This window comes from Mauremys reevesii, linkage group 9 (assembly GCF_016161935.1).
Source record: "Mauremys reevesii isolate NIE-2019 linkage group 9, ASM1616193v1, whole genome shotgun sequence".
Classification (NCBI taxonomy): Eukaryota; Metazoa; Chordata; order Testudines; family Geoemydidae; genus Mauremys; species Mauremys reevesii.
The window spans coordinates 71,505,492-71,793,849 of NC_052631.1; the positions used below are offsets into that span (position 1 = coordinate 71,505,492).

Here is a 288,358-nt window from a genome sequence, read left to right on the forward strand (position 1 = left end):
GCAATTTAAATTGGGAATTAACATTTCTTTGCTGTAGGAAGAACATTGTGATTTGAGACATGTAAATCTGGAGCCGAGGTTCATTACTTTCTCTGGAACAGTGGGTGGATGCTTGGCTAAATTCTGAAATATACAAGTGCATTTGTTTTTTGTACAAATACCTTGGGAAACCAGAGAGAGGAATATAGAGATTATGTGTAACAGTGGGAGAGTCTGACTTGCAGGGATGCACAGCAGAAGCAATCAGAAAGTAGGTTGTCAGGCAGTTAGTTGCAGTCTGAGCATGTATGTGGCCATGGGGGAAGGAATTTGAAGGAGAAATGCCTCTGTGCAGAAGTTCTGTACAAATGACCTTAGAAATCTGACCGACTCTTCTTTCTACTCTAAGGCTGAGTGAAGCAGGAAAGCATTTGCCTCAGTACCTTGCAGATTGTCTGAAAGGCATTTAGAACATAAAAAGAGCATAGGAATCATAGAGGGTAATGACTGGGGGACTAAGATGGCTGAGAAGGAACAACTCTAGCTCTGGGCAACCAAAAGAGATGCAGGTCTCGTAACTGGCATTATCTATATTTGTTTGGTGCTGACTGGAGAGCCGTCCAAGCCACAACATTTGGATCTGGATCCTGAACTTCCTAAAATGATGGGAATATTTTAGCTTGGATTTTGTTTTGGGTTCCTCTTCAGTGCCAAGAAGTCTAACATATGAAAGCATACACTGCAATATGATTCACAGTAAAATGCTACACCTGTTGATTTTTACACAATATGGTTAATTATACTCACGTTCAGTTGCAGGGCTACAAACACTTAGGTACACCATATAATCTCACATATTTCATAACACCAATACAAATGAATGATTTCAATTATGTTATGAAACAGTATGCTTCTACATTGGTACATCCCACTGTGAGAGAACCAGTAGAACTCTGACACAACTTAATGTATACTGGGACTATAGCCTTTCAAAATCTATACTATCCATTTAGTAAACAATATATTAAGCCAACAGTGGACATACTGCCACATCTTTCCAAGACTCAACCAAAAAAGGAGTCAAAGTGAGGACTGGTGAACAGTGTGAATCAGGTATATAATAGGGAGGGCTGAAGGATAATAAATCAGTGGAACACTGGATGAATCCCTTAATTGGTCATTTCCAGGGTTTCTAATGAATGACTATTTTTTTTAAACTTAAGGTGCAGAATTTTAGTAAATAATGTATCAAATTGGTTTGGGGTATTAGCTGAACTCTGCTGAAGCACACTTGTGACAGCTGCTTTTTAATGTAGCTTTATATATGGAAGCGATCAATGACTATTTGGGGGATTGCTGAGATTGGTACCATGTGTTCAATGGTATAAATTGGATTGACTAAATGCCCATATGTTCAGAAGCCCACACAGAAAACAAAGGACCTGATCCAACTTCTATGGAAGTAAATTCTGCGACCAATGAACTACTACTTGTCTGACACAGTGATCATGAAGCATAATTTCAGGCTACATAATGGTTTTGAAACTTGACTTGTGTCCTGTTGTTACTCGATTTTTCAATGATAATCTGGCATTTTATTGTGCACTGTTAAAATATATTTTTCAAATGATTTTTAAAGTATATTTAAGATTTCTAGGTTAATGTTTAAATAGAGATTTATTAGAAAGAAGATGCTGAAAATAATGAACTTGGAGGTAAATAAAGGATTATACTGAATCTCACAATCTCTGACATTTTTATCTCTGCTCCTCGTCTCTAGCCACTGTCTTTGTGAGGGCTCCCCTAATTAATTTCACATTAGGGAGTAGTACAGTAACTTTTTTACTTTATATTATCTGCCCAAAATTACTGACCAAAACTGATGATCCAATTCATAGGTGAATGCAAAATTATTCAGAGTTCTTTTTGTTATGAATTCCTTTTTCTGTCCTCTGTTATCTACACACAGGAGTAATAGGATATTTCATTATAAATTGTTTAGTTATTATATTACAACCAAAAGACTATTTAGATCAGAAACACTCTGGCAATGATATGAAAAGCAATTATTCTACCCATCATTTATGCCCTAACAAAATTAAACATCGTTTTGGAAGGAGGGGAGGGAGAGGAAGATATGATAGCTGGTGAGAAATTCTAGTACAGTAAGGGCCCTGAGTATTGCAAACCTCATTATCTTCATATAGTGCCCCTTTATTCTCAAATGGTGTGTCTAATTATGTAGAACTGTCAATTATTCATACTGTGTATCCAATCCCCACTCTTCTAATTTCCTATCCTACATTATAGTATTTCATGTTTAGCACATTTTGCTCACCCTTTTTACCTTATCAAATCCCTCCATCAGCACATCAGTGTTGTATAATAATTTACATGCACAAATAGTTTTTCAGTAAAATATTGGAAAACAAGAGTCGTATTAAAAGTATATTGTCCACAAAACAATAGGAAAAAATACCACACATATATCCCAAATCACATAATTAAAATGTAGGGCTAAGAAACCTAACCGGGTACAAGAGTATGACCATAAAAATTTATTTTATAAAGCCTCTTTCAATCCAACTAGAGGTGCTAGGAAGCAGATTCAAATAATGGGTGTGCACATGCTTACCTGCTGTGAAGTTGCTAAGGGCAGTGCACTGCCAAAGTGCTGCCATGAGCTGGGAAGGTGCTGAGCACCCTCAACTCTATGGGTGTCAGTGGGAACTGATGACACTCAATACCTCACAGGTGTTCAGCACTATGCTGAATTGTGCTCTGTGCCTGCAACGACAAGCAAGAGGTAAAATGCCTCGTGAGATTCTAGGGAGAGGGTGTTCACTCACTTCCCTTGCCACATTGGTGTAACAGATGCTCCCCCCCATGATATCCCTGCAGCCATGGCCACACCCTCTACATATGCCCATGTGGGACTTCAAGCACTGCTAGCAGACTCCTTCCTCCTTGTACTCAGGGTAAAGTTTCCTCCATGTGATCACTGAAGGTGTGGAAAGCGCTCACCTATGCTTGGAGCTGGGAGTGTAATTCCCCAGCTGGGGTAGATATCATTGAGCTAGCACGCTAAAAGTAGTCATGTAGCCTCAGTAGCACGGGCAGCAGCAAGTGATGGTATTGGCTAGCCACCAGATACAAACCCGCTTGGACCCCGTGGATATGTACACAGCATGGCTAGCCTGTGACACTGCTCACCACTGCCCATGCTACTGCTGCTATACAACTAATTTTTAGTGCACAAGCTCAATGAGAGCTATCACTTGTAGGTCTCTCTGAGCTGGGAATCTCACACCCAGATCCAAGTGTAGACATGGGCGCCAACTTATATGGGCTCCTGGGGCTTTAGCCCCAGAAATATTCACAGTCAGGGGCTCTGCTCAGGCAATATTTGGAGCTAGGTTTCTCCCCTGCTCTGGGCTGCCGGCAGCCGCTGGGAGCCCAGAGCCTTTTAAATCCCAGCCGCAGCTGGGAGGGGTCAGAGCCTGGGGCCCCGCCGCCGGCGGAGCCCAGAGAGAGACAAAAATCTCAGCGCGGCCGGGTCAGTCAGAGGCTGGCTGCTGCCGTTGCGGCGGGGGCCCCAGAGCCGCTAAATCCCAGCCCGGCCGGAGAGTCAGGGGCTCTGCGCTGCCCCCAGAGCCGGGAGCCGCCAGCCCGCCAGCGGCAGCCGCAGGGAGTCAGAGGGCTCTGCGCGCCCGGGGCCGGCGGGGGCCCAGAGCCCAGCAAATCCCAGCCGCGGGGCGGAGGGCACGGCGCTGCGGCTGGCGGGAAGCCCAGAGCCCCAGCCCAGGCCAGAGCCAGCCCCCTCCCCCCCGATTCCCGGCCGGCGTGGGTTTAAAAAGGTTCTGGCCCCAGCCCCAGAGCCCCCAGCAGCCCCCCCCTGCAGCCCAGCCCCTCCCCCCCCCACCCCCCCCCCCCCCCTGCCCCCCCTGCCCCCCAGCCCCCTCCACACCTATCCCCTCCCTACCTCCTCCCCCCCCCCCCCCCTCCCTGCCCCCCGACCCCCCTGCCCCCCCTCCCCCCTATCCTAGCCTCTCCTCCCTCCTCCTCCACCTCCCCCTCCCCCCTCCCCACCCACCCCCCCCAACCCCCCCCCCCACCCCCCCTGTAACCCTCCTGGACTCCTGCCCCTATCCACTTGCTGCCTGTCCCTTGACTGCCCCGGAACCTCGTCCCTCTTCTCCCAACCCCACTCCCCTCTGCACAGTCCCCCCACTACTGTGCCAGCCCAGACAGCTCAAGCAGCACTCCCCATGCCATGCAGCCCTCCCCATCCCCATGCTCCCACCACCCCCCCAGCCTCCCTCACCTTTCACTAAAATTCAAATCAGCTCAGAGCAGCTTTTTGCTGCATTTCTCCCAAATCAGTTTCCCCTGCAAGGTGCCAACTGAAGATGTTGGAGAACAGAGAGATCGGGTGTCCTCCTAATGCCTGGAAAAGAGACAAAGGCCGGAGGAGGGAGTGTTAGTGCCTGTCCGGACTTCTGGGAAGTGCATGGGGTGGAAGGGGATGCTGTGATGCTTTGGAACAACTCCATACAAAGCCAGTCAGGACTCTGGGGGAGCCTCCTCTCTTGGAGCATACTGTCTCCAGGGCAAGAAGCTTACACCTTCCTGTGTCTGACCTCGGAGCATTCAGCATGCCCTTCCACATGATGCACTTTCCACAGCGAGTCTGCCCAGGCTGGTCCTGGGGCAACCAGAGGTCCCTGCACCCCAACTCCGCAGTCAGATGTGACTCTCAGCCAGACAGTAAAACAGAAGGTTTATTAGATGACGGGAACACAGTTTAAACAGAGCTTGTTGGTACAGAAAACAGAACCCCTCTGTCAGTCCATCTTGGGGGGTGGGGAGCCCAGAACCAAGTTCTGGGTCTCTCCCCATTTCCCCAGCCAGCTCCAAACTGACACTCCCTCCTGTGGCCTCTGTGTCTCTTCTGGACAGGGAGGCCACCTGATCTCTTTGTCCCCAACACCTTCAGTTGGCATCTTGCAGGGAAAACTGAGGCACCCACACAGTATTCAGAGAAAATATTAAGAACATTCCCAATTCATCACAACAGGTGCAACAAAATATAATACTGTACATTGAAGTAGGCAAGTGCTGCTTCTGACTTTCCACTTTTAATTGACCCTTGTAATCTTGTGGCACTGACGTGTTGTAGCTTCATTTTATATCGGCTTACAGGGCAGGAGCGGGGGGGGGGGGCACTACCATTTTGGGCCCCACCAAAAATTATACAAACCTGCCGCCTATGTGTGTAGATACAGTCTATGGGCATCTATAATTTGCTCCTAGCTCTCAAGCCATTGCAAATAGACAAGTTACAATGCTGAATTAATGTTAACAAATGTATTAAAAAAACCTACTGAAAATAGCATAGTTTGTCAAGGGCTAACAAACTAAAGACAGTATTGACTAGGATTTGTAGCTTTGTCCTCAGGGTTGGAGTGTGGGGGAGAGAGAGAGATCTTCCCAATGGAAGAATGCAGGGAAAACAGCAGTTTCCTGGCTCTCTGTGGATATTCCTGTGCATACGCAGGATGATTGCAGCATTCAGGGTTAAGGAATAAACCTCAGAAATATCATCCCAAAGAGTTATATGCACCATTTTTGCTACTGGTATTTAAAAATTCAGTGTTAAATTAAACTTACTGAATATCTAAATGATGCCCATCAGTTTACAGTATCTTGACAAATAGGAACACTTAAACTGGGTTTAAGTAAATACAGTAGAAATGAATTGCTTGCCCTGATACTTATATTTTACATAGCCAATTCACTGCCAAAACTTTTTGGCCGGAAATGGAAAGAACATGCTCACAACAAAATAGAATGGGGTGGCCTTGACTTGCGTTTGTGGAGGGATGGACGAGGACAAGTCGGACAAAGGTAAATTCACTGCCAAGTCTTTTGTCACAACAATAAATAAATTGTTTATATAAAATAATTTGGGAAATAGGAAGAAAGTTAAAATATGATTCTATCCAAATATTGTTCTTCCAGCAGAAAAAGATTTAGGTTTAGGTCTTTGCAATTATCATGAAACTAACACTTTTGGAGGTTTAAATAATTAAAAAGAAAACGATCTACTCTGTTACTCTTCTCACCAGCTGTCTGTAGGGTTGGAAAACTCAACCAAAATTCGATAGTATAAAACAAATGGAGGAAGTATGGCAAATACTATCAAAACAAATTATTCAAACCATTCTCAAACGATGTAGTGGACAAGTGGATTGTGCCATGGTTAAAACTGATGGACAAAAGACCAAAAAAAAAAAAAGGGATAAACAACTAACCTGTGCAAACAAGTGTTTTTAGAACAAAGTATTTCTTTCCTTTTCCAATCAAGAGAGAAAGATCGAACTTTGAAATAGCCACTAGTAATAATGATGTTCCACTAGTCCTAAATATCTGGAATTCTGACTTTGCTAAAGCTATTATTGCCCAAAATAAAATCTTGGTCTCAAACCAGTAACAAGTATCTTTAGACATTAACAGCATTCACAGTAATTACTGTGTAGATTGAGTATTTGACCTAAAGGTTTCTGGGACATCAGGGCTGTACTATGGAGCTCTTACTCACATGATTAGTCTTGTTGTCTTCAATGTGTTTACTCATATAAGTAAGTGCTCAAAGAGGGTGAATATTAGCACTCCAAAATCTTGCCCCATATGAGGATTTTGTATTCCATTTGCCAATCCTTCCTTCCCTCCACCCCTTCTTCTTGAAATGAAAGTGTGCAATTGCAGGTATTTGTATGCTCTGGTTAATGCTGGCCATTGATTTTTATGCAAAATTGTCTCAGACTATGGTGGAATTTTGCAAAGTGAAATGATGGTGGAATGTATTTGGCTGCTATTAACAGGTTAAACAAGATGAAGAGTTAATACAATTTCTAGAGTTAGTGCTTAAATTAAAGTATAGATGCATGTTACAGAGAATTCAACCTTCAAAATTTACTGATAGATGAAGAGAAATGTAAGGCTGGAGGGTACTATGGTTCAGCATCCATTGAGTAGAAAAAGAATTCATAAATATTTAAGAGTGTAAATTTTTAGGCTAGTGAACTTCATGGCTACACATTTGCAGCTAGTGAAAATCAATATCTGAACATTTGCATCTGGAGTAGATTGGGTCTTTGGAGAATTATGTTGCTGGTGTTTTTGACCTTTATTTTTGGAAGTGAACAACCGAGTAACACCCCTTATCACTATATGAAGTAGTTAGATATGGCCACTGTTAATTTGTTTAATATATAAAATGTGGAACTGTCAGGTGTCCCAGTCCTGGTTGAGTCTCCCCCTTCCCCTTGGCCTCACTGGACACTCACCAGGCTGCTGTGTTTGGATCCATGTGTTTTATAGCTATGCTTGGTCGGGGCAGGTTTCCGGCACTGTCTCTTTCTCTGATTACTAGGCTCACTCCCCGGGCACAGACTCTGTCTTGTACCCACTTCAGAAGTGGGACCCCATGATCTATCTACCCCAAACCCCAAGAATTTCCAGTAGTTGAAGCACACCTTTTCCAGAGTCCACCCTCATAGGTACTCTGGTTTACAATGTAACCCTTCAGGGACCCAGGATTGTTGAAGCCAAGGATTTCTAAACTAACCACACTTTATTTTTACACAAGAGAAATACATATCCAAGCAAAATAAGAAACACCTGTATGCCATTCCTTGCATCAGTTTTCTAACCTCTCTTGAGCATTTTTGGGATTCAGTCAGTATCCTTTCAGAGTGCCAGGTTTCCTCTCCTGGACTTCTCTTTTCCAGATCAGCATTCCCTGATCATGAAGTCTCCTCTTTGACTCCTATGGCTAGCTTCCTTCAGCTTTGGTTAGGCCAGTAGTCAAAAGGTTCCTCTTGCCAAAGAAGCATGCCCCTTCAGTCCTCTCCAAGAACTTATTAACCTCTCAGGATTTTGAAGGCCTGCGCCAAAACGTCTCTTTGTTTCCCTTTTGGGAATTCTTCACTCTCTTCCCATCTAGAGATCTGAAGGGACCTGATTTACCTAGGTTGCAGCTAACCCAGGTTCTGCTAGAGCAAGGTGTATTCATTTGTTGATGGTCCTTAAAAACTGTCCCATTTAGAGGTAGACACATAATTGCCACTCCCATCTCCTTACCATGTGCAGTGTAATGGAAATATACAATAATGACAGCCATTAGGCATAAATGTACTGAGTTCAGAATATCGGAGTGCATACGTTGTATCTAGGCAGGTCCCCCAAATCATCATTTCTTAGGAGTGCTACTTTTTAGGCATATAAACACATCTGTTAGAACTAGTAATTAACTGTGGGTCCAGTCATAGCATAGTTAAAGTTACAAGAGAGTGTAAACGTTACCCTGAAGAAACAATGTGTGTAAGATACAGGTGATAAAAGGAAAAATGTTGCCCTTTCAATGCTGCTGCAAAGCAAACTCATGGGCATGACCTCAGTAAAATGAAGAACTTCCCACAAAGGTTATTAGAGAGAAAAGGTGGATGAGGTATCTTTTATTTGACCAACTTCTCTTCTTCGCCTCTGTGTAGCTCGAAAGCTTGTCTCTCTCACCAAAAGAAGTTGGTCCAATAAAAGAGATTACCTCACCCACCTTGTCAGACCCAGGATATTAGAGACACATGGCTGCCACAGTATGGCATACCACAAAGGTTATGATCTCAGAGTTTGGGAAAGTCAATGGGAGTCCTTCCATTGATTTCAGTTGGCTTTGGATCAGGTCTGAAGGGCAGATATCAGCAGGCTGCTAAGAAATGCAAACCCAAGCGACCAACAAAGTCATAGAATGGAGGCTTCATGAAGCAGACGAGTAGCTGTGATATGTGGAAGGATTGGTTGGAGGGTTGGGAGGCAGACAGTGAGTTATGACACTGACACACCCTTCCTACTATTCTGAGCTTTATCTGGCTGTGATTAAATAGAGCACACCTGACAGCTGCACTCTCACAGCATGATGCCACCGTGACTATACTATTGTTTTGGGATTGCATTAACACTCTGGCTACTGGCTGTGTGTGACTCAGCCACTCGTTTTAGCTGTAATGGGACTTCTGAGCCAGCACCATGCACTGACATCTAATGTCAGGTCACTAATGCTAGCAGGATCAGCTAAGTTCAGCAATGATTGTGTTCATTGATCTGACCAAAGATGTGGGTCGTGGTTGCCTCTAATGTTCTATATTAGGTGTTCAGTGTGTGTGTAACAAACATAAGGGCAGCATTATGGCTGCATGAGGAATGGATGTCTGGTTTTTTGGTTTTTTTTTTTTAGTTTTTCAAGCTTGCATGTACTATTGTATGTGTTCTTAGTCTGATTCATAGTGTACATCTGTGTTGCAAACAGCCACCATTTTGCAGTGTGTCTCTGTGCTGGGTTCAAATGTTTTGTTGTGTTCCATATGTTTTGCTTTTACTAATGCATACAAGTTATGTAACCGGGGACCAATTCCCCTAGTCTCTGGCATTAGCTCAGACTTCAATCAGCCTAAGTTTCAGACATTATCTGAGGTCTTGTGCCATGAAATGGATTTCATGACACACTGATGGGACAGCAGTGGACAGGTTTATCGCTGTCATTTCTTACTGCTGCTGGACTTTGGCCTCTAAACAGTATCTTTTCAAAAGTCTGGTTTCCCCTTAGTGCCAACCATTTTCCCATTGGGCAATACCTTAAATATTCAGAGTATATGTCATTCAGGCAGATTTCCTGTGCATATGCTTTCTATACTCATGTAAGCCCTAGCATGCTTATACATAACCCTGCACTTCAGATTTCTATTAAGTTGGCTCTATTTCCTTTTACTATTAATTTAAACTGTAACTAATGGGGCTGCATATCCCAAGCTATGATGTAGCATTATCCTGAGACAAAAGATATATACATATATTTTCCCAATGTGAATATATAAATATTCACTTAATTAAGATGAAGGATGTAAAAATAGTTGTATGTAATTTAATTCTTTTAAAAATACATTTTCTAGTTGTATGATGCTGTTTGATTTATGACTTAAGGCCAGAAATGTAGTAATTTAATTCACCTATTTTTTTGTTCATTCATTATATCATTGCAATTCATTAGAGAGCACACAGATGAATATAATAAGGAACAATATGCATCAGCTGGAGTAATTTTAACGCTCTTCTTTGATGAAACAGTAAGCAAAGGACATAACTTTCTAAATCATCATTGGCAGATAATCATGTTTATTTTCCCAGAACGCAGTTTAATTGTAAATAGGAAAAGTTTTTTTCCTCTACATATATTACATATTTTTACAAGTTTGGGCATCACATTTATGTAAGTTTGAAACAATGTTGTTTGGTGGTTGGGATTGAGAATGGAGTCAGAACTCCTGGGTTCCATTTTCATGTTTTCCAGTGACTCACTGAGAGAGTTTGGGGAAGTCATATAAGCTGGCAAAGTTTAACCTGCTGGAAAATGAGTATAGCGATACTTACCTAATGGGCCCCATTATTGTGTTGTCAGACTTCAAATATAAATAGTCATTATTTCTTCTATTCATAAAGATTTAAGGATGAACTATTTTGGGTATCTGACTAGGGGAGGTCTCCAAAAGCTGGGTTTAGGTGACTTTACTCAGTGATAGGCATAATGCCATATTTCTCACTCTTAATTTGTATTATGTTAGCATTTAGAGGCCCCACATGAGATCAGGACCCTATTGCTGAACATTGTACAAGCACAGAATAAGAAAGAATCTGTACGATAGACACGAACAAAGCTACCTTGAAATCAATAGGACAGCAAAGTAGCTACCACCATTGTTTATTTCTTTACATGTTATTTTATATTCCAATTTCTTACATGTTTTCATTTCCCCAAGTTCTAGTCACAGTTGGGTGAGATTGCAGCTCTGATGCCTCTGGCTGGCAGGGCAGATGAATGACTCCCTCCAGAGTCCCTGACAATGAGACAAACAGAGTACAGTGCAGTCAGCATTCAAGCCCCGAGAGCCAGTATGTCAGTGCTGTGATGGCCTGCAATGGCCGGAGAATTGGGAACATTTACTCCTTTTTGAACTAGGGTCACTTGACTGGCAGTTGTCTTAGCCTCTGGGGTGCCCCAGAGTTGGCTGGGGCCTTCTTTCAGAAACATGACACCATTTAACAATTGTCAGCAAAAATTACAAAATATATATCCCCAATCACACTTTTGTGAAAGTAAACTACTTCTGGCTTCCTGTCTGGACTCTTCTGTTTTCTGGTCATATCACAGTTGGACAAGTGGCTTAGTCAGTGATTCAGTCTGTTGCAGGATAAAGTATATGGTTATATTTAAGGTCAGTGCATTCATTTACAAGACATATCACACAACTATGGGGGGCTGCTAATTCTTAAAATATGGCTTGACTCTTAATCTTGACTCCCTGGCAGCCTGTGAGAACAGACAGCATGTGAGTTAGCCCTCCTATCTTACCTTGCTCATATCAGGAGGCTGAATTACAGAAACAGAACTCTGCACATTTTAATGGTATGTGAGTGATTGCCACTAGTAACTTAATACAGTAGCAAATGTAAAATACCCGGGTGAAAAGGATCAGCTCCTCAGTCATGGTTTCTGATTCCAGCTCTGATGTTATAATGATTAAGGCCACATTTTTTGTGTGTGTGTGCGCCATGGATTCCATTTATTTATTAATATAGAAAATATCCACAACTTTTGACATATTTTTGTGAGGATCATCGGATGTGGTGATAACAGCTGAACGAATTTAATTGAGAACCTTGATAGCTGCCAAGTTAGCACCTGTACTGAATGAGAGACTAAAAGAGAATACGTTAACACTTGTTAAGCGCTAGTGGCTACTCAGGGATTCTGTGGTTTCCCTGGCATTTAGGGTGGGGGAAGCCATGGAGCTCACACATAGAGTTTCAGGAGTGTGAGGCTCCTTGAGGCTAGACCCTGGATCTGCTGGTCACTGAGCAACTGCCACATCCAGGCCACCACCTAATGGTTCTGGCAGAGCAGCAACTGACGGGCTTGTAAGCCTTGTGGGGCCTTGAGGCCCCGATTGGCAATGGTCCCAAAGTCTCTACGTAAGCCTGGAGAGGACACCAGGAAGTTGTTTGTGCAGGTAGGTGGACCCCAGTTGGCTGATGTGACAGGTCCTGCTTCTTTACCTTGCTTTGGTTCCTGGTTTCCAACTCAGCTCTGATCCTCAGCCCTGGTTTCTGATTCTAGCGCTGATATTTGGCTCTGGCCACTAGGCATGACTGCCCATGTCTCAGATATGATGAGATATCTTTGTAGTGCTGCCTAATGATGAAGGTGCAAAGGAGGGCTAAAAAAGTGGTGGTAACAGTGACTATCTTCAACCCAGCTGTGGGGCTGATTTGGTAGGTAGGGGACAAGTGTTTAAAATGGTTCTAAACTTTTATTCTGTCTTCTAAAATTATTTAAAATGTTTTCATTTCAAAATAATGGGGGTTTAGTGTTCCAGCAATCTCCAGCTTGAGGCCATCAGCAATTTGGAGTAGCCCTAAAGATACTCTAACAGCTTTTCTGCATTACAGTTTTAGCCCTTGGTGTAGTTCCACTGGTGCAAAAGTGAAAATGTGCTATACAAGTGTTTAAAAAAAAATGATTGGCACTGGTGCAGTTTGCTCCATGTGGTAAGCTGCTTTGGTGCAAGCCACTTTTTATGCTAGAGTAACTCTCTTATACTGTAGTAGAGGGTTTGCACCAGTAGGGATTTGCACCCACATAGCTATGGAGTGGCTAAAAATCCAAGATAGACAATCCTAAACTGCATCAGGACCCAAACTGGTCCCAAGCCTGGAATCCCAGGATCAGGGAAACTCAAGACAAAATGACTCCACCTTTACCATCTTCCCTTAGGATTCTATACTTAGCTGAGCTTGGTCAGTCTCAAGGACTGGGTGCAATAATGTCATAACTTTTTCTTAAACTACATATGAAACACTGTTCTCAAAATACAGCAATTAATATTTTAACAAAAACTCAACTCTTATCTGCTCAATTAATTGATATTTCTCATTTAACAGTATCCCATAAAGGAAAATGTTTAGATACTGAAAGCAAATTAATGAAAATGACTCACAAACAGCAATCCTTGGGTCAGCATTAAGTTTGCTGTCTTGTGATGGAATATGATTTTTGTTACATTTGATAACATAATAGAAAGTTTCAAAGCTGAGTGTCTATAGGCTAACCAGGAGGCCTAATTTTCAAATATGTCAAGCACCTACCAGATTCCATTACAGCAAATCTTGGCCAACGTGTTTGTTCATGATGTGACCTGTATAAGATTTAAACTGTTCTTAACTTGTCATGTCCTCGCCGTTATGTGCTTGGGTTTAGTAAATGATGTGATTGGTAAGTATGTCATTGATCACTCAGCAGTTGTAAGTGGTATTTGAAATTAAGTTGTTTTGTTTTTGGAAAATATCTAGTCTGAGTTTTTTGGGATAAATGCGTTTATTTAAAATTAGTCACCAAAAGCAGTGTAAGAAAGTGTGGTTCACTTGAAAAAATGGAGATAAACATAGAATAAATCCATGCTTGCATTTGGTCTAATGATCTTGAGGGACACTGAGATATAGCCTAACTTCTGGTACCTTGCAGATTTGTAACTAACTACTATTTGTTTGTTTATTGGAGTGTTTGTTGAATGAATTTAAAAAAACCTTGGAGAAAAGAAAGTTTGTGCCTTGATTATTTCTTTGGAATTCTAAAACAGACTCCAGAGGCTCGATTGGCTGCTTAATGACAATACCATCAAACCGTAGATATGTTTCCTGTTTGCCATAGGTAAAAACCTGCTATTTCCATCTGAGCACATTTCTAATATAATTTTTGTACTCTTCATCCTTCAAATCAAGTAGTGATTAAATAATTGGAACAGCCTGAAATAAGGTGACTGACAGTTTTCTTTTTCATTCCTGGCTAGCATAAGTGGATATTATAGAAGAGAGAGTATAGGATTTGTTAGACTGTGGGCCAAAGTCCCTGCTTCTGTAGTACTTTACTAAAGACACTACTATGCTAAAGGGAGAACTTCTCTTATCAGTGTAGTTAATCCACCCTTCAAGCAGCGGTAGCTGTGTCAATGGAAGAAGCTCTCCTGTTGACATAGTGCTGTCTATACCGGGGTTTAGGTTGGTATAACTACGTCACTCAGGGGTGTGGTTTTTTCACACCACTGAGTGACATAGTTATACCAATGGTTAGATGCCCTGCCACCAAGTGCAATTCACGGGCCCAAATTAGGCACAATGCATAGGGAGAGTTAGGTGACTGAAAAGTATCAGAGGGGTAGCCATGTTAGTCTGGATCTGTAAAAGCAGCAAAGAGTCCTGTGACACCTTATAGACTAACAAACCTATTGGAGCATGAGCTTTTGTGGGTGCATACCCACTTCGTCAGATGCAATGACTTGTGACTGAAAAGGGGATTCACAAAAGTCAGCAGCTAGAGTGGGGAGCAACCTAAATTAGCTAGTTAGAAATGCTAAGGAGAGGGTGTGGCCTAAACCCCACCGCTCGGAAAAACTTTTGGTGCCTTAGTTTGGGCTGGAGGGAAGCAGAGGGTGAAAGTAAGCCGGTCCGGTCTGGCAAGAGCCAGTACACAGTCGACCGTACTAGCAGGGGGCAGCTTCCCAAGGCTGGCAATTTAAAGGGCCCTGGGCTCTGGCAGGAGCTGGAGCCCCTGGCCCTTTAAATCACCGCCATAGCCCTGGGGCTCCTGGCTGCCACTACCGCTACCATGGGGCTCCAGTGGTGATTTAAAGGGCCCAGGGTAGCGGCGGTGGCCGGGAGCCCCAAGGCTCCAGCAGTGATTTAAAGGGCCCAGGTCTTCCAGCCACCACTACCACAGCCGGAGCCCTGGGTCCTTTAAATCACCCTCCGTGTGAGGTCCGACCCCCTCTGCTTAGGACTCCAGCCCTGCGTACTGGTAAGTCCCTTAAGTTACTTTCATGCCTGGAAGGAGGTGACTCCCTCTGCCTGGAATTCACAGCTATGAACCAGCTGCTGGAGTTAGCCCTTTGCTATATTTTATTATGTCTCCTGTTTAAGTGACATGCTCTGAAAATATGTATTTCTAGTATTTATTGCATGCTTGGACCTATCAACATGTATATGTTGTATATCAAATACCTTGGGTGAAATCCTTGCTCTAATTAAGTTAGTGGGAGTTTTGCCATTAACACTAATGGAGCCAGAATTTCACCATTGAATTACTGCCTGATGTCTCAATTCTTGGACTTTAGGAATCAATATCTACATGTTGCAATAAGGCACTAAGAGTTGAGGGAACTGGATTCTCTTCCTATCTCTGCTACTAACTAGCTTGGAGAGACTTCACAAGCATTTAACTTTCTGGTGTCTTAGTATCAGCAGCTGTAAAATGGGGCTTAAAAATGCTTAATGCATGAATACTTGTGACTCCCCCTGGTGTTATCTGGACCAATGATCTGCTAGGTCACTCCAATCCTTGACTCTGGGAGCCAGCCTTACCCTGCTCTGCGGTGAGAACCCCACTCCTGGCTTTTCATAGCCTCTAGCATGTAAGCTGCTCCTTGGATTGTGCAACAGAATGACTATCGAATATCTCCGGTCCCAGACATAGCCCTAGGAACCTTGGTCTTGCAGTGTCCAGTTATGCCTGATATGATTGATATGTACCAGGCTTGTTAGCCCAAGAGGAGTCTCTGACACACTTCAAACCAAACACCTGCTTCAGGTAGAATAAACAAACAAATTTATTAACTACGAAGTGATTATAAATCAAAGCACAAGTCAGATTTGGTCAAATGAAATAAAAGCAAAATGCATTCTAAGCTGATCTTAAAACTTTCAATGCCCTTGCAAACTTAGATGCTTCTTACCACAGGCTGGCTGGCTGGCTGCCCTTCAGCCAGGATCTCCCCTTTGATCAGTGCATGGTGGTGATGTCTGCAGATGGGGGTGGAAGGGAGAGGAAGAGCATGGCAAACGTCTTTCCCTTTTATCATGTTCTTTCTTCCCTCTTGGCTTTGCTCCCCCCCTTCAGAGTCAGGTGAGCATTACCTCATCGCAGTCCCAAACTGACCAAAGGAAAGAGGGTGACTCACTTGAGAGTCCAACAGATCCTTTGTTGCTGCCTAGACCAGCGTCCTTTGTTCTGTGAGGCTGGGCTGGGTTTGTCCCATACATGCCCTGATGAGGTGTGAACTGCCCCTCTGCTTCTGGAGAGTTTTTGCCTGGGCTTGTTTTAAGCCATGAGGACACATTTTCAGCCTCACAACTATATACATGAAATTACAACCTATAACATTACTACAACAACAGTTACTATAACATCACTATAACAACAACGCTCAGTGCATCACGAGCCTTCCAAACACACCCGACATGACAAACTTTGCATTGGATACCACACAATCATATTATAAGGATGAATATGGGGGTGTAGGGTGTTTCCCTGAGGTACAGAGCATCACAATACTTAGCCAAGCATACAAGTGCTTTGTAAAGCCCTTTAGGAAAGGGGCTACCCTCCACAGAATAGATAGTAGTAGTGCTACCTAATGTTGGCATAAAAACTAAATGCACCCGCCCCACACACACTAAAATCAATATTCACCATTTCTTCTGTTTATCGTGATTCTAATATTCTATTTCCATACAGTTACTCATCCATCATCTGTTTATACTACCATTTATTTTTCTGTGGATGTATGTTCAATGATGTATTGTATCCTTTTAAATAAATATGCAATAATTGAGGATATTTTTATATATACAGTCTCCTGTAAATCTTGATAAACTGCTGCAAGCATCAAACTTAGAAGAAAAAGAATATATAAAAGAATAAAAATATTTTTTTCTTAAAATGCAAAAACATTTTCAAAAACTGGGGTTCATGCAATTTAATATGGAGACTGAGAGGGAGGGTTGTAGTAATTGGCCCAACAGTGGTGGTTCTAAAAGCTTTATTTTTAAACTAAGACATTGAATGTTTGGGTTTTTATACCTGGGAAGGAAGGAATAAAAGAGTCCAGAGGGTCCTGAGGTCCACTCCACATTGCCCATCACAGTAAAAGCACAATCCTTCCATATGTCTATTTTTTCTTTCAAACTGCACATAGCACTTTCATTTTTCCATTCTAATCGTCATTTCATTTAATCTTTATTCCATTCCATAAGTAGGGGCATTGCAGCAGATGGAGGGACGTGATTATTCCCCTCTATTCGAGATTGGTGAGGCCTCATCTGGAGTACTGTGTCCAGTTTGGGGCCCCACACTACAAGAAGGATGTGGAAAATTGGAAAGAGTCCAGCGGAGGGCAACATAAATGATTAGGGGGCTGGAGCACATGACTTATGAGGAGAGGCTGAGGGAACTGGGATTGTTTAGTCTGCAGAAGAGAAGAATGAGGGGGGATTTGATACCTTCTTTCAACTGCCTGAAAGGGGGTTCCAAAGAGGATGGATCTAGACTGTTCTCAGTGGTAGCAGATGACAGAACAAGGAGTAAAGGTCTCAAGTTGCAGTGGGAGAGGTTTAGGTTGGATATTCAGAAAAAACTTTTTCACAAGGAGGGTAGTGAGGCACTGGCATGGATTACCTAGGGAGGTGGTGGAATCTCCTTCTTTAGAGGTTTTTAAGGTCAGGCTTGGTATGATTTAGTTGGGAATTGGTCCTGCTTTGAGCAGGGGGTTGGACTAGATGACCTCCTGACGTCCTTTCCAACCCTGATATTCTATGATTCTGTGATCTATGATTCATCAACTCTTTATAAAATCAGACTTTAAGCTTTCCCAGATTTGTACTTTTAGATATAGCACACGGTATATACAGGGGATAAATTAACTGAAATAGTAATAGCTGAAAATTGTCTGAACTGCCTGTTTGCCTACAGACTAGGAAAGACAGAGTTGCAGTTGCTAAAAGCATTAAGGGCTCTCACTGTTACCACTTTAGCAATTTGCACCTTAGACAAATGATTTGCAGCACTCAGATTGAATCATGGAAGAATGGTGACCTCAGACATGTTCATGCCATTTTGGTGCTGCATTTATCTTTCGGATGAGCAGATTTTACTTGTGGAGTGTTAAAATCTATTTTGTGTAAAGGAATTGTAAAAACTTACTTCTCAGAATGGGGACAGTTTCAATTTCAAGTATGTCCAACTCCTTTTTTAAATTAATGACTAAATTTAATTGAAAGAAATGACAAACTTAATAGCTTAACTAGAAACACTCATAATATTATTACTTTCTAGAATCTAGTGCTGTAATGAAGTAGCCTTAAATAACCTTGAGTGGATGGACTGGGAATCTTGTTCCTTTTAATAGCTGAGTAGTAATAGCCTAACTTTAGCTGGTTGGCAGCACATACTGCAGTCTGTCTGAACACTGCAAAGTAAAACTTTTTGCATTAAGAGTGAGGTGGTCTCATGGGCAGCTAACCCCTGCTGTTTGATACTTTTGACATGTAACTGGCAGAAAGGTTTCAATCATGGAAAACCTATCAGGATCAGTACTCAGACTGGGAGGAAAAATGGTGATATGATCTAATTATTGTTCAGCTGTTAACTCTTTCTCTCCTCCTGCCCTTCTATCTCCCTAAGAAGGAAGTAGTAAGAAGCATGGGCACTTACCTGGATCACATTCTAATCTGAACTCTCACACTGGGCAGAACTTTGTGTAATCTTAGTACTTTAAAAGCCTTTCATCTTGTACCAGGAGCCAAATCCTGCAGTTTTCACTTCAGCAAAACTCCCATTGGATATTCAGGATTTAATTCTTCTCTTACTTCCACCTGTGTAATTCTGGACCCTTGTTCAGAGTTACTCCTGGCTTATCTTGAGGTTAGACCAGAATCAGGCCATGGGAAAGAATGTGGGTGAACTTCAGAGATAATTTAAAATATAGTGAATATATAAAATGTTTGAAGTATGGAAAAACTCCTACCCTACTCATGGAATTCCAGATTTGTCAAGGTGGAGATTATCCAAGCATAACTGGATCCTTTGTGGCATAAACTGAACATTTCTTGCCATTGTTACGATGATACATTGTTATGGTTTCCTTCAAAATCCCCTATTTCATTAAAAGTTAAAATGAAAAGGGCATCCATTCTTGGTGGCCTGGTCCTTCATATTGTTCTTTACTGCTGAGATCCTGCTATGATTGAGGCCTTGAGAGATGAAGGAATTCAGAGAAAAGAGTAGTCATTTCTAGTAAAGTGACAAAGAAACCTAATATGAGCCACTCTCTGAAGTCTTTGCTGAGATTACAAATATGTATATATTCTTTAGTTACCAAGATCTTAGAAAGGATAACAAAAATCCTTTTAGATGATTCTCTACTCTTATACCACTTTCCCCACAGTATAACTCATTGATTTCAATGGAGTTACACTGGTGTAAAACTGGTGTAATGCAGTGGAGAATCATACCCTTACTCACTATTTACTCAGTATTTGGTAACTATATACAGTCATTTCAGGCATTATAATCATGCTACTGTGCACATCTTCTTTCTACATGGACATTTGCCCTTTCCCTTCAAGATGGTGGCCATTGCAGCTCATTTGACTGAGAGGCAAAAAGGCAGTCTCCACTAAATCTGCCATTATCTCTGCTGTGTACTAGGGGGCTAGGAAATATGGCTGGAGGAGGATTGAGGAGGGTGACAAATACCCTTCTCTTAGAGAGTACTCGTAGCCCTGCACTAAGGAGGATGAGGAGGAAAGATGATCTCATTTTTTAAACCTTCCTTGCAGCTGTCCAGTGAGCTGCCTCAGTGTCATTCTCCACCCCAGCGGGGGCTGAGAGTCCCCATGGCAGGGTTTGATTTTCTGGTGATATTTGCCACAGTCATGGCACTGCAGTAGGTTTCTCACAACAGGGGTAATTGCCTACATTTTTAAAAGCTTCACCATTTGTCTTTCACTCTCACATCCGCCCACAGTAGATTCATCTTCTTGTCTTCTTCCCCAATGTTTATTTTTTGTTTGTTTGCACATCTTTTTCCGTACTTCATGACTCATTTTTTCCTTGCAGCTCCTGTACAATAAATAGCTTTGTGACACATGGGCACCCAGCGCAAATCATTGTGGAAATTCAGGGGGAAGACTTGGCGCTTGGTAAAGGGATGCTGAGCTGCCAACTCTCCTTTCAGAACTTCTGTAAGCTCCGCCAGCTAACGGTGGCACATTGAGAGCTGCTTTGTGTGAATCTCACAACCATTTGTTCTGTGGTGTTACAGATGTGAGTGACTTACTCAGTGGGATGTATGTACATAACATACAAAATATGCACAGAATGTTAAAAGTCATGCTGTGGGGAGACTTATCTTTGATTTGGAAGAGAATCAGTTCACCTCCTCAGAATCTTGATACTAATAAACAACCATGCCCCTCAATTCTCATGTGTATTCTTACATAATACCCTTTGTTTCCAGTGGATGCAGCTGTAGCTTCTCAGCAGCAGCCTTAAAAACTGCTACACTGAGTCTGGTGAATGTCCGCCCACAGGCCCTGATTCAGCATAGCACTAAAGCCCGTATTAAGTCCACCTCCATTAAATGCTAATGAAGCATTTAATAATGTGCTAAAGTGCTTTGTTGAATGAGGGCCATAGAGTCTAATCTTGTGGTTCTTATTTAAGGAAGTCATTGGGATTCTTACCTGAGGGAGGACAGGAGCCTAGAGCCCAGGAGGACAGAGTATAAGGACCTCTCTCTGCATATGCTTAAGGTCTTGTGTGGTCACACTGACTTCAATAGAAGTCCTCATAATGTGTGAATTAAGATGTGCCTAAGTCTTTACAGGATCCAGTACCTAAGTGAGGCAGCACAATTGTAACTGTGCCTGTTACATAGCAGCAGCTAGCCCAGTGATATTTTCCCATGTTTTCAGTGTCTCATCCTGGTGTCACTGGATAGACAATATACACGTCAGTCTCGCTGTATGGGGAATTGTGTTGTTAAAAAAAGGATAATAATCTATTAATAGGATCTGCATAAAAAGTATGCTGCAAAGCTAAGTAGTGGGTGTGGATAATAGTGCTGTACGTGCCTGCTGACTGTGCTACAAAGAAGTATCCCTGCAAAGTAGGAAAGAAAACCCTAACATTTGTGTGTGATTATGCGCTTTCTCCCTTGCATCAACATTCTTGTTTCATCTCATGCCAGATTAACTGGCTGTCAACAACTGTGACTTTCTCTGTGTTCTAGATAGGAAAAATTAAAATAAAGCCAAAGCAAACCAGCATTTTGAAGTGTGAGTCATTAAAATGTTAGATGAGTCCTGTGTGATTCTTTAACCATCCCATCCCCCATTTTCTTTTTATGATATGAACAGCTCTCTTTCTCTATGCTTCTGAGGGGCAACTAGTTCCAAAATATGGGGCACATGGATCTATGAGATGGAGATGTATTTTAATTTCTGAAGACCAGTGTCAGTGGGCTCCAGAATGAATGCTTAACAATGAGCATTGACACTCCTGTGCGAAATCTTTAAGGCTATGTCTACACTTGGAGCTAGGGATGTGATTCCCAGCTTGCATAGACACACTCACGCTAGCTGTCCTTGATCTAGCACTCTAAAAACAGCAGTGCAGCTTCGGAAGCACTGGCAGCAACAAGCAGTAGCACAGGCTAGCCAACTCGAGTACAAACCTGTCTGGACCCCATGTGTAGGTAGTTGAAGCAAGTAGCCTGTTCTGTCCATCCTGCTGCCTGTTCTACCATGGCTCCACTTCTGTTTTTAGTGTGCTAACTCAATGAGTAATAGTGTGAATACATCTACACAAGATGGGAATCATACCCTAGCTCCAGGGAGGGTGTGCACAAGGTGAGGGCAAGCTGTCCCCAATAATTGGCGGGGACACAGAACTGCTCCAGCCCCAACGCCGTGGCAGGGAGAGTGAGCTCCTCCAAAAGCCTAAATTTTTTATTCCTGTCAACGCCCCTGACTTTAAGCATAGAGGTGTAGCCATTTGGTAGAAGAACACTCTGCTGAATGCTCATCTGGACTGGATAAACTTTATGGCAATTTCCTTTGACTCCTGAACTTTCAGTATCAGTTAGTGATTGGTTAATGTCAGTGCTTTGGATATTAGCAAATTACTATCACAGGAGAATTGTAAGGCCATGTCTTGCTGTGCAACATCCTAAAATGTCTCAGATTCTTGCTAGTCACAGAGCCCCTTGTCCTGAGACCCTCTTAGGAGGCACTGTACCAGGAGCATGAGCTAAATGTGGCCTTCAGGGAAACATAAAGTAGCCTGATTGATGAAAGGAGAGCAGAGCCTATGGTTGGCGACTTTAATTAGATGTAGAATCAAAGGAATTGGTTTTGGAAGGATTTTTAATATTTATGAAGATGTTGGTACTATAACTGTGGTGCCTAAGAATCTGTGGCAAATGTGACCAGGAAGAATAGCGAATATTTATAGGTCCTTGCCCTATAAATATTGATCCCAGATTCCTATAAGGAAAGAGTGGTACCTGAATTCTCCTTTCGATAGAATGGCCATTTAACAGAGGCCGGTCCCTTTACAAAATCAGATCAAGGTGGGAGGAGTTAACTATATCTTAACCCCTTTTATCAGAGTTGGCATATTCTGAAGCAAAGGCTCCTATTTCTCCCCACCTGCTTATTGACTTTGCATTTGGAAGAAAGGGAGATTTTTCTATTCCAGTCTCCTTGCCAATAAAAGCTGTAAGGATTTGTGCTGGGACATGCCTACAGCATATGTGTCATCCACTCTTAACAAATATATACTGTGAAAGTTCTCAGGATACCATGACTGTAAGTCATCTTGCTGCCCCTCTGTCTTCAGTGAGAGGTAACCTTGCCTATGGTGGCTGGGTGTTAGCTCCCTAACACTACTAGTCTCTTAGCCATTCAAACACTCTTTCTGAGCTATGCCAGCCCCAGTAGGCTAAGAAGAGATGCATCCCAGCCCCTGAGTCCCCTGGAAGCGTTCCCCTGTGATGTGCAGCCCCTGATACTGGTACTCACAAAAATTCCAGATTCTGTGCCCCCAAAGGAACAGTGTATCCTAGATTACCAGTTTAATGGTTACAATACAAAACAAAATCATAAAATGTAAACTAGGGCCTATGCTTATTGATGTTAGGGCTTCCTTTGGTTCTTGTGACACAGACAGAAAGTAGAAGACCAGAGTCTAAAGTGCAGGCAATGCAACGTTTATTGGGGTTACCAAGAAAGCATATTCACAGCTCTGTACACCAGCAGAGCTTTTCCTCCTCCCTTCCCTTTAGCAGGCTTAATTATACTTGTAGTGCACACCCCTGATACCACCCCTTACAATTTATGGTCATGTTCTGTTTTAGAGGGTCTTGAGTCTGGGGTCTTCAGTACCACTCTTTTGTACCGCATAGGAGGGGTAGGGAGTGAGGTTGTGTAATGGCCAAGGTCACCTTTTCTTTGGGTTTTCGTGTATCTTATACTGCTCCCCTTGCCCTTCCTAACTGGTTGCTTAACCTTGTCTTGAGATAGGAGTCAAGGCAGTCGTATATTATGCTCTCAACATATCCAGAAACACTTTAGCTCTATTTCTTATTTTTTCTCATTGTGCTATTAAACCCCATCTGATTACATGCAGTGTCTTTGTTCTTTGTTCACACATGGTAATAAGGATATAAGACAAATGATTATATTTGGAAAAACCTCAAAATTGTGTATCAGGCTAATACACAGGCCTAAATACTATATTACCATCACTAACAATTAATAACTACCTTTCTTATCTAATAGAGTAGGTCCTTCCCCTCCTCCTGCCCCCCCCCCCAGTTCAGTCTGTGGCAGAGCTGGCTGGTTTCACAGAAACGAGGATTCAAACTTTCATGAAAAATACCCCTGCTCCACAAGATGTTTCCTCGGTGAATGGATACAGAGTACCTCTTCCCACTTTGTTCTATACTGAAACAGTATTTTGCTTCTGTGCATAGACAGGGTGATCGGTTATAATGTTCCTTTTTTGTTTCCAAGTAGTTTTGATCGTTTACAGTTATCTCTGATGGTTTTCCATAGAGAGTCTTGGTATGGAGCAAGGCTAGATAATGTAGCTTTAGATAATATCACTGGCTTACCGAAAAGGGGTGGCAACTCCCTCCTGTGTGAATGGACCATCACTGAGACATTTCTCCTGGAGACTAACTTTTACTCCAAGACCATAAAGCATGCTTTCAACAGCTACATTATTCCTTTAATATTACCCATACATACATCTCACAATGATTATGAGTCTTAATAAGTTAAGAGCTTTCTGTAGATACCTGACATGTTACCGCTTACGGATAAATACCCTGCAAGACTTAGTTTGGTGAAGTGAGTTTGTCAGCTCTGACATGAGAGTTGTTTGCACAGAAAAGGGGACCCTTTGCCAAGGGCTCTCTGTGTCACAGATATGAACTGTGTTAAATAGTAAATCAACAGAACCTCACGGAGTAGGCCCCAAGCTCTAGTTGGGCAGGATCCCTTCCTCTCCCCTTGATAGCCCCAGGATGGAAAAAGTCTCCCCAGATAAATTCTTCCTTTGAGCTATAGGGAAAGGGGAATGCAAGCCCTGTCAAAGCTATGGGTCAGACAGTACAGTGCTTACTGATTGAGTTCTCTCATCACAGACTCTCAAGTGAAGGTTATTTACAGAGATTAGTCTCCTCATCTGGCGACACTTTAGTATAGGATCTGAGTGAACATTAAAACTATGCCCCATTTACTGTGCACAAGGAAGCCTTTGATGTAAAACCACATTTAGGCAGAACAATAGCTTAGAGTTATCAGCCATTATTTTCCAGTGTTCATAAAATTTCATTTGGCCAACATTCAACTGGATAGCATGGGAGCTTGCATGTGTTTAAGTATGCTAGACCAGTAGGTCAGTGAATATAAGTGGTTTCTAATTTTACTTATCCCACTCCCTTTTTTTAATTAAATCTCTTTTAAGCTTAATCAGTTGTTTTGGCAAGTTAATATAAAACATTGTGAGACAGCTGCAGTCACAGATCACACACACACAGAAAGAAAGAAAGAGCGAAAAAGAATAGTGAGACAGAGACAGCACAAACAGCAGTAAGCCTTGTTTTTCAGGAACTGCCCAGTTAAAGCAATTGATTGCAAACTTCTTGGAGCATAAAGGAGGCACATCTATGTTAAAATGTACTGATGGGGAGAGGGAATGTCTATCACTTTCTAATGTTGGCTACCCCTCTTCTGTTAGTCATAAACACTTTCATTTACAAGCAAGGGAAAACGTCAATATTTTCTTTTTGTACTAAAAAAACTTCACATATAGAGACATGATTTTCACACCAGTCAGGCATTTGGTGTCAACCTTCCTTTATTCTTAAGAGATCAGAATGTGTTTGAAGTTGATTGGCTGGTGTGCAAAATTTAATTCACCCCTCCACACACCCCAAAAGGAGAATAGTTTAAACCTACAGCAGCATAGCTAGACTATGGCCTGTGGGTCCTGGCCTAGATTTTTTTTACTCTACAGGGCATGAAATATATTGCTGTATGTGATGCAAAATGAGTATGTGATTAGAAATTATACTTAAAATGCACAGTTCTGGTACTGTGGCTTGGTAAAGGGAGTTAACCTCTGGTTTGCAAATGGACATAATTCATCACTGTAGTGAGTAAAAAACTGACATCTTGTAGAAGAAAGTTATTGTTCTTTAAAATATACTCTGGCTCTTTTTTGCTCATTAGTTTCTAGATTTGTTGCACTGATAGATACTTCCCTAATAAATGTGGGACAGCTGTATCTTTAGTGGGCTTCATTATTCATTGCCTTGCACCTGCGGGGTGTGTGTGTGTAAGTAAAAGTTATACATAATAACCCCCCACCCTTCTGAATTGGTAGTGTTTGACACCCACCTTGAACAGGTGTAACTGACTCCAGGAGGTGCAGAAGAAGAGGAGACTCAAGACCCATGTGCCTATTTATCACATGGCTGTTGATGAAACCATTCCAGTGCAAAGGCCTGATCCCTTCTCTGTGACACCAGTTTGACACTTGTGATTCCAATAGACTTACACCTCCTGGTGAATGAGGGTGCCACACTTTTTCTTTCAGTAATTTTTCTCTCCCTTTCTAGCTGGGTTCAATCACTGTCTCTACTGCAGTTTTCACTTTATATGAAGTCTGTGTGCCTAGGTCATGAAATGTACAAACTATTAAGGAGTAGAGACTGATGAGCTCAACTTCTGAATTTTAGAACCTCCCTTATCCCTATGACCTGCTTTCCAAAATGGGAGACATGTTATCCATTCTTTGAAACAGGGTTAGGAATGCAAGTTGTTCCCCTCTCCCTTGATCTATTTCTTTTCTCAGAGTTTGTGAGTTTTGATCAGTCATATAAATTGATACTGAACGCTTGCCATTTCCCACCTTTAAACTGATACAAACATTTGAAAGTGTGGGAGTATGAATCCACTCATGCAACAAGTGACTAGGAACACAATAACACCTGATATTTACTAATTCAAATGATAGAATGGCCTATAGCCACCTGTCTATGTGCATCAGCCATAGTTGAACATATAAGTATTAAAAAGAAAATGTAAAAAGTAGGCTCCTGATCCTATTAAAAAAGAAGGGAAACACATGCCCTATTCACACTATTGAAAAAGTAGGGTAGATAGATGAATGCTGCAAGGGGTACTAATGGCCAACAAACTTAGGCTCTGTTGGACTTTAAAATGAAAGCTGAGCTGTTCGCATATTCACAGGATTCCAGGAGCTGAGACTTTAAGAAAAACACTAAATAATGTGACACTTTTAATAAAGTCACAGGCCTTGGCAACGCTGTTAAATAACAATAACTATAAAATAAAGAAAGCTCAGAAGACAAAATATAGTAATCGTCCCATCATGTTTTGAAACATAATGTTCTCTTCTGAATGGAATATGGTTGCAACTAGAACTGTGGGAAATGTCTATAATGAAGCCTGAAATGAGAATTTAAAGATAGAAGAGAAAACTCATGTAGTTTCTTCTATTACCTGTAACCCAGCACCATTCTCTAAAGGGGTTGCCAAAGTTCAATGAACTTCTCAACAAACCTTGAGTAGGCCTGAAACCAGGCCAAGTTTTGCCTATATTGTGTGGAGTTTGCTTTGGCCTGTCCGGAATCCTACCCCAGAGAATTCAGCAGCCCTTAAGAACATACCCTTACCTTTAGTAGTTTTCTGGGTGAGGAGGATAACCCACCTTGCCTTTTACCAAATTCCCATATCTATAGTCTTCAGCTGACACACGGACACTTCCTCGCTGGTGATTGCATCTGGCTCACTTCCTCTTCTTTGATAGCTAGGGGGTGCTGATGGCAGGCCCTTTCTGCATCAAAAATACCCAATGTGCATCTTCTAAGACATTTCAACCCATAGGCATACTTCTAGAGCAACAGGGCTAGAATGGCTCCTGCTCTTGCTTGACTGGCTCTTTAGCTACACCCTAAACAATAATATTGCATGTGTTAAAGAGGGACTTGTTTCATTCACAAAGAGTGGAGCTAAATGCAATTAACCTGAAAAAGTACGACTTTATTAAACCCTTTGGACTGCTCTGTCCATGTGCCTGTGTTGCTTCCTGCCTTATTTCACTCATTCCCTGTTCCACTGGTGTCAGTCACTCCAGGGACTATGGGCCCTCTGACTCCAGCTCCACTGATCAAGATAGAGGATTGAAATGATTATGGCAGGCTTGTAGATTAGTAGTTTCTAAGACTCCAGGTGAAATTCTGTTGATATAGTCTGGGATTTTAAAAAGATCCTATGGAGGTTAGGCACCCAGCTCTCATTGAAATTAAGTGCTTGAAAATCCCAGCCATAGTAAGTAGGATCCTACCAAATTCACAGTCCATTTTGGTCAATTTCATGGTCATAGAAATTAAAAAATCATAAATTTCATGATTTCAGCTATTTAAATCTGAAATTTCAGTCTTGTAAGTGTAGGGGTCCTGACCCAAAAAGGAGTTGGGGGAAGGGTGTCCACAAGGTTATTGTGGGGGGGAGCTGTGGTACTGCTGCCCTTACTTCTGTATTGCTGCTGGCGGTGGCGCTGCCTTCAGGGCTACGCAGCTGGAGAGCAGGGGCTGCTGGCAGGTAGCCAACTCTGAAGGCAGAGCTGCCACCAGCAGCAGTGCAGAGGTAAGGATGGCATGATATGGTATTGCCACTCTTACTTCTGCACTGCTGCCTACAGAGCTGGGCCCTCATCATCAGCAGCTGCCACTCTCTTGCCCACCAGGTCTGAAGGCAGCAATGCAGAAGCAAGTGGGTCATGGTATCATATTGCCACCTTTACTTCTGCGCTGCTGCTGGCCCAATTCTTGCCGCTCTCCAGTGACCCAATTCTGAAGGCAGCACTGAAGTGAGGGTGGCAATACTGCGACCCCCCCACAATAACCTTGTGACCTCCCTGCAACTCCCTTTTGAGAAATGCTGGTCTCCCCTGTGAACTCTGTATAGTATTAGGGTAAAAGAACACAAAAGATCAGATTTCACGGGGGCAGGGGGGGCTTGGCGGGGTGACCAGATTTCATGATCTGTGACATGTTTTTCAGCTGTGAATTTGGTAGAGCCCTAATAATAAGTAAATAGTAGAGTTAAATGTTGAGCACTCAACAATTTACAATTACTTGAACTCTTCAGAGTTTTCGGTGGGAGCTCTGAACAGAGTGGTCTGTCTGTAGTTACTGGAAATATCCTTTAAATTTAATAGTTTCAATCTCGCTTCATTTTAGAATGCCCAGAAATCTGTCCTCATTTGCAGATCAATAACTTTCTTGCAGATATGAAACATGCATTGTGGGAGCAGCCTGAAATTAGTGGAGTAGTTCATATTTTCTATACACTTCAGTTTCAAAATAAATAAGGTTTAAAAACAAATTTCATGTAAAGGGAGTTAGAGTGGCATGTACTTTAAATGTTTTATTAGCATTTAAATTTGGAAGTAAGTCAGGGAGACCTCTAACAGAAAGACCTGTTAATTGATTTATAGTTTTAACATCAGAAAACTGAGAATTCTTCCAGTAATACAAGATATAATATAGTTCTAAGAAGTGAAAGATGAGAAATTGTAACCCATTCTTTAGTGTGTTTATGTATCATCCTTTGTGCCTGATTCACAGGCAATATGAGTTTGCTACAGCTGCCAGTTAGAGGAATTAGGGACAGATTTCCAAAGGTAGTTTGGCATCTAAGATGCAGATAGGTGCCTAGAGGGATATTCAAAGGGGCCAGATACCAAACTCCCATTGGCCCAAATCAACAGCAGTTAGATGCTTATACTGCTTAAGGGCTTTTGAAAATCCCAGTAGGTACCTATCTGCCTCCTTAGGAGTCTAAATACTTCTACTACTCTGGCCCTTAATTCTTTAACCAAACTTATGGGGGCTTGTGCTGGTTCTCTGGTGATCCTGGGTTTACTCCATTATGACAACCATATTATGGGGGGTTTCACAGTCAAGAATCAGGAGCAGCTACTTTTTTTTTTAAAGATATAGCCTCTAACACATGATTAAATGTGATCCCTGAGAGAATGTTAAAAGAAAAAGGACATAAAGAGTTGACTCCTATTGATTTCAGTGAGGCCAGGATTTGACCACCCTTTCCCTTTGCCCTCTTTAATGGCTACCTTTGCATTTAAAGAGTTTATGGCTGCTGAAAACTAAGGGTGGGGAGGCACCTTAAGTCAGGTGAGCATGACTGCTGCAAAGGAGAGTGGGTATTGTAACCTCTTTAAGGGTATGTCTACCCTGCAAGTGAAGTGGGATTGTAGCCTGGGTAGTTTTAATTTAGCTAGCACAGGTAACAACAGTGGTGAAAATGTGGCAGCATTGGTTTATACTCTGTCTAGCCACCTGATTACAAGCCTTCCAGGGACATGCTCACGGTATTACAATCACACTTTAACTTAGAGTATAGATATACCTACAGGTCCAGCAGCGTCTGCTCTCCCAGTAGGTCCTTTAGACCTTGGACGGCATTGGGGAAGGGAGGGAGGCGTAGCTACATGCTAACCTCCTGTGGGGCTTTGCCTTAGGGTTCTGATAGAGCCCTTATGAAAAAATTTTAGCATAACATGAATGGAGAATTAAATCATCTGAAACTAGCAAAACATATGAAGCATCTCCTTCAGTATTACAGGGATCTGAAATTCTTAACAGGCAATATTCATCGACAGGTTTAAGGCCTAGTATCTCATGATCCATCAGAACTGTAAGCAACACTTTTATACCAGTGAAAGCCAGGCATCCTTCCCTTTGCAATGATATAAGTCCTTTGTTCATAAACCACAGAGATCACAAGATACTGGAAGGTAAAATCATGACATTATGATGTATGGGAAAGCTATTGTAGACCCTTTTGGAGTGTATATTGAGCCAGATCCTTAGCTAGTATAAATTGGCATTGCTCCATTGACTGTATTAAAGCTACTTCAATTCACGCCAGCTGAAGATATGGCCCATTAGCTACAATTTTCTTCTCTTTGGAGATTTTTACTTAAGGATTCAGTACTAAGGGAGTCTTATTTGATAGGGATGTAAAAAATGGTACCAATGGATGGGATTTTTCAAAAGTATTTTAGTGACTTAGGTGCATAGGTCTCGTTCAGGTTAGTTAGGCACTGCTGAAAGCCCCAGCCCTTCAAAATAACAATCAAAAGCATTCATAAATCCTTTTTTCCCCTGGAACACATATGGCAGACTACATTACAGTGTGTTGGGGATACCCCAAGACAGCTCTTCCATTCAGTTCCCCAACAATTCAGAATTTGGATGGCACTATATTTACTGGTGGGGTTTTTTGTGTTGGCTTGGATTTTGCTTCTAAAGCACACAGCTATTTGAAAAAGAAAATAGAATTTATTGTGGCTTGGATTTTTTAAGCTTTTATAGGATTTTAAGTAAATAGCTTGTTTGTTTATTTATTTATTTACTTTTTTACAGTATATACTGCATGTCTTATAGGATTATACACTTCTTTATAATTTACTTTTTACTTTTTATTTGTTATAAAACTCTCTATATTAATGTAATTCGATATTATATTATATTTTGCAGCTTTTTTAGCTGTTTTATTACTGAAAAAGTGATTCAGGGTCTCAACCTACTATTTTGGTTTTGGCAGCCCTTTTAGTCCCTAATTTTATTTATTAATTTACATTTAGCATTTCTAACTTTTTTTTTTAATTAAACATGTAGAAGCATTGAAACCCAAAGGATTAACTCACAGGTTAAGACTGCCAGGAGATGTTGGCTGCCACTTAAAGAATATTTGTGTCAGTTTTGAAATCTTGAATGAAAGACTTGGATAGATATTTAGTGGATTTTTTAAAAAAGCTCATTTATTTTACACATACATTTTACTTTCGTTTTTTAAATGGGTGGTTTTTTTGGGGAAAAAAAAAGATGGTTCCTTGCTGTGTTGTAAACAGTTTATTATGAGAGGCAAAATAAATATTTTAAACTTACTTGGCTTAGTCTTGCCAGCTGAGCCTTTGAACTTTCTTGTCTCCTAACATGGTTTTATGATCCTGAATTTTTTCTTTTGTAAGTTGCAAGTTATGAACAGATAATACATTTAAGTCACTTACATTTTTAAACTGCACTTTTTATTTGTATTTTTAAGGTTTGAATAAATGCTTTACAGGCAAGATAACTTTTTTTTGGCATGGGCTTTAATAATTGCTGTATTTTAGCAACATGCTGTTTTTACTCTTTTCATATATATATATTAGCTATTTGAGATTTTAGTAAGCTTACTGTTACTTAATGTTTTTTTTGAAAGGCAATTTTAGCTGCTGTTTAAATTTTTTTTAAACATAGTGGTACAATTTATTACTTTTTGTGTGCCTAAGTTACATTTTTATTAGTACATTTGGAAGCAGTTAAACCATATGGAAATATTTATGGGTTTTTTTAGTAATTTTAATTAAATTGTTTATAGTTAAACATTTTTAAGTAGATTTTTTATATACCTGCCGCAGCCAGCACAATAGATTATTTACAGACATATTGATTGGAAAGAACCCATTCTCTTCAGAATGGCTATAAAGGCTTTTTTGTTTGGGGGAGGGGAGGCAGCATAGTGATTGTAGTTGTCACCACTTGACCTTCCCTTTACACAACTTGTTTGATTACTAAAGATTTCACCAGGCATAACTGTACCAAGTTACACTGCCATAACTGGGGTTTATTATTAAATCAAACATTCTTTGTTTTTTAACACTTTAACATCCTTTCTAGCACTTTTATTACTTCCATTACTTCTGACTATTTATCCCCCTCTGAGCTCTGCAGTGTTAATTTGTGCAAAAGCTTCCTTTAACTGTACTTATTTTAATTTACTATTGTTTATTAAGACACTTTTTAAGTCCTCACCAGCTACTAAATTTTGGTACCATAACTTGTCTATTTTATTTTCCAGAATAACACATTTTTAGCTGACTTTTCCTCAGATTCTCTCCACGCTTATTTTTTGTTTTTTGCACTTATTTCTTAACTTAGTACACTTTTGCCTGCAAAGAGGTACTCACTAAATATTGTCCTTGAAGGATGGCTGCTTTCTGCTCTGGATTTATGTAAATATGTAACAGACATTGTCCCCACCCCCACCCTTGACCTTTCAGGATTTTTTCCATTTAATTTGTTTCCTCCTCTACAACTTTGCTTTGCTCTTTATGCTTTTAGCATTTATCCTCCAAGGTTGCACATTTTATTTGTAAAGTTTTAGCTACAAGAAACAATCTTTGTAAAACTGATGCTTTAATTTGGGGTTTCTTTGCATTAGGATAAAAAAAACAAACCATCCTAGACAATATTTTTAAATGGCTGCCAATGGGTCCTATTTTTTGAAAATTGCAGTGGCATTCAACAGACCTTTGTTGTGCTTTGCCAACAATTAATTAATGACATTTAATGAACCTTGGCTGTGCTTTGCCAAGCATTTTTTAAAATCTAATACCGCTTTTTGGAGTGCCTTTTTCATCTGGTTTCAGTCTCCCCACAATAGTTCTCTGGGGAGTCCATAGGTTCCATCCTTTAACCTATTTCTTGAGCACAGTACTAACTTCCTTGTATTTAAACTCTTCCAATGTCATGTGCCTTAATGTTAGATTGCAACTGTCACGCTAAGGTGTGCATATATTACCTGCTCCAGAGGAGAGGATCCAAGTCATGGCACCACAGTATTGGGATTCCACCAAGACCTTTTCTACTTGGTTCCCCTGAATTCAGTTCGATTCCAGTCTTGTTCCTCAGGTTCTTTTATTTGACATGCACCAAAGCTATGCTGAGTTGATCAGACTCAAGTGTAGTGGGTGGGTATAGGGCATACTATACATGCAGTTACACAGCAAACCTTTTCCTTTATATACACTTACACATTACATTGCACTTAGTATACATTGCATTACACATTTTAGGATTAGCTTGTTTACTCTGTAGGAGCCAATACCTACAGAGCATGCTCTGTCTATACACAATTTACTCTTTACATCACCTTTACATTTCTGACTTAATTTATCCTGTGTTATCTCATCCATTGTAAATAATTCACTGGATGTTCCCCTTTATGTTAGCTAGTACAGACATTTAGTTTCCAGCCTGCTGATCCATTTACCTCCCTATCCTGTCTCCCAAGAAATAAGACTTCACTCATGTCTGGTTACTCATCTCAAGCCAGACCTACATGCTGTAGTACAAAGATTTGGTTGGTACTTGCTTGGAATGACCTGTGATAGCTTGCCCATGACTTTGGAATTTGAGAATAATATGAACATCTTAGCCTCATACTGGTAAATACATATGTTTAATTATACTTTGCAGTTCTTTCAGTGTCAACAGTAAGCTGTATCTACTATAGTTTGGGCTAATGGAAGAGCAATATAAAAATATCAAGACATTCAGCTACAGCTCCAACAATTGAATAATAATTTTGGAAACTAAGTAAGATACATACAGAGATGATATGCTTATGGCAACAAAGATAAAATGCTATAGACATAAATAAAAGCCATTAGAGACCTTACAAATGTTGTTTGCAGATGTTTTAATTTCCCTATATAATCATTTTTTAAAATATTTCTTCCATATTTATCCCCATTACCATAATAAAACCATAGAGAAAATATTTCTGAGCTGTCTTGAGCAGCCACAATGATGGACTGATGAGTGAGCAGAATGCAGTTATATTCCATTTTGCAGTTTCTCCCTCATTGGGAGCAAATTTTCTCCTTCCACTAAAGTGACAAAGCCTTTTGAAATCTCTGTAATGTGATTTCAGCTGTGGTTTTCTTCCTGAGTCAAAATTATGGCATAGAAATCCAAGTCTAAGAGAAAGAGACCTAACTTAGGCACCTAACTCAGATATTTTGAAAATCTAACACGGCGACTATCTTCAGGCACCTAAATTCCTCTGTAAATCTGTCCACTTGCCTTTATGCTTATCTGTTAGCCAGCTAGCACACCTTTGATGTGATATACATATTAACAATTGTCATAATAGTAATGATTAAGTATCTTGTCAAGAATATGTAGTAATAAAGACTCAATGGAGTATAGGAGGAAGGCTATTTCTGAGATGTCTAGAAACATTAAATTGCCATGCAAGTGGAGATTTTAGGACCCAATCCTGCAAGATACAGAGCTCCCTCTGCTGTGGTTGACGTAGAGTGGATGGTGCTCCTAAAAGGCATGAAGCACCTCTCAGGATAAGACTCTAAAAACACCCATTTTAAAATGTGGATTAATCCTCAAGGAAACATTTTCATTTGCAAATTACATCTGAAGAAAAGATCTGAAAGTAACCAAAGATGTTTTGTTGACAGAATGGTTTGGATCACTTGACAGAATTATTTTATCAACAGAATCAAATTAGAGATTCAACCAAATTAATTTTGTTTTATATTTAAGTCGTGCCTGACAGGATATGTTCAAAGAAAGAGAAGAACACTCTGGGTAGGAAAATGTGTCAATTAGAAGGTAGGAGAATGAAGTCTTTGCAACAAATTGTTCACTAAAGGGTAAGAAGTAAGTTTCCAATGTAGATAGCTTCATTAAAGGCACTTTTTTGTTTTGATAAAATGATTTCCTCTTTTTATTAAGAAATGTTGACAGATCTGTCAACAGCAGAGATTCTTCACTATGCTGTTAAGTCTCTATGCTTCATTTCATAGTGAGAGGCAGCATTAGGCATAAGCAGACTAAGCAATTGCTTAGGGCCCCATTAACTTTTTATTATGTGTTGTGTGTGTGTGGGGGGGAGACAAAAATATTCCTGCGTAGGGCCCCCAGTTGGCTAGCACCACCTCTGCTCATAGTGTTCATAGCTATAAGGCAAAAGTCTGGGGGGAAATGGGAAGGTAAAGGAAGTTTTGATCACTTGCATTCAGTTGCAAGTTATGTTCCTTCCGTGTTTCCTTTTTCCTTTCTTATTAGATATCCAGAAAAGCGAAGAAAAAAACTAAATGATGCCTTTTTGTAGACAAATAAGTATTGAGTCAAATAACTAAAACCAATAAAATTGATATTACCCAGCAAGTTAAAGTACTTTGGAAAGAACATGCACTTTGCCAGATAACTTAAATCACCCTCCCAATAACAAGAAGAGATTCATTGGCCAAATGGTGTGGAGTTTGCATCCAGAAAGAAACCCAATTAGTGTAGGAAACAATCTTTGCGAACATACAGATCCTGATTATTAAATAAATTGTGTTGGGATTAAGCCAATGCCTGCAATGGAATTATGCCTGAGTTACACTTTGTCAGAGATGTCAGAATCAGGCTTATGGGCTTTTGTTTAAGTGAGATGTCTAAGTAATTTTGATTAATAATTTCCGATTATTTTAGACTATTTTTAGAAGGAAGAATGAATCCTTAAAAGTGCTGTTTTTAAGGAATTTCCTTTGCCTTCTAAATGCCCCCTACTATCCCTGGCAGACTCCCCCTTTTCCTTAGACATGCGGACTGCTCACCTGGGTGTCCAAGATCCATGCAAGTAGAATTGGTTGGAGAATGGCTGTTGTCTCACCAGCCCCTCTGAAATTACTCAAAAAAGCCAATGCTGATCCAGGTAGATTAAATGCTAGCTGAGCCCCCCAGACCTTTTGCTGACATGGCCATAGCAAAAGCTACAGATACTAAATGCAGTATCTTGGGATAGCATAATTCATTTGCCTTCTGCTTATATAATGAATTACATCTGTTCTGTATTTTCTTTCCATGGAAGCAAATCAACATTTTGGCACTGTGGCATTGAAGTGTATCAATATTTTGCAGTAGTATTTTACTGGCATTGCCTTTTATTTCTGCAGAATAAAATATAGAGTACTGTGATGGATGGTTGCTGTCCATCAACTGCGTCTACAAAATTAATTTTCTGAACAAATGTTTCACTCCACCAGTCCCAGAAATGAGCAGGTAGATTGCATCTGTGAGAACCAATTGGTGTCTTGATCATGGAGGATGTCACAATAAGTCCATCCTGTCTACCAGAGATCACTAAAGATAAGTCATCCTGATGTAGTATAGAGTGGTCAACGGTAGTTCCTAGGGAGGTTGGAATCCCGGGGCCTCACTAAACATTCACTAAAGATTGTGACATGTAGTGCCAGATTCAGACTTCAGTTATACTTGTGTAAATTAATTCAGAACTGGAACCCCTGTGTGTGAGACTGGAAAATAGCAGAAACAAGAGTCCTGGGGAGAAGCTGTTGATACAGGGCCAACATTTCGGACAAGGGAAGTGCAGTAAGGGAAGGTCCAAGTGATCAAGAAATAGTCATTTTGCAGGGAAAAAGATGAAAATAGTTATTCCATAGGGATTAGCCATTTATGAAAACTTGCTGTTGAAGAAATAGAGGTTACAAGCAGCCCTCACCAAAGGGATTAGCTCATCATTTAGTCACATGGCATTTCAACAGGGATGTTTCAGTCCTATTATCATGTGAATATTTCGGATTGGATTGCACTGGAATGGAGGTGAAACTTTCTGTGATGAAATGTCCCATGACAAAATGTCACCATGCTGCAATGATGAGGACTGATAGGTTTACAGCAGAATCACTGGGATTCACCACTTGAGTGGTCATATCAAAAGGCCTCAGTCTGGTAAGACTAAGATTCTACTGAACAGATACACATGCAATATGTATTCCCTTTTCCTTTGAGCACGGGCAGGGAATGAGATGTTTTTTCTGTCCTGGTAACCTCACCCCAAGAGATCACTGTCAGAGACAGAAGGTGAGTTTCGGGAAGAGGGAGGACTTACAAAATACTTAAAAGTTCTTAAAAGAGAGAGAAAGCGGGTGAGGTAATATCTTTTATTCGATCAACTTCTGTTGGTGAAAGAGACAAGGTTCTTTAGCACCTGAAGAAGAGCTATGTGGAGCTTGAAAGCTTGTCTCTTTCACCAGTAGAAGTTGGTCCAATAAAAGATATTACCTCATGCACCTATCTCTCTCATATCCTAGGTCCAACACAGCTACAACAACACTGTGAACAAATTCCTAAAAGTAATTTTCTCCAGAAACATGTTCCCCTGAAAACTTCCTTGCATTTGGTTCTCTGATTATTGGGGTGATACTTCTTCAGTAATAGTTTATATGACTTGAGGGGCATCCTCTTGCTGTTTTGCAGCAGATACATCTTTGGGATGCCTCACTGGTTTCATTCCTTCCTGTCTCAGATTTCAGAATATGGTGTATACTCATCCTGAAGGTTTACTCATGTGAAGGCCCTTTTGGTTTTATTCTGTCTCCTGTCATGCACTCTGTTTAGATGAGCCTACTAGAGGAGATTGAGGTGTGTTACAGAGCAGTGCTATCAGCATATAGATGAGCCCCAGCTGCATTTCTCATTTTCATGAGATCTGGAAGCAACAGCTTTCCCGCTTCCACAGTGTCTGGCTGAGATAGGAACCTGGATGAGAATAAGCTGGCTGATACTCAGCCCAAAAAGAGGGAAATTATGCTGGTTGGCAGGAGAAAAAACTTGAAGAACTGATGAAAGCTGTGACTGCTTATTCTGTTAATGGAGCGTATCCTCTCTCTTGCCAAAAGAGGTTCACAATGTTAGGAAACTTTTTGACACTTGATGGCTAATGAATTCCTAGGTAGCAGTATAATTGCCATAGCTCATGATCTATCATTGTGCTATCATTACACCCCAACACTAGTTGTTTGTCAATGCTTGCTAATCTAGACTGTGAGATCCTTGGGGCAAGGACTTAGAGCAGTCTAAATAAATAATAATGGATTTTATTTCTCATTTGGGTCTGAAATAAATAATAAATATATGTAATGAATTGAGAGAATGTATCATTAGTTTGACAGAACTAGGGAGTATTTTTCCTCTTTATCCACACTACAGGCATTGGCAACACAAATTTCTCTACTTAGTCCATACTTAACTGCCACAGACGGGCTGCAAGGTGTTGGGGCCTATACAGGGTCAGTAACCCTTAGGCTATGTCTACACTACACACTTAACTCAGGTGATTGGTATCTATGTTTGAGCCCCTGAGTTAGCCTACCAATTGTGAGCATGTAAAGACTTATCCCTACTGTGTCCTTGCTGTTTCTGCACTCACCCATGTGCATCTGGGGGCATATTCCATGGTTCTTTGTGCTAAGACACACTGGGATTCTTTCACAGTCAATTGTGTCAAATGCAGAAGAACTTGTCTTTCCTTTCAGAGGAATTGTGGGAAGGGATTGGAGAACTATCAGCTATTGAATGATTTACACTGAATCCACATCGCAAAGTGGGCAGGTTCCAGCCTTAGTTAAATTGAAGTCCAGGTTCTAATGCACCCCCCACCCTGCCTCACACACATACACACACACACACACACAACTGGGTATGCTGGCTGGGCTTAAACTGAGTCCAAACCTGAGTCTGAGGTTTTTATTTGTGAATATAAGAATGGCCATAGTGGGTCAGACCAAAGGTCAATCTAGCCCAGTATCCTGTCTTCTGACAATAGCAAATGCCAGGTGCTTCAGAGGGAATGAACACAACAGGTAATCATCAAGTGGATGGTAGAGGGGTTAAGGCTAAGACCTGACCATAAGCCTGGGTTAACTGTATAGTGCAGATAAACCCTTAGACTACTAGCAGAAGTGTCAGTTAGCATAATCTGTGGTGTTTTTTGTCTGTCTGCTGAAAAATGGATTGAATCCATCAGTCATTTCTTAAAGATTGTTTTTTAAATTTGTGCCTGCACCCTTTCTTGTAATATCCAATGTGGCTGAGTTGGTGACCATGTGGGTATAGTGACTGGCACCATATAATGCAGCAGATTGTAGTTCAAATGTGAATCTTCATATCCTTTTCCACTCAGATGAATATTTTATGTTGTTAGATGAATAATATTTGACTGGAAAAAAACTTGGCTTTTCCCATCTGACAAAATGTATGAAACTGGCGTACATACATATTTACGATTCTTTCTTTCTGTCTTTCTTTCTTTCATGAATGGTGAAAAAGTCTATTATAAGTGTGAATAATTTAGGGATAGGCCTCAGTCTGTATCTGAATTTTGAAACTTCAAAGTCTGGGGTGTTTGGATCTGGGTTTCTGATTCAGAATATAATAGAGTAGAGGCCTGATGCAAAATTTAGATACAGATCAGAGTTCAGCTTCTGAACTTCACAAGTTTCTCAAAATACAGGAATGCTTGAATCCAGGATTATTCTCCCTCCCATCTTGAGAGTTAATTTTTTTTTCCATTGTCTGAAATATGACCCAGGCCCCACTCACCTCATTTTTTTTCAATTGTGTTAGATGTGATCTAGCAGATGGCTTTGGCAGTTTTACCCATGCCTCCGACCAGTAGTAATTAACCTTTCTACCTGACAGATGAAGTGCTATTAATGGCTTCATTTGACATGTCATGCAAAACAGCAGCCTGGTTAATTAAGAAAATATTCATTTTGGGGAACCAGTCTGGAAGCAGGCACTGGCTATGAGAGACATTTCTATAGCATTATGGATGATAGAGAAGTTTTCCCCTTAACATGTACCCAACTTCAGTTAATTACAGTCTGCCACAGTCCCTTGGTCTCTAGAGTTTGAAGTAAATAGATGGTGACATATATATCTCTATATCTAGATATGTGTTTAAATTCATATAGCTACATGTATATATATGAGGTTGTTTCATATGGGAAGCAATGACAAAAGAAGCAGTAATTAGATATTTTGGATGCCTATTTTTATTATTTACTGAGCACTGATTACCATTGGTTCATAGCTGTACTCAAACCTGTTTTGTATGAATATTTCTATGCATGCTAATGAGACAAATGATACTTTACAAGACAGCAGACATACATAGTCATTTGATACCCAGCATAGAAGCAATTTTAATTAAGCAACACTAGTAAAAATGTGAACATTAATTTTAAATTTAATCTGATACTAGTAGGGTGGTTTTTTTGCATTCTAAACTCAACGTTTAGGTGCTGATTTATGATGTTTCTGCATGAGACTTAATGAGAAATTCCTAAAGAAGGGCACTTCATATTTATTTCTCACTGGTGCTATTCTTTTGCACGAGAGAACAACATAGCTGGATGTTTAATCTTTTGCCCCCTGATGACCTTAATGAACAGTTAGATTTATGAGTCATTGTAAACTTTCCTCATTACCATTTAATACGCAACTGCACAAGAAGAAATCCAGAAGTAATCTCAGCATGTACCACCAGAGTCAATTAAAAGAAAAAAAATTGGGGGGACCCCCCCCCAAAGCTCTTGGACTTATAAAGAGTCTTTCTGCCAGAAGGATTCTAAAGTTCTTTACACAATGTGAACCTGAGCCAAAACTCCCTGAAGTCAATGTAAAGAATTAGGTATCTCTCTCTCTCTCTGTATGTCAATTTCTAACAGACATGAACTCACTAGTAGCAGAGCTCCATAACCTCCAAGTGCGACTTTTCCTCTCTTGATTTTCAGGTTGTTTCTCCATGAACTCAACTGAAGCATATTGTGGACCAAACTATATACCAGTGTTTGTCATAATGGCATCTCTATTATGCAATTCTGATTTAAACATGTAAATACTATTGCTGGTGGAGTCCCACAGCCATAATTATTAACGAGTGACTAATTACTGTGATTAGACATGATCCACAGAATACGGTGTCAGAACCAAATGTTTTATATTGTAATATTTTCCTGAATTAGGTAAAGTTCCATATATAATGGTGAGACAAAAAAGGAAAATAACTAGAAAGAGATAATTTACATCCAGAAAAAAACTGAACATATTCACAACTATGGTACTGAATAAGTAATGAATGATATCATGCTAAAAGGGATTTTTATGAATATCAGTTGTCTCTATAAAAAGCTGGATACATAAATTAATATTTCCCTTGAGCCGTGTTGCTTATCTACTCTCACTTGCTCTTTCTCTGTTCCTACTTCTTATATGTGAATGTGACATTATTTCACTGATTTATTTTTTATGTATTCAGTTGATGATTTGGGAGGTGATAAAAGCCCACTGAAGTCCCTGAAAAGAGTGGGCTTTGAATCAGGCCTATAGATGGTAGTGTGCAAACACTCTCACTCTGAATATTACTCTACCGTTGTGCTTTGGTTTCTGTAAAAGGTACAACTGGTTGAAATATCTTCATTGGAACATTTTTTGAGGAGAAATGGATTTTTGACCCAAATATTTTTTTGGAAAATATTTTTGGTGGTCAAAATTTTCCAGGTTTATTGGAAACTGAATATTTTACCAAAAATGTTTTTCAACTATCATTTCCTCAGCCCCCAAACAAGTCTTTGAAAAGATTCTTGGTTTTAGTTTCCATTTTTCACTGAAAAATGTTTTTTGGGAAGTAAAAATAAAAATAAAAAAGTCTATAAAAAAAGTTTTACATTTTTGAAAAGTTATAATAAATATACTGATTCAGAAACTGTGTTCAGTTTCTCACTTGCCTCTGCAGTCTACACTCTCTCTCACTTTTTACCATTCTTGAATAGCAAGCTTTTTCCATATTTACAGAATGTCTACTAGCATGGGACGAGATACATCATAAGATTTGCATTGTTGACTCACTCTTCCAGTTGACACCAAAGCTTAAAACATTTTCTTTCCAGTCACTTTTCTTCTTCATTTACTTTATTTCTTAATGTCAATTTGCTTGTGAAGGTGTTTTACTCTGCAGTAAAGTAAAAATTTAATCTCCATCTTTGGACATCAGCCCTGCATGGTGACTCCTGGAGCATCATGCTAATCTTTGCAGCATTTCTGGACTCCAATTTGTCCAGTCTGCTGAAATATTGACTGAATTTATTTTAACATGGTATGTGCATTAGAATATCAATAAGGGCAGAACTAATGGAGACCGATAAACTAACCCGACCTCAATGTCCAGAATGTCTAAGGTCATTCCTTGCTGCACCAGAAAGAAATCGAGTCAGTAATGGACAAAATGTTATGGTATGGATAAGGATATTATTTTGGAAAACAATGAAGCAATTCTCATGTTACATTTATTTCCAGTAACATGATCAATAGTATAGTAGAGCTGTGTGTCTATTATGCTGTAATGCCAAACAGCTCTCCTTGTCTGATGAAGGTCCTGGTAGGAAGGTTACTTGTCCCTTACTGTCAGAAGTTGTTTATTATTTGCTAGGTATCATTCTGGTTTGACAATGAATGACCTTATTCTTAACATTCTGGTCATGGAGCTCACACCAATAGATTGGCCTTCATTACTTCTGCCTTTATTGATTTTTCTAATGGGTAAACCATGTTAAATAAATAAAGCCAATACTTTAGCAGAGCAGACAAAGCTGAGTTCACAGATATTTTTGGAGAACATGAGAATGCCTCAATCTTCAGGACTGGTGTCCAAATCTGGGTAGAATAACACAGAAAACGGGTGAGGGGAAAAATACTGTAAAAGGGTGCAAATAAAGACTATAGGGAAAAGAAGAACAGAGGAAATCACAAGTCATAAGGGGTCAGCAGGGCTTCTTGGGCTAGGGTTAGAGTTACTTAGGGTATGGGTGGCTGGGTTAGAGTTGGGTTTGGGATCAGTAGGGCTCCCTGGGCTAGGGCTAGGCTTAGGCTCAGGTCTCCCTGAGCTAGGGTTATGGTTACTAAAGGTAGGATTCCTCCGCTAGGGTTAGGCTTGATGTCAGTATGGCTCCCCTGGCTTGGCTTAGGGTTACCAAGGGTAGTGAACCCCAGAGTAAAGGTAGGCTAGGTGTCAGTAGGGCTCCCTTGATTAGGGTTAGCTTTGGGGTTGGTAGGGCTCCATGGACTAGGATTGATCTTGTGGACAATGGAGTAGGGCTCCCTAGGCTAGGGTTAGAGTTACTAAGGGTATGGATCACTTGATGATTACCTGTTCTGTTCATTCCCTCTGGGGCACTTGGCATTGGCCACTGTCAGAAGACAGGATACTGGCCTAGATGGACCTTTGGTCTGACCCAGTATGGCCGTTCTTATGGGTCCCCTGGTTAGAGAGACTTAGATAGGGCTCCCTGGGCAAGGGTTAGGCTTTGGGTCATTAGGGCTCCCCAGGGTAGCATTAGGTTCACTAAAAGTAGGGGTACCCTGGCTAGGGTCCATGATTATTAGGGTTAGGCTTGGAGTCAGCAGGGCTCCCCAGGCTATGGTAAGGGTAACTAAATATAAAGTTCCCCAGGCAAGGGTTAGGCTTGGGGTCAATAGAGGTTCCTGAGCTAGAGTTAGAATTACTAAGGGTAGGGCTTCCCAGGCTAAGGTTAGGTTTGTTGTCACTGTCAATCTCTTGGCTTGGGTTAGGGTTACTAAGGGCAGGGTTCCTAGGGCTCAGGTAAGGCTTAGGGTGAACAGAGCTCCCAGGGTTAGAGTTATTAAGGGTAGGGCTCCCCAGGTTAGGATTAGGATTGGAGTCAGTAGGGCATGCCAGGCTAGGGTTAGGGTTACTAACGGGAGGGCTCCCAGGACTGGGGATATGATGATGAACGATAGGTCTCCCTGGGCTAGGGTTAAGCTTGGGGTCAGAAGGGGTCCCTGGGCTAGAGTTAGGGTTACTAAGGGTAGGGATCCCTGGACTAGTTTTAAAGTTACAAAGAGCAGAGGTCTCACTCACATAGGGATCCTCTGACTAAGGATAGGGATGCAAAGGGTAGGGCTCCCCATTCTAGATTTAGGCTTGGAGTCAGAAGGGCGCCCCTGGCTCAGGTTAGGCTTACTAGGGATAGAACTCTCTGGGCTAAGGTTAGGTTACTAAGGGTAGGAGTCCTTGGGCTAGGGTTAGGCTTGAGGTCAGTATGGCTCTGCTGACATGGCTTAGGGTCCCAGTGATAGGGTAAGGCTTGAGGTCAGTAGGACTCCTCAGGCTAGGGTAAGGGTTACTAGGGGTAGGTATCCTTAGGCTATGTTTAGGGTTAATAGGGGCAGATCTCCTCAGCCTAATTTTAGGGTTATGTTGTTGTGTCAGTGGAGACACAACCTACTCTGACTGGAGGGATATTCCATTGGCGTAAGTAATCCACCTCCACAAGAGGCAGTAGCTAAGTTGATGGAAGCATTCTTCTGTCAAACTAGTGCTGTCCACACAGGATTTATGTTGTCTTAATTACGTCTTAATTACGTCACTCAGGTTTTTGCATCCCTGAGCGACATAATTATGGTGCTATAATTTTTTAGTGTAGACCAGGCCTGAGTGCAATATATTTGTTTAAAATGATGGCACAGTAGCATCTTACTGAGGGACCGTGGCTTTTCTTTAAACTCTTTGAGAAATGTTATTTAATAATATATACTAAGTCTATTGCTGCTCTGCGTAGTGACACTAATAATAAACATGAATAAGACATTGATATTGAACTAGTTAATAATATAATCTAATTAGAATTTGTGTTAAAAACCTATTACATTAGTTTAATGGGAAAATGTAATATAACTCCAGATTTTTCCTGTTAAGTTAACATTATAGACTTTAATGAATACCTTAATTAGTCATCAATATGGATACAAACATTTTATAAGTAAAATTCAGTTCCGTGTTCTCCTCTACACAGCCAGACCTATTAAAATAATCTTATTATGATGACTAAAGGACAAATTATTTTAAAAACCTCCTGGTTCTGCTGTAGAGAATATGGTGAAGGACAATTCTTCAAAAGTAATCAAAGCGTGTGTGCAGGTGGTGGGGTCAGGTTAGTCTTGCGCTAGAGATGAATTTCTAATGCTAACCACTAAATGTACAATGGACTTTGTTACCTACGTGCCTTGTAGTTACATACATTTTATTAACTAATACTTTTTACCTGCAACACTCTCTGGGCACCCTTGACTGGAAAGCCAGAGGACATAATCAACCTTGAATCTATCTTCCTCTATCCTGGGTCCTTAGATGGAAAATAGGAAAATACTATAATCCCCATTTTACAGATGTGGGGAACTGAGGTACAGAGAGGCTAAGTGACTGGCTCAGGATCACACAGGAGATCAAGAACCTGGATTCAGGTTTCCCAAGTCCTAGGCTACTGTCCTAAACACTTGCCCATACTTTCTCAATCTTGCAGTTGTGCTGTCCCTAGCAGACAAATTATGACTCCGAGTATCACAATTCAGTCCCTAGATTCCCCCTTGCACTAGGGAGGAAGTAACTGCACTGAACTGGTTGGCACAGTGGAGGAGGAGCAGAATCAAGGCTCCACTCATTCCCCCATCCCTGGCTACCCACTCTTCATCCATAGGAGTGTCAAAGAAGCTGTCTCTTGTGCTGTAATCTAGGAAGCCTCCTTACTGCCCTGCACGGGCATGTAGAAGAGCTTTGTTCTTGTCAATAGAGCCAGGCTGCTTCTGATCTCACTCACATTGGTTTTACACTCTTTTATTGTCATTTACTTCAGTGGAATGACTCCTGATTTACACCAGTTTAAATGAGAGAAGAACCAAACTGCCAATCCTCTGACAACCTCTAACAATCCTCTGCCGATTCTCTGACAACAGAAGCTCAAATCCCAGTAGGAATGACTAAACCATTCCTTGTTCTAAGGTAGATAAACTGGGGTTCTCAGACAGTTTTCTCTGTGTGGATTTTTCAGAAGAGACCTCAAAAACCAAGGTCATGCAGAGGTTATTATTTAAGAGACAAGATTTGCTTGGTCAGCCTATGACAGAGTTTCCTCACCCTTCCACCCCAGACATGGCTGCATTTCAGTGGTGCTGCTTGAACTGGGCTTAGGGTTCTTGTTCAGTATTAAAGAGCAGATTATTCCTGCTCCCCTGTATGAGTGTGCAAAAGAGAGAAAGGGCAGAAGGAGCCTCTCCCCACCTTGCTCCATTTATGCAGAGGGCCAAATATAATAGGATTCCTTGTATTTAGGGAGCTGTTGGTTCTAGAGGGAAAAGCCAAGTGCCTTTCCTGCCTTGCAGTGGCCAGGGAATTGGCTGGGTTCAGAGGGGAAAGGATGCTTTCCCTCTCTGGAGACAGTTCAGTGGTAAACACCCAGACCCTGTGCACTCTAAAGCTCTCTGAGGCATTGGCTGTTTCAGGCATGATGCCTCCACAGCACCTCTGCCTGGTCCCAGTGAAACCCTATGCACATTATTCTCCAATGGAATTTTGACATCTTGTCTATTCTAAAAGACAGTTGAGTTTATTACTAGCAGCTGAATGACTCTACAGTCTTTCTTAAGCACACAGCTATGTCACTAATTGGATTGTTATCAGCAGGGGCGGCTCCAGGCACCAGCATGCCAAGCGCGTGCCTGGGGTGGCAAGCCATGGGGGGGCGCTCTGCCGGTCGCTGTGAGGGTGGCAGGCAGGTTGCCTTCGGCGGCATGCCTGCGGAGGGTCCGCTGGTCCCGCGGCTTCGGCGGACCTCCCGCAGTCTGCCGCTGAATCCACGAGACCGGGGACCTCCCTTAGGCAAGCCACCGAAGGCAGCCTGCCTGCCGTGCTTGGGGCGGCAAAATACTTAGAGCCGCCCCTGGTTATCAGTGTGACTAGAAGCTCTGTTAGGGCACTGCCAATGTTCTGCTATACTAATATACAGTGGGAAATACTCAGGTTTCTTGATTATTTTTTTCCCAGAAGAAATTTTTGCCACATTAAATCTAGCTCATTCTGATACAAAGTGATTACAATCTGAGCATTATGAAGGGGGAACTCTGATGGGATGACTGGTTATCTGGGATGACTGAATGGGTTTGAACTCTGTGGCCAAGTGTTAGAAAAATATAGCCAAGACAGTCTATAGAAACAAGAAACACTACGCTATCAATGCAATTTGAAGGCATTTAGTGTTCTTGTGCTTCACTATATACAAAGTTGAGCTGGTATCCATTACAGTACCCATACACTTTGATATGACTTAATATAGACAATTCTTAATAAGCAGGTTAATTTGCTTTCTCTCTGACTAGTGTGTGTGTGTATGTGTGTATATATATATATAATAAATATGACATGCTGAAATACAAAGAGCTTAAGTCAAAATTAATGCAAGGGCAACAGAAAGTTGTGCAGAAGAAAGCAGTTGAAAACAGCCTAACAAGAGACCAACACTAAATGTTTTTCACGTATATTGTGATTTTGTGTCTTTTATCCTGTTGTTGTTGTTGCCTGATGGTATGCATTAAGTTCATAAAGAGAATATTTCAACTTTTGCTTTGCCTTCTTGTGAGCTACTTTATTGAGGTAATGCTTGTATAAAAGTGGGCATATGCTATTACATCAGAAGATTTATTTCCAGAGCCATATTCAAATTTTAACTCAGTTGTTTTGCTGATCATACTGTTTTCTTTCTTTTTAATATAAGAACAATGTTGCTAATTTGGGGACTGGCATAGCATATATCATGCTTTATCCGTTGTCATGGGTGCATGTGCTTCAATTTATTTCAGTCTAATGAGGAATATTGCAACCTCCTTAGATTTGAGAAGAGCTAGGCTTGATTGTTTGAAATGCCTTGATTTTTACACAGCATAAAGCAGTATTAATTTTCACAATGTATTCACAGAAATGATATTAAAATAAATTTAGACACTACACTTCACAGTATATTTGTCATGCACTCAAGCTAAGGTTTAATTGCCTGACTTCCAACTAGAGGAAGTCTGTGAAAAAGTCATAAACTCGTCAGTTGGCCTGAGAAAATTGTTTTGCTCTACAGTTGTCCTGTTAACACATTGAAAGAGGTGTTGATTTGAGTCCTTTAAAAGACGTCTCTACACTATTTTGCTCAGCACAGCAGTTGGAAAGTTCCCCTGATGACAAGCACTTCTCACTATGTGTAAACTGTTCAGTAAATAAAAGTTTTGCTTAAAATTGGGACTTTTGATCCACATCTGACAAGAATCTTTTCAGAATCACTTATGTTATCACTTCAGGAGATGACTTAGAGCTACACAGGGAATAAATCTCTCTCATTATAAATGATAATATGGATAATAACATTGTGATCTACAATTTAACATTAATTTAGCTATTTTGTCAAGGTCCTTGTTTCATTAGGAATTTTTTCAAAGGCAAAATCTGCTTTTCATATTCGCTAATTCACCACTCCCATTTTTGCTAATGCAAAAAGTTCTTTATTGCTAACACATCCCATCAAAACTTATTTTTCAGTAAAATGTTCAAAATTCATGAGACTCATGGGAAACTAAACAGAATCTTGTGAAATTCCTGTGAAATGACATAACATATCTCATAAGCCAAAATATTAATGCAAACATTTTGTAACTCAAACTTGGTGATTAAAATATGGCTCTGAACCTAAATACTGGGTTTGAGTTCATAGAATATCGGGGTTGGAAGGGACCTCAGGAGGTCATCTAGTCCAACCCCCTACTCAAAGCAGGACCAATCCCCAGACAGATTTTTTTTGAACTGTACAGAAGTCTGGATTTGGATTCAGATAAAAAGTATACCTTTTCCTGTAGAAATTCTTACAGTCATTATCATAGAAAAAAGTCCCTATGATTTTTTTTATTAACTATGTTCACACACAGTCACTCCTGTGGTAGTTATGACCCAAACCCAACATGGGTTCCTGTTGTAGTTATGACTCTCCATGTTTCAGCTGTAATTTTTCCTAAAGATTCTTGGAGCCCTCAGCTGTGTACTAATCTTTAGTAGAATATACCAGCCTGGCTTCAGTTTGTGGAGTTGACAAATTTTTCACAGGTTTGAATACAAAATATTAAATGCAAAAATGAAAGCATTTTCTAAAAATAATCCATCCTCATAAAGGCCAGCTGAACAAAATACATTTGAAAAGTCTGAGGTGGCACAAAATAACTACAAAACTTTTGGTATGGAATCACCTGGATGTCAGAATGTCTTGGATTTGTTCCCAGCCCTGTCACAGACTTAAGTACTAGAGCACCTTGGGCAAGTCATCGAGATTCTCTGAGCTGCAGTTTCCCAGTCTGTGAAATAGGCAGAATAATGTTTACTGCCTCCCCCCTTCGTAAAGCATTTAATATCCTGGGTTGAGACGTGCTAGATATGTGCTAAGTATTATAATATCATTAATAATAATACTACTAATAATATTTTTATTGAATTCTTCTAAATCCCTTGAAACCTAGAACACACACGCACACACACCCAATTGAAAAATACACTAGTGACATTTCAGCTGAATTGGGTTAACTCTGCCAAAGATCCAAGTGACAGAATCTTGTTTTAAACTGAATCTTAGTCACGACCGTAATTACGGCCAGATGACTCTCTCCATAATGAAGCTGTGTGAACAAAGGTAGTTTGCCCCGAAGCAACCTGAGATTGACAGTCTAACTCTAACATTGCTAAAGGAAATAAGTAGAATGATAGAGATGGATAATACTAAGGCCTGGTCTACACCACTCTGTTGACGCTCTGGACAGCAGTCGAGCTTGATCTCTCTGGTTGAATTCATTTTCCTGTCTGCACCTGCAACGATGCAGAGCTCTCCAGCAGAGGAGTCCGCAATCCCAGAAAAGAAAGAGGTCCCCAGCATGGGACGACCGGAAGTCCAGGATCTGATCCCAGACATGCCGCTTCTACGAGGCACATGCATGCCATTCTAGGTGGGTCTGCACCAGTGCCCCAGCAGTGACGCTCTGACAGCCAGGATCTCTTCATCACCCTCACAGAGATGAAACATTTATTTTTTAAGAAACAGGGATATATATAAAAATGGAAATACTATATAAAAATTTTTAAATATGAAACTATACAAACAGCAGGTCTACACATATAGGAATGGAGCAATAGTCCTCTGGGGATAGTTCCATGCCATCCTCAGGTACAAGTGCTGCATCTAATTAGTGGAATTAGTGTACTGTTACTATTGTGCATGGTAGACTTTTACTTTGCATTTTACTTTGCATAAGAATGACTTTGCATAAGAATGACCTCGCTTAACAGAGTTTTACTTTGCATAAGAATGACAGCAGGAGAGCACAGCTAAGCACTAACTGATAAGCACTCTGTACTGTAAGGGCACCAGGACTTTTGAAGCACTAACTGATAAGCACTGTGTACTGTAAGGCTTACCAGGACTTTTGTGCAAGGGATGCAGCTATCTTTAATCTCGGACTAGTTCTGAGATCTCCTGAGACTTTGGTCTTGTTCACTGAAACTGAATAGACTGTGTTTACTGTTGGCAAACATGTATGTGTTCAAGAAATCACCTGGCAAACATGTATGTGTTCAAGGAAATCACCTTTTCACATCACACAGCTGTTCCAGGAACTGATGGCCAGCTGCAGAGACAGTCGAGGAGAGCCTGTGTCAGCAGCATCGCACACACCCTGAACGGGAGGATGGGTGGCGCAGGAAGGAACCAGCAGGCGACTCAAGCTGCTTTTGGTCTAATGAAGATGTTCTTCAAGACCTGCAGTGCATCTGCAACCGAGTCCTGTCCCCCTCACCCAAAGTGACAAGACGGACGATAATGTTAGAGACAACTGTCGCTGCTGTAATTTGTACAAGCTCTTTCTTTACAGCATCAACCAGTCCCAACTCCAAGTTCAAACCCCCAGTGTGTATTACATTATTAAAAGCGGTTTGGTGTTACTGACTGTTTCCGTCACGTTTCTGGTGTCAGAAGACTTTCTGTTGTTCTGTGGGGAATTGTAATGTCACTGCATAGCCCACAGTGCCATGCTACAGACTTGGCTGCAGGGTCAACTGCAGGGCACACACAGACTGCAGTCACTAGGCACCAGGGACAGTCTGTGTGGTGTATTCCTTGAGGTGTATGCTTGTGCAGGGTCCTGGTGCCTGACATCCCGAATGTAAAGGCAGGCTTCCCTTCACATGCATTTGGACCGTAGTCACGATCCTCCCGGTGCCCCCCCCCCCAAAATAGACCTCATCCAGGGGCAGATACTCACCCTTCCCCCACCCCTCACACCTTCCAACGCCCAAACCCACAGCCGTTGGTAATTCCTGCAAACCCACCCATCAGTGCACACCTTAACCAGCACAGAATGCTTCCATGTTTCAACGAATAAACAGAAATGCAAAGTCACCGAAATATTTATTATTACTTACTAACACATGTCCTTAGTTTTAAAACGTCCGTGGGAAGTGGGGAAATCTTGGTGTATGATCAGGCTATCTTAATATCAAGTGGACAGTCACAGGGTAACCTGCTCTGGATATTCTCTCAGCACGGGTGTCTGGCTGATCGTAAACAGCAGCCAGGCGATTTGCCTCAACCTCCCAAGCGGCCAAAAGGTCTCCCCTTGCTCTCACAGAGATGTGGAGCACACACAGCAAGCAAAGCAATATACGGGGGATATTCTTTTTCTGATGTCACCACCATTCTGCACTTGCTCAGCCGGTAGTTGAAGAGTTCCTTTTCAGTGTCCAAGGCGCCCTGTATAGCTTCATGAGCCAGGGCATTGGATCACTGTAGGCATCTGCACATCCCCAACCATTATTTTGTGGTCCGGGAAGAAAGTGCCTGCCTCTAAACAGACCAGAGTTCCTGAACACCCTATGGTCCACCACAGCTTGCAGCACCATTGAAAAGTAGCCCTTTCGGTTAATGTACTCGCTGGCCTGGTGGGCTGGTGCCAGGATAGGGATGTGAGTCCCATCTGATGGCCTGGACATTTCGACAGTCACTACCTTTGAGAGCAGTTGCTCGCTGTCTGGCGTGGCAAGTTTCCAGAGGGCTATGGCCACTCGCTCTGCACAGTCAGGGCTGCTCGCATCCTTGTGTCCTGGCGCTTCAGGGCAGGGGACAGCAAGTCACACAGTTCAAGGAAAGTGCCCTTCGCATCTCCTGAAGTTCAGCCACTCTGTGTCATCCCAGACCTGCAGCACTATGCGGTCCCACCAGTCTGTGCTTGTTTGAACTTGACCCATTGCCACCATGATCTCCACTGTTTCTCAGCATCTGACTGTGGAAGAGGTGGGCGATAATGTGCGAGAGTTGACAATGGCCATAAGTGCAGCGATGATGCTCCATGCTCGCAGTGCTGTGGCGTCCACGCTGTAACGAGCAGAGAAGGGCGCGAACAGATTTTTTCCCCAGCATGCATTGCTGGCCCTGTGAATGTAATTTGTGTATTTAGTATGGATACACAAATTAATAGTCCTGTAGTGTAGACAAGCCCTAAGAGTATAGAACCTGTTGAGCTATGATTTGCTAAAAGAATAGCACAGAATTGAAAAAAAATGAAGAAATTCTATTCCATTCATAGAATCATAGAATTGTAGGACTGAAAGGGACCTTGATAGGTCATCTGGTCCAGTCTCCTGAACTCAAGGCAGGACTAAGTATTATCTAGACCATCCCTGACAGTGTTTTTCCAACCTGCTCTTAAAAATCTCCAGTGATGGTGATTCCACAGCTTCCCTAGGCAATTTATTCAAGTGCTTAAAAACCCTTACAGCTGGGAAGTTTTTCCTAATGTGTAACCTATATCTCCCTTACTGCATCTTAAGCCTATTACAGCTTGTCCTGTCCTCAGTGGATAAAGAGAACAATTTATCACCTTCCTCTATATAACAGCCTTTTATGTGCTTGAAGACTGTTATTGTGTCTCGGATTGGTCGTCTCTTCTCAAGATTAAACAAGCCCATTTTTGTCCATTTTTCTTTGTAGCTCATATTTTCTAGACCTTTAATAATTTTTGTTGCTCTCCTCTGGACTTTCTCCAGTTTGTCCACAACTTTCCCAAAGTGTGGTGTCCAGAACTGGACACAGTACTCCAATTGAACCCTTATCAGTGCTGAGTAGAGTAGAAGAATTGCCTTTTGAGTCCTTCTTACAACACTCCTGCTATACATCCCAGAACGATGTTCCCTTTTTTCGCAACAGTATTACATTGTTGATTAACGTTTAGCTTGTGATTCACTGTAAACCCAGATCCTTTTATACAATACTCCTTCCTAGGCACTCATTTCCCATTTTGTGCAATTGATTATTACTTTGTAAGTGTAGCACTTTGCATTTGTCCATATTGCATTTAATCCTATTTATTTCAGACCATTTTTCCATTTTGTCACAAACATTTTGAATTGAATTGAGCAGAACCAGACCCAGAACAGATCTCTCTGTGAACCCCACTCGATATACCCTTCCAACTTGACTGTGAACCGTTGATAACTACTCTCTCTAACCAGTTGTGCACTTTATAGTAGATTTGTCTAAGTTATATTTCCCTAGTTTGCTTATGAGAAGGGCACGTGATACTAGGAAGACCAGACAGAAACCATGAAAAATCGGCACAGGGGGTGAGGGATAAGACAAAGCCCCAATATCGGGACTGTCCCTATAAATCGGGACATCTGGTTACCCTATGTGAGACAGTATCAAAAGTCTTACTAAAGTAAATAAAAGTCACAACTACTGCTTCCCCCCATCCACAAGGCTTGTTACCCTGACTATGCAGGATATTAGGTTGGTTTTACCTGATTTGTTCTTGTATGTGAATAATGTAGCTGGAGTCAACCTAGCTTAGGTCGACTTATTGCAGTGTCTACACCATGCTGGGTCAACGGGAAGCATTCTGCCATTGACTTACCTTATGCTTCTCATTTCAGTAGAGTACCAGAGTCGATGGGAGAGCGATCTGCAGTCAATTTATTGGGTCTTCACTAGACCCGCTAAATCGACCACTGGTGGATTGATCGCCACAGCATTGATCCACTTATCACATTTTCTTCTAGATGCTTACAAATCCCATTCAGGTTTTATCTTATGTGTCTTTACCCTCACCACTGTAGTATCTGAGCAGGTGTCATGTGTGGTTCATCCTCGCCCCTTGGCTAATTGTATACAGTGTGCAGTTTTTTGTTTTGGCACATTGTTCTTGTTATTTATTTATTTTTAACATGTACAAAACAAGGTTAAAACTAAGGTCTAATTCTCCTCTGTGGAGAGGTTGCTTTGCATGACCCTGTGGGCCAGTCCGGGCCCTGAAGTTGGCATAGCTGGTCATGGAAGGATCATCTTTTTTCACGGATTCCTCCAGTGCCATGTAACCCTGTTTTAGTTTAGGGGGGAAATTGAGTCACATTATTTTGTCCGGGCTTTGTCTGCCCTTTTGAAGTACTGACAAGGTAATCATAATAATGTTTTGTTTGGCTAGAATTATGTTTTGCCAGACAGGACTAATTTTAATTATGCTGGACATGGAAATAAAGAGGTGAATATCAGTAAGAACAAGGACATAAGCAGGTGTCCTGAGAAAACTGGTATAATTCTATATTAACTGACATTAATTAATGTTCTTACTGTCATGGAAGTAACAAGTAAGTGCTGTAAATGTAGCTACATTTATTTTTTACATTCTTTTCAACACTATTCCTATAGAGATGTAGACATCTGCTACACAGATAGGAGGATAAAATATTTAATTACTTTGTAAAAGAAACTGCATTTAATTTCTTATGCTAAAGAATATTTGAAGCTCTGAAAAGCTTCAAATGCAGATTACCTTGTGAAACAGTAACTGTTACATCTCTTATGAACAAAAATTAAAACATGGACTTAAAAGCTGTATACACTTGGTTCCAGTGATTATGCCTATGCAATTGCCTTTATAACAGGAGATTGTGTTTACCTATTTAGAGTTGTGTAAAGCTTTCTGAATAAAACTTAGAACCAGATGAAACTCGCCTAATCTTGAGTTATATTACAAACTAAAAACTCATGTCAGGTTTTTAGAGTATGTTGGCTGTTTTGCAGGAGCTTCAGAAAAGTTGAGCAAACCTGGGCTGATTTGAGGTTTCAGATGAAATGTGACATGTTGAGTTATCTTGGTTTTGACTTGAAACTAGGTAAAATGTGATAATTTTTGCTGAGTTTCTTTTAGGGTTTTGAAGGGGTTTTGAACTTATGTAAATCTAATGGACTGGTGTGGCACTTGGCAATCCAGGGCCAAGTATGGTTCAACACAGAATTATGCTGGTCCATGGTGCAGGGGCTGAATTTCAACTCTGAGAACGTTTTTCCTGGCTGTGCTCACTCCCTGTCCACCTGCGTGAGCAATGGAGTAACAGTCTGATGATTTCATGGCTTTTTGTGATTGAGCCCAAAATCAGTAAAAATTAACCAAAACTGCCCAATTCCATGTAGGTCTAGTGCAGTGGCTCTCAAACTTTTTTACTGGTGACCCCTTTCACAAAGCAAGTGTCTGAGTGCGACCCCCCTTATAAATTAAAAACACTTTTTTATATATTTAACCCCATTATAAATACTTGAGGCAAAGCAGGATTTGGGGTGGAGGTTGACAGCTCACGACCTCCTATGTAATTACCTCGTGACCCCCTTGAAAACCACTAGCCTAAATGATTCCAAAAATATAAATGTGAAGAATGGGTGCTTTCTGAAATACGGTTTATGCTAAACAGCTCCACTGAATTGAACTAACGATCAACTGAGTAGATGAGCAGATAATATTTCTAGGGCTATACTCAATAAATAAAATGCAGCCATAGCCTTGTCTACCTCACAGAGTGTTATGAGCATGGATTGCTTCATATTTGTAAAGGGCTTCAAAGATAAAAAAGGATGATACAAATGCTGGGCTGAATTCCGGATTCTTTGGAAACTTTGGAAAATTTGAGGAGGGACAGTCCAGTGGTTAGGGACTCAGGAGAGCAGTTTCAGTTCCCTTCTCTGTCACAACTTGCTGTGTGACCCTGGGCAAATCACTTAGTCTCTCTGTGACTTAGTTCCTCATCTCTAAAATGAAGATAATAGCCCTATCCTACCCCACAGGAGTGTTGTAAGGATAAATACATTAACGATTGTTAGGCACTCAGTTACTAGGGTGACAGCCCATCTTCCATGGAAAAGTTTGAAAAAATTCACCTCTCTCAATTATTTTTTGCAATCTGCAGCCCATCTTTTGGGCAGGCTTCCGACCTTCAAATTGAAAATTAGGAAGTGCCCAAGAAAACATATTTTAAACATGACAAGACACAACTATGGCTTCTGTCCCTGAAATGGGGAGTCATTAGAAAGAAGGTTCTCATGCATGGCTCCTGACACAACTGTAGTGAATGAGGCTCTCTTCTTGTGTGCTACCCATGACTCACTGCATATTTATCAGGACAATTAAACTAATGAGCAAAGCCTTGAAGAAGCAGCAAAACATCACCAAAGGCCTGGAAGGCTGGGCATGGTCAGCGGGATATTGAAAAGAAACACTAGATCACAAGTGACTACCCAGTCAAATAAACGAGACTTAATGAAGTTGAATATGATAAAAAAAATTGGTCCTAAGTTGCAATATGAGGTTCTGTTTCTGGAAAGCATGTAAGTGCGTGCTTGAATCTATGCCTATTCAAGACAGCATTGTATCACATATGTAATTATAAGCATTTGCTTACTACCATTGACTTCATGTGCTTAAGTGTTGTCCTGAATAGGGTTGCTTGTCCAGAATCATGGCCTGAGATTTGGGATCCCTGGGGGGGAAAAAAAGGTATGAGAAAATAAACTCAGACCAGAGTTGTACCAATAGTAAGAGAGGATAGAGTTATACAAAGTGGAGATCCCAACTGTGAGCCTATCTGAAAATTGACAATATGCCCTGACAGAGAGTTAGGCTCTAGTTGGGTAGGGTACTAAACATGTTATACCAGTGAAGCTCAGTTAGTGTGATTTTGAACTAGTTGTAAGGGTAGAATGATTTTATTGTGTCTACTGTGGTTGTAGGTAAGTTGGTCAGGGTGGGATCTCTCTCGCTAGAATTAAAAAAGGAGAAAAACGTAGGAGGAACCACTCATTCAAAACCTTGTAAAAACACAACAGCATTTTATAGTAAGAGCCCCAAAACAGTGTCGTGACATTATTATAACTGGAGCATTACTGCAGAATACTGTGACATTGGTGTAAGGGTATTTATCTGCCAATTCCAAACCAACACCAATTTCAGGTTAAATCTAAAAAAACATTTATTCTCAATTTTTTTTCAAAAGCCACAATAGTTTAGTAACTATGTTATTATCCTTTTACTTAGTTCTTAATTTATACCAACGCTGCTTGACATTAAACTGTTAAAGCCATGGATTATAAGTTCAAAATAACTTTTTACATTCTGGCACTGAGCTAAAGCTCTTGCTTTGTCTACTAATGCTGAATAATGGAAAATAATTAACTTTAAATTAAGCGTTGCATTTTATTATGTAACAGTATTAGTTATAATGAGAATTGCAAAAGGCATTTTTAAGTGCAGGCACAAATCAATTATAGACAAAGAATAAATTATATCTACTGAAGAAAGTAATATATTTATTGGATGAAATGCCTGCTCATAAAGTTGAGCTTCATTACTATCCATGGTTTGCATAACATATATTATACTGAAAATGAAGAGAATCCCCCCCGCCCCGTGATAAATTCCCAATTCCCATTTCTACAGGTACATTTCTATAGTGACTAGTTAATTGCATCACTGTCATGTGTAAGTTTGTCACTGACAAGAACAGCAGTGAAAATGACATTGTCACAAACTGGTTGTTAGCTGTAGTAGATGAATGAACTGAAATTCTCCATAATTCTATGTACCCACAGCCAGTTTTTACATTGCTCACCTTCAGACAATTACCCAGAACATCCAATATCACGAGAAAGGTTGGTTGTTCTTTTACTACTGGTATTTCCAGCCCAATTGGGGAAAAGGAAATACCAGTAATCTCCCAGAAATGCTTGCTCTTCCTAGGTTTTCAGCTTAATTTTCCAGACGAAATATGACAACAAAGTTTAGATAAGCAGCTTCAATTTGAAGTGCTAACCCATGCTGGACTTTCAAACTACACCTCTACCGCAATATAATACGACCTGATATAACACGAATTCGGACATAATGTAGTAAAGCAGCGCTCCGGGGGGTGGGGCTGCGAGCTCTGGTGGATCAAAGCAAGTTATATATATATATATAATGCAGTTTCACCTATAACGCGGTAAGATTTTTGGCTCCTGAGAACAGCATTACATGGGGGTAGAGGTGTATTAGAGATTTGCCTTTTTGTACCAGCTATCCGCTAAACCTTGGAGTTCATGTTCACATAATAAACACTTGGAAAATTCTCATTGAAATGACTGGAATTATGCTTTGAGGACTGATTGGATCTGTAGTAATTGTCTAGGTGCTCACTTTCTTTGACTTAAGAATTATGCGTGGTCGGCCTTCTACCAGTGAGTGGTATCTAGTTTGTTGAAAGGATCCCTGTTAAGTCAAAATCTGCACCCATCTGCCCCTACTGAAACTCATTGGAAGGCATATGTTTGTTCAAACTCATTGAAAGGCAGCCAACACTTAAGGAACTCTAAGGAATCCTCAAAATAGTTGACCCAAATGAGCAAAATACTTACGTACATGCTTAACTTGATACACATGCTTAAATGCATCCCTGTTTCAGCTAAGCATTCATGTAACCCCATGCTTAAGTAAAGCAGATGCTTAAGTGGTTTGCAGAGGTGGGGGCCAAATTCTGAATGCTGAAGAGAAAGCATGGTTCCGTGGTTAAGACCTACATTAGGATTTGCAGTATTTAGGCTTTGTACCAGACTTTGCCACAGACTTCATTTGTGACCTTGGGCAAATCTCTTAATCACTCTGTGCCTCAGTTCCCCAATGGTAAAGTGGGAATAATACCTTCTTTCTCCCATGCTTTGTCTTCTTTGTTTATATTGAGGGCAAGGTCTGTCTCTTACTATGTATATATACAAGGCCTACCACAATGTGGCTCTGATCTTGATTTGGGCCTCTAAGTGCTACTGTAAAAGTAATACATAATAATAATAATAATAATAATAATAATAATAAATTAATAATACACTTTAAAAGGGGTTTGGTGTAAATTATATAGTAATTGCAATGAATTTAAATATTAACCCTTCGGTTCTAAGAAGCTGTAGATTATCCCAATAAGTGTTCCACTTCATTGAATAAAGGGGTCTGAATGCTTTGTACCTTTTCATAACAGTTTAAAGAGGGAGGAGCAAAATTACAGCTGTAATAAATCATAGGTTCAAAATGACAGTGTATGCACCCATCCACTGGACTTTATCTGCAAATGGGGTAATTGGCTGCTTGCATTTATGTCCACTTGTGGAAACAAAATTAGAGACCCAAAGGCTAAAGAGTGAAAAATCTCATAAGGTTATTGAATTCCTTCATTTTTTAAGTTGCACCATGACCTAAGTTCACATAAATGTGTCTGAACTGCAAAATAATACAGAAAGGTATGCTCGAGCAGCAAAGTATGTATTGGAGGTAACTAAAATCTCATACGGAGAATGAGAGTTGCATATGCTTAATCCTTCTGAGGTTCAGGCCCTTGCTCAATTTGAATGTTGATAACTGTTCCTTTTTTTCCTGCCTTACTTATAGCCTTCACCTATAATTATTCTAAACTTATCAGAGGGACAGGAGCAAAGCCAATGCACTATTGTACCCTGGACCAAATTAACCACTACTCACAGTAGGTCTGTGTCTAGGGCCCACAGCTCCGAGGTCACATGATGTACATTATGATGTCACTTGTAACATCATCACTGTCATGGAGATAATGGACTTCCTGCAATGTGAATCCATCTTCTCCAGGATTAGGAAGATGCGTGATGGCAGTCTGTGACACAGAGCCCCAGTGGCAGGAGCGCCGCCAGCTTTTTTGCTGCCCTAGGCGGCGGAAGGTCCCGCCCCCGAAATGCCGCCCCCAACAGAGGCGGTGGAAGGTCCAGCCGCCGCGGTCTCCACCCCGCAAATGTTAGCGCTCTAGGCAACCGCCTAGGTCGCCTAATGGGTTGTGCCAGCCCTGCCCATTGGTAGTTCACCACTCTGTGTCAGCAACTTTTGCCGGGCCTGATGTCCGTCCTCACTTACCTAACACACTGTTGTCATGCTCTATACACAAGAGGTGGCATATATCAGTGGAGAATTCATAACTCACTGATCATTAATATTCTTGTGTGATGTGTATATATGTAGTATGTACAATGAGTTACAAATATGTGCTAGAATTGTGTACTTAAAATATGTTAAGCCCAGACTGCCTTAGACAAAGGAATGTATATTTGCTATTCTGACCAATCTGGTTGCCAGGCAGAGACAATGAAAGTATATTTACATATAAGGTAAATAAAGCTACCAAGCTTACAAGAATGGAAAAAGAGAGCATCCCAGTAGGGGAGGGAAACTTTATCTGGGGATACACTTCAGAAGAATACATTTCAAAGGTTTACTGAGCTACAAAGACAGAGGGATGTAACCTCAAATGAAAAGCAATAGAATCAATGGATTGTACACAATGTTACTGTATTATAAAAGTGTCTTGAGTAAGGTCTTTTATAAAAGTCTGACACAGCAGTGATTAATGTAATTGTGAAACATATGCATTAATGCTATATGAGGAATGATGGATACTCACTGATATTGTGCTTTAAAGTCTATGACCAAACACAAAGAGAAACAGGTTTTCTCCCAGATAGGAGAGATGGGAAGTTGACAGGAAGGGAAGAACAGCAGGAAGCCTTTCTGCCTCTTCTGACAGGGTCAAAGAACTTTGGGAGATATAAGTGGAAACAGAATGGCATTTTGCTATCCATCACTTTGGGGGAGGGATTAAAGGTGCCAGAGCTGTTGAAGTCAAAGAATGTTGGGTCCTTCAATCAGTGGGATTGAAGTTTCTGGGAACTGAGTTTAGGTGAGAAACCTGCTGAGGCAAAGATTGTAATTTGCTGAAATTAAGTTTTAGTCTTAGAAGCATATTTTTACTCGTGTTTGCTTGTAACCCTTTGTATCTTAGTCCTTATATATGATATTACCTAAGCCTCTGACTTTTTGTTTAATAACCTTGTTTTACTGTAAACCAATTTACCCCAGCTAAGCTAACAGACTGCAGCGTATTGTCTCTTTAAAGGAACAATTAATTTAATAACTTCTGTGAGTGTTCCAGGAGAGGGCTGGACATTGCAGGGCAGATGGTTTGGGGAAAATTCAGGACTGGGAGGGTGTTGGAATCACCCTGCAAGGAGTAACTGGGTGGTGGAAGCTAGAGTTTGACCTGCAGGCTTGTAGGGTGGTTGTTGTCAGGGCTGTCAGCCACAGCAACATACCATTTAAGGCACACAGAGTTGCTGGGCATGCAGTGACTCAATTCCTTATTGGTCTGGGTTAAACCTCAAAGTGTCACAGACGCCCCTCCCTGACTGGAGATCTGCACTCAATCTTGCTGTGAGTGCTTGGTATAGTGGGCCCCCAGCATTTATGGTCTCCAGCGGGGAGGTAGATGTTAATTAGCTTGCAGCTTCTCCACTCTGGTAGTTTTCCCCAGGGTTTGGAAAACTTGAGCCCCTAGAAAGGCATCAGAATTTGTCATTTATTAAGCCCAATACATTTTAAAATCATTTTTCAGTTTTCATGTTAATTTATTGCTTGTGAAAGGTGGCAGATTGTCAGCCTTGAAGAATGATGTCCTCAAGTGTATGTTCAATACAATACATGTGTTGCCTATTGCTATATTTATGGCTGTATATCAGGAACTGTATATTAAAATCCTTAAAAGCTTGGTCATATTAGTCTGCTCTGGGGGATACTTCTTGGTGAAATCTAGAGGCTCCAACAATAGCTATTAGAAGTTCAGTGTTTGCAACTATCGCATCTGAATGCCATTTATTAGACTGAAACTCTCTATGGATGCAAATTATTGAACCATAGCACCAGCCTAATCACTGCCTGTAGAGAGATTTGAATAGGAGAATTTCATTAACAAATAGGAGAAGATTTAAAAATAATAACTGAACATACAGTTGATTTTCTTTTATGTGTTCACTTTCCAAAACAGAGTAAAACACAAAGATCAAATTATGTGCTTGAATTACCTTGGTGGTTCTATATGTTCCCCCTTTCCTCCCCCTGTGTGACATTGTTTAATGTTCAGTGATTGTGTAGTAAGAGCAGTACAACAATGCAAGGCTTGTTTGCAAGCCTATCTAGGCTTGACATAGGATGGGTGTGGATCAGTTGCTTGGTCTTTTGTGTCTCTACACTAGCACTTTTGTCAGTAAAACTTGTCAGTCAGGGGTGTAAAAAACCACCTCCCTGACTGATATAAGGTTCACCGACAAAAGCACCGGTGTGGACAGCACTATGTCGGCAGGAGATGCTCTTCCACTGACATACGTATGGCTGCTCATTAGGGGTGGTTTAATTATTGCCTGTGGGAGAGCTCACTCCCATTGCATGGAGCAGCTATATGGGAGACCATACAGTGGTGCAGGTGTGCTGCTGTAAGGTCTGTAGCACAGACATAGCCTAATTTTACATGCTTACTTGTGGGAAAAGGAGATCCCATCCCGACACTTCTACTTAAGTAATTATTGGCCTCTTTGTAAAGCATCTGTGGAATATTCAGCTATGAAACTCACTGCTGTGAGTCTGAGATTTGATCTAATCAATGAAACAGGTCACTCCAGTCTGAACTCTCACCCTTTGGGGTTTCTGTAGCGAGCATATTATATATTGTATGTCACTATTCCAGTTGCATCAAATCAGTAAAGAACATTGTGTACCATACAGCTAGAGAACATTGTTTTCATATAAATCACATGTTGCTGAAATATAGGGTCATGGCATATTGCTCAAGCGTGTGTGTCTTAACTCTAATGCAGAGTGCTATGAAATGCAGACCTTTCTGAAGACAATCAACATCCCACACTTAACCTCAAAGCTTTGTTGACAGTAGACACTTTTGCTAAAATTTCCTATGATTATTGGCACTGATGCAGGTTTGCTGGTGGTTACAATGATGGTTAGGATTGCCACCTCTGAGGTACAACAAATGGGACATCTGCCATGATCCTGAGCCCATAGAACTGGACAGCTGGCAGTGTGTCCTGAACACCCTTACAGATTTCCCAGGACAGCTACCTCAAAAAAGGGGGGCGATCCTGGGAAAACTTGGACAGCTGAGAACCTAATGGTGGCAGAGGTAGTGCAGAAAAGGCCCTGTCAGTGTGTTCACCACTTTGTGTAGACCTGCTCTGAGCAGACAGATGGATGAACCTGTGGCTAAAATGCCAGCATTCAGGTGAAACCTGCTCCTCATTGGCATTAGTGGCTTTGCACTAGTGCTAACAACACGGGGAAATTTTAGAAAAAAGGCTTATGTAGACACAGTGATGGAACAGGGTAGTTTCCTTGTGCTGCTCGAATCAGATGAAAAAAATGAAATGACACTAAAACACATGAAAATAGAAAAGCCACATTATTGAGGGAAAAGTGTGAAATGCGGGCTAATGCTGTGGAGTGTGTTTTTGGCGAGATCTAGGGGAATGGAAATGAGGATCAGCTAGTTAGCACCACGACCTTAAGTGACCGCCATGGGAATAGCTGCATGGCTAAACTTTTATGCGATATGGGTAAATTTTCCCTCTGCGTGTTTATCTTCATAATTGTATCAAACATGCAGGTCAATATGTGTACACTTCCACTGCTTCTGTTTAGGCAGTAGCAACAGCTAATTTGCATTTTTATTGAGCTCTCAAACGATAGACTCTTTATGTGCATGTGTGTTTATATCCATATTTATGTACATAATATTTATCCAGACTATTCGATCTCAGGTGTCTCATGTCAGAAAAGTAGGATATAAGAGATTGTGATCCAAAAGCAGAACTTGTGAACTGTGGCAGCTATGAAAGAACTTTATTGTGTGCTAGGCATTGGTTATTTGGCAGTTTGTTTCAGATATTAAGAATGCTGTACACTTCACTCTCTGAGTAATGTACAATGGGTGGTAGAGGCCAGTTAATTTACTAACTCATGTTGCCTCAAACTGCCAGAAGGTTTACGTTTCTTGGCAAATCTTTTTGACAATGGGGAGGATGAGTTGAGTCACACACCATGATTGAGATAGTGCTGTGCATGAATCCACTGGTAATGGAGAGGGCCAGATTGTGGCATTTACCCACTGGCCTGCGGATGGGGTGGTGAAGTGCTGTGTGGGCCCATGGGGAGCTCATGAAGGGAGCCCTTTGCACAGGGACACTGCTCAGGCTGTGCCACCTGTCAGGATGATGCTCTCACCACCCACTTTAGCAGGCTGATGCTGGCCTGCTCTGCAGACTGGTGTAGAGTGAGGATAGCCCCTGGCCTGCCTTTTCACCAGTTCCCTCCCTCATGTTACAGTGATGTCTGCTTCGGGATGCACCGAGGGGAAGAGTCCATTGATTGTAACAGTCATAGGGCATTTTACAGAATGGGATGTCCCTTTGTATAATCGCCCCTACTCTCCATGTCACAATCTGTTGCAATCTGGCCGCAAATTATTTTCTTCAGTATATATATGGAATATTGGTCCCTTACTATAATAAAGTGCAGGACATTCATGAAACATGAGGGGTCTGATTATCTGCTGCCCTGCACTGTGTATAGACATTTAAAACTATGCACTTGAAGATCAAAGTTGGTGTTATACGTTCTTGGATCAAAAGGGTAGTTTCTACAGCGGCAAAAGCCTAAAAAAGGGTAAGACTGTAAAGAATCAGGCCCAGCAAATGTAGCCTTCTCTGGATGGATGTATCTTTTGTTTTAAGATACACTAGCACATTAAACATCTTCAGTAAAGAGATGCTGCATCTGGAAATATCACAAAAAGACTGAAAACAAGTTTGGTTTTATATAACTGCTGTCCAGCTCTGCAGTTAAATCAATATTTTTTTGTTATTCCTGGTTTAATTATCAGAAATATACAACATGTTGTTAAGACTCTCCATTAAATTAGGCAAGTCAAGCTGCTACATTTTTTTCCGACTGCGACTACAATATGTCTATGCTCTGAGCTGGGGATATTATTTCCCACTCGAGGAGATATACTCATGGTAGCTCTTGTGGAACTAGCTCACTAAAAACAGAATGTAGCTGCCTTGAATACCTGCCCACCAGAGACCCCAGGCATGTATTTTGGACATCTAGCCTGTCCTGAAGCTTGCACTGCCATGGCAGCTACATTTTGTTTTTAGCACATGAGCTCAAAGAGAGCTAGAGCGGGATGTCTCCTCAAGCTGGGAATCATACCCCCAGCTCCAACTGTAGATATACCTAGGACTATGCATTTTTCAAATAATTGTGTGTATGTGTGTGTAAATGCAGTAATCCTGGGACATGCCAGTTTCAAGTCTTTACAGAGTGGAGTCCTCTAGCTTTCTGGAAGAGATATATTAGGGAACTGAGGATATAGCTACACTGAAAAAAAAAGTTATCTTAATTCAGGTTAGCTAACCAGCTAACTCTGGTGCTAGTTGCTGCTGGTAGGGCACTGATCTGTTGCTAGAATAGGAGCCTGGAGGGAGAGACAGTTCAGTTCCTGGGGACGGGCAGTCATCAGGAGAGAAGAGTGGAGGCAGCCATTGAAGAGATAAAATGGCGGATGAGGGAAGGAGGAGCCATCAATGGGCAACCATGGGTGGGAAGATAAGGGTGAGAGGAATCAGATCCATGAGGAGGAAAGGGCAGAAGCAGCCACTGGGGCAAGGGAGAATGTGGGGTGAGGAGGGAGGTATGTGGGGTAAGGCAGAAGTAGGAGGCAGCCACTAATAGGGAACCATGAGGGGAGAAGGAGCCATGGGAGTGAAGAAGGGGAAAGAAGCAGCTATTGTGGCAGAAGAGGGGAGGCCATGAGTGCAGGAGGACTAAAGGGGTAGCTCCAGTGATGAGCTGCCAAAATCTTAACAACGGGTTCCCTATAAAAAGTTCTGATTTAACAACGGGTTCCCTATAAAAAGTTCAGATTTAAGGGATGTGCGACAGCATGTATTTTTTGTACCAATAGGGTTACCATATGTCTATATTTTCCCAGGAGGTGATTAAGAACCGAAAAGCCTGACATGTCCAGGAAAATACAGATGTATTTTAACCCTACCTAAAGTTCTTTTTTAAAAAGATGGGGCTGAACTAGAAATGAGCTCCGTTTCACATGTGTGGGTGGTGATCAGGGACAGTCTCAATTTTTGGGTCTTTTTCTTATATAGGCTCCTATTACCCCTCACCCCCGACCCGATTTTTCACACTTGCTGTTTGGTCACTCTAGGGTGTGCACATGTGTGGGTCCCAGCTGCTCCCTGCCCCCCCCCCCCCCCATTGAAGCAGGTGTGCAGGGTTACTGCCCTGGGAACTGCAGGGCACCAGTGGATGTGGGGCTGGCTGCAGATAGGGGCGTGGGGCAGGGCTAGCTGGAGGCAGGGAGTGACACGGGCTGGCTGTGGGCAGGTGATGCAGACGGGCGGGCTGCGGGCAGGGGGTGGGGCAGGGGGCGGCTGGGGGTGGCGGGGGGCAGGGGGTAGCTGCGGGCAGGGGCTGGCTGGGGGTGGCTGTGGGCAGGGGGTGGGGCAGGGGGCGACTGTGGGCAGGGGCTGGCTGGGGGCAGGGGGTGGCTGTGGCAGGGAAGGCGGGGGAGGGGAAGGCGGGGGAGGGGCGCAGACACTCACGGGGGGGGCGGGGCTGGGAGCAGCAGGAGGCAGCCGGGGACTCACCAGGCAGCAGCAGGAGTCCCAGGGCCAGAGGTCCAAAGAGCAGGAGCAGCAACAGGGCCAGGAGGCAGCTCACATGGCTCTCGCAGCACAGCACAGCGCAGCGCCCCCCGGTGGCCGGGAGGAGGAATTACAGGCTTCCCAGGCAGAGCCCATCAAAGCTTCCCTCGCAGGGAAGCCAGTTAATAAGCGGTTCTAAAACCGCTTCTAAATTTAACAACGGGTTCGCGCGAACCGGTGCGAACCGGCTCCAGCTCACCCCTGGGTAGCTCTAGAGACAATCAGGGCGGGGGTGGAAGTGGTAGAAATAATTGGAAATGGCAAAGTTTTTCAATAGCTGGTGAGCAAGTAGAAACTGGATTTTGTTATATTCATTCTGTTGATTCCATGCCTTGTTTGTTCAGCCTTTTAAGAAGAAAACCTAAAAATCACCAGGATGTGGTAATGACGCTGGAGCAGGATCATGGCTTATTTGGGACAATATTCCTGGCATATTTTACAATATTGGCAGTTATGTTGTTAATTTAAAAGAATATAAGTGGTATTTATTTCTCTTGGCAGGATTTGCATTGGCATGAAAGGCAGTTCCATGCAGAGAGAGAGAGCGAGAGCAGTATATGACCCCAGGACTCAAATGTATACACCAAGTTTGACAGAGGCACTGTAGGTTTTTATTTTAAATGACTGATGTTTTAGTCTGAGGTAATGTTTACAATAACCAGACTGCTCCATCTCCCACTTACACACTCTAGGAAACCTGAGACCAGTAATTCTATGCCAGAGCATTTTCAAAACTGATAGCAACTGTGGGGGTTGGAGTTTAGATGGGATGGAGGCATTTTTACTACAGTGTCAAATAACCCTACTCAGTGAGGTGAATTATGGGCCCTCATTTTTTTTTAGTATAGACAAGCCTGCTGAAGTACACATTCAAAGCCTTGTTACATGACTTTAGCTTCCATGAGATTTAGTGGGAATTGGCTAAAATATCAGGTCAAATCTTTGAAATTTAACTCCATTTGTGCTACTCTGGCTGAGACTTGAGCCAAGACGCTTGTGATTCATTGGTACCAGCTCCAAAAAACTAAAAGTAAGAGCTTTCACCATCTGCAAATTGCTGTAATATATGGTGTATGTCACAGATTAGAAGTGAAGTGTCAAAGAAACCTTAACTTCAGCAGTGATGCTAAGAACAGCTATAATCTGTCCTCCAGGTTCAAAAATTGATCCTGAAAAGTGATTCTCAGAAACTATATATAATGTAATTGCTATTATTAGACAGCATTTTGTTCTCTTTCTCCTTTACCAGCAGATCAATATTAACTGCATGTACAACTCAGGAAATATATGCAAATTATTCCCTTTCAGCCTTTGACTCAGAATGTGTGAAACATCTTGAGATATCATAATTACAGTACAAATTACAGCGGTGGTCACTAAAATAAATACCCGTTAAAGCAATAGACCTTATATGGAATTTCCTGTGGACTAAGCAAAAATGTATGCATAAGATCAAGTAACTGACTACATGACAATGGAATAAAGTACTAAAAAGAATAATCCAATACACACAAGAATGTAAAATAGAGTTTTTACCTGGCTTCATGGACAGAGGTCCTGGAAGTGGTTAGGAACGTGGCATGACCGGTGAGATGGAGTCACACTCCACATGGCTAGTGAAAGCTGTCATGAATAGTTAGTAAAGGGTTAAAGCATAGTACCTGGTGGGCACCTGACCTGAGGACCAATCAGGGAAGAGAATTTGAAACTCCTAGGAGGGAACTTTTTCCCTCTGTTTGGGGGGGGTGTTGTCTTTGGCCGTTTGGAGTTACAAGAGTCCAGATGTTTTAATCAAGTCTACCAGCTTCCACCTTTCTGAACTAATTTCTTCTAGTCAAGATAGTGAGTATTAGAAAGATACTTTGTGTCCTTACCTAATAATCCTATGCTTGCAATTCTGAGTGTTTGTTATTGATTATTCTTAATTCTGCTTGTACTGGTTGTACTGAGAAGGAGAGAGGATTCTCTCCAGAACTTAGCAAGGTTATACCCTATGAGTGTCCAGCTTGGACTCATAGAGATTCTGTATTTTCTTGTTTTTCTTTTAATAAATTCTTTCTATAAAGATTTGATTAAATCCCTTCTACTGTGGATATAGGGGGAGGGGCTAAGACATTCTCTCTTGGTGGTGAGACAGCTTATCTCCGGGCAGAGAAGGGAGGGGGAAGAGAGAATTCCCCCTGGGTTTGATTCAAGCAGTTTGAATCAGGTATCTCTTTCCAGTGGCTGGGAGAGAGGGAGGGGAGAGGTTCCCCCTCTGTGAGTTGATCTGTATTTCTCCAGGGAACGTCTCTGGAAAGAAGGGAGACAGGGGGAAAACAGGGGTGTCCCGGCCCACGTAATTGACCGAGGTGGTGGCAGCAAAAAGGGGACCTACCCTAGGATTTTGGGGTGGGGGAAGACATGCGGGTCCTCACTTTGAAACCCCCCAGTTTCAAGTGAGGGTAGACCCTGACAAAAGCCATTGCTGAAATGTTCAGTCCATTCTTGATGGGCAATGTTAATGCCTCGCTCCAGAAGGGCAAGATATAAACCAACCTTAAATGCATTTAGATCGTTACTGCCATTCCTTGACATATATGATCTTGACCTTGCTGTTTCTCAAACTTTCCCATTTTGGGGAAAAGTATATTGAGATGGTTGTGTATTTGGTTGTCGTGGTAATAGAATTTTGTTGTTGCTATGGCAACTGAGTTAGATTTTTAGGGGATAGCCAAACCAGTTTTGGCTGGTTTTTAGTTAGTTCAGTGTGTGGCAATAAATGGCTGCTTTTAAGGTTAACAGCTCTGTGTTTCATGTGATTTCTTCCTAAAACTGTTGCCCCCAAGGATATAACAATGTGGCAACAAAGGTGGGATTCCTGTGCTGCCCCACCAACAAAAGGAAGTAGAAGTCAAGGTACAAAAAGAAAGAAAAGCCCTTTTGCTGTTGGAAGGGGGTGAGAACTGGCTTGTTTGCACTGACTGTGCAAACTGAAACTAAAACCATGGCTACACTTACGGGGCGGCTGGAAGCTTTTGAGGAGACCATAGTGCAATGGCATGTATATACTGAGCGTTTTGAGCTTTTTGTTATTGCAAATGAAATTACAGAAGAGAAGGTGCCAATATTCTTAAGTGTTGTAGGGGCTAAGACCTACTCCCTTCTATGACGCTTACTACAGCCTGTTAAGCCAGAGACCAAATGTTACAGTGACATTGTGGAAATCCTGGGGTCCTATTTTTCTCCAAAACCATTGATAATTGCTGAAAGATATAGGTTCCACAAAAGAGACCAAAAAGAAGATGAAACAGTTGTACAATTTGTAGCAACTTTGAAAAAGCTTTCAAAACACTGAATTTAAGGAGATATTAAATGACGCCCTACGTGACAGGTTAGTGTGTGGCCTGCACAATAAAGCTATACGGAAGTGCCTATTGACAGAGGCTCAGCTTACCTTAGAGAAGGCTGTTGATATTGCGGTCTCCATGGAACTGGCTACAAAGGAGGCGCAATACATCACTGCATCCCCTAGGGTGCATAAGGTGTCACAAGAACCTACCCACAAAACTGTGGGGAATCAGGCATGTTACTGCTGTAGTAATCTGGGTCACCATGCATCAGAATGCCGGTGTAAAGACCTGGTGTGTTGACACTGTGGCAAAAAGGGACACATTGAGTGTGCCTGTAAACCAAAGAAAAAGAGGCCTGTGATCTGGCTGACCAAAAAGGGAAATCTGTACACTCTAGAGCAGACCCAGGATGACCAAGGAGACATCTCGTCAATAGATGAAGTGCCACTCCACGTTTTGTCTTTGGCAGTGGGCTCACATGAATACTGGGTAACCCCATTGCTGGATGGCAAACCTATATGCATGGAACTGGACACCGGTGCAGCCATCTCACTGGTCTCTGAGACTATGTATAAAGAAAAGCTTCAACATCTTTCACTTAAGGCAGCAAAAACTGTTCTGAAGATGTATATGGGAGAAGCTGTGCACATGTTGGGCACCACTGAAGTTAAGGTGGAGCTGAATGGACAGGCTGCTAAATTGTCACTGTTTGAGGTGGGAGATAATTACCAAGCCTTAATGGGTAGGTCTTGGCTTAGAAAGATTCAGCTGAACTGGGCAGAAGTGCACCGAATGACTAAAGAAGAAACCAGTCTGACCACTATACTATGGAAACATGCTGCTGTTTTTGGAGAGGACCTGGGAAGTATGAAGGAAATCACTGTGACATTGGACATTAAACCTGACAGTCATCCAAAATATCTGAAAGCCAGAGCTGTGCCATATGCCATCAGGCCGAAAGTTGAAGCGGACCTGGAGCGCCTGGTCACAAATGGAGTCCTGATATTAGTTACCCATAACCCACGGGCAACTCCTATTGTTCCAATAGTGAAGAAAGATGGCTCCCTCTAGATTTGTGGTGATTTTAAAGTCACTGCCAACCAGGTGTTGTGTGCCGAGCAATACCCGCTTCCCTGCATCAATGACTTCTTTGTGGGCCTGACTGGGGGACAAAAGTTCAGTAAGATTGATCTGAGTCAAGTGTATTTACAGATGCACGTTGATGAAAAGTCCCAAGAGCTGTTGACTATTGTGACACATAAAGGGCTTTATTGATACTGTCACCTACCCTTCAGAATAACGTCTGCTCCTGCCCTGTTCCAGAGGGCTATGGACCAGATCTTGTGTGGCTTGACAAGAGTCCAGTGCTACCTGGACAACATCCTGGTCACTGGAAGGAATGAGGAGGATCACCTAAAGAATTTAGCTGCTACTCTACAAAGACTAGAAGAGTATGGCATATGAGTCCACAAAGACAAGTGTGAATTCTTACAGCCCTCTGTTGAATATTTGGGACACATCATTGATGCTACAGGTCTTCGTAAGGCCCCTGCAAAAGTTAAGGCTATTGTGGAGGCTCCCCCTCCTTGAAATGTTAGCTAGCTTTGCTCATTCTAGGACTATTAAACTATTATGGAAAGTTCATCTCACAGTTAGCCATGCTGCTAAAACCACTTCAATGTTTGGACCCCACACAGGCATTCCCCCATTAGCTGCTAGTCATATACAGCATTGGGCATTGTTGCTTTCCACGCACACATATGAAATCAAATATTGGAAATCCACTCTGCATGGCAATGCGGATGGTCCCTCAAGGCTGCCTTTGCCAGTCAAACATCAAGATATTCCCCAGAAGGAAATATTTTACTTTGAACAGGTAGAGAATACACCCATCACCGCGACTCAGGATAAAGAAAGCAACTTGCATTGACCCAGTATTGTCCCAAGTTATGGACTTGGTAATGCATGGAACATCTCGATGAACCTTTCTGGTCTCACCCTACCTTGTTACCTACATGTCCAGGAGGACGGAGTTATCGATCCAATCTGGTTGTCTGTTGTGGGGGAGACATGTCATTATCCCGCCACCACTGAGATCACAGATATTAGAACAGCTACATTCCGGTCACTGTGGAATAGTGTGCATGAATGAAATTGCACAAAGCTATTTTTGGTGGCCTGGATTGGACAGTGCTATTGAGGAAAAGGCAAGAGCTTGTATGTCATGTCAGGGTGTGAGGAATTCATCCCAGTAGGCACCCCTACCCCCATGAGACTGGCCTGAAAACCCGTGGCAATGTATTCACGTTGACTTCGCTGACCTACTTGCATGTTCTTGGTGGTAGACACTCATTCTAAATGGACAGAAGTCTCTATATTGCAGTCCACTACTGCAGAGAGTACTCTCCAGAAACTATGGGGACTCTTTAGTCATTTCAGTCTGCCAGAACAACTTGTGAGTGACAATGGACCGCAGTTTGTCTCTTAGGAGTTTCAAAAATTTTTAAAGGCAAATGGGATACACCACAACACTTCAGCACCTTATCATCCATCCACCAATGGATTAGCTGAAAGATTTGTGCAAACAATGAAACAAATTTTGAAATCGGCAAGGGGACAATTATCCATTCAAAAGTGTCTGGGCACCTTTTTACTATCCTACAGAAACACACCTCATACTACCACCAAAGCATTCACGGCTTTTTTAATGATGGGATGACAGCTGCACACTTGCTTTGATCTGCAGAAACCTTCTGAACCCCAACAAATTGTTCAATGTTAGCAGCAAGATGAACTTATCAAGTATGCACCCAGAGCAAAAGACCTAACCTTTAGCCTGGGACAGCCGGTTTTGGCTCGGAATTATACTTCTGGAGTTAAATGGGTCCCTGCCACTATCATCACTCAAACAGGACCTGTTTCCTACACAGTCCAGACTGCAGAGGATCTCACCAGGTGGCAACATGTAGATCAGCTGTTTCCAGGTCATACCAGTCCTCAGGACACATCTTCAGTTGAGTTGCCTGAGTTCATCACTTCCGGGGTGATACTTAATCAAAAGTCACCTGTTCCTGACTTTCCCCTTCCATTACTGCTGGTGGCAGAAAAACCCCACTGCCCAGAACGAGTTGATACCATATCCTCACCCACTTGCTCTACAAACCCTGAGCCCACTGTCAGGCCTGTGCCCAAGACACTATCGGGTGCAACAACATCAGATGTCTGCCATAATCCACACAGAGACAGAAGGCCTCCTCAATGGCTGGATCTTTAGCTAGGGTGAACCCACGGTTACAGGGCAAAATAATCCTCGGGGTTTAGCCGGGAATGGAGGCAGTCTACCCTCCTTCTCTAGTTTAGTGTTTGTTTTATTTAGGGGATGTTCTCATTAAGGGGGGAGGAATATATTGCGTATTTGGTTGTCGTGATAATAGAATCTTGTTGTTGCTATGGCAACTGAATTAGATTATTAGGGGAGAGCCCAGCCAGTTTTGGCTGGTTTTTGGTTAGTTCAGTGTGTGGCAATAAATGGTTGCTTTTAAGGTTTACAGCTCTGTGTGTCTCAAGTCCTAAAATTGCTGACCCCAAGCAGGGCCGGCTCCAGACCCCAGCGCGCCAAGCGCGCGCTTGGGGCGGTGTCCCGCGGGAGGGCGGCAGGCAGCTCCGGTGGACCTCCCGCAGGCATACCTGCGGAGGGTCGGCTGGTCCCGCGGCTCCGGTGGAGCATCTGCAGGCGTGCATGCGGGAGGTCCACCGGAGCCGCGGGACCGGCGACCGCCAGAGCGCCCCCCGTGGCGTGCCGCCCTGCTTGGGGCGCCACAAATCCTAGAGCCGCCCCTGACCCCAAGGATATAACAATGGTCATGCCAATGTTCCCTGTAATTTTTGACAGGCTGTGTGCACAAAAAATTTCTTCTGTGCAAATTGTTGTGCTTCTGTGCACATTTTTGTGCATGCAGTGTTTCGCCATGTGCACAGGGTTTAGGATCTGTGTACACGCGCACATGCACACAGCTTAGAGGGAACAGTGGTCATGGCAGGGGAAACCTGTGTTAATGTAAATTCCTCTGATTGCTGTTGTTGCTAGAGATGACAATTATGGGATTCAGAAATCTGATGTCAGTACCATGAAGGAGAAAGTGCAAACACTGGTTGATGATTCTTCTGTAGATGAGATCAGCAGCATTAATGATTAATCAATTTCTGAATGTGAAAATCCATGTTAATCCTGAATAGAAGCCAGACAGGGGGACCTGAAGTTACTCTTGCTAAAATCAAAAGTGGCAGTACGGTAATAAATAAGATCTAACATTTCAAACAAAAATAGTTCTATTACTACTAATCCTTGTGTTAACAAAAAATAAAATAAAATACAAATCATTTAACTTCTCCAACTACCACCATCATACAAGATTTCAACCAAAGGGTAGGAAGTAGAACAAGTTCTGCCCGCACATACTGTGTTTCCAGCTCATGGTGAGGCCCCTGAAGGAATGAATCCACAGCTAATATCTACTGCCACTAGAAGGAGCAGCACATCATTAACATGATATGTCTTAGAAGCTGGGATTTTCAACATGTGTGATGCAATTTGCAACAAATGTCTCAAATGTGCAAACAGAGGTAGGGAGCTTAGCTCCGATTCTTTACTAATTCTGGTGTTATGCTGGTTACTACAGTGGAATGATACCTGATTTGCATTGGTCTAATTAGCAATAGAATCTGGCTTGTTCACTGTACTAAAATTTAGTTTTAAAATAGTCATTCAACATGGTCTTTAGATAGTGAGAAAAGGTGAACATTACCGGTTATAAAAAGTGATGATTTTGAAGCAAGACACACTGTTGTTACTATTTTCTTTGCTGTTACCATTGCATGTTTTCCTACCTTTGCCTGCCACAAACACTACCAGCCCACACATAAAAATAGTGCAACTTTGTATGAGATAGCCATGAATGGCTAAAAAGAAGGACTCAGATTCACGCAATCTAACACTGTTGATTTAAATGGAGTTGCAACTAATGATGAATTGGGCCCGAACAGTAAACACTTGTAAATAATGCTTCCTATAGCCATGAGAGCTCTTATCCTCATTTGAAAAATATTTGTAAAAATAGCTGTAGAATTTACACTATTTTCAAGGGTACAAAATACTGATTTCCAGTCACTCCTTCAATACTAGTATAGTATACTAGTATAGTATTTCTTCAGGATTGTACGTCTCTACTGTTGAAATTCCAGTAATGAAAGTCTTGGTTCGAAAGTTGCTTAGAGACACTGATGAAAATTGTTCTTTTCACCACTGATGTGGGCAAGCAATAGTAAAAGCACTCAATTAGATGATAATGGAAGTCATTGAAAGATACCACCTCCAGTAATCATGGTAGCATCCTAGGAAAGCAAACAATGTCTTCTGATTGTCACAGGCTAATATGGCACATCCTATCACGCAGCAGTGTATTCTTTATCCAACCAGCTAAAGAATAATGTGATTCTCTGCTGTCCTGGCTGAACATCAGACTTCCTGTGGTAAAATGGTGGGGAGAGAGGAGAAGAAAAGAATTAAATTAAAATTATTTTAACACCAGTATTTACCCCAAATGTAAAGGTCTGCATATTGAAAGTCAAAATTCAGAAAGTTGTTACTTATTTATGTCAGATTATATAGCCTGAATGTTGGTCTCTGTGACCAGGTGTTTGCCCCACACCAGCCCGAAAAAAGTTAATGTGACTCAGAAGGGGCTAAATAACTTGATAGGCCATACCAGAAGGAGAGTTAGGCTTGACAGGGTGCAATGATAGAGGATGGAGCCCAGCTGGGCAGAAGCAGGTAAGGCTGGTATAAGGTCAGGAAGTGAGGGCATAAGGAAGCTGTAGTGCGGAAGCTTGCAATCACACTCTGGGCTTAGCAAGGGAAAGGAGGAACTCCAGGGAAGAATAGAAACCTGGGATGAAGGCCCTGAAGAAAGGGTTCACCCAGAGAAGTGGTGGAGAAAGAAGCCTGATAGAGGTGCACAGCTATAATCTGTCCTCCAAGTTCAAACATTCATGGCTGGTTCAAGGATCCCTGGGCTGGAACCCAGAGTCGTGATGGGCACCAGTTCCCCTACCAGCCACTGGGGAAGTGGCATAGCCTTGAAATGGAGGACTGCTGGGAATAATGCCTTTTGTGAAAGGATCACCTATAGAAGCTCATTCTCCATGTCTGTTCGCTATACTTTGGCCTCTCTGCTAATTTAGGCCCCAATCCAGCAGATCACTTAACATATGGTTAACTTTAAGCATATACCTAACCCCAAAACTGAAAATGTGCTGAAGTGCTTTGCCGGATTGAGACCTTAGTGACAACTGTGGTGGTGATTTGATTTTATGATGTGAACATCTGTCTAGAAGGAAATGGACTAAGACCATCAACTCATTTACTAAAGGCCACCCAACAGCTGTCAGATGGTAATGATGTAAACTTTACAACATTAATCACAATTCTTGTAAAATTCCCAGAAATGATGGTGTTGAAGAAAAAAGAGAGTTCTTTAAGCAGCAATGTTGAAAAAGGAGCAGCTATGTCAGTAAAATCCAGTGTATTGAGTATGAAGTATTTGGGCGACAAGGTGATGGCATACAAACAGTATGATTTTAAAAGGGAATTAACAAAAACCTCTTCATCGCACGTGGTATTGGTGTTGGTGCGTGTAGAGAATAGCTTTTATCTTAGCAGTTATCAAGGTTCATTGTTGCATAAATCTGAATACTGGGAACTCTTAATGTTATGGTTTATAGAGAAATAAGGAGGAAATGTGCTGCTACAACAATGTTAGCTTAAAACCTTCCTTTAATTTAACATAGAACATTCTTCCTGTCTCTTTGAATATTGGGAAGATAAAATCCCTCAAAGGAACAATAAAGAAGAAAATGGAATAAAAATAATAGCAGACAGACAATATCTTTACTGTGAGTATGTCCTTCTTGACAGCAAATTAATTCATGATCAGTTGTTAAGGTAAAAATCATTGATACTGTTTGAAAAGAAAAGTGACTGTACTCTCTAGCTACACTTTGTTCTGTTTCACAGGTCTATATCATGCATTGTAATATTACCATCAGAGAAAGTCTTTTACTATTGTATGTATCTGACAATTTCAGATGTGACATAATGTAGTCAAAGTTACTTAAAAAGAGAGAGGGAGAGAGAGAAAAGGTAATAAGCTCTAGCTGAAACAAGGGTGCCCTCTACAGAATGTGATACTGTGAGTCTGCAAGGATGATTGTGTTGCTGAACTGGTCTTCTGCGCACTTTATATGTACAGAGATTTTTAATACAGTATTTGGCTTAAATGATAATATATGTATGTATGCACCTGTATACATGTTATATTTACATATATATGGATGTGACATATTTCTATATAAAGAGAAAAGTGAGAGAGAGAATGAGAGAAAAGGAAAGCAAGTGAAATTATGAATAGATGCATACTAATCTCATAACAGATAAATGATTAAGCTGAAGATGAAAATATGAACCTCTGATTCACTGTCTCTCAAAAAGGCATCACTTAGTATTAATCAGTGGGTGTGCTGTATAATTATAATGTATGGAATTACAAGTTTTTCTATTTTATAATCTGGCAATCTAAAGGGAATAAAACAATATTATTTACATTTACATTCAGTAAATGTAACTGAATGTAAATGTATGATATGATAATAAAATTGGCTCTAATGCTGTGGATAAGCCATACAGCATTTTTTGTTCATCTCTCTCTTCCCATTTCTGGAGAAATGGAATATGATGGGCTTTAAAATTGGACATCCAGAGGAGCCATTTTTGGAAGTGTCTTCACTTGTCTTTTACTCATCCCTGGAAGTAGAATACCTTACAGCAACACATTCCTATAGTAGCGTCATTGCTGGTTTTGGTCCTGGAACTGCTAATGTTACACTGCATGAACATTATTTACTTCTCATTTTTGTATACAGCATTTTCATTTATTTAACTTTATAATTTCAAAACTATGTAGAATCAAAGCTTCTGAATTCCTTTCTGGAAGTGTTACATGTTTTGTGTGTGTGCATGCAGGCATTTGTGCATGCAAATCAGTTAGCCATCCAACTTCCTGATTGGCCTGCTTATATATGGAGTTTTTCATGTGGAAGATGTGTGTGTATGTGAAAATCAGAAGCTGTTTGTTGTGGGCCATTTTTTAAATCTCCTCCATAGAATGTTTGCTAATGGGTTGACAGCTGCCTCCTCTCTTCTCCACTCTGGAGTATATAGCAAGATAGGAGAATTAACTGACCAATAAAAATAATTATGTGCCTTATATTACTGAAACTAATATGGGCAGAACTAGTGAAAACATATTTAACATGTCTTTGTTCCTTTAGCCCAGTGGATTTTTACAAGTGCTACATTTCCTTCATTTTTTCCCCTGATGTAACCACATTGTAGTTAGTGGAGTTACATCAGGGATGGATTCGGCCCATTGTTACTATGTGTTTTACTATAGATTAGAAGGGGTGTTAGAATTTCAGACATTTTTGCAAGTACCACTTTTATTTCAAACTGTTTCATGCTATGGAAGGCAGAAAAAATGAAAAGTTTATTACTGGTGTTTGTCCCCCATGCAGAAAGGAAAACACAACAACTTTATTCTCCAGTGCTCATGTAACCATAAAATAATTATGTAACTATATCATTATTAATGACCAAATGATAATTACCTTTCATCATAGGATAATTGTGCATATCTCTTCTAAAACAGATCATCATCACTACAGCTTTACAAACCTTTTTAAATAATCAGGCAAGTTTTCTTGGTCTCAGATTTTGTTAGCATCCAAAAATTAAAACTAGCAAAAAAGTTCACATTGTCTTCAGTGAATTTGTACTAAGTCTAAAGCAAATGTAAATCAAGTTGCAAGTGACTAGGGGCAGGTTTATGGTTTTGGGTGGAAATCATGTAGCTGATGGTTTTCAGCTTGAAGATAGGCAATGTTTTATGGTTTTGGTTGAGTTCTGCTTTCATCTAACAGGTCTCAGTAATTACAGTATCTTTGCGTGGTATTTTTCATCATTTAAAGGATACTGTCATTTCAAAGTAATTGCAATATATGTGGTCTACAAATCAAGTAGTATTAAAAACATTACTTCCATCAGACAAGTATGCTGTGCAAAACTTTGTGAAATAAACTTGAAAATGCAGACTCAGAAAAATAATTATGGACAAAGGAATGCCAAGACTTGGAGCAGTTTTGTAGCTTCTGGTGGGCCAAATAGTTTCTTCTCTCCCTAAATCCTTCCTTATGACATCTCTTGTCCATGATGCCTTCTAACTGTACATTCATATACATAATCTCCAGAATTTGCACTAATTCTTTCTCTGTGTTTGTTTTTTATCTCAGCTCCTTAGAACAGGGACCATGGATTTGTATTCTATCACAAGTTACATAAACCACACTATAGTATTACTTATAATAATTAGTAATGTAAAAGTGCTTCCAGATGCTCTGTACTTGCTAAAATTGTCAACATGAAACAAGAGGTGTTTACAGATAGACTCACAGGGTTATGGACCATATGGGAAAATATATATTCTCAAATGTATGCACATTAAAATGGTCAGTAAGAAGTCTTCATATTATTATAACATGAAGTGCCATTTCTCACCATGATGCATGTTTGTACATAATTTAAAAGAGAGCACTAGCTTGTGCAAGGTGCTGTATAAAACAATTCTTTACACATACAGGGCCAAATCCTCAGCACAGTCCAGTGGAGCTATGGAGATCAGTGGAGTCAATGGAGATGCACTGATTTACCCAGGTGAAGAATTTAGCCCAATATAAAGATCTAAACAAGAAATCAGTAGGCCAAAACAAAACAACCCACCCTAATTTTAGAGCCAACCAATCACACACAAGTACATTTTGTCTGGGATTTTCAAAGAAACCTAAGGGAGATAGGAGCTACGTCCTTGTTCAAATTTAGGGGTAGATGAACACCTAATTCCCTTAGATCCAGGTGAAAATCTCAGCCTGGAAATATAATTGACATCATTAGTATATCTGATCAGTGTCCCCATAGGAACACCAAATACTGAAAAGGGTATAGTGATCCTTGTTCATGACAGCTAGGCTTTCCATCTATTGTTGGTAGATCTCCCATGTCATAAAACTTCAGACCTCCTCACTTCAACTACGTCCAAAACAGGGTGGGCTCCACATTGTGGGATGAAGAACAGTACATAACTCATCCTTTGCAGCACTGCAGATGGAATTGCATGGAATTTAGGCCCTGGAAAAAAACCCACTAAAGTCAATAGGAGTCTTTCCTTTGACTTCAAAGGGGTTTAGGTCAGGCCCTTAGAGAGGAGGTGAATTTTTTAAGTGCAGATAGAAATCTGCAGATGGGATTCACAATGCTCTCCCCCACCCCCACGCTGTTCATAGGTTGGCAGTTAATTCTATATTAGAAGGTGCCCGTGTTACCAGTGTATTTTCTAGATTAGTACTGCATATTTTGATGGTTTATTTAGCTAGGCTTCTCATAGACGAGAGCAAATCCTCAAAGCAAAGGAACAGTAGAGTAGTAATTACTCTTTTCTTTAATCACTATATACTGTTTTTTGGATTGCTGTATTTACATTAGTAGCCTACTAGTGAGGCCATTTGAAATTTTCTGTTTTGTTTCATTCTCCAATTTATTTCTCAATGCTTTCCTGATTGTTTCACTGTCTCAGTGTTCTCCAGCTGGTGATTTTTCAATTAAAATATGGAAGATTTCTCTTTTCTCTCCTATTATTTAGAATTAATTAAAATTCTTTGAAATATAATACTTTTGCATGTATCTGTTACAATTGAGGGAAATTAAACTGTTGCTTTTTCTATTTGTTTGCATAAATATGTGATTATTGTATGCAACACATGGTAAGTGATGCCTTAAGAGGCTGAGAAATAAAATTTCTGGGATTGGGGGAATTTATGCATTTTTGGGTAGCCTTTCAATTTCATTGGCATTTGTGCATATATTTTGTAACCCATAAGAATGTGCATCAAGCTAACTATTTACTTCATTTTTAATATGAAAATGCAATGATTTTGCTTTTTTGTGAAATTTTTAGATTTTTTTTTCTTTTTATTTGGCATTTCATAATGGCCAGGCAATAACTAAGCTAGCAAGAAACAGGACAATGTAACTATTTCCAGCTCCCAATGGCCTTGAAGGAAACTTGAATCTAAAGGTTTAATGTCCAAAATAGCTGGAAACAAAACATATCCACCATAAATGTTCAGCATCTATTAAGGAACAACCCCCTCTTCTCCTATAAAGAAAATTCTCCAACAGTGTGGAAGAAATTTGTACATAGAAACCGAATCTAAAAAATGCAAAAAATTGAAAATAATGGAAATAATTCACTGTCCTCACAAAGGGTTGTGAGACTTAATTAACATTCCCAAAATGCTTTGTGGATGTAAAGCACTACATAAGAGCTAAGTATTAGTATTTTATTATAATGGCATATTGAGCTCTTGTTCACATCTCTATGATCAGTTCATGTCTAACTCAAATTGAAAAGAAGAATGATATGTCAGTTTTTGTTGAATATTGAATAATCAGAAAGACCCTGCTTGGATATCCCTGACAAAATGGTTAGCTCTTGTTAAATAAAGAAAAAGTTCCCAGGGAGTGAAAGAGATCAAAACATCAAACAATAGTCAAATCCGTTAACAAACCAACACATTTCTTGCTAGCAAATTTCAAACTGCTCTTGTAAGCAGTTCTGTTAATGACAAAAGTACAAGCTAGAACATTATTTGAAACAAATGTTTAATCTTTTACTTTCCCAGGCACTCTTGGCCAGTAGGAACTCAATAAGTTACATAGATTCCAGTTTTATTACATGTGCATACAATGAAATAATTAACCCTTTAGTAACTTAGTTAACACATTGTATAAAGTACATTTTATTTCTAACATTTATTTCTAATTAATATTTCTTATTTAATTTGTTTCTATATTAGAAATATTTTCATAAAGGATGTAGCTAGTTAGTCAAATATACATCTATTGTGATAAGAATGATTCCCTGCCCCTACATAATACATATTAAGATAAAAATATTAATAATTTTAAAGGAATCTCATAATGTGAAGAAGAATATTGTTCTCTTCTTTGCTAATGCACTGAATTGCATTCAGTTCAGAAGATCTCATTTTTCATAGCATAGTAAAACACTTGCCACATATCCATTTTAGTGTGTTCAACGGCCTGGCTCATCCAGTGTTTTTAAATTACAGATATTAAGAAAAAGTTTTAAAATGCCTATTATTATGAATAGCATTTTCCTATTTATAGAAGTCAATGCATTCCCTGTTCTGGAAATTTCAGTTATGTAAAATTGGAAAAAAAGCAATGAAGTGATATAACTACAATGTTAATTTCAATTAATGACCTGTTCTGTAAAAGTTGAAATTTACTGATTAAGCTCTTTGCTTAATTAGCATGTGTATATGTGTATGTCAGGCTTGGAGAAGAGATCTATCAGATAATATAATAGCCATTGGTTCACATCTGAGACTATTGGGCACTGGCACATGTAGCAGTGCTACCCTGCCCCAGGAAAAGCACAATGCTTTCTAAGTTTTTAACAGTGCCCATTGAAACGACGTACCGAAAATAGTGCGTTCACAAATTTTTGGGTCAATAGGGGAAGGAGATCTAATAGGGAGGTCTATGGAGAACCAAATATGGTAAATATAGTGAAATCCCAACAACTTCAATGGGCAGGATGATGGAAGACGGACCAAGGGTGCATCTCTTGGAAGGACATCTTTGTGGTGTCTGACCTTGTGGCCCACAGAAGAAGTTGGAGGATGACTGAGCAAGAACTGGAAGGTCTGAATGTAAATTACCATCAGTAGGAAAAATATGCCCTTCACAGAAGTGGCCGCAAATTGTAAGAGCAGCTAAGTACCTCCACAGTCTATAGAGTCAAGGAGTAATGGTATTAACAAATTACCAAGGGTTGTGGGGATTGTGTACTACTGGAAATCTTTAAGCTTGGATGTTTTCTAAAATATCTGCTTTAGTTTAAAGAGTAAGTAATTCAGGGATCCTATGGCCTGTATTATGCAGGAGATCAGATGATCAGAATGGTCCCTTCTGGCCTTATCATCTTTGAATCTAGCATGTCTGTAATGTTGTTGTACCAATATAATAAAAACCAGCAGGATCTTATTAAGAGGGATAAGGCAAAGATGCCACATTTATTGTAAATACCATAACAAAACAAAAGACAACAGTAAACAATGTTGTTTTACTACTTATTTCTTATACACACTCACACATATTCATTCACACAATCATTCATTCAGGTTCTGTATAGATGTTATAGTTACCAGCCTAGATGTTGCTCATGCCAAGTTACTGGCCAGGTATCTTGGTCATGAGGATGGAGCCAAGTCTGTGTCAGATGCATCTGATGCTCCTGGAGGCTGGCAGCAGAACCATAGACTAACATCTATACAGAACCTGAATGAATGATTGTGTGTGTGTGTGTGTGTGTGTGTGTGTGTGTGTGTGTATAAGGAATAAGTAGTAAAACAATGTTGTTTGCTGTTGTCTTTTGTTTTGTTATGGTATTTACAATAAATGTGGCATCTTTGCCTTATCCCTCTTAATAAGATCCTGCTGGTTTTTATTATATTGGTACAACATTTTGGTGGAGAATAGCAAAAGGGGGATTATTTAGGGATATTAAAGAAGGTTTATATTAAACATGATTTATATGAGAAATGATTTATTGATTTATTGTTAATTAATACTTTATAACTTAAGGTTTATGTTAGAAGTAAATTTGTGATTCCCAACATTTAGCTTCTAACCTGCAAGCCACCAGCTGTGTCTGTGTAAAGCCTGCTCAAAGAGATACTTGGTATAGAACTTGTTAAGCTCAAAGAAATACTTTGTATAAAACTTGTTAAACATTAATTATCTCTAAGTAAGCCAAAACAGTAGCTGTTATAGTGTACAGATAGAGACCCCCACCCTCTGTAAGTTTTCATCTCACTTTATCTTTGCTTGTTAAAAGACAGGGAGTCTCACATAAATTGGTAACACCCCAAAAGGTAAAGAGACAGTGAAATAGATGTGATTAAGATAGAGAATGTATGTGGATGCATGCCTAGTTTAAACAATGAATGAATGGTTAGGGAGTCACCAGCCTGAAGAATTCAGTGTCGGCTGAAGAAGGTGTCAAGTGGGATCAATCAGATGACCCCCGGAGGGCAAACTGGAATCCACCCACCACACCTCAAAGGAAGGAAAAACAAAACATCTAATAACATGGAGCCAGCCACCTGCTGATTGATTTAGCAACAGCAAAATGAAGCAACTCTCATGAACTGACATAGGAATAAATTCCTATAAAACTGGACTCTAAAGACTGAGGACTTTGAGTCTATGGTTCTGCCGCCAGCCTCCAGGAGCATCAGATGCATCTGACACAGACTCGGCTCCATCCTCATGACCAAGATACCTGGCCAGTAACTTGGCATGAGCAACATCTAGGCTGGTAACTATAACATCTATACAGAACCTGAATGAATGATTGTGTGAATGAATATGTGTGTGTGTGTGTATAAGGAATAAGTAGTAAAACAATGTTGTTTTGTTATGGTATTTACAATAAATGTGGCATCTTTGCCTTATCCCTCTTAATAAGATCCTGCTGGTTTTTATTATATTGGTACAACAATGTCCATCTCAATCTCAGCAGTTGGTTCCTGAACACGTGTCTGTGCTGAGACAGAGCATCTGTGAGACTCAAAATGTAGTATGCTGTAGGATACGTGGTAACTTTAAACAACCTTAAGTTTACAGTTAAACAACTCTTTATAGCACAGTTAACAGATTTAGTTGCCATGAGAGATTGCACAGGAGCCCTGCTGACAGATGCTGAAATGGGGTTAGCTGAATCAGTGCCTCCCCTAATTGTCCCCGCTACACCATTCCCCATTCCAGTTTTGCTGCTCGTAACCCAAACAGTGAACAACTTGTTGCAGACCTTTTGTGCTGCCACAATGCTAGTAATCATTTACTGAAAAGAAATATTGTAAGTTACATCTTTTGGCGATGACAACGAAGTTTGACTGATCCTGGCTTCTCTTTCCATATTATCATTTAAGCCTTTGTAATAAAAATGATAACTTGAGGGGTTAAATTTCCTTTCCCCCTTCCTTTTTGCAAGAAACTCTGTGGCTAAATCCTGCAGCACATGCTCTGTTGTCCTATATATATAGCGGTCCTAATTATACAACGGTAGGAAACCTGCGGCCCGCAGGCCGCATGTGGGCTATCAGGGTAATTTGCTGGCAGGCCATGAGACAGTTTGTTTGCATTGACAGTCCGCAGGTATGGCCGCCTGCAGTTCCCAGTGGCCGCGGTTCATACAGGTTGCCCCCCACTGATATAGCACCAACCTCTTGAATTATTTAATGAAAAATTTCAAATGAAATAATAAACTAACCATTAAAATGAACCTGCATTATCTCATTACAATATTTGAGGAGGAAAAAGCCTGTTTGAAAGAACAATACATTTATTTTGGTTTACTTAGCTGACAAGGTTAATAAAATAAAATAAATAAAAAAATAAATAAATATGAGGAATAACAATTAAAGGAAATTCTTTCCATATTTCATTAACTTTTAACATTTACTCTTTCTTTCTTTCTTTCTTTCTTTCTTTCTTTCTTTCTTTCTTTCTTTCTTTCTTTCTTTCTTTCTTTTTCTTCCAAATTTCTCTGCAGCTTTCCCCCTTTCCGCCTGCCCCCTCCCTTCCTTTGGGAGATCAGAAATGTTACAATGAAGTTGGAATCTGAGAATCCCTAATGAAAGCAATAACTATCTCAGATGAGTCTTCATTTGCAGACAGCAAACATTTCTTTGCTATGCAGTCTGCTCTCTAATTTAGAATCTTTATTTGAAGTCTAGCTGAAAACTTTTGTATTCAAGCCATAAACGTTCTTGTTGTTCTTTCTCTGGAATCTTAATAAGTTAGAAAAGGTTAAAGTAGCCAAAGGGAGTGTTTATTTGTGTATGGATGTAGATGTCTGTTATCTCCATCTTTTGTTGAGAAGGTTTTAAAAAAAACACTAAAGAGAAATGACTGCATTGACCTGACATCAGGAGTGACAAAATAACGTGCTGACTGAAATGTTTAAAAGCCTTTTTCCAAATGCCCCCCACTGCTCCCGTCATGATTCTCATAAAACTGCAGAGAGAGAAACAACAGTTCTGAAAATTGCAAGAATAAGCTACAATATCTTAACATGCAGCTTTAAAATGTGAGAGCAAAGGCAGCAATAGGCAGTGTACAAAAACAGTGTGGCATAAGCACATTAGAGGAAAATCTTTGAGAAAATCTTTGTGAAATCCCCAAACTCAAAAGTCACCCAGAGGCTAATGAGTTTTAAGGGCCCATTTATCCTGCCATTTTTCTTCATTGATGCATCCTGGACCCTGATTTTTAATGTGTTTTGCTGAGCAAGAAGTGAAGCACTAGAGGACTGATTGTCTGTCCATCCAATCTTCTCTAATCTATGTCACCATCTAGCACAAACATAGGAATAGGAGCAAATATACTGGTAGTTACTGATTGTTAAAGGCCCCAGGGCCTATTATTCTGTTCCATGTGCAATAGCTATATTAAGAACCGTGTAATCTTAAGTGTAGCAGACAAAGGTATAACATGATTTAATGGCTGGAAGTTGAAGCTAGACAAAATCAGACTGGAAATAAGGTGCACATTTCTAACAGTGAGTGTAATTAACCATTCAAACAGTTTACCAAGGCTCATGGTGGATTCTCCATCATGGACAATTTTTAAATCAAGAGTGGAAGTTTTTCTAAAAGATCTGCTCTAGGAATTATTATTTGGAAGTTCTATGGCCTGTGTTATAAAGGAGGTCAGAATCACTGGTCCTTTCTGGCCTTGGTATCTATGAAATCACAGTGAGCCTGACTGACCTCCAAATGGAGAGTTGGAATGGGGTCCAACAAGAACGTTGCTAAAATGTTAACGACGCTGCAAGTCCCCAGCATCTTTCTTTGACAATAGGGCCTCATGCAAATCCAGCTGAAGCTTTCCCACTCACTTCAGTGAGCTTTGGATCAGGCACTTAAAGAGCAGGAAATGTATAAAATTATCTGTACAGTTAGAGCCTTTTATACAACATATCCCACCCATACATTTTTATACCTTTTCAAGGCTACATAGTTTGCTCATGGCGATCCGCACCACCCAATCAAAGCCGCTTACCTCCTTAATTATTGCATGCATTTTTACATGTAAACAAAGTCCACCTTTTCCACAGCTAAGAGCAAAAATACAAAACTCATAGTATCTGACACAATTCTCATGTGCATTGTGGCATGAATACATTGTGTATGGTTAATAGAATAAATGTGCGTGAGAGAGTGATTAAAAAATTAAACAAGTCTGGGACATGCAGTGGATTTCTCTACTCTAGGTTTTCCAATTCATCTTTTTTCTTAATTTTCTGCTGACACCCCATATTAGTCTTTTTCCAGTAATAAACTCAAAAGGTAAACATCAAACCTAAATGTCTATGTAAAATTAGTGGCTGGTCACCTGTTCAAAGCAGATACATTTTTTAGCATCTGTGAGTATAACAGCTACTGTTTATTAACTCCTCTACATGCCTAATAAATGTCATATTTCAACATAGATGCCTTGTCCATTCCTCCTAAATATTAAAATATCTCAAATCTTTATTTGGTAGCTTTAAGTGATAAAGGGTTATAATTATATCCTGCTTTGCAGTAACAGTCATTAGAAAGGATTTGTTTTCATTTGTATTCCTCCCACCCCACCATTGAAATAAGGCTATATACATTTCACAGAGGTACATGGTAGCCTGAAGAGTGAACAGTGCACCCAGTGGTTTTGAGATGCACTGTTTAGAAATGTGAGCAGTATTTAAGTTTGGGAGGTTTGCACTGTCTGTAAGCAGTGATTTCTAAAATATTGTAATTTTATCAGTGGAGCATTTGCTCTGGAAATCAAGGCAAAAGACAACTGTGTCACCTTATAAAAACACAATATTACCACAGAATTATTGATGAAGCTTCTGCTACTCTCTTTTCCCACAGGTCTACTTGTGAGTGGCCTACTTGCAGGAAAAAGTAGAGAGAGAGATTCAGAGGTGGAAAAGAACTGTATTATTATATCTTTATTTACAAGACCTTGTTTCCACTGATAAATTATGGTGGCTAGTAGAACAGTAGTTACAGCTTTCTCTTTGCCTCATGAACTAAGCAGCATCTTCCAGCTTGACCACTCCAGAAGTGGTTATATGGTTCTCAGCAAATCTGCACTGTACACAAAATTTGCAAAGCTGTCATCTGCAAAAGTCCCGCTCAAACAGAGCAGCTTGTAACAAGAAACAAAGCAAGTTTCTGGTCTAATTAGGGCTTCTGGGGAGCACAAAGGGGGGTTCTGGGGTATAACTATGAAACATATTTACTTCATGCCTTCCAAAGGATTTAAATGGACCTAAACTCATTTACAGAAGCAGAGGATCTGAGCTGCAGAGTGAGAATAAAATATATTGGTCTTTCAGATTTGGATCATATTGAGGACACAAAATACCGAGGGCTGTGTTGGTCAAAACAACATATCTGTACCATGGAGTAATGGAATTTCAGTCCTCCTCCCCTTAGAATTTTATTGCCCACTACCCCAAAAGCGCAAACCACTTTATTTAATTTCCTCTCTGCCTGTTCTGACAGTTGTTATTCTGTCCTGGGGGCTCTCCAAGCTGATGAAATGAATAATATAATACAGTATATTCCACAAAAAGATTTAATAACAATGATAAGGATTTCCAATTTATGTTTTGTCTATTCTGCTTTTGTTTATAAAATACAGAATCATTCCTTCATGCCCTTGAGTGTGTTTTCCTAAACAAGATTATGCAGGATGGGATTAAATGGATTCCTTCAATTCCAGGATAATTCCTTTCTGGACAAATTGTACATTCCTCTATAGACCTGAATCTGGAATAACCTCTTAAGTAATGAACCAGATCTTGAATCCTAATAACCTCCTTACTCAGGCATTAACCTCAATGGAAGATTTTGCTGAAGTAAAGACTGAATCTGGACTTCAGAATTTGGCCAATCCATTAAAGCATTTAGAAAGAATATGTTCACTGGAATTGAGGCATTAATGAAGAAATCCCCATGTAATAGTGCCTGCCTAATACACTGTGTTACTCATTCCCCATTAAAAATGTGGATCATTTTATTTAAAAGACAGCTTTTTAAACAACAATACTTATAAATTTTTATTATAGAAGCACAATTTCATTAAAGACCTACATTACCCTCCACTAAGGCAGCCAGCTCTTTAAGATACTTATGCTACATCTACCCACATATTAATTTTTCACATAACAAGAACATTTAGAAAGTGGCAATATTGACGATATATAAAGTGGATTTCCCGTCAGAGCACCAATACACATCCAAAAATTTACACTAGGAGTAATTTACACTGGGAGTATGTGGTTAGATGTAATCTAAAATATTTGTAGCTTCCCAAGTATCTTTCATAATTTTTTCTATCACTATTTGAACTGTAATGTAACATAAAATACAGTACAATTTACATAATAAGAAAATAAATTATAGAAATTAGCTCACATAATGGGGCAAAATTTTCCAAGCAACACTACGTAAACCTCTCACAGGACTTTTTTTTTTCTATTATTCAACCTAAATTTTCCTTTTCTTAATGCTTCAGAACTTCAGTGTATACTTCCACATATCACACTAAATTCTACATATTTTCACTACTTTCCTTGTAGTTACACTTTTTAAACAGTTGTGGGTTTACCATGTCCTCCCCCCTCATTTGTCTTTAGCTGCTAATTCCTTACCATTGTGAAGTCAAATTGTCCCACTCTCCATGATCAGATATGTGTGCGTGTATATCACTTGAGGAGTTTGTGCAGGAATTTTGATCTTATTTCAGAAATCACTCTTTTTAAAGGAACTTTTTATATTAAAAATATTTTCTGTGTGAAATGTTTTAAAAACAGGACCTATACTTCACCAGCACATTCAACACCCAAGGCTTGTCTTCACTACAGGGGTAAGTCGACTAAATTGCACTACTCCAGCTATGTGAATAACATAACTGGAGTTGATGTAGCTTAGGTTGACTTACCCCAGTGTCTTCACTGCACTGTGTCGACAGGAGACACTCTCTGGTCAACTTCCCTTACTCTTCTCAGAGAGCTGGAGTACCTGGGTTGAGCGGAGAACACTCTGCTGTTGATTTAACGGGTCTTCACTAGACCCACTAAATCGATCCCTGCTACATCGATTGCAGCAGCATTGATCTCCCCATAGTAAAGACCAGCTGCAAGTTTTGCTGCTCATTCCCAGGCTGTTTATTTACTCTTGTGCCTGATAATTACTTGTTTCTTGCAGGCAAAATGTTATAACAATTTTAGCCTCATTGTTCCAGAACAATGGAAATACAATTGGCAGAGTGTCCTTTAGCAGGGCCCAGAAATTTAGTAGTTTGGGGGAAGGGAATGGGAAGGTTTCTGTGGGAAGTGGCAGATTAGGGGCTCAATCCTGCATGATGCTGAGCATTCGAGCCCGGATCCAGCAAATCACTTTAAAAAGTGCCTAACTTTAAGCATGCTGGCTCAGGACCCAGAGCACACAACACCTTGCAAGGTCAAGTCCTAGTTAAATATGGGACTCTTTCAGTTGCCAGTGCTGCCAGTCTAGCAGCTTTCATGAGTAGTGGAGTAAAATGAAGAATGAACATAGATATACCTGCCAACATGTGACCATTAATATTGCTCATTGTGTAGACTGAGGACAGTATATGGCTCTTCACCAGTTAACACCCTCACAGTCACTCTGTAATTGAAGTAACTTAATGAGCATATGAAACACAGTTGGGATTTGAACATAAACCCCTGTGAGCTGCATCAGGAAGAATTTCTACATGATGGGCCTTCCCTATAGCCGCACCTATGGGATATGTGCTAAAATATTCTCAGTGGTAAGTCATAATTATATATATCACAAATAATTGAGTGATTATTGTAGCCTGTAATTATAACAGGTATATGAGCTTTCATTAATCCTTTGAGTTTTACACCTGGCTTTTTGTGTCTTGTGAAATTTCAGCAGAATGAAAGGTTGTATGGCATACATCCCTAAGGAAAATAGGGTTAACAAATATCTATAGGTCAGTAACAGGCTTAATTTACAAATCTATGAGGTACTGTGTCTATATCCAGAACTCGAAGGAAGACTATACCATCTAAGGCCAATATAGCATCTCCACTTAACTGTTTTTACCTTTGTCAGTTTATATCCTTCAAATCTATGCCAAAGATTTTAAACCCTGTTGAAATTTATTGGCTTTTATTGCAACCTCAGAATAGGCTAAGTACTTTCCAGAAATATATCAAAATGAATAGACATTCTTTTAGATAAATTAACATCAATCTTGAGCAATAAGCTGAAACTAACTATGTATGACTTTGGGCTAGCACTGTCTATCATTTACAGGCTTTAGACAAGACTGACAGGACTTTAGGAAAAGAACTGAATGTTCTCCACTAATTCTTAACTTGTAAAAACAATGTACATTAAATATCATCATCATATTTGAGGTTGATAAATGTTGTTTGTTAGTTATCTCTACTCTTTCCCCTGGTTGAATTAGCCATAGAGTTAGTTCTTAACATTCATTTTTTTCTGTGGTAGAAATTATTAGAGGAATGTTATAAGAAATGTTTACGCTATGGAAACGGAATATTATTTATTATTTTGTTTGATTTATGATATTATAAAATTATCTGCTCTGGACTCATTTGACATTATTTAAAATAGTAATGCAACCAAAACCAAAGCAGCAAAACACTCCTCAAGAGAAACTCCAGCAAAACTCCACCCCCAACTCAACCCAGTAAGGTATAGGTTGCCCACCAAAATTCTATCCTCAAGAAATTATCACTCCTTGTAGTCCCCGTTTTTTTTTTCAGATACCCAGGCAAAAAGATGGACCCTGCAGAATGTCCCAAAGGTCAGCAACCCCAGACTATTTTGAAACAATGAAATAAATGTGTTCCACAGATAAGAGCCCCCTCACAGAGAGCACTCTACCACCTGCTCCTCTTTGTTAAATCAAGAGGACTCCAATTCAAGTACCTCCACTGACTGCAACTGCAGCATGGGGAGGGAGGCAAATTTCAAGACATTTAAGACCTTATTTTCCACCTGGAAAGCAATAGGCAGCCAGTGCAGACCACAAAACTCTGGAATCACATGCTCCAAGTAAGATATAGTGCTTACCAAATGGCCCCTTCTAACACCATCTTAAATGTCTGGGTTAACTCAAGAATTCTTGTATTCTTAGAACTGTAACTTACTTTGCTTAGATCTGCTCCTTTCATGTACTTCCTTTGTCTTGGTAAAAGGAGAATCAGGAATAGAACCCATGTCTCCTGACTCCTCCTCCAGTGCCCTATGCTTTGGGACTAGTTAATCATAGTGGGAATTGAATATCCAGATCCCTGAGGCAACTTAGAAACTCTCAACATGTCAATAGAAAAACACTTTCTTCTCCCCCCAACTTATTTTCGGCATAAACAATATCTTACTAAAGTGGGTACAATGATCTCATTGTACCTAGCACCCTATTAGCAGTCCGCAAATAATAAATAACATTAAATAGGAGGAGCCAGCAGTAGATCCCTGCTCTGTGGCCAATGCAATCGTGATGCTGCATTTGTATCTGTGAAGTGTGAATGCTGCAACAGCATTTGCCCTGGCTGAGATCAATTTCTAAGAGAGGTAAGGCTGATGTATTGGAAGGATGTATATGGGGAACCTACCCAGGAAGTTCTGAAACCAAACATTCTGGGTCACCTTTGGAGGCTCACACTCATTTCCATGTCTCTTGGCCCAAGCTGCCGCCACCTCCTGGACCTGGCAGTAAGTATTGCCTCAATGGAGCCATGTCAAGGGAAACAGAGCAGATGCTGTTGTAATTTCCTCCAGCAGAGGGATCTTCACCTTTTCCCCTGTTGGGGTAGTCCCTCTAAGTGTTGGCCTGTGAGGGACAACAGTACAGGTATTCTTTAGCAGGAGTTAAAGTCACAGTGAAAGCAGAATGGAGCTCCACACACTCTTTCTGCCTCTGCTGAACAGTACTCCATCACAGTCCTCCCTCCTCCTTGACTGAGGAAGTGAGAGCTCCTTGTCCTCTTTCAGTCTGCTGTAACCCCTGGTCTTTAGCCTCCCGCATGGAAAGGTGGGCTGCCTCAGAATCGTGGTGCCCCTCCCTTGCTGTGGAATTTGCCCCTCAAAAGGGACATCTGCCCCTGCATTGTGGTAACACTCTGAATCCATATTACAGATGGTTAAACTCATTCACAAGCAGGTTAAATAAGTAACTTGCCCAGGATCAGAAAGGCAGGGTCAGGAATAAAACCCATTTCCATGACTGCCAGGCTATGGTTTAGTTATAGACTATGCTCCCTTCTTGAAAGAGAGAGTAAGTAACAAGTGCATCCAATCAGCCTGCTGAAAATACATAAGTGTTTTGCAGCATGAAGCCTTTCAATGAATTATAAATACATTAAAAGAATCAATTGATATGTTCACTGAAAAAGACAGAAAACAAATTGACATTTTCTGTTGCTATCTATAAATGCTACAGAATTATCAACAAACTCCTCTATTCCCCGCCACTGTAACAGCAGGAAATAGGATGATGAAATTACTGTTGTAAATATTAAACAGGAATATGTAAGTGCACAGGCTTCTGATTTCTGAGCACTTTACCCTACACAGCATATTAGTGTTTGTAGTTGTTTCCATCATGCCACATTTATCATGTTTGAGACTTGACTTTAAAAACTCCTCAGGTAGAAATCTGATTTGTTCTTTGTCGCCTGCACCTTACACTAACCTCTCATTATTTATAAAATACTATAGGGTCTCTCTTCAAAAACATTATTGATCTCTCATTAGAGTGTGCCAAGGCTTGATTCATGATCTGAGGCACAGAAGTCTCAAAATACTAGTAGGTGACCCCCCAAACACTGTCATTAATTTATCAGGTGTGCAAGGTGTCAAGTTAAAAGATCATCAGACAAAGAAAACTTATTGTGGATTTTAAAATTCTCCTTTTGTTGAATGTATTGCAACAGATTGTATCACAAATTGCCTTTTTTTCTTGTAGCTAAACAGAAACTAACATTAATGAGTGAATGACTCTCAAGATAAATTGGGATAAATACCCAAAAGTTTGGCTGATTGTTTGACGTTGATCCTAGCAGCCCAAACCTTTTAGTTCTGTAAAACAGTTCTTTCAAATCTCATAAGAGTAGGGGTTAGTTGTGAAATATCCAGTACTACTTGCTTCTGACAAAAAAAAAAAAAAAAGACCACAGTAACAGACTTATGGTGTTACGAAGCCCAGACGCACAAAGATGCATGAACATAAAAATGAGAGAAAAGTCAACTGTGACTTTACAAATTTCAAAAGAACAACAGTTTAGGCTTGGTTAGAATTTGAGGCATAAGTTATGAAGAGGGCGTTCTTGCTTTAGCTAACACAGCTCACCAACCTTTAAGTAAACTATGCATTTTGTGTTTTGGGGTCAGCTATTGCAATTGCGGCTGGTAGAAAAATGGAACTTTTGTTGATGGAGAAATGGATTTTTGACAAAATGAAGAAATTTTGTGGAAGGTATCTGGTCTTCTCCAAAACTTCTGACCAAAAAAATGAAAAGAAGACCAATCAAAATGTTCTTGGTTTTTTGGCAATTTTTTGCTGCAAAATGTTTGGTTTTTCAATGAAAAGTTGAAATTTTACATGGGAAAATAACCCCCCATTTTCTAACCAGCCCTAATTGCAAGAGTGTGTGTCCTTGTTGGAAAATTATGAATGTAAGGCTGTGGAGGGAGATAGTAATGCAACATAATCACCATAATGATTTATCATGTTTATTATGGTAGTGACTAGGGGCTAACTGAGAATAGGATCCCATATGCTAGGTGCTGTACACATATAAAATAAGATACAGTCCCTGCCCTAAAGAGATTACAATATAATTAGACAAAACAGATGAAGGGTTGGGGAAGGGGATAGAATATATAAGCAGAATGAATAATACAATGTTGGCAAATATAATAGTATGATTTTTTGGTTTTGTTTGCCCTTTCATCGGGGGTCATGTTAGGAGAAAATTAGTTAGATGAAAAGACAAACAAAGGGAAGGGGCTAGAGACAGTGAGGGAGGGGAGGGCGGGGTTGGAACAAACAGCCAATCAGCACAGGGGAAACTGCGATAACTGCAAAAAAAAAACAGCCTGATATCAAAATCTCTTGGTCCCTGCTTAAACTGCTTTTTGCAGCTGCTGTGCCAGCGTGAGTCTCTGGCTAACTCTACCTGCAGTTTCTTTCCCAAAGGCCTCATAGCTGGATGGAGAGTGGAAAATGGGGAGGGAGGATTGCATGGGTTCTGGTTCACCCAGAGGATGGTCTCCTCTACACAGTCCTGGGTCTAGAGAGGGTGCTGGGGAATGGGAGGAGAAGCCCCTATTGAGCCTCACTTTACCCTGTTCCCATCATGGTGCAGCAGTACCATGCTTTCACCATGTTTCAGCTATTAAAATTAAGTTACATGATCCTACTCAGCCCCTGAGACAGGAAGGGAATTGTTTTGTGTCACAAAACCCAGCCCTTCTCTCCTGCCATTTAATGGGGAAGTGTGACTAACAAAATAGAAACGTGTATCTTTTGAAAGTAAGGAGGGTCCTTACTGTGAAAAGTGCCACTTGCTTCCTTAGCCACACCCACATAATGGAGAGGGAGCTTGGTTTATTCATGCTTCCCTGATTTTACCTCCTCCAATATTCACTTTGTCAATCCCCATTTCTGGCTTTTACTCTCTGTGCTTTGCTGAAACCGCTTTCCTTGAAGTTCTTAATAATGGCATTCTGTTCAAGAGTAATGATTTCTTTTCGAACTTCATTCTCTTGATCTCTCTTCTGCTTTTGAAACTGTTAATCACTTCTCCCCTCATCCATGCTCTCTCTCCTTCAAGAAGGTTTTGCCTTACCTTGCTGACTGCTTCATCAGAGTGTCTTTTGCATTCACTTAGAGCTACTCACAGTACTGCCAAGTCAACACATTCAAAAATGAGTGAGGCCCCCAGAATCATGAAACTGGCTTAAAAGAATCATGATTGGGGTTTGGTTTATTTGCTGTCTGATCTTGGAGCCTTTACAGTACAGTTGTCAAGCCTTGCTGTGCAACCAGGAGGGCTAGAAAGTAAATTTTAAAACGAAACCTGAGATTATCAGATACTCACAAGAGTCCAGGAGCTGGGGACTTAAGAAAAAATTCAGATATCACAAGAGGTATGATTGGCAACACATTTTCATTTTGAGGATAAGGCACAGTACCCCATCTCTAAGTGTAAGTCTCTTATAAGCTGCTACACTTTTCCCTACCTCTCCCATGTTTTGTCCAAATTTTCTGTCCTCTAATCTCTCAGCCTTGTGGATTCTTTTGTGCCTTCCCTTATGCTTGCAGCATACTCCTAACTAGAGATCACTAAGACCCTTCTAGTCATGAACTTACCCCCCAAAATTCACTTGTTCCATACAGCATTCCTGCTATAAAGCCAACACTGTACTCTGTTTGTTCTGTGTTGTAGTGAATCATGATGACAATATACTACACGCTCTTTAGTATTGGGACATTGTTATTTGTTCTATAGATTTTCCCTTTGCGTAACATCATGTATCTTTATTAAGCTGTATAAAAACTAAATAATACCTAAATAATTAATTGTAATAATATCTTTGCTAGTCCCATACTAAATTTGTTAGCACTGTTAGCACAAAGAAGTAGCCTAGTAGTTGGCACTCACATTTAGGCAACACAAGGCTGGAAAAATCCTAGGTTTTGCACATTATGATTCAGGAACATTATCATTCTGTTGTGCTTTTCAACTTTTTTCTTGACTGATAAAGTCATGGAAGTTTCTCGTTGAGTTACACAACTGAACATGTCTGGCAAAGCATTCTATCTCACTTAAGACCTTCAAAAATTGTGTTTCGTTAATCTGACCTTGATTCTAGTCAGTTTTAATAAAACCATATGTTAAATATCAGAGGTAGGATAGTCTCTGTGTGTATGTACTATAAGTAGAGTTGGTAGCTCTTCCTATCGTTAAGTTTGCCTAACACTTTCTATTATAAGATCCTGTTTACAGTTATTTATAACTATGCTAAACTTTAACCATTCAGATAGAAATTGTTTATGTTTGGAAACTGTCTCAGGACGATTTTTTTAAAATGTTTTGTGTAAAATGGTTCTACCTTTTCCAAGGACAATATTAGGAACACACATGTTTTCTCCATGCTAAAAAATTCCATTGAGAAGCATCTCCATGCTTTGGAGCAGGGACATGAAATTTGACAGCGGTGTTGTTTTAGTGTCAAGGATACCTTTTGCTTGTCCCTATCAAAAAACACCCAATTTTGGTCAAGTTGCAAACCTTTGAAAAATCACAGTTCACACATGAAATTTGTCAGAGTTTGGCAGCTAAACTCTCTGAAGAGTCCATATGTACTGAATATGTTCCATTCACACACAGCTCCTACAAGCTGACTGGACTGAGCATGTACCAGCATCTGGGCATGACCTGCTCCTCTTGGCTGCTGGGAACCTCCATGGTGTCAGGTGCCAAAACTGAGAGCAGGGAACAGGGGTGGCTCTAGCCATTTCGCCATCCCAAGCACGGTGGCACACCACGGGGGGCGCTCTGCCGGTCGCCGGTCCCGTGGCTCCGGTGGAGCTCCCGCAGGCGTGCCTGTGGATGCTCCACCAGAGCTGCGGGACCAGTGGACCCTCCGCTGACACGCCTGTGGGAGGTCCACTGGAGCCGCCTGCCGCCCTCCCGGCGACCAGCAGAGCGCCCCCCACGGCGTGCCGCCCCAAGCACGCGCTTGGCGTGCTGGGGCCTGGAGCCGCCCCTGGCAGGGAAGCTATCTCTCCTTTGCTCTTGTGGCTGCTGCTGGTGTCCAGGTATCACAGAGGAAGCAGCCTGACCTGAAGGCAGAGGACTGAGGCATGGGGAGAGGGATGTCATCAGTTACTCCATTAGTTCAGGTGGTAGTGGTCTCTTCTGTGCGTCTAAGGGTTCCAACCTTTTTGATGACCCATGTGGCTGTTAATATGTTGCCACATGATGGAATTCTATTTACTAAGTTTTAAATCTATGTTAGAAGTACATTAAGTCAAGCATTCAAAGGTTAGGAAATTCCAGAATTAATGTTGCAGGTATGTCATATATCATTGCCTTGTGTGTATATATTATGATACAGCCTTTAATGACAAGATCACATGCTGATTTTTTTTCCCCCATGGAAACCCTGCCTCATTCTGTGTAAAAAATGTACATGCCCGGGTAACTGTGCACTGAATGAGGCTGTCCCATTTGCTGCAGAATTTGAAGGTGTATACTGAATGAGGCAGGGGGTTGTAGGAACAAAATCATTGGTGTTGTGGTTAAGGAGGTTGAATGCTATCCTGGAGAAGTGGATTGTATTCCTGCCTCAGCTATAAAGTTCCAATTTGATGACAGCAAGTCACTTAAACCAAACTTTTCACAAGTGGACATTAATTGTGTTTTCCTCATTTTCTCAGTGTCCAACATGAGAGAGTTTTCACCAGTTTTGTGTAAATGCTGAACTGTGCTTTGAACATGCACTGTGCTAGCTGATGCTAAGTATTCTGAAAAGATCAGGGCCTAGTTGTCCAAAGTTGGGCACCTAAAATTAGTGGACACTTTTCATCTTACTCCTTCTGTGTAATTACTCCCCTCTCTGTAAAAAAAAGGGAGAACACCCCTCCTCTCGCAGGGTTGTGGTAAAGCTGAATTCATCAATGCCTGTGAAACATGCAGATACTATGATGATGAGTATCATAGAAGAGCTCAAGAGGAAATTAATGACTTCATATTCAGTGGAGAGTTTGGATAGTGTGCAGTCACTCAGGCATAGGGCCATACAATGAAAGAGGAGGATAAAAAGAAATACTGAATAGCTGCTCATTCAATGAGAGCCATCCATCCTGTGCACTGAATGAGGCAGGGGGTCTTGTTGAAAAACTAGCATGTGATCATGCAATGAAAAGCTGTATCACAATACATACTCTCAGTGGGGCTGAATTAAGGCTGCACAGGAAGCCTTAATTATGGCATATCCTAATTTTTGAGTTCTTGACTTAGCAACCTTAGCATATCTTTGTGTGTAACACATATATGATATACATGCACTGTATATCTTTAGGAAATTATGGTATGAGAACTGAATATTAGAAATACAGCTGACTCTTTTATATTAGCTATGTAAAATGAACTATGCACAGCAATGGACAATTATTTCCTATTAATTTGGAAAGCTACAGTTTCCCTGTTAGGGATTATTTTGAATAATTTAAATTAAAAATTGGCTATGCAGGTTAAGAAGTCTCATAAGGAATTTTCGCAGTAGCAACTGTATAGGAAACATTTTCTGCTTAAATCAACAACTAGTACAATAGGGTCAGAACATTTTAGAGTATATTGCATTCTAAAACAGAAGAGATGTCTAGTATATTTTGCTTTTAGAATACTTCCCTTAGCCTCTTTCTTGTTAATTTATTTTCTGGTTTGGCTTGCTGTTTCTACTGAGGAGAGGTCTTGTTCTTATACACAGATTAAACAATACAATAACATCTACAATACAATGCATGATATGATTAAGTTCCATGAAACCCATTTTATATTGCAGTCCTGTCATTTTTTAAAAATAAATCCAGTGTTTAATCCTATTTTGCCCTCACAGAAAGAAATTCTATTGAAAGTCACAAATGGGTGAACAGTGCTGCATTTCATATTGACCTACTTTCCTACTAACATTAGTATGGTCACACATTCTACCTGTCCTTTATAAGCTGATGTGAAGCCCATTGAAGCCAATGGGGGCTATTATTCTATTGGGCTTTGGATAAGACCCCTCTTTGGTGATAATTTAAACAACAATTGTATTTGTAATTAATGAAGACAGTAATAGCTTTATCCAAAGGGTCATTTGAATAAAAATGGTAACTCTATAATTAACTTTAATGAGTTTAGGAGCCAGTCCAATGTGTATATGTTTTAAAGGCCATAGATATCCACACCTTGTAAGGAAAGAGAAAGATGGGCTTTAGCATATGCAGATGTGATATTTTTTGGTGTCTGTGCGGGGTTGCTTTGCTGGCTTCCAGTACTATCATTTTAAAAGACAAGTCCAGAAGGAGGTGAGGGGAAGCTAATGACTCATTTCTCATCCTGGGTAATCTAACAGACATTGAACCTGTTTGGGACATCTTTTGTAGCAGTGTTCTGGAGATAAGACAGTCACTTAGTATCTGTACTCTTAATTTCAGTGGACCTATATCCCCATTGTAGCTGCTGCTGTTTAGGTTAATTTTTACTTGTCGGAGGTGAAATCCAGGTCCCATTGAAATCAATGGTGTTTTGCCATTGACATCACTGCCACTGCTAGGATTTTACTCTAGATTGTTCTCAGTATTCTTCTTATAAGAGCCTTAGCTTTAAGAAAATGTTCTTTGCAAATACAATTTGTAGCCAGATCCAAAATATTTTGTGATCATCTATGCAATACTATACAATTGGATTATCTTCTCTCTTTCTAACTTCATTTTTGACTTTGCAATAAACTACTGGATAGGATTAAATTGGCAACAGTTGTTATTAATTCTTTCTTTTAAATCCCCTGCCATCATCTCTTACCCCCTTTAATAAAAGCTGCAGTACTTGAATGGTAAATATTGTGTCAAAATCTCATATTGGAAATGAATTTCCTTCAGGCAAATAACAAAAGTAAGATGATATTTTGCAACATCATATATTAAAATAAACATGCTGCCAGTGAGAATGGACACATTTCCTTGGAAGTAGTTCCAAGGAGTCTGCTGCAGAAGTTTTAATTTGATTAAAAAGTATGTGCTTTGGTATACCTCACATTTACCTATCCCTACAAACATTGAAAGTTTGTGCATATTGGGATAAGTGAAGGGAGATATCTTCTGCCTCTGTAGGTTTCAGTAATTTAAAATTTTATTTTCAAAATGGAGCCCATTGATTGCATAATCATTTGGAAGGATCATATGCAAGAACTGGCATACACTGAAAAAACCAGATAAACAATAGCGTAGAGAAAGAGAAACCTGTAGGAGAGAAGCAGGAGAAAAGAACTGTTAGCAGCAGCTTCCCAAGAAGGAATGAAGAGAAAATGCATGTGGGAAAATGTGTGAGAGACAGAAATGACTTTTGAAGTGACAAAGCAGTTTTACCACAGAGACCTTTTTGCTTAATTCAGTAAAATGGTGCTACATCACTGCAAAGGAGGATCAAACCCTCTGACTTAACCTATATCCTCTGTAATACAATCTTGTGCCAATGTCATGTTGTGTTATAGAAAAGACTACACAGAATGGTGACTATGAAAATTCCCTCTTCCTGTAGAAGCCACTTTCTTTGGCATGCCATCCTGTGCTTTTACCTTGTCAGCTCTCACAATATAAGCATCAGGCTTAGTGAGGCAATCAGGGTCAAGACACCCTGGGGAGAATAGGTTTAAATCCCTTAAATGAGCAGTTGAACAAACTGATTGCATACTATAATATTGTGCTATAAAAGTATCCCGAGTAAGGTCTTTTATGAAAGCTTTTAATGTTCTGAACTTGATAATCATTATGAGATATTGTATACATATTGTGGTTATGAATCTATGTATACGGAAAACTATGTTAAAACCCTGTCCTACAACTTGAATTACACCTCACAGCAGGAAGGGGCACCTCCCAAGCAAGCTGGCTACATGAAACCAGCTTGCAGTACCCATCCACTGTCCAGCCCATGAAAAGACAATGATGGACCATTAGAGTTAAGGGGAAGACGTTCAGACATCCCTAGGTTATCGAATCGAAAGGGAATTCCCCCCACTATGTATAACCATGAGTCACCATGCGGAGGTGAGGGTGGGGAGAAGGAAGTCTTTTAAAAAGGAGGCTTGGAAAAACTGAGGGTTTTCACCGTCCAGAACTGGAGAGCCTCTATGTTGGAAGCTGGCCCTAAATGCTGGATCTGCCCTATAGCTAGGCAACAGGTAACTTGTATTTGAAAAGGGGTTTTGTCTAATATGGAAGCATAAAGCCTGCGGTTGTGTATGTGCTCTTCCTTACTGTTTCACATTTCAAGCTGTGATTTTTCTATTAAATAAGCTGTGTTTATATTTACCCCAAGCAGGATTCTGTTGTGCAAACTGTGTGGAGTATGTGTGCCAAAGTGAACTGATAGCTGAGGAGCTGGTTTCACTCCTTCAGGGGTGATGAACCCAAGGGGAACGGTCTGAATGTCTGGCAATTAAAAACTCAGGGTGTACAGATTTGGAGAAACTTGGGACTGCAGGGGTAACTATGCTGGTGAGAGCTAGGATGAGACCTTGTGCTTGTGGGCAGGCTTCTGGTGTCAGGGATCTGAACCAAAGCTGCACAGCACCCTGAAGTAACAAGGCAGGGGGTGACAGAACCCCTTCCCAGTCTAATTGGTCTCCAAAACGTCTCACTTAGGAAGGAGATCTCAGAGCTAATGCAAGTAACTGCAGCGTCACCAGTGTCAATAGTGGTGATGCTGATGGTTCAGTCAGTGGCACTTCTCTCACTGAGTCCGAACCAATATCTGGTGTTGGAGAGAGTGCTGATGTAGGTTCTCCCTTTCAGATAAGATCTGAAACTGAAAACCTGACCAGCTGTGGTCACCAAAAAATCCTTATAATTTTTTCCTAAACTAAATCAAATTGGGAGTTCTGCATTGTTAAGGTTTCAATTGGATAATAACTATAGGTGGTGTAGATAATGATGCCTATATTTAAGGTTGCTGGACACTTACAATAGTGAGACATTATTGTCAGTTGCTCATAGTCTTGCCAAATTTTAATTGTTCAGACTGAAATTTTCCATGCTGGGTGTCTACTTCAGGCTGAATTTTTTTGAAAATTTCAGGAAAAATATGTTCAGCAATATCTGAGAATTAGATTAGGAACATATATAGTTTTGCACATGTATATGAAACTAAGCAAAAGTAATAAATTAATGCTTTGCCTTTCCACCCCTGCAGACTCAGGCCACAGCACAAGCTGTATAGCATCATTGACATACAGGTGGAAGACAGCAGTTAGATGGACTACATGACTTCATAAAACTGTACATCATGGGGTGGGGGGTGGGGAAGGAGATGGAGAAACTGTGACCCATGACACCAAGGAAAACCATATCTCCACCTTGTGAGGAGACCCGAATCTCCTATCCTACACTTTGTCCTGTTGTTTACCTCAGCGCAAAGTGGATGTAAAATGCTACCATTGTGATCTGGTAACATTTTGCATTTACATATTAATGTAAGAGGATATTTTTATCATGTATTTGTACTCTGAGAATAGGCCTCTGTGTTAATTTTGGCATGTTAGTACCAAAACAACTTGGTTTGGCCTCCTCATCTGGGGCCTAATCCAAAATTCATCGAAGTTAATAGAAAGGCTGCCATTCAGTTCAGTGAGCTTTGGGTCAGCCCCTCGTGACAGCTCCTACTGACAGTGTATATAGCCTCACACAGTAAATCCTATGCTCCTGGGAAAATACTGAATGTCTCTATCTATCCACAGTGATTCTTTCCCCCCCGCCATTGTAAACTGCATTTAATCTCTCTCTTCAATATATTGTAGCAATGACTCAGCAGAAAAAGAATAATTTCAGCAGCAAGGCTTTTTCCTCAAGAAATAAGGTTATTATAATCAGAAAGTATAGTAAACTGTAATGCAATAGAAAACCTCCCCAATCCTCCCAAACATTCTCTCCCTCTCCATCCATCCTACACTTTGTTTCCTAAGCAGTGGCTCTGATAGCCATTCCCCACAACATTTGTGCAAGGTGAGAGGTAAGCAGAGCAGGAGTTAACCCCTTGCTGATAGTGGACCAGGGAGTTCCTTGTACTCCCTGCCTCATTCCTCTCTCTCTCACACACACACGCCCACTCTCAAAAATTCAATAAACACTAGATTTTAAAAAAGTCATTTCCTGTATATCAAAGTGAATTTTGCAATTGAGCAATCTAAACTTTGTTATAGAAATAGGTTTGTTAAAAGAAGACCCTTATCTGCTCACAAATGCATGCATTTAACAGGTTTCCATTGTACTTCAGAAATAGTTTTATAATCCTTTCAATTACTGGTGAGATTGTTCAAGAATCCTTGAGAGATTCTTTGGAAATACCTATACTGGAGAAATATTTTATCTATGTTATAACATACTATTTAAATCCTTCACGAGTCTGGACATAATTCTTTACAAATAACTATCAAATACTTTCAATTTCCTTTTGCACAGTTACAAAATCTCTTTGGAACACAAAGGTTATTTTTCAGAATTTTTTTTTTTCAGTTGCCAAGACTGTGAATCTTAAAAATGTATTGCTTGGCAAAGATTTTCATATCTTTTCAAAATATTTTGAAATGATTCAAAAAACACAAACACAGCTGCTAACATGTCATAAAAATTTATATGAACCTGAGGTATGTAAATACCATCATTCACTTGGTACAAGGTTTCCTCCTCCTCTCTCCATCTGCGAGTTCCACAATAAGGCACATCAGGAGAAAGCTCCAGCACCAATTTTTAAAATCTCAATAGCAGAATAGACAGCAGCCCTAGATTACTTGATCTTATAGCTTGTGGATTGAGATATAGTCTGCAAACCAGAAATACAGGGAGAGAAAAGTCTGTATTTAGGTTAAATGTTGTAAGCAGAATTCTGAAGTCTGTGTAGTAAGAACTAGTCACAAGAGACAAGTGAACCAGTTCCAATCAATGGGACCTTCTCTCCCCATGCCCCATACTCCCAACCCAATGCCCATTTCTAGAACCAAGCCTGGACCACGTATTATGATTCTAAATTGTTCATTTAATTGTTATCCCCACTTCCGTTTTCTGGCTAGCATCAGAATAGAAAGTACCAGAAATCTCATATTTGTGATATTAAAACAGCAAAAATTTTGGAGACTCAAGAAGCCAACATGATCACAAACATTACAGATGGAAAAGATTATCCGCTTATCTGGCCCATCTCCTTGAGAGTGCAAAATTGTTGAGGGCATCACCCAATCTAGTTTCTAGAAATGCTCAGATTATTTGGATAATCTTTAAAAGTTCGGATGCTTCTTCCTACTGACCTCAAAGTCTAGTCCTTGTGATGCTCCTACATCATTATTGCTATCAACTGTACAGACTCTGTAAATATTGGGACACTGGATAGCAATATCTATATTAAAGTCGCCTAACACTTACCTTGTAATAATCCCTTGTTTTCAGGTATTTATAACTTTGCTACACTGTAACTGTACACTGAAATTTTCCATTCTTGGTCCCTGCGTCAGGTTTGTGTGTATGTGAAAGTTTCAGCAAAAATAGTGGAACTATATTTGAGAAGGAGATTAGTGAGAAATCGGTAGTTTTGCAATGCTAACAAAATACTAGTTGTACTATTTTCAAATCTAATCTACAAGTATTGTTTTAGTAATGACATCATGTACAAGCCTTGTTATATCACAGCTGCATAATGTATCCATGTGACACATTTAATGTATTCTTCTCTATTTTGTCACTGATGCTCCTTAATTTTCTGAACATTCTATCTTCACTGTGCATAATCCAGAGCCTCACTGAAACATACTGCTTTGATTTGTGGGAAGGTGCACTGGGATGGGAGCCATGAGACCAGGATCTCTAATCTCATCTCTTTTACCAGATGGTGTTAATTACTCTATGCACTTCATAATCCTTATAACTGAATAAGGCATCATACTGCTGCCCTAGGAGATAAGCAAATATCAGCCCTCCACCGTTTACTGAAATAACAGACATTGCACAAGGCCACCGTTGGCAGAATTGTAGATGGCATCCAGGTCTCTCTAGCAAACTCTTGTCTCAGCCACTTCACCATATTGCTAGAATCCGGGAAAGAAGGAAGGCAGTGAAGCGGAGAGTGCTGTTCTCTTGGGTTTCATCCCCTCTTCGCCAGTGAAATCCTGCTCAATGTAAGCCACATTTGAGGGGCTTCTGTAGAATCTGGGGACGTGGAGGAAGATACTACAAAGGCAGGAGTTTCTGTCTGTGCTCCAGCCACCTGGCTTTTCAAAGGTTTTGTCTCCTTTTGAGAGGACCATTTGGTTTTGTGTCCTGTTGCTAACAAACTGATGCATATGTCTGGTCCTTTAAACTGGGGTACTTGTGAGGTAAAGTTACCCAATAGCATTATTTTTAGAGTATAAAGGAATTTCTTCTACTTCTGTAATACTTCATATATTAATAACACTGTACCTCCCTTTAGAAACCACAAGTATTCCATGAGAAAGTCCCTTCTTTTGAATCTGCAGCAGTCTTTAGGAGTAAGTAGGATTAAGAAAAACAAAAAACATTACCCATTCTGATCTCAGTGAGTACACTGGTTTAAACCCAGAGTAATGCCACTGATTTGAAAGAATTATAGCAATGGAATTGAGATCAGAATCTGGCCCACTGTTTTGCCTACATGCCTTGAACTGACACAAAGACCTTTAAAAACAAAGAAGGTTCCTAAGAAAAGAGACTTGTTCCAACTCTGATCGCAGTGACTTGTTTTAGAACCAATATATTTTCAGCAATGACTTGCTTGATATGTAGTAATATCACCTGACATGTGTTTGTTCCCCCTATCTGTTTGTATACTATAGGAGAGGAAGGGGCAGAAATTAAGAATGAATGCTGATCATCTTCTCCCTGAGTTTCTATTGTTCTATAAACACAGGCTGCAGATTCAGCCCATTCTAACAAGTGTGAGCACTTCAGATTCTAATTGCACTGAAGGAAATTAAAGAAAAGATAAATAGCTTTTACTTAGAGTTGTGTTTCACATTAAACATTTATATTAGGAGTGGGGCCTGCAGAGAGCAGCATTGGCATAACACTGAAAAAGGTCACAGGGTCCAAATTCATTTAAAAGGAGTCTGCAGTAAAAAAAAAAAATTAAAAAACACACACACACTAGCAAATCTGCATTGGCAAACTACAAAAATAACCCAGGATGCTTCTTGTGCTTACTCTGTGTTTTCTCCCTCTAATAGCAAAAATTCTGGCATGTAGCTGAAAACCATATCTACTGGTAAACACATAGGGCCATATTGTGCCATTGGTCTGGGGAGCTGTGTTTTAAAAATCAATGGTTTAGAACTTACCCAAATACAAGTGCAATATCTAGGAAGCCAAAACAACATTGATATTTTTCATGCTTCTTCCAAATGTTGCACCTTTACTGAGATTTTCTAACTGTCCAAAAATTTAAAAAGAAGTGTTGGTCTACCTTAACTATAGCCATTGCTACCTGTGCTATCTATAATAATAATAAAAAAATCACCCAAGTGGAACTCTATGCTTATATAGAATCCCATTGAAGAAAATGGGGCTCTATGAGGATGCTAGGGTCTGACAATGTTTATCCAGCTGCAGGATAGAAGACCCAGATTGGATGCCAGGGAAAACAGTGAAAGTAGCTCCAAAAGTAGTCCAAATAAAAGGCCTGCAAAATTGGGGGATTCTGGCTTTACATGAATGCCAATAAATACCCCTATATGGCCACTTTTAGCTTTAAAACATTGTTTAAAAACTTAGTCATTTTAGATTTACCAGTCAGAATACTATTAGCAAATTATTTTTACCTGAGACCTCAAAATCTAGAACTTTGAGGAGAATATGTGGCAACAATATTCTTAATCATGCACAACTTCAATTATCCATAGTCCATATAATCTTTCTGAACCTCAATGTCCTCTCCATAAAATGGGATAATAATTCTTATCTATAAGACAGGATGTCAAGAAACTTCATTTATTAATATTTTTAAAGAGCTTTGAGATCCGTGGATGAAATTGGCTGTAGAACTGCAGAGCTCTGTTACTGCATCTTAGTAAGCTATGGTGTAGAGATACTGTGGTCTAACGGATCGAGCAGTGGGTGGGGACTCAGAAGGCCTGTCTATCTTAGCTGTGTTATTGGGTGAGCACTTGGCTCACTATGCTTTTGTTTCCCTACACACCTTTTTTTTTTTTTGCCTATTAATTTGTAAGCATTTTGGAGTGAGGACTATCTCAGGGTGTGTTTTGTACAGCACCGTGCACTAGGGCTTCCTGATCTCAGTTGGAATGGCTATAACACACATTATAATAATAATGAGGAATGTCTTTAAAAGGATTTCCATTGGGCTAACGAAAGGCTTATAATGAACATTAAGAATTGCTTTCTACTATGAAAAATCATTTTTGTTCATAGTTATAGTCTAAAACTGGGTGTATTAGGAAATCACATTCTAAAGATTCACTTATAGAGACCCTGAAATAGAACTTTAAGTAATTTTTAAGTAATGCAATGAACTGACATGGGAGAGCATTTTTGCAAAAAGTGATTTACTGCCAAAATATTATTCCTAGTGTTGATCTGTATAGCTGATTTATGAACAAGTGCTTTTAAATATGTGATTTACATTCCAAGTTTCTGATTTATAGAACATGTGGCAGACTTATAAGACAAGTGACTGATTTATTATAGTGAAGCTATTCACGCCGCTCTAGTTAAGGTTGTGTCAGCATTTCCATTATAAACTCTTAATTTCAGGGATTTATAACTTGCCAGTAAAAATTCACTCTAAACTGAAACTTCTTTCCTCAGAATTGTCTGTCCATTTTTAAACTAGAGGCCTGAGGAAGGAGAAAGCAGCATGATTTATGTAGAGATCTGTATGTTTACCTGAGATTTAAGGACCTGTTTTTGGTGTGTTTCTTGTCCAATTTTGGGGACATAGAGGATGGTTCTCAACAATACTATATACATTTACTACATTAACCGCATAGGGGTCCAGGGACCAGCTGAAACAAAATCCACCTAATCAGCCAACTTGTAGGCTGCTGTGGCAAGATTCTCTGATTCTTAGGGGTATATGGGTCCAGTGCTGGAATGGAGTGGAGAAGGGGTTGAGGTTTGGTTCAGCAACCCTGGCAACTCTAGGCCTCAGCTTGTGCTGTTGGTGCAGAATCACTGGGGTACTTGACTGTCCCAGCCACACTCCTCATTGGGACCCTATTCAGCCTGCCCCTGATCTGCTCTGTGCCAACCTGTAACTCCCCCTTTGCCAGGACAGCTCCTTCGGAGGGAGCACAGTGCTGGTGGCACAAGCACAATAGTATTCACCCAGAGCATAGGTGCTGAATTCCTCTCTACCCAGTGGGTGCTTGACCCTTCTCTGCACTGGGCCCACCCCCACTCCACCCCACCCCTTCCTCCAAGCCCCCACTCCATCCTGCCTCTGCCTGCCCCCACCCTGTCTTTTCCTACCCCTCCCACAAGCGTGTGCCCAATCCCTGTTCCTCTCCCTCCCTCCCAGCTCCTCCTGCATGCTGCAGAACAACAGCTGTTTCGCAGTGTGCAGGAGGTGCTGGGAGGGAAAGGGAGGAGTTGATTAGTGGGGTTGCCCGGGGGGGCGGGAGGTGCTGGGGGAAGGGGAGAGCTGGCTGCTGATGGGTGCTAAGCACCCGCTAATTTTTTTCCCTGAGTGCTCCAGCCCTGGAGCACTTATGGAGTCAGCACTCATGGAGGATCCTTTATCCTGCCCTATCACTCTCTTGTGCCAGCTGCAGGAGGAGGACATGAAGCCACTGAGAATCTGGCTCTGGTGTTTCTGTTAAAGGGATTTGTATTTGGCTTAATTTTTTTTACCCACCAGCAAAGCTCTGTTTCTGGTATTTAAAACATGATATTTGGAATTTAGCCCTGTCACAGTATATGGAAAGGCCAGACTGGCCAGCCAACCCCAGGAAAGCAATTTGCACATCTGTCTGGGCCCACAGTAACAGTAACAGAAAAACCGTGCTCTACTGGTCCCCAGGGTAAGTGTGACAGGGCAGTAACACTCCCATACAAGGTATGGCAGGGAATGGAAAAAACTCCTTCCTAGGGGTAGAGGAAGGGAATTTGTCCCTCCCCCTGCAATTTGTTTCTGTAGCTTGGAATTGAGGCAGGAAAGGTGAACTGTCAGGCTGGAGGGAGGTTACTAGTGGAGTTCCTCAGGGATCGGTTTTGAGACCAATCTTTTTATTACTGACCTTGGCACAAAAAGTGGGAATATGCTAATAAAGTTTGCGGATGACACAAAGCTGGGAGGTATTGCCAATACTGAAAAGGACTGGGACATCATGCAGGAAGATCTGGATGACCTTGTAAACTGGAGTAATAGTAATAGGATGACATTTAATAGTGAAAAGTGCAATATCATGCATTTAGGGATTAATAACAAGAATTTTTTATATAAACTGGGGACACATCAGTTGGAAGTAACAGAGGAGAAAAAGGACTTTGAAGTATTCATTGATCACAGGATGACTATGAACTGCCAATGTGATATGGCTGTGAAAAAAGCTAACGTGGTCTTGGGATGCATCAGGCGAGGTATTTCCAGTAAAGATAAGGAGGTGTTAGTACCATTGTACAAGGCACTGGTAAGACCTCATCTGGAATATTGTGTGCAGTTCTGGTCTCCCATGTTTAAGAAGGATGAATTCAAACTGGAACAGGTACAGAGAAGGGCTACTAGGATGTTCTGAGGAATGGAAAACCTGTCTTATGAAAGGAGACTCAAAGAGCTTGGCTTCTTTAGCCTAACCAAAATAAGACTGTGGGGAGATATGATTTCTCTCTATAAATATATCAGAGGAATAAATACCAGGGAGGGAGTGGAATTATTTAAACTCAGTACCAATGTAGACACAAGAACAAATGGATATAAACTGGCCATCAGGAGGTTTAGACTTGAAATTAGACCAAGGTTTCTAACCATCAGAGGAGTGAAGTTCTGGAACAGCCTTCCAAGGGGAGCAGTGGGGGCAAGAGAAATATCTGGCTTCAAGACTAAGCTTGATAAGTTTATGGAGGGGATGGTATGATGGGATAGCTTAATTTTGGCAATTAATTGATCTTTGACTATTAGCGGTAAATATGCCCAATGGCCTGTGATGGGATGTTAGATGGGGTGAGATCTGAGTTACTACAGAGAATTCTTTTCTTGGTGTATGACTGGTGAGTCTTGCCCACATGCTCAGGGTTTAACTGATTGCCATATTTGGGGTCGGGAAGGAATTTTCCTCCAGGGCAGATTGGCAGAGGCCCTGGGGGTTTTTTCGCCTTCCTCTGCAGTGTGGGGCATGGGTCACTTGCTGAAGGATTTTCTGCACCTTGAAGTTGTTAAACCATGATTTGCAGACTTCAATAGCTCAGACATAGGTTAGGGGTTTGATACAGGAGTGGGTGGGTGAGATTCTGTGGCCTGCGTTGTGCAGGAGGTCAGACTAGATGATCATAATGGTCCCTTCTGACCTTAAAGTCTATGATTCTATGGCTGATTACGTTATCTCAGTAAGAGACAATTAAATGGCCTATGTATGAAAAAGACAATGTCATTGGAGTTTGCTACACTTAGTGGTGTTTTGATTGAAAGGGTTGGGTTTGAAGAGTAAGAGCCGTCTTGAACACTGAGGGCTTGTTTATACCATGCAGCTTTTAGTGACAAGGCTGTGATGACACAGCCTTGTCGCTAAAAGTCAGTGTGTGTAAATGTTCTTTTTCAGTACTTTGTCAGCACTTTTGCTGACAAAATACTTCCAGCCCAACGATTGGTGTTAGCTTTGGCAACAATACCGCGTTCATGCTGCCACTTGCGTCAGCAAAACTTTTGTCTTTCGCAGGGGGGCTTTTTTAAGTACCTGTGAAAGACAAAAGTTTTGTTGACAACTTTGCAGTGTAGACAAGCCCAAAGAGCATGTTTACACATGCAGCACTGCAGCGGCGCAGCTGCCCTGATGTATCTGTGCCATTGCAGTGCATCTGGTGAAGACGCTCTATGCAGATGGGAGAGCTCTCTACCATCAGCATAATAAAACCATCTCCATGAGTGGTGGTAGCTATGTCAGTGGGAGAACCTCGCCTGCCAGCATAGCACTGTTCATGCTGGTGCTTATGTCAGTATAATTTATGGTGCTCAGGGGAGTGGTTTATTCAACCCCCTGAGCAACATAAGTTATGCCAACATAAGCTGTAGTGTGCACACAGCCTAAGACTTTTCATATTTTATTTTAGTAAGTTTATTTTATTTTTTAAGTTGTGTGGTTTGTCACTTGAAAGCTGGGTTTAAACAACCACAAAGAGATTTAAACAAGTCACTCACATGCTGTATTTTCTCAGTTGACCTGGCCTGGCCAATTTCCATAGGCAGTGAGACCAACAAACCTGCTTCCATTCTTCTTCTTAGCATAGGCACAACATGCCTCGAGTGGCACGTGACCAGGATTTATCACTAAATTGGGTCCGCTGGTTGGATCACTAGCTTCCCTGGCCTGGGCCAGGTACTGACTGGGAGTGTGATGTGAATGATGATCCATGCCCCTCTCTGCTTCCAGTAACATTAGTGATTCTATGTTGCTATGGGGGGTTAAAAATCAAGGTTTTGTTGTTGTTCTTAATGAACTTATTAGCACCAGAAAACTGAATTAACTGATAACACTGACTGATTAATACAACTTAAATTAATAATACAGGCTATTTACTCTTATTTTTCAAATGTAGCCAGGACAGATACTTTAGCGGGTCAGCAGGAAATAATTTTGTTGACAAGCTGGAATTTTTTTTTAAAGCTTTTCCATGGTATTCAGTGCCGTGAGATGATACTGACTAGAGATATTTTCTGATATAGTCTTGCATTTTTATTTGAAATGCACCTATTTAGAGTAAAAAATATGCCGATGCAGTATCTGATCTTGTTATGCCATCCGTCTCCAGCAACTGTTCTAAGCAGGTATAATGTGTTTGAGATGATGAGTTGTCCATGCTGATCCAAGCAGTGGAAGCATTTGAGATACCATTTATGTTTCCTGGATCTCTGTGTGTTCTCTCTCTTATCTGGTAGTCACCTTTTTAGGTGCTGGACCAAGGCAGGAATGCTCTTGCATTGAGCAACTGGTAGGTAAAGCTCTGCTTAGCTAGATTCAAAGACCCCAGGTGTCTGGAACAGCCCAGAGGAGGGGCAAAACTCTCTGAATGTTTGGATTGCCCACTCACCACTTTGAAAATTCTTTCCATTTTAGGTTTGTCCATTCCCTATTGTGTGTCCAATACCATCATTGAAAAATCACCCTGAAAACCTCCATATCGATTCCCACATATCTGGAAGAGAGTTAATACTTAGCTTACTCACATGGCTGTTGTGAGGATTCATTAGTTAATGTTTGTAAAGAGCTTTGCAGATTAGAAATCGTACATATGGTATCAATTCAGTTGTCTGTAAGTATTACAATAATCAGTTGTCATGTAAAACCCTATAACGACAGCCCTCTGATAGCATGGGGTGATGATGGAATGGAACTGCTTATGGAATTAAGCTTTGCATTTAAGTTTCCAAGAACCTATGAAAATAACATACAAAGTGGTTTACTCCAACAGCTATGAGTGAATATGGTTTTGTTAGAATAGGAACTGGCCTCAAACTATCCATGTATTGCTCCGTGGTATTTATTGACTGCCGATTGTATCTGAATGTTTAATAAAAGTTCAAACCGAATCTGAACTTAACCATTTTAAGAGTCTGGGGAAAAAATGAGTAATATAAAGAAATAAAATCTTGAATGGTGTGAGCAACTTGCCATAGTAATTCTAACTCAAGCACCAAAAAGAAAAGCCAGAATCCTCAGGAGAAAGCCTTTTCTTCCAAGATTTAAAGCTTGATTTTGCTGATTCAAGAGATACATAGGTTCAGATGCATAGCTCAAGTGTCTGGGTGCTCATCCAAATCAAATTGCTCAACTTTAAGAGGTTCATCCATCAATCAGTGTCCTAATTTTTTGTCTAACTGAAAATTTGTTTGTTGTTTAATGTTCCTTTTTGTGAAAACCGAAGAATCTGGTATCGTTTATTCATTGTTAAAAACAGGAAATGTTTCCCAAAAATTGAAAAAAAAATTTCCTGCAAAAAATATGCATAATTTTTCGACCTCTTCTGTTACTGGCTTATTTCTTGTTGTTGTTGCATAAATTCTTTCTGTTTGTAGAAATTTTGTTTCAAGGTTCAGTAGCATATTGGCATGTGATGCTAGGAGTGGTTAAAAGAACTGCCACCGTATGAACTGAAACCACACCAAATTAAAGAATTCTGAAATTTGTCACTAACATGCACTGAAACAATACTGCATTTCAGTATACTACAAAAAATACAAGACATTATTATAGAGACTAAATAAGTGAAGGCACAACAAAGCACATTGCATACAGGGTTTTCATTGCAAAAACACAACATAAAATATCTTTAAACAGTTCAGCATTTTGGCCCAAATTTTCAAAGGTGAGTAGTGATTTTGGGTGCCCAACTGAACACAACTTAATTGAAATTAAATACCCACTTTCAGGACCTCTTAAAGTTGTTTCAAATCAAAATCACTAGTCACTTTTGAAAATTTAGGCCCCTTTCTTCTCCCAGAAGGATAGCTCAATTATGTCATTAACAACAGCTGGTTTTGTGATATAACATCTACGTGGATAAGACACTAATGGAGATGTAAGACCATCAATATTTCCTCAGCAGAATAAATTAATCTATATCTTTACATACCACAGCATTCCAACTTCTTCAATATGCAGGTCTTCAGAATTGAGATGTTAAGTCAATATCCAGTCCTGGATGTGAAACTCATCTTCACAGTCCGTGGTCAAGCAACAAAATTCAAAAGCTACCCTGGACATTTCTAATGGAAAGAAGTACAACTCCTCAAATCTGCAAACATTCCCAGAAAGGAATAATTTATTCCATCAACTACTACATACTGTCTCAAAAATAGACATTTCAACAATTGATGGAAACCTTTTATCAATGCTGCTGTATATAGGAAATATCAAAATTAATTACAACAATTGACATCACTTGAAGATGGTAGTTTTGTCAAAACTCCATGAACATTCCTCCACAGTTCACGCTTACAAGTAACCATCTCTCCCCCTTTTATTGTTCATTAAAAATTCTGGAATTTAAGAAAAACAATAATCTATCATTTCCCACCTCTTGGCAAAAATCAACTGAAATCATTTAAACTTTAACAAAAGATGCTATTTCAGTGCTTGGATAACCATTACGGCACCAAAATAAATAAATACATTTCAAATACGTTTGGCATTCTCAAAAACTTCATATGGTATGAGTGCTTTGTTATGTTTTTAGCTTTACCTTGATACTGCTTTAGCGTCATAGAGTTTAAGACTAGAAGACACCATCAGACCATCTAGTCTGACCTCCTATATTTCACAGGCCATCAACATGCATACACTAAACCCAACAACCAAAATTAGATGAAAGTATTACAGCCCATTAGACCCCAATCCTGGAAATACTTATGTATGAGCTTATCGTTATGCACATCAGTAATCACACTGAAGTTGATGAAAATACTCATATACATAAGTATTTGTAGAACTGAGACCTTAATGTCCAAAGCTGTCAAAGCTAGCAGAAATCTTTCCACTTCTGTGACTTCTTTCTAGACTGTATTAATTCGTAGTGCCATCGTGTGTGTAGGAGGAGGAGTGAAGATAGTTTTCTTGCACTAAAGGAAAATCTGAGGAAGATCCTACAAAGCTTCTAAAGCTTTCAGGGGTAATTATGCTTCTTCTTCTGAGCCTCTGCCTTTTTTGCCTGCTGTCTTTTCTTCCTGTGATCTTTCTTGAATTGCAGCCCCAAAGTGGCCATGTGCTGTAATGCAACTTCTCTCCAGTGCTGTCCCGCAACTCTCCGGTAACCTCCTCCCCAGAAGCCCTGATATGTCCTGATCCGTTCCATATTCTCCAAGTCTCTCTCTGTGACTCATCTTCACCTTCCCTCTATAAACCTGTAAATCCTGTCTGACTCCCTTTGGCATGGACTTTCTACATGTCTGTCTATGGGGAGGTTCTTTCTCTATGTGTTGGCTATTTCTAAAGTGCACAAACTGCAGAGTAGTCAATGAGGAATTTCAGCTTGAGCCTCTTAACTCTGGTTCCCTGGAATGATGCCACTGACTCCGCTATCTTTTTTCAGTCCTTGAGACAGCCTTTGAGCTTCCCAGGACAATTCTGAAAATATTGAACCTATCCCTTGACCATCCCCCAGCTTTACAGAGTGTTCAAGTCATGGACTGCTCGCACAACCTAAGCATGACGGAGCACTAGCTTTCACATTTCTCATAATGCCCAGCTCTCATCTGAACCCTTACAGAGACACACAAATGGTTTTTTGCCCCTGAAATCACTTGTTTAAACTTATAGCTTGCCTGAATAAAAAACTTAGCTGAAAAAAGTCTGAGGAATGGAAGGTGAAAAGTTTACTCTGACATAACACTATTAAGGGAATATCTTCTTCCTAAAGACCTTTTGTAAAGCTAAATATTGGACTCCTGGATGGGATAATATCAGTGCACATACAGCTCTTCTAGTTCTTATATCTCCTGATTTATAGTCTGCCATAATATAACTTGGAATATATTGCTGTATACCTAGTCAATATTATTTGCTAATATACAAAGACACCAATTTTATCAAATTCCCCTTCTTGCTTGCCAGCCAGCATGTGGATATAAATCTTAATACTATTGATGCTAAGCCAATTCCACAACTTAGCATCTTTTGGGAGAGGTATCTCAGAAAGAAGATAGTTACTTGAGTCAAATCATTATTGACAAGAATTCCATGAGGCTAGCATGAACATCTATCATCTCACAGAGCTATTCCTGATCTTTAGAATCACAGAATTGTATTCATTAGTGGTGAGAAGGCTTCTTAAGCAGAGCCAGTTAAAAAACTGAAAAATGAATGTAGTGACAATTTTTGACATAATGGTTTCTTGTTTTACAGTATTCAAAATTGACTCATTTTTGGTTCTTAGGTGTTAAATTTGTTCATGAATAATTTAAAATAAAAAATCATATAGAACGTGTTTTTGAAACCATTATTGAAATGGTTATTGATTTTTTTTGTTTTGATAATATTTTTGATAAATTGTCACAAAAAATTTGCACTGCCCTAAAAGCAGGGCTATACCTAAATGGCACAACTGAGTGAGTATGTTCTTGGACATCCCATACAGAATTGCTATTGCAGGTTGGATCTGAAAGTATCAGACAAATTAACACAGTCCTGGCCTCATCCTTTAAAACAACATAACATCCTTGGAATTCCTCATTGTTGTTGTTTTTTATTACTTTTCTTATCCAGATAGAAGTTAAATCTGTCACTCTGTTCATTTCTACAGGGATTCAATAGCACTCTAAAGGGGGTATTTAATGCAGGAGCAAAACTATATATTGATTTGATGACATGGGTACTTCATTCAGAGAAATGTGGGCTGTAATTCGAAGGGTCAATCAATCAAGAAAGTTGAAAAGATTGTTGCAAGATGGAAGGAAATCGACGCATAGAAACATTTTATTTTTCATTAAATAAACGTTAAAACTGATCATGTTGCACCTCACTGAATTGTGCTTGCTGTTGTGGAATTCTTTCTCCTCCAGAGTGCGACACCAGGACAAGTAGTCACTTCTCAGTATAGGGATGTGGGAATGCTTTCTCCAGTAATAATTTGTACTGAAGTCAATGGGACTACTCCTGTGAGTAACAGCTCCATGGTGTGGGTTAAGGGGTTTACAATCTTCCCCAAAGTATACAAACCAAAGTACAAAAGGATCCTCCCTCCATGAAGCAACTTTCTAGAAGTTTTAGTATTACCACATTCAAAGCAATACCAAAAGTAAAATGAAAAGACACGTAAACTCACAAAGAGTCAGATCACCAAATTTTCCCCATTCGATAACAATCATGAAAAATACTGTACAAACTTGATTTCCATAAACTTTATATTGAAGGTCACATCAATGACCTGCAACACAAAAGATCTTAATGGAACTAAGCATATGATGATGACTGTTTGTCACCCCTTCTGCACTCTTGATTTGACATGCAACTTGTAATAAAGTTAAAAGTTTGGCCATCTGTCAGCCAATTAGACTTGGAATTCTGACTAGCTGTAATTTTATTTATCAGTGACATCAAAGCCCTGTCTCTCTATGATAATAAACATAACAAATGTGTTGAGTGCAGAGCCCTCTGCAGTCTGTTGTTATTAGACTGGTGAAAATACAAATTCATTTCACAGTTGGCTGATTGCACTTTCTGATGCAGTAGGGACACTTTGGTAATACTTATATACTTTAGCAACTTAGCTCTAGGCATTTCAAAGAGTGAGTCTATATGCTCTGAGAAAGTAATAGAAGACAGGATCTCAATGATGCATAACTGGTTCCTTACCTGCTGTTGAGAATGGCACCTTATCAATATTCATAACATAGAAGCCGAAAGGCTGAACTCAGAGTAGCCTTTGTTCAAATTCTATGGGATAAAATATGTGGGTTAGGATGGACTGAATGCAGTTTTCTCTCTTTTAATTTACTACTGAGTGTAGTCTTATGAGAGTGCTGGACTATCATAGCAATGGCTTAAGCTGGGCATCATGAGGGCAGGCCTTGTGCCAGCTTTACCCCTCTGCTCTTTCAAGACACCTAAATCCTGATATTCAAAACTCCCTGCTTTCAAAGGTCTGGGTCCTTATGCAGCTCTGCCAATTCACCTCACCCCTGAGTTGCAACTTTCACACCCCATCACCCTTTCTGTTCCAGTCTTGAAGTCCTGTATATCTCTGCCAATGTTCTTCATGCTGATCTGTTATTCCTGTCATTTATATTCATGTGGCAGAGACTGCCAAGCATTCTGAACCATTCATTAAATGGCAAGTTGGTTATGTGATATGCAATAAAGGGAGTGGGGTAAGACCAAAAAATTCATTTACATTTAGGAGTTATAATAGGATTTGAACTCTGTTCTCCAGAGGAGAACATAATAAACCACTATACAGTTAGCTCCCCCTACAGAAGGAGGAAAATGTAAACGGTTATAGCTATCAAATTCTATACCTATTACCATTACTCTTATTAGCTCACATTAGTTTTCTGTGATGTCTGTAATACTTGAATATAATAAAAAATGTAGATGGTCTTGCAGTCTGCTGGTTAGCATAGAGGAGTTGGCGTCACCACTTCTAGTCTGATTCTCCTCTTTCAGGACATCACATTCTTGCATTGACTTCGGTGGAAGTTACTTACATCACTAGGCAGGAGCAGGGAGAGGGTAGAAGAAGCCCATGTAGTCTATTTCAATCTTTCTGTGTGAGTCTGGGGCAGACCCTTGCCATCTATATAGCTTCATTGTTAAGATGTGTATTATAACTCTTACCTGCACACAGAGGTGCTAGAGGGTTTATTTAGTGGGGTAGGGATGGGGGGGGAGAGGGAAATAGCACTAACAATTACAGAGAAATAAGAAAAATACAGAGGTGCTAACTGCACCATAAAGTCATATTCATCATGTCATAAAATAGTAGTTTACATTAGCTCTAACATACTTTAATATCCTTGTATTTCAAAGTCTATCTAAGTGCAAACTATGCAGGCTCAGTTGTGACTTTAATATGACTGTGGTCGGGCAGCAAGTTGTTCTGACTTGGAAACAGACTGGGAAGTATATTGAGATGCAGAGAGAGAGAGAGAGTCACAATTTGTCTCCTGGTCCCTGCTTGCCCCCCACTGGGGACAAGCACCAGACCTGTACCTGTGTGATGAGTTACCTCTGAGCCTGAGCTTGTGTTAGCCTGGTGAGTCACCCCTGAGTTTCCTCTGACCCTAAGATGTCTTAAGCCTAACAATTCATCTCTGAGCCAGAAAGTGTGATAAGGCATCCCAGGCAATTACCTGCAGGTCTTGTGTTAGGCCCCACACCATTCAACCAGGGGTCAGCCAATCCACATGCAAGGACCCACCCCGGTGATCCTGAAGTAGATATATAGGCTTCTAAGAGATGCAGTCTCTCTCCAGTCTGCTCAATATTACTACATGACCAGAAGCACACCCATTGACTGGTAGTTTTAATAGGCTGCCCTTCCTGCTCCTGCTTTACCCTGTGCCTGATTCCATGTTAGCCTCCCCTGTTCCACCCTGCATCTGCTCCTGCCTCAGCTGGCTGCCTGGCAGTTCTGACAATCCAGCTCTGGTTATTTCCCCCACGTGCATGAGTGTAGCTGCACTGGCCAGTGAGTTCCCTTCCCTTGCTTCCCACTGGTACCCACGTGTCATGTGTGGGCTGTGTAGCCCTTCAGAAGCAGCTTTCTTTCACATGGAGCTACTTACAGTATAGATAATTGGCACAGGGAAATAAAGGGGCACTGCACCTCTTTGCAGGTGTGCAGTATGAGGCTAAAATCTGGTCTTAAAGTATTCATTGATGTTATTGATTCAGTTTCATAAGTGTGAGGTAAAAACTTCTGGTATGTAGTATTAAAGGGAATCATCTCCCTCTCACTCACCCCCACAAAAAAAAAAAGATAAAAAGATTATATCAAAAGAGGATGAAAGGACAAAGTGGAAATTAATGGATCAAAGAATAAAAACTAAGGTACTGCAACAAAGAGATGATAATTTGTGTGATCTGACTGGCCATTTATATCTTAATTTATCCCATGATCATGTAAAGGCTCCTTTGCTTCATTATATTGCAAAATATAGCGTGAGTGTAGTCACTCATTATCAGACTTCTGCAATTAAAAAAATAATAGTGAGGACATTTATAAAATAAAGACAGCTGTACTTTCAGTGGTTAGCCAGCAGTGTACTAGTATCATGTAACTCTGTTCTGAATTCATTCATCGTCCATTAAAAGCGCTGCCTATGTCCTCTTTCACTTCAGCCTAGAGTTTGAAAACAATCATTGAATATTTGCATCTTGGTTCTATTTGAGCACAAAAGCATTTTTTACATATCCCTGCCTCATTGCACCCTGTCATGATTAAAAGAGAATGCATTATCTTGTAATTATATATTTTAAAATAATGACATAAAATCAACTTTTGTGGCGTTTACTCATAGGGAAAAATCCTGGCTTCATTGCTATAAATGGCAAATTCCTATTGACTTCAGTGGGGCCTAAATGTCAAGATTAGGATTGGACGAGTCCTCAGGAGGTCATCTACTCCAACTCCCTGCTCAAAGCAGGACCAACTCCAACTAAATCATCCCAGGGCTTTGTTAGGATATATATTCAGGCCTGTCTGCAAAGGCCTAAACTTTAAGAATGTAGGTGTATTCTTATCACTTAGCTAGTTATAGAGGTATAAAAGAAAGAATCAAAATCACTGTCTGTCTGTGTAAGGGCCTTCTCTTACTGTAACAGTCTGAGGCCTTGTTCTTAGGCTAAGCCTTTGGCTAAACAGCAAAGGCAGCCATAAACTGGTAAGTGTATGGTCACATCCTTACATTCCAAACTAGTCACATTGAAATAAGATGCTATTGGGCTGTTAGAAATACAATCCTGTCCTGATATTCCTATCACCTCCAGAAAAAGGGAAGAACCTAGAAGATGTAAAAGGAAACTTAGTTTGATAGCATCCTGTCTGGCAAGAACTCACTTATCAATAGTTGGGATGTGAAATCCTCATTTCCATATTGTTCTATCACTGTAGTCTCCACTTCCCTATTTTTTGTCTGTATAATCTGTCTGGTTCTGCGATTGTTTCTGTCTGCTGTATAATTAATTTTGTTGGGTATAAACCAATTAAGGTGGTGGGATATAATTGGTTAAATAATCATGTTACACTATGTTAGGATTGGTTAGTTAAATTTCAGTAAAATGATTGGTTAAGGTATAGCTAAGCAGAACTCAAGTTTTACTATATAGTCTGCAGTCAGTTAGGAAGTAAGACGGGGGGGAATGGGAACAGGAAATGGGGGTGGGAGAATTGGAATCATGTTTCGCTAAGGGGGGGAATGGGAACAGGGAATCGGAACAGGGACACAGGCAAGGCTCTGTGGTGTCAGAGCTGGGAAGGGGGACACTGAGGAAGGAAACTGGAATCATGCTTGCCGGAAGTTTACCCCAATAAACACCAAATTGTTTGCACCTTCAGACTTTGGGTATTGTTGCTCTCTGTTCATGCAAGAAGTTCCAGGGAAGTGAGAGGGTGAAGGAATAAGCCCCCTTACAGGCATTGTCAAGCCAGGCCTTAAAAACTTCTAAGGATGGAGATTCCACCACCTCCCTAGATAACCCATTCCAGTGCTTCACCACCCTGCTAGTGAAATAGTTTTTCCTAATATCCAACCTCGACCTCCCCCACTGCAACTTGAGACCGTTGCTCTTTGTTCTGTCATCTGCCACCACTGAGAACAGCCGAGCTCCATCCAATTTGGAACCCCCCTTCAGGTAGTTGAAGGCTGCTATCGAATCTCCCCTCACTCTTCTTTTCTGCAGACTAAATAACCCCAGTTCCCTCAGCCTCTCCTCATAAGTCACGTGCCCCAGCCCCCTAATCATTTTTGTTGTTTTCCGCTGGACTCTTTCCACATCCTTTCTGTAGTGGGGAGCCCAAATCTGGTCGTAATACTCCAGATATGGCCTCACCAGTGCCAAATAAAGGGGAATAATCGCTTTCCTCGATCTGCTTGCAGTGCTCCTACTAATGCAGCCCAATATGTCATTAGCCTTCTTGGCAACAAGGGCACACTGTTGACTCATATCCAGCTTCTCATTCACTGTAATCCCCAAGTCTTTTTCTGCAGAACTGCCGCTTAGCCAGTTGGTCCCCAGCTTTAGATTTCAACACTTTAGGATAACAGGTAGTTTAAATGTGTGTGTGTGGGGGGGAGGACTCAGTAGTATTTGCATCCTTTATGACCTAGTCATTAGCACTGGGAAAATCAGGAACAATTGTGGTTGATAGGTTAAAAGAATACTGTGCTACAATTTAAAGAATGATTATTCTAAATCCTTGGCTTCCCACTTCACTATATATAAGTTATGACCTCTCTGTCTTTTTTTTTTTGAAGTCTCAAAGTCCCTGAACATGCACGCCTCCAGAGTTGAAAAAGGATGGCATCAAGGTATATTTTAAAAAAATAATTCCCATTATCAATTCTTTTTAAAATTGAGCAGCCAAGAAACATTGACTTTATCTTGCTGTGGAATTTTTAAAAAGTGTTTTAGTAGAGGGGCTGTCTGGCTGACTGAAGAAAGCAGAAATGGAATGTAGAACATTCCACTGTAAGGGCCTGATCCAGAGCCCATTGAAATCCAGTAGGTGTCTTCACACTGACTTCAGTGGCCTTTGGATCAGACTCTGAGTCCCTGAGCCTTCAAAGAACCCTGCGTAGGAGGATCCCGGCCATCATACAGTGGGACACTTTCCACAATTGCACTTGGCACCACTGTTGACAGCTGCAAGAGGGAAGCTTCTATTGGTGGAGGCAATGAAGACTGAACTGTGGGTGTTTCACCATTTGATGTTGTCCTAACAAGTCATATTTAGAAAGACTAGTGGGAAAACTTGGGAAGCTGCCTGTACGGTGAATGGGGGGATTCCATCTCTAGACCTGCCAATCCAGGACAAAAAGCACCTTTTTTGTGCTCCATTGTCAACTGGGAGTCAGTAGCAAATTGATCAAAGTTCTGGAGTGAAAGACTGCTGGAAATGTTATTCTGTTAATATCCTGTGTTTATCCCCATATTCTTCTAAAATAGACTAGAATCAAAATGTAGCATGGGCTTTGGTATACAGGCTACACTCACCAGTACCCCAAAAGGAGAAAAGGGCAAGAAGAACTCTAAATCTAGAAAGTAGAAACATTGCTGATTTATTCTCTGATGCAAGTGTACAGTATACATATCTAGGGTTGCATGGTTTATGCTTTTACTTGAGTCATTTTCTTCTCATAAGAACACTTTATTGGTGAGCTTGGATCGGTCTTGTAGCATTTGAGATTAGTTGTCATGGAAACGCAAAGCTCAGTGATTTTTTCAATAGTGCTGATTGGTTAGAAAAAATATTTTGACACCATGTTATTTTCATCTTGGAAACTTGGTTAAAAAACATCTTAACATTGTTGTATAAAGTCAAAAGCATAACACAGGAGAGGCAGTCATTTAACACAGCTGTCATGATAATATATTACCTACTTACTGCAGTTTTAAAAATAGATTATTGGTGCTATGAAATCAGATAACTGAGTAACATCTACCACTGTCATTGGTGCACTTTCAACAAAATAAAATGACGTCCTTATTGTGAGCAAAGAACTATCTGCACCATTTTTGTAGCCTGCATTTTCTACAATATTCATCTTCCACGTTCCAAGTTAAAACAGATTTAAGAGAAATGTTCTTTTTCAATTTCCTTTTTTCTGAGATTCACTAATCTAAACCTTTGTTTCCTTACTACCTTTGCTTTATTGTTACATGTTAGAAATATAAAATAATTATTTTATTTACTCGCTTCTTGTCAAAATGTAGCCAGGCTTTATAACATGAATGTGTCACTGGATTTGCATATTTACTATGAGTGATTGTGCATATTATTCCATTTTCTTCTTTTGCTCTTTAATATTTAATGTAAATAAGCATATCTCCATTGACTTCAGTGGAGTCATACTGATTTACAGTAGCTGGAGATTTGGGGACCAGACCTTACTTGGTATAAATTGTCCTAACTCCATTGAAGTCAAGGTCTTTAGTCTTTGAGCTGTATGTTTTTGTGCTATCTTTGGAGGGAGTGAAGAGAAAGTGAAATTTGTGGAAAGGTATGAGGGAGTGGTTGGAGTTCATTTCAATCTATTCTTGATAGCAACAATGGCCTTAATCCTGCCTACCTTAATCATGGAAATACAGATAAAATACAAAGCTTTGATATAGTGTTTCCCCCCCTGTTGATCTTATAGCACTTTACAAAGTAAGGTCATTGTAGGGATGGGAAAAACTGAAACACAGCATCTGTGAAGTGACTTGCCCAAGGTTGGGGTAGAGCTGGTAATAGAGCTCCAATGCCTTATCCACTTGACCACACTGCCTCCTAGGCTGAAATCAATGGAACAATTGACATAAGGGTTATAGGATTTTTCACATTCTGTTTATCTGGAACCTTGATTCTTCCCAGGAAACAACAGCAGGACGCTCAGATACTGTGGCATTGAGGACCATACGGTAGTCGTCCATTGTACAGCAGCCTCCCCACTGCTGCCTAAAGGTTATTATGCAGTCTACAATAACTATAGTACAAAGTTCTATGCCCACAGCCCTCCCACCCTTGGCATGCACCTGCTCTGTAGGCTTTTAGGGGAGCAGCATAGATCCACTAGTTGTATGTTACTTGTGCACCAGGAAAATTCTCCCTGGGGCTGTTGAGGCTTCTTTACAGACTTTATATGCTGCTAGAGCAGTATGTGGGACACTGAAGTGGAGGATCAGAATCTAGCCCTGAATATGAAAAATACAGACACATTATTAAGGACATGGCCCTATACAAGTAAACTTCTTATTATATTGGTAGTGAGAGAGATTGAGAAGGTGAATGGTTGCCTGCATGTTTGTACCCTCATGATACCCCAAAGGATCTACTTTAGGAGGTGTTCCCTGATGTGGAAAGCCAAGTTAGTATTAGATAGGAGTCCATCAATTTTCCTGTTAAAGAGTTTCCATTTATAGGAGGAAAGGGCAATATTTTAGGTATGGATACAAATTTGCTTAATTATCTGTAAAACTGGTATAACTGAAAAATACACATCACTTGCTATATTAGCCCATCTCAGGTTAACCATTATGTTGATCTGATATCATACCCCTCACAATATGCCTTTCACCTATGGCATGTTATTAATGCACTGGCTTGTAACATAAAGGATTGCCAAGTTTAGAAATCTTTGTTCCATCATAAGAAGTCCTTTGAGGTTTTCTGCTGATTTTTATGTGATTTTTGGCATGCTCTGGTGTATAATTATATGTCTAACATTTTGAAACCAACAATATTTGGCTCTTTGTTAAATGTAGTTAAACAATGCAGAAGTTCAGATGATGTAATAAAAGCCCTTAGAAGGTCCTGATCTAGCCAAATAATATACATTACTTACCATTTATACAGTGCCAAATATGTACACGGTACTCTACAGAAAAGTGATAGATGTGATCCCAAAAAACCTTAGTCTCAGTTTAAACAACGGACAAATGATATGAGTGGACGGGGGGATGAATGAGGGTTATGATGTAGCATATGCAACTTGGGTTGGGAATGAGGGTGTTAATAGAAAAACTAACTACCAGCAAGGTGTCTGGTGAACCAGCTTAATCTTCATCCCCTTTCTCCTGACACAAGCACAGAGACATGCACACTTTAACTTTTACCTATATAAGTAGCATGTCCACTGTTTTGGGATTCAGATTCAGCCCTCATGTAAATAGCTGCAAATCCCGTTCATTTTCAGAGGTGCTGCACCTGCTTCTTACCCCAGGTCTGTATTTTGTCCCATAAGGAAACAGTGCTTCTGGCTGCTAAATATGTATAAATGGACTGTTCATTGCTAAAGGTCATGAAAGCTCTTGCATGAGAGACCTGTTTCATTTTCTAATAAAGTGTGTGTGTAGTTATAATAAAGCATGAATACTGTGCTCAAGAAAACTGCTCTGATAGATGAAATCCTATATTTATCCACAGACCAGGCAGTGAATTGCAGTTCAAGCTTTCCTCAACTCTATCTTGGAGGGAGCATGTGTAGGGTCAGAGTGAGGGCTAGTTATCACAGTTGCTAAGTCTGATACATTATGATTCCCATTGATATGTGAACGATCTAAGAAGGACAGAAAACAATGGTCATTTTGTTGATTTTGAATAATATATGAGAGGGAAAAGGGATTTTATGAAAAACTAGGATTTGATAATCTTCTAATGAGAAAAACAGAAGATAGCAACCAGCCCTTTTATTGCACAAATATAGCAGTAATAACACTTAGATGCATAAGCCACTGGTTTCTCTTCTACAGTACACACTTTAAAAAGAAAGAAAGGTTTGTTTACCTGCCGTGTCTGCAGATTCAGCCACTCCAGGCCAATGAGGGCTGTGGGATCCCTCAGTCTGGCCTGCTTCCCGCAGCCCCCTTTGGTGTGGAACGGTGAACTGCGGCCAGTGAGAGCTGTGATCAGCCGAACCTGCGCACGTGGCAGGTAAACAAACCAGCCCGGACCGCCAGGGGCTTTCCCTGAACAAGTGGTGGACCAGCTTTGAGAAGCACTGTGCTACATGATATGAATGCTTGAGTCTACAAATTCAAGTGATCAAAAAAATTTAGGCACCTTTTAAAGTTTGAATGAGTAATAAGGAAATATCCTACTTCTAGGGAGCTTTATGGTGCTTGATAACATGTTTGATGAGTTAGTAAATCATTAGACATTATGGAGGTAATGTGTTTGAAAGGACATGGAAAAAGAAAGAAAGCATCATAGCTGAACTAACAATTATGTAGGTCTAATAACTGAAGCCGTGACAGTGGTGGAGCAATGCTATGGGAAATAGCCAATGCAGAAAAAGGGGAAAGTTTGTTATTTGTTAATGAAAATACCTCTTAATAGTTGATTATAGGCTTTGATACTAAACCATCTGGAAAGCGTATCTCCCACAGAAGCTATAATCATTTGTGCAACGTTTGACTTTATAACTTCTCTTTTTGCTCCATTTTAATTATTTTTCTCCTTGTCTTTATTGCGTTCTCTGCCTGCGGTTTGTAATCTGCTGTGAAATTTTCTGCTCAACATCATGGAGATCTCCCTGGAAATTGTCTCCAGTCTAAAATAAAGTAGATTTTTCTGTGTCTAAAAGCCTTTTTTGAGTGAAAATTGAGTGCATGGTCCTGCAAAAACAACTATTTTTGGAGCAACAAACAACAAAATTTCATGAGGTTTCCCAAAATGTGACTTCTTCACAAAACTGAAATCAAGTCAAGTATCTAAAATATTAAGGTACAGCCCTAAAGAAAAACTTGTGTCATCCTAAAAATTTGCATGGCAACAAAGTGTGAAGTGGCATGCTAGGAATATCGTCATGCAGTCCTGGATTTCTGTCTCGGCTAAAACCCCAGTTAAATTCAGAGGGAATTGTGGATGCACAAGGAATGCAGGATCAAGCAGAATTAGAATTTGGATGCTGGGGAAGAAATATTCAAATGCGAATATATGTAGTAATAGCATGGAACACACTAATACTTCTAGCAAAGTGATCTGGCTCCTCTCTAAATGTGCTCTCTCTGAGGAATGCCACAGTATGACAGTTTCTCTCTAATGGATACCTTTAATAGCAAAACATAGGCCAATGTTTTCTAGAGAGCCACATATCTAATCTTTGGGGCTAGATGTTCAGATGGTTTAAATTAGCCTTGCTCCAAAAGCGCTACAGATTTACATCAGCTGAGGACCTAACCCTGGATGTTTTTAGTCTCCAATCCATGCCACAAAGTGAAGCCCTTGGCACTAAGAGTTAAAAATGAGCCAGATTTATTATAATTTAGCTGGCGTTTTAGAATGCCTGGTTTTCAAGGTTCCACCTTTTAAAGTCTCAACTGCCAGTTTTGACAGTCTCATATGTCATTATGCCAAACAGCATAGATATGAATATATTTTTTCTGCCACACTGTATGTGGCTAATTCACTTTCCCACTAATTTTGATGATTAAAGCACAGCAATTAGAATTCACATCCGTGCTTTCCTGCTTGGTTTCCTCTTCCCTCAAATTCAAAAATTGTGTGTAATTCTTATCATTAAAAAGCAAGCAAGCAAACAACCCCCTCTCCCCAAAAACAAACAGCAAGAATGTAATTAGAGCTTGGTGTCATAATTGAAAGGTGTAATGGAATCACAGTAGATGGCACAGTGTTTCTGCTCTGCAGGCTGACATACTAGACTGCCAAATCAGAAAGTTTAAGTAAGGGCTCTGTAGATAGCCTCTGAAACAATAAATAGTAGATAATAAGACTACCTTGATTCATTGTGTTTGAAGTTAACCCTTCTGCAGAGGACCAGGACAAGGCCTATGCACTGCTTAAATTCAAGTCTTCAAAATAACATACAAGTGGGACTTAATCTGAGTGGCATGTGGCCTTTGTGATGGCTGTCTGCACAGGTGTGAATCTTGCCTTCTGTAACTAGAATGCCTTAGGTAAATCACTGTGTTCCTTTCATAATGAGCATCAGGGTGGCAATTATTTGCTATGAATAAATATGTCTGAGGTTGCATGAATGTTACAGTGAATAATAAGGAACAATGGCAATAATCACTCCCAGTATGGTATTTAGAAACAAGCCAAGCTGTTTCATCAAAATTCATGTTGCTTGAGAAGCTCGGCTTGCTCTGGGAGTCACAGATCAGTCATTAACTTAGTACACTCAAAAAGCAGTCAGTGCTGTGAGGAAGGATGGTCTAATGGCAGGGTGCTAGGCTGGGGCTCAGGATCCTTGGGTTCAATTTTTGGCTCCATCAGAGACCTGCTGTGTGACCTAGGGCAAGCTGTTTAGGGCTTGTCCTCACACAGAGTTATTCCACATGGTCAGTTGGTGAATGGCATCCTGGAGCACTGTAGATTTACACCCCAGCTGGCCACTCCCTCACTCCTTGTTTGGCTATGCCCCTAGTCTTTCTGTGCCTCATTTCCTCACCTGTAAAATGGGGATACTAATATTTTCCTGCCTCTCAGAGACATTGTGAAGTAATAAGGTAAAGGGAGCTATATAAATACCACAGATAGCTAAGCAGGTGAACATTTCCACAAGTAACATTCTTTAAACGTGATATGTTGGGAGTGGCATTGCAAAATTATTTAATGTTCATACTTCAACATCATTGTAGATGGTCTTAGACTCAACACATGTTGGATGCTGTGTGAGGTGACCCATGAATTGCTTACTGGCCAGTTGGCATCGTTGTGTGTCATGAGAAATAACACAAGTCCAGTGTTTCCAGCCCCTCTGCTTTTATCTTACTTTTAAGTGTGTAGGTTATTTGGGGGATTTAAATGGACACATGCAATTAACAAGTATTTCAGCACCACAACGAAGTCAGGTGATATTTTCCAATGCTCCTTTTCATTTAGCTGGGAAGCATAATAATAAAAACAATTAATAAATGCCTATCTCTTAGGCCTTGTCTACATTGGTGGTGGTATGCGTAGCTCCATGCCACAATGAAACGCAAGCTGCATCCATACTGCAGTGTGTAGCTACATGTGACAGTGAAAAGCTCTGGCAGAAGTGAGGCAGTGGGGAAGGCTCCAGCAGCTCCCTGGAGCCAGAGCCCTTCCCTATCACCTCTCCCCGCCAGAGCCTTTCCTTGCTGCTGGAGTCTTCCCCTATGGCAGGGAAAGGCTCCAGCAGCAGGACACTACACAGCTAAAAATAGCAGTGTAGATGGGGGAGGCAGTGCTTGGCTGTATAGGGAGCTATGTAGGGTATATACCTTAGAGTTCTGGCACGTCTCTAATCTCCTAAGGAGCCTCACCATCTACACTGCTATTTTTAGTTGTGTAGTGTCCTGCTGCTGGAGCCTTTCCCTGCCATAGTGGAAGACTCCAGCAGCAAGGATCTATGCACAGGCATAGCTGAGCATGGAAAATACGAGGTTCTGTTCTCTTGTCACTTTAGGAAAAAAAACATCTGAAAATCAGTGTGGGTGGGCCATACTGATATCTTTGTACTCTGTAGACATTTGTATTGGGAAATCTGACATTAATGAGGTTTTCAATATTTTTTTAGATTCACTATTGGCCAGGTCTAGTTATATGTACTATATTCTCCCTTACGTGGGATATTCCTTTGTATGAGACAGGAAATCCTTTGAGTTCCAGCTCATGGTATTTTCCACATAATATTTTCCATTGGAGGAGGCATCTGGAGAATGACTGTCTCCCAGTAGAACAGGCAGGGGTTTGGCCCATTAGACCAATGGAACTTGGGAGTCCTAGAAGCCCAATGTCTCTGCATGGAAATCCTGTTGATCCTCCACTTTCTCTGGCAACGCACTCCTTCAGGAATCATAGTGACATGTCCATGTGCCCTTAGTGGATGCAGAGTAGCAGCCACAGAAGGGATGACCCAAGTGTTAATACTTCCAACATAACTGCCAAGGATTCAGCAGAGGAACATCCCTTTGGTGTCTCTGCTCTTTCTCTCCCCACAGCAATCCAGTGGATCCTCTACTCCCTGTAATGGAAGAGCTGCCTTGGGACTCCAAAGACAGTGGTACTCTGAGGGTCTCCTGTCCTCTACACAAGAATTCCCTCTTCTACTACTCCCAGCTCTAGGATTGTGTTGGCACCTCATTACCCAGGACACACCTGTTCATTAATGGTTGTTAATAAATGTCTGTCTCTCTACAGGCCCACATGGATTTTTAAAAGGAGGGTGAAAGAGGACAATAGGGACCTTAGTTTGTGATGCATTTCCAGCTGCCACCTAAGATGTATTGAACTGTCTGTTATACGCTTCTGAGCCCTTCCTTTCCATCAGATACAGGCCTGCTTATTATTTTTAAACAACTCTCTGTATTGATAGGGTGCTTTTCCTCCAAGAATCTCAAGGTCCTTTACAAACAGTGGTTACTTCCAACTCCCAATTAGTACATGCGTCCCTCACAGTGGGATTGGGAGAATTAACTAAAATGCTTTGAGTTTCTTCTGTGCAGATAAGGGGCTATGTAAGTGCAAAGTATGATCATTCTTAATTAAAAAAAAATACAGATGGAAAAAATGAGTCAGGATTTGCCCAGGTCTATGCAGCGATTCATTGGCAGAGCAAGAAACAACATATAGGGGCTGGATTCTCATTCTCTTTCCTTCCCCTTAAAGCTGCTTTTGAACTCTCTATTTTGGGACTGTGCAGATTCATGTCAGCCCCCTCATGTAAGCTAGAGCAGTTTCAGTGTTCTAATCACTCTGTGGGAAACGAAGAATAGTCATAATGCAGCACACACCCCTAGTGTAGAACCTTATTCCATCTATATGCTAGCCAGGGAGAACCCATGTTCAGAGGGTATTCTCAAGTGGATGTTTCTGTCCACTTTAAGGCCTCTTTTACCCTGCCAAAGTAATAAAAGAATCTTGGTGTAATTGAGAATCAAGCCCCAGAATTCTTCACCCTAAAACCCTAGTCTGACTACCACATACAGTTATATTTGTTCCGAAAGCACTGTCTGCTGCAGGGCAAACCATATCAATAGCTTTATGCTGCAGACTGGATCTTGCAGTACTCCTGATAACACAGAATGTCTGACAATACTGCAAAGTACCTGCAATTAAATAAAATGTAAAATCCAAATTGACGTATGCCTGCCTCCCTTATCACAACAGTCCATCAAAACATAGTAAATACAATGGAGTTATGGAAAATCCACTTACCTTTTTCTGTGCTGTCTCTTTTAGAAGTGCAGTAATGTGTGTGAAATACTTAAGGAAGGCTTTTAGAGTATAGTCACTTGGTTGCCTTTATGCAAGCAATTTGCAAAGCTCATCTCAGAAATCAAACTTTCTAGGCAGAAGTTCTCTGAATGTGATACTGAAAAGAAGAAAAAAAATAATCTAAGTTTTGCAAATGTTCCAAATTGTCTTTTTGTAAAAGCCACTTTAAAAAAAAATCTCTCCCCAATAAATGTTTTCAGCTGTCAAGGAACAGTGACATCCAGTGGCAGGTTAGATTAATCACAAGTGTATATATCTGGAAACTCTATAATACTTTCCCCCCTCTCTTACTGAGAGATAAAATAGGTTTAGTCCCACACATTGCTGTGAATTATTACTGCCATCCACCAGTGTTTCTTATGGTATGCAGCTACTAAAGGTCAGAGGAACATGGTGCATAAAATTGCCTACTCCCATAAAATAATATGCACCACCAGCATGACTGGCAATCTTACCTGAATCAAATCATGGTTGGGTATTGAGCAGTCAGTTGTTTTCAATTCACCTGCAGTTGTAATTAACCTGTGTGATCTCTACTGAGCATAATGCCAGTAATGACAAAACAGATTAAAATGCCTTCTAGATTTTGTTAGGATTACTTGCATCTTCGGTGTATAAGAGGTTTGGCCATACATGGGGAGCTTTGTTTTTAGTGCCTTAGAATATATTGTGCTAGAATTTCAAAAGGGTTGGCAGCTGCACAGTATTTTGTACATTGCTTCTGATTAACATGCAGGCCACATCCTGAGCACTGCAATTCCCCTTGACTCTGATGGAATCGCTTTGAACCTCTCGGGACTTAGCCCAAAAATAATACTTGACACTGATGGTATGTTTTTTAATTGAATATGAGTACATTGAATATGAGCATTGTGTAACTAATTCAACTCATCCATCTCCCTCAATTTCTTTCTGCCACCTTCAACTCTATAGCCCCTCCATCCATGCTTCTATCCTATCCACTTCCCAATTCTTCTCTTCCACATTAATATTCTCCCATTTCCACCTCCTTTTCCTATTAGCCTATTTTCTCCTACTTTCCCTTCACCCTACCCTAGCCCCCAGAATATATTTAAAATTAGAACAGAAAAATATGGACTTAGCTGCCCTTCACTCAGGTCATTCTGCTTCTGTGTTGTATTCCTTACCCTCCCATCTTTTGTCTGTTTTGTCTATTTTGACTAGAAGCTGTTTAGGGCAGGAGTCTGTATCCATCTCTGTTTGTTCTGCACCTAGCTCAATGGGGCTGCAATCCTCACTGGGGCCTTAGTGCAAATAATAAAATCATCATTAATAATAACATCACCTTGATGAGACAGGCAAGTTTATACCCATTTTACAACTGGATAAACTGCATTACAGAGAAGATAAAGACCATTTTTTTATACCTGGCCACTGATTTGCAGTGCTTAAGAGGAAGCAGGTTCGACCTGAGTTTTTTGAGTGCTACGGCACCCGTAACTTCAAATGAAATGAAAAAGAATGTGGGTGCTCAACAGTTTTGATCATCAGGCTCAAGGCATCTCAAGTTACCCCAAATCATCAGCCTCCTATGAAGATTTGCCCAAAGCTATGCAGTAACGTATGATTATGTATTGCAATAGCAAGTAGTGACACCAGTCAGGATCAGAGTCTCAGTCTGCTAGGTGCTGAACAAACATATATGGCTGATAGGGATTTTACAAGTAATGGGCAGCAGATAGTTATGCTGCCCCCGGGAAAGATCATAGACCACATTGGACTCAGAAAATCACAACTGAATCAGAGTACACTTAAATGTATACAGGTACAAAGCAAAATAATTAGAGATGCAGTTCTCATCGAAGCCAGGAGTTTATGCATTCAGGTTCTGCCCCCTTTTCTACATTTGCAACAGAACACAAGGAGGAAAATAAGATCAAAAGCTAAGCAAGTTTTCCAAGAAGCTATGTTAGTCCACAAGACCAAAGAACAAAGTAATGCTACTTCCTAAGTTCATGTGGCCTTAAGTGTCTTGAATATGCCTCAAGCATGCTGGAAGCAAAACATTACTAACAAGCTCTCCAGACCATCCTTCTTCTCATGTCCTCCTCCTCCTCCTCCCATCTCACCCTTTGTTCTCCACTTCCTTTTTGTTAATTCATTAGAAGTTTTCCATGTCATATCTACCTACTCCAGACTCTACTAGATTCTGAAAATGTTTCTTTAGTTAGCTAGATGAGCCCTCAAAAATGGTGCATTAATTTAGATTTCACATGTGTGACAACATGCACACACATACCCAATTTCTTAGCATAAAATTCATATATGTTTAATCTTTCCTTTAAAACAGTGTTCTCATAGATGTCCTTTGCCTGTAGGTTTGTTATGTTTACCAGCATTACCAGCTGTCACTAAATTCATGTGCTGTTCATAAATGTATCAGATTTTTTTGGACAGCTGTTGATCTGGGCATAAACATGTTCATTCTACTGGCTACATTAGTTCTACATGTTTATTTGGTGGGTTGTTTTTTAAACTTTCATTTCATCTAATTATCTCTGGTATTCACCTATTGAATAATGAGTTTCTTGTGTAAAAAGTTACCTTTACCTCCATTTGTATTAAGTTTGCACACAATCAATTGGTGTGTGTGTTTGTGTGTGTTGTCATGGAAAATGTATGAAGTGATAGATTGTCTGTCTGTCATGAACAGATCTGGACCTGGTGTATTCACAGGGAATGCACCCATTACAAATCCATAGCTGATCTCTTGGGAGTCAAAATGATTGTGTTCCCTATTTCTCAGTTAGTATTCCACAAACCACTTAGGTGAAAATAATTCTGTGGGTGTGAATTCAAGCTCATACATACATAATTAAAGAACATACAGGAAACAGCAGCAATATTTTACCAAGGTGCAGAAATCACCCTGACCCTGCTCACGCACTTACATAAAGTAACATGATGTGGGACAGAGCAGGAGACTGGCAACTAGGGCATTTAGCTAGTCCCCATACTACCACAAACTGTACTATAAGTTCTTCAGGGCAAGGATTGTGTCTTGCTATGGACAAGATTGTGGCTTGCCCTATGTGTCCTCAAAAGGGAGTAAGGAGATTAAGGTACCTGCATAATTTCATACATGAGCTAGCTGCATCATAGGTGACAGCAGTTTCTACATGGAGTGGGCAGGGAAATGAGTGAAGATGGGTAATGGACAGGGAAGGTTTAGCATTTGTTGGGAGTGTTGATGGAGTCTTGCTTCCTATTTGCCCTTCCTTCCCACCAACATGCACTGTCCAGCACAGTTGAGCCAGCATGGAGGGGGAAGTAATATGCACCAGATAAAGAATGGTACAAAGGACTTCCCCCAGAGCAAGATGGGAGGGAAGAGAAGGATTCCTATTGGAGTGAGTTTGAGGACTAGCCTTCCAAATGTAAATGCAGTGTAAGGCACTTGGAGTGGAGTAACCTATGAGTCCTATATAATGCAATCTCAGCAATATACCAACTATATTACTCTCTTTACTAGAAATGATATTGTCTCCAGAAGGGGGACTATCTTTCTACATAGCTAAATTTTACGAAAAGAAATCTCATCATGAGATCATTTTGATTGATGTACCAGAAAAAGCAAGAGAAATGTAACACAACATATACATGATCACAACATATACAATAGTCATAACACATTTACTTATAAAGCTTTATTGTAAGTCAATATAATAAGTCACAAACTGACCAAATAAAGACTTTCAGTTAGAAAGCCATTTAGATGGTGTCAGGACAGCACATACAATTGTCTTAATTTCAGAAGTTATTTTGTTTAGGTGAGTTGCTATATATTGAAATGTATCTAAGAGTTGGGGGGAAAGTCATCAACAAATAAAGGTCTCCTGTAGAAACAAATCTATTATGTTGAATTTCCAACTAATATGTCTGTCTACAGTATCACACTTACAACAGACAGGTTAGAGTCAGAGCTGGTCACAAATTTCCAGCTGGAGTCATTTTCATCCAAAAAGGATACTAAGTTGAAACCAAAACTGTTCATGAAACAGGGTATTTTTCAATGAATGTCCAGACTTGAAAAAACATCAAGATTTGTTTTTTGAATTGTCAGTGTTTCATTTTGAAATATTTGAAACAAAAAATACAATTTTTTGTTTCAAAACAACTTTTCATTTTGAAATTCAGGCAAATTAGACTAAGAACTTTTTTTTAAAAGGTCAAAATTAAAACAATATTTTAAACTTATCTAAACCACATATTTGAATTGACCCTGAACCAAAAAGTGTTTTAGTTTGTTCTGGGTTTTTGGTTTTTTTTTGAGATGCCAACTTTTTGTCCAGATTTGAGATGGGAAAAGAATTTTGCACTCTAAAATTTTCACAGAATCGCCTAGGTTTAGTTGGTTTCAGGCCCCATTACAAAGAACAATTTTTTAAAAAACATATTTTGAGTGAAAGTATGATTAAATCAATAACTAGAAGCAATGTTAAAAGTATGAAATTCCTTCTTTTGTTTGTTTGCTTTGGGTACTCTAATTAGCACAATTTGTTTTAAGGTTGGTATAATTTTCTCTGAATCAGGGTAGATACTGAGAATCCAGATTCTTCTTGTTTTGATCTATTCATCATAGACACAAACTGAGCTTGCTTTCTGCCAGTGGTCTTCAGACATTTTCTGTTACAGACATTAATGTATTGAGCCTCATGACACCAATGTGAGGTTAGATGAACTATAGTATATCATTCTTACAGATTGGAAACTGTCAGTGCTCACGAAATGAAACCACACTGTTGTTCACCTCTTAGATAAGGTTTCCAATGCAATAACAGTTGTTTAATTACAGCAGCCAAAATCCATCCAGTGGGAACTCAGAATCATTTACTTTTTCCGCTTTTGCTCAAAAATGCATAAAAATTTGGGACAAGGGAAAGTTTTGGTTAGTGGTTAGAGATCACGATAGGGGATCCAGAAAACCTCAGTACTGCTCAGATGTAATATCTATCTCTGATTTAACCTCTATGTTTAGCTCTTTGAGTTTCTTTGACTGATATGTATTGCTATGACTCAGCACAATAAATTAACAACAGCACATGACTGATGCAACAGAATGTGACACATCAAAACAATATCTGAGACCGAGGAATTTGGTAGGACTCCATTTTTAATACTGCTGCAAAAAAAGCTGTTAATTTGTTCTGAGGGTCCCCCCACAAAGGCCAGCTATACTGAAGGAATTTTAGTTCTTTATATCAAATTCCAAATAGTTTTCAGAGATGAGCCTGAATCAAACTCTGTATCTAGAGAACTTACTATTTCTATAGCAGGCAGAACATAAACCAAAGGAATTAGGACCTGAGTGCAAATTTTTCCAAATGTCAATGTTCTGATTTGGCTCATAATTGAAATTGGTTTGACATATGACCTTGATCCAGGGTTCACTTTCAGGATTTCAGTTCAGGCCCCTCTTTATGAACAAAGTAAATACAGAAAATTAGTGTCTGTGGGTAAAATCCTGGCAAAACTCCCTTTTTTGGGTCTAGGATTTTGCCCCATATTTACCTCTGATATTTTGACTTCTGGTTTTCCTCTGGGGTCAGAAGTGAAAGTACAAGCTTCATAATAAAAACAACAAGGAGTCCGGTGGCACCTTAAAAACTAACAGATTTATTTGGGCCTAAGCTTTCGTGGGTAAAAAAACCTCACTTCTTCAGATGCACCCCTTGATACTTAGTTTCTAATATTATTATTTATGATTTGTGTTGTGGTAGCACCTAGGAGTAGCAGAAATGGACCAGAACTCCATTGTTCTAGGCACTGTGCAAATGCAAACCAAAAAAGATGGTTCCTGCCTGAGAGAGTTCACAGTCTAAGTAATATCCCACAAGACTCCTTTGCAAACTCAATAATCTTTGAGTTGAACTTTCAAGATCACAGTGTCTGGTCTCCTTTAAAATATTTGTCATATTTTTCTTATCTGAATGTTAACACAGTAGTTTTCTGTCCTATGTTTTGAGTTTCTTTTGAAACATGTCAAAGTGGAGCGTTATGCCACTGCACAGTTGTTCACAGCAGCTTCAAAACTATATAGGGCCCAAATGTGCAGGTCTGAATTCTCCACTGTTGGGTAATGAGTTTAGGTAACTCATTGATGTTAACCCCAAGTAATTACTGAAAAACTGAACAGCAGTGCCTATTTTGCCTGAAAAATATCAGGTCTGTTAACTATAGCAATTTGTTTATGGGCATCCCTCCACTGAACAAAGGACTGGGCCCAATATTGACAACAGTAATTTCCTTCTTTAAATAAAAGCAGATGGAAGGGATGAGAATAACAGGAGTCTCATTGGGTCCCTGCCGTAAGAAGGGAGGAGACAAACTGCCAAAAGTGACGTTTTCTCCCAATCATTGCTTGCAATTTCTTTTGAAATACACAAGGCTGCTTTGAGGACACGTGTATAAATCTGTAGCAGCTAGCTAAGCCAAAGCTGGAAGTGCAGGTTGGGAAGGTTTCAGACAGAGAGAGGGTAGAGTATCTTTAGGACCATTGTTTCCTTATTCTAATACATTTCTTGATCAGTGTTAAGGGAAAGTAGCCCTCTGTGATTCTTTGCTGTTGCTAACTTGGGACCCAGAATAGAGGACAGCAGACTCCTGTTCCATCTTCCTAAAATTGTGCATGCCATATCCCCAAATTTTAGCTTAGCTTGTGGGAGAGTGGTGAAAAAATGCTTGATTTCTTCTTAGAAAGGAAATATACTGAAAGTAGGAGAAAGGAGATGAGGACATAAAAGGAAGAGAGAACTGAGAATATGTAAATGTAAGGAGAGACGAAGGAGGGAACGTTAGGGAAAAGATCAGAGGGAAACCCTCTCCTTTATGTCACCTCCATGGGCCAGAACTTCTAGTGCAAAACAGCAGTTTTACATTGTACTGCAGGCAATTTTTGGCCACAGACCCAGTGTACTCAGTTCCAATATGACCATCCCAGTCCAAAAGGATCCTCCAGTGTTACTGAGCTGCTATAGAGAATCCTGTTCCAGCATCATTACCACTCCTGGTTGGTGGTGTAGGGAGATAGCTACCAGAAATAGGTGTGATCACTGGATTCCTGTATGATGTGCTGATTCCTTTAAACAATTTTGGCTTCAAAGGCCTGTGTGCAGGACAGGTTAGTATAAGTGTGAAGTAAGGTGGGTCAACTTAACACCCGGGTGACTGGTCTGAACAAAATGGCCTTAGGACCTAGGAAGTGAAAAAGAAAAGCTAGATGTCACCTGTTCATCTTTCCTGATTGGCACACCCTTGATCCAGACTTCTGGATTTGGCCCCATATGTTTTGAGACATTTTTCACAGAGAGTTTTTAAGAGACTCTGACTACTGCTGGTGTTTTTCAATGAGTGCATACTCCAGTGGAAAGAGTGCTTGACTGGTAAATGCCAATTAATTGACTTGTGGCTAGTGATGGGAGGGTGAAAGTTAGGTATCTAAATCAGTATTAACAATTGACTTTTTAGAAGTTGCCAGCACTCTGAAAATCAGGCCACTTATTTACGTATCGAAATTTAAGCTGACAAATTTGAAAATTTTGACCATAGCCTCTTAGAAATATTATACATGGGCAAGAGTGCTAATCACATGAAACCATTTTGTCTCTCAGCAGCACAGTTGATGTAGGTGATTTAATTTGCCATTCACCACCCTTCTACCATTTTACAATAATTTATATTTCATAAGAATATGTGTAGAGCTTTACATTCTCCTGCTTATAGCATTTACATTTCCAGTATGTATGTCTACCAAAACCTTCAAAGAGCCTCCTGATAATTAATATGACTTTATCCATCTTTCCGTAATGTTAGTAGGTTTTGATCATTATTTTTTCAGACCCTTGGTGGAAATAAAAATGGTGTCAGGATTATAGGATTTTCCTGGATTTCAAACATTGAATAGCTAGTTCCCCTTCTACTTAATTGTAGATTCTGAGGCGCCTTCTCCAAGGCTCCCTCTTGCCAAGGATCTACCTTATAATTTAGAGCACACAGCCCTTTCAGTAAACACACAAATACATATGTGTATGAATAGTTTGTCACTCATACCTTATCTTTGTCAATTGTATTAGGGCTTGAACCTCCACAGCAGAAGCCTGTATGCTCCTATAATCAAGATGTCAATTATTCTTTTTTTTTCTGGCACTCACTTTTAAGGGGCCATATTTTAAAACCAGCTTTCTTTTCGCACACATAATTCTGTGCCCACAACCAATTACAGATGCAAATGACAGCATTCAGATGTTTGTGCCCACAATTAGACACCTATTGGCCACATTTCCACCAGAAGATAATGGTGCCTGCAATTTTTCACTCATAGTTCATTAAGGGTGCATACCTATAAGCTCACTATTCCAGATTCTGAATAACTGTTTTTTCCCCCAACCCATCACTCTGTCACAGATAATTAAAAAATCTGATATGATAAATTAAAAAAAAAAACTATTTTACGTTCTTCTAGTGCTGTTTAGTAGCAATTAACTAACAAACCCTATTCCCAGAGTGACCCTATTTGTGATGCAGGCACACAGAGAAGAAGGCAGCCATATTAGCTCCTGCAGCACTAGAAATAAAGCAAAATGGAGAACAGAATGAAGTGGAAAGTCCATTCTATTTCCAAGCTCTTCAGAGGGTGAAAAAAGCAATAAGAAAAAAAAATGATTGTTTTATAAAGTTGTATTTTTTTTAAACATCTTGAATTTGGATGGATTTCTGCTTGCAAAGCTGCCGTCCACATCCCAAACTTGGTGCAGATTTATGTGGTGACTTGTTCTTTCTTTCATCAGTGGGGATTTAATTGAATTTAGAGAGGTAATTTTTAAAAATAAATGCCTGAATTAATCTTTCTCCCTACTCCCCGTCATTTATATATTTGTCGTGCTCTTATGCAGACACCCATTGACTTCAGAGGGCTTTGGAAATGAGCCTCAGAGCCAAATCCAATCCTCATTAGTTAATGAAAAGTCAATGGGCATGGAAAAACATAAGGGTTTACTCCTGTGGATCGAGCTGCAAGATCGGACCCTTGGCATATTTGGCAGAATACATACATGGGTGTCCATATTGGTTGCACACTGGGAAATATTTACATGCATACATACATAAATATTATACATCCACTCCATTCCAGTAACAGCCTAAACCTGGCCAAAAGATCAGGTTCAAAAGCACACAGTAGTCTGTGTGTTAAACGTTAGCTTTGGAGAATTCAGACATTTTCCAAAACAATGAATGAAAGCAAAAATATGCATTTTTGTGTGTCTCATATGTAATTTAAATACTTTTCTGTATCAAATGGTTAAATCAGGAGCACATTTCTTGAATGTAGATGGGATGCAATATATTAGCAACCTTCCCAGATCTGATGTTAATAGTGTGGTGTCGAAGTGTGTTTTTACATATTTCCAGGCTAACTCAGACACAAATGCAGACATTTGCATTCAGAGCAGTCCTAGGGGTTTATGACATTCCCTAGGGGCTTTCACAGCTATAAACCGATGACTAAATTATACTCATCCATGTAGGTTGTTATTTTATTTGTGAGAGAACAGAGACAATATTTTCAATTTCAGATAATCTCCTCCAAGCACAACTCAAAAGAAATTCAATATAAATAGAAATATTCTTCATTGAAAAAAATATTTCAGATCATTATGACAAGAGAACTTTGGAGAATAGAAAATGCTTATTCAAGATACGGGAAAGAGATATGCCCTTTTGTTGTATGTACCATACTTCTGAATGAAGTGAAAGGTATATCTAATGCCACCTTTCCATGTGTGGTGCCATGGCATTGGTGACTGTAATATTTTTCACATATGTTTATCATGAATCAGGATTCTGTTGCACATTATCCAATAAGGCACTGGTATTTTTGCAGAAGCATAATTTTGCTCCATATTATGTTTTTCCTCCCTTCACTGAAATTTTGATAAGGGTGGCAGAGAGACCGACATTTTAGAACAATATATGGAAAGAAGGACAAGACCTATTGTAGATGGAAATTTCATATGAGGACACCATTTAATGGGTGGTCACATAAATCATATTGAGCATATATAGGTAGATCTGATAGATAAAAAGATAAATTCTAAATAACCACCTCCCCTGTACATGCTTCCCCAATTCCCCACACAGACTGTCTTGAGTTACCACCATCATTCTAGGCAAAACAAAACAAAAACTTAACAAAAACACCCCACCCAACAACTCAGAATCCACTAATAATATAAATTTATAAGTTTATACATTTGAATGACAGAAGGGTTATGATTATCTAGTCTGACCTCCTCTATAACACAGGCCAGAGAACGTCGCCCAGTAATGCTTTTATTCAGCCCATAACGTCTTCTGAGTTATAATATATCTGATAGGGAGATGTACTGGCTTGATTTAAATATAAATACATAAATATTTCACTCCTGCCTCTGGATGGTCATATTTCCAGAGATGCCAGGCTGTTGGAGAAAAGTGGTGGAGGAGTATTTGAGTGGATACATTTATTTAAGGTCTCTAATATGTTTTTAAAACTAAAATAAGTGCACACCTATTAGGAAAAGATCATTTAAATACTAGTAGTAATTAATGTTATATAGTTAATAAAACAATTACCACTTAGCTCTTAGGATTTGAGCTGTTCAAGACATTTACAATTAAATGTTTTTGTTGTAAAATGTCAGTTCATTGAAACAAACTGTGGGAAAAGGTCAGTTTCAATAAATCTCCTGATTCAGTTTTTTTTTTAAATGCTTCAGAACTCTACAATGTTCTATTTTTTTATGCAGTGCAGTTGTAGTTTTGTCAGTCCCAGTATATTAGAGAAACGAGGTGGGTGAGGTAATATCTTTTATTGGGTCAACTTCTGTTGGTGAGAGAGATAAGGTTTTTAGCCACACAGGGTATGTCTACATTGCAATGTAACTCTGGGCTTGCCCAGCTCAAAACTAATCCCTAATTGTATCTACACTGCAATTGCACTAGAAGGGTCAGAGCTTGAGTCAAGCCGGGGTCTAAGCCCTATTGCTTTGTAGTATGCCACAGCCCCACTAGACTCAGGTCCTGGGAGTCATCTGGAAATATCCCACAAATCCATGGGACAACTTCCTTGTCCTCTCTATCCCAAAAATCTGCAATCAACTTTATTGAAAACAGAAGCTCGTCCCTCCCCGCCCCCCAGGGCAAACAGCATTAACCCATTCTATTCTGATCATTACAAGCATGCCATCAGTGAGCTTCCTGGGTTTGCAATGAAGAGTGAACTGATCAGGACTTTTGCAAAGCAAGCTGCTTTGCTGGTAATGTGCAGGGAGGACACCTGTTTTCCCACAGTGCACCACAGTCCTACGGCTAAAGCTGCCACATTTCAGGGGCGGGGCAGGCGGTGCTCTGGACTCCTGGATATGGTTACTTTGACTCAGGTCTGTGCATTGCAGTGTGGATGCCACAGCCCTATGTTTGAGCACAAGTTAGAAAAGTCTTAATGTACAGTTTAAATACAATGTAGATGCTAAAACCCAGGGTTTCTTAGCTAACTTGAGTCCTGCTAACCCTAACCTGAGCTCACACTGCAGTATAGACATACTCACAGACAGGGCCGGCTCCAGACCCCAGCGCGCCAAGCGTGCGCTTGGGGTGGCATGCCGCGGGGGGCGCTCTGCCTGTCGCCGCAGGGGGCGCTCTGCCTGTGCCGGGAGGGTGTCAGGCGGCTCCGGTGGACCTCCCGCAGGCATGCCTGCGGAGGGTCCGCTGGTCCCGCGGCTCTGGTGGACCTCCCGCAGGCATGCCTGCGGATGCTCCACCGGAGCTGCGGGACCAGCGGACCCTCCGCAGGCACGTCTGCAGGAGGTCCACCGGAGCCGCGGGACCGGCGACCACCAGAGCGCCCCCCGCGGCGTGACGCCATGCTTGGGGTGGCGAAATTCCTAGAGCCGCCCCTGCTCACAGAGCTCGTCTTGAGGTCTGGGACAGGTACTCTGAGTGTCACAGCTGAAAGCAACGTGGAACAGATTGTTTAGCATAAGAAGTTAGCACACATTCTAATGGACCATTCAAGGTAGAATAGCCCATTAACACCTCTGCCTTTAGCTGTGATGCTCAGAGAACCTTTCCCACACCTGAAGAGAGCTTTGTGTGGCTTGAAAGATTGTCTCTCACCAACAGAAATTGGGCCAATAAAAAAAATTATCTCATCCATCTTGTCTCTCTAATGTTCTATTTTGACATTTTTTAATGGAAAGTTTCATTTTCTGTTCAAAATGACTTTTCATTTCTAAATTTTAATGTATAATAAAAGGGTAAAAATGTTAAAAGGTCAAAAGCACAGTGAAACATTTCAATCTACCCGATCTGAATTTTTTTGTGATTATCAGTTTGCAAAAAAAAAATTGAGATTTTGACTTTTTGCCCTGATTCACGGCAGGAGAAAGATTTGAATCTGGAAAACTGTCACAAGACAGGGAACCTGTTTCCTGCCTAGCTGTGCTTATTATGGACCACCAACTGCTTCTTTCAGAAACTACAGCCCTAAAGCAAATACATACTTAAGAAAATAGAACATATATTTCCTTTAAATATTTCAGAAAGGCTGCTAGATTTCTAACTTTCCCTTTCTTTACCAGAGAATCATTATCCTCTGCTACAACATTTATATTGTCAGAAATGTGTACAGTAAATCATAGTCTTTATCCATAGAGGATAAGGAAAGGGAAAGTGCATGTGTGTTTTAGACAAGGTGAAATATGTCTGTCTTTGCACTTAGTTTTGAATTTTTTATGTGTATTCTGGTTACATCGCATTAGAGCATTTGCATATTATCCATACGTCTCATCTTATTAAAGATGATATGACCTGGCACTGTACTAAAGCAGAAATGCAAAAGGCAATACATTTGCTTCAAATATCTTATTTTCTATTCACCAGTACAATGAGTTTGTAGGTTTTTCTTTTGGACTAGGTTTCTCCTGTTTTCATTCCCATTCTCACCTCCCTGCTTTGATGATCTTTCCCTAACCAGTAATATGTTATATATAAAAATTATCATATCAGATTAGACTAGGGATCTGTCTAATCCACTTTCTTATTTGTGACAGTGATCAATATCAGATATTTTAAAAGAAGGTACAAAACCCCCTGAAGTGGATTGTGGAATAAACTGCCCAAAAGTGAAGTTTCTTCCTGACCTATGTTGGTGATTGGATTATGCCCTGAAGCATGAGGGTTGTTTGTTTTTTTGTTTTTTTGTTTTTTTTTAAATCACTAATTATCTCTTAGGGTACATCTACATTAGCATAAATGGCCATGGCTGGCCCGGGTCCACTGACTGAGGCTCGTGGGGCTCAGGCATTGGGGCTAAAATTTGCTATGTATACAATGGGGCTCATGCTGGAGCCCAAGCTCTTGGACCCTCCATCTTTGCAGGGTCCCAGAGCCAAACACCTACAGAGCCCCAGAGCCTAAGCCCCGTGAGTCTGAGTCAGCTGACATGCGCCAGCTGTGGGTTTTTTATCCCCATGTATACATAGCCCTAAAGATCAAGACAGGTGAGGTAATATATTTTATTGGACCAACTAGCTTTTCTTAAGGTCTGGCAAAGGTACTCAGAATGTCACAGCTAAATACAAGGTGGAACAGATTGTTTAGCATAAGTAGTAACATGTATTCTAAGGGTACGTGTACACTACAAGAGTAGTTTGATTCAACTTAAGTCGAATTTGTGGAATCGACCTTACAAAGTTGAATTTGTGTATCCACACTAAGGACACTAATTCGACTTTGTGAGTCCACACTAACGGGGCAAGCGTCGACATTGGAAGCGGTGCACTGTGGGCAGCTATCCCACAGTTCCCGCAGTCCCCGCTGCCCATTGGAATTCTGGGTAGAGCCCCCAATACCTGCTGGGGGAAAAAATGTTTCGAGGGTGGTCTTGGGTAACTGTCATCATTCAACCGTCACTCCCTCCCTCCCTCCCTGAAAGCGCCGGCGGGAAATCTGTTCGCGCACTTTTCTGGTCAGTGACACAGCGGACGCCACAGCACTGCGAGCATGGAGCCCGCTGTGATCATCGCTGCACTTGTGGCCATTGTCAACTCCTCGCACCTTATTGTCCACAGTCAGATGCTGAGAAATCGGGCGAGGAGGCTCCGGCAGCGCGGTGAGGACATGAAGTCCTAGAGTGGCACAGACCTCTCAGAAAGCATGGGATCCCGCACCATGGAGATCATGGTGGCAATGGGTCATGTTCATGCTGCGGAACGGCGATTCTGGGCCCAAGAAACAAGCACGGACTGGTGGGACCGCATAGTGCTGCAGGTCTGGGATGAATCACAGTGGCTGCGAAACTTCAGGATGTGTAAGGGCACTTTCCTTGAACTGTGTGACTTGCTGTCCCCTGCTCTGAAACGCAAGGACACCCGGATGTGAGCAGCCCTGACTGTGCAGAAGCGAGTGGCCATAGCCCTCTGGAAACTTGCAATGCCAGACAGCTACCGGTCAGTAGCGAACCACTTTGGCGTGGGCAAATCTACTGTGGGGGTTGCTGTGATGCAAGTAGCCCATGCAATCGTTGAGCTCCTGCTCTCAAAGGTAGTGACCCTGGGAAACGTCCAGGTCGTCATAGATGGCTTCGCTGCGATGGGATTCCCAAACTGCGGTGGGGCTATAGATGGGACTCACATCCCTATCCTGGCACCGGACCACCAGGCCAGCCAGTATATTAACCAAAAGGGCTACTTTTCAATGGTGCTGCAAGCACTGGTGGACCATAGGGGACGCTTTACCAACATCAACGTCGGGTGGCTGGGCAAGGTTCATGACGCGCGTGTTTTCAGGAACTCTGGTCTGTTTAGACGCCTGCAGGAAGGTAGTTTATTCCAGGACCACAAAATAACTGTTGGGGATGTGCAGATGCCTACAGTGATCCTCGGGGACCCAACCTACCCGCTAATGCCCTGGCTCATGAAGCCCTATACAGGAGCCTTGGACAGTGACAAGGAACTCTTCAACTACCGGCTGAAGAGTGCAGAATGGTGGTGGAGTGTGCTTTCGGACGTCTCAAGGGGAGATGGCGATGCTTACTGACTCGCTCGGATCTCAGTGAAACCAATATCCCCATTGTTATTGCAGCTTGCTGTGTGCTCCACAATCTCTGTGAGAGCAAGGGGGAGACCTTTATGGCGGGATGGGAGGTTGAGGCAAATCGCCTGGCTGCTGATTACGCTCAGCCAGACACCCGTGCGATTAGAAGAGCCCAGCGGGAAGCGCTGTGCATCCCGGGAGGCTTTGAAAGCTAGGTTCCTCAGCGAGCAGCGTGACCTGTGACTATTCAGTTTCTTTACAGAGAAGCTGAACCTGCCCCTGTTTCTTTACCCAGTTACTGTTAACTATCCTCTGCAGTTGCATACCCCATTCACCCCGTTTCCCCCCTTCCAACACACGTGTAAAAATAAAATACATGTTCCATTGTTACTTAACAAAGGTTTCGTTATTAATGACTTTGCGTTAAAGGGTTGAAACTGGGATGCAGACTGTGCTGGGTAGGGTGTGCAGTGATGTAAAGACCGCCTCTAAACTCGAGGAATGACAGGCTCCTGCTCCTAGAGCGGTCCGCAGTGCCGGACTGGTTGTTTCAATGGAGCCTGCCATCCCTCCTTCTTGGGACTCTGCGTGCGGGGGCTATGTGACCTTGTTGCGGAGAAGGACGGTTACAGATTCCCCTGCTGCGTGGCTCTGTGGTCCAGGACAAGGACCGCTGCATAAGATCTGTAACCGCCCTCCCCCGCTACAAAGTCACGTACCCCCCCACCCACACAGAACATGGAAACCACCTCCCATACCGACCAGGGTGCCTACTGACTGCACTGTGTGTGTGATCTGCTGCTGATCCTGCCCCCGTGTCTGTACCCTGGTAAAGGTGACTGTCCTATGCAATTACCAACCCCCTTCCCCACCTTCAAACACAGTCTTCTGTACAAAAACATGACGGAAACAGTAATTAACAGCAAAGTATTTTTAATAATCAACTAGACAGTTAGGGGATGAAACTGGGATTGGGGCTTGGGTGAGTCAGGAAGGGAAGGACTTCTCAAAATTTAGGGAATGGGAGCTTTTGGGTACTTGAGCACTCTGCTGGGGTACGGTGACAGTTTTCACGGCCCCTGGCGCCCCTGCTTCTGCTGGGCTCCGGAGCGTCCGTTTGCCGCTTTGATTTTTTGGTAGCCTTGTCTCAGGTCCTTGATTTTCACGCGGCACTGCGTTGTATCCCGGCTGTATCCTCTGTCTCTCATGGCTTTGGAGACCTTATCATAGGTCTTTGCATTCCTTTTTTTGGAGCGCAGCTCCGAAAGCACAGACTCATCGCCCCACACAGCGATCAGATCCAAGACTTTCCGGTCAGTCCATGCTGGGGCCCTCTTTCTACTCTGAGATTGCATGGACTCCTCTGCTGGAGAGCTCTGCATCGTTGCCGGTACTGCTGAGCTCGCCACAATGTCCAAACAGGAAATGAGATTCAAACTGGCTAGACAGGAAAAGGAATTCAAATTTTCCCGGGGCTTTTCCTGTGTGGCTGGTCAGAACATCCAAGCTCGGACTGCTGACCAGAGCATCAACAGAGTGGTGCACTGTGGGATAGCTCCCGGAGCTACTAAGGTCGATTTCCGTCCATACATAGGCTAATTCGACATAGCCATGTCGAATTTAGCGCTACTCCCCTCATCGGGGAGGAGTACAGAATTCGAACTAAAGAGCCCTCTAGGTCGAACTAATTAGCTTCCTGGTGTGGACGGGTGCATGGTTAAGTCGAATTAATGCTGCTAAATTCGACATAAACTCCTAGTGTAGACCAACTGTAAGAGACCATGTAGGAGCTGGATTTTATAATGTACTATGAGAATTAATGTATGAGTTGATTTCATCCTGTCAGCCACCCTTTTTGAATAGCAGAAAGGAATGACGGACCAGAACAATCCTTATGAGTGATTATGGTCACCCTTTTGTTTTAGGATGTGTTATAATGTCTACTATGGTTTCCTATATGTATTACAAATTAGGCATTCTAGTTAAATAAACATTTCATTGTTTTAAGGTTTAGTGAGTAAGAGATAGGATTCTCTGTTGTGTCTATGTTAAGTAGATTAGAGGAACATTAAAGACCTGGTCTTGGTTATTGATTGTAAAATTTAGCAAGGTTTAATTTGCAATTCCTTTTTTGCTCGATATAAAATACTACTGTTTGTATTCTCAATCTGTTTGTGTGAATGAGGATGTATGCATCAGGAAAAGATAAGGTCTAAAGGCCATTGTTATAGCCAGAGTCAAGGAAGAAGAAGTAAAGAAACTTAAAGGACATCAAAGAATCAACACGCATCCATAATGAAGGGCAGATTGATGACCCTAAGGTGGAGGCTGGCACCCCTGAGGACAATTGATTAAATCATAACAAAGGACAGGATGACCCTCTCGGAGGTGTATTGGAATGTTTACACCAATTAAGAAGTAACTGTTCCATAGACTTCAACAAAGGAAAAAAACTATAAGAACCAGGGCGCTTGGCCATGGGTTTTGGATTCGTCTTGCCAGACTCCAGGAGCATCGGATCGCAACTGACATGAGCCCAGCTCCACACTCATGCTCAATCTAACTGGCCATTAGACTGACTCGAGCTACAACAGACTGGTAACTATGAACATGTCTTTATTATGAGCATGATTTTTAGTATCTAAAAGATATGAATTTAAGCTCCCAGGTTCGTCTTTTGAAGGCATTGTGCAGATTTCCTTTGACGATGAGGACTGAGATGTCAGATATGGAGTTATTCTTTTGTGAATGGATGATATGGTGTTTTTGACCTTTATCATTTTTCTGTGTGAGTTCATTTGAGAGTGTAGTGACTGTCCAACATAGTTGTTATTGGGGCATTTAGTGCACTGGATGAGGTACCCAATATGTTGTGATAGGCATATGTAAGACCCATGGATCTTGAAAGGTGCATTGTAGGAGCGTATTGATCTTCATAGCAGTGGAGATATGTCTGCATGTTTTGCATCTGTTTTTCTCACAAAGTCAAGTGCAGCTTTGAGTTGGTGTGTCCTGGTCTGTGGGAATCTAGTTTCTGATGATAAGCTTGGTGAAGTTGGGCAGTTGTTTGAAGACCAGAAGATGGGGTTTGGAAAAGATTTATTTCAGGATGTGGTTCCCATCGAGTATGGGTTGTAGTTTAATGATACTGTCATGCTGTCTGGAATGGCTCACAACCATGAGTGTCAATCTCAGGGTAGACTGTCAAAAATGTGGGAGGAAATTGGGAAGAAAAATGAAGACTTTAAATTAAACAAATAAGTTACAAATAAGGATCTGGAGCCAGATTTACTTCATAGGTTCCCCCAACTCAAGCCAGTGAAATGCAGCCTCCTGAACCCATGCTGCAGAAAATCCTCCATAAACAGAGGCTCAACAACACACAGTATTCTTGATCCCTGATTTTTAAGGGAGCCAAAGTCAGCCCACAAAACATCAAGTTGCATAGGGTAGTTAAATGAAAATTAAAAGGAAGCAAGCTGCATGGAATTTTTTCAAAAACACCACAATAGAGGCTCAAACTATATGTATGCCCCCAAATTTTAAAAAAAAGAAGTAAGAGGAACAAAAAAAAATGTAACTCTGTCTAAACACCAGAGTAAAAGCCGTGGTTAGAGACAGAAAGACATCTTTTAAAAATTGGAAGTTAAATCCTGCTGAAGGACACAGGAAGAAACATAAACTCTGAGAAGTCAAGTGTAAAAGCATAATTAAGTAGGCCAAAAAAGAATTTGAAGAGCAACTAGTAAAAGACACAAAAACTAGCAGCAATTTTTTTAAAGTACATCAGAAGCAAGAAGCCAAACAATCAGGTGGATTACCAAGGTGCTAAAGGCACACTCAAGGAAGACAAGGCCATTGTGCAGATGCTAAGGCTAGGGCTTCCCCAGAGAGCTTACAGTGGCAGGTTGCATGAATACAGGCACGCTGCTGTGAGCTCTCTAGTGTAGTCACTCTCCTGTTGACTTAATTAATCTGCTCCGAACTAGTGGCGGCAGCTGTGTCGGTGGGAAAAGTTCTCTCACTGACATAGCACTGTCCACACCAGTGCTTAGGTGAGTATAACGTATGTTGCTCAGAGGGGTGGCTTATTCACACCCCTGAGTGACATAAGTTATACTGACAAGTGGTACTGTAGACATAGCCTAAGTGAATACCTGCTGAGGATGTAAGGAAGAGTCCCACACCTGAACCATTCTTTTTAGGTGATGAACTGAGGAATTGTCCCAGATTGAGGAGTCAACAGAGGAGGTTTTGGAACAAACTGATAAAATAAACAGTAATAAGTCACCAGGACCCAACAGTTCTCAGGAGACTCAAATACAAAATTGCAGAACAACTATCTGTGGTATGTAACCTATTGCTTGAATCATTTTCTGTACCAAATGACTGAAGGATAGCTAATACTTCAGTGTGCCCTCTAATTTTTTCCATCCATGTGCGGAACGAATATTGTTAAGTGCACCATATTGAGGTAATGTGTGGATGTGCACCACCAGTAGAAACAAAAAACCTAGATATAATATATATTTTTGAAAAGTTGCCGTAGGGATAATTACTCCAGCCAAGACAGGTTAGGCATTTTAGAACTCACTACTCAAAGAATTAAATTTAAGTGTAAGAGAAAAATAAAAATTATGAAATGCATAGACTAGTCAGTAAACTAAAACACCACACTTTGAAAGAAGTATCAAGTAACAACAACAATAATACAAGTATGTGTTGGGAGGTGAGTGTGAAAGACTGTATGTGTGTGTGTGTGTGTGCGCGCATGCACGAGACAGACACTGTGTGTGTGCGTGTGAGAGAGAGAGACATTCTGTATGTATGAGAGAGAGACAGACACATGTGCTGTCCATTTAAGTATGCTGCCTTTTAAGTAGATTGGCACTCAGCAGTCTGAAATCTGCTTGTTCTCACACAGCAACAGCTGCCAGCAAGCTCCCTCCGTCCTGAGCCCTGTCATGACCCCTCCCCCCACTCTGTGGAGATGGGGTACAGGGGCAGTGGAACACCCTGACCTCAGTGCCTCCCCTTCCCCCACCACTCTGCACAGCAAGCAGGAGGCTCCCGGGAGCAGCTGGCTAGGGTCTCCAAGGCAGAGGGCAGGAGCAGTGGGAGGAGGGATACCTGAAGTGCGCGGCACTTGATAACCTGCAGGGCGGCTGCCTCGCCATGCATCTTAGAGGGAACTTAGGCTAATATAACAATGATTTTTCTTTTAAAGGCTTAAGAGGCAAACCTGGCAATTATAGGCTGGTAAGTCTAACTTCAGTACCAGGCAAATTGGTTGAAACTATAGTAAAGAACAGAACTACCAGACTCATAGATGAACACAGTATGTTGGGGAAGAGTCAAATGACATTTGTAAAGGGAAATTATCTCTCACCAATCTATTAGAATTCTTTGAGGGAGAGGTCAACAAACATGTGGACAAGGGTGATCCAGTGGAGATAGTGTACTTTGACAAGGTCCTTCACCACAGGCTCTTAAGCAAAATAAGGAGTTAAGGGATAAGAGGAAAAGTCCGCTCATGGGCCAGTAACTGGTTAAAAGATAGGAAACAAAGAATAGGAATACATGGTCAGTTTAATAGTGGAGGGGGTAAATAACAGTCTCCCCAAGGATCTGTATTGGGTGTTGTGATGCAGGTGGTCCAGTTCAACAGGGGGTGGGGCAGAAGCAGCCAGAGAGACTGTGGAAACCTGTAGCTAATTAGGGCAAGGCTTGTTATGAGCCAGACAGGAGGCAGCTGCTGGGGCAGCCCAGATATAAGGAGTGGCCCAGTAGAGCAGAGGGTAGTCTCTCCCTAACAAGCAAGGGAGGAGGACTGGCTCCTAGGGGTAGCACCTTAGATAGAGCTGGTGCTGGGCAGGCTCAGGGGAGCGGAGAGTGAGCTCTGGCCTGTTACTTGCTAGGATTCAGGGCCTTTCCAGAAAGGGCCAAGAAGGTACAAGGGCCAAGGGGAAGTGGCCCAGGGATGATAGGCAGACAAGGGGAAAGAGGCTGCTGCTAGAGGGTCCTTGGGTCGGGACCCAGAGTAGCAGGCAGACCTGGGTCCCCTATCCCTCTTGCACTGCACTGGGCCATGGAGGAGCATGGCCAATACAGACTGCAACTTGCCCCTGAAGTAAGGGGCTAGACTTTGGTTGGTGAGTTCACACCATTACACGGGACTAGTGCTATTTAACATATTCATAAATGATCTGTAAAAAGGGGTGATCAGTGAGGTGGTGAAGTTTGCAGATAATACTAAATTACACAAGATAGCTAATCCAAACCTGGCTGTGAAGAGTAACAAAGGGATCTCACAAAACTGGGTGACTGGGCAAGAAAATGGCAGATGAAATTCAATGTTGATAAATGCAAAGTAATATACACTGGAAAAAATCATCCCAACCATACATACAAAATGATGGGGTCTAAATTAGTTGTTACCACTCAACGATGAGATCTTGGAATCATCATGGATAGTTCTCTGAAAACATCTGCTCAATGTTCAGCAGCTGTCAAAAAAGCTAACAGAATGTTAGGAAGCACTGGGCAAGAGATAGATAAGAAGACAGATAATATCATAATGCTAATATATAAATGCATGGTATGCCTACATCTTGAATACTACGCGTAGTTCTGGTTCCCTTCCCCTGTCCCCATCTCAAGAAAGATATATTATAATTTGAAAAAGTCCAGAGAAGGGCATCAAAAATTATTAGGGATATGGAACAGCTTCCATATGAGGAGAGATTAAAAAACTGGGATTGTTCATTTTAGAAAAGAGATATCTAGGGGGTATATGATAGAGGTCTATAAAATCATGAACAGTGTGGAGAAAGTGAATAAGGAACTGTTATTCATCCCTTCACATAACAGAAAAACCATTAGTCACCCAATGTTATTAATAGGCACGGGATATACAACAAACAAAATAAAGTACTTCTTCACACAATATACAATCAGCTTGTGGAACTCATTGCCAGGGGATGTTGTGAAGGCCAAAAGTATAACTGGCTTCAAAAAAGAATTAAATGAGTTCATGGAGGATAGGTTCATCAGTGTTTGTTAACCAAGGCAGTCAGGAATACAACCCCAAGCGCTGGGTGTCCCTAAATCTTTTGACTGACTGAAGCTGGGGCTGGAGGACAGGAGATGGATCACTCAATAAATTGCCCTGTTCTGTTCATTCACTCTGAAGCATCTGGCACAGGTCACTGTTGCAAGACAGGATACTGGGCTAGATAGACCATTGGTCTGAGTCAGTATGGCCATTCTTACATTCTTATGTAGAGCCAGCACTAGAAAGGAAAGGCAAGGTCAGCCAAGGCATGAAAGAACCTTCACCAAAAGTGTTCTTATGGTGCCCTGACAAGAAGCGGAAGCTGGCTGTACCTGTGGTGGAATTCTGCAGGGAGAGTGATAGCAGTAAATGCTCTCCTCTCCCACCTTCTTCCTCTTTATTATGGCTTTGCTGCAGCATCAAGCAGAAGAAGACAAGATGAGACCAACGTTGTTTTTTTTCCCGTTGACCTAAACTAAGCTAAAAATGTTGCTGATTGCCCACTCATTTGTTCCCAGTAGGGATGGAAAGTAAAACATTTCCTGTGTTATTTTTCACTTGTCCTAACCTTTATTTATTAAACAAAGTTGTTAATAATCATGCACTTGTACCCCAGGATTCCATGTGAGCATCTCACACAACTCTTGAGTGGCAATGTCCATTTATCTTAAAATAGTACAGACTGATATTTAAAGATTGATATTGGCTTAAATCATTTGTGGTTTGAGTGTTTAAAAACAAAGGCATTAATTTATGCACATTCTCACAGAAAATCCCTGGTCAATTGCTGTATACCTCCACAATTGCAGTTATCAAAGAGAAGACATATCTTTTGGGAGCTAATATTTCCTATTTTCTGCAGGCAGAAAATGTTTCCATGTGAGGGAGAGATGTGATTTAGAATTTTTCTGAAAAACCCTGACATATATTTGTGAGTAATTTGTTCATATTAGATCTCAAGGAATGTAGCTAGAAGTTGTATTTATTTATTTTTAAATGTTTTTTTAAGGCTCTAGTTACTCCTCAGGTGAAAGAGAAAATACCTATCCACCCTGAAATGGTTGGGAAAATAATATACCGTATTTTCCGCACTATAAGGCGCACCGGATTATAAGGAGCAGTCTCAATTACGGGATCTATTTCTGTATTTAACCCATACATAAGGCGCACCGTATTATAAGGCGCATGCTAAAACATACGGTCTACAAAAAAAGGTAACGGTGTTCATAGTGTAGTAAAAAGGTAACGGAAGCAAAACAGTAAGTTTAGTTGAACTTTATTCTACTATTTAACAATACACTCACTCTTTCGCAGCTGCTCTATTCCCATTTACAACTGCGTAAATTTGAATTGTGCCTCGTAAGCATGTCTCTTCACTGGTGCCATTTTCGGGGGTCCTTAGACAAACAAATGTTGTTTTGCAGCATACCGGTAGTATACCTACCGGAGGAGTGGAGAAGGTAAACGTACGTACTGTACGTATTACGTAATGTTCTCTGATTGGTTTATCGCTGCAGCGTACGTAGTTTTCGATCTACGTCCCTGTGTTAGCGAAAAATGGTCCGACAGTCAATCAAGCAAAACGCTTACCAAAGTCGCACAACATTTTTACAGATTTTGGAACTCAGTGCACACATAAGGCGCACCGGATTATAAGACGCACGGCCAATTTTTGAGAAAATTTAAGGCTCTTAGGTGCGCCTTATAGTGCGGAAAATACGGTACTTTATTTTCTTAAAGATTTTTATCCTTAAAATAAAATAATCAGAAGGCAGAGTCGAAGCACACACAACTAGTTTCAACAGAGCATATTCCAATATTTTGCATTGCATCGCATATGTGAGTTTTGTGCTTGCCAAAACATGGTGAAAATATAGGCTATCCATGTCCTAGACTAAGAGTTCTTAAAGGTGTAAATCACTGCATATTGATTATACTTTGTTATATTGATGGGGCTCAGGTCTGTGTACCTCTATACTACAAGTTCTGTGTCTTTCAAGCTCAAGGCCATAGCAAGTGGTTTCTTATTTAACTCTTCCCAATATATTAAAGAGTTATTTTTTGCAGCCCAGAAGGTAAATCCTGTAGTTAAAGGTTTAAACTTTCATTTTTTCATCCCCTCTATCATTGAGCCGGGGAGGATTAAGACTTTCTAATAAAGACAAGAATTAAAAAAAAATAATGAGTTGCATTTCTTTTTCACACCGTCTAAACTATTCATTATCAACTTAGACTATATGACTATATGGGTCAGGTCCTATCTCATAGAGCATCTTAAGCCTGTTAGTTCATGTCTAACATACTTCTGAGTGTTATCTAAATAAAATACTAATAATACTACATAAAAATTAATGTGATATATAGTGTTCTTTGTCCAAGAATAAGCGGTTATAAGAATTTATTCCTTATATTTTGCAACACTCCTGAGAGTTAGCTAAGTGTTATTCAGCCCAAGATAAGACTGTGAGCCAGTGGTTGAGGTGGGAGCAGAATCCAAGGAAGCTGGCTCCATTTCCCAATGATTGGCAATGTTCAGCTAAAGGCAGAGAAGTCATATGTCCAAAACTCTGCTGATCTTTGTAGCAACCCAATGTGTAAACAAAGCTTTTTTTCATGTAATCTATAGAATGAGATTCATCAGTTTTCGTTGTGGCTCTTGAGTGCCTTTGTCACCCTGTAATCTCGCATGTATTCCTTTTATTGTTAGACTCCAAGGAGAGCCGAGTCTGCCCACTGGAGCCAATGGAAATTTCTACTTTTCTAAGTTTCTGCAGGAGTGGAGACCTTGGTGAGATATCCTTCCTATTTAGCCTAGAAAATTAGGATGAAAGGTTTTTGAGTCTCTCGGTTTCTGAATAAATGTTTCAAGCCTTTGAATTGTAATTTTAGTGATCACATCTCCCAGTTTTTCCTAAGTAAATGTACACCTATCAATATCTATCATAGACATTTGGAATTTGGCCATCACCATCGTATCTAAACATTAGTGTCCCAATTAGGGAACAAAACTAGCAATGATTATACTAGCTGCTACACTGGATCGTATAAGTGTGTACACGTTTCATCTTGTACGGGGAGATTTTGGCAAACCGGTAAAGTGTCTAAAACCACTATGGATTATTGCTAAAAGCAGCCAAGTCAGGAGCCTGTAAAGTGGCCATGCAGCAGCCTCAGCTTGACCAAGGCAGGAGGGGAGCGGGTTGTGGGTGCCACAGAAAGGGCAGCTTGACTCAGTGTCCTTTCTGATAAGAATTGTGTTGAAGTTGTTGATACATGCATTTTAGAAGAGCAGGATATGTCCCCAGGAGTGTCTATTAGGGCCTTAAGGCTGCAAACTCTGGAAAAACCCACACCTGGTTAACCAATAATCAGAAGGAACCTCGTGCTTGACTATTGAAACTACTTGCTTAACAAGTTTTCTTTAAGGGACATGTCATTCTATTACTAATGTAAAAATAAGGGGAAAAGCTTGAGGTAGTTGGACTCTTCTGGACTCTCCCTCTGGATACATCTTGTGGTCCCCACTGTCAGATGGAAGATTTGGCCACCGGAAGCCTGCCGCTGTGCCACTCGAGAGTCATGCTCAGCTTTGGTAATTAACAAGGGATAGGGGTGTTTTACTAACCTGTTGCAGGCGTGTGTAAGTGCTTGCGACTAAGTAAAGTTTAGCTTTAAGCGAAAGCACTCTTGTGTTGTCCTGTTTGTGCCAGCCATCTATCGGTTGGACGGTCGTGTCTCCCCTGATTTATTTCCTGACACCACCTCACACAGAATAAAAGTTACCAAGAGCTTTGGGTTGAAAGAACCCCGGGTAACAATCTGATGGCTTGATCTACAGAATCATGGGGGCAAGGTTACAATTTTAGCAAGAGGGACTGCAATTCTTATTGCTATGTTCTGTATGTCAGGTATTTTAAATGAACTGTGCAGGATGTGTTAGGTGCATTGTTTTGATCCTGACATCACTGCTAATTTTCTTCAAGCTGTCAGACTTAATAAATAATCACAGGTAGTGAAATAATAGCAGATCTTATTAGTCAGGATATAATACTAGTAGCATCAACTCCTGAGCAAAGATTGCACGCCAATTCTACCATCACTTAACAGCATTGTATATTTCTCGGGGTGGCTTTTTATGCAATGTAATAAACTGTAATAATCTATGTAAAGAACAAGGGATGAAAAACTGTTAAAATGGGACAGCTCCTTATTTGGTATAAACCAGCATAGGTCCATGGAAGTCAGTAAAGCTATGCAAGCCTCAAGATCTGGCCTATAATTCTAAGCAGCGTTACTTAATAGAAACTTTTCAAGGTTTTCTAAATGATTTCATCAGTGAAAAGGGATCTGTGAAAGTAATGTAGCAGTAGCAGAATGTGCTATCCTTTAAATAAGGGCTTGTCCCAGTAACATGTGATGGGTGTTTATCTTTTTAGAAAGATAAAGTAAAATTGGGAAGGTGACTCCTATACAGCGTGGGAGTGGGGCAGCTGCTTACTTTTTAGAAATGTGGCACTATGTGCACAAAAAGTAATTTTTGCCAGTGAATTATATATACCTAATAACAGTTACAGATTGACTGTGTCACAAAGACTGCTGAGCTGCAGCTTAGTACGTTTAACAGAGAGGATCAAAGGACAGAGAGAGAGAGATACACCTGGAGGGGAGGTTCAAGAGAGTCATGTGCTCTCCCCTACTCACTCGCTGACCTCACACAGAAAACAGGCAAGCATGAAAGGAAAAAGAAGGCAAGCTTTAAAGAGAATATAGAAATGTAGGAATTGCCAGACTGCATCAGACCCTAAGTCCATCTAGTCCGGTTTCTTGTCTGTGGCAGTGGCCAGCCCCAGATGCTTCAGAAGAAGGTACAAGAACCCTGCAGTAGGCTCATGTGGGATAATTGATTCCAACATTACAGGTGAAATCCTGGCCGTATTGAAGACAGTGGAGCCAGAATTTCACCCTTCGTTTCATCCTAATCTCTAATACTTAAAGATTGGCTTAAACCATGAAGCCTGAGGTTTAATAAAAAATAGTCAAGGTGATTTGTTTCTTTGTTTGTTTTTATTGATTCAATAACTGAACATGAGTAGGCAGCTCTGCTACAGTTTGAGATTAGTCTACGTAGACCTCATCCAAAGCCCACTGCAGTCAGAGGAGTCTTTCTGTTGACTTCAGTGGGCTTTCATTTAGGATCCTATATTTTTATAAAAGGAACTAGCAAAACAAGTGCCAATGCTTTCCCTGATCACTTTGGGCCAGATTCTGCCACCCTTATTTATGCTGAGTAGTACCTGCATTCATGTGAATTTCAATGGGACTATTCATGAAATAAGTAGCTACTCCACATGAGTAATCATGACAGAATCTCTCCTTTTGCTTTTGTATTCCATCACTTTCCTACATCTTTCATCTGTTCACTTTTCTTTTAAATTGTAAGCGCCTCTTTACAGAGATTGTCTCACCCTATAGGTCTGTAATGAGTTCAGCACAATTTGGACACCACTGCAATATATAATAATTAATACTGCTGATGGTGTGTGGATTTAACATGCTTTATGCAGCTCAAAGTCAGGAGAGAATGTTTTCAATAAACCATGTCTTGGGTAAGTGCTCACAGCACAATTTAAGATTTAGCTTTCTTTTCCTTATGTTTTCAGCTTGGATTATTAAATTCTGGTTTGTATTTTATCTCTAAGGCATGGGAAGGGAGTCAAGAAAACTTTTCCCCATTGGTTTTCATCCTGCTATTTTATTCGGCTTGTTCATTTTTGGTTACTAATATGTAATTTGCTCTCTCTGGCAATGCGATTGATGATTACAATGTCTACCTCCCCTTACTTTGTTGGAGGATCAGAGTTCTCTACTTCAAAACGACAAAGATGAGAAGCAGGTGCTGTCATTTTTCATTATTTATCAGCAGCAGATATTTTTTTAAGTGGAATGACTCTGTTCTTCTGACTTTGGAATTTTGGATGATAATTCTGTTGCATTTTCTGTCTGCAATGACACTTGATTGGCTTATAGTTGGGACATCAAACATTTTAATTTGAAATGCTGTCTGGAGAGATGGTAGCATCTTTCTCTTGAAGATACTTTTAAGGATTGTGGGCCTTGGATTCTCATCATTAGTTTAAAAATCACTGTATATGTTGTGTTTTTAGTTATTTATCTTTTATTCTTTTAGGGGTACAAAGAGGGAAAAGGCTTATGTGTACAACTAGATGAAAAATGTATGTTTTATTATTGGCTTTGCTTGGGCAATGGAGCTGATCCCATTGGAATTAATTGAAGAAAAGAAATGTTTTGAAATATTTTCTTATTCTTGGCAGATGTAATTTTACTGGCTAAAGATGGCTTTGTGTTTTCTGCTTTCAGATACTTAGATGGGAATTTGGGACCCTAGATAATGCTTTACACCTGCTAAGGATCTGGTCCATTATCTTTCTTTGTAATAGGCCTATGCATGAAAGACTCCCACATCATCTCATATTGCAAGACTGATTTAAATAATTAGGACAGAAATGGGAGATCTCTTGGCAGGGGGTTTCATTAATGAATTGAAAGCGTAGAATTTACTTCACTTCAAAGAAAAGAGAAAAAAGAAACTCTCTACTTACCGAATAAGGAGTCAGAGATATTATCATCATTGCTGTTAAATCACAGGAGGCTGGAAGCAAGACACAAACCTCCATGTAGTTAAATATACATCCGTGCAATGAGAGGCATGAAGCAGTGGCTTCATACATTTTAAAGAGGACAACGGTGAGTGCTGATTTTCTTTCCACAGTAGGAAGTGGGCCCAAAGCAAGTGCAAGTGACCCTTCCAGGTTGATGCCCCAAAAGACTACTTGTTTCAAGTGCCCCTAAATCTAGGTTCATGTTTGAATGATTATTCTTGACCTTTCCTTTGTTATATAATGGGGACTAGAGCTGACTAGAGGACAACCATTCTGTTCTGCAGAAACTTTAGAGGTTTCAGAATTGATTTTCATTCTGCATTGGAATCAGAAACAAAATCTTTTGAACATTTTTGTGAAAATGGAATTGAATTGTGTTGAAATGTATATTTTGGGAGTAAAACTTGAGCTTTTGATTTAGAGTAGTGTTTTTAATTGCAGAGTGGGGACCTGAACCTGAGTTTCCTACATCCTAGACCTCTAACCACCAAGAATGTAAGAGAATCTTGCTCACTCACTCTTCCGCTTCCTGATACATTTCTGTGCAACTGCATTTTGCTGAAATTGTTCCAACAGGATGGATTGGGGACATTTATTTTCCATTATCAATGTTAATTTCCTGTTTGAATTCCTGGGACTAATTTTATCCTTGATCTTTTGATTATGCCACCAGAAGAAGACACATCATAGACTGTGCTGAGTGTTTAGTTCTAGACTGAATTTCAACACATCAGGACTCCTGAGGCAAAATATGCTGGGTTTTACCTTATCAGAGACGATGGCTGAGTTGGACTGGACTCTGTGTTCTGTTCTCCTGGTCTAGTTATTATTGGTTCTTAATCAACTTGATAGCCTCAGACTAGTATCAGTCTCACGTGCTTTATTTTCATTTTGATTCACTTGTATAATTACCATTTCGGGTTAAGATTAGACTAAAGAAGAAAAACTGTTTGCTGCTTTGTCTTGTTTTATGTTCTCATATGAAGTTCCAATAAAGCGTAAAAATTTGGGGCCAGATGCTCTGTTAGTGGAAATCAGTGTGGCTGCACGGGAACCTCGGTTGACCAGCTGAGGTCTTTGGTCCTTTGTTTCTTTTTAAAAAACTATCACTATACTGAGAGCCTTGTTTTTTTTCTGGCTTTCACAAAACTTCCAACCCCTGTTGGTTGCTTCTCTTGCACATTTGTGTGAAGGAATGTTTGTTTGCAACTGTGTTTGCAGAAGGAGAGAGGGCGGTGAATACTTGAGTCTTTAGGTTGCTTTGTTCATGTGAACATGTTGCATGTTCTTCGTGGACTTGAGAGTAATTCACTCAGGGAGTGTTAAAATGCTATGTGACTTGGGTGACTGATCATTAGGCAAAAAGAGAAAATGATGATTAGTGAGTACCAGAAGCAACAGTCACAATGACTAGTTAGCTAGCAATCCCTAGGCTAATATATGTTTGCATGATCTGCTTCTTGAATAATTCTGAATAACACATCTGTAAAAACGAAAGTTATTTGCAGCTAGTTCATGAAGAGAAATAGGGCAAATTTCATCCAATAAAGTATTCACGGTGACTAGTTAATCCAGCTATAATCTCTATATTATGCCTATATTATCTTTGTTCCGTATCATTATATTTAAAGAGGAGTAATAATGAAGCTTTAGAAAGGCCCCAGGAGCCATGCTCTGATGTATTTTGCTAAATCTACCAGCAATATTTTACATTTTATTTGAGAAATTCGGTATATTGCAATAAAAACTGAATGTAACATCATGACTCATTGATGTTGAAAACAAATTTGCCATTGACCTCCATGTGACCCCACTGGCAGCAATGGGGCTGCAAGTCAGCAGATAATTTGTCTCCTAGTGACTAGCTCCATTTGTAGGAGGGGTGGGGGAAGAAAGGGGGTTACATTTGAGGGTTTTTTTTTTGTTTTTTTTTCCCCCACAGATCATTGGCTGCCAAACTGAGAATACATTTTGGTAGGCAGAATAGAAAGGTTTATGAAGGAGTTCCCAGATTAACTGCATTTCAAATCTGCTCCCTGGCAGGCTACTCTTCCCTATTAACAGCAATGTTGTGTCTGGTCATGCACTTCTCCAACCCTGTGCAAAATGCTGGTGCAACATGCATTTCCCAGAGTACAATGACTATGCAAGGGTCAGGCCACAGTTGGCACTAAACTGTCCAAAGTGGACGGAAAATGCATAAATGGGATGGAACCATTATCTCTCTAGTGCCCCCTGTGTCAGCCAGTGGAGCTGGTCTTGCCTGGGTGCAATGTGTACTTCCATCTTGAAAAGGTGGGTACAAAGGCAACACTCCCTGGGCTCTTCAGGCATTGTACTTCACCAGGACTTAAAGGCACAACAGAGTCTGGGATTTTCAAAGAGTAGGACAAAGTGAGGCACCCAAAACTCACTGAATTTCTATGAGAGCTGAGTGTCTAATTTCCTTAGGTTCCCTTGAAAAACCCAGACATTCTGTGCAATATGACTTCCACTGACATCAGTGCCTTCTGGATAAGGCCCTTGAGAGGGAAACTAATCCAACATTCGATACATTAAGTCCTAATTGTCAAATAATATTTACTTTTTTGAAAAGAAAATATTCTGTGATCACTCAAACCGCTCCAGTCAATAATACTTATAAATCTTGTTTGCTTATTGGAAGAAACCTCCTTGTAATTCCTGAGGTCCATATAGAACACACACATGGTTTGGCAACTTGACTGCTGGTGACATCAGTGAGAGTGCCAGGCTTGCTTGGAGAACAGCATAGCAAGTAGTGCCCTGAATTTTTAAATACTGTCTGTACTGAATATGGGCTATGATCCTCTGATATGCAATGATACCCTGAATTTGGAGGGTACAAATATGACACAATATTTGTGGAGGGGAATGGAGTTTGATAGATCTAGTTTCTTGTCTGCCGCTTCTATCGTTGTTTTTCCATTGATAACTTATCATGTCATTTGAAAAGTCACTTAAGAATCTGTAACTATTAATGGGTATGTCACTTTAACGGACTAGAAAGCATATTTAAAGAGACAGCTTTATTAGCTGTTGTTCTGCCTTAACACCTCAGCACTAGTGCTTCCTTAAACTCCTCATTAATCAACTCCTCTGGCACCTGTGTCGTGTGTGATGGAAGTTGACAGATAAATGTACGCCCAAGAAGTTGATTTTGATTATGCCAGGCAAGTGAGTTCCCTTTATTTAGTGATAAAGACACTGGTTGTTTCTTGAAGGAAGACATGCTGTAGATTAGACACACTAGCTGGATATAGAACTGGCACGGCAAGTTATTCCCAAGAGAAAGCTAGTGGTTGACTGCTTCCGTCTAGCATCAAATTATTGCAGATAACAGAGATGAAAAAAGTGAGAGAACCTGCATCATCTATACAAAAATATAAAGCTAGATTTTTCTAGTGAACAGCCTGTACCAGAATCTGGTCTTTATATTAGAATTATTATTTTTATACATATGAAAGGGTCAGAGTTTTAGAAGGAAAGTATAATTGCCAGGAATAAACAGATCAATTCTATGTTTGAACCATATCACAAAAAAGGTAATGATTAATCTGCTTTTGCAGCTTTTCCCGGATGTCCAGTGCCTGCTGGGTTTTGCACACACAAAACATGATGGGATGCTAATGAGGTTTACAGCTTTTAAGAAAGAAGGCAAAAATATGCCAGATTCCAGCTACATCTATCACTTACCACCTCCTAAAAAAACAATAGAATTGCCCTTTGTCCCATCTGCAGAAATAATTTGTTAGAATTTCTAATCAGGAGAGATGTTATTAGATGAACCCCTTTTTATGGAATCCAGCTGACTAAATAGCATTTCTTTATATTATATCATCAAATGACATGATTAAGAAATACTCAGTTTCTTCAGAGTGGCTACTTCAGGTGCATACACTTTGTTCTACAATGAAGAGGTCAATGTTATCTGAAGAATGTCAGTAATGGGGAAAAAAACCAAATATTGCCCAGTGCACTTGCAAAGAATTCAAATAAACATGTTAATCCATTTGATATGTTCTTTCTTCAGTAGCACCCCTTGAGAAGTAAAACTCTGAAAGCAGAGAAGTGCCTAGAACTATCCTTCAAATACCTGGCCAATCCATAAGCATGGGAATCTATGAATTTTATGTTGTGTGTTTGTTTTTGTATTAAGAAAATGTTAGTACTTGTGAGAAGTGACAACCAGACAAGTCACAAAACAGCCATGGTTATGAGATTGTCATTAGTTACCCCAGCCAGAGTAGGGGTTATTAGGATTTTGGAGTATGGCCTTTGAAGGGTACCATGTCTATGTATGTCTTTCTCTATTAGCAAACTCACGTTGGCTGAAGATCTTGGTTGGAAGGACAGTGAATTACTTGGGGAACAGTAAATAAGTGTCAGGTTCTGTCTTGCAGGGCGGGAGGCGTGTGGGGTATATTGAACTTCCTCCCTCTTACCCCTTGAGCAAGGGCAACACGCAATAGTAGTCCCCGCATTCAAATGATAGACAAATGATCTGCTCCCCCTTAGGACATATGGGGCACAAATCATCCCAAAGACGCATAGAACGGGATGTAACACCCAAACAAAAGATGCTGTTTGTGTGCACTCCCTGCATAGCCAGGAGCTAGGGAGGGGTTGTTCCAGGACAGCACTGTTTGGCCTGAACTGGAATACCTATGGATTTGTACTACAGTATGTACAGTACCTGGATTAAACACAGGCTTGTGAATACAGGAGTGTTCAAATGTATCTACATGAGGCAGATTCTTTTTGGCCTAGCTTTTAAATGCCTAGCTACTGAAATGAGTCAGAAAACCCAATTATTTATTTAGCCAGAATCTTAATCTAGTGTACAAATGTTTCATTTAGGGTCCAATTTATTTAAAAATGAATCAATTGATAGCTAGTGGTCAGGGACTTCTTTCTACATCATACAAAATTGTTCTCCTTCACTGTTCCCATTTTTTTTTAATATCCATCCAGAAAAATGTTCCCCTTTTCTCCTCAAGCGCAGAATTTACCTCCACATTACACTTTCTCAAAGCCCAGGACAGGTAACATTCAGTCCTGCACTAGAGACAGGCTTAAGGTACAGTATCTTGAAAAAAACAGAGGGTTACAAACAACAGAGCTTAGCCTCAGCTGGTGTGAAATTTCACAGCTCCATTAAAGTCAGAGGAGCTATGATAATTTATTCCAACTGAGGATCTGCCCCAGTATATTTAAAAGGGGAGAATCCCAGCTTCCCAATGGAATAGATATTCATCCTTCAGCTCTAGAAAGTCCTGAGATAGTGGACCTAAAAATTGCAACACTACTATTTATAGAAATGCTGTTTTAAGTCATTTTTGAGAAGTTTCCTGAATTGTATTCGTTAAAATTTTCTTTCTTGATGCAGCCTTTGCAGGTTGTCTCAAGGTACTAAGGGAAGTCTGGCTTTGCATGTATAGTGTGTGTGTGTGCACACGTGGGAGTTAACATCACCTCCTCCAAAACAAATACAATTTTTAAAAAATTCCTGAAATATTTCTACAACCTAGTTCTTTCTGTGAACTGCATGGGATATATAGAATACGTGAAAGTGTGGGAAATTTTGGTTTTATCATCACTCATTTGGGCTTGCATAACCAATTAATAAACCTTCTGTGTACCATGATGATAAAGCCTTTATACAACACTTCTCTATTTCCTATATCTCTACTTCATATTTATCTGTCTATAGCTATATACAGTTTGTGTATTATGGATCATTTGCTTTTGTGAACTTAATGCCATATTATTCATGCGGCTCTCCATTTTTTTTAATTTTTTTTTTTTAAGAAAACAAACACACTGATATTTCTATTAATTATTGGTGGGCTGAAGAGAGAGATTCAGAAACTTTCAGATGCAAGCTGCTGGTACAGTCGGAAGTTTTCCTTTCCAAAAATGCCTCATCGTCAAACCACCAAATGAAGGTATTTCTGTAATACTGCTGAAAATTGGCTCTGTTGATTGACTGTCTGTGATGTTATTCCCCCCAAAGCACCTTGGGAATGGCATTACACTACTGTAGTCTGTCACACCTGCGGCCACACATGATGAGTATTACAAATTGATTTTAATTGTGGTTTTAAGTGGTGGTGAATCAACATGCAGCAGACATACAAATTAAAACATTCTAGGTGTTTAGTACCATATAGGTTTAAAGAAGATCCAATTATGAGTGGTTTAGTTGAAGGCTCTCAGCAACTCATATACTTGAACCTCTAGGTGGGAAATTGATACAATAGCACTTCCTTTATTGTAGAGTATTAACATGGACATACAGTTCACTAAAAGTCCAATCCTGACAGATGGTGGTAAACAATAACAAGTCCCACTGGCTTCAGCCAGAGTTGCAGGTAGATTTTAATTCTCAGGATCCGATACCAATGTACTAAACTAATTTGCCTAAACAGTTGGCAGTCATATCTGGTGGTGCATGATATGAGGGCCTTTCCCACCTTCCAAGTCAAGTAGACAGACAGATGGCACTAGTATTAAATTTCTGATGTGTTCCTGTTCTTAATTCCTTGAGCCACCTTCTCTGAAAGAAGATATAGATATTAGTGGTGAGTCTCTCTACAAACGAGGATTTGATTATGCTGCTCCCTTAGCTTGCTAGGTCTGGCTATCTCCATATTTATGAAAAACGATCACATTAAATCTTGTTTAGCAGTGTAGTATTCTGTTTCCTAAACATCACACTTACCAGTTATACAGAGCACACCCAGCACTGCTTTGTTGAACTTAGGGCTCCCACCCAATGTCTGTTCCTTTCTGGCCAAATCTTCATAGGCCGAGTATAGTACAGGTCATTGTGTGCCTTCAGCACAAATATCACTCTAACCTGACTGCACCATTCCCTCTATACAAACAAGCATAGCTAGCTCAATGCAGAAGTATTTTGCACCTCCACCTCTGGCACTTCCACTCAACCCTTCACTGCTGGCAGTGGCTCAGTACAAATAATTCCATAGTATTTTGCTCCAGTGTTTTACAACATTTTTTTTAGTGGAAACTGAGGGTACTCAGTAGGTCACAGGATCAGACCCATTTATTGTATGTTTCTAATAACTAGACAACTTTTACAATCAAGCAAATAATTGTGAAGATAAAGTTGGCTCTGTTATAGCAACTCTTTAAAAAGTTAGCCACTATGTTCTAAAATGTTTGTCTTCTTAATTTGGAAATGCAGAAACATCTCTGCAGCTACAGACCAGGGTCCGTCCTGTGAAAGCTTATGAATATGTTTAACATTATACATGAAAGTATTCCCATTGACTTCCATAGGACTACTTGTAAGAATAATTTAAGCACGTTCTGGATTGGTCCCAAATATGAAATTTCAGGTGGGAAGAGTGTGTGTGTGTGTGTGCGCGCATGTGTGTGTGAGAGAGAGGTGTGTGAGAAAGCATTATTATATGGTGGAGAGTTTCAAAAGCATGTAAGTGACTTGAGAGTGCAAATCCCATTGACTTTCAATGGGATTTAAGTGCCTAAATCCCTTACTTCTAAAGTCACTTCTGTGTGCCATAATCAACAAGCAAAAAAAAAAAAAGTATCTTGATAGGAACTAGCAAGGCAAAGCAGAATTAGTCAGTAATATTTGCTCAGATTCTACCATTCAGAAATCAACCATGCATAATGTGTGGATGTTTTGTAATGTAACACATTGAGGCCTGATTTTTCAGAAGGGCAGAAGCCAAGAGTCATATGCAAAGATACACACTCACATGCCTAATTTATGGTGGCAGGTGATATGACTCTGAGCACAAATTAAATATGTGTTCATATGCAGGTAAATACTGCATTTGTGCATGAAATTATAGTAATGGGATGCACAAATAAAGCATGTAATTGCACACTGTCATAAACAGATAGTTAAGGGTTAAGGTCTCTTTTACCTGTAAAGGGTTAACAAGCTCAGTAGACCTGGCTGACACCTGACCAGAGGACCAATAAGGGGACAAGATACTTTCAAATCTCGGTGGAGGGAAGTTTTTGTTTTGTGTTCTTTGTTTTGGGGGTTGTTCTCTCTTTGGATCTAAGAGGGGCCAAACGTACATCCAGGCTCTCCAAGCTTCCTAAAATAGTCTCTTCTATTCAATATAGTGAGTATTAATTAAAAAGGCGGATTAGTCTTTTATTTGTTTTCTGTATTTGCAAATGTGTATTTTTGCTGGAAGGATATTTTATCTCTGTTGCTGTAACTTGTACTTAAGCTAGGGGGGAGGGAGTTTCTTTAGTTTTATAAGCTGTATACCCTGTAAGCATTTCCATCCTGATTTTACAGAGATAGTTTTTACTTTTTTCTTTCTTTAATTAAAAGCTTTTCTTTTTAAGAACCTGATTGATTTTGCCCTGTTTGAGACCCGAGGGGATTAGTCTAACTCACCAGGGACAGGTCGGGGGAAGAGAGGAGGGGGGAAGCTGAATCCCTCTTTGTTTAGATTCAAGGAGTTTGAATCAAGGTAATCTCTCCCCACGACTAAGGGAGGGGGGAAGGTGGCGGAATGGTTTATTTCCCTTTGTGTTAACACCCAAGAGGTTTGGGTCTTGGATTTCCCAGGGAAGGTTTGGGAGGAATGGAAAGTGTACCAAAACACTATATTTTTGGTTGGTGGCAGCGCTATCAGATCTAAGCTAGGATTTAAGTTTAGAAAGATACATGCAGGATACTTTTGGACGCTAAAGTTCAAAGTGGGGAATAAACCTATGACACACACATTTTTTAAAATTTGGTTCTGCACTTGTGCCCTTTGGAAAGTCAGGCCCTGTAAGTCAACTACTTGAAATTTCAAGATTTTTGAAAAGTAAAGTATTTGTAATTTTTTAAATAAAATCCAATCCATTTGAGCTTTTCTGCACATAATCAGGGCTTTTTTTTTGGAGCTATGCTTATTTATGAAATTATCCTCATATTTAATCTAATAAAAATTAATATCCAAGTATTAAATATAAAGACAAAAGGAAGTTTATTTTCTACTTATATTTAAAACAATTGATTCTTTATCTGATGGCATCTTTCAATTCACCATACATTACTTGGTCATAGGAAAAATATTTTTTTATTGTAAATGTTTGTATAGTAGGTCTTTGTCAAAAACTGGTGAGGATAACAACACTTCTTTTGTATTTGGTATTCTTAATCCTGAATTTGAAAAGCAATATACTGAGTCCCATCAGATGTAGTAACACTTACATAAAAGAGCCCCATCATGACAGGTATTGTATTCCTGTAGTATCTGTAATAGCAATGCAACAATCTTGGAATATAATCCAGAGAAAGCAATGCTGGACAAGCTCACTTTGGCAACTAAATCTGGACTGGTTCCAGAGCAGCTCATCTTTTATTCCAAGAAAATTTGAAAAGGGATTTGGCTTGGCATAGTGTCTCATTTGGAGAATAATGAAAGCAAAAAATAAAAACAAATAAATACAACAATAAAGGCATGTCAAACAGCAAGCCACTCTTAAAAAAATAAAATGGCATAAAATTGACAGAGAGAAAAGAATATGAAAAAAATAAATAGAATAAATGAAATAAAATCAAGTAGGAAATTAAATGTCAGGAAAAGAAGTACAATGGTAAGAAGAAACAGAGGAAATCATATGGAAAGAACAAATAAAGCAGAACAATATTGAAAATTGAGTTAAAGCTGAAAAAATACATGATTTGGTGTTTTTACTCCCTCAAAAGAATTTAATATATGGAATTATGAACGGTTTCAGATTTACGTGAAAGCATTATCTATTCTAACATAAGTAGCCTAGGCTTATTCAGCAATATATAGATTCTCTTTATCTAAGTAGTGAGGAAAACATAAAGGTAACTCTGGCCTCTAATAACTCATTGCAGTTAAAAACTGAGATGATCAAAATATCTAGTGAATCACTGGCTAATTTCAGTAACATTTGTGTCTTTGAAATCAAGGCAACTAAGCATTTACAAAAGAGATGTGTGGTTTTTTTTTGCAGTCATCTAAGTGCAGACCATTAGTTATTAAAATATTGTAAATGAGGTGTGAATTAACGAATGAACTAACAAATGAACAAAATCTGAAGATCTGCTTTAGCATTCCAAATGTGACTGCTTTCAATCTGAATACCAAACTTTCACTCTCTGCCCTTCACCTTTTAAATGCTATTTGCAGTGCATCTCTCTCTCTCAACTATGTTAGACATTTAGGTCCTGATACTGCAAAAACTTACATATCTGTTAATCTTCTGATTAGTTCCATTGACTTAAGTGGGACCACTGACGTACTTCAAGTTAAGCATGCATAAAGTTTCTGGCCTTTGGATTTCTGCTCCAGCATGCCCTGACTATAGGCTAGTGGGCAATATAGACCTTTAATGCTAAGGACTGAAATAATCATTTATAAGAAGCTTTTTTGCCACACCTGTGTCCAAGACATGTCTGACCTTTGCCTCGCTATCCCATGGTTTACGTGTTCCTACCTCAGTGGAAGCTTTTAACTGTCACTTCAATGAGTGTAGGATCAAACCCTATAACAGTGTTACAATGTTATTTAGAATCCAGATATGATTCCGCAAAGCCATGTTATGATTGGTCACTTTGCCCTTTTCCTTAGTGTCATAGCCATAGCAAACTCCCAGCATATGTGGTAAAGGCTCTCTGTTCCAAAAGAATAGGAAAATCTATATACGCGTTGCCCCATGTCATCCTCCTACACAAAACCCAAGTAGCTGGGATGGATGCAGATCAATCACACAGGGCCTGAGGAACAAGAGGAATCATTGAAGCCATAGAGCAGTAGTGAGAATTGCTCTGCAGCTGGCTCTGCAGCCCTGAATCTGCAGTAGCCCATACTACTCCATGTAGTAACTGGTAGTTGAGTAAATCATTCTTGGAGACATATCTCACTTTCACTCATAAGTTTTGCTGTTGTTGAATCCAGAGACTGATTTTTTAAAAATGTTGATCTAACACAGTTGATGTCCCAATAGTCCAGATGTTATCGGGTTGACTAAATAAATATGATTTTCCCATCTTGTGAAAATGTAGGAGTTTTCACAAAGTTTTGCCATCCCAAATCAGGACAAAAAGTTGAAATCACAACATTTTTCATGAACTGAGAATCCTCCAAAATTTTTGGTTCGAGTCAGTCAAAATGTTTCATTGTGATTTTGATCTTTTTATATTCATGTATTTATTTGTACTAGAATTAGCTTAAATTTCAAAGAGAAATGTCATTTCAAACTGAAAAAAAATAGAATTTTTCAATTAGAAAATGTTGAAATGAGACATGATGATTTTGAAATTATTTCAAAAAACAAACAAACAGAGAAATTCATTGAAATCGACTCTTTCCTGTGAACAGTTCCAGTTTAATGAATTGGCATTTTCCCAGAACAAAAGTCTTGTAAAAAAAATCCCCCACCAGCTCTTGTACATGTCTCTGCCACTGGCAGCTGAATTCATGGAAGGAAATGAAGTTTGAAAATAGCATCTCAGTTTAGGGTATTATAAAGAAGAGAGAGAAGAATGGTATGTAATATATTTTTGCTATTATTTTCTCATATACCATAAGCTGTTTTCATAGTGGAAGAATATGTGTCTTCCCTTGTTTCTGTTATCTCTTGGTAAATTGATTTGTAAACTATGTCTAGTGCTTTATAGCTAGATTATAGTAATTTGAACATTTTGCGTGAGTTTGTTTTCTTTTCAAAACTAATACAGTGGGTAGGAGGTCCCTAGTTGTTTTGCTGGCCAGTCAACAGAGAAAAAATGGCCGCCCATCAGACCTCAAATGCCCCCTCGAATAGCACAGTGGTATGGCACCCCCTGGAAGTTGGCGCATAGGGCGAATGCCCTGTTTGCCTGTGCCTAGCAGGGGCGGCTCCAGGCCCCAGCATGCCAAGCGCGTGCTTGGGGCGGCATGCCGCGGGGGGGCACTCTGCCGGTCACCAGGAGGGCGGCAGACGGCTCCGGTGGACTGCCTGCAGGAGGTCCACCGGAGCTGCGGGACCAGCGGACCCTCCGCAGGCACGTCTGCTGGAGGTCCACCGGAGCTGCGGGACCGGCGACCAGCACAGCGCCCCCTGCGGCGTGCCGCCGTGCTTGGGGTGGCGAAATAGCTAGAGCCACCCCTGGTGCCTAAAACCAGACTTTGACAGTAAGTTGTCTAAATTGACTGATATTGAGTGCATACTGTGGTGTTGATGGCTTTGTCCCTCTCATTGCAGCATGTTAATTTTGCAGCACAGGCATGCTGTCTATAACTACATAAACAATGAACAACCTCATTAATGATAGCATAAAAACAACAAGGAGTCCAGTGGCACCTTAAAGACTAACTGATTTATTTGGGCACAAGCTTTCGTGGGTAAAAAACCTCACTTCTTCAGATGCAGACTAACACGGCTACCCCTTGATTAATGATAGAGTGTATATTATTTCCATAACAGATGAATCTTCCCCATCCCCACGTCCTCCAACTACAGTGGGAACAATGCGTTGTGGTGTTTGGTAAATCAACAGTCATTTAATATGTTGAGATTGAGGCTGCAGATTGATTTAAAGTGACATTTCACCTTAGCTATAATGTCAGTCGGCGTTACTCCCTCTTCCTCCCATTTCAAAAGGAGTCCATTATGCTGTGATGTAGAACATGAGTACAGTTCCCTTTATGAGATTATTATTAAACCCTTTTACAGTTAAAATAGCCATCTTCTGTTGTATTGCTGTTGTTTACAAGGGAGCAAAAAAACTCAGTGCTAGGGGAATGAGTGTAAAGTACATAGCTTCTTTGGAACGAGCATCCTTCCTCATCTCTTATGGAGCACCAGTGATCCCCGATCGTGTATTATTAATCCTTATTTTTAGTTATATCACGGTAGTGCTTTGAGACCCCAGTCAGGTATCCAAGACCCATGGTGCTAGGTGCTGAAAATACACAATAAAATGAAAAGACGGTCCCTGCCAGTTTACAATTTGAATACAAAGTTACAATCTAAGGGAGTAAGTAACTCCCTTCTGCAGTCCTTACTGAGGCAAAATTCCCATTCAAAGTTCATCAGCTCCATTCTTTAACTGGGCACAGACATCCACAGTGAGCAATTACAGCGTCAGTTCAACTATAACGATTACATTGCACTGCACATGTTTTTAAAAAAGAGAGGAAACCTCACTGTTCCATGGGAAAGATACTGTATGAATGCTGTCAATCACTGTAGCAATTCCTGATGGCATCACATACACTGAAATATAAACAGCACAACTCTGGACTTCACTTATCACACAGCATATCAAAGAAGATCCCTGAAGGTAGTTCAGATAATTGCTTTCTGCCCCGGGGGCTCTCTCATGTGGGCCTTCACAAGGTTCCACAATGTATATATGGAGAAATTGAGAGATTTAGGAAGAGGGCTTGGATTAAAATATTTTTAGTATGCTGGTGGCACTTAGCTCCCTCTCTCTCTTTCTCTTTTCTTTTCATCTGACCCAGAAGGACAATTCTAATGAGTGGGATGAGAACGAAAGCAAGCAACCTGGCTGAGGCTGAATCCAGAGAAGCCGGGGTGATATTGGTAGGTTGTGGTGTTTCTTGTGCAGGCATCAGTACCAATTCCAGCACTGATCAATGCTTTTTATCAATTTCCTACAGAAAAAAATATAAAATAATTGTTGATAACTTTGCAGATGACCCAAAGATCAGTGGGTCAGTAGTTACATGAACAGTTGTCTGGATTGAAAGAGATCTGGATCACTTGCGAAACTAGATGCAAACAACATACGTTTCAGCAGAGCCAAACACATGGTCATGTATTAAGGAACAAAGGACATAGGTCACACTTATGGGATGTGGAGCATTGATTCTAAAATGGACTTGGAAACCTTTTGGATAACCACTGGATATGAACTCCCAGTATGAAATGGTCTCGAAAAGAGCAGCTATGACCTTTCACTATATTAAGAGAAGGAATATTAGGTAAGAGTAAGATGATATTACTTCTGAATGACTTTGCATTTAGTGAGACCACTGCTGGAATACTAGGTTAATTCATTGTCACCGTGCGTAGTCATTTAAACCAATGCAACGTGAATGTGAAGTACATACAAAACATTGCCATTCTGATGTCCATCTTCATCTTGCTTTATCCAACTCTTCATTTTTGCATTCACATTTTTGTGTTAGCTACTGATACCACTGAGAAGTCTAAGAAGCTGGCCATTCCTATAAATCAGGTATTTAAATGGATATATTACCCTCACTTGGGCACAACGTTCCGTCCAAAGTAATCTGTACTGGTAATGTGTGGGTGGAAAAGTGGAAGCCAGCCTCAGTACAGAAATGCACTCTTGTGTACTGTCTAATTCTGCAATTTGGCTACTATGCAAAAACATAAAATGCAAATACCTTAAAATGCACAGTAAATAAATATCATTAATAGAATGTTCAGGTTGCATTTATCTATACGAACAGATGCCTTGCACATTGTACAGAGTAACAGATGCACTTTAGTCCAGCATTAATTAAACTGTGACATTAAGATGATGACTAAAAATGAATTATTTCCTGACCATCGTATGAAAAAATTCCACTATATCAAAGCTATTAAAGCTTCTAAGGCTGTTAATTTATAAAGTTAGGAGGTGATTCCTATGAAAGGTTCTTTTTATGGCTTTATAAAATATTGTGTGTAGCAATAGCCATAAATAGAAGGAAATGTTTACGGGTGGAACGACATGTTAGTGCAAAGAATCAAAATCTGAGGCAGGATTAGAAATGAGATGCATTCCTCTTTAAAGATGGACATCATAACATACAAGTACAAGACCAGTTAGTGGGAATAACTTTTATATATACTCTTTTTTACCATTAATTTTTAAGTATGTATGAGGCAGACAGCCCTAAGCATTGAAATCTTCCCTGGCCAGCAAGGACTATGCCAAGGTCAATTTTTTTTGCACTGTCTGGTCAAATGTATCTGAGCTATGATCTAAAGGAGACCATTTCTAAGGAGGAGAAGGTCATTAGGTTTCCAGGGTTTCCAGATGTCAATTATGGCTTTTCTGATATAGCTACTTATTCCCTTGGAACTAGACTGAGTTTGTCCTACTTCACATAGGTCACTGAATTGCTACGAGAAGGTAATGACTTTCAATCGTTACCATCCTTGGACAGATTTGTAATGGTGATCTACGAGAGAGAGCCACTCACAGCTCTTGTCAATCCCCTTCCCTATCAATAGCAGCACCCTAAATAGAATTTAAATGTAAATTAAAATATTGACAGAAAATGTTTCTGTGTTCCCAGTATCAGTTTGCTATAAATTGTCAATTGTTACATTACTAGTGCCACCATCAATCTCTATCCTTGGGTTAGCCTTACACAAATGCTAATTGATGTAATACACTCTTCATTTTCACAAACTGCTACTTTCATTTGCTATTTTTATTTGTTTTGGGTGTAAATGAGCATGTTTGCCACCAGTAGTAACACTGGGTAATGAATTGGAGATGTATTATAACACAGGAATACTTCATTTTGAAGTGCATAGAGTAATACCATATCAATAAAATTGCATTGGTCTCTTGTGGCCATAATTCCTGTTACTAATCTCTTACATAATACATTGTGTTTTCTTGTTTATTTCCTGCTATCCTTTGTTGGCCTATGTGTACTTCTCGACAGATCATTTGCATTATGAGATTGAATTACAGTGTGGAATAAGTAAATTATTATCTCACACACCCACACACAAATATAATACACAGACAAGTCACATGTATTTTTCCTAGATATTATTTGGATCTGAATATATTCTACAGAGTTCTCTCTGTACGTCTGCTATGTATTAGTATTGTTTTTTCTCTGCTTTTTCTATATACAAATATGATCAACTTAAAATAGTTTAAATGATGCAATTTATTCTCTAATACTGATCATTATACAGCATAGAAATGTGTCTGTTATAATATAGGATGTCCTTGGGCAGCTGTGTTTTGATTTTGGAAAAATCTTAATGTATTTTGGGTTTCCAAGTAAAATCATAACTATCCATTTCTAGTGTTGGGTTCAGTTCATCATAGCCTATAGCAGCGGTTCTCAAACTTTTTTACTGGTGACCCCTTTCCCAAAGCAAGCCTCTGAGTGCGCCCCCCGCCTTATAAATTAAAAACACTTTTTAATATATTTAACACCATTATAAATGCTGGAGGCAGAGCAGGATTTGGGGTGGAGGTTGACAGCTCGCAACCCCCCTGTAACAACCTTGTGACCCCCTGAGGGGTCCTGACCCCCAGTTTGAGAACCCCTGGCCTATAGGAATATAGAGTATTTAACTTTTTCCCTGTTTCCTTTGCTTACTTGCACTATGCTAAAGCTAAAATACTAAACTTATTTTACTTTTAAATCCATCTTCCACTATGGCTTTGAGTCACACAAAATCCCAACTACAACAATGCCAAAATACACAAAAGAAATTTTATGATGGTCCCTAAGGGATTGGACCATTTAGCATACCCCACAACCCAGGAGGAAAATGATCCACCTCATTTCCCCTGCAAAAACATTGAAGGGTTGAGGTGCTGGGATGTCCAGATTTGTAAAGGTTGGTGGGAGATGGAGCCTGGGAACCACCAGATGTGAATAGGCCTGTACAAGATGAAGGGTTTGAATGGAGAGTGAAGGACTGAGAGATGTGGTGGCCCTGTGGCAGGGACAGGGGTGTGAGTAGATCCAAAGTTATGCAAAGAGGAGATGCAGTAATAATAATGTTCTCACAGTACTTCTCCCCACTGAAATCATAAGCAAAAATAATTCCTGCGTAGTTCTGTTTCTGCATTGGCCCCACCATCACTGGAACTGGTATGGATCCATGTTCCCAAATAAAACCCTTCCTCCAGCTCTGTGTTTCTCCTCAAAATTAAAGTTTTGTAACTTTTTTTTCAAATGTGGGGTTTTGTCCCTGCCCTACCTGCTTGTAGCCTCATTCTGTGTTAATACTCTCAGGCAAGCACATAGTTAACTTAGGCTTGCTGAGCAATGTTTTGTAATTATATCACGGTTAATTAGCTGGGTGCCGCAGTTGCAGAATAGAAGTGAAATGCCATGTAGTTAACAAAGTGCCATGATTGTTTGTGACTTCTAAGTTAAAGTGTTATCATGAGATGTAAAAAAGGAAATGTCACTTGCATGGTAATTTGACTCTGAGTGAAATGTAAGCTCCAGGCATTTTTACCATATAATAGGCAGAGCAGAAATACTTAAGGAATTGTTATAGATTCTCTTCATGTCAATCTTTGATTTGCAAGGTTTTGGCTATGGCGCCTCCACAAGTCTATGCTGATTTAGTTACTGCAGAGTCTAATCTTGGTTATATGTATCAAAACTTCTCTATATTTACCTGTAGGACGTAGGCTCAGAGCTTTGGTAACATTCCCCTGACGATTCCTGGGAAATGCTTCACTTTCCTGCATGCCATGTGTATTCTGGCCCATCTGAAGACATGTACTTTATGTTAATTCCAGCTCCTGCAATGGAGAGAGGGATCCAATGCTGGGCTTTTCTGACTCGAGGCAAAATTCAGTTTATCTTGCATGGTTGTTCAAGGGGCAGAAATAGACTAAGGGCATGTTATATATCAGAGTACCTCCATGGACAGGAAGCTCACCTGGATACTTAGCAAGGGGGTGGGCTGATGCACCCATCCATGGGCCATAGCCCTAAGGTGCTTTTGGTTGTAATCCCTGCTGGCAGGCACTATCGGGGGGAGGAGGGAGAAGGCGCAAGGAGAGGAGAGCATACACTGTTCCTTTCTGAAGCAGGGCTATGGACCAATACTGAGTGCATTTCCCCCCAGCCCACTTGAAAGCAGAAGATACCCAGAATACCCAGCTGTGGGACCCTCCACTCATCTGCCACATCTCCAAGAGTGACGTATTATTTTAAGGGCATTGTGCTCATTGTTTAGTAGAAAGATGTTATGCCTTATGTGCACCCACTGAGGTTTTTGCTCTGTTCCACACAATGAAGGTGTTTCTAAGGCTATGGCTACACTTGCACTTCAAAGCGCTGCCGCGGCAGCGCTTTGAAGCGCTAAGTGTAGTCAAAGCGCCAGCGCTGGGAGAGAGCTCTCCCAGCGCTGTCCGTACTCCACCTCCCTGTGGGGAATAACGGACAGCGCTGGGAGCCGCGCTCCCAGCGCTGGGGCTTTGACCACACTGGCGCTTTGCAGCGCCGCAATTTGCAGCGCTGGAGAGGGTGTGTTTTCACACCCTGCTGCAGCGCTGCAAATTTGCAAGTGTAGCCATGGCCTAAGGCAAAACAAATGAACACCAACACTCTTCTTTCTCTTTGCCTTTTAGTGCAGTACGAAGAAATGTTTCACCCTGTGCAACATTTTGGGGCATATCTGTAAAGAAAGTGTCACACGCTGCCATTATGGCCCTTCCCATGCTATGTAAACTGTGATGTTCTACTGCCAGTGGCCTCGTCAACAGGCTACAACTGGTGTGTGTGACATGCTCTTCACTTTACTGAAGTAACTGTGACTAAATTTAACAACTAGCGCTGTTCAGAAAACAGACTTCATCCCATGGGAAATACTGATATTTTGACATTTGTTTTAATCTAGAAATAGGACAAAATGTAGAAATACTTAATAGTCTGGGAGAATGAAAACTCCCAAAAATTTAAGTTAAAAAAAGTCAAAATGTAGAAATTCAACATTTTCCATCAAAATGACATTTCATTTCAAAATGTTAACTTTTTTAAGTTGAAAAAGTTTGATATATCAATTAAAAACTAATTTTTGTTTAACTTTCCCATCAAAAATTAAACATTTTACAAAAATCAATATTTTCTTGGGAAAAAAATCAAATTTGATGAACTCCCATATTTCACCAGGAAAACTTTTCAGTTCAAAAATTAAAACCAGTTCTAGCACCAAACCGGAAAATAACATTAGGATTTGCAATAAGACTGTTAACAGAGGCACAAGCTAATTGGAGAGGAATCAAAATAATGCTTCTGTCATGTTAGTATTCAAGTTCAGTTCACATATATGTATGGATCAGTTCACATGTCTGTCCTTACCAAGATAATACACACCTATACTCCTGCTGCTTGCATGAGGCAAGGCATAATATGACTTTATTTTGTAGATACTCACAAAGCTCCCTATACATAGTTTCATAGACTCTAGAGCCTGAACTGTTCCTTGTTATGTCTTCTGACAAAATAGCCAAAGATCCATGTTTTGAGTTGATCAGTATTTGCAAAAGTTATGCTGTTGGCCTCAAGCATCTCTAAGGTATGACCCAATCCAAGACTTGCAAACACATAAACACTGGTAGACTGAGAAAGGAGAATCCATGCTGATTGCAGCCTGGGAAGATATGGCCACATCATTTGTTTGGCACAGAAAGTGCTGTCACTCCTGAGATCATGCCATTTCCTGATATCTGCTCTATCATTTTCAGACTATAAATTGGCCTATAGAAAGAAGAGATGAATTAAAAGAGAAAGCCTACGACTAAGGCTTTATGAATACTGTAGCTATTACATTCTTAACATGCAAAAAATAATAAAGTGAAGACTTTAATTACCTCTCTTTGGGGTGTGCTTGACTTTAACCCTCTACTGCAGCATGCTGTTGCTTGTTTACTAGGCAAGAGACTGCCCTCCCTCTGCTTTCAACCATGCAATTTCCAGTGAAACTGACTGAGAAGAACCAGTGTGTCTTTAAAATTAGTGTCTTCTGATTTGCCTTTTCAGGTTCATTTATGTCAGATGCCACCAGAGCCAGAGTGCAATCTCTTTTTAATCATTTCTTCATTCCCTCTTGAATGGTCTCAGTATAGCCTGCTTGAAACTGAGATGAAAAATTCCACTTAATTTGGTTGCCTTTCATCAGCAACTTCACTTACTATGGAGTCACTCTATTAGACCACAGATGTGGAGGCAGCTCAAGACATTAGCTGTCAAAGTAACTCTCCCTAACCACCTGCTATTTACATGCAAAACATGCCTCCCTGTTGTGACTAAAACTGTAAACACTTTTGGGGGAGAAAACTGCTGGCTTAGGTTTTGAGGGAAACATTTTCTTTTGTTGCTTTCCTATAATTTGCAAATAATAATAATAATAATAATAATTAATAATTAATAATCCTCCCTGTCAAAATGAATGCAGCATTCCTCTTTTGGGGAGTAATCTTCCAGTTTAAGCACTGCCAGAAAATGACTTAGACTTTACTTTTACAAATACTTTAAATTGTTTGTCTCCCCCGCCCCCAGCAACTGTTAATCACATGCAAATCACAAAGGCCATTTGGCTTCATGTCTTGCCCTGAGGAGAGAAGCAGTCACAATTTCTTCCCTAGTAGCACCCTTGCTTCAGGAAGGAAGTAATTGGCTAGGCAGGGGTTCTCAAACTGGGAGTCATGACCCCTCAGGGGGTCACAAAAGGGTTACATGGGGGTCACGAACTGTCAACTCCATGGGGCTGACAGCCCCAAGCCCCCATTAAATTAAATTAAATTACCCCCCCCTTTTAATCTATAAGTGGAGGGTCACACTCAGAGGCTTGTTCTGTGAAAGGGATTACCAATACAAAAAGTTTGAGAACCACTGGGCTACTGCCTTTTACTAGCAGCAGATTCCTTCTACCTCTGTGCTAGGTCAGCTGTGCTGGATGGTGCTTGGAAATGTGGGACCAAGGCTCTGGCAACTCCTCACTCTTCTTCACCCAGCCGTCAGGAGACTGGGCCCCAGAGCAGCAGTGCAGGTAAGGGTTGGTGTGCTAATTGGGCCTACAAATTTACTCTGCTTGTAAGCTCAGATGCAAAAAGTATATAAGATTCATACAATGTTACAACCTATAATGACAAATGTTAATAGAAAGTAAGTCAAGTTGCTTTCAATAATAAATGTTATAAACAGGTGCAAAAGAACCAGACAGAGAGACTAAATTAGTCCAAACCAAAAGGCCATGTTGATATAATTCAAAGACTATACTGAAATCATGCTTGGTAAAAACAGAAGATACGGAACCAGAATTAATGAAATTAATGAACCAAAAATGGTGTGTAGGATATTAGGCCCAACTGGTGAATGAAATAATGAGGGGATGGGCTATTCCACCCACCATTCCCTTTGTGGGTCTTTAAAAAAGATACTTTGGAAGGAACAGAAGGAAGAACAGATGGAGGCTGCTGGAGTGAGTTTCACATCAAGGCTTCCACCCCCACCATTTCCTGGGACTCTAGGCCTTTGTCCTAATTCTGAGAAATGGCTTGGTCTCCATCTAAGAACTGGCAATTAGACATTCAGGAAAATGGCAGTAAGTTAAAACACATAGTGGTGCCCAAATGGAAAAATAAATGAGATAAGCATCAAAATATTGCGTCGACCTACAAAGTACTCATATTCAAAGTTAGCAGGGATGTCTAATTTTTTGTAACTTCATGCTATCTTGCATATCCTCTTTCCCAGTGCATATAAGAATGGATTGAGCAGAAAATGTGAGCTACTAAATCAAAATGAGGAAATAATATAAAAAGACAGTCAGTAATTTAAAATCATTAATTTAGAAATTGGAATGTTGTGCATATATTTTGAAGATTTCTTCCCTGCCACCCACACCTACCTCATTACACAGAAACAAATGTTACATTTTGCTGTGAATTGCTCTGCGTTGTGCAAGGCCGACTGTAGTGAACTTGAAGATGCACAGACACTCATGTCCTTCTGCTGACAATCTGATATCGCCTGAGAGTGACTGTAACAGTAGAGTGTGAACATGGGGCTGCCCACCAGGAAATTAAATTTAAAAAAACAAACAAAAAAACAACAACTCCTGCCCATGAAGACAGCAATGAAAACAGTACAGAGTAAGTGCTTTGAAATATCAAAAAGACCTACAATGGCTTAAATTCTTCCTTTAACTTCTTTGGTGCCTGCAACAACAACGGTATGGTCATACTTTATATTAAGTATCGGGGGAAGCCGTGTTAGCCTGTATTCACAAAAACAACAAGGAGTCCGGTGGCCATCTGAAGAAGTGTTTTTTTTACCCACGAAAGCTTATGCCCAAATAAATCTGTCTTTAAGGTGACACCGGACTCCTTGTTGTCTTTATATTAAGGTTCTCTGCGTAAATAAAAGGCTACAAAGGGCTAATAAATGATTAATAGATGTTTTAATAAATGGTTAATCCATTGCTATAGATTACTGTAGAGTCCAACAGGTGAATACATTTCTTATAGCCATGATTTATAACCACCTATATAACACCTTTCATTTATGTGCTTATAACTATCTCTAACACATACTACTTAGGTGAGTAACATTAACCATTCATTAACTGTTTATAAATTATCTGAAAATGGAAGCTCAAGTATAAGGTGTAGCCAAAGGAATATTAATCCAGTACTATTTGGATTTGTAATTTTTGTTTAGTGTTAAACATACATCCACCGAAAAATTGGTTCAGATAATTTTTATGTAACTTGACATTCGGAGGCTCACCATAGGTGAGTCATGTATGTTGCCATTTCTGTCCCATATCTTTTAAAGCACATTTGCTTGAAGATATTACTAACCAATAATTAGCCCCATGCTTGTTACCTTTCTAGTTACCTTTCTATTTCTTTGATGGTGCTTAGATTGCTGAAGAGGAATGATCTCTGCTGCTATCCTCCTCCTTGCACTACTGACTTCCAAGACATTTGTAATGGAACATTTTTTCTACTTTGCAATAATTCCCACTAGAAATAATTGAGCAGGGACAATTATTTGCCATAATCACTTATTTTTTTGCCAGAGCCCTGTGAACCTGAATAATTGAGACATCATTGCTGGAGGACATACATAATTTTTTTTGCCTCATAAATAATCCCCTGTTGAATTTTGCCCTGGTTTACAAACATTGCAACCTTACTGAAAACTGAATACACCATCACCTATGCAAGCTTATGCCAATGCTTACTATCAGACTCATTACATTGTAACACTATCCTCCAATGTGAAATATCCTTTGTTAGCACATGAAGTGGCACCTTTCCCCCATCTTGAGACACTGTAGGTAGCAGATAAGGTTTTTTCAATTTTTGAAAAAAGAAGTGTTAACCTAGAGCTCATTGGATAAAAATAAGGAAACTAATTATTCATATATAAAGTATCTGATGAATGACAGATTTTGTTGTATAAATTATTCACAATAAATAATTCATTCAGTTCTACCACCTATATCCTTATTCTCTGTTTATATCAATCAATGTAAATCAGGATTATCCTCACTGAAGTCAATGGAGATACATAGGTGAAAACTGATTTAAATGAGAGAATTACACCCTGTGGTGTGAAACATACATGGACTGATCCTGCATCATTGAAATCCATGGGAGTTTTTTCATTGACGTCAATGGTAATAGGAATAGTCCTGTTGGGAACACACAGCTTGGTATCCCATATACATATGTATAAAAACTGCTATTGCAACAATTGAACATTTTTGGATGGTCCATGAAACACAAACCCTACTGCTTTGCTCTTTTTTCTTTTAGGAAAACAGTTTCATTTTCATCAGTCTCATAGCCAGTGGGACCAGATATGTACTTGAAGAAGGTAGAAGCCAAACTGCACTGTGAATTTCTACTTTGATGATTTCTCTGATTTGATTATGAAATTTGGATCTCTCTAGCTAATTTCCAGCTCTCATTCTAACCAATTTTGCAGTGGCTTAAAATGTTGTTAGATGATGTGACTTTGAGCTCAGTGTTTTTAGCAATTCACGTATACACTTAGGCATGATTTTCAAAGATATTTGGGTACCTAAAGATGCAGATAGTGTAACCTAATGGAATTTTCAAAAGTACATAGGAAGGCCAGGTACCTAGCCCCCATTGATTTCAGTGGTTGATAGGTGTCTAGCATAGTTTCCAAAGCACCTGTTCTAACCTAAGTATCAGGGGGTAGCTGTGTTAGTCTGTATCCACAAAAACAACAAGGAGTCCAGTGGCATCATAAAGACTAACAGATTTATTTGGGCATAAGCTTTCGTGGGTAAAAAAACTCACTTCTTCAGATGCATGGGAGTGAAAGTTACAGATGCAGGCCTTATATAATGACACGTATACATCACGAGGGGAGAACCAGTGTTGACAAGGCCAATTAGATCAGGGTGGATGTAGTCCACTCCCAATAATAGATGAGGAGGTGTCAATTCCAGGAGAGGCAAAGCTGCTTTTGTAATGAGCCAGCCACTCCCAGTCCCTGTTCAAGCCCAAATTAATGGTGTTAAATTTGCAAATGAATTTTAGTTCTGCTGTTTCTCTTTGAAGTCTGTTTCTGAAGTTTTTTTATTCAATAATAGTTACTTTTAAGTCTGTTATAGAATGTCCAGGGAGGTTGAAATGTTCTCCTACTGGCTTTTGTATGTTACCATTCCTGATGTCCGATTTGTGTCCATTTATTCTTTTATGTAGAGACTGTCCGGTTTGGCCAATGTACATGGCAGAGGGGCATTGCTGGCACATGATGGCATATATAACATTAGTAGACATGCAGGTGAATGAGCCCTTGATGGTGTGGTTGATGTAGTTGGGTCCTCTGATGGTGTAGCTAGAGTGGATATGGGGACAGAGTAAGCAACGAGGTTTGCTACAGGGATTGGTTCCTGGGTTGGTGTTTCTGTGGTGTGGTGTGTAGTTGCTGGTGAGTATTTGCTTCAGGTTGGGGGGTTGTCTGTAAGTGAGGACTGGCCTGCCTCCCAAGGTCTGTGAGAGTGAGGGATCATTTTCCAGGATAGGTTGTAGATCACTGATAATGTGCTGGAGAGGTTCTAGCTGGGGGCTGTACATGATGGCCAATGGAGTTCTGTTATTTTCCTTGTTGGGCCTATCCTGTAGTAGGTGACTTCTGGGTACCTGTCTCACTCTGTCAGTCTGTTTCCTCACTTCCCTAGGTGGTCTGACCTAAGTGTTTTTTAAAATCCCAGTAGGTGCCTATTTGGATCTATAGGTGTCTAAATACTATTGAAAGTCTGGCCTTTGGAAGTCTAAGTGAGGTTGTTGCAGGTTTTCTCTTGAGGTCCATATTTAGGTTTTTACTCAAACCATACCTAAGCCAACACCCATTGAAATACACATCCAATTAAAAGCTAAGTAAGGATTGCAAGCTTTAGCCCTTTATTTGCTGGCCAGAATACAGAAACCCATGCTTAAATTTGCATGGAAATAACTAATTTGTTTGCAACCATGTTCTTCTTTTAGAAAGCAAAAGCTGTGGGATGTATTTGTTGATTTACAAATGGAGAAAGGAAAAGCAAATACATGTGTTAGAGCTGACACTGGGTGGGAGGCTTCCTTGAAACAACTCTTAGCAGGGGAGAATTTAAATGCAGTCAGTTTAATGTTAGAAATACAGGAGATTGTGTTTAGGTGAAAATTTGAAGGCGGGAAAGGTGTTTCTTTGTGGAAAAGCTTTGTGAAGAATGACTGACTGTGGATATACTTTTAGCGTGACCAGACAGCAAGTGTGAAAAATCAGGACGGGGGTGAGGGGTAATAAGAGCCTATATAAGAAAAAGACTAAAAAATTGGGACTATCCGTATAAAATTGAGACATCTGGTCACCCTTTATACTTTTTGACTTGTAGTAACCATGACTATCCCTAGAATAACCATAATAATATGTGCCATACAACTGCAATACATGTTTAAATATGGGTCTGATTCATTTCTGTGTTACTACAGTTTTATGATTAAATCATTGATGTGATGAAGTTACATTGCCGTAAAACTGGGAGGAATGCAGTGGACTCAGATCCATAGTGTATAGCCCTTACATGTGAAAATAATGGAAGGTAATAGAGCAATGCTGATTTAAATATCTGAGGACCTAGTTCTCAAAGTCTTGACGTTCCTCTTTAGCTCCCCAATTCAGCAAAGCATTTAGGCACATGCTTAATCCCACTGGAGTCCATCTTTCCTGAATGGGGATGGACTGTTGAATTGGGGCCTAGCTTAGAAGAAACTTTTATTAACCTTGATAGAGTCTTCTCTGGAATTTAAAAATTATAGTGTCTGTGCTGCACTGATTGGGACCAATTCTCTCACACTTGTTTCATGCTATTGTAATGTATTTTACTGAGTTCAATAGATTTCCTCCTGATTTACACCATTTTGAGTAAGAAGAGAAAATAGGCCTATAATGTCTTACAATATGAAGTTGAAAAACACTGTTGGCTCAAAAACAATTTCTTCATCATTCAGTGAATTCTGTTTGAGTTAACATGTACATAGTAGGCTTATTTCTGCATGATTGACAGATGGGCAAACACACATAAAAGCAACACTACTCACATTCACGGCCCAAAGTATGAGGACTCAATGTATTCTGTAAATTTGGAGACATGGAGTGTAGCAACACTTGTGTGGCTTTGCTGAGCAGCCAGTTATGGAGTTGGAAAAAGAGGCGTGGTGATGCGGAAAATGTACAGATTCCGCAGAAAATCAGGAGGTTCCATTGGGCTGTGGCAAAAGTGGGAAATCAGGTGGAAGTGAAGAAGGTAATTGAAAAGTGCACCCAGACTTGCACTCTTTCTGAACTAGAGGATTCCTGCATGGCTATTAGGTGCATTTACATTTCACTGCCACCATTCAAACCTTTATTTGCAGAGAGACTGTGTTCCTCCCCATCTCACTGAGAAGTCCAATAGGAGCCATACATCACATTGTTTAAAATAATTTTCTAAATATTGCTTTAAATGCAGGGGACATTTCCAGTGATGATGATCTCTTTAGCAGAGACCTTCCTTAAACTGTAATCCCTCCTGCATAACACTGCTGGTGAATATCCAATTATTCATAGTGACACACCACCTCTGTTGCAAGACTTGCAGGAGATGTCTTTTTTTCTTTTCTTTTCTTTTTCTTTTCTTTTTTTTTTGTTTAAAGCCAGTTTCTAGAACCCTGCTGCTAAATAGGCTTTATTGTCAGTATAGTCAAAGGCAACTTCATCTCCTCAGCACTGCAGCTACTGGGCTCCATCAAAACCTGAAACCAGACTTTGGTTTTGCCCCAAGGCAATTTTGCCCCCATTTTAAAATTTTATTTTATTCTCTGTGTCTTACATTGTAGGTTTGGTGTTTGAGCATGACAGTGTCTGTGCTATTGAGAATTTGCTGACAGAGATAATCTTTTTTTATACTATTTTTGTATGTGTCTTGATGTTAAAATTATGTAGTATTTGTCTAATATTCTTTGCTATTTAATTAAGCAAGGTATTTCCCTCTTTCTTAAAGCAGTGTAAATCACAAAAGTGATCTCAATCTGCATAATTGTTTTACTGGTAATCTTTTTCTCCTAATTTGGATGACTGGTGTAATCCTAGTATTCTAGTGTTTGTATTGCCCTAAGTATGATCAGAACTATTTGTCTAATATTTTCCTGACTCCCTTTGGTTTAATATTTTTTGTGTTTGCTATGTCACTTTACAGTAGCACGTAGAGGCCACAAATCAAGATTGGGATAAAATTGTCAAAAAGCACCTAAGTGATTTAGCAGCCTGTCTCATTTTCAGAAATAACTTTGGCACTAAGTTCAACCAGTGGGGCTTTGGTGCCAAAGTCAGTTTTGGAAATGGGACTTGTGACAGTCTGTAGCCTGTGCCATGATATAACTGACTGATCCAATAAAATTCAAATTTGTAACTAAAGAAACAAACTCAAGTAAGTGTGTGTGTGTGTGTGTAATGTCACAGTCCTCACAGATTAAAGTACAGAGATCTTGCTGGGGAGTGGAGATGTAGAGAGGAGTTGAATTGCCAGATAACACTTCACCGGTTGCTTTGCTTGAGGAGTCCTATAGACAAAAAAACAATGGCTGCATGCATCTTGTAGATGATGACAGAGTGGCCCAAGGAGTGGGGGAAGCACTGGCCAGTGAATATCTCAAACATAACCTGACAGTGATCCAAGTGAGAACAGACACACCCGGAGCTTACGCCCTATTTCAGGGATCGGCAACCTTTGGCCCGCGGCCCGCCAGGGTTAGCCCCCTGGAGGGCCGGGCCGGTTTGTTTACCTGCCACATCCACAGGTTCAGCCGATCGCGGCTCCCACTGGCCGCAGTTCGCCACTCCAGGCCAATGGGGGATGCAGGAAGTGGCGTCCAGCACATCCCTTGACCCGTGCCGCTTCCTGCAGCACCTGTTGGCCTGGAGTAGTGAACTGCGGCCAGTGGGAGCCGCGATCGGCCGAACCTGTGGATGTGGCAGGTAAACAAACTGGCCCGACCCACCAGGGGGCTTACGCTGGCGGGCTGCATGCCAAAGGTTGCTGATCCCTGCCCTATTTCTTCCTTCATCACAGGCTGGGTTAAACACAAGATTGTGGGTAAAATTTTAGCCAACATGTTGAGGGGCATATGTATATCAAAGGAATATGGAAAGGATAGCTTAGTTTGAAATTGTGGTGGTATTCTACCGCTCAGACAGGTTGTGATATATTGATCTTATACTGTATTTGAGATGAAGCTGGTGATGTTTCTGTTTTGTTTATGTAACCCCCTTGGGCTTCAGAGAGCATGGTCCCTTTTTCCTGAGGGGGGAAGTGCTGATTGTTCCAGAAGGAGGAGGTGCTGTAGAGGGAAGGGGGAGCAGAGAGAGGGGAGAGTGACAGGATGTGTGTCTGGAGCTCCAGACAGAAGGGCTGTTGCAAGGAGGCCCTCACAGAGTGAAGCAGCCAAGAACCTGCCTGAAGCCTGGGAGGGACGGAGCAGCCAATCAGGGACATCCCAGGACAGGAGCCAGGAGTAGCACTGTGCCAGGAAGGAATCGCCCAAGAAGGACATACTGGAGCTGGACCCAGTATCACTGTTGCCCAGAGCTGCGTGGGGCTGTGGCAGTGTTCCCTCTCATTTTTTTCATGCATGTGCAGAATGTATTTTGTTATTTGCAGCAATATGGAGGTGACGTGTGACACATCACCTCCATATTGGTGCACGTAATGAAATTCATGTGGTGGGGGTGAGACCAAAGGGTTCAGAATGTGGGAGGGGGCTCAGGGCTGGGGCAGAGGGTTGAGGTGCAGGGGTGTGAAGGCTCTGGCTGGGGTGCGGAGTCTGGGGTGGGGTCATGGATGATGGGTTGCCCTGGGGCTACGGTGGGGAGAGAGGACTCCCCGCAGCTCTCTCTCCCTGCAGCAGCACCTGGACTGGGAGGGAGAGGCACCTCCCCCACTGTGGCAGCTCCAGGGCTGGGGCTGCGGGATAGGTGCCTCTCCCTTGACCACAGCAGGTCCAAGTCAGGCCTGCATTGGGGCCAGGGGAGGTGCACCTCTTCCCTGGCTGCAGCAGGTCCAGGCTGGGCCTGGCTTGGGGCCAGGGGAGGGGCGCCTCTCCCCGGGCCATGGCACTTAATAGGCTGCTGCACGGCCACTGAGCTGCTGTGCAGCTTAGAGGAAACTTAGGCTGTGAGTACTGGGGCGTGTGACTTTGCATTGGGAACAAGGAGGGAGGCTGTTAGCTAGCTAATTGGGGAGGTTGATGCTCTGTGTGGCTTTGCAGAGAGTGGCAGAAGAGGGCACTGGTGGGGTTTGTTGAGGAAAATTCACTGTTGCCGAAGATGACCTGGAGCACCCAAGACTCACCACTGGACTGAACTTTTCCCAGAACTCCTGAACTCTGTATGCAGACATATTGCTGGGTGTCTGTTCTTTCAGACTGTGGTACCACTGGACCTCTGAGTCCTTGTGTTGAATGCAACCCTGTTTTACTGCTCCCTCTATATTCCCCCGTTTCTTTTCTCCTTTCATCCCTCTATAAATAAATATTTCCCTGTCTATATTCATTGTACTCTTCTGATGTGTGCATGGTCCCACCGATATTTTTTAGAACAGGTGCCTCTGGGGTGGAAGGGATTTTCCCTGCTGCATTCTTGCACACGCTTTCTCTTGGCCAGAGCTGCCAGCAAAGCAGACTCCATCTTGGCCATGAAGGCTCTAAAGTTAATTTACATTGCTAGATAATATTTAAGGGCCTAAAAATGTGGATGGGTATTTTGGAAAATACTCAGGAAAGATGAAACAGAAAAGATGGCTCAAGAGTAAATCTGACAATGTACCTGCATGTTCTGTACATAAGACTTGATATAGTAGTGAGTCTCAATTTGTCCCTGGTATAATTCCGTTGACTTTAGTGGAATGATTCACCAAAGATGATTCAACAGAGTTAAATATAGCATGGAAACACAGACAGGCAATGTCAGAGCAAAAGTAAACACTGAAAAGTTAAAGTGGAGTGTCTGGCACATACATACCATGAACCAGAAGCTGTACATTGACCAACGGAGCTATGCCAATGATCACCAGTTGTGGATCGGGTCATTGTCCAGTTAATTTTGCCAGCAAACGGTAAACATCCGAGCTCTTATTCTCTGCTGACTTACACCATTGTAAATATGGAATAGTCCAGTGAAATCAATGGAGCCACAGTATTGCAAAATGTAAGTCAGAGCAGAAGCAGACTCCAAGTTTTTAAGTTTTAATTTATCATCTACTATTTTGACAATATTTCTAGCAATGGCAACATTTTCTGTTGAATCATTTATTTAAATCTTTGTTGGCAAACCCATTAGCACTCATTGGTTACAAATTCTGCATTGTTGTACCAAGATATTTCTAAACAAGAACTCAATGAGAACCTCCTAATAGCATCCTCATCACTTTATCTGAAAGCCTTCTTACACAGATGCCATGGAATTAACCAGCCAGTGGATTGTGTGATGATAATTTGCAAATAGAAAATGGACCTTGTTCTTGCCCTCTGCACCTCAGTGGATTTCATCCAAAAGGACTAAGCCTATGCAACTGACTGTTTTGGGGTGATGTTAAGATATAGCCCCATGTAATGAGCTATGTCTGACAAAGTGACATTTTCAAAAGTGCGTGGTCCATATTGCTCAGGCTTTTTTCCAAACTTGTGCATATGCAAATCTCAACATGCAGACAAAATGAGATATGTGCATGAAAGCAACTGAATGTGAGTGCCCCTCAGTGCTTGTGCGTGTGTGATGTTTGCATGTGCACAAGTTAGGTGCACACAAAAATGCACGTTTGAAAATGTGGCCCTAAATGCCTTTGTTTTGTTTTATTGTAGGGAAGGAACAAGTTCTTTTTTATCTTTTGATTTGACAGGTAGTAGATATTAGCTGTTTCCTTCAGATAGTAAATATGAATCTGGACAGCCAATGATGTTATGATCTTGTATTACCTACTAACAGATCATTAGATGGTTGACAGAGGGCATAAGATCTGCTGCCATGAGGCCACCAGACCACAACAGATAGTAGACAGAGATTTCACATGACTCCTGTTGGGATGTAATTCACTTATTCTTTATGAGTGTGGCCTCCATCAAACAGCTCATTTTTCGTCTCTTCTAGTTTTGGATAGATTTGTTACTTGCCCATTATGCCTAGGCTGGGGAGTACGGAGACAGCTCACCCCTCTCTGACCTGCATCACAGGACAAAGCGTGGCAGGGAAAACAGCCTCTGCAGGGTCACTTCTCCTCCTTCCTGCCTGTGCAGGTGCATGTCCAGCACTTTGGCTCTGCCCTTTGGTGCATTAGCTGGCACAGCTGAGGAGTGGTGGTAGGGAAAGTAATCTACATAGGGCTGCACTTTTCTAGGAGTAGGTGAGGGAGGGACTTGTGAATCAGAAAGTCGCAGTTCCCTCTCTGGTCTGTCCTTCCCCCTGTAGTAAGGGGAGAACCAGGGAAGGAGTTATGAGTCTCTGAGTAAAAATTCCCTCCCCATCATCTCCCTGACCAGTTCTTAAGAAAGTGCAGCCCCTTGAGTGTAAAGATGCAATCGATCCCTGAGGTTTAAATGCTAAATGGGCATCAATTTAAGTGCTGCACCTTCAAAATCATATGGGAAATTGGGAGCCTGACCACAACTTTTACATTCCATTCTATGTGTGTCTTCTAAAGTCATTACAATATTTCCAAATACTGTACATTTAAAACATACCATTTGGAATGCCATTCTTACTGACTGCTACTGCACCATCTTAAAATAGTTATTGTCTGCTGATAACATGCACTTTTGGTTTCTGAACTAATTTGGAACAATATTTATAACTAGAAGAGAATTCAGACATAAATGTAGCTTTAAAATAGCCCACTTTGCACATTGATGATTTAATTGATGTCATACAAGGAATGCAGTATAATGAATATATTTGGAGCCATAAGCCAGGTTTTGCTTCATGTACATGACATGACTCTGGCCCTTTAACTTTTAAAACACTTCCCCAATTAAGCTGTTCAGGGCCCGAAGGCTGTCCAAGCCGCTGCAAATTGATTTCTCCCAGGATGATATTTAGAGCTGCTCACCAAAACATATGAGGAAAAATAACAGCTTTTTCTTTAAATCTGGTTTTAATCTCTTTTGACTTTCTCTCCATGTTTTAAAGGTAATCTAAAAAGTTGCATTTCCCTTTCCTATACACCCTTCCTCCTCCAATTGGTTGAAAATGTTTCTTTTTAAAGGCCATCTTATCCAAGGTTAATCCTTACAAATATCCCATGCAAGACCTGAGGTTAGGAGAAATCTAAAGCATAAACAAGAAGGCCTGACAAATTATGGGGCAGTATAGTTAAGCTCCAAGAATGCAGCAATGTTAGCTGATAAGTTACTTATGTTCAGATAGTTGTACATTTCTGTAGCTTGGGTATTAGTAAGCAGGAGAGCTAGTAAAAGTATTCATTATGGGAGAAATTGGCTACTACTCATATACACCACTTAAATCCTATTAACTGCAAATCCCATTTAGATTTAACTGACGCACAGACTGGCCCTCTGCAAAGGTATCATTTTCACCCTAAAAATAATATTTCTTATTAATTTTGCCCAGGTTTTGGGATGGATCATTCTTGAGGTTTTTTGTATGCATGTATTCTAAAGTACTTGACAAATTATTTAGACAAATAATTTTCAATCTATTTGGGATTTGCTAAATGTGTGCTTTGACCATGGCTATCTGGTGTCCATTATTTGTGTGGCATAGATGGTCGCTTAAATCACATGGTTAGGTTTTAGTTCTCTCATTGTTTGACTAACATTTTTTTAAATAGTAGAATACAACAATGATGGCTAATAAATAATAATGCACTTTCTGTATGGATATTTGGAGGAATAATCATTCATGCAAATGAAAGTATTCCTGAGCATTTTCCCAGTTAGGGTTATCTAAATAACCCTTAAATAAATAACATTTATCCAAATACCTGTGAAATTAATAACATGATTTAATGAATTATAGTGAACTTTTATTGATTGAAATATTCACAAATCACAATTTTGTTTTAGGGTTGTTTTTCGTTTTTGTTTTTACACTGTTTGACCAGTGCTCATACATAGTTTTCTCCTTATCTCTTAGGACTCTGATTCACAGAAATAATCTCATCCATGTAAATATAGTCAATGAAATCCACTTACCATACAGAAAGTTTCAACATGAATTGCACTTGGACCTTCTTAGAAGAAGGCTTTAGCTGTGTTTGAGCACTTTTTTCTACCCCTCTACTCTTTTTTGAATACTAACCCTGATTCATCACAGCTTAAAGCTTGACTTATGAGGCTGGGGAAGCAACTGTGTTTTTTCAAACATGTTGCAGTTCTGAGCAGGGTTAGGCATAAGCATTTCTTCAGAGCAATGTAAATACAGGACCGACAGACATTTTGATTTTTCTGACTGGAAATCTCTTCAGCAAAGATGTTTGGTGCTTTTACAAAATCTTTTGGCTGCATATAGTCAAGGCCATCTGTTTGGATGGTTTTCCTCCATTTCAAAATAGCCCATTTTCATTAGGATATGGGTAATAGCCTGTTTTAAGTAAGTATGGCCAGAATAATTCTGCACTTCATTTGAAAGCCTTTTTGTGCCACATTCCTCCTTATGTTTCACATGCTGAATGGTAGAGGATGACAAAAGGTCTGTGGATATGTCTAGCTGCCCCAAAAGCAGCTGTACTGAAGAGGTCCTAGTGTGACACATGAAAACTTAGTGCTGGGGAGCTTCAGGACAAGTTCAAAATACCCTGAAGTCTTATGTGAGCAAAGAAGTGGGACAAAGTGTATTACGTAGTTTTCATGCATATGTTAGAAATATAAATAGTGACATAAACCTGGAAAGATGGAGGAAGGAAGACTCACAAACAACAGCAGCTGACAAAATCTAGTGGACTGATGGGCTTTTCTGTGAACACAGCCATATTTCGGCCCTGATTCAGGAGAGCACATAAGCATGGGCTTAAATCACAGTGGGATTCAAGGATATGCTTAAAGTTAAGCAGTTGCTTATGCACCCTTCCCTGAATAGATCTGCTTCCCTGAATTGGGGTCTTAGTGAGTTATCATGAGAGAGACTGATGTTTTACATGACACATACAGATACATCCAAAGTGCAAATATAATTATACTGCTTCAGACAGAAAGCACAAATCCCACACTTCATAAATATATAATCATGCAACAAAGTTTACAAGTATCTTATCCACACATAATCATTGCAACAATCTCTGTGAAAACTCCTGAATTCCTAATTTAAAAGCAAACCAGAATAAATGTTAGCGCAATTTATTCATTACAAAACAGGCAAGAGACCCCAAAATAGCTACCCCAAATATCTCTAATTCCTGAATTATTTGCAATAGTTCATTTTTACCCAAAACATTGAATTTGTCAAGGCTTCTCCCTAATGTTTTTAAATCCCTTTTGTTTTTCTTGGCAAAATTTCAAATTCTACTGGTTTGGACAATATAACTCATTTTAGCCCTCCTTCAAATAAATAGTGTCAGGACTACTGCCACAAAACTATGCAAATCTAGTGAGGTTCCATCCATCCATCCATTTTCTTGTAGCAACATATATCTAAGAAATGTTACAATATCCACTACAGCATCCATTCAGAACATGTTATTTACTGAAAAACGTATTAATTCAAAAGTTACATGATCAGACCATCAAATAACTGATTTGCTCTCCAGTATTCAAAAGGGCATCTCACAATGGGCCAAATCTTCATTTATGCCAATTTACACCAGCTGGGAAACTGTCCCATTGGTTCACTGAAGTGCAGTAGTTGCCATTAAAGCAATTACCATTTCCGGAGGACCACATTTGCCCAGCTATCCTGCCACTATGTGTTTGTCTTGACAAATCATGTGGTGGCTGTGAATCCTTAAACTGAGAATCCATTCTTATGATAAGCCTAGAAAGTGTAGATCTGATTGTCCTATTTAGCTTGGCATCTAGTCCTGACTCTAAGTCCTCTGGTTCCTCCATTAAAACTTTCCCCTCCTTTAATTCTGGGAAGCCTCCACCTTTCGCTATCCAGGGTATTTGAAAGACTGTCTAACTTCCAAATCATAGTTTTATCCAGGCTCATGAGGCTGATGTTAAATCAGTTCAGTTACATGATCACTACACTTTTATTGAAGTACATTTAATTCAAATTTTGAAATTGGAGTGAAATTGAATTGGATTTAACACTAGTCAAAAGGGTGACTAGATAACACAATGATTTATATCTGTTATCAGTAGCACCATTACTCTTTTTAAACAGTGCATGTTTTAATTTATCTCATTTAATTGTCAGCATTGAGCTGCCATTGGTTTGTTAAAAGTCTTGCCAACTGAAATAGCAACAACATAATGACTTATAGAGGGACTTTGTTGTGCATGGTGGTCATGAATAAGAATATATTAGTCTTGGAATCTTTATCAGTTAGTATATTTTATCATAGAAGTTAGGTAGTTGAACAGAAGCATGGTAGAACATGAGTTTCATCCTGGTTTCTAAACTCAGGGTTTCAGGGTCAAACTGAGCAGAAAAGAATCAAATGATAGCTATGACAGCCAGGGTTTAGACCTTCTCACAGGATGAACTGCACCTACTGCAAATGGCTGACACAAAGTGCTATATACTACTTAAGCCCCATCTTGTTAACTGTATTTTCAAATGTGGGCTTTAATTTTGCGTGCCTTTGTTTCCCAGTGACCAGCTTTAGATTCTCTGGGCCTGAAAGGTGCTAAGCTTTGGAATTTTGGGGCCTGATCTCTTTTGAAAACCAGACTCAAGATGTCTCCAGGTGGATACCCAGAAATTGAGGCACCCAAAATTAGAGGCCACTTTGGGCCTTAAACCCAAGGGATGAACTAGTTCATCTGCTTCTGTAACTTCACTTTCTCAGCAGATCTTCACTTCCTTAGTGCCTGGAAGGAAAAATTGCCTGTGAGGTTGAAGTTACAGCTATAATTACAAATATATATGATGGAGAAATAATAATATTAAAAAGCCAATTTAGAGTAGAATACTTAGAGAAACTATTCTCTTAAATAATGCCAGGGACCATAAGAACATTTTACAAAAGGAAAGAAGCCTCCCATACATGCTTCACATAACATCAGTCAGAATCTCTGCCTTAAAACACCTGCCTGTGGCCAAACATCAGAAATGAATGGCGTCAATTAAAATGAGCTTCAAAAGCTCATTTGGCCAGAATTTCAAGGATAGCTTTCTCCAGAAGCCATTTCTCTTAAAGCCTGCAAACAGCAGCCAATATATTGACTGACGCTCTGTGATACACCAAGTGTCTTGGACCCACTCCAGTAAGTGAGGGGCAAGGACAGTGGGCATATCACAGAATAGCAGTAAGCACCTTAGCTGCTGTTTGTCCATGTGTAACTTTTAATAAATCAGGCCAGCACAATGTCAGCTGTCACATTGGCTGCTGTGAACGCTCTGCTGTTCTGGGGTCCCTACAAAACAATTTTTTCTATTAATAAAAGTGTTTGGAGAAATCACATTTAAACATCTAGAAGCCAGTTATTAAACTCAGTTGCTGTTTTTCCAAGAGCTGAAACAAAACTGCATATACTGGAGAGACTGTCATTGGCTTCCACTGAATGTCACACCTAAGCCACCCAACTGGTACATCAATTGACAAAACCTTGAATCAGTTGAAATTGATACATCGGTTATTCGTACTTGCACCCACACAGCCTCCCATTAGAGTCAGTTACTACACAGTTCATTCAAATATTTCTAACATTTGCTTTTGAAAAATGCCTTTTTTTTCACCCTCCAAAACTTAAGTTTTGGGCTAAACTACTTGATTGGGTCCCATTGAGAGTGACCGCTCTAGGAGGAAGTGCGAGTGAAAAAGACAAGGAAGGTAGAGTTCCTTTCCTTGTGGATCAGAGACTGATATTGTAGTGCTGGAAAGTAGGTATCCCAATGATACATTTTGCTGGGCCTAGTGGGTAATGTGTTTGGAAGACTATGATAGCTATGCTGATGATTTATTAATTTATTATTTTCTATGATGATTAGTGCAGTGTTGCCAATTACACATTACTCATATAAACAATACTGACACTGCATCACTAGGATACTAATCAATGTGGGAAATGTTAAATATTTACATTTGGATTCTACTCCAAGAAAGCAGGTGGCCAATAAAATAAGGTTTCTGGCCATCAGTCTGTGGCCAGCTGGACTGTAGAGCTTTTGGGCTGCATTTGTATTTACACTAAGATCTGTTTATCTGACTCTGGCAGTGTAAAGTGACCTGGAAGTGGGAGGATGTTCTCACTTCATGGCCCTTTTACATGATCAGATGGTATAAGGGGCATATGTGGAAAAAAATTCTGACCATTAAAAAAAACAAAAACAAACCATAAGTCAAGTCATCCCAGTACTGAGCCTGAGCAAGTTGGCAAATGTGTGGGGAAGAAAGGGAATTGCCTGCTATATGGTACTGATTGGCTTTGCAGCTGCTTTGCAGACTATTGTACCCCTTGTGCATTCCTGTCCGGGTGGAGAACCAGAAGACCTGCATAGTGAGGGAGGCTGCACACTATCTCATATGGACTCTTGAGAAGTCAGCTAAATGCCACAGATTAATGTGCTCCTGCTTCTCACTCAGCAGTTCAGTGGGACCTAAAGAACCACCTACAGAGTAAAAGAGTTCAGTTCCTTGGGGGTTGGCATGCGGAGGAGGGCAGGGGCGGCTCTAGCTTTTTTGCTGCCCCAAGCACGGCAGGCAGGCTGCCTTTGGCGGCTTGCCTGTGGGAGGTCCCCGATCCCGTGGATTCTGCAGCTTGCCTGCGGGAGGTCCGCCAGCCCTGCGGCTTCGCCGTACCCGCCGCTGAATCCACGGGACCAACGGACCTTCCGCAGGCAAGCCGCCGAATCTGACTGCCGCCCTTGCAGGGACTGGCAGGGGGTCCCCCGCGGCTTGCCGCCCCAGACATGCGCTTGGCAGGGCTGGCTCCAGGGGTTGTGCTGCCCCAAGCAGCCCCCCCAAAAAAAGTCGTGATCGCAATGCGATCTATGGCAATTCAGCGGGAGGTCCTTCGCTCCTAGCAGGAGTGAGGGACCCTCCCCCGAATTGCCGCCGAATACCTGGACTTGCCACCCCTCTCGGGAGTGGCTGCCCCAAGCACCTGCTTGCTAAGTTGGTGCTTGAAGCCGGCCCTGGTGCTTGGAGCACTGGTGCCTGGATCCGCCGCTGGGGGACGGTGGGCAAGTGGAGGCTGCCAATATGGAAAGTAAGAAGCAATGATGTACAGTTGAGTCTTCCTACCTGTCCCATGATTCTAGGGGAGATAAATATTAAACCCCCTTCCATCCCAGAAGCTGGAAGAAGCTGGAGAGGAAGGAAGGAGGAAGTAGGTGTGAGGAAGAACCATTCAGCTAACATCCCATGCCAGCAATCAGTAGGCAGCACATTCCCTATCCCCCTTCACCCCATCCCATAATGCAGCAGGGAGTTCTTTCATGGGAGCCTTACTGGGGAGGAGTGTGAGTAGCTGAGAAGCGCTGCAGTGTGTCCTTTGTGCCTTTTTTTTTTTATTGAGAGGTGACAGGGTCATGTGTGAATTTCTGTTCTACTGGAACCTGCCATGTGAAGGAAGCTACGATTATACACTATTGTGCTCCCCAGTACTTACAACATTGTCTGAAACCTCTGGAATCCTTGAGCAGTAGCATTTCTCCTCTTTCATTATTTTGCAGTGTATGACATTCAAAACCTTCTAATTGGTACAGTAAAAGGAAATGTGTCTTGTATCTATGTAATTTTAAAGGGTTAAAGAAAGCGGCAATTTTATTGTTTTATCCTACTTGAAACTCTTTGTATGTCAATAGCAGGCATTTTACATAACACATTGTTAAGTGGAAAGCAGAACATAACTAGGCTTCAACCTGTTTCATTGTGTGCAGGATCCTTAAGACACAATGGGTGAGTCAAAATCATGAATTTGCCTTAGAAGGATTTATAGTCTATAAGGCTGCAACTGTACTTTTCAGGTCCAGTGCAAGGTAGGATTCAGCTACACAATATTCAAACCTGGTGAAAATTGGTATTCATTGTTATTGGTGTTGATAAGACGTGATTGTTAGGCTATCCTTGCTACCTGGCAATTTAAGGGGATGCAAAATGAAACATACAACCTGCTCTCATTTGGAGAAAATATAAACAACAGAAAATGCAGAAAGAAAATGATGCCTGTTGGGAATGGCACACTCAGATTGCAGAGGTTTGTTTTTGTTACTTTTGTGACACTGTATCAAAAAGGAAATTGACCATCTACATTAGTATTATCACCACTGTTACACAGTTGCACTAAATCTTGTACAAAATATACCATGTAAGATATCAACGGAAAAGTTGTGATCTGTTGAAAAGTGCAATCTTGTTGAAATGTGTATATCATCATTGGGTATGAAATTTTGAAATATTTACTATATGTTTGTTACTAAGCATGAGTTCCTGGGTAACACCCAAAATACAGATTTATATTAAGCTAGCCAGCCATGTGTTGATGCGCCATTAAGGAGAATTAACTTTTCCAGTAGGCCCCTCCCAAAGATGCCTCAAAGAGCACAGGCACAGTGGATACCAATGACTTAGTAAGGCACACAAGACGTGAACCATGAAACATGACTCCATGTTTGAGCCAGTGTTTTTCCATGCACATGGACTGGGGATATAAAATAGGAGACAGTGACATCACCTCCTTGACTCATTCCTACCCCACATCTCTGGACTGATTTCTAACACAAAGGAGTTTTGAATAATGGACTGAGGACCCCAATATTTGGGATGAGCCAGAGAGCCTTATTGCAAGCTAGCAGATTTAACATCACTGCTATTACTCTGATCTACAAACTCTGAAATCAACTGTAATGTATATGATTCATTTTAGCCTTTTAAGAACTCTCTTCTTTTTTTATATATTAATAAATATGTAGTTAGTTTAGTTAAGGATTGGCTACCGGCATGGTTTATGGTTGATATTCTGAAGTATATTTTGACTTGGGTTAAATGGCTAGCTCTTTGGAGCTGCCAGAACCTAATATATATGATTTCTGGTTTTAATAATCATTTATTACAGAAGTCTGGTTTGTAGGGGTGGTGCATGCAGGGCTAGAGGGCCTGAAGGGGGCTTCATAATATGTGTGCTTCCAAAATATTATGAAGCCATATCTGTTACTGGCTTGGTAAAATCTTATGATAGAGTATAACACCAGCTAGGGTATATGCCCTGTATTCTGGCACTCTGACCTGAGATTGACACTCTTAGGGTAGGTCTATACTTACCTACCGGGTTGACGCGTAGAGTTCGACTTCTCGGAGTTCGAACTATCGCATCTAATCTAGACGCGATAGTTCGAACTCCGAACACGCTCCTGTCGACTCCGGAACTCCACCACCGCGAACGGCGGTGGCGGAGTCGACGGGGGAGCCACGGACTTCGATCCCGCGGCGTCTGGATGGGTGAGTAGTTCGAACTAAGGTAGTTCGAGTTCAGCTATGCTATTCGCGTAGCTGAACTTGCGTACCTTAGTTCGACCCTCCCCCCCCCCAGTGTAGACCAGGCCTTAGCTGTGTTCCATACCAGGCAGCATGACAACTTTTTTATCGTTCTTGAAATGCAATAAAGTATAAGCCATCATGGCAGAGATTAGGATATCAGGAAGCCATTCAGTAATTTCCTCACATGTTTGTTTAAAACAATTATGGAAAATGATTTCTCATTAGCAAAAAGTAAAAATGCAACTTTACAACTTGGGCATTCCATAATTTATTTGCTTTCACTGTGGGATTGGGTTCTAACCTGGAATGTATGGCAAGTGGTCCTATGTAGATTTTCCAGAGCAAAACTAGTGTAAAGATGAGGCAACAGGTTTCTGAAAGACACACATGGTCTCCATTTTCAGAGTTTTGCTTAGCACTCACAGCTCCCATCAAAGTCAAGGGGAATTGCACTTCTCAACAACTCCCCCAAAATGATGAATAGTTTATTAAAAAACTATTTTATCAATTAATAAAGCAGTTATTAAAAAGTAGAGTGATTTTTAAAAGGCCTGATCCAAAGGTATATGGGATTAGATTGTAGTCTGGAATGTATGGCACATGGTTCTAGGTAGATGGGACATTTTGGTGAATGTGGTCCTTGTGAAAGACACCAAATAGATGACCCTGGAGAATGAAAGCGTCTGGTTATCCATCAGTCACTTACAACACGGTCAGTGCTAATGTAAGGTTGCACATTGTGCTCTTGTCTGCTTCCATGCTGTCTTGATGGCTCTGTCTCAGGGGGTTGAAAGAGAGGTGAAAGAATTGATCACTTTCCTCACCATGCCTATTCAGACCTTGCACCACCACTGAAACTGCCAAACAAGACAGCCAATGAGTGCTACAGGTGATGTGGGCACTTGTCAAGCAGGAGCTAGACTGAGATGACTGACTCATTTCATATAGTCTAATGAGCAGATATAAGATGGCAATAGTTAGATGGAAAACTGTAAATCAAATTACCACTCACCTAAACTGTTTTCTTTATTTGTTTCTTGAGTCACAGGTTTTGATTAAAATCTGGCCCAATTCACTTTCTGTGTCTTTCTGTGTAGACATGTTACTGTTTTATTTATTTATTTTCCCCCAACACTCCAACAATGCACCACATACTTTACATTTTCAAATAGAACTTTACCACTTTCTCTTTTCTCGAGAGCTTTTTTCATTTTGGAAACACCTTCCAGACATCTGTCCTGCTGCCCCTGCTCTTGTCAGAATGTTTAGACAAATTGTAACATACTTTCTCAGGCTATTGACATGTAGGCAATAAATAAATGAATAGCTATCAGCCGGTATCCTGGCACTGCAATGACAATTATCTGAAAGTGAGATCGTAATTAAATTACAAGAGCCCTTACAAATAATGAGCGGACGATCTCTCATTCTCCAGCAACATGGTTGGATGCTTTTCAGAACAACGATTTGTTTCCTGTTTTTCAGCCTTTCTCCAAAACAAAAATAAAACCACTGTTATATGCTAGGGTTTATTTATGTCTAATTTGTGTGTTTCTTTCAGGACATCTCCTGGGCTGGTTATGCTATCTGCCCTATGGACTTCATTTAAAAAAGGAATGTCAGACACATGAACTTTCTATTTAGGTTCTTACGTGGCTCTCATCACTGTAGCATCTGAGCACCTCACAGTCATCATCAATGGATTTTTGAGATAGGGAACCTTTACCTTCATTTTGCAGATCAGGAATTGATGTTCAGGGCACATTAAATGCCTTAGATCATGCAGGAATCATGGCTTTGTGACTCGTAGACCAGTGTCTTACCCACTAGACCAGCCTTGCTGTGCTCTCTTAAACACCGATGGTGGAAGGGCATAAAGTTTAAGAAAATTTTTGGAAAAAAGAATGAAAAAAATTGGAATGGACTTGAGTGACTCTAAATGACAAGATACAGTGTGTACATTTGATTGTCTAGTCAATTTTATCTCCGTTGGGCTATATCAACCAAAGGTCAATCTGCCTGGTCAATGTCAAATGTCAACTTGTCAAATGCCAAAGACAAGTTCTCCATCTGAACCATTCAAAAATATTCTAGGTTTTTTTGTACTACATCCATCATACTCGTTTCACAGACTTAAAAGTTGCTTCTTCCTGCTTAGATTTAAAAAGATGCTTTCTTCAAAGTTTTCATCTCAACTGCTGTCAAAGGAAATGCACTCTTGAATTTCTAGTTACAAACATTTTTTAAAAGCAATAGATTTTGCTCTCCTAAAAGTTTTACCAGGTATGCTACATAATGTATCTTCTTTCTTATCCTTCAGCCCTCATTCCCCCAAATAAGCTGATCATAATTACACCTTAGAGAAATGGGTCTACCTATTTCACTCAAGAAATATCAAACACCCTAAGCTGTTTTCTTTCTGAGTCTTGCTGATGCCTAGTAAATAATTACTCACTCATGATTAGTGATAAATATAAAGCCTTGCCCTCAGCTAAAAACTTGTTCTGGTGAAAAAGAGAATACAATTTTAATCAAGATAAGAGGATGGATGAAACATTTTTGGGAAAATAAAATACTACATTTCCTAAAAAAACTTCAAGAGAGTTTGAAATGATACTACCCCCTGCTATTGTTTTGATTGTTATAGTTATTTTGAGATTCATACATGTTTAATTCCTTTTTTTTTATTCACACATGCCAGCAATTCTAGCTTTCATGTAGAATCAAATGAGATAGAGAGTTCTTGAAGTATCTCTGTTTCTAAAGCAAGCTGGAAGCACCAGAGGTCTCACAAGAAGAGCTGTTTTACAAATGCAAGGGGTGACATTTAAGTGCTTTTCCAAACCAAACTAAAGCTTCTGAGGGTTCTCTCATTTCAAATTTAAGTCTGGAAATTCTTGTAACCTGACATCCATGCTGAAAATGGGCCAGAACCAATCCCCTAGGATGAAATCTAAATAACGTTTTTAACATAGCAACACAGACTACAAAGTTTAGTTAAAACAATAGACAGTTCTATGCAGAATCAGAAAATGGTGTCTTCTTTCCTGGCAGTTTGTGAGCACTCCTTTTCCTTTACAAAGATAGTTTTGGTCTGACAGTCTGAAGTGCCTAATGTGCTTGGCTACACATACTAACACTGAACTACTTGTGGGTTATTATATAATGTGTCCCATGTGTTATGTGAATAACTGCAGGTCAGGGGTTCAATACTCCAGCTAATTTATCTGGGAGGAAGACAGGAGATCAGCTTTGCGGGGAGCTGATTTACAAAGGAAAGGCTGGAGAGTGCAACATTTACGTTGGGGAGGACAATAAGAGGCAAAGGTCCTTCTCATATGGCGTTTTCAAGAAACTGCAAGCCAAAACTCCCACTGAAACCACATTCTCTTTGCCCTCTTTCTCTGAACTCCTCCTGCAACTTTTTTCACACACTGTTCTGAAGCCTCTCCTCTGTGTGAGAGATTTGGGGATGGTGACAGGCAGAATTGTCAGGTGTCTCTTCAGAGACCTGTCCTAACCAAACTACAGTATTGCCAACTCTTGTGTGAGTATTGTGATATTTGGTGTTCTTATTAAAGCCCCAGCCCTTGGTGGTGTGATTATGTGAGAAAGTCAGCTTTCATAAAAAAAAAAGTATGTTTCTAATCCTTGGTTGGTTGTGGAGAAAAGCTTTAAAATGTGACCAGACTACATGCTTAAAAACCAGAAGGCAAGCAAAAAGAATCCAAAATGTATTATTTACTTTAAAATCTTGTGGATTTTTAAGTCCCTCTCAGAATTTTTTTTTGGGTGGGGGAGGGAGCGGGGACACACCTAACCTGTGATTTTTGAATGGTTCAGATTGGCAGTACTAAAACTGAGATTATTTTTCCCATACTTTCATGGAGGGGTAAGGAACACTTCCCCCCTCCACTTCACTAATCACAGGAGGAAGCTGTCCCTTTTCTCCACTTCCATCATGCCCTTACCAGAGGAGGCTGACACCATGGGTATGCTAGGGGGAAGTGTACCAGCATAGCCTTGGCACCATAGCTATGCCAGCACAACTCCATGTTATAGGTGCAGCTTACTGTGATGGAAAAGGCTTTTCCATCACTGTAGGAACACCACCTCCCTGAGTGACTGTAGCTAGTTTCATGGAAACATTCTTCCATTGACCGAGCTGTGTCTACACTGGGGGCTAGGTTAGCATAGCTACAGCGCTAAAGAGTGTGGATTTTTCACACCCCTGAGCAATATAGTTTTGTTAACCTATGTTTTAAGTGTAAACCCAGACATGAGTGCTGTTGCTCTTAAGCCAACACCAGAAGCCCATGAGGGTTAATCACCTGAGCTGCTAAATGTATGACAAGGAAGGCATCTGAATCCTGTGGAAGAGACTGGAGTGTCAGAGTGCTGCATCCATGTAAGATCAGACAGGGAGAAGATCCAATAGGAAGATGGGAGAGAGAATGCTCTGTTCGGGGGAGGGGAGAGGAAAGCACAGGGAAGTGGCATTGATGTAAATCACAAAATATATTTTAGGTGATGTTTTAAAAGTGCTGTGCAGTAAAGACAGGTTTAAAATAGTATGTTGTTGCCACCCGAAGGCTAAATCCTACAATATGGGAAATCTGTCAATGTAGGTTAGTTTTAAGGCCTAACAACCATGATAATATCCCTTTAGATGATTATAATTAAATGAGATACAACATTCTGAAAGCAGCTTTAGGGCCTAATTGTGTGTGTGGGGGGGTTCTCAGGTCAATGAGTTTGACAGATTTAACAATGTTTGCTTAAAGGCAAATATAATCGGAATTAACCCCTAATTTCAGTAGACTGTTTTTCTTTTGGATGAGAAAGCAGGAAATTACCATTTTACTGTCTCAAGCTGTAGTAAGCCATCGTTGATTTTTTTTAAAATTAAAGAATATGTTAATGTTCTGGGAAAGTAGAAGCATTTCTTGTGGGATCTCAAACCCTAAACCATATGGGAATACTTGTTCCTCACAAAGTTTTACTGTACTCAACATGGCAGTGCATTACACATAAGATATGCTCTAATTCTTACTGGAAACCCCAACAAAAAACTATGGCTGGCTGTTACACTGCAAAAATCACACAAGACAGGTGTTTGCTTAGACAATGAACCTTCTGAAGGGTTGGAATAGATGTTCTGCAGCCTCCCTATTTTTTCAGTAGAATGAAGAGGCAGTTGAAATGCAGTGTTGTTGTTTTCTGTTTCCCCACTTAGGAACTTGAGATGATTAAAAAAACATAAAGTGAGATGCTTGTACTTTGTCGGCAATATCAATGTACAGCAAAATTAACTGATAATGCAGCCCCATTAATGTGTCCCAATATGCATTAACTGTGCTCTGGCCAAGGAAATAATGACTTGTGGTTATGTGACCCAGTCCCAGATTTTCTGAGGAATGCACAATGCTAATGTGTCTCTTTCCTACTATTTCCTGGGCAAAATATGTTCATTGATCTATTTTCCAAAAGATCGCTTTATTTCAAAAAGTGAACATTGGTAACCAATACTAATTGAATACTGCAGTGTAATCAACACAACAGCCCAGTATCTATACAATGGAATCTCTGGAAATGTCAGTGCCAAGTCATTCATTGTTCATTCACTTAAGAACATAAGAGTGGCCATACTGGGTCAGACCAAAGGTCCATCAAGCCCAGTATCCTGTCCTCTGACAGTGGCCGATGGCAGGTGCCCCAAAGGAAATGAACAGACAGGTTGTCATCAAGGGATCCATGCCCTGTCACCCAATCCCAGCTTCTGGCAAACAGAGGCTAGGGACATCATTCCCGCCCATCCTGGCTAATAGCCATTGATGGACCTTTCTTCCATTAATCTATCTAGCTCCCTTTTGAACCCCGTTATAGTATTGGCCTTCACAACACCTTCTGTCAAGGAGTTCCAGAGGTTGACAGTGCGTTGCATGAAAAAATACTTTCTTGTGTTTGTTTTAAACCTGCTACCTATTAATTTAAGTTGGTGGCCCCTTGTTCTTGTATTATGAGAGGAGTAAATAACACTTCCTTATTTACTTTCTCTATACCATTCATGATTTTATAGACCTCTATCATATCTCCCCTTAGTCACCTCTTTTCCAAGCTGAAAAGTCCCAGTCTTATTAATCTCTCCTCATACGGAAGCCGTTCTATACCCTTAATACTTTTTGTTGCCCTTTTTCTGAACCTTTTCCAAATCCAATATATCTTTTTTGAGATGGGGCAACCACATCTGCACGCAGTATTCAAGGTGTGGGCATACCATGGATTTATATAGAGGCAATATGATATTTTCTGTCTTATTATCTATCCCTTTCTTGATGATTCCCAACATTCTGTTAACTTTTTTGACTGCCGCTGCACATTGAGTGGATGATTTCAGAGAACTATCCACAATGACTCCAAAATCTCTTTTCTTGAGTGGTAACAGCTAATTTAGACCCCATCATTGTATATGTATAGTTAGGATTATGTTTTCTTAAAGTATATTCTTGTGCTATAAATGTTCTGTACTATTTTTTCATTTGATTTATTATAAAAACATGGTCTCCTTTATATTATAATCATATTCCCATTGACCTTCACTATTGTTTTGTAGTAAACATCTGAGTTCAGTTATAACATAATTCCAGTTAACTGTATGTGTACATCATAATGATGTTCTAATTTACCTTGATTGTCATCTCACAAACATTGAGATCAAATAATCCCTGTAGTTTTTCATTGATTTTTCTAATGGAATCAGGATCTTTCACTTTACATAGAATTTTCCAGTATGTTAATTTTCTTGATGAACATAATAGTCTCACTTAATCATGGAGGGATTTATGCATGTGCTTAGCTCTGTGTGCATGTGTAATTTAACTGATGTCAATGGGGCTACTAAGGTTCACAAAGTGCGACACATGCTTTGCAAGGCCAAAGACTGGAACTTAATCCCACAAGTCTCCCCTAATGGAAAAATCCTTTAGAATATAATAGGGTTCTATAGAAATTAAGTAGGATCCTATAAAACTTACTCTAAAAACTTTTGTGTCAGGAATGAGGGCCTATATCTGGGTCTGCCATCAGCTAGCTAAGTACAGCTGAAATCCCTAATTGGCCGGATCCCCTAATTGGCTGAGCAGCATTGTCAGGAATGGTCTGAAGCCCAGCGGTATACATTTGGCCAGTGGCTTTTCAATGCTTCACCTGTAGTTGCAATTGCTCCTGTGCCTGCCTCATTCCCCACCTCTTCTTCAACCACTACGGCTGACTGTCCACGCCTCAGTCCATGATGCTGTGGAACTTATTAGAGAATTATATTCCTTCTCTAGAATTCTTTAGGCTGCTTTAGAAATTCTGTAGAAAAATTAGAATTCTCTAATAGATTCTATAGGATTCTTCCATAGAGGAGAGATTTTGTGTTAATACTGTAAGTCAAAAACTAAAATAAGATCCCTAACTTTGCACTTACATAGAGGAACTGAGCAGTTGTCTTCAGTAGTGAAGAACACAAACAAAAAATGGCTGTCTCACAGATGGGCCCTGATGGATTAATCTATACATAAGATTTAATATGGTTAAAGTCAGTCTTCCCAAGAATATTATTTCGGGTGAGTATGTTCCGAGGAGAGGCTTATGTTGTATGTCTCTAGTTGATTCCCTAGATTCTGGTGAGGCAGTTTGTTACCTCATTTATAGGATGCACCTGTGGGATGCAGATGCTTCTCCCTGCCTTGAAAAGGGTCAGACTAGAAAAGGAGTCATAATCGTCATGCTGAATATTCAAGAGAGCAAGCATGCCCATAAGCAAGCTCTAGCAAAAGAGAGTAAGTGCACTATATAGAAGCTCTCCATTGCTATCATGGTACCTCAGAATGTTGAAAAGGGAAAGCTCCACACAGAGAGAACTACCAGTGAAACCTATTACAAGCTGTTAATCCACTTAACTGTATGCTAGGTTCTTGGGGGATAGAGAGAGAGACATATACATCTCTCAGAAATCTTGTTTGCTCTCGAGAGCCCCAAAATATCTGCTCATAACCTTCTTCAAAGACTACTCATGCTAAGCCTATTTATTAAGGTTTGGATGATGTTTCTGTATGATTTTTTTCCCTGTTGGGGATAGTAAAGTTAGCTTTGTGCTGTAGGCTCTGTGGTTTGCAAGAGTTATAAAGAGAATTTGGACTGAGATGCTGCAGACTTCACTACTGTGCAATACATAGTATAGTCTGCTACAAAATCTCACAATTAAATTTGCTCAGATGGGTACACAAGGCAGAGGCTGTAGACAGCTGGTAGAAACAACCTTACTTGTTGAATTGTGACCCAGATCTAACAGCTGACATGGAAGCCAAGTTCCTGGTTAGCTCATCCTTCCTAAAGGGATCATGCCAATAACTAGAAACCAGATTAGAACAGATAAGGGACTATACTATACACTTGGGATGTGCCGTGCAAAGTGCAGGGCACCAGCTGAGTAGTTGTACCCCATTGATTTGTGCAGGGCACTCAGGTGCATCAGCACTGATGGTCGTACAGATGCTCAGAAGACAGAATAGATGGATAAAATTGGCATTTTCATTCCACTCTTATTTTAAGTAAATCATTTTGGTAACTGTAGAGCAGGTGGGATTCTGCACTGGCAGCTGTTGTGTGCAAAGGGAGAAAAGCATATGGGGTGGGTCAGCTTGTTTTCCCAACACAATCCTTTCAAAAACTGCCTGTGATATTGATACTGCACCTAAAAAGAATTGTCAAAAAACATCTTCATAATAGGGCTAGCAGACATTTAAAGCAAACAGCAGTGTATCAGTGGAAGCTGGTGAGACATGCAAGGGGGAAGGTAAAACAGACAAAGGTGTGCTCCGAGCCCATTTACAGCAGCATGTACCTGATGTAGCGTAGTGTACACACTGCTTACCCTTGAAACCCACCATGGGCTTCAGTGACTCTTATTTGGACTTTGATTGTGCAAACTTGAGGCGTTCTGGTCTGCAAACCTTCCATGAGTAGATGCCTTGAAGTACAGAGTTCGAAGGTCAGAGTGAAAAGGCACTTTCAAGATGAGATTTTCCAAGTTTCACAAGCTCTGTTACACAGATAAAATACTTTTTTTGTTCTTCAGTATAGGTTTTTTGATATATACAGTAATACACAATGGGGAAACCAACACACTGAGAATGCTGAGAAACTAAAGTTTAAACCTGGTCTCCTGAGTGCCATAGGCTCTGCATGACAGCTAAGCCCCTAAGCAAGTTGATCTATTGCTCCAACTTATTCATTAAAACATCCCCCCTCGTGACTCCACCCATTCTAATTAAATTGTGCCTATGGCTGCTTTCATTCAGGACTGTTAATAAATTCTGCTTTCCTTATTCTCCTTCACTGTTCTAATTTCTGGTGGAGAAAACCAGGACTCCACGGGCCAATTAATATTAAGTACAAGCATAATGGTAATTATCAAGTGCATTTAATTACATCTGTTTTAGTGAATCTCATGATCTTCAAAACAGCAATTTGCACATAATTGCTGACTCTGCTCCTACAAAACACGATGACAATTAATTCATCAGAGGAGTCACAATGAGCCTTGTGTAACTTTTTCATACACATCAGCTTTGTATATATAGTGTTAATTAGCCTACTTGACAAAGTAACAAATTAAAATAAAGCACTGATGATAAAATACATTGTAACATTTGCACCAGAAAGTGTTGAGATGCCCCTTCTCATTTCATTGTAGCTACAAGGGAAAAATGCCATAGATAGGGAATGTCATCCAGTCTGACTGCAGAATGGTTTGCATTAGCTTTATATTAATAGGTTAAAAATGGAAACCTGCAGCATTGTCTGTTCCAGTTTGTTAGAGCTGTTCTTGCACTTCTAGAGCACATGTATAGTATGTGTGAGGAACCGCTGTGTTAGGTAAAACCCTCTGGTTCAAGGTCGGGGCACAGAACTGGTATTCCAGCCCGTTGGCTGTAGTGTTGGTTGCATCTCCTGTGTAGTGTATTGAGAATGGTGAGTTAATGTAAATGCAGAATAATGTCCTTCCACTATTTTGCTCCCACTACAGCTTTCCAGTCTGTTCTAAGGAATGGCAGAGACTGCCTCCCCATCTAGGACCTGCTGAGACAGTAACACTCTTCTGGAACAATACAGTCAGTGAAGCTTACGACAAAGGCATGAGAATTGGGCCATTCAGAGAATCATTTGTGCAGGGTATAGGTGTGCCGAGACACTCATGAAAGGCAGACCATGAGCAAAGCAGCCAATGAAACTCAGATCTTAAATGACACATAGGTCCATGGATAGTCCCTTCACACCACCGGTGAATTTAAACCCTCAGTGAGTGATGTATGGGGCACTATCACTGAAATATACTCTAGTACCCATATGGAGAGTGAAAATGACATTTGGTTCAAATTAATTTGATACTGATCATTGGATAACCAAGTTACAAAGGGTTCTCACACAACTGGGTTACTTGACAAGAAAACGGCAAATGAAATTCAGTGCTGATAAATGCAAAGTAATGCACACTTGAAACCTCAATTATACATACAAAATAATGGGGTCTAAATTAGCTGTTACCACTCAAGAAAGAGAACTTGGAGTCATCATGGATAGTTCTCTGAAAACATCTGCTCAATGTGCAGTGGCAGTCAAAAAAGTTAACAGTAACCATTAGGAAATAGATAGATAATAAGACAGAAAATATCATCATGCCACTACATAAATCCATGGTATGCCCGTACTTTGAATAATGAGTGCAGTTCTGGTCACCATGTCTCAAGAAAGATATTTTAGAATTGGAAAAAGTATAGAGAAGGGCAACAAAAATGATTAAAGAGTATGGAACATCTTCCATATAAAGAGAGACTAAAAAGACTGGGACTGTTCAGTTTAGAAAAGAGACAACTCAGAGGGGAATGTGATAGTGGTCTAAAAATCATGAAGAAAGAAAATGCATAGGGAAGTGTTATTTACCCCCTCTCATAACACAAGAACTAGGGGTCACCCAATGAAATTAATAGTCAGCAGGTTTAAAACACACATAAGGAAGTACTTCATCACACAAAACACAGTCAACCTGTGGAACTTGTTGCTGGGATATTGTTAAGGCCAAAAGTACATCTAGTTTAGAAAAAACAATTAGGTAGGTTCATGGGGGGATAAGTCCATCAATGGCTATTAGCCAAGATGGTCTTGAATGTAACCCCATTCTCTGGGTATCCCTAAACCTCCAACTGCCAGAAGATGGTACTAGATGTCATGGGATGGATCAGTTGCCCTGTTCTATTAATTCCCCCTGAAGCATTTTGCAATCATCACTGTCATAAGACAGGATACTGGATGGGCTAGATGGGCCATGGATGTTCATTCTTATGTTCTTTTAATATAATAATAGCACCACTAAGCACTTATAAACACCAGGTAAATTTACCCCTTTGGTTCTGTCAGTGGAAGGCAGTGGGACTCAGGTTGTGAGCTGCTGGTTATTCAGGGCACAGGATGCAACCCCTTCTCTCTTAGAGAGTCAGAAACTACCTGGCACAGCCTCTGGGAGCCTGGCTAATAGCTAGTTGGGAATTTTATGACTAGATATGTTTTGGTCAAAAAATGTTGATTGCTTAAAACCAAAACTTTTCATGAGAAAGGGTCAGTTTCGTTGAATTTACTGTTTAGAATTTTTTTGAGGAAAAAAGTTTGGAAATTATTAAAACATATTTCAAAACAAAAGTTCCAGGTTTCTGATCAAAATGACATTTCATTTAGAAATGTAAGTGAATTTATAGTGGGGAGGAGGAAAACACCCCAAACACCCTTATAATAAAAAGTCAAAATTGAAACAAAATGTTTTAATTAAAAAAAAAAAGTCAAGTTGTATTGAAGTTTGGTTCATGAACGTTTTTGAGATTTTAACCTTATGCCATGATTTGGGATGGGGGAAAAAAATCTCAAAAATGTTCATGGCACAGGAGAACCATTTTCCACTTAGCTCCCTGAGCTGAGAAATTCAGTGCTGGTATGTCCTGAAAAAAGTCAAGCTGTAGAACTTCCAGGGGAAAAGTTTAGTAGTAATGTCCCCCACCTTTCCTCACAAATAAGTGCTTGCTCTGATACAACTGTCACCATAGCTTGAAATTTGCCCCACTATCTAGTCTTTATAAGATAAGATAAGTCCTCGCTGGATGAACTAGGAATTCAGATAGAAGAATTAAAACAATATATTATCAGACCTATTTACAGTGAATGCCAGTTGTATGTAGAGATGGGTCTGAATTCTAATGAAGGGGTTTTGAACATCAAAATGTTGGCACTATTAAGCTCTACTGGATCTGGATCTAACTCCTGGCTTTTGGAACTGATTTCTGAAAAGACAAATGTATGTTTGTGTGATTCAGAGACAGGAATTAGACTCTGTACTCTCCCATGCTCCCACTCGCCATTGCTGTCTTCTGGAAGAAGGGCCTCAAAGACCTTTGTCTTCATGCTAGGGATGTTCATTGGGCTAATGACTGGCCACTATCCATCACTGACTCTTTACGAAGGCTTTCAGGTCTCCCTAAAGCTGCTGCTAATTCCAGGGGGGTCTTGCAAGGGTTGATAAGTGGCTCACCCATTCCATTCCCAGTGGGGCACAAGGCAGGGGCACAGTCTGGTCTCTGCCTTCACTGTCCCTGGAATCTGCAGAGCCTTGCTCAGAGAAAAATTCTAATCATCTAATAAAAGGAAGCTGTAAAGATTAGAAATGTAAGTAGAAAATAAGATGGGTTGTGAGTATTGTTCCCACAAACAACAAGCTGAGATGGTGTCTCTATTTGGGAAGTGTCTTTTTAAAAAGTGCCCAGTGAGATACCAAAAGGGCATGGCAAAGGGAAGGTTTAATTAAGTATGAATTGATTGTTGGAAGAGTTTTTGAGGGTTAATAATTATGCAAGAGGAAAATCGATGTACAATGTAATTAATTTGAAATTACTCAGCAAATGCTTTTACATTCCAGCAGCACAAATATAAAATTCTAAGTTTTAAGTAGTGGCAAAGAAACACCAATGAACTGAATGCATCCAGCACATCCAAACCTTTGTGTGACTTCCCAGATTTCCTACAACCAAACTGCTTACAAAGAGCTGCTAAACTGGGATATCATCCTAGGTTTTGAACTAGAGAAATTAGGATCCTAGCTCCTGCCTGTTTGCTTCAGAATTCCTACTTCCTATCCCTTCAATACTCTTCTGTTTTGGTGCAGTTCTGTGATCTGGGAACCACGCGGAAGGGTCTGGGCCTTACATGTTGTATTGAAGCAATGCGCTTTAAAAAAAAAAAGAAGGCACACCTATGAAAAACTTTCCCCACCTTTGGCCTTAATTACAACCTTGTAGAGAGCCCTGATTACTCATGCTTTACATTGACGTGGAAAGAGGCACTGCTTACTTGAAATGTACACCACTACAACAACACTATAAACAATACTTGAAATGTAGCCAGTTTAATAAAGAAAAGAGGGAAAAGAAGCTTTATAGAGTACCTGCCCCAAAGTCCCCATGAAAATTATTGAGATTTTATAACCAAAGTTTCTTAGGTTTAAAAATACTTTCCCCTCTTCTGTGGCTCTGTGGAAAATGCAGACAAACAGCAGGGGAAACTGACTAACGGACTATGTAGGGTAAAAGGGTGAAAGTGGCTCAATTTTAACGCAAGTCGCACAATATTTTCTGGGTTTTTTTAAGTTCCAGCTCCCAGAGTCAGATCATTATGTTAGACACTTAGCTATCCTTTAAAATAACAATAAATACAAAATTCTAGTCCTCATTGTGGAGAAAAGTTTGACAAAATGGACCATACATTTAAAAACCTGAAGTTAAGTATAAAGAACCAGTATTTATCATTTTTTTAAAAAAAAACTTACTATTTTTAAACCAATCTCATGAATTTGGGGGAGCTTGATTCATAGTTTTTGAATGCTTGATATTGGCAATACTAAACTAGGGAAAACTGCCACAAAGCAAAACAACTGAAACAATGGAGATTCCCACCCAACAAATTCTACCATGGATTTATTATATTGATTATATGGATTTTTATAGTTTAATAAAAGAACACTTCAGATACAAAGAATCAGATTATATAAGAACTCTAAATTTTTCACGTGTCATTTTTCACGTGGAAAAAGGTATCTGCACACACAACTCCACTGTTTGTGCACCAATCCCTGAAGTTACATGTGCAAATCGATGCACATGAAGTTTTGTAGGACATATTTGAAAATGTGCCCCTACAATTATTAGCATTCTTAGGTAAAAAATTCATGTAAACTAGATTTTATGCAAAATGATGTAGCTGCCAATATATTCCCTTTTACCTTTGGGAAAGTTCAAATTCTTTTTTGTAATTCTCAAAAGATAGCTTTTAAGAAAACTGTTTAATCAAATATCCCTTGGTCCGATTTAATCTATAAACTGACTTGTTGTAAGTGGAGGAAGCACCTCCCCTTGCAAAGTATTTAGTATCACAAGGGACAATGATCCTTAATCGCCACTCACAAACAATCACACATTTTTCCCCAACACTTATTCCCTTCGTCTTGGTGCCAAGGATACTTGATATGAGATGATTCACAGGATAACTACGCTTTCTGTCAGAAATTAAATCCCTTCAGCATTTGGAGGCTTCTAATTGGCATCTAATTGCCTTATAATACAGCTCTTTTCTTTATTTAATTATATTTGTAAGAAGAATGAACATGCAGTTTAATATCAATGTGTTTGCACAAATACAGATGCATGGCTCAGTCATGGCTAGTAGGCCTATCTCTGCGTTAGGAGCTGTTCAGAGGCACACCAGTCCCAGGAAAACACCTACTTTCTGTCTGTCCTTAGATTCTGGGCTCCCTGAGGCAAGAGCCATTCTTTCATTTCTTTCTGGAAGTACCTAGCATATGTTGGGTGTTAAGATAATCTAATGGCAATCTTGTCTTTTTCCTGGAGTTCAGAGTTTCCCTCTCATGCATTGTTGACAGGAAGTTACTGGCACTCTCACAAGATAACCTGGCCTCATGAAACTTCTTGCCTCCTTTTCTTGCCAAAATACTTTAGCTGAGGTTCAAAGGTGTAGCCATTAAAACTGAAAACAAGCTTTTGAGATTCATCACTGACTGCATCCCATTTTGGGGAAACAAGGTGAGTAAGGAAATATCTTTTTTGAACCAAATTCTGTTGGTGGGAGAGACAGGCTTTTGAATTTACACAGAGTTCTTCTTCAGGTCTGGGAAACTAACTCAAACTAACACTCCATTTGGGGAGACTCACTGAACTGTTGTTTTTTTTTCAGTCCATGAATTTTAATGATAGTACCAAACAGAGGAATGAGCTGATTATATTAAAAATGCCACCTTTGGTTTAACAGCATTTGTGATAAATAAAGTGGGGGAATAGCTCCCTTTGATGGACACCCAGCCAGCCAGTTAGCTGTAAAATCCCTCTTGGTAGATGTTCTTTATTTGCTTTACCTGTAAAGGGTTAAAAAGTTCCCCAGGTAAAGAAAAACAAAAAGTGGGCACCTGACCAAAAGAGCCAATGGGAAGGCTAGAACTTTCAAATTTGGGAAAGAAACTTTCCCTTTGTCTGTTCTCTCTGGGCTGCAGGGACAGAGCAGCCATGCTGTAAGCAGCTTAAGCAAGGTATAATCATAAATCATCAGATCATGCCCAGAACTACTTATCTGAACTCCAAAAGTGTAAGTAGATCAGAATGCTTAGCTAGATGTGATTAGGTTTATTTCTGTTTATTTTTTAAGGCTTTTGGATCTCCTCTGTGCTAACCCCTAATGCTTTCGTTTGCTTGTAACCTTTAAGCTGAACCCCCAAGCAAGCTATTTTGGATGCTTAATTTTTGTAGTTGTTTCTTTTAAGATCTAGCAAAAAGCCTAAATTCCAGATGTATTTTTTCCCTTTTTGTTTTTAATAAAATTTACCTTTCTTAAGAACAGGATTGGATTTTTGGTGTCCTAAGAGGTTTGTGCATGTTGTTTGATTAGCTGATAGCCACAGCTAATTTCCTTTGTTTTCTTTCTTAGCTTTTCCCTAAAGGGAGGGAGGGGTGAAAGGGCTTCAGGGTACCCCACAGGGAGGAATTCCTAAGTGCTCCTTCCTGGGTTCAAAGAGGGATTTTTTCATTTGAGTGGTGGCAGTGTTTACCAAGCCAAGGTCAGAGAGAAGCTGTAACCTTGGGAGTTTAATACAAGCCAGGAGTGGCAAGTATTAATTTTTTAAATCCTTGCGGGCCCTCACTTCTGCACTCAGAGTGACAGAGTGGTGATTCAGCCTTGAAAGCATTCATCTTAATTTTTTATCAAATCCTAACTTGGCATCCTCCATCCAGAGTCAGATCAGAATATTTTATATTAGTTTTGGTTTGTTTCCATGTAGCAAACTCATTAGTTGCTGTTATCAGGAAAAAGGAATCTGCCATTGATTCCCCTCCCCCAGCATTCACAAGTGACAAAAAGTGACCCAATTCTTGGGTCTTAAAATAATCTGTATACCCTCCTCTACCCCCGTGTTGCTAATCTTTCCTTTGGCTCCATTGATCAAGAACAAAATACAGCCAAATAAGAGAAGAAAAGCAAAACACAGACTCCAGTTTTCTTTGCACCACTTACCTCCACCCTGCTACTTCTTCCTTTTATTCTTTTCTCTGGTTTATTTAATGTATAGTATAAAAGGGCATTTTCTATGTTTAGGGCCATTATTCCCCATTGCAAGTTTATTGGGGGGAGAAAGCCACTTCTTTCCACCAAAGTTCCTTTGCATAATACAGTTTTCAACTCCTACTCCTGTTCTTTCGTGTTAGGAGAGCTAGACCATTGGGGCCCTTTTCTCCTCTCACCTGCGCCCACACTCATCTTAGCTCTTGACATAATTCAAACAGGAGGTTGTGTAATGCTGCTGTTTCATTCAGAAGAGGAAATTAGTGTTCTGTCAAAGAAATCCCGCTCAAGCTAAATTAGAAGAAAAAATCCAAAAAGCTGAGATGCATACATTTGAGGTTTCCATTTAATTTCTTCACTAAACTTTCACTCTTCTTTGTAAAAATTGGTGTTGACTTCTTTTTGTCACATTCCTTTCTATAGGCCTACTGCATCAATAAAGAGATATAGCATTCCATTATGTATCTCCTAAGTGCTCCTAATGTTGCTTTTCTAACATTGTCTCCATAATTGAAGTAAGGAGGATTCACCAGAATATTTATCTTGATAACTGAACTTTGGGTCCTATGTTGTATTTTGCAATCTTCATTTTTTTTCTGTATTTTTATGGATCCTAAATATAAACCTATGATTTACACAGGCTCCACAGCTGTCTGGTTAAGTTTCCTTTTAGAACACAGAAAAATGTCAACCTTTAACACATGAATTTTGAAACCATTGTCAGCAAATTTATGTGCACAGAATAATTGTGCTTAGAAAATTTAATTCTTTGTGTGCTCTGACTTCCATCCATTATCTACTAGTTTACGTTTGTTTTCAATAGCCATGCAGTGCTCTTCATTTGTTCTGGTCTCTGTGTTGTGATACAGTACTTGTTGTGAGGTATTGTTTTGTACTATATAGTATGTGTTTGCCTGGAGCTCCCTTATCAACAAGGCAATATATTTTAGGAAACAGGTATTGTAAAGTGTGGCGCACCTCCTAAAAAGTACTGAGAACATTTGATTGCCATTGGCTTCAGTGGTGCAATGGGTATCAAATGTGCTCAGCATCTTGTAGGATTGGGGTCTTACTATATATTATTGTGGATGTCAAATGAACTATCCAAATAAAACCTTTGCCCAGTTTACTTTTGTAGTACTAAAACAGATACATGGACAGTCAACAGTGAAAGTCCAGAATACTACTCAAATCAATTAGCAATACATACTGTATTTTAATTTTTTTTAAATCACATGTGTTTTATATGCAGGGCATGAGTGACATTTAAAGTCAAAGTAAAAGAAAGTATTTATGTCGTTTTTTTGTTTTTGTTTTTAATGGTGCAGTTTGGGAAATAATATGTGCATGCTCAATGAGATGCAAGTGAGTAGTCTCATGACCTCTCACAATGTATAAAGTTGGCACATGTAGGTTAATACACTGGGTTCATTTCCCAGATTATATACAAGCTTCCTGTGCTACCCTAGGAAAGTAATTTAATTTCTCTATGCCTCTGCTCCTCTCTGTAAAATGAAGAGAATACTATGTCCTTTCTCTACCTTCTATACTTAGATTGAAAACTCTTTGTAATAGAGAGACACTCTCTTGAAAATTGGGATTAGGTTTCCAAACCTGACCCCTAAAGAGCAGGGAAGTTGTGTGCTGAGATTTGGGTTGGGTCTGTTTCCCTCAGTGTTGATTATACATTATTATACAGTATTATACAAGCAGGAAGATACTAGCACTGCTAGCTTCTTTTCAGATTTTGGTAATAAATGTAATAGGTTTGTAACAATGAAATCAGATCAAGCTACTCCACCCTACTCCAGTGGGAATATTCTGGGATGGGTGGCTGCCACCTCTCCTTTTTTTTTCTCTCCTATGACATTCACAGAGGAGTGGGAAATAGCACAGTCCATGGCTAGCAGCACCCACTGAAGGTACAAATTGCAGAAGCTCTTGCACATTTGCTCCATGCCTAGTTTGCAAAGCAAATTGGGATCCTTCAGGGCAAAGACACATTACAAATGTGAGATTATTATTAGTTCTTGTTAACTGTGTCACTGACTCTCTGTTCAACAGAGGTGATATTCCGTTGCTGTATTCTGAATACCCATGATAAGAAATACACATACATAGCAAGTAACTGCTTGCATACTGCTTAAAATATTATATTTTGACGTGCATCAGGTCAGAAGGAGAGTCACTAGCAGCTTCCTACTGAAATGTGGAACAGATTCCATGCACACTTGCTGAACTTGTTTACACCTGCCGACTGTACTTACAAATTCTTGTGGACATGGTCATCTCTTTTGCAAAGCACAAATGTATAAGAATTTCTAGATCCTGCAATTAAATTTCTGGATGGTGCATAAAGTCACAATGTGTTTTTATATATATATATATGAAAGACAACCAAAAACAATAACTATATTAACAGCATTCCTCCACAATTAACAGAATTCCAAATTCAGGACATTTCAATAGCTTCAGTAAACTCCACAACCCTGCATTCTAATTCCACATCCAGAAGAAGTCTTACAAACAAGAAGACCTCAGGTAATAGAGTCCACTCGCAGTTCATAAGCATTTTGTTTACTGTTGTCAAAAGAAGTTTTGGTTTTTCTCTTGTTTTTAGTTTGACATTTGATTCTTAAAAGGCTTTTTCCTGGACAAGTATGAAATATTTGAATACGAAATTTAGGTATGAAATAAATGTGAGAAGGCTGTAAGGGGACCTGCAGATATATATCCACTGCTGTGGCGATCAATACCCCCCACAACACACCTTTCAAGATCTATGTGTCCTATACATGCCTATCACAACATGTGCTGTGCCTCATTCAGTGCATCAGATGTCCCCAACCACAAGTGTGTGGGTGAAACCAGAGAAGCACTATGCTCTCCAATGAACTCACAGAGAAAAAATGATAAAAGACAAAAAGCACCATACCACCTATGGGTGAACACTTATTACTTATACTCAGGGAAACCTGCACCACACTTTCAAAAGACGAGCTGGAACTTAAATTCATAGCTCTGGACACTAAAAACCATACACTTAGCAGTTTTATGGCTCATTACAACAACTTGCAAACGGGGTGCTGGAACAATTTGTATAATGGGGGATGCTGAGAGACATTGAACCAAATTGTAAACCCTGTATATGATGGTAACCACTTCAAGTCAGTATCCCCAGCTCCAGCACCGATGTTTGTAATGCGTCCTGATACCTACTAACCCTCCTTTGTCCTTTGACTGCAGAGGTGTTACTTTCCCACTTCATTTTAAGTGTCTCCTGCAACAAGTGAGAACCCCTTATGCTTAACAATCTGTCCTACCTTGTATTTAGTTTAGACACTCTAGTTACCCTCCCCAGACCTGTGGAAGAACTCTTTGAAGCTTGAAATCTTGCCCTTCCATGGACATAAGTTGGTCCAATAAAAGATGTTAGTTCACCCACCTTGTCATTTTACAACATAGTTGTACTATCTTTTGCCTTCTAAACAGGTTTAATTCTTTTCTGGCTTTCTGAGTACCTAAGTTCTGACAGCCCTTTAAAGCACAAACCTGTGATTGGGGCTGAATTGCTTACATTGGCCCAGTCTAAAAGCTGGTTATCTGATTTGCATAGCTTTCACAAATGAATAAAATCTGCATGCTGATTGCTACTACTGCATCTTTGTTTTTCAACCTTACCCCTTTATCTCGTCTTCTTTTTCCTTGAGGTCCATTTCCCTCATGCTAAAAGCTAGCGACATCCGACTGTGGTTGGATGCAATGTGAAGATGCACTACCTCAATGGGAACACCGGGAGTACTCAAGGTCATTTCAGCCTTGAGATATTGTTGCATCTGCTCTCCTCTGAGCTCTTCCAGACCTACTGGCTGGGCAGAGCAGGGGATGTGGCCATGAATCGTTCTCTGCACATTTCCTCAGCTGTCTCCTCTCACCCCCTCCTCCACCCCATTTGGAAAGGCTAGCAGCAGTCACAGCACTAACTTTGCACAGTGTTACACTCACAGGCTATGCTATGCCTGGCCACTGCATTGGGGAATAAGAGGGAAGCTCTTTGTAGTCTTGCCTGCTCTTTTTCTCCTTTCCCGGGTTGGGAAGAAGCTTGCACTGAGTCATTGCTCTAAATATTTGGTGTTGTAGCCTGCAGATTTCTTCTGACATGGTAAGTTTGACTGTTCTATTTGCTCACATACATTTTATCAGAGATCTCTGTTTTCATGAGTTGTTTTTGAATGAAATGACACTTTTTGTATATTAAAAATATATATGGTAATATGCAATCACATCTTGAACGTATTGTCATTATCCGTATGTACTTGCAATTAGATGGAACCGTTTTGGTTAGATGGAAAGGTCATCTGCTTATTTGCTTTTGTATTTGAGAAACAAGCATAAAAGTATAAATAAGTGTGAGCAAAGGTGTTTAATTTGTATGTTTAGTTTGCCCAAACTAAAAATGTGCTCCTGTCAAATTATGCCTTGGACAATATAATAGACAGTCTTGTTAGAAATGGTTGAGCTAATTAATTCAGTCCACATTCAGACCTACCCTTATCCAAAATGAAAACCTCTTTCTGCATCTTCATTGCCCAAAGAGACCACCTTTTCTAGGAGTCCCAGTTCGTTCCTTTGTGCCACTCCTCCTCTAATAGGCTTTCCTCACCTCCCTGGTCCAATTGCCCTTGCACCTCATACTGGTCCTTACTCTAGTTTTTAGTTTTATCTATGAAGATGCCTAAATAAATAATAATTATTATTATTATTATTATTTAATATATGGAGATATACCTCTCTCATAGAACTGGAAGGGATCCCAAAAGGTCATTGAGTCCAGCCCCCTGCCTTCACTAGCAGGACCAAGTACTGATTTTGCCCCAGATCCCTAAGTGACCCCCTCAAGGATTAAACTCACAACACTGGGTTTAGCAGGCCAGTGCTCAAACCACTGAGCTATTCCTCCCCGCACATTATGGACACCATTTTACATAATAATAAATATTAAAATATAATATCATACAAAGTATCGAATCCAGGCACTTTTACCCCAACTAAAGCCACACAATTATACAAGGAAAACAGGGAAGGGTTTATCATAGAATAAATAAAAGTTTCAAATAAAATTTCAAGGATGAGTCAAAGGGATTACTCACCAAAAGTAGGTGTGAGGGAGCAGAGAAACCTGTAGGCTTGGAAGGGGGAGAAAAGTAGGGAGCCTGGCTCAGACAGAGGCTGAGTGGTGAGGAGGCAGGAGCTCTCTGCCTTCCTGCCCGAAAAGATGGATAAGTGACCTGCCAGCCAGTGCAGCCACTTGAGGCAAGTAAGGGCTCCCCTGCAAAAGGCAACTGGCTTAGCAGGGCCATGTCCCAATCTGAAGAGACTTGTAGGAAGTAGCCTAGGGAAGTGGATCGTGATTCCCTGCTAGGAAGAAAACCCATCTTTTCTGTTTAGGGGTTGATTTACACAGAGCCCTGGCTGGGACCTGGTAGAGAGAGAGGGTCCAGTCCCTCTCATCCCTGGCCCTACAGACTGAAAGGCTAGTGATCTAGCTACTAGGCTTCCTGGTCATGGAAGACCCTATCACATTGGGATGGAAAGGTACCTAGCTTCTTGGAAGAAGGAAAGATTCCCAGGGCAGGAAGGCAGGGGACCGGAGAAATGATATAAAAGATTGGAGAATGAGCTTGGTTTGTATCTGAAAGATTATGGCTTCTTCAGTCAAAACTACTGCTTTTTGGAGATGCAGAGATGATTATTAACTCAGACTATACTCTAGCCAACAAAGGGATCTATGTGAGATCCCCAGAAAAAACAGCCAATCATTGATGGTCAATGATAAAAGTGAACTGAAATATAATTTGTGTAGAAAAATCTGCCTGTGATACCAAGGGACTGAAACACCTAATTTTTCAATGAGTTTTATGGGATTTAGCAGCCAAAACCTTTTAAAGGTAATATGGTTAATTCCCCTAAAGCTAATGGAAAAATAAGTGTCCTTAAGTAACTGAATGTGTTGTGAAGCATATACATTAGCAAATCAACCACTGACCAGTTTGGAATTACCACTGGCCGCCTATATGTAGATAACTTCATATAAACGGGTAGTGTAGATCAGACTAGTTCAGCATCAGCAACATTTTCCCCAAGAGTTTTCCTTTATTAATCTCTTCAATTTTAGTGATCTAGGTTGCAACAGAATAATGGGGGAAAGGGGATTTTACATAAACAGACAATTACACTCAGGTTCCCGGTTACATCTCAGTCCTTTAATTAGTAGCCAAAAAACTCTGCCTCCTTAGAGACTGACTCCATTTTGACTGGAAAAGAGCTGTATTGATAGAGCTCCCCAGCTTAATTCTAAATCCTGACTGCACCAAGAGTCATCAACCTTCCTGCTTATCCCGCCTTACACCTGAAAGGGGGAATGTCAGGCTAATTTAACTCCTTGTTTTCTGTGCTTGAGTAAAGATTCCATACCCTGTCAGTCTTCATTATTACTCCATGCTCTGTTGAATCTAATATAATATTTTTTTATGTTTTTATTTTGTGTTCCTAATAAAAAAATGTGGGTAAGAAGAATATAATGACAGGTTTGGTTAAAAAAAAATCAAATCTAAATTATATACCAGAAGTTTTGCATAATGGGATCCAGTAATGATTCTTTATAGTTGAAGCAGAACTTTCCTGAGTTAATCAGTGAAGAGGAAATAATAGCATTATAAAAGCTCCCATTGATGTGTAAATGATTGTCTGATTAAAAAGAAAAAAAAATTAGGAACTGCAGCTTTATAAAGAAATATATTTTTATTAAAAGCATCCATGGAGTTATCATACCATATTTTCTAAGGGTGGTCTGATGCTTAGTCTATAAGTAGAAGTATTTGACAAAATGGAATGTGGATGAATTTTATTATTGATCTGAAAGGGAGGCCTGGGGTGAGGAGAGCAAATAAAACAAAAAGGTTAAACATGAATGGTCCTCATCCCTCCCTATTTATACTAGAGTAACTCAATTTAAGTAAATAGTTACCCTTGTATAATAGGAGACTGACGCAGTGGTGGATCACACCCATTGACATAATTAGAGTTACAGTGCAGTGGAACAGGATGGTAAGTCAGGTGAATTCAGTGGTGAATGAGCCCTTTCACTTGGTGTGGCTGGCTTTAGAATTTCTCCTGCAAAGTTGTAACAAACTTTACAGGGGTTGAAGCAGATCCTCAGTGCTATTTACACCATCCCAGGGTGTGCTTTTAAATAAATATAACCAGAACTCCTCTTATTTATTTTTGCTATCCAAAGTATTTGTGGATAGCAATTTATCCCTAGCCTTAGCCTTCCACTCCCCACCAAAACACCCCTTATTTATGGTGAGTACCGGTAACTGAGTTCCTCTTTGTCTCTTTATCTTATCAGTAAAGTTTTATGGAACACAGGAATTTGATCAAAACTCATGTTGAGCTTGAAAAATATATTTATATACTTTCCTTTGACAAAAAGCAACTGCTAGTTTTTAATGACCTTCTACACCAGCGGCCCTATCTTTGGGGTATGAAATTGATTTTTCTTATCTTAGCATTTGAAGATTCAGAATGCACCCCTTGGCCAGTCACCCATGAGTGTCCCAGGGAATCAACACAAAGGATAGGAGGTCATCTTCTTATAAAGCATTGGAAGAGATCATCTGTCTGAGCAGACTGTACTGAGGCAGTTCCTTCTGTTCTATGCTATAAAATTTGTCTGCCCACATTTGTTATGTTGTACAGATCAGGGTTATGTCTTTGGTGAATAAGATGTTGAGTCAGAGCTTCATCTGGTATAAATTTACACCTGCTGAGGATCTGGTCCATATGTTTACCCTAAGGAGGGGGGTTCCAATATTATAGAAAGGGGGATTTATTTTGCATATCTGAAATCGGGATAAGTAAAATGTATTTGAAATAATAAAAAGCTGTCCCCTATCCCTTTCCCGCTCCCTATTCTCATACAATAAAAAATAGCCTTTGCCCATTTCTGGAAACAAACTGGAATTGTTTGGTAATTTTATTGTTTCAATTTCAACTCCATTATCAAAAGTGTGAAAACACTGCAAGAAAAACTGTTCTCCCAATGACCTGACTAGGCATCTGGTGAGAAATGTCTTTCATGTGAGATTTCCAGCCTAATTTTCCAAACTAAAGTGATTTGAATAGTTCCAGTAATCTTTGTATGAGGGTCCTGAAGGTTAGATGCTTGTCTGCATGGAATCCAAACTGTGAACATGTCATGATTTCACCCATTACCAATCATGTGGAAGGACAAAATCTTCTGGAAGCTCATGTAACATGAGCATAACATAAGTAAAACTCCTACCAGGACAGGCACACACATACACACACACACATGTTGGTTTAAATAACTCATAAAATAAAAAAAAACCAGGAGTACTTGTGGCACCTTAAAGACTAACAAATTTATTTAAGCATGAGCTTTCGTGAGCTTAAATAAATTTGTTAGTCTTTAAGGTGCCACAAGTACTCCTGGTTTTTTTGCGGATAAGACTAACACGGCTGCTACTTTGAAACCTGTCATAAAATAAAGAAGTACTTGCAAAAGAACAACATTTATGATCACGCTACCATCACTTGGCTATAATTTAAAATAAGGTCTCTAATTTTCAAGGTCACTTCCTTGCCCAAAGAGTTGCATAATATGCTGTGCATTGTTATATATAATATAAACTTCTGTGTTTCTGAAAGTAGCTGATATTCCCCAGTAGGGTGTGTAGCCACCTGCATGGAACTTGGTGGGAAGAACACACAGGTTGCAAGAGGGAAGCGTTTGAAGGAGGCAACAGGAAGCCAGTCTGTATTCACATGGCTTGAATGCTAGCTGCAGTTGCAGCACCTGTGTAGTATTTTAAAACATTTAGTTTAGTTTTACATGCATGGAGTCATCTCGTTATTACACAGCATGCAATATACAAAACTGGATATATAGGTGGTATATCAATTCAGCATGGAAGTATGCAGTTTGAGTCTAGCTGCTAAGGAGGTTGATATGGAAAGACTGGGAAAACTGTTCAGAAATTCTAACTGGAATATAATATCTCTATCTGTCTTACCTAGTTTTGCTTATAAAATAGGCAGGCTAAATGGTATCTGTTCTGTAGGAAAGAGAAAGTATTTGACATGACACATTTATGTTTTGGTTGTCAGACAAAACAGCTTTCACTATTATTCACTGCCCTTTGCATATTGAAGAACATATCTAAAGTAAGCTGAACACTCTTGTATTTTATGATAGTGTGTTACTGGGAAAATAAAACAGTTACAATTATCTGCACAACAAATAGAACTTGTCAGATGGCAGACATGCAGAACTAATGCAGATGGCCAGCTCAGAAAAGCTGTCAGATAGAAAGACTGAAAGAAAATACCTTGTCTTTAGCGTTTGTAGACTCTGTCAAATAAACATGCAGCTCACAATGCAGCTTGGCACCGTGGTGCTTCGGTGTCTAGATTTTGGTCCCCAGTGCTGAAGGAAATGGGGAGCATTTCTTGAAGAGGGAGCTCTATGTTGCATCTGCCGTATAGCACTTGCTGCTGCAGCTTCTATCTCCTTTAAGTGTGGTCAAGTAACAGTTAGAAATATATCTTCCCCTCTTTCGGGATTATGTGAATTTTATAACCATATTCACAATTGATTCATAGCTTCAGGATCTGCATTTGCTACTGTTGGTTTGGGCCATAAAGCCCTGAATGGCTTAGGAGTCTGGACCTGTCTTCTAGAGTGACCACATCTCACCCTATGTGATACTGCCACAGCTATTTAAATGGGTTATTCTGGATTTCCCTATAAGGTGTCCTATGGAACTAATGCCTGCATTCTTGGTGTAAAGACTGTTTATCCAAAAACTGGTGGGTGGCCAGGAGGAAGGAATTATACTTGCTTCATGTTTGAAAACTTTTCAGTTCTTAAACTGTTTGTAGCATAAGTTTCTGGGTGGCAAGACAGCAGCCACCAGGTCAAATTACCATCTCACCTTTTGAATAATAATGTTGTAAAGGCAACCATCCGTGACTTCTGAGAGTTACTAGAACAGGCTTTCCAGATACAATGAATGAATTGTGGGAATGGTGGTTCCTCAATAGATCCCAGAAGCTATGGACACTGACTTCAATGGAACAAAGGAATTTGCCTATGGAATCGTCAATCTCTGCCATTTGGAGCTGGAAGGTTATTTCCTTCTTCCCTCCCTCCCTCCCTCCCCAATGCAGGATATAGGCATTCCTTCTCTGAGGCTGTGACGGAGCGGGGCGGATTTGACCTGGGAATGTTGCCGGGGAGTTACATTGGGGATGAGAAGGAATCTACCTGAGCTGTAACCTGAGCCAGGAGGGGAATGGGGAGAAATCACACCTTCTGCCTGGGAGACTGAACAAAGGAGAGGGGAGGAGGGAGAAAGCGGCTGGAAGGGTTTTTAGAGTCAGTTTGGGCTGGGTGGGGCAATGCTGGGAACCCCAAGCTGGGGTCTAAGCTCCATGAACCCCCCAGAAGGACTTGATTGAGGGGTTCTGGTTGTACCTACATGCTCTGCTTGGGACTGCGTTCCCGTTTTCTAATAAACCTTCTGTTTTACTGGCTGGCTGAGAGTCACGGTGAATCTCAGGAAGGGGGGTGCAGGGCCCTGACTCCCCCACACTCTGTGACAGAGGCTAAGCAGTAAGAACATAAGAACAGCCATACTGGGTCAGACCAAAGGTGGTTCTTAACCTGGGGTGCACACACCCTCTAGGGGTGCAAGATGCCCTTTCTGGGGGTGCAAGACATGCCAGATTTTCTTTTGAAGGTAAATAATCGAAAACACAAATTAAGCACAGGCACGTACAACTACTTTGTTTCATCAAACCTGTGTATTTATTAACATACATTTTTTAACAATTACTGTAATATACAAACAAAAATATATCTAGGTTTAAGGGGCACGAGAACATATTTTGAGAACCAAAGGGGTGCAGGCTGCAGTAAAGGTGAAAAACCACTAGATTCTAGCCCATATTCTGGCTTCCGACAGTGGCTAATGCCAGGTACCCCAGGGGGAATGAGCAGAACAGGTAATCATTGAATGATCTATCCCCTGTCACCCATTCCCAGGTTCTGGTAAACAGAGGCTAGGGACACCATTCCTGCCCATCCTGGCTAATAGCCATTGATGGACCTATCCTCCATTAATTTATCTAGTTCTTTTTTGAACCCTGTTATAGTCTTGGCCTTCACAACATCCTCTGGCAAAGAGTTCTGCAGGTTGACTGTATGTTGTTTGAATAAATACTTCCTTTTGTTTGTTTTAAACCTGCTGCCTATTCCAGTCATAGCATTGATGGTACCGCTGGGAATTTGGAGAGGTAAATGCACATATTTCAGAACTTGTATTTATCTGCAAGTTTTAGGACAGATCTGTGGGATACAAGCATGGGAAATGTGCCTCAAACATTGTTGTTACTTGTTTTTCTCACTAGGATTCAGCACTAGCGCTGCTCTTCTCCTGGGTGTAAAGAATGATCCACAGAGATGATTTGCTCTTTGGGTGAAAGGCCATATGTAGTCATACTTAAGCAGCTGAGCCAACTCTGCTTCTATGTCTTTCCAGTGATTTGGCAATGTCTTTTTGTCTGCTATGTTAAAGAATCCTCTCATCTCTTGTAAATGCCTTGTGAATATGGAGAAAGGAACACGATTTCCCACCTGTGAAAAGGTTGGAGATTTTTTTCCATCCAGGACAGATGAATATCTTGCCAGGTGGGATGAATGTGGTATTATCCACACTTTCCCAGTTGAAATTTTGTTGTTAATCTTGATGAATAACTCTGGACTAACATTAAATTGCAGGAATTAATTTATTCCAGTTAATAATATTTTACATTTTTTATTTTCTAGACGTAATGAAAATATTCATGTAGGTCTACTCCACCTTGCTAAATGTTTCCCCACTATTGGAAATGCAGTAGACTAGTGTAATCATGATATGGATACTAAATATCTGATTGGAACAAAAAAATCCATGACATCGCCCTTAGCAGCACAAGTATTAAATCTGTGCTGCTAGCACATCACAGGATCTTCCCAGAAATTCTCCCTAATCTGAAAATGCATGAATCTGGCCTAGCCAGCAGAGTTCTGGCATAGCTAGAGACTGAATGTAGTGGTCATGCCCATCGTTTGATCCGCCTGACTAGTATTACAGAGTTCTATAATTAAGTTCTATAGATTAAGCTGACTGGAAATTTAATCCATGCTATATGATACATAATTACTTGCTGACTTTTGTAAAACTTCTGCTAATATTGCTCAATAATGTTAGCAGAAACAGTTTTAATAGCAGAGAGCCTTATGACATAATGTGAAATCAAGGGGACGTGCAATGATGTAAAGGTAACACGTTTAGAACAATAAAAGGAAACACAGAAGTGCTACTTTATTGGACTTTTCAAAGGGCCTCTATACAGCATCACATGATTGGTTAGATGCATATTATATGGGAATGTCAGCCCTCTTTGGAAAATCAGATTGCTGGACTATATGAACCAATGCTCTGATCTGGTAAGGCACGTCCTTTGATTCTGACAGATAAGCCATCCATGCTCCAGTATAAACTTATTTGATTGCACTAGCTCATGTTGTTTTCCTTTGCTCTGTGGCATATCCTGGTACAAAGCTAAAATGAAAGATTAATATTCGCTTTTGTGCCTGCATCCTTTGTTGTTTTCTCAGAAGGTAAAAATGTTGAGAAGCCTTTATTTATTTTTAATAGAGATCCTAATGTGCACTGCAGCTTGCTGTAATCTAACCCACTCTACATCCTAGATGGGTATGTGGCAGGTTTTACACCATTCTTTGCTTAACTTCTTACATTAAAAGTAGCTGTAGGCTGTGTCAAAGATTAACCTACTCACGGGATTCATGAGATACACAGATGTAGATGGAAAAAGAGCAGCTAGTAAAGTGTTTCTTTTTTATGTCTCTAACATCTTATATATTAAAAGCTTCTAGCACCTGCTATTCTTTAAAAGGTCTTTTGATCTGAGATTCTTGGATCCTTGGGGCTTTTAAAAACATTGGCTGTTGAAGTGCCACTTATGGTCCCTCAAGGGAATTTTACAAACGCTGAAAATTGGCACAGAAGCCTAGTACTCTGCTTCAGCATTTATTTCTTTAATATTTTAACATGTTTCAAAATATTTTGATAACAATGTTATAAATCTATTCATAGAAAAAACCAAACCCAAACCCTCAACCCCACACACCTCTTACTTCTGCCAGATGTCATAGACTTTATGAAGGAATAGTGTAAAACATGCTTTTATTGCATTCACAATTCATCAGGTCTTTTTGCCTTTATGCAAATGAACAATGTATCCATAGGACAACCAATGTCAAAAGGAATCAGGAAGCCATGAAAAGGGCTTTTTTGTTGCATCAAATACGATGTATATGTATGGCAGCCTTTTTTTTATTTTTTATTTTTTTAAACTTTTAGTATGGTTAGCAGTTCAGTGAATTTGCCCTGCAGCATAGGTGCTAATGAGAAATAAGGCTTTAGGGGTGAATTTCTCTAGCCAGTGGAGAGCCCTTCACATTCATTTTGGTATCCTTTCATTCAGGCAGCCTTTATAAAATGAACCCTAGACACTGTGGGCAGCCTCAGAAGAGAGTTCAGGATGTGACCTAGGTATTAGAAATGATGGGCCAGATATTTTTGTTTTGTAAATACAGGGTAGCTCCATTGAAGTCAATGACCTGAGTAACTGAGATCAATTGTCAGATTACACAGCTTTAGGCTGGAATTATAAATGGAGCCTAAAGGAATTAGGCACCAAACTCTAATTACATTTCATTGAGATTTCTGTACCTAACTTCCTTGAGTTCCTGTGAATATCCCATCCCTAATCAATAACAAAGAGGGAGGTTTACTGTAAAATTAATGGTTACAAAACGGGCAGTTAGCAATAAAGAGGGTAGAAGGATCCCAGATGTGATCTTGCTCCCATTACATTGAATGGGAACGTGAGAAGGCTTGTGATTGAAAAACAGAAAAAATAGTAATTATTCGGTTTTATTATATGAGCTTTCTGTGTCTCTCTATTGTACAGTCTACCAAGGCTTGCCTGCCCTAGAATTCACTGTCTTGTGCAGAGTAAATCTGTGTGAGAAATTTCACACAGGAAACAACCACATTTCATTTTTGACAATACCACCAAAGGTTTTGTTTTGGTTTTGTTTTTTGTGGGAGGGAGGAACCACTTTTCACTGTGAGACAGTTTTACTGGCTTTGCTCTGAGTGAAGATGTAAATTCTGCCTGACACTGAAAGGATGAGCTGGGTTTGCTACAGTATGTTTTCAGGAGCTGGCTCTCTGCAAGCAGCTGTGCACAAAGCTAAAATACCATGTGGAGTAGGGGTAGCGTGGCCAGATAGCAAGTATGAAAAATCAGGACAGCGGATTGGGGGTAATAGGAGCCTATGTAAGAAAAAGCCCCAAATATCGGGATTGTCCCTATGAAATCAGGACATCTGGTCACCCTAAGTAGGGGTGTACTATGTGTGTGAAAGAGTCTGCATGGGTAAAAAGGGAAGTGTGGAAAATGGTTAGAATTGCTTTTCTTAAACCAACAAATGATCAATTTTTGAAAGTTAATCTTTGGAAGGCAGTCAGAGAAGAGAGAGCCATTAGTAGAGTTGCAGGTAGGGGCACAGAAGGAAGAGGAGTTGGCTTAGCTGTGGTTTTACCCCCTGCTATACACTAGACAGCAGACTTAGCTTATAAGGAGCTCATGCAACACTCATCCCTCTTGCCCCTACAGAAAAGTGTCCTTTCAGAAGAGTGTTCCTGAGACCAAATTCTTTCTAAGTTCTCCTCTTCCACTCTGCAGCTAGTGCCCTACCCCACACCCAGGGCTGAGTCTGAATGCTGGGCCTTTGTAAATTGACTTAGGGCTTGGCTACACTTGAAAGTTGCAGCGCTGGGAGTTACAGCGCTGGTCGTGCAGCTGTGCAGGAACAGCGCTGGTGTGTGGCCACATTTGCAGCATTTGCAGCGCTGTTGGGAGTGATGCATTATGGGGAGCTATCCCAGCGTTCAAGTGGCAGCAACGTGCTAAAAGAGGGGTGTGGAGTGGGGTCTAGTGTGACAGGGAGCGGGGGGAGAGAGAGAGAGTGGATTTTTGGAGCCAACAGTGTGTGTTACCTTCCTGCCTTGAAAAATCAGAACATGTTCCCGATCTCTTACCCTTAACTCTTAACTGCAAACAGCCTGCATCCAACACGACTCCCCGCTGTTTCACTCACTCCCTGCCTGCCTCTCATTTGATTGTTTACAGCCAGGTACATATTGATCACAGCAAACAGGAGCTCTGTTTGTTTTTTAGATAAGCAGCACCGGCAACGGAGCTCTGCGCGGAGCTCGGAGTTCACAACAAAACAAAGAGAGGCTGCATAACAAAACAAAGAGAGTAATTTAGTTAAAAGCATTCTGGGTTATCTCCTAATACCCTGGAGGCCAATTAAAGCGCTGGTGTGTGGCCACACTTGACGAGCAGCGCTGGATCACCAGCACTGCACTCGTTATACCCCAAGCAGACCAGGTGTACAGCCAGCACTGCAGCCAGGGAGTTGTAGCGCTGGATGTGCCTTGCAGGTGTGGACAGTTACTAATTGCAGCGCTGGAAAGCCTCCACCAGTGCTGCAACTTTCAAGTGTAGCCAAGCCCTTACAAACAGTTTGGCCCATGGGGCTTAAAATCAGGCCCAATATTTGCATTTTAAAGAACAGACCCGACTGCTCTTCTCCTTTCTCTACTCAGCAAAGTTTGTTTAGGTTTTAGTAGCCTTTGTTTATTCCCATCTTTAGTTTCTCTTCTGGCTTTAATGAGGTGTGCAGTGGGATGAGGAGTAACTTGGTGAACTTTCAATTTAATTTTTTTCCAAGTTGACACTGCTCCTGATGTTTCTGGCTGGGTTCCCTTAAAGTCTGACCACTGCAGTCTTGACACCCTGACATGTCAAAAGGTAATTTGTGTGGTGATTTTCCCCTCAATTTGTGACTAGCACAGAAGTGCATGTTAAAGAGATGTGCTTTAATCAAATGGTTTTCTTAGATTAAGGGTGAGGCTTTTCAATGTCATAAAGTACATAAATGCCTAACAGCCTTTTAAAATGAGAATGTTGGCTATTATTGAAAAGTTCTTCAGTAAAATAATTCTAACCACAGCATTTTGTTCCATCTATACTGGACTCCTTGGCAATAATGTCAGAAGTCACCAGCACTTTATGTTCATGCTGTCTGCATGCTACTAATACATATTTTGATCTTCTGTATTATCAAGTGGTCCAATTATTCCTGTAGGATGATATAACTATAATGAGAGAGTCTTACAGGTAATGCTGGCATACCTGAAGCTTTAATTATGTTTGAATGTTTTCTTCTCTCAGGGCAGTTACAAATAATTGAAAATGTACTGCATGTACAATATTATTGTGTGCACAGTTAAAGATGAGTCAGTGGAACAATATTGATGATGATGATAATGATAGTAACCAACATTGTTCCTTGGTGAGTTTTCTCTTTCTTTTTCTCCCTTTCACTCCTTCCCCCCATGCTCCCCCTCCAAGACCAGAAAGAACATTTATGGTATTGACATACAAAATAGCCTGGCCTAAGATCCATCCACATGTTTTTTCTGTCTTGTGGCCAGCAAAACCACTAGAAAGAAAACTAAACAAGAGAATGTTGAAGAGATAAAGAGCACCCAGTTTGCATATGAAATTACTACAGATAACTAGCAATGTGTGTGTGCAAACACCCAAATTGCACATACATACAAGGTAACACTACAAGGTAACACCCCTCAGAGTGCACACGTGTTTCTGAAAATGTGGTTCCGAACATCTTATTTGCTATTTATGGAGTTTTGTGCTGTGTCTAAACTTTGTGTTGGTGCTATCAGTAATACCTTTGGTCAGAAAGTACCTATTTATATGTTATCAAGTGATAGGCTTTTGTAAGGTAATTAAACCAAAATGTAATAGAAAAGTCCCTAGGCCCTGGATACTGTAACAAGCGCCAGATGAGAACAATAAAGGAACAAAATGGACACCATGTAGAATCAAACAGTGGGTTTATTACATACAGCGCTGGGCCTATGTAATCTACTGTAATCAATTGCTTGGCAGAGTCTCTGAGCCTAATGAGCAAAGTGACACTCCAGCAGCGCTGTATGTAATAAACCCATTGTTTGATTCTACATGGTGTCCATTTTGTTCCTGCAGAAGGAGTGGACATAGAGGCCCCTTTTCAATACTTTGGTATGTCTATAGATTCTGATAAAGACTCCAGCTGGGGAGCGGTAATTGGTGTTTTGCTGACCATGCTTATCTTAGTAAAAATCAAAGTTTTGTTTGTCTCTTGTTTGTTCAGCTTCTCTCAGCTAATATTGTTCTCGTGGGCTAGGCCTCCAGTTCAAACCAAGCTTTGGACTTTGGGTCTATGTAAAAAGTTGCTGACAGGGCCTGTGGTCAGGGTTTTACAAACACAGCGATGGATTCTGGCCCTTCAACAAGATGGTCCAATGGGGTCTGATCTAGAGCCATAAAAGTGATTGGAAAGAATCCCATTGACATCATTTGGGCTTTGGATCAGGTCTGTGCAGAACCTATTGAAGAACTGGGACCTTAGGCAAAAACTAAAAAATGGTTTCAACTAGGGCTGTCGATTAATCACAGTTAACTCACACAATTAACTCAAAAAATTAATCACAATTAAAAAATTCATTGCCATTAATCGCAGTTTTAATCACACTGTTAAACAATAGAATACCAATTGAAATTTATTACATATTTTGGATGTTTTTCTACGTTTTCATATATATTTTATTCTGGGTTGTAATTGAAATCAAAGTGTATATTATTTTTTATTGCAAATATTTGCACTGTAAAAATGGTAAAATAAATAGTATTTTTCAATTCACCTCATACAAGCACCGTAGTGAAAGCGATTTGTTGTGAAAGTGAAATTTACAAATGTAGATTATTTTTTGTTACATAACTGCACTCGAAAACAAAACAATGTAAAACTTCAGCGCCTACAAGTCCAGTCAGTCCTACTTCTTGTTCAGCCAATCTCTAAGACATGTTGCCCTCTTCTTATTTACAATGTCATGAGAGAGTGAGAACAGGCATTTGGATGGCACTTTTGTAGCTGGCATTGCAAGGTATTTATGTGCCAGATATGCTAAACATTCATATGTCCCTTCATGCTTCAGCCACCATTTCAGAGGACATGCTGATGATGCTCATTTAAAAAAAAAAAGCGTTAATTAAATTTGTGACTGAACTCCTTGGGGGAGAATTGTACGTCTCTGGCTCTGTTTTACCCACATTCTGCCATATAGTTCATGTTATCGCAATCTCGGATGACCCAGCACATGTTCTTCATTTTAAGAACACTTTCACTGCAAAACACAGTGATGGTAAACGCAAAGAAGGTACCGATGTGAGATTTCTAAATATACCTACAGCAGTCGACCCAAGGTTTTAAGAATCTGAAGTGCCTTTCAAAATCTGGGTTGGACGAGGTGTGGCACATGCTTTCAAAAGTCTTAAAAGAGCAACGCTCTAATGTGGAAACTACAGAACCCAACCACCAAAAAAAGAAAATCAGCCTTCTGCTAGTGGCATCTGACTCAGATAATGAAAATGAATAATGCCTCTGGGTCCAGCCGCCCTGCACCTGTTTTTTTTTTTTGCTTGGGGCAGCAAAAAAGTCAGAGCCAGCCCTGCCCCTAGAATGGTGGTTGAAGTATGGAAGGACATGTGACTCTTTAGCACATCTTGCACGTAAATAGCTTGTGACGCAGCTACAACAGTGCCATGTGAATGCCTGTTCTCACTTTCAGGTGACTTTGTAAACAAGAAGAGGGCAGCATTATCTCCTGCAAATGTAAACAAACTTGTTTCTCTGAACGATTAGCTGAACAAGAAGTAGGACTGAGTGGACTTGCAGGCTCTAAAATTTTACATTGTTTTAGTTTTGAATGCAGGTTTTTGTGTGCATAATTCTACATTTGTAAATTCAACTTTCATAATAAAGAGCTTGCACTACAGTACTTGTATTAGGTGAATTGAAAAATACAATTTCTTTTGGTTTTTTCTTTTGTTTTTTTACAAATACTTGTAATAAAAATTCTGTGTTGTAATTGAAATCAATAGACTTGAAAATGTAGAAAACATCCAAAAATATTTAAATAAATGGTATTCTATTATTGTTTAACAGCACAATTAATCATGATTAATTTTTTAGTCGCACGATTAATTGTGATAAATTTCTTAATCACTTGAGAGCCCTAGTTCTAACATGTGGCCAGTGAGAACTGTATGCTTAATATGAAGAATAAGAGTGGGACGGAAGGAGAAAAGTTAATATCTTATGACACGTAATAGATATATTGCAGAGAGAGAATTTTGAAGTGTTTTTATGGTGAGCACAAAGGGAGACAGCAGCACCAATTGTCCCTGGTGCTGACTAGTATTATTACGGTAGATATAGTTGGAAAGCTCATTTATAAAGATATTGGAAAAAGACAGGAAAGTGCTTAAAAAAAAAGAGGGAATGTTTCAAGTGAGTCAACTACAATAACAATCTGTATGGCCTGCAATTTGATCTTTCACTGCCTGAAATTCATAAGAAGGAGTAAGTAGGGCAGTTTGCTTTGGCCTCCCTGTTTGAGAGAGACCCCCAAACTAAGTGGCATTGTGACCAGGTATGTGGGATCACAACACCGCCAAAGTTCTGAGCGTCCGCCTCTCCATCATGACAATGATCCCTTGCCGAAATTGAGTGAATGGCATTGTGACCCTGTGCACCAGGTCACAATGCCACTCCATTTGAGGGCCCTTTTATAAACCTATAGGAGATCCAGAAGCACAAATTTCAGCCAAATTATAGATGGAGACTGCTGTTCATTGCAAAGAAATAGTACTGTAAAGAATGTCCTTTCTTTTTCTTTTCCTTCTTGTTAGCTTCCTTGCAGTGCTGATTATATCAAAGACCTCTTGTACTAGTGTCTATAACTTATCCCCATCTGACGTTGATCCAACAGTGACGACATGAACAAAATATTTAAATCTCACAGTTGATTTAGAGGTTTATGATGGATGGTTTTAATACCAGAATTCACTGACTGGGAAAGTACCTTCAATAAAAACTGCTGAGACTAGAAACTTGCTGCAGATGGAGTCTGACTCTTTGGGTTTTTTTTGTTTGTTTGTTTTTTGTTTTCCCCTTGATTTGTTCCAACAAATGATCATTAGATCAATAGTACCACTGATTGAGTCAGGTAACTTAGCTGGTGTGGAGGATTCTTAGGTCTCAATCCTGTAAATAATTTTGCGTGAGGAGACCTGTGCCTCATTGGGCATAGGATTTTTCATAAGTATAGGATCAACCAGCATAAAGCAACTTCCAGGATCAGTATTTTATTTTGTAAATCTCCTTGCCTTCAAGAATCTTTCTGAACAATGTTGGGATATTTCCACTATACTTTCTATCCTCTTCATGAACCTATTCTTTGATGCTGCCCTTGGTTTTTGCTGATGCACTCTTTTCTATAGTGTGCCATTTTTCTCTGTAGGAGCTCCCCCATGCTTAAAATTTGTCTTAATGCAATACAGTAGTTCAGTGCATAAGATCATGTCTCCATCTAGTGGGCGACCCAGGAACTGCTACTTTGTGAAAGCTAAGGAAGTTCATTATTTAGTTCAAGTGGTGGAGGCTTGTGCTTTTGGTGCTGAGAACCTGAGTTCAATCCCTGCTGATGACTCTGGTGTCTGTACATAAGTTACCATGGATCATTACATGAAGACATTAGAAAGGTTGCTAGACTTTGGCTTTTGACTTTGACATCTGAAGGGGAAATATGCATATGCTGTTGAAGAGTTACTTCAGCTTTGTGCACGCAACTTTAGTTTTTATGCTTGAGAAGAAAGCTCAAACCCTTCAGTGGTTGAAACATATTATTTTGTCAAGTCCTTACTTTGTCTTGTTGACAGAATACATTTTCTCAAAAGCTGAAATCATTCTGTCAAGAAAACTTATTTTGTTCAATAATCCTGCTTGTTGACAAATGTTCAAAAGGGAAAAAAATCTTCAATTATTCTGGGAATGTTCTGTCTGGTATCTCCAGGTCTATTTATTTTGCCAAGGGAAAGAATGGTTATTGCCTTGTGGGTGAACTATTCAGATCTGGGTGTAATGAAAAATATAACTCTGAATCCTATTTTAGATGTATGTGTCCATGTTATTGGAGTGGGTTTTATTTTTTGGCCAGAAATTAGAGAGATCCAGTGAGGTCACATATTAAAGGACACATTAGTAAACGAATACAAACAGCACACATGTCAAATGAATAGAAAAAGGAAGTGTGAAACAGAGGACATCTGCTGAAAATCTGGCAGATGTCTCATAACTTCTATTTATATCAAGAAACCACTTCAGTGAAATAAAGACAATTGTTCAAATAGAACTGTGTGAAAAATTGTGCATGTAATAGCCAAACCAGTGCTTATGGATAGTTTTTGAGGAAAAAAAATACTGTTCCGATAGGGCAAGTTTTGCTCATTCACGCAAAAAGTGGAAGTCATTTTTCACCAGACAAAACTGATTCTAACTTTTGCAAAATGCATTTTTCACAATTGGTTGGAAACTGAAATAACTCTAAGTCAGGGGTAGGCAAACTATGGCACATGTGCCGAAGGCGGCACACAAGCTGATTTTCAGTGGCACTCACACTGCGTGGGTCCTGGCCACTGGTCGGAGGGGCTCTGCATTTTAATTTAATTTTAAATAAAGCTTCTTAAACATTTAAAAAACCTTATTTACTTTACACACAACAATAGTTTAGTTATATATTATAGGCTTATAGAAAGAGACCTTCTAAAAACGTTAAAGTGTATTACTGGCACGCGAAACCAGTGAATAAATGAAGACTCGGCACACCACTTCTGAAAGGTTGCCAACCCCTGCTCTAAGTGGTACTGCCACTTAGCTCCAGGAAAGGTGTGGCATCCCAGTTACCAGTCCTGAGCATCTTAATGTCCAAATCCCATATGTGGGCACCTTTACACAAACTTGCTTATATGAGCAAAACTCCCACTGACTTCAATGGGAGCAGGGATAGACCTAAGAAAACTGGATCCTGGGTGACATTTTATAAATCATCTAAGTCACATTTACTCTTAATGGAATTTAGGCTTCTAGGTCACTTTAGGCACTTTTGAAAATGTTTCCTCCTATTTGTATACACATTCAAGGATAAGAGGGAGAGCTTCAAATTCAATGTTTGGGGTGTTTTCGGAGCACTGAAGAGCCTCCATTTGTGAGCTCAAATGAGTCTTGTGATTACCCTTATGTGATTTTAAAGATCAGGTCCATAAGCAGTGATTGCCAGTGATTAGGTATCCCTTGAATAGCATATATGTAAGTGGTGGATCTGATGCCCATGTGATATGTTTCCTCTTTCATGCATTTTGACAAATGTGCCTTTACTCAGTTTATTCTAACATTCTGACTCCCCCAAGCATATTCCAATGATTGTTTCAAACAAAATTGTATAGACATGTCCTCTCTAGAACAAAAGTAAAATATAAATATTTATATGGTTTAGCGTAACGATCCTATTCCAGCAACTGATGCACCCAACCATCCTGAATTTTTAATAGTACAGACATCATTTTATTGTTCTATCATTTATATTATTCTATTTTTTCAGCATTTGTCTAAGCAGAATAGTGATTTTTTTCCTTTTCATATATTTCACACACGTATTGATTTGCTGTGTTATTATCAATTGTCTTGATTCTTTTAATTTCCAAAAATACAGTATTTATTTGAGGCACATTATTAAAAAAATTGCATTTTGCGTCATATTCTGCTCAAAGGAAATGTAATTTTTTTAACAATAAGCACTTTATTATAAAACATGTTTGTTTTACACTTTAAGATAAGCAATAGGTTTTTTATTGTTATTTTTGGATGTTAATGATGTTGGAATACAAAGCAAAAATGAAATAATCAGGAATTCTTTTTAGCATAAATGGTAAAGGAACCCTTGTATATATGCCTGCTGACCACAGGTCCTTGATTCCACTCCTTGAAAACCTGAACCTGTTCAACAGAAGGTCAATCATGCAAATTTTCTTTACCTGATGTTCTCAGGGAAAGGTAAAAAGTTTGAAGAATCTATCTATTTCTATTGTACCCATCACCACAGGATCTTAGTATCCTCTGGAATGTTTTGTTCCAACATCCATGCAATATTGCAATATAAAGACAGCAAAGTTATGAACACAATGTCTGAGTTCTGAAAATTAATTAAACTAGGACCTAGAATATTACTATAGAGCAACGTGTCCTTAGCTCTACCCACGTAACCTCAACATTACCAACAAATTTGGACACTTCCAGCTGGGATGCCACTATAAATACATTTCATATGCATGCTATATCTGCCCATACTGACAACCATTAATTAAAATGGCATCAAGACTTCTCGTATATTTATCAGAACCATTCACCATTATTAATTTAGATTACTATCTTGAACAATAGTGCAAGTACCTTCATTTTTGCAAGAGGCGTCTTTTCTGAGACAATCCTTAAAACATTGCTATCAAGCACCTCCTGCCATGGGATTAACTTTCTAATTCTTCTGTACCAAGCAAAATGATAACTAAACAATTGAGGAAAGAAAAATGGGGGTGTGATAAATGAAGGGAGGGGGGAGCTCCCTTTTATGGACACCCAGCCAGCCAGTAGCTATAAAATCCCTCTTAGGAGCTGTTCTCTAATTGCTCTACCTGTAAAGGGTAAAAAATCTCACTGTTATGCATACGTAAAAGTATGAGTGGGCACCAGGCCAAAAGAACCAATGGAAGGCTAGAACTTTTTTAAATTGAAACAAGACTCCCCTTTTGTCTGTCTGTCTGTTGTTCTCCCGGGGAGAAGCGGACAGGGCAGAGCTGTGCTGTAAGAGCTTGGGCCAGGTATGAAAAAATCATCAGTATCATACCTAGAAACTACTCATTTTAAACCCCAGATATATAAGTAGATCAGGAAAATGTCTAGGAAGACACAATTAGGTTTATTCCTCTTATTTCGTTATGGCTTGTGGATTCCTCTGTGCTAACCCCAGGTGCGTTTGTTTTGCTTGTAACCTTTAAGCTGGACCTCAAGAAAACTATTCTTGGTGCCTAATCCTTGTAATTGCTCTTTTAAAATCTAGCAATAGCCTGAGTTCCCAGATGTATTTTCCTTCTTTTTTTAATTAATAATATTTACCTTTTTTTAGAACAGAATTGGATTTTTGTGTCTTAAGAGGTTTGTGCACATGTTGTTTAATTACCTCGTGGAAACAGCTGATTTCCTTTTTTTTTCTTTCTCAGCTCTTCGTGTGTGTGTGTGAAAGAGAGAGAGAAAGGGCTTTTAGAATCCTTGTGAGCCCCCACCTTCTGCACTCAAAGTGTCAGAGTGGGGAATTAGCCTTGACAGGGGGTTAAAGTCATTCACTGATGCCTCAAATATATATTCCAGCCAGGGCTGAATGAAGTCAATCTGGGGCTATAAGCACTCCCCACACTGTGCAGTTATAGCTATCTCCCCACTCCATGAAACCAGCCCTCCTTGGATGGGCAGCAGGTCTCAGAGTGAAAGGGAAAGGAGCAGTTCACATATCTTAGAGCTATTGTTTCTGGCTGTTTAAAGACTCCGAAGGCATCTGATAAACTCAGTTCACATTTTCAACCTTTTCATTCCATCCATGATCACTAGAAACTTAACTTTTTTTTAAAATGAGATGAGATTCTGACTTCAGCAATCCAGCTTTGCACTGTGTGCTTCATGGGCCTATCTTAAAACCCATTGAAGTCAAGGCAAAGATTCAAATGGTTCAAAATATGTCAACAGGGTATTATAGCACTAAAATTATATATAGCAGCAAACCCACAGGACTTAATTCTCATCTCATTTACACACTAGTTTCACACCGGGACAACTCCATTCTTCTCAGTAAGAAATATGCAAGAATAAAGAGCTTGAACAACTCTAGCCATAACCTTAACTATAAAAAACCTGAGTCTGCTTGCAGGACAGGGCACAAGAGTTTTGGTTATTGCTACTAAAAAATAGTGCTGAACTCCGTTGTGGGACATAAGCAAAGCTCACGGGTGTTAAGAGCTGATGTTTAGAGCTGCACAAAGGAAGTCAGCTGCAGTGCACAACAAGAAGTGTGACTGGTCCTATGAAACTCACAAATTATGCTACATATTCACAAGCACCATCAACTGGCACCTTATCTGTTAACTATTTACGTGTATGCAAACATCACTAGTATAAGCAAAGATATATAGGGTCTGATTGCTTGTAATCAAAATCTAAAATGGTGTAATAGAGAATCAGATTAAGGCCCATCGTTAGTGAACATAGATCACAGGTTCATTCCATGAGTCACCAGTGTCTGTAAATACTTATTAACAGAACACTAGCACACAAGCAACTAATATGAGGGATTGGGCGTAGTGGCATTGACTGTCAATCTACTCCTGAGAAGCTGCTGGTTTGGAATGATAGCACTGTTCTAGCTGAGTACATTTCCTTTAATCAATATAGCATCTGTGTGAAGATCACTTTCTATAGATAATAGCAGGGGAGGTGTCCTTCTCTCTGTTAGCACGGGGGCTGCAGACAGATCCCACAAAAGCCAGGGTAATGAATTGTGCAGGCATATTTGGAAAAAGTCTTATAGGGTGTACATTGTAGTTAATCTTAATTGCAGCCAGGCTATGGACACCAGACATTTTGTGAACAGCGCCCTGTATATAATGGTAAATTCTCCAGCTACATAAATTTCATCTGAAGTCTTCCAGCGCCAGTAACATTTTGATGCATTTTTCCCCTGACGACATTTCCAATTATATCATTCTGGAAGCTGATTGCATCTTGTCTGAACATTTGGTTGCTAGGCTCTTTGTAACATAACCACTTTTTAGTTTAAATTTTTTCAGGTCATACGTTGTTAGCGAAGAGGCAAGTTGCTGTTCCTTTTTCCTCTCAAGGTATTCATGGCAAGAAAGAGAAAAAAATGATTTTACTGGTAACAGCATAAACACATATTGTGTGTCCTTTAGAGGGTCATCTAATAAGCTGGAACCATTCTAGTGCTACCTAGTTTTCCAAAATAATGAAACGTATTAAGACCAAATAAATTATTTAAAGTAATAGCTGTTGGCTCATCTAACTGATTGAGTGTCTACTAAATAAGTAGAGGCAGCTTTTCATTACATCCTTATCTCACAAGAAAACAGAACATCCTTGAATAATAGGTATTTGAATAGTAAAAACTGATAAGAACATTTTCTGAAGTCTTCCCATTTTATAAGGTCACTAATGTATAAAATTGTAATTCTATCACAATGTGGAGAAACCTATAGATGTAAGTTTCTCTGCTTGATGGTTATACAGTTCTTTTAGTCCTGCTATGCAGTACAATGCTATGTTATACTCTCTCTACCACTTCATTCCCCAGGAACTATTCATTATCATTTGATACTAACAGATCACCCAAATACATCTTATAGAAGCCGAACATGACAATATTACTATGAGGTTACTCACCATGCTGCTCTGATGAGAGGGCTCTGATACTCTTAACTCTTATTTTTCCTATTGTTCTCATAAATGCAATCTCTCTTTGATAAATTTGCCTTTTCTTACCCCTGTGCAGCTTAAAGTTTGCTCCTGTTCAGTACCATATTGATTATGTTGTAGAAACCAAGAGTGCTAGCCTGTCACGTGATTTGAAAATTAAGTAGGGCAAAATTGTATTGTTGACATGATGTCCCATGTGACGATGCCCCATGTGAAGCAGAGGATACTATTAATTAAAATCCTATAAAAATTGGTTCCAGTCCATCCCTGTCTTCAGTTCTACAGTAGGTGCAGGGCTCAACAGCCCTGGGGCTCACCTCCAGTTTGTCTTATGTTCCCAAAGCTCTTGCTTCAGGGCTTCAGCAATTGGCAGGGTATAATAAGGGATTTCATCTGCTTCCTCTCACCAATGTATCCTGGGAGGGTTTTTTTTTTAATCTCCTTCTTCTGAAGCATTTGTGGTGGCTGTAGCTGGAGACGGGACTTTGGGCAATGTGGTCCCGGACTCTCAATTGGCACAGAGTGTTCTCTCTCTCTCTCAGGTGCTTGGCTGGCTGGTTTTTGCTCACAAGTTCAGGGCCTAACTGATCATGGTATGTGGGGTTGGGAAGGAATTTTCCTGCAGATCAGACTGGCATTGATCTTGGGTTTGTTTTTTTCCATCCTCTGCAACGTGTGAATACAGGTCACTTGCCAGGATTATCTGAATATATCTCACTTAATCATTTCCGTGCTACTGTGAGGGCCTCGAGCACTGGTGCACCTTGGTCCCTCCTATTCTCTGCTTGTGGCACATAATAGTCTAGTCTCCTGTGGGCTGCAATACTTTGTTCTCATTTCAGTTTTTAGTGCGTGGGTGCTGCATGATGTTTGTGGCCTGTGATATACAGGAGATCAGACTGGATGATCTGATGATCCCTTCTGGCTTTAGACTCTATGACAATGTAGAACCATTGAAGTCAATGAAGTAACACAATGGGGAAACTGGCCTATTAATCATATCATTTAATAACATTTGGGTGCATTTGGGTTCTGTGTTCAAAGCCTCATTTTAGAGAGAGATTGCTGAGTAGGGGAGATGGTTCTCATAACAGCCAACAATAATAATTTGAATGTCTTGTTCATTGGAATGGAAGACTTATTTTCTAACTAAAATTAATTAAATACTGCTGCAGATTATGGCATGTCCACTCCCTCCAGAACTAAAAGGGCCCAAGAGGCTAAACAAGTCTAATTTATTATGAGGCAGATTCTGATACCCTTGTTTATATTTAGTTGAATTATTGATTTCAGTGAGACTTCCTGTGGTGTATGGTATGTAGATAAGGGTGTAAGATCTGGCCCTATGTCTTTTTTTTTTCTTTACCCCCCCATCCTATTTTTGTTAATTCTAACATAAAATCTGCTCCCCTCTGGATAAAAAAAGCAAATGATAAAATTGGCACAATTTCTATCTATCCATCTATCTATATCTCAAAGCAGACAGCTCTCTATATTCTTCTGAAACATCAAATCAATACATATTTCATTGGCCACCTAAAGCTGGATGAAAGACAATTTATTCCCCCTCTACACATTGCTTGGAGCTGCCAAGATAAAGAAGTACATTGCTTTGTTCTGTAATCCTTTCTTAACCTCTTGATCTACAGCATGTCATTCAGCATTTCTACTATCTACTTTGCAAAAACAGGTACAGTATTTAACTAAGGAGTCAATTAATGCAATCTGATTATTGCCCTTGACTGAAATACAACTCCATTTGGTGCTGTCTAATTATGTGTAGACATATTGGCACATAATTGTCATTTAATTAGACAATTGCTCTAAAGGCGGCAAGTGATCATATAACTGCTAAGTTAATTTTCCTGTGTGTGGGGGGAGGGGAGAGGGAAGATAACTGCTAAGAAATGATATCCCAGAGGTTCTGTGCCCAGTCTTTTAAAAAGATGGTCCAGATTCTTAGGTGTTATGAATTGGCTCCATTGAAGTCAATGCCAGTTTAAACCTGCTGAGAATGTGGCTGGGAAAGTTTTAATTAGAGTCTTGAGAAAGTTGAAAAGCTCTGATGGCCTATAACTTGGAAACCATTTGAAACAAGAGACAGTAAATTATTCTTAATTACTCTGATGTTGTTGCAATAGTATTCTGTTATTTTTCATGCAATGACAACCAAAGCAGTAAGCAAAGAGTCCAATTTTCTTGGTTGCTTGGACCCCTTTGTAGAAATACTGTGCAGCTAGCACAACTGATCATACCCATTGCTTTAAAATATACGTAAGCGTATAGGACCCACTAACAGGAAAAAGATAAATGGATCTCAAAGAAGGCATGAGCCAGGTCTTTAAATATAAGAACTGATAAAACCTTGGGGAGGGAAGAAGTCACAAAATTGTGGACGCAAAATGCCTGTCGATAGCTTTCAAAAGACCTGTCGGCTAGATCTACAGAAAAATGTTCTCCAGAGATTGAAGCTAAAAGCCTGATTAGGCTTGTCTCAGAAATTGAAACTCACATCTCTGAAGGGGTCCCATCTGGGCTGGAGTTTGCCACAGCTCTATACATCTTTTGATTAGGAGGAAGGTGTGGGGAAGAGCAGATTAAATGGTGTGCTGCTATCACTAACACTGGCTGCAGAAAATCCAGTAGTGTATTCTGTTCGGTTCGGATTGATAGTCTGCACCTATTGTTGCAGGGATGACCTGAGTCTGACGTATAACACTGCCCTGAGGTATTAACAGTACTAACATGAACTCACCTAAAGTCAGCTCATCTAGCAGAACAGTGTCCCTTATATTATCCTGAGGTATTAGCCATACTGTGTGAAAGGGAGAGAGCCAAATTCTAAATCACCAACACTGAGGCAGTCTGTGGAAGTCTCTTATTGAACTAGACTGACCCTGTCTTAGCTTGATAGATCTTACAGTATCACAGAACATGGTAGCAGGGCTGAAGACTAAGTAAAGGAGACACTAAACTCTAATCCTGCATTATCCTGTGCATGTGTATATATATTGCCAATTCCAAAGAACTACAGTGCATGCAAGTGCAGTAGTGAGTCTTGCAAGATACATTACCAAACGCAGCTATGGGGCTTGAAAAGATAAAGACAAGATCCAATACACAAGCCTAATACTTTGCAGAAAATAAATGTTTGGCCATTATTATGGAAGTGAATAGATATTGACTTGTTAAAAATATTCCTCAATCAATATTATGATGACATTATAGAGGTGCACTTTTGGTTAATACTAACAGTCCTGCTTCTATTTTCAGTCTAGTGTCTCATCTTTAATTATTTGCTGCATGCTTGACAGCTTAAATTCAGAGATTTAAGAAATTGAGAATTCCCCCCTCCCCACCTACTCCCATTTTGGTAAGGTAAGCTCTATTTTTCTTTTTTTCATGAAACTTGAAGATTTGAGGTAATCAGAATCCCATGGGAGTATTCATAACAGGTGGGATATTAATCCTGGTGTGTATATTATTATGTATTATATTAGTTCATCTTTGTATTATGGTAGCGTTCAGAGGCCAATTCAGATTTGGGCCCAGTTGTGCTATGTGTTGTAGAAACATAAAAGTAAACTCAATCCCTTATTATTTCCCCCTTCAATTTCAAATGGATATGGTATTCTTCACCAGCTTATTTTTTATCTATTATGTGATATTTCTGTGTATACTATTAAAGAGTTACTGCATTACAGAAGTGGCTCTATTTCCATAGTGACCAAAATTATCCTGGTATATTTTGTACACTTGTAAAATGTTCTGACTAATCTGCTGAAAGACAATAAGATGTTTTAATGATTTACCAAGCTGTTTTGAATACAGACATATTGCAAAATTTGATTTAGAATTGTTTGAGTCATGTCGGGCTGCAACATATACATTTCATCCCTCTGCTAATACTGCCCACTATATGTACTTGGATCCTGGCTAAGCCTGCTCCTTACAAATAAATGTACCTAGCAAGGCATTTCTTAATGGCTGGTGGTTCTTCTGCTTCTTTCCTAAGTGTGAATGCTACTACTGTTCCCTTATATAGAGAAACAGCTTGCAAGGCTTTATATCTTGAGAGACCTCTTTCAAAGGGTCCCATAGTCTTTCACTGTCAACATGCTCTCCAGGTCTTATATCCACTCTGGACAATCTACTATATGAAGAACTACCCTAGCGTTGTATGATGTTTATTGCCTGATAGTATTGTTAAGCTATAGATACATCATATCTCATCTTCCCTTGCTGGTTAGATCACTGTCAGGCCCAACTCTTACACAAAGTCTCACTACAAGCTTAGAAGCCACCTTCACTAAAATAACTTCATCATTTTGGCAGGAAACTTCTTTGCCCATTTGACCAAACAAGGTGATATTTTAAAATTTCTGACCAATGGTATTGCAGACTTCTTTGGAGTTTTGTCTGGAAAACATTCAGTTGTTCATCCATTGTTTCAGTGGTGACTATTTCAGTGCTAAGTTCACAGGACCTGAAGTGTCCAGTCTTTCCATACTCTAAGTTCTTTGTATTTCTGAGAAATCTTCAGTTTAGTAGCTTGCATAATGTACTTCCTTGATATAATGAAACGAACAGTCCCAACATACGTTTTATAGGGCCAGATCCTACAGCGTGCTGGAATGCTCAATGCCTATAATCAGATTTGAAACACTGAATAGTTGGAAGAATTTAGCAAGAAAAAGCAAAAATTCTTGATCAGATTGACTTGTAGCGTAATGAAGTAACATCATAATGAACAAATATATCAGTAACTATAATTGGCTTTATCATTATTAGCAAATACATAAAGGCACTTCATCTGATGTCCATCTTCTTAACTTTAAAGAGCAGTTCTAGTAAGGTTTTATTCAATGTTCTGAGTTTTTCTGTGGAGTTTATTTGAGAAAGCAGGAGAAGCCAAGTATACATCTCTGAATAAGGTGTTAAATCAGGCAATTTGTTAAATCACTTTTTCTTTCCAGACAAATGGTGATCTTTTTTCCCCACATCATAAAATTGCATTGAAAATTGTGTTAAGGGTTTGAAGTTTGAGCAAGATCAAGAGAATTCACTGCTAAGAACTATATTTCCACTACCAAACCACAGTGGTGCAGAGCAGAATATTAGTAGAGTTGCACCTTCTCTTATCCTTGTAGTCAGGTTTAACCCTTATTGTAGCAAGCTGTGAATTCTTTTGCTTGTGAAAAGTTCTCACAACTTTTACATTATTATATTACATTATATCGTTATTGTATGATTTTTTCTTAATTTGTAGGTTACAAATCTGTGCTGCTTCTAAATCTTTACTTTGGTTTATTTTCTGTAATTTTTTGAAAAGATGTAATTAGAAAACCATGCAACTTGCATGAGCTGATATTGTTAGGGCTAATCTACACTTACGAGCCGGGTCGACCCGGTGAGTTCGACTTCTCGGAGTTCGAACTATCGCGTCTAATCTGGACGCGATAGTTCGAACTCCGGAAGCGCCGCGGTCGACTCCGGTACTCCACCACTGCAAAAGGCGGTGGCGGAGTCGACCTTGGAGCCGCGAACTTCGATTCCGCGGCGTCTGGACGGGTGAGTAGTTCGAACTAGGGTACTTCGAATTCAGCTACGCTATTCACGTAGCTGAATTTGAGTACCCTAGTTCGACCCCGCTTCTTAGTGTGGACCAGCCCTTAGTGAAGCTTTGTAATCTTCGTCAATGCCCCAAAACTTTGGTAATGAAGAGTTAAGGTTACCTGGTCATCCCTCGTGCCTCTCCAGAACATTTTGAGTTCAGCTACACTCAGAACTCTGAAAACCAGGAAATACAGAGTTAAGGTACATGCCTCTCTGTATGTGGGTCTTGCATGCCACATGTGCCCATTCCCAGCTATGTGTCTGTGCTATGTAATGAACATGCTCATTCCCAGCTTCTCATCCCAATCTCAGCGCTATGAAGGCACATTTTGAAGGGGGAACAGAAATGAGGTGTGTGTGTGGATGTGGGGAGATTTTGGGGGGACAATGCCATAATCCCCTGTAAATCCCTCAGTGCACAGCTCTGAACCCTTCCTACACTGCTCTGATTCCCCTTTCCCTTAGAGCTAGCAGCATGAATGGGAAGAGTGAACCTGGAGCCCCTTTCTCATGGCTGGAGGCAGCAAAGGGAAGGTGGGGGGAGTTCTGGCTTCCTTCCCTTGATTGGGCTGCTCCCTAGTGCTTTGTTGAGCAGATATAGAAATCCTGCCCTACAGAAGTGTGTGTGTATTCAGGAGTGCTGAGCCAAACCCTATTTCAGTCAATGAGCATCTTTCCATTGACTTTAGTGGATTTTGGATCAGGCCTGGCTGTAGAGAGGGAAAGGAATCTCCTTACAACTTCTCCCAGTGTCACATAAAACAGCTAGATTTCCTGAATTGGGCAGGAGTATCCTCTAAGGGTATGTCTCCACTGCAATTAAAAAACCCTGGCTGGCCTGTGCCAGCTAATTCAGGCTACAGGGGCTTAAGGGGCTGTTTAATTGGGGGGGGTGCATCTTGACTGGGGTGCAGTGGAGGGAAGGAGAGTTCTGGAACCCCCTCCCTGTGCCTGATGAAGTAGCCATGGGGAACAATTGTGAGGCTGGAGGGTAGATGTAGGATGGAGAGGGGCGAGGGCCCAGATGTTTCCCTCCACAGCCATTTCCCCAAGTATGTCACCAGAGGAGAAGGTGTTCAACTTCCCTGCCTTATGATTCTGCTCTGTCAGTGCTTCTGAGCAAACACAGATCAAAGGTCTTTTTGAGGATGATCCCTTATTCACTGAGGGATCATAAAAATACTACGTATTTGGAAACCCAGAGCTTCATCAATTCTCTAGCCTTCAAACTGTGTTGTCAGAGACATAAGAGTCATTGTCCAGGGGTATGCTGGCCCCGCAGCTGCTGTGCCAGATCACATACATAAGGGGCAAAGTTTGCCAAAGGGGCAAAGCCCCTGCACCCTCAGAACACCCATCCCCCTGCCCTGCTCCAACATCCCCCAATTCTTCCTCACTGCTCAGACCAGCGATATTCTGTAGCTCAGCATCAAAAACATTATAAAATTCTGATTTTTAGAGCAGTTTAAAAAATCTCTTAAACCAGAAATTTTGTCCTGAAAGTAGCCCCCACAGAATGCAGGAACAGAGCAAGGAATATGCACAATGCACATTCTCTGACACGTACCAACGTTAGGATGCTAATTCAAGGTCCATGGGTTCAGCTCAGGTGAAATGACCACGGAATGTCACCTTCAGCCACCCTGCTTCTGTGATGATAAACTTTTTTGTCTTGGTCCTCACAGACCAGGTCAGCTCCCACCCTGCTGCACTGTGGTACAAGTGAACATTTGCCCAATTATACCACCAAATCTACAAGGAGACAGTGCCTTCTTTCAGAGGAAATTAGATGTAGTAGTTGCAAAAGTTATGTTTCACCAGGCCAATATGTAACAGTAGAGGGGCCCTGGCCTTAAACAGGTTTTAGATTAGGCCCACATGGTTAAACACTAGTACTGGGAAATTTTGATGCTATAACATAAAACAACTAAAAAAAGGCAGGATGGTCTTGAGGTGAAGGCACTGGGTAGGGTTTCAGGAGATCTGGTGACAGTTCTCAGCTCTGCTCATGACTTCCTGTGTGAAGCAAATCACTTAGATGCTAATTCAGCAAGGTACCTAAGCAGGGGTCGGCAACTGCTGGTCTGGGGTCCCGGCCGCTGGCCCCACTCAGCCCGCTGCCAAACTAGGTGAACGGAACCCCAGGCCGGCAGCGGGCTGAGTGGGCCGAAGGCATAAGATCAGCATTTTAATTTAATTTTAATTTTAAATGAAGCTTCTTAAACATTTTGAAAACCTTGTTTACTTTACATACAATAATAGTTTAGTTACATAATATAGACTTAGAGAGAGAGAGACCTTATAAAAAAACGTTAAAAAGTATTACCGGCATGCGAAACCTTAAGTTAAAATGAATAAGTGAAGACTCGGCACATCACTTCTGAAAGGTTGCTGACCCCTGTACTTAAGCGTATGTCTCACATTAATCGAGTGAGTAGTAAATTATTTACATGCTTAACATCGGGCATATATTTAAGTACCTTGCAGAATTGGGGACTTAATCAATCTGTGCCTTCCAGGCTTGGAACTCCCACTGACTGCTAGGTCAGCATGAATGGCCCATTGTATCTATGCTTTTGACTAATCATGTGTCTAAACGTCTCTTCCTTTTTCTTTCTCCCTCCTGACAAATCCGTAAATATGGTCTCAATCTTTTAAAACATGAAAATCTACAGAAACTCCTTGAAGAAGAGAGTTCACCCCTAGTGCAGGAGGGGAGAGGAATTTAGTAGAAAAATGAAAAATTACCCTATCAAGTTTAATAATTATATCCATGCTGTAGAATTTTGTAAGATGATAAAGCTATAGTACAATCATAATTCTCTGTTAATTTCTATAGGGTTTTAGGTTAATTTCTATCGATTGCATCTCTTATAAATTCTATAGGACCACAAAGGAACCCAATTTCTGCCAATTTATGATTTGGAAATATATATTTATGATTTATAAGAAAGCTTAATGATTTATGCTATAGTAAAATCCTTCTAAAAATTTATTCTTTTCAACCTAACTATGAAAGCAGTTTAAAAATAAATTATAAGCATATTTGTTGTTCCCTCCCAAGTGGTTTTCAGGATAAAGTTGTCCAAAGTGAGGCTTGCATGGAAGACTTTAATGAGTGGCTAGATTTTCCCAACATTTACATAACACATATGTCATTCCAATGCCTTTGGAAAACAGTTTTCATCACAGGTATGTATTTTTTCTATTTTATAACAAGAAAACAAACGTTTATAAATTAAGAAATCCTTTACCTAAAACATTACATATCAGATGTAATTTGGGGGATTCTGAGGAAGGTAAGATTCAATTTGGTCTAACATCTGGATCTTGTTATTTCAATAGCTTTCCCTCAGTGGCAGAAACATGGTCTAATAGGCACCTTCTGTCATTTTTATTAGTTTGGTTGTTTATTGGGAAAATACCTTTTTCTGGTATTATACTTCTATAGCACGAATCTTCAAGATGTTTCAGCAGTGCATAGACTTGGAAGGTTACATGGTATTAAAGTCCTGAGAAACAATTAGTTATCTGCACATCCAACTTTAAAGCAATATGCTTCCTGCCTCAATTTAGGCCAAATGCAACTATTTATGTTTGATGTTGCACAAGAAATTCACACAAAAGTTGGAACGACATATACAAGTGAGAATAAAATATTTCTCAAAGAATATTGTTAACATGTGGATGTGTGATCATTAATTTGTTTCCCCAGAAGTTTGTCTAGTTGCCTTTTTAGCCAGCCTTTGGATGATTCACTTCCCAAATTAGGAAGGCTTCTTCAGATTTTACCTTCAGTAGTATCCCTCTTTGGCTTTATTTCTTTCAAGGAATTTTACACCACCTGATACTGTATATAGCATGTTACAGATATGATATTAGACTGCCAGAAAGATGATCAGCAATTGTTTGTGCTCTTTTTGCTACCATAACAACGTTGACACCTTTTTGAGATTATCAGTATAACTACATGGAGGATTATTATTATTATTTTATTTATTTATTAATAGTAGAGATAATCATGGAAGATCAGAACCTCAGCTGGTTTAAATTGATGTAGCTCTATTCAGATATGGGTCACAATTTTAAAACAAAGATTTAATTATTTTTTACTATTAAATTTAATTCTAATTAATCCTAAATATTGGTGAGGTTTATTTTCATGTAAGGAACATTTTGGATTGGGGAGTGGGCACAGGATGTTTTAGGGATATGGCAATTGAATTTGGAATGTTTTGCTTCTAGGTTCCCAGTTTGAAAGCAGGTCATTTCAGCAATTAACCAAAACTGCGGGCAGCTGATGGCAATTTGACATGTATCTGCAACATGGAAACCAACAGAGCAATTGGAATCCTTGATTGCAGTTGTCATAGGTTTATTCCCCACTTTGAACTTTAGCGTCCACAAGATGGGGACCTGCATGGACTCCTCTAAACTAAAATCCTAGTTCAGATCTGGTACACTGCCACGAACTAGAAATTCCAGTGTCTAGTACACTCCCTGTTCCCCCAAACTTTCCCTGGGGAACACAGATCCAAACTCCTTGAATCTCAACACAAGGGGAAATAAACCATTTCCCCCACCTTCTTCCCCCCTCCCCTAGTCGTTGGGAGAGATACCTTGATTCAAACTCCTTGAATCAAACAAAGAGGGATTCCCTTTCCCCCCTCCCTTCCCCTGAGATTCCAAACAAGGGAAGAAATCAATCAAGTTCTAAAAAGAAAAGGATTTTATTAAAAGAAAGAAAGAAAGTACACTATCTCTGTAACACCAGCATGGAAAAAATATACAGGGTCTAGCTTATAAACCTGGAGAGACTCCCCCCGCCCTCTTTTCTCAGAATAATCAAAGTAACAGCAAACAGAAATAAAGATATTTCTCTAGCAACACACAATTGCAAATGCAGAAATTAATTATAAGACTAATCCGCCTTTCTAATACTCACTATACTGAATAGGAGAAAATACTTCAGGAAACTTGGATAGCCTGGAAATGCATCTGGCCACTCTTAGATCCAAAGAGAGAACAAAGACCCCAACAAAGAACACAGACAAAGACTTCCCTCCACAGAGATTTGAAATTATCTTGTCCCTTGATTGGTCCTCTGGTCAGGTGTTCGTCAGGTTACTGCTTGTTAACCCTTTACAGGTAAAAGAGACCTTAACCCTTAACTATCTGTTTATGACAGCAGTCCTAGTAGAAAGTCCAAAGATTGAAAGGGGATGGAAAAAGAGCAGATTCTCACACATCTAAGTTGTATCTCCAATTCAGGGTAGAGGTGCAATGATGGAGGAAGTATTAGGGTTAGCTTGCACCTACACTTGTCCTATTCAGGTGAAATTCAGCCATCAGAGAGAGAATTCTGGAAAGTCACACTGTCATTGAGTTGCCATAGTTCTGCTACACAGGAGGAGGAGGAGGGATTTAGTGTGTCTACATGACAGTCAGAAGGTGTGATATAAACTAGCTTTGATCTAGCCAGTGGCAGCAGCAAAGACTTGCTTTCTGAGTACAATCCTGCCCTGGGTATATACTCAAGTGATACTAGCTTGGGTATACCTTCACATTCTGCAACCACACCTCCTTATTGCAGTATAGACAAAACCTTAGAGTGGACATAGAATCATAAAATGTAGGAGTGAAAGGGACCTTGAGGGTATGTCTACACACTAATGTAAGATAAACCCACCAATTGTGCTTGCTTGGCTTTCCTTCCCTGCTAAGCAGAGGACCTACACTTTCCTTTGACTTTCTCTTGCTCCTTATGTATTTAATGAGCCTCTTTTTATTGAGCCTTTATTTAATGAGCATATTTTTATGTCTCTTGTTAGGTGTAACTCATCATGTGCCTTAGCCTTTCCAATTTTGTCCCTACATGCTTGTGCTATTCCTTTGTATTTCTCCTTAACAATTCATCCATGTTCCCACTTTTTTATAGGATTTATTTTATGATTTTCAAGTCTCTAAATTGTTCCTGATGGAGCCATATAGACTCTTGCTATTCTTCCTATCATGCACTCCTGGGATGGCTTGTGTGTTAGCTCCACATAGCTCAGCATAGGAGGGGTGAGGACTTTAGTAATGCACAGCAGGCCACTAAATCCGTTGTGATGTGTATTAAGAAAGCACAGCTACTGTGAAGGAACTGCCAACCTACTCTTCAACTGACTCACAGGTTGATAGGTCAGATCTTTCCCTGATCTCCTCAGAAAAGCTTGTTTATTCTGGTATGGGGGAAATGATGGGGGTATGATGGGGGAAATGATGGGTATGATGATGATTTTCACCTGGCTGAATAGAAGACTTTGATCTCTAGGTCCAGAGGAAGGGGGGGGGCAATAGTTAGGATTCTGGATGTGGAAGAACCAGGTTGAATTCACTGCTCTGCCACAGATTTATTGTGTAACTTTGGGCAAGTCACCTCATCTCTCTGTTCCCTACCTCTGAAATTGGGATAATAATACTTCCCTATCTCATGGAGGTCGTGTCAGTATAGCTACATTAAAAATGGTGAGGTGTTCAGATACTATGGAAGTGGAGGGGGGCTTATAAATACCTTAGATAGACAGAGAATCCTGTGGCACCTTATAGACTAACAGACGTTTTGCAGCATGAGCTTTCGTGGGTGAATACCCACTTCTTCTTGCATCCGAAGAAGTGGGTATTCACCCACGAAAGCTCATGCTGCAAAACGTCTGTTAGTCTATAAGATGCCACAGGATTCTTTGCTGCTTTTACAGAACCAGACTAACACGGCTACCCCTCTGATACTTAGATAGACAGGGTTTGATATTAAAGTACTAAGTATTAAAATGAGTATTAAAAATTCACTAACAAAATTTAAAGAAATACTTTGGAGAGGCCCCTAATCTTAGGTATATTCCCTACCCCACATACCAATAGCAGACTTTTCTGAAGAGATGCAACAAAAGATGTTGCCTTCTTAAGAGTATTATCTAGCCCTTTGTAATCTTTGCTACACATGATAATTATTAGTAGTCATTTATTTATATAACACCTTTTGTCAGTCTCAAAGCACTTTACATAATTACAAACTCTCTCTTTTGCTGTCTCTAGGGGTCACTTCACTTCACTCAACACTGAAATACAGGCACTTCAGGGGAGGCACGCATCAGTCACAACAGCCCCAGCAATGCTACAAAATAGTTTCGGTAAGAGGAAGTAAAAAAACAAAAACAAAAAAACATTAGCCAGCTAAAGCAGCAGGGGAGTTTAGATAGGCAGAAATGTTACATTCATTACTATGTGTTTAAGTGCCAACAATTGACTGCATAAGGCTTGTAATCTGAAAGACTGACATATTACAGACAAGAGGCCCTTGGGAACCCAAAGGAGATCTCTTTCATGGCTAGGTTTCCAGGAAAGGTTTTCTAACTCCAGTGAAAAGTGCCAGAGGATGTTTATCACATTTATCTCTCTCCCCAAAAATGACAACTGCACTCCCCTCCTAACATGCTGCAGCAGCATCAATTCAGCTCTCCTTCTGAAAGAAGCTAGCCCTAGGCTGAATCACAACGTCCTACAACAGGGTGCCATTGCTTGGAGCACTTCCACCTAAGTACTGACCAGACCTGGCCCTCATCTTGTGATATTTAATGTCCCTGTTCAGCGAGATACTGAAGCACATGCCTAACTTGAAGCACATGTGCATCCCCAATGAGGTCTGTAGGGCCTCACACACTGAATGGAATAGCTGAAGTCAATGTAGTCATTAGATGTTCCATCAAACAAAGATGTAGATATATTTACTACTTATACGGAAAGGTTTTCTGATTCAGAATGTATGTCAGTCTATAGTAACTCACACGAGAACAGTACCAGAACCAAAGGCTGCTGGTTAGTTTAATCTTTAAACTTCTTCCACTCAAAGAGAAAGCTGATCCTTTAATGTTAATAGTGGCATATAACAAATGGGAATGTTGAAGCAGCAGAATATGCGAACGTAACATGGAGGAACACTGGTTATAATTAAGTATAAGAATGTTGTGATCAAACTAACACTGCCAGAAAGATGCCTTTTTTAAACTTAGCTTTGGGAAAAAAAAAGATTTTTCATTTTAAGAAACTGGCTTCAAGAAAGACATCTTTCATTACTGGTATTTTATCTGCCATGTCAACAAAAGGATAGGTGACAATTTTAATGAAAGAAAAAAACATAAGCCTTACTGAAGAGATTGTTTTAGCAGTACAAATAAGTTCAGAAAGTATTAAACTTATAATACCAGGTACTTATTTTTCCTTTTTAATTTGGAATAAAGGAAACATAACTAAAGATTTTTTAAATAAATTATTACACATAGAGATGTTGAGATCCTTTTTATAAAAGGAAAGCAAATATGTGTAAAGTTATTTTTTCTAATCTAGCTAGCTATCAGTTTTATTTGGTTTCCTTATTAAATTAAATAAATGCTCATGTAAGAAGCCGGGACTGATGGCTGTGAAGACTTAGGTAATATCTTTATGGATATGAAATACATAATACATGTTGCAGTTTTCACCCCAGCAAAGAGCCTGCTTGAAGGGATTATCTCTGCAGTGTGAGGGTAATAATAAAGTTTCCAAGCCTATCCAGTGCTTGGGTTCTTTGTAGAAGTACCAAAAGGAGACCAAATTACTGCCAGTTCTGGTGCAGGTTTTGGGGAAGTGGGCATGTGTCTACTAGAAATGAGATCACAAACTCAGCTTGGATAGGCCTGCATTGCCTCACATCAACTGTCCAATGTTCTGCAGATCCAGGCCTGAGAGAGCCAATACTGAATGAAGTTCAGTCAGGGGTATGTTTGGCCCACAAACTTTTGGATATTGTAAGACAGTCACTTTTCTGAAGTACTGGATAGACTTGGTGTGTACATAGTCAGGAAGTTTGATGCTGAATTCTCCATTAATGAGACTGTGTATGGGACGTGTGCGAGAGGTTCCATACAGATATCAGCCTTAAGAATCCTTTGTGTTCGTTTTTCTTTTTATTAACGCATCCTGACACTTGTTGTTTTCTAAATACCTAGCACAAAATGTAGTCTGTGACCTCACTGAGACCATGACTGATACCATAATACTGTAACATCGCTAAGACCTCTGTAACTGATATTGTGATTTGCAAGATACTTGCGAGAGAAGACTATTATCATAAGTGGCTTAAAGTACCATATCAAATCTATCACAGAATGATGCAAAAACTGATGAGCACATAATGGGCTTCACTCAATTTTCATTTTAGCTTTGCATTTCCCCTTTACATTTTTTAAACAATGGTATTTATTACATTTTAGGAAAAGTGACCCGGTTAGCTATTGTATGTTAAATGTTACCATGTAAAACATCAGGATAAATCTTAGTGTACAAATGAAAAGTTTGTAGTAACTTTTTAAAACCAATGTTAGAGTCTATTGTTTATCTTGGTTTTATTTTTCCCAAGCCAAATTGTTAGTGACTTCTTTTCAGATGAAATCCCCAGCCATCAGAGTGCACACATGTGTAAATTATCTGTACAGTAAGAGGAAATATTCTAGACCAAACCTCCAACTTTCCATGTGAATGCACACACAAAATAATACTTATTGCACACACAGTTCTCTTCCCCATGTTCCTAGGAAGCATGTCTTCATGGACCTATAATGTATGATGTCTACCTAAGATTTACCGTGTATAAGCAAGATGTACTGTACTGTCTGACTGAATGTTAGTGAGCAGGAAACTGCCATCCAAGGACAGGATTTAGGCACCTGTAGCTGTGCATTTTAAACAACTTCACTATAACATCTCTCTCTATTGAACTTAACTAAAACTGACAGATTATCACCACAGGTGCGAGACAATCACAGAAAGACATTTTTACTCAGGAAAGAAGTAGTTTGGATCTTACATATGCTACAGTACATAGTGTGATTCCTAGCGGACTAAATAATAAATAGCTCTTAAAACTATTCTTCAGCTGATGCTCTTCTCATTTTCCAGTTGCCTGTCAACTTAGATTAGGCCTTTTTTTTAGATCATTGACTCCCTTTTTAAAACACTTTATAGTATTCATATATTGCCTATTAACTTTCTAGTTTAGAATTATACATTGGTAGCTTATTTCTCGCACTTCAAATTCTTCAAGTGTAAAACTGCAAATAAAATCACTGAGAGAATTCAGCTAAAAAAATCACTACTTCTACTACAGAAGTGAATCTATAGATTTGTGTGGGATTGTATGTTCTGTGCAATGACTGCAGGAGAGATATTTTCTCTCTCCTGTAGATTCTTGTTCATAATGAGGACTTACTTTTACACCTTAATAATATACACTTTAATAAAAACTGCATTCAACATTTAAAATATCATTTTAAAATAGCTTAACTGAAGGCCAGGCAATCTGCCCATATGGTAGTGAATTATATCTGCAGTTGTTAAATACAGAGTATTCTCTTCTTGAATTTCAGCCACCGACATTCACTGAAGTTTTGGAAGCTTCAGGCTATGACTTGCGAATTGTTTCCATGTTGTTCTTGGCTAGTGAAGTCCTGTGAGGCAGAACTGGCACTATTTTTACAGAATATTGCCAATGTCTACCTTCATTCACTTCTTTGGAAGAAGCTGTGACTCCTGATCAGCCCCTGCTTAAGAACCCATTGCTTGAAAAGCAACGAGGAGTCCGGTGGCACCTTAAAGACTAACAGATTTATTTGGGCATAAGCTTTCGTGGGTAAAACATCCACTTCTCCATGCATTTGAAGAAGTGGGTTTTTTACCCATGAAAGCTTATGCCCAAATAAATGTTAGTCTTTAAGGTATCACTGGACTCATTGTTTTTGTGGACACAGACTAACACGGCTACCCCTCTGATACTTGCTTGAAAAGGACCATCTCATCCTCACTGCTCTGTCTCAGAAATCCCTCTCCTATTTGGGCAATTAGTGGAGCCTTCTGAATGACCTCAGCAAATCTGGCTTTAGGCCTGGACATGATACAAAGGCTGGTACTGTGCTGTCCCTCAGGTTTGCAAGTGGGCAACCTGGGGTCTCATTGATCCTTGGCTGGTTCTCTGTGTCCAGACAGCAGAATAGATAATCTCTCTTTATTCTGTGCTTGGTATTTTTTTCTTTCAAAAGCAGATCTCACCACAGTGACCCAGGTTCTTGTGCATCACTGCAACGTGTCCTACAAGAGGCTATAACTGCAGTGTGGACCTCTGTGTTGAGCTGTGTCTTTTTCCAAAATGCAGCCTGCAACAATTTGGGGGATTTATTTGTATAATTTATGAATTCTGAGTGTGATTATGAACTCTGTGTATCTTTGTTAGACTGCATACTTCCTTTAGGATGTGCGGTTCTCTAACTTCCCTGTTGTCCTGTTACTTCCAGGTTGGGCTGGAATTCCAAAGACTCATGGCAAAGAGATAACAATGGAGGTAATTGACTTAAGTGCTCTCCCATTGAAATGGAAAAGCTGTAAACAATAAGATGGCTGCTACCCAGGACTGGTTTATCAGAGGAGAGGTCTCCTAGTAATGAAGTCAACTGGTAGGAGTCTGGAATCATCTGACAGATACTGGAAGGTTATAGAAAGGGTAGAATCTAATCTATTTGGGGTCTTCAGTCATTTTCACCAGCTCAAGCAGAAAGAAGCTGCTGCATGATCCTGATGAGGTAGGAGATAAAGTTGCCTACCTGTGTAGGGATATTAAAGAAGGTTTATATTAAACATGGTTTATATGAGAAATGATTTATTGATTTATTGTTAATTAATACTTTATAACTTAAGATTTATGTTAGAAGTAAATTTGTGATTCCCAGCATTTAGCCTCTAACCTGCAAGCCACCAGCTGTGTCTGTGTAAAGCCTGCTCAAAGAGATACTTGGTATAAAACTTGTTAAGCTCAAAGAAATACTTTGTATAAAACTTGCTAAACATTAATTAACTCTAAGTAAGCCAAAACAGTAGCTGTTATAGTGTACAGATAGAGACCCCCACCCTCTGTAAGTTTTCATCTCACTTTATCTTTGCTTGTTAAAAGACAGGGAGTCTCACATAAATTGGTAACACCCCAAAAAGTAAAGAGACAGTGAAATAGATGTGATTAAGATAGAGAATGTATGTGAATGAATGGTTAGGGAGTCACCAGCCTGAAGAATTCAGTGTCGGCTGAAGAAGGTGTCAAGTGGGATCAACCAGATGACCCCCGGAGGGCAAACTGGAATCCACCCACCACACCTCAAAGGAAGGAAAAACAAAACATCTAATAACATGGAGCCAGCCACCTGCTGATTGATATAGCAACAGCAAAATGAAGCAACTCCCATGAACTGACGTAGGAATAAATTCCTATAAAACTGGACTCTAAAGACTGAGAACTTTGAGTCTATGGTTCTGCTGCCAGCCTCCAGGAGCATCAGATGCATCTGACACAGACTCGGCTCCATCCTCATGACCAAGATACCTGGCCAGTAACTTGGCATGAGCAACATCTAGGCTGGTAACTATAACATCTATACAGAACCTGAATGAATGATTGTGTGGATGAATATGTGTGTGTGTGTGTGTGTGTAAGGAATAAGTAGTAATAGAAATAAGTAGGAAAACATTGTCTTTTGTTTTGTTATGGTATTTACAATAAATGTGGCATCTTTGCCTTATCCCTCTTAATAAGATTCTGCTGGTTTTTATTATATTGGTATAACACCTGAAATCAAATGTTCCCCCAAGGAAAGGATGAGCTGTGAAGGGCATTGTGCGTAGGGTGTTTTTAGTTTCCTACATGGTCTGTACTCTCTGTCCTTTATCTCTAAAGTGAAGAGCAATGGTGTTATAATTCTGTGCATTATGTGATACACCTACCATGTGACCCTTGAGAAGGTAAATCTGAAAGCTCACACCTTTGGGTGGAGTTCTGGGAGAGGGTGTGTTATGGCTATGGGAGGAGTCAGCACTGTGCTGGGCAGGGGACAGTGCAGTCAAAGCTCTCTGGCCAGGGTGCTAGATAGATGATTTGAACCTCCAGAGTGAGCCTATGGACACTGTGATGGGATATACAAACCCCACACTGGGTGTGAAGGGGTTAAAAGGCCCAGGTAATCCCACCGCTCCAGGCCTGTGAAGCATGCTTTGACTGGAGGAGCAGGTAAAAAGGAGCTCAGAAACCCAGGCAAAGGGTGGTGGACAGGCTATAGGCGAGAGGAATCCTCAATCCATCTGGCTCCCTTGCTAAACTACATTAAATGATTGTGGTGCATCATGGGAGTTGCATGGTCACTGTCCAGCATGGGAAAAATAGTATGGCTAGGGTGCCCAAGTCAAGGGGAAATTTACTATTGGAATTTCCTATGAGACAAAAATTCCCATTTTTGACCAGTTCTACCTAACATCCCCATTAAAAAATAATAAAAATAACCTTGTTTCATTGGAAGCAAACAATGCAAACTGAGGGCCAGCTTCTCCCAACCTTACTTATATTGAACTGTACCCTTCCTCAATGAATAGGAGCATTTCAGCCAACAGGAGTACATATGGAGTAAGGTGAAGTATATACAATAGATACCAGCTCTGCATGACTATTTTTTAAATAAATCTGAGACAGGACATGACATAAAGAAGAACAATTTCCCATCTGACGCTTCCCTTGTCAGTTCACTTTTTTTAAAGTTAATGTCTAGACAAATAGAAAGAATCAAGAGTGATTCTGTAAGAAATCATAGTATTTTGTGCCTGGATTGAAAGTCGTAGAGGACACCATAACTGTGACTTTCTTTCAAACACAGCAGGAGCCCAGATTTGAAGATGATGAAAAGAAGAAATGAAACATGTAAACATGTAGAATAATGCTTATTAGAGAATTGAATATAGGCCTAAATTTCAGTCAGGGCATTCTGTGGATGTGCAACTCATCACAGACGGATCAAATAGTGTATTAATAATAGCAGAAACGAATTACAACTTAACCGTTCAATTGCACCACTTATGTTTTTATCTGTTGTTGCTTGTACATACACAGTGCGAACATTCAGGCAATGTAAGGATGGAAAGGAAGTTGAAATATCTAGGAAATCATGCCATGTTTAAAAAATCACTTTGAAGTAGTTTAAGGTCTGGTTTTTCTATATATATAAAATCTCCAGATGTATGAGTTATCATACAAGGAGGCTGTTTGAGTTTTAACTTTCGACAATATGACTGTGTAGCTGAGAATAATGGTAACAATGTTATGACCATCTGGTTTTGGAACTAAGCAAAGGGAGTTAGAAATAGCTTCCAAAATGTTGAAGAATTTTGCAATCTGGCCCATTTTCTGATTTCTTACTGTATCTGATCCATGCAGAGCATCATGGTGGTGATGCCGCACAAAAAGTCAAATTTCAGGGGGTTATTGATTTATTTAAAAAAGATTTTTGGTTGAAAATTGACACACTTTTGAATTTCCAAATATGGTTTGCATAAGTGGGCTCATCACTCATTTGCGTTGCGGAGTGATGATTTGGGCTATACAGTTCTGGGATACATCAGCTATTTACTTTCTTTGGCCTGGTCTACACTACGCGTTTAAACCGGTTTTAGGAGTGTTAAACCGATTTAACGCCACACCCGTCCACACTAAGAGGCCCCTTATATCGATTTTAATTGCTTTTTAAATTGGTTTCTGTACCCACCCCCCCATGAGAGGAGTAGCGCTAATATCAGGATTAACATATCGGAATAGGGTTAGTGTGGCCGCAAATCGACGGTATTGGCCTCCGGGCGGTATCCCACAGTGCACCACTGACCGCTCTGGACAGCATTCTGAACTCTGATGCACTGGCCAGGTAGACAGGAAAAGCCCCGCGAACTTTTGAAATTCATTTCCTGCTTCCCCAGCGTGGAGAGCTCATCAGCGCAGGTGACCACGCACAGCTCATCTGCACAGGTAACAATGCAGTCTCCTGAGAATCGAAAAGTGCCCCAGCATGGACTGCACGGGAGGTACTGGATCTGATCGCTATATGGGGAGAGGATTCAGTGCTAACAGAACTGCGTTCCAAAAGACGAAATGAAAAAGTATTTGAAAGAATTTCTAAGGCTATGACGGATAAAGGCCACAGCAGGGACTCACTGCAGTGCAGAGTGAAAGTTAAGGAGCTCAGACAAGCCTACCAGAAAACCAAAGAAGCAAACGGAAGGTCCAGTGCAGGGCCAAATACATGCCGCTTCTACGCTGAGCTGCATGCAATTTTAGGGGGCTGCGCCACAAGTACCCCACCCTGTCTGTGGATTCCGAGGTGGGGGTTGTAATCTCTGCCATGGCTGAGGATTATGTGGACGGGGAAGATGACGATGAAGAAGAGGAGGACGAGCTAGCAGACTGCACACAGAACTCCGTGAGCCCCAACAGCTAGGAGCTTTTTCTCACCCTGACAGAATTACCCTCCCAAGCCACTACCCCAGACAATGAAGCCATGGAAGGGACCTCTGGTGAGTGTACCTTTGCAAATATCAAACATTGTTTTTTAAGCAAGCGTTTTTTAATGATTGATTTGCCCTGAGGACTTGGGATGCATTCGCAGACAGTATAGTTTCTTAGAAAAGTTTCAAGTATCAGAGGGGTAGCCGTGTTAGTCTGGATCTGTAAAAGCAACAAAGAATCCTGTGGCACCTTATAGACTAACAGACGTTTTGCAGCATGAGCTTTCGTGGGTGAATACCCACTTCTTCTCTTGCATCCGAAGAAGTGGGTATTCACCCATGAAAGCTCATGCTGCAAAACGTCTGTTAATCTATAAGGTGCCACAGGATTCTTCGTTAGAAAAGTTTAACATGTCTGGGGATTGAGCGGAAATCCTCCAGGGACATCTCGATGAAGCGCTCCGGGAGGTACTCCAGAAGCCTTTGCAGAAGGTTTCTGGGCAAGGCAGCCTTGTTCCGTCCACCATGGTAGGACACTTTACCACGCCATGCATATAGCAAGTAATCAGGTATCATTGCATGGCAAAGCATAGCTGCGTATGGTCCCGGTGATAGCTGGCATTCAAGAAGCATCCGTTCTTTATCTCGCTGTGTTATCCTCAGCAAAGTGATATCGTTCAGGGTAACCTGGTTGAAAATCAGGAATTTAAGTAAGGGGGATGGCCATTTTCCTACTGGGTTCGTGGACTGCAGCAGCTTAAAAAAATCCTTTCCTGCACGTAGCCAAGCGGGGGGAGGGGAGGAGTGAAATGCCGATGATCTTTTTCGTGTTTGGTCAGCGGGGATCTTCCCCAAGCTACCAGCCATGCAGTGGGGGGTAGGGGAGAAGGGTGTTGATTAGCAGGGAGCTAGCATGGTATTAGCCATGTGTTGGGGGAGGGGTAAATCACTGCAGAAGCCAAAAGACAGTGGCTTACCATGGCTGCATGCAAGCTGAATTCTGATGCCTGGACCTGTGTCTGTGAGATCTGTAACCCCAGAGCTGCAGGCACTCAGTATTAAGATGAAAAATGCGACCTTGTAGGGAAATCACATGTGCTATGTAAGGTGAATAGTGCTGTTCTCTGTGAAAGAATATAACCATTGTTCTGTAAAATGTATCTTTTTAAATACTTCTCTCCCTCATGCAGCTGCAAATTTTTCAAGCCTCCCTGCTCCATCCCAAAGGCTAGCCCAGATAAGGCGGAGGAAAAAGAAGACGCGAGATGAAATGTTCTCGGATATTATGGAAGTTACACGCAAGGAAAGAGCTCATCTGAATGAGTGGAAGGAGGTGGTATCAAATTACAGGAAAGATGCCAGTGAACGTGAGGACAGGAGGGACACCCGAGATGAGAGGTGGCGGCAAGAAGACCGGCAGGAAAATCAGCGGTGGCGGGATGCAACTCTGGGGCTGCTGCGTGATCAAACTGACATGCTCCGGCATCTGGTGGAGCTTCAGGAACGGCAGCAGGATCACAGAGTGCCGCTGCAGCCCCTGTATAACCACCCTCAACCCTCACCATGTTCCACATCCTCCTCACCCAGACGTGTAAGAACGCGTGGGGGGAGGCTCCGTGCACCGGCCCACTTCACCCCCATGGACAGTCCAACCAGAAGGCTGTCATTACTGTGAAATTTTTTAAGTGGCCTTCTCCATCCCTCCTATCCTCCTCCCAAACCACACCCTTACTTCTCTCCCTCTTTTTATAATGAATTAATAAAGAATACATGATTTTTAAATGAGAGTGACTTTATTTGCATAAGTAAGCTGTACTCGAAGGGGGTGGGTGGGTTGCTTACAGGGAATGAGTCAATCAAGGGTGGTGGTGGTTCATCAAGGGGAAACAAACACAGCAGTCACACCCTACCCTGGCCAGTGATGAAGCTCGTTTTCAAATCTTCTCTGATGCGCACCGCTTCCTGGTGTGCTCTTCTAATCTCTCTGGTGTCTGGCTGCGCGTAATCAGCGGCCAGGTGATTTGCCTCAGCCTCCCACCCCGCCATAAAGGTCTCCCCCTTACTCTCACAGAGATTGTGGAGAATACAGCAAGCAGCAATAACATAGGGGACATTGGTTTGGCTGAGGTCTGAGCGAGTCAGTAATGTGCGCCAGCGCGCCTTTAAACAGCCAAATGCACATTCTACCACCATTCTGCACTTGCTCAGCCTGTAGTTGAACAGATCCTGACCACTGTCCAGACTGCCTGTGTATGGCTTCATAAGCCATGGCATCAAGGGGTAGGTTGGGTCCCCCAGGATAACTACAGGCATTTCAACATCCCCAACTGTTATTTTCTGGTCTGGGAAGTAATTCCCTTGCTGCAGCCGTTTAAACAGAGTAGTGCTTCTGAAGACGTGAGTGTCATGAACCCTCCCTGGCCATCCCACGTGGATGTTGGTGAAACGTTCCTTGTGATCCACCAGTGCTTGCAGCAGTGCTTGCAGCACCATACGTACTGGGTGCCCTGGCACTCCGGTGCCAAGATAGGGATATGGGTTCCATCTATCGCCCCCCGCACAGTTAGGGAATCCCAGTGCAGCAAAGCTATCCACTATGGCCTGCACATTTCCCAGAGTCACAACCTTTCATAGCAGCAGCTTAGTGATTGCTTTGGCTACTTGCATCACAGCAGCCCCCACAGTAGATTTTCCAACTCCAAATTGATTCCCGACTGACCGGTAGCTGTCTGGCGTTGCAAGCTTCCACAGGGCTATCGCCACTCGCTTCTCTACTGTGAGGGCTGCTCTCATCTTGGTATTATGGCGTTTCAGGGCAGGGGCAAGCAAGTCACAAAGTTCCATGAAAGTGCCCTTTCGCAGCCACTGGGAATCGTCCCAAACCTGCAACACAATGCGGTCCCACCAGTCAGTGCTTGTTTCCCGGGCCCAAAATCGGTGTTCAATGAATAGAATCTGCCCCATTACCATCAGGATCTCCAAAGCGCAGGGGCCCGCGGTTTGAGAGAATTCTGTGTCCACGTCCTCATCACTGTCATTGCCGCGCTGCCGTATCCGCCTCCTCCTCGCCTCGGTTTGAAGGTCCTGGTTCACCATATACTGCATGAGAGTGCGCGAGGTGTTTAAAACATCCACGATTGCAGTATTGAGCTGAGCAGGGTCCATGCTTGCTGTGTTATGGTGTCTGTACAGTTCACCCAGGAAAAAAGGCGCGAAACGGTTGTCTGCTGCTTTCAGGGAGGGAGGGGTGAGGCTGTACCCAGAACCACCCACGGCAATGATTTTTTCCCCATCTACCATTGGGAACTCAACCCAGAATTCCAAGGGTCGGGGGAGGCTGCGGGAACTATGGGATAGCTACGGAATAGCTACCCACAGTGCAACGCTCCAGAAATCGACGCTAGCCTCGGACCGTGGACGCACAACACCGAATTCATGTGCTTAGTGTGGCCGCGTGCACTCGATTTTATACAATCTGTTTTACTAAACCGGTTTCTGTAAATTCAGAATAATCCCATAGTGTAGACGTACCCTTTGTCTTTCTTTCCATCTTTCTTTTATTTAGATTAAAATGCATCCAGAAAGGTCTGGCCCAATGTACATAATGTATCAGTAAAAATTATGCAATAAATAAAGTGTAAAATCTTCCTGACCCCTTTGACCCTCTTTTTACTTCAAGAATCCCATCTCAAATTCTTGCTGCCTTACCAGAAAAAGCAAGTAAAATACGTTTCTGTGCAGTTTACTTAATTCGTTGGACTGACCTGACTGGCACAGTAGCTAGCAAAGTACTGTTTTAATATTTAATAATTAGAGGAGTTGTACAACTGGAAAAACAGAAATTTAAAATATATATTTAATGCTTGGAACTGCTCTGAAGCTTCTTGTAAAGTATATTTATGGCTGGAGCATGGTAGTTGCTATAGCAGAATAATAAAGCTACTGGAATAATATAAATATCATTGTCTGAATAATATACGCTTCTCAGTGGGTAAGAAAAAGCTTTGCTCTTCCTTACCCTACTGCAACAATTCTGTGGCAAAACATAATTAGATTGTAAACTCAAGAGAGGTAGAATGAAAATATACATCACTTCAGAAATTATTATTTAGTAAAAGGGTAAGGTATCAAGGTAATTGTCAGATTGTTGAATACTGGCATATTTTTCCTCAGTCACAAAACCTGCTTACAATTAGTTGATATTTCTGCTGAAATGATTGCCAGTGAAGTAGCAAGTCACAATTACATTGTAATCATTAGAAGTCAGAGTTAACATGTCATTGAGATGGATGAAGACAGCTCATGCATCTCAAAGCTATTTCTATAGTTTGCCTGACTGCAGACTCACGAAGACAGGCCTGCATCAGCTCATGTTTGGAAGGCTTTCTTTGCAACTTGACATGCAGCAGTGCAACTCCAGCCTAAGATATGAAAGTCAAACTATGTTCTTTCTCCCTCTTATATCATGGTGTGCAATAAAAAAGATTCTGTGATGTAATGAAGCCGAATTGAATCTGGCTCATTCTTCTGCAGCTCTATGGGCTTTAATTTGGCTAATGGTATTGAAACGTACTTTGTTACCGAAGTAAGCAGATGTGACTCAGGCATGTCAGAGAAAATATATTCAGTAAGGTAGCATCATTTTTACATAGTCACTTGTCTTGACCACAATTATACTTTAATTCTTTATAGTTGCCATGTGCTTAGCATCGTTCATAAAAACATTTGACCTGTATTATTTTTTTGTCTCCATTTCCTTTCCATCTTAAAATAACAATAATATTCATGCTTCAGGTAGGGCATGTCCTGGATATTAATACCCAACTGGGCTTAATGGCCCAAGATGCTTTTCTTCCAGCCAGCCATCAATCCCGATAGGATATCTTGCTTTTCTATGAATTTGTCTTTAAATGAATTATTCCATATCTAAATACATTGTGCAATATTCAAACATACTGTAGGTCAGCACCAAAGTAATAAAGGGGTTATAAAGCTGCTGGCTGTCCTACTGCCCTGGGTTGGAGTCTGGTGGAATGGGCAGGCTCAGGCTCTCCTCTCACTACCCCACAATGGGATGCTAACCACTAAGCCCTCCAGGCCTCTGAGGACTGTACATAGGAACATAATAATGGCCATACTAGGTCACACCAAAGATCCATCCAGCCCAGTATCCTGTCTGCTGACAATGGCCAATGCCAGGTGTCCCAGAGGGACTGAGCCTAATAGATAATGATCAAGTGATCTCTTGCCTGCCATCCATCTCCACCTTCTGGCAAACAGAGGCTAGCCATTCCTTACCCATCCTGGCTAATAGCCATTAATGAACCTAGCCATTAATGAACCTCCATTAATTTACCTAGTTCTCTTTTAAACCCTGTTATAGTCCTAGCCTTCACAACCTCCTCAGGCAAGGAGTTCTGCAGATTGACTGTGCACTGTGTAAAGAAGAACTTCCTTTTATTTGTTTTAAACCTGCTGCCCATCAATTGCATTTGGTGGCCCCTAGTTGTTATATTATGGGAACAAGTAAATAACTTGTCCTTATTCACTTTCTCCACCCCACTCATGATTCTGTATACCTCTATCATATTCCCCCTTTAGTCTCCTCTTTTCCAAGCTGAAAAGTCCTAGCCTCTTTAATCTCTTCTCATATGGGACCCATTCCAAACCCCTAATCATTTTAGTTGCCCTTCTTCGAACCTTTTCCAATGCCAGTACAATAGATAGTCAATGAATTTCCTGCTTATTGGGCTACTGGAGAGACTGGGTTTGTGTGTCTCAGAATGAGAAGGGGATCCAATCTTCTAAATTACTGGTTATCCTGTGATCTGCAGTCATCTAGTTTCTCTACACGAGGGTCTGCTTTCCCTCCCCTCCCACTCATGGGCTGACTCATCCAATAGCTGTACAGTAATAGTTATGGAGGGGTCCACTGGGTGTTAATTCTGACTTGAGCAGTGTTAACCCAATTGGCTTTTAGGGTGATGTGGTCTTGTTTGCATTTAATTTTTCATTTAGTTTCATGCAGTTTTTATACTGCTGCGTAATTCCCAATGGGGGCGGGCTTCATAAGCAAGAACTAAAGAGGCCCAGCTTGATTTTCTTTTCTTTATATATTAGAACTTTGAACTTTTGGGGGGATTATGCTGTGTGTCTCAGATTGAAATGTAATACCGCAAACACTGGTTTATGAATCACTTAACAAAACCCTGCCTGACTAAACTTTAGATCAGAAAATGGTCAACTCAGCCCAGAAGCATACCCCTGAAAGTGGCTGCTTCTCCACCTCCTTTTCTACAAGCTATACCCTGCAGAACTCCAGAGAAGTAACTTTTAGTGTGATGCTACTGAATGCTGCAATCCAGCCATCGAGATTCAGTCACAAGGAGCTGCTTGTTTGCTCTCCCTTCTGTTCATGGAATCAATGGGGAAATTACTGTCATAAGAACCCAATTCAGAAATCAGAGTATGAACAAGTGTCTTGGAGTTTGTCACAGATCTTTTGTGTGTCTAAAAGTCTTTTTACATGAATTTATCTTGTTTCCCAATGACTGCAATAAACTGCTTCCAGGAAGGATTCTGAGGGATTTCAATTATTTTTCACAGAGCAGAACTACTTTGTATTATTATTTATTATATATTAAATAATTGATTTAAAGTGCTTATTGTATATGATTCCTTATGCATTATCCAAGAATGGCACACAAGTCTATGGGAATACTGACTTTGGATTTGCATAGTCATTTGCACAAATGTGGATCCTGCTGTTAAAAGTAACATATAACATCAGTCTTCAGCAAATGGTTTTTCATTTGTAAGTGTTTCCTTGTTGGAAATATCACAAGACGGTTCAGCTAGGAAAAATACCAGTCTCCTTTGAGCTTTTGCTGATTTGTATTCAGAATTAGATGGTATTTGGAAAAGAATGCAAATTCTCCCACCGTTATGTATTTCAGAGGAAGAATTTACAAGTTTGGTTGATAATAGTGTTGATGTAATACACTTAGACTATTGTAAAGCATTTGACTTGGCATCACAAGACATTTTGATTAAAAAATTAGAAAGACATAAAATTAACATGGCCTGTTAAATTGATTAAAGTCTGGCTAACTAATAGGTCTCAACATATAATTATAGTTAGGGAATCATCATTGAATGGGTGTATTTCTAGTGAGGTCACTCAGGGATTGGTTCTTGGCCCTATGATATTTAACATTTTTATTAATGACCTAGAAGAAAAACATAAAATCATTGCTGATAAAGTTTGCAGGTGACACAAACTGGGTGGGAAGGGGGTAGTAAATACTCAAGAGGGACCGGTTACTGACACAGAGCAATCTGGGTTGCATGGTAAACTGGGCATAATGGACAGTACATCTAATTGTTAATGTGTACATCTAGGAATGAAGAATGTAGCCATACTAATAGGATGGGGAACTGTATCCTGGGAAGCAGTAACTCTGAAAAAGATTTGGGGGTGGTGATGAATAATCAGCTGAACTTGAGCTTCCAGTGCAACAGTGTGGCCAAAAGAACTAATGCAATCATGGGATGCACAAATGGGAATCTTGAGGAGGAGTAGAGAAGATTTTTTTCCCTCTGTACTTGGCATTGGTGTTCCTGCTGCTGGAATACTGTGTCCCATTCTGGTGTCTGAAATTCAAGTAGGATGTTGATAAAATGGAGAGGGTTCAGAAAAGAGCCACAAGAATGATTAAAGGATTGGAAAATATACTTCATAGTAATATACGCAAAGAGCTCAATCTAGTTATCTTAACAAAGAGAAGATTAGGGATGACTTGATTACAATGTATAAGTACCTATGTGGGGAACAATACTTAATAATGGGCTCTTCAGTATAGCAGAAAAAGGTAGATGCGATCCAATGGCTGGAAGTTGAAGCCTGGAAAATTCAGATTGGAAAAAAGCGTACATTTTTAGCAGTGAGAGTAATTTGCCATTGGACCAATTGACCATGAGTTGTGGTGGATTCTCCATCAGTGACAATTTTTAAATTAAGATTGGATGTTTTTCTGAAAGATTTGCTCTAGGAAATATTTTGGGGAAGATCTATGACTGGTGTTATACAGAAGGTCAGGTTAAATTATTACAATGGTCCCTTCTGCCCTTGGAATTGATACGTCTTTTAGGGTGTAGTCTTGTATGAACTCACATAAGAAACAGCCTGAAAGAGAACTAACTTTTCATTTTATATATGTCAGCTTCTTGCTTCTAGTAGTTGATATTTCTGGGAGAGATACCACCATGCTGAAGCATCAGATATAATATGCTAGTGATTCCCTCATCTCTTGTCACCTAAAAGCAGGCCTATGAATAAGCTTCCTATTTTTTCCTGGGCAGAGCAAGGTCCAGATCAAAGTCCAACCAAGTATTAATGTAATTTTAGCTTGCAATATAATTTTACCTAATAAAGGGAGAGCAAAAACTCAATGATTAATTGCTATTAAACATTTCTCAATTTCCTCCTCATCAGTTACTGACCACAGAGTAGCAAAACAGTTTCCCAAACAGATGGCTGGATTTGCCAGACTGCTCTGCAGAGATCCTTGCTGTAGACAGACATACATAGGCAATGTTACCATGAAGGCCCAAATACATCTACCATGCAAAAAAGATTTGTCCTTGATGTTAAAAAATTCTTAAGGGTGGAAGTGCTCCTTTCCCAAGTTGCATGGTGAACGTCCTCTAGTGAAAAGAACGAGGAGTACCTGTGGCACCTTAGAGACAGTGAGGCATCTAGGTTTCTGTGTATTCCCTGATTTCTTTGCAATGCCAGAAGTACAACCACAATGTGATTGATACGAATAGGAGAAAAGGCTAAAGAAAGAATGAGGGAATGAAATGGAGAGGAACAGAAAATAAGAAAAATATGTTTTCAATTAGGAGGAGAAAGGGAAAGATACATTATTCATAGTAGAAGAAAAAAATAATCACAGGTATAGCCCATGTTGCATATCCAACACAATAACTTTTCTTCTAGGTCATTTATTGTTGTAAGGATCATAGATATCACCTGTGTGACGGATATATGGATGTGATATGGGTGATATCTGTGCTTTAAGTGACCTCGAAGAAAAGAAATATGAGTGTGTTTTATCACAGAACTCTGGGCAAGCAGCATGACAGAATTCTTTCAGGTGCAACTCTGCATACAACAAAAGTCAGCTTCCTGACAAAAACCTCTCAAACTGCATCTATAAACTTGGTTTAAAATATAATATAACAAATGCACAATCAACAGTTAATTATTTGGAAATGACATAAGTAAAGGATGCAGGAATACCAAGGAGAGGAACATAGGAAGACCTTGTTTTTTCTATTACACTAGCAATTAGTGGCCTCAGCTGAGATTAAGGTCCCATTGTGCTAGGCACAATGCAAACACGTGTTAAGGGACTGTTCATCAGCATAAATAGACCAGGAAGACTGAAAGGAAGTAGTATTAATTTTTATTTTTTTTCAGATGGGGAGCTGAGGAGAGAGAGATTGTTATTTGCCCAAGTTGTGAGGAAACCTACACCAAACCTAGGTCACCTGAGTCCTAGTCCAGTACTTTAACCACAAGAGCATCCTGGTTCTCAGTCATCTCAGCTCTGATCAGAGACAGTATTGTTGGGGATTTTTCTTCCTTTCATCTAGAAGGGAATTCTGTAAGTGAGAGTCAGTACCTCCAAATTCACTCACATTTGTAGTTCCAAATTCACACATGTAGAAATTGGGGAAAGTTGTTCCATGGGATCATGAAGGACCATAAAAGGTTGTTTCATTCTATACAAAACTCATCATTCATTGTTGCATCTAGCAAGAGCCCACAATCTGCACCATAGCATTCCAACATGCTTTAGTTGACACTGTCATTTGTGACAGAAGTCTTGAAAAAGGTGAAAAACAGCAAAACATAGCAAAGATTAGATCCAGCTCCACCTCTGAACCTAACCAGATTTAAGGGCTTTCATATCTTCAGTTCCACTTCAGAGCCATTTCTAGACTAAATATTGTAATGAATGCAAAAGGATTTACTGGACAGGGGCTGTCATGAGTTCCTGAAAAATAAACTCTTGCATATCTGTTACCAATTTATTGGATGTCTTCACATTCTACAGCACAACCTTGTGATTCTAATAGGACTTAAGCAAATGCTTAACTTTAAGCATGTGTCTATAGTCCACCTTTTTCCAGCAAACACGTGAGCAATTTCTCAATTTGAAGCATGCTCTTAAGTGATTTACTGAATTGGGTGCTATAGGCTCAATAACCTGCTCTTTTGCTATATTCTTGCCCAAAATGAGAGTGTACTATTTCATTTTTGTGACTAATTCCTGATAAGTTTATAATATTCTGCAAAAATTAGTCATGTGGTTATTAGTGACTTTACAGACCACCATGGAACCTGTGGATAAGTTGCATTTGTGAATTCTGCTCTTGTGTGGGTCAAATGTTGCAGGATTTCGGGGGTTCACCTTTCTTTATATTTCATTACAACTAAGCTAACCCACTTAGCAAAAGTAAAAACACTGTGAAGCTTCACTGAAAATTCAAATCAAACGTTTTTAAAAATATGAATGGTTGGTGATTTTTTTAATCCTCCCCCACCCCTTGCACCTTTGAATTTCCTAGTTCTGGAGGGAACTAGAAGTGAATGTGCAGAAATACATCTTTCTGAGCCAGCCAGAAATCTTGAGACAGAACTTATCATGAAATTTTCAACCCACAGTTGAAAGTATCATTCAAAGTTCTTGGTAACCCTTCTCCTAAGCATTCAAATGGTGGATTATCAATCCAAACTGCAAAGACCCTTGGAATTTTTCATACCTGCCCATAAGTAATTAGGTCACAGTGCATAATTAAACCACAATTAATGCAAGCTGAATTCCTTCAGGAAATGATAGGAATGATCTGCCAGGAAATATAAAAGATTAGGCTGCATATTAGACCAACACAAGTTCAAATACAGAGAGCATGAAATGTGCAAAGTCTTATCATAAGCTCAGAAAAATACTGTCGACTTAAATAATGGATTCTTCTAAAAAACAAATGTAACACATTAAAAAGGACTGACAAAAAGGAATTGTACTGGTGCCTCTAGCATCACTATATTTAAAAGTCTGTCTCTGTCAGCATTTCCATTATAGACTCCATTGTAAGTCAGGCAGATAAATTCACCTTGGGTTAAAACTTGCCAAAAAAATGTTTCAGGCCAGAAATAATTTATTTTAACACAGTTTAAAAAAATTCTGCTCAGTCATTTTGAAGTTAAAGGAATATTTTAAAATGTTGGGTTTTGTTTTGTTTCTTCCTTGCTATTAGAAGAGATACGTTAATCTCAAAAAACTCAGCTTGGATGAGAAGCCAAAACCCACAGAAATCTTTTTCTTCCACATTTAAACCCATATAACCATCCCTCCCCTTTTAGAAATGTATTACAAAGTCCATCTTCCAGACCCCTACACTGTCATAGTCTGAATTGTCATTACTGTAACTCTCATTTTAGTTTGAAAACAAATTTTATTCTTTAAACAGAGGAAACTGTGGTAGCTGCATTTTAGACTTTCCTCTTTTTTTGGCTTGCTATTTTTCTCCTTTGTATAGATTTTTTCAGGCACATTAAGGATTGCAGGGGAATGGATTAGAAAACTCACTTACTTTCTCTGTCAGAAATGCCACATCATAGTTTCCAGATTGTAGTCTTGATCTTCCTCATGTCACAGAAAATTGGCCACAGATAAAAGCTGTGCTTCAGAAGGAGGCACTCAGTTTCCAGCTTACTTTCCGATGTAAGAGGGTGCATTTCCCAGATGCAGAAGCAATAATGTGGGTGGATTATAGATGCTCTCCAAGGCCAAAAGAAGGCAAAAGGGAAGTGATACTAATGTCAGTAAAAACATGTCTCTTGATTGCTTCTGCCAGCTACTGAGCGGCAGAAGTGATTTAAGGTTGTAACCAGGCCAGGGTTTGGATCAACCCATAATGGTTTGCAAGTTCTTTTGGCCTGCAATCTAATGTAATGCAGGTAAAGTAATGAGTCAAACTCAGTAGGCCTTTCAGTGGGCCAAGTGATCAAGGGCTGTTGCAGTGACTAGCTGCTGCTACTTAAAATGAGGATGAAGCAGGAGTCCCAGCACAGTCACTAGCAGGCCTTCTGAAATACTGCTACATAAGTTGCCAGCCTTAAAATGTTGATGGCCTAACCCATAGGTTAAATAAGTGTGTGACAGTTGTTAAAAACAGCAAAGCTGGAATAAATTGCTCAAGTTGGGGAAAGATGATCTTGCACAGTGCAGCAATAAACAATGCAAACTCAATGTTTTCATTATAAGCCTTTGAGAACAATACCCACCAGATGAATGATCGAGTAGCTAGGTGGACCCTGGGACAATGTGGCCATGGTAAGGTATACCACATCCAATTGGGAAGGAATGCTTGAAAGCAGTACTGTAGCATCTCTCAATAATAGTCATGGTTCTGCAAACACTGTATTACTGTTAAAGCCACTGATCCCCAGGTCAGTTGGAAGCAAAATAGTTGGCATTGCTCCATGACAGCACAAGAATTGTTTGCTCCAGTTGTCATACTGCTTGGCTGGATGGCTATCTTTTGGCTTGAGAGTAGTGATGCATGTTGAAAGAGGCAATTTATAGCAGTCGAAGGCAGCTTTACTTTGTGTTTATCATAGGCCAGTGATACTCAGACTGAGGCTCTCAAGCTGCAAGTGGCTCTTTAGTGTCTCCCCTGTGGCTCTTTGCAGCACATGATATTAAAACACTGCAATTGAATGTATAGTACTATAGTGAATGAAACAATGAATTCACACTATTGTGGCTGGTTAGGAAAATGTCGATTGCTAATTTGGCTCCTGAACCACTGAGGTGTGAGTATCACTGCCCTAGGTCCATTTATTAGGCATATACAAGAGAGGAAAATGGGATGCAGACTCCTTGCATTTGACCATGCCTCCTTTACAATGGCCTTCACTCAGGTAACAACTGTGCAGTGGGGATCCCTCTACACAACTTTCACTGAGAGCATGACAACAGTGCCTACTGTCAGTGTACCATAATCTGTGTAGCTCTTACATCTGTTAGGTGTAACTGGCTCTCATCTTCTCAGCACATAGTGTGTTCAGTGGGACCACAATTCTAGGGCACTGAAATTCCCTCTCTCAGCTCAGAAAAAAAATGAATAAGAAACTTTTTAAGACTTTGTTTTGAAAGAAGAAAAAAAGAATTAAACTTGAGGCATTTTTTGCCAAACATACTGTGAGTCCTTTTGATTATTGCTCCGAGGTTCTACTCACAATCTCCCTAAGCTCTGCACATGGTGCTGCTGAGCATGGTTGCAACTCTCACTTATACAGTTGCTTCTTAAGGTAAGTGAAAATGAATCACTCATTACACAGGTATCAGGTATTCCAAAAGCCTGTGTTGAATGCTATTCCTGAAGGTGTATTCAGTTTACTTGTATTATGTAGAGAACCCTAATGTTAGGGTGTGATATGCATTATGTAGAACACTTATATCATCTGCGGAGTGATGGCATTTTGTAGTGTGAGACTTTCCTATATTTTGGCTTGATGATTAAAAAATTGATATAAATCAGAAAATGTATACCATGACCCATTCACCAGTAGCTTAGTGGTGGCTGGTCTTCATCCAGAAGTTCTCATAAACATCACATCTCCTTCAAGTCTGCTATTCATGTATTCTTACAAGATTAGGTTAAAACAGCATCAGCGGGTAAATTATATTTAAAGAGCTCTATGGTGTACACCTGGGGAGGAATTTACACTATTCTGTAAGCTGCTTTTAGCTACTAGCTCATATTTTCTTGATGTGTATGGCCCAGTGTTTGTGTATGGCCCATCCAATGTGAGTGGGCACTAAGCCATCCTAACAAGTGGGTACCAGTGTGGGCAGACAAGAGCCTGTGTATCTGTACTACACGTTTTTGTTGAGGGCAAAAATCCCAGCCAGGAATGTCATAACATCTGGCCCCCCTAAGGTTAGGCACCTGCATGTATGAGTAAGGGGTCAAGCCGTGAGTGATTTATAACTCTATAGCCATAACTATAAGCCTCTTCTGACTCAGGCACTGTCTTCACTTTTCATTTCTGCTCCCAAAATCACTTTGGGAGGGCTAAGTCAGCAGGGTGCAGTGTCGTGTTCTTCACAGCATCTGAACTTTGCTCCTGGATGAGTGTTGCAATTTTTAAAAATTAGATTTAGTACAATTATTATGGTCATTAAACATACCAATCTGGCAGCCCTGGAGACTGAAGCCTTGAACAGGGTTGTAATTACTGCAGTCCTGATTCTGGTGGTGGTGCTCTTCTGTGCTCTTCTCCAGGCTTTCATAGCTAATAATAATACCTAGCTCTTATATAGCACTTTTCTTTCATAGAGCTTAAGGGTGCTTTAAAAGCAGTGCTTCTCAAGCTATCTGATGCGAGGGACCAGCATTTTTTTTTCCAATGTGCCAGGGACCGGTGCCATATTATTATCCTATTCGACGCTCTTATGAGGAAACTCGTCGCGGACCAGCAGCCGATGGCTCGCGGACAGGCACTGGTCTACAGACCACCACTTTGAGAAGCACTGCTTTAAAAGGATGTCAGTATCATTATCCCCCTTTTACAGCTGGGGAAACTGAGGCACGGAGCAGGGACATAACTAGCTCGAGATCACTAAGCAGGCCAGTGACAGAGCTAGAAATAGAACCCAGGTCCACTTAGGCCTGACTTAGTGGTCTATTTACCAGGCAATTCATCCTCCCACTGCTAAACTCATATTTTCTTCAGAGGCCCACCCTAATGCGGGTGAGCAGCAGGATGGTTCCTGAGATCTGCCGGGTGTAGGAGAGGAGACGTGGGGTCAGGGAAGATGAAAGTAGCAATGCCACAGGGGCAGTGGTCTTTGTCTTATCATGAGAAATACACTGAAATCATTGCCATTTCTTCAGTCAACCGGCTTAAACTGTCAATCACACATCTCAAGGTTTACTCAAACTAGTAACTAAAAATTACTGATCATATTGACAACAGGGGGGGGCAACTCTGAGGCAGTGAAAAAACTGCTAATGATTCATCAGATGCTCCACCCTAAAGCAGAAACCCAGTCTTCAACTGAGAAAACCCAGTAAATTCAAAAGGGAGTTTTCTCATCACAAAGAGATTTTCCAGAAACAAGAGACCTCTTTGAAAGCTTAACCTATCTTCTTCCCAGAGTGTTTCTTCTTCCCAGGACACTGTTAAACAAATTCACTAGAAAAGTATATGGTTAATATGTATAAATAAACCTGAAATTTACCAACCCCCTGAAATCAAATTGCTTGATAGAATAACAATAGTGTTTCTCAGGGATATGTTTCAGAGTGGTAGCCGTGTTAGTCTGTATCAGCAAAAACAATGAGGAGTACTTGTGGCACCTTAGAGACTAACAAATTTATTTGGGCATAAGCTTTTGTGGGCTAAAACCCACTTCATCAGATGCATGGAGTGAAAAATTCAGTGGGTCACTACAAAACCTAATTTCCCCCTAATGTTACTCACACCTTCTTGTCAACTGTTTGAAATGGGCCACCCTGATTACATTGGCCTCATTACCACTACAAAAGTGATATTTCCTCCCTTGGTATTCTACTGTTATGAATAGCCCACTTCCACCTTAATTGAATCATCTGTTAGCACTGATCCCTCCCCCACTCCCACTTGATAAGGCAGCTCCCATCTTTTCATGTACTCTGTATTCAGACCTGCCTACTCTATTTTCCACTCCATCCATCTGATGAAGTGGGTTTGAGACCATGAAAGCTTATGCCCAAATAAATTTGTTAGTCTCTAAGGTGCCACAAGTACTCCTCATTGTTTTTTCTCAGGGATATGTTTTTCTTTGCTTGCTTGTTTGCTGGTTGGAGTGACTTGAGAGGGACAGGATTTCTCTCTAAAAGCATTAGATACATGGATGGATGGCTGCAATAGATACATGGATGGATGGATAAGGCTATAGACCTAAGTATTAGGGCCTGGTCCAAATCCCACTGAAATCAGTCTTTCTATTGACTTTGATGTGCTTTTAACCAGGCCATTAGCACCGATGATTTTAGGCAGTATCACATTATCCCTGTTGTCAATAGTTTTATTGTTGATGATGACATATTGCTACTTCTCAGCATAGATGGGTGAATTCAGACCCGATCAGTCTGTGAATTGATGTCAGGGGAGTCTCAGGCATACCTGTGAAAATATAAGCGGGCAATGCTGTACCTGCCTAAATAAGTCTCTTCATGCTTTGAGAAATTCTCTCCTTCAGCTACTGGAGAGCCAATTTGTTTGTTATTTCTAACTGGCTAAATAAAACCTTTGCCATATAATCACACAAATCTGGTGCATTAAGAAATATATGGTTTTGGTCAACAGTGACCTTTTATCTTGCTGGGTTTAAGAATGCATTCATTAATCCCATTCTTCTGTTGAAATATTTGTGCTTTAAGTAAGGTACATAATTAATCCGGATACCTAGTTACCAGCTAAAAACAAAAAAATGCATCAAACACTCCCTCATTAGTATTCATTCTAAGTGAATTGCGCCTTTCAGTTCCCACTCATGATTATTTAACCATTAAACCAAAAAGTTTATAGGCTCATGTTATGATGATGATGATGATTTTTTTTTGGTTGGTGTCCAAAGGGTCATTTTGAAAGAGACTTATTTCAGAAGTGTTGCAGAGTATGTAGATTTGTAGGCGCATTTAATGTATTTTGCTTCCAGTCTCTCTCTCACTGGGCAGTGAGCCAGGAGCTATTGGAGGTTTGCTTTGTAAGTACTGAATCACTAATGCAAAGGCAGCAAAAGTACATAGCTATCATATCCATCTGTCCAATATTATTGCACACGGAACTGACCATATTGAACATATTGAATTAATTCCACTGCAGTGTTGCCCATCAAATTACTCGACTCCTTATATCACCCTTCCCTTTGCTCCCTAATGCAAAACATCTATTTTCTTTGACAAGCCCTTTTTTTTTTGGCTTTGGCCTAAACAGAGAATAGGATGATATTGGCTCACTTCACTCTAAATAATTGTTCTTTAATTACACCAAAGGTGGTATCATCTGCAGTAATTACTGAAAAGATGTCAGCTTTCAGATAATGGAGAAAAACATTAGTGGAACTGAACTGGCCTGGATTTTTGCTCACAGAAACCAGCCACTTGTTATGCAGTGGTTTGGCATTATTCTTAACACTGTGCCAGCTGCTGCTACAGTTTGTTGTACATGCCTTTGGGTCTTTTAAAACATTTAATGTATTGTTCGGCTCACGTGTATTGACTGACTGACTGATTTTGTTTGAAAAATCATCTTTTCTTCCTCTTGAACACACAACACTCAATTTTTTTAAGGTTTTATGTGCCAGATTTTCAAAGGCAAGCACCTAGTTTGTGCCTCCAGAATCTCTTCATGAACTTATTCACCCAAATCTCTCGGAATTCTCCAAGCTTATTAACAGCAGCAGTAAAAAGCATGCTATAGAGTTAATAGTCAGCAAAGTCTGTCCTTCCTGTTCTTAATAGAAATCTCTGCATCCCAAATTTGTGAATGCTAACAGCATATTTATTTGCGTATAAAATCAAGTAATTTCACATGCAGATGAATTAGGCTTGTTATTGCCAAGTATGAATGCACAAATAATATATGCAACATAAACATTCACCTTTCAAAACATGGGCCTAAAGGAATCTCATTGTAGGTTCTTAAGTAAGAAGCATTGTCATTCATTTCAGAATAGGTCACAAGAATTTGCTGCTGAGTATCCAACAACTACATGTAATTAAAGTGATAATGTGCCCTCTTGATTCTATAATGTTAGTATCCATCTGCCACTTAGGTAAATGGACTGTTCTCACCCCATTTATATTCCCCGCTGTTGTTGTTCTTGTGGGAAAGCCCAGTCAGGATCATGGCTCCAATATTTTATGCACTATACATAATACTAGATCTAGTAGAAAAAATTCACAGATTATTTTATTTTATTTTATTTTAATTGTTTTATTTGTTTTATTTTTCATGAACACCTTTTCAGTTTTTCAATAAAACAATCTAAACCGAATAGCTGGTTTTAAAAAATTGCAGTCTAGATGTGAAGTTTTTGGTAAAAATGTTCAATTTTTGAAAACCCAGAAAGCAAAAATATTTACCAAAAATATTTTCTGATCACCAACCCCCATAGAAGTTTATCAAACAAACAACCTTCCCTGGTTTCTATTTTTCAATGAAAAACTGGTGAATTTTGACCAAAATGAATTTTTTTCACCAACATTCATTTGTGCTGAATAGAGATTTTTTGGTGAAACATAAGTAAGCCCCTTCCAAAAGAGCTTACAATCTCCTTTAAGAAAAGATGCAACAAGAGACTGTAATGGAGGGAAGATGGATGAGAGTAATACTTAAAGGGTTAAGCACTTATGTAGTCTAACAATGTGTCTAACATTCTACCACACATTGAAATGTTTTATTTATGAATGTATGTCTATTTATCTTTCTGAATATGCATTACCTAGTTACATATTTATTTAGTTTATATTATTTATATTTCAGATGCTACCTTTCCCCCCCCGCTTTCTTTTGTTTCCTTTCAGTCTGGTGCTTTTCTGTTTTTCTTGATTTGTTTTTTTTCTCTTTGAGACTAGCTTTCTGCATGTTGTTGATTCTCATAGTGAAAAACGGAGCTCATCTTCTCTGTTCTCCCCACAGTGGGTGAACATCTGGCCCCTCTGAAGTCAATGAGAGTTTTGCTATTGTCTTAACTGAGGCCATTTTTTTTTTTACCCCATGCTTTTTAATTGCGTTCTAAGATCCATCCAGACTTTATCTCAGCTGTACACTAAAAGTCCTTCTCAATGACTAGATATATAGAACTGCACAGATCATCCCATAAATTATGTCCAAGTTTTATAAAAGTGCGTAGTGATTTAGAGTGCCTCAGGTTTTGAGAACTTACAATGGGGCACCTTAAAATGTCCTTATTTGCTATACATTTATGAGAGTTGGTTGCACTCTCATAAATGGTCCATAGAGCATGGTCTGGGGTTTAAAAAATCAGAGGCAGACAAAAATAATCTTTTTTATATCTCAAAATATTTTGGCCAAAATCATAATTTCAGAAAGTGCTATGCAGCCATCTAACTTGATAACAACACTTACTGGAGCAATAGCACTTGGTTGCAGAGGTTGTGATATTGGAAATCTGATATTAGCGTAATTAAAAATTAGGCAGATGAGATGTACAGAAATCACTTTTCAAGTGTTCTCCTCACATATGCTACCTTTTGGATAAAAAAAGCAACATATGTGAGAAACTCTTTGATACATATGGTATGTTCCCCTTGCTATTTTTTTCCTATTAAAAATCTCCATACAGTGCAACTAAGTTATCCTTTTGATAATAAACTGGCCTTGTCATCTGAGTGTAATGTAGAAGTACATGGTGGTCTTTCTTTTCCGATCCATAATTCCATTTTTAATGTCAGGGTGCATTTCTTAATGTAATGATAAATTTCAGAATCTCTGATAAAAGGATGGTGGAAACTGCATTTGAGTGAAGAGAATGAAATTTCTCCCTTTAATCTACAAAGGTGGTCATGAAACTTGAGATAGTGATGATCTCTGAAGGATCTTGAGCTGAGGTTTCTTTTTTCTTAAGGAAAGCAAGATGCTAAAACTATGGTAATGGACCAGGAGGGACTTAAAAAGGCACTTCAGTTATCTATTCAGTAGATGCAACACTTTATCTTCTAAAATCCCTGTTTAAATGTTGCTTAGGTCACATATAGGCCTTGAATTCTTAAAGCAAAAGGTTGCTGTAGGTCACCAATGCAGATCATGTACAACTCAGCAAGAATTAACAGTTGTTCCCATGTGATGGAAGTTTGATAGCCCCTACAGGAGATGAGTCCAAGTTCCAGCTCCCATGTCACAAATTTACCACCATGCTTTTCACTGTATTGTAAGTTCTTCACAGCGGGGACTATGGCTAACTATGTGTCTGTATAGTGCCTAGTGCAATGGGGCTCTAGTCTCAGATGGGTCCTGTAGCAAGTGTTATTTCCATGGAGGCCAAAATTGCCTTATTTGCTATACATTTGAGAGTTGGTTGCACTGTAATTGTCAGATATCCATAGGGCATGGTCTGGGGTTTAAAAAATCAGAGGCAGACAAAATAATCTTTTTTATATCTCAAAATATTTTGGCCAAAATCATAATTTTTTGGTAGTCTGACTTATGATTTTTGTGATTGGAAATATTGGTGTCAGCTAACAGAGAGACAACCCAGGAGTTTCCAACAGGCAGACCATTTCTTGCAATTTCCTTACAGATCATGCACCAAACCTAGATGAGCCAGTTGTACTACCTGGTATGTGTCATTACAGAGTTTCTCAAAGGTAAAGTCCATTACAATAGTGTTACGAGCTTTGCCTGTTACTTTGGGGTATGCTCATTTTTTAGAGTTACTCTTTGGGGGGGCGTGGGTTTCTGTACTTCTATCAATGTACTGCTTGTGTCATATGGAGTTCTACTTCTCCCTGCTGCAAGTTTCTTCCCAATGGAGCTGTCCTGCAGGACCTAGGTTCCCCAGAGCTGGGTGCCTCCAGCCCCAGAATCAGAGGAGCACACACCCACACACATTAACAGAGCGCGTCTGAGAGGACCAAGTTAATCAGCACTCCCAAGTTGACCTCTTATATATCCCTGGACTCAGCAGGCTGGGTCGAGCAGCATTTCCAAGCTGTCACCCTCATAGGCCCTTGGACTCAGCAGGCTGGGTTGAACACACCTCCAAGATGTCACCCTCATATGCCATGGGCACTGCACCAGAATAGAGTATGTCTGAGCAGGCTGGGTCGAGCAGCACTTTCAATTTGCCACCCTCATATGTCCCAGGTTCAGTAAGTCCCTATCCTCACTTTCACATTACAGTTGTTCTGGTAGTAACCCCGCAGCAAACCCTGCAGGATTTTTGGATGCTGCAGGGATCTTTTAGCTTAGGTACAAGGAGTGTTGCTGCAGAGCGAATGAGGAAACCAAAAAAACACCCATGAGGGGGGGAGAGAGAGAGAGAGAAGCAACCAGCTTAATCGTT

The 288,358-nt window shown here is 40.2% G+C and overlaps 3 long non-coding RNA genes across 4 annotated transcripts; 1 reads left to right on the forward strand and 2 right to left on the reverse strand.

Annotated features, from left to right (window-relative positions):
• Positions 1-1,750: 1,750 nt before the first annotated feature.
• On the reverse strand, positions 1,751-69,685 carry LOC120371684. Of its 2 annotated transcripts, XR_005584521.1 has the most exons (5): positions 69,575-69,685; positions 68,573-68,659; positions 10,832-10,928; positions 2,615-2,766; positions 1,751-1,938 (listed from the first exon to the last, which is right to left on the reverse strand). It is a non-coding gene; the product is annotated as an uncharacterized LOC120371684 (long non-coding RNA). The 2 variants fall into 2 exon arrangements; XR_005584520.1 differs by lacking the exons at positions 1,751-1,938; positions 2,615-2,766 and having other exon boundaries at positions 10,789-10,928.
• Positions 69,686-74,939: 5,254 nt separating this feature from the next.
• Positions 74,940-133,115, reverse strand: LOC120372506. Its single transcript, XR_005585016.1, has 3 exons — positions 132,995-133,115; positions 119,002-119,082; positions 74,940-75,892 (listed from the first exon to the last, which is right to left on the reverse strand). It is a non-coding gene; the product is annotated as an uncharacterized LOC120372506 (long non-coding RNA).
• An 85,307-nt stretch (positions 133,116-218,422) lies between these two features.
• LOC120372308 lies at positions 218,423-227,389 on the forward strand. Its single transcript, XR_005584845.1, has 3 exons — positions 218,423-218,515; positions 221,930-222,028; positions 227,059-227,389. It is a non-coding gene; the product is annotated as an uncharacterized LOC120372308 (long non-coding RNA).
• Positions 227,390-288,358: the final 60,969 nt, after the last annotated feature.